A 255,959-nucleotide genomic window follows, 5' to 3' on the forward strand; every position below is an offset into this window, starting at 1 on the left:
TTTGTCCTGGTTATGCATTTTAGCTTAAAGAAAGATGGTAATTTCTATGGCCAGTTATCTCGGTCTCAGATGCCCATTTTAAAAATAATCCACTTTAACTTCCTTCAAGGAAGCCTGAAACATTGTTCTTCTCCCCACAACTCCCAGGCTATCGGATAAGCTGGCTGGGAGGCTCCTCTAGCATGAGGGTAATGTGAAAGGGTTATTTTTTTTAAAAAAAAATTCTTCTTCTTTCCCTTCATGAAGCCAGTCTGAATCAATCTATCTATCTATCTATCTATCTATCTATCTATCTATCTATCTATCTATCTATGATTTGATTTGATTTGTCAATTGTCTACAAGATAATAAGTATAAGTATATACATAGTTATGAATACATGAAATGGGTCCATATAAGAAAAATAAAAGAAACAATAGGACAGGGACGGTAGGCACGTTGGTGTGCTTATGCACGGCCCCTACAGACCTCTTAGGAAAAGGGTGAGGTCAATAGTAGACAGTCTAAGGTTAAAGTTTTGGGGGTTTGGGGAAGAAACTGGAGGCCTAGGAATGAGATTAAATAAAAGTACAAACCGACCACCTTCCTAACTGAACATAGGGAGGGGCGATCTGTAACCACTTTCCCCCCAAATGCGGAGTTGGAGTGGGGGCAGGGCTCAACGGGACGGAAATCCTGAGCAGAGCGTTGTAACCAGCACACACCCACGGTGGGGGGGGACGGACGACTCACGTGAGGTCAAGCAAGCCCGTTGCAGAGAAAGCGATGACCCCTCTATCCTGCGCGTAACTCTGCGGTCCCTGTTCTACGCTCCCCACCCCTCCCTCCGGCTCTTCTCTGCCGGCAGCCCGTTTCCAACCGCCTTCCAAGGATTCTCCTCTCCGCCCTTCCCCCACCCGCCTCCTTCTCCCTCGTCCCGGACTCCTTCCTTCTTTCCTCCCTCCTTTTCTCCTCCTTTTCCCCCACCCGCAACTCAGCTCCTGCTTTTGCCCTTCCTCCCCTTTCCTCACGGACCTCACCCCCCCTCCAACAGCCAGCTGCCGTGTCGCCCCTCTTAGCCACCTTTCCCCCCTCTTGCACCGGATGCCTCCTTCGGCTTGACCTGCTTCTCTCCTTTGCCCCGCCAGGCTTTCTTCGGCGGCCTGCGCTTCTCTGCGCTCCCCTTGCACATCTCGGTGACTGGGCGGGCCGGGGTGGGGGGGGGGGTTCTTGCCATGGCTGAGCAGGGCTTCGGTCGCAAGTCTGAGCGGGGCAGCCGTGGCTCGGCTGGGCCAGAAAGCCCTGCCTCTGCCAGGGGCTCTTCTAAGGTTTCCTTTTTCCTGAAAAGTACCTCGGATTCAAAGCCAGTTTCCGAGAGCTCGCACAAGTTCTCCCTGATGTTAAACGCCTCCCCGGACTCGAACACCTTATTTGCTTTTAGCAAGTCGGGGGCTGATGCCTCTGACATAAACCTGCTTGACCGGGCAGAGAAAGGCTCTTTATCTTTTCCCAGCCAGGATTCTACTGCCACCACCTCCCTTCTTTCTTTTTCATTACTGCACTCCAGCTTGCCACGCTCCTCCAGAGATGAGCCAATGCTTAACGAAAGAGGAGCTTTAAGTAGCTCCTTTGTGTCCATTACCAAAGCAACCACACCGGCAGTCCCAGAAGCCAGGCCTGCTCATAGGTTAATACCGCATCGGCCTCCTTCTAAAATTTCCTCTATCCCTGAACAAATCAAGAAACATATCCTGCCCTTTTATGTCACCTTGGAACAGCTCAAATCTGTGAAGGACTTAATGGGGGCAGCCTTGGAAAAGGGCCTCAAGCAGAAGGACAAAACAATCAGTTACTTACCTATGTTGCCAAGTTACGTTTCTGCTTTGCCCGATGGTAGCGGTAAGCATACTCTGCAATTTCATAGATTATGGATTTCCATTTTAACCCAAGGTCATCAGTACGGTGTCCGTTGAGAAACTTTATTTCTTCTTTTTTTTTAAATACTTTTTTTGAAAATGATACACAGATGTAAAATGTTCTCACATGAGATCTCGCAAGGAGTGGATTTGAGTGTTATATTACTATTTATTATTTTGCACGGATACGTATACATACCCCAGTATGTGAAATTGCGCAATGGTATAGCCGCCTCATAATTTGCTCCCAACATCCTGCCAGATAGTATTCATCGCTACTACCAATAGGAGGGCAATTATTGAATAGGTATGGTTAAGGCCCTGGGAAGAAAGTTAGATATTGCAAGTTTTCATTCTGCCTTAAGGATGGAAGCCATCTGAGGGACAGCCAGTTCCTCTCAGATCAATCCACCTTACAGGATTATTCTGCGGAAATAGGAGGAGCACTGCAAACATTACCTTGATTTGCGCAGAAATGAGTGAGGAATAAATAAGCCTGATGTATAGGTAAGAGACAATGTTTGCCTCGATGTTCTTGCTGGAATTCTAACATCTAACGTTGTATCCACATAAGTGGGAAATGCAACATAATTCCATTTCCCAAACGGTATTTTTCCCTGCTTGGAGTTGTGGGGAGAATATGAATTAAGACAATGAGATTATTATTATTTTATCTAGTATTTGTTGAGCCTGCTGCATACCACTTATTCTCTAAGGCTGTAGGCAGATTGCAAAATCAACATAATAAAAAAAAAATCTCCCCCCCCCGCTCCAAATTCACATAAAAATAAAAAGATCAAAAATGATGGTCCCGGAATGCCCAGATCTGCTAACCTGTGCTTTAACTGCAGTTAGCGATGGTTACTGACAAGTAGCTGGGCAACAATTCCTAGGGTGAGGATAAAGATCTTGGTCTGTGCTCTGTGTTCTTGGGCTTGTCCATAATAGGCAGAGGGTTCATTAATATAGTACAGTTATGCAGAATACAGTTTGGAAAAATTCTGCCACCTCAACATGATTCTTGTTGAGGATAGCTCTCCAGTACTATAGAGAAGCAGTTTCTCAATGACTTCAAGTTGAAAATGCATATGATTATCACAAAAGCAAAATTTGCACTAGAAACTCTTCAATGTGTGAAGCACTGTGGTAAGATTAGATTCCAAGGCTTTATTTATTTGTTTGTCATTTGTCTAAATTGTACCCAGAAACAAATGGGCAAACAATAAAATTCCTGAATATTGGTATTATATAATCATACCAGGTTGTCTTATCTAAATGTGGGTTGTACTTTCATAAGTTGCAGTTTATGGCGGTCATCAAAAATGATCCATGTAGAATATACCACAGGTAATTCATCCACGAGGTGACAAGGAGATGGGAGACTATACCCAGTACCTTCTACTTCAGGAACATTTGCAATTGATATACAGGTAGTCTCAATTTACAACCGTTCGTTTAATGATCATTCAAACAAAGTTACAACAGCACTGAAAAAGGTGACTTATGACTATTTTTCAGTTACAACCTTTTGCAGCATGCCCATCAGGTGATCAAAATTCAGATGCTTGGCAACTGGTTCATATTTATGCCCGTTGCCTGTTTTCACCTTTTGCGACCTTCTCACAGGCAAAATCAATAGGGAAGCCAGGATTTTTTTTTTAATGCTTTGGCCTGAATTGAAAATGTTCCAGATAATCTGTATATTCCAGTCTTCTTTGCAGTCAATCGTTGTCAGCCCTTGAAGGTAGCTTAGTTTAGGAATCCTAGGTCCTGCAAAGTTATAGTAACACAATCTTGCAAGTCTCAATGTGCTTCCTCCTCCCTCCCTTTATGAGAATTAGAGAGGGGATTGCCTCGGACAATTTATTCAGTTTACATTCCTGCTGGAGGCTCTTTCATCTGTTGCCTTGGTAGGGGCTTTTCCTTCTATCCCTCAAGGTCATGCACTCTGTCCTTTACATCACCTCCCCCACTAGCCCAGCCCTCCTCCCTCTTGTTCTTAAAGAAAACCAAGTGGCTATGAGTACAAAATGCAGGTGTGCTGCTCCTCTCCTCTGTTGGCCCCTTCTCAAGGTCCCTCAACAAATCTTATAATTCATTTGTACTCTGAGAGTTCCTTTCTGCTGGGCTGCCTACTCTTTATGTTCCTGTTCTGGAAGAAGCTGCCTCTGCCTTCTGCTCAGTCCTGCATCCCTGATGTATATGAAGTTGGAACTTCTCTGTTCTCTGCTTGTGCACTTGACACTCTGCTTGTGGCCCCTTCCAACCCATAAAAGTCAAACTTTTGCTTATTTGGGGTTTCCCCGGTCTTTTGCAAAAGTAGTAGTTCTTGTGGGTGAGGTTTTTCTGGCTGTCAATTGATGAGTGCACCGATCGTGGAACATGCACATCTGAGGCTGTCTTTCATAATCTCTCTGAATTTTGATAGCTTTTCCACTGAATCGGGTATTCTAAACATTTCCTTTATGTCTAGAGTCCAGTATAATATCAAGTTAATATTCTTCTTCCCCCTCTAGCAACATGAAGGAAGGTGGATTTGTCCTTGTGTGTCTCTTTTAGAAGCAGATCCCGATACCTATAGAATACAGGATGAACCTTCCTTGATGTTGGCAATTGCAAATGGAAGCTGGGTTTATTTGTTTAATCACTGGGAAGGGACCAATGAACTTTGAGTCAAATTTCTTTGAATATCAGGCAGACGGCAAAAGTTTTGTGGAAAACCATATCAAATCCCCTTCAGCAGTTCTGGCCTCCCTCCTGCTTGTGTACATTCTATTTGTATGATGTCTTTACCAGCTCTAGTTGTCCCTTTAAAGCCACTGGGCCACTTGCCTCTCTCGTAAAAATAAATCTGAGCACACTGGAACTAATGATTCATTAGGTACGGAGGAAAACACATGAATGTGGTAACTGAAAGTTTCCTGCAAAAGGAACATTCTGATGGAGGGATATATTGGATTGCTGTTGGCAAATTCTTCAGGAGGCATCGTTTCAGGCCAATTGTCCTATTGCTAGGAGATGTAGCTTTTAAAATATTGCCACAATAATTGGATAATTTTCTCAAAGTCACCATTAGAATCTGGATGATATGAGAATGACAAATTATTTTTAATATTTAAAAAGGGGGAAAACATCTTCCAAAATATGGATGTAAATGTGTGCCATGGTCCAAAATGTCATGATTGGCCAATACTGTGTATCTAAAAACATTTTAAATTAAAGAACAAGAGCCGGGCTGTTTCCTGAGCTGTTGGGAGATTCCTGCAAGGGATTAAATGGGCCAGTTTTGTGAATAAATCCACTACTACCACACGCTGGTATCCCTGTATTGGGGGTAGATCATAATAAAATCCAGTGATATTGACTTCTAGGGCCATGGACCTCTGGAGGTTACAGCAAACCAGGTGGATTTCCAGGAACAGGTTTTGTTTTATGATAGACATGACAACATGACATCTAATCCCTTATCCTTGAGCACCAGAAATCTCAAATATCCTGTCCCCCCCCCGCCGCCTCCTCCCCCCCTGCCTTGCCTATTCTATTATCATGGCAGAGTTAGAGGTCTCTTAAAGAAAGGGAATGTATAAGCAACAATTGTATAACAGCTGCCCCAGTGGTGAGAGTCAAAAACATTTTACTACTGGTTCTGTGGGCGTGGCTTAGTGGGCATAGCAGGGAAAGGATCCTGTAAAATCTCCAGTCAGAGGTGGTATTTGCTGGTTCTCTGAACCACTCAAAATTTCCACTATCGATTCTCCAGAACTGATCAGAACCTGCTGAATACCACTTCTGAGCTGTCCTTTCCTCTCTTATGAAGGGTGACAAATTGCCATGTTGAGGTCCCTGGAGATAATCCATCTGAAACCTGATATAAACTTCATGCTGCTTCTGTGCTGTAATCTGTTCTGAAATAATCCACCTGTCTCCTTGCTCCCCGGTCTTTCATAGGATCTGACTTTGGGTGCGACTCCAAATTGCTTGGTTGCAGTATGTTATTTGGAATTGAGTATATTGGGTGGAAGGGATGCGGTGGCTCAGTGGCTAAGACCCTGAGCTTGTCAATCAGAAAGGTTGGCAGTTCAGCAGTTGGAATCTGTAGCACCACATAACGGAGTTACTTGTCCCAGCTTCTGCCAACCTAGCACTTTGAAAGCATGTAAAAATGCAAGTAGAATAATAGGGACCACTTTGGTGGGAAGGTAATAGTGTTCTGTGCTGGCCACATGACCACGGAGACATCTTCGGACAGCGCTGGCTCTTCAGCTCTGTAACAGCGATGAGCACCGCCCCCTACAGCTGGAAACAACTAGCACGGATGTGGGAGGGGAACCTTTACCTTATATAGAGTAGATTGTACTCAGACTTACATGAGATGGGATCTGGAACCTTGTTCTATGAGCTAGGAATGTTAGAAATACAAAGTCAAAACAGAACGATAAAGTGTTCCCACCTGATTTGTTGAGTAGTGAAGAATTGTACCTCCCACAGACCTAAATTCTTATGGTTTGTACAGTGGAAATGGCAGCCTCTTCCAGGAAATGCTTTTGTTATTGGAAAGCAGTTTTCATTATAAATAACTGCAAATAGAAATATCGTAGTTGCTTCCCACAGGGAGAAGCAACCTTGAGTGATAGGCATCTGGCAGGAGATCTGTCTTTTTCTTCTTTCTCTGTCTGGAGGAAAATGGTTCTTATAGGCAAATTTGAAGCTTTGGTGTGTATTAAAATGAGTGGAGTTTAGGTGTTTGAGTAGTGGCTGAGAATCAAAGAGTTCTCTTAACTTTCGAAGTGCTTTTATTCTGGACCATAACAATCAATTAACTTTTGAGGGCTGAGACAGTGGTTTTATATGGTCAGCAAAATTGGGTATGAACTTCCAGTATAAAGTAGCAAAGGTCAGAAAATGTTACACATCTTTCACATCTTTCCATAAACAGTTCACATTGTGGTGTAAATGTCAGGAATTGGTCTTGATGTCCAAATTTCCTAAGAAGCCCCATTGGTTTTGCTGCAGGCTATTGTGCTGCTTTTGTACAATTGTTGTGTTAGCTGCATCGTGGTATTTTGTAAATGGTTTAAATTCATTTGCTGCTGGTTTGCAGCAAAGTTACAATGAGATGTTTGGCAGATAGCAGTATGTCCTGCTATCTCCAGCAGCCGAAGTGAGATCTTCTGCCTCTCTAGAAAGTAGGAGACTGGCAAGATTAATGTTAGCCCTTCCAAATAGATCAGTTTATGCATCCAATATCATGTAGGTCAGTACTATTTTTACTACAAAGAATCCTGCAAGCCTGAATGGGCTTCCCCTACTTCATGAGAATTGTGGAGAGCTTGCCTGAAACTGTTATTCATGTTACATTTCTGGGCAGGTGTCAGGACTCTTTTATTTGACTGTTTTCTTGGTATAGCAATTCTTCTTGTCTCTCAGGCCATCTCATCTCCTTACAATGACCACTTTCTCCATACCTTCCATAAAAGGGCAGATTCAGACTGAACAATAGTTGTCTAATATAGCTTGGTTCAGGTTAGCTTCTTAGAATAGGTTACCCAATGCCCTTTTCAGGGACACTGATGTTTCATCCTCCCACAAAGTATTCACAACTGTTCAGACAAATTTTAATCTTCTCACAGGTGGCACAACCAAGTCAGGCTGGGCAGGATTCAACAAACCCCCTAAAGCGCCCAGCAACCACCGGGCCGCGGACCAGTACCGGTCCGTGGAACATTTCCTACCGGGCCGCTGGTTTGCTGGGCGCCGCCATCTTGTTTGACAAGAAAGTGCTTCTGGGTGAGCTTTTCTGGTTGGAAAGCGGTGTTTGGGTCCTGAAGGAATCCTTGCGCCTTAGTTTCATTGAACTGGGGGACTTCAAATGAAACTAAGGCGCGAGGATTCTTTCAGCACCCAAGGCAAGGCGAGCCGAGTGACGGTCCCGAAGCCGTCCCGAAGCGAAGCCCATCGACAAAGGTACAAAGGAGGAGTTGAAGGTGGCGGGGAGAAGCAGGGGACGGCTGGCTGGCCGGTTGCTCGGCTTGCCTTGCCTTGTCATGCGTGCTAATGCCAGTACCGGGCCGCGGATCATTTTGTGATGGCGGTACCGGGCCGTGGCACAAAAAAGGTTGGGGACCACTGCCCTAAAGGACTCTGGATTACCTAATGATCTACAAGTCATATTGTTTCTAAGTAACCCTGCTAGGCTTAACCATTGACACCTCTTTAGATTCTGTATACCTTTGTGACTGAATGAAGGCAAACTGCTTTGTTAGTAACTCGCAGGGGCCCATCGATGGTTCTTCCAAAGCATTCTTCCCTAAAAGGCTTTAGGTTACCATAAAAGAGCTGCTGGAGGTGGTGAAGGTTGTTGAATAAGGACAGAGAAATAGTTCTGTTTTGCTGACCTCTTCACACAGCAAAGTCCCAAATCTGAGTTTAATTTGCTTGTTTTCTTCCACTAGTGATGCTCTAAATTAGTGGTTCCCAAAGTGGGCGGTACTGCCCCTGGGGGTGGTGGGATGCCTTAGGGGGGTGCTAAGAGGCAAGGGGGCTGGCAGGGGGGGTGCTAGGAGGCAGCAGGGGGGCGTTCGAGGCGCTGGCCCTTCAGGTTCACTCATTGACTGTAGCACTGCTTCAGAGCCGGCAATGAAGAAGTGGTGGCACGTTATCTGCCGCCGTGTCCGCGTTCAACGCACCATCCCCCTGCCACCTCTTAGTGTCCCCAAGGGGCCTGGCAGAGGGGCGCTAAGAGGTGGCAGGGGGGCGTTTGAGGGGCCAGCCAGCCCTGCAGGTTCACTCATTGAGGCACTGGCTCCAGAGCGGTGTCTCTCTCCCTCTCTCTCTCTCACACACAGGCAGGGGTGGGATTTAGACTCCTGATCTAAAGCTGTCAAAACTCCAAAAACTGGTTAAGCAGCTCTGGGGAGGCCAGTCATAAATTAGAACACTTGCTAAACAACTGGTCATTAAGTGAGGACCACTTGTATTTGGTTTGCCAGTCACCTGGCCATGCCCATGCAGTCACATGACCAGCAAGCCACGCCCACCCAGTCAAGTGACCAGCAAACCACACCGTCAAATTAGGCCACATCCACAGAAATTTGAATCCCACCCCTGGGTGGGGGGCACTGAGGATGAGTTTGTAGCACCAAGGGGGCGGTGGACCGAAAATGTTTGGGAACCACTGCTCTAAATATCTCTTCTGATGTTTTGTTTTGGAGTACTTCTAAAAATTAAAGGGCTCACCAGGACTAGTATATAGGAAGAAGTCACTTGGGAGAAATCTTGTTGAGAGTTTTTGTTATCTCCATATTCCAAAGACCAACTAGACTTCCCACATAACCATATACTATCCTACTACCTAAGTGCTATCTAGAAACAAGCTAAACCTATCAGGTTGCTTGGGCAGAGCATTCTAACAGCTCCCAACTTCCTACAGTGGTTTGTGGCATTTAGCATAGTTGTCAGAAAGTGAGAGGTGATTGGCCTCAAATTTGCAATCTTGAATCCTGTTTCACACGAGATTTCCCTCAGCCTTCCCTTCTTTTCTCTCCCTCTTTACCTTCCCTTCTTTTCTCTCCCTCTTCTGCCACCTCTCTTTGCTTTTCAGGAAGCACATGATAAACAATCTATCTACTGAACGTGCACAGATTTGAATAACTGTTTCTTTGCTTCCGTATTTCTGCCATAATTTTTTTTAGAAAGTAGAGAAAATAAAGCCTTACCTATCCTCCAGATCCCTGTGGAAAGCAAAATTTAAGATACCCTTGTCTCCCGTTCTTTTCACAACTTGTCATCTCTCTAATCAATCTTAGAAGCAGGTATCATCAGAAAACATTGTTTTATTTTACTCTCTTTACATTCACATTTTTTGCAGGAAACTTCCAGGTCTGACTTTCCCTGTTTTTATAACTATCATCCATTGTTGTTAACATTTCAGAAGAAAAGTGTATTACCCAACTTTGCACCACATTCTACCTGACAGCACACTGAAATTTTGTTGAAAAAACTATCTTGAAATAATATGGGGAAATTTTCAAGGTATACTAGAATAAGCTTGTCTGTTTACTTTTAAGATATAATGTCTATGTAGATCCACTGTTAGATGCTCCATAACTTCAGTTGCATCTAGCAACATAATCTAACATTTTAGTGTGTATGTGTATGCAGTGCTGGCTTATGCCTCTGCAGTAGCAGAGACAGACAGCATAATTGGTTTCCAAACACTTTTTAACCATCATAGAAAGTAAAACGTTGGGTATAATAAACACATTTCTATATCTTCATTGCAGGAGGAAATCCATGTAAGTCTATGGTGGCAAACAAAAAAGTAGAAATATGGAAGCACATTATTTTGACTACACATTGTATTAAAGATTAAGTTTTCATGAGCTGAGATGCAACTCATGAAAGTTAATATTTTTTAATAAAATGTTGTAGTTACAAAGGGTCTACCAGATTCCTGATTCATTCTTCCTCTTAACTATATCCAATTTTATCATGTTTTAATGTGATAAATTAATGGAACGGGCATGTAAGTTTTCGTTATTGTGCTGTTCTAATTTTATGGCAAGTGTTGAAAAAATGGTGATCTCTGTTATTTTTGATAGGTTGTCATTTGTGATAGACATTCTGGGTATGAGTAATGTTTGAGTAATGAGTAATGAGTAATGTTTCCTTTCCCAGTGGGAAATAATCTATCATTGCTTACTCATTACTGTCTTTGGACTTAAAATTGTGCATTGATTTGTAAATAAATAAACAAATAAAACATCACAAAACATCCTCTTTCAACTGGAAATTGAAAGCTGTTGTATGGTAACCATAGAAGGACTGAAACACAGTCTTGATAACTAAACTCCTGGATGCTTACATGTCTTTTTCAGAGAGAGGGGATTTTCTGGGACTAGAGTTGAGTTTTAATCAGGTGAAAGTCTTGCTGTTACAACTGACGGATAATGTTGATGAACCAATGGTGGTGAAAAAAAAGAATTTCTTATTTCCTGAGAAGATCTTGAGTGGCAATGGACTGCAGGTATGGTTCTATATGTCTGAATACGTCAGTTTGTCTAATCCATTAATTCCATTTCAGCTCATCTAATCCATATTTACTTGTTATTATGATTTTATTGCTATTCTGCAGTCTTCATTTTTTCCTCTTTCGTACCATAATTAAAAGTTATTTTATTGATTTTCTAACTTTTTTTTTAACTTTTTCCCATTTTTCTTAGCTACTTTCATTTTGCTCTTCTTTGTTTTCTTGGAACTTCTGCTATATTCTTGGAAATACTTTGATTTTAGGAAGTAGAAGGGAACTCAGAGGAATTGAAGGTGAATAGTTGGAATTCCTATTACTCCAACTATGAATAGTATGATCCACTTGTTCCCACCGTGCAATGCTGCAAAATATGCTACCTTTTACCTATATTTCTTCTGGTGCAGCAGTTGAAGTTATTTGGCTCAGTTGAAAAAAAATCTGCAAGAACTTGTTGGAGAAAGCACTAATCTTGGTCAGCACAGCTCCTACATATGGAAAGAGGCTGCTGTGCCTTTTATTTTGGGGATAATCTGTGTCCTACAAGATCTTTAGCCACTTGAAAAATTTCTTTTTCATTTGAGCACATTTAATTTTTAATATACTATAAATATATAATCCTTATATTTCCAGAGATAATAAAAATATAAGAAAATAATATTTCCTGCATGTTTTTTTAATGTTAGTGGCTTTCCCTCCACGTGTTCCTTTTTTCAGTATGTTTTATTTACACTTGCTCAAGTTCTCCTGTATATTAACAGAGGTTATCCATAGGTTACAAAATTGGACAGTGAGAAGGTTAATTCCTTCCTTCTTGATTTAATTTCTAACCAACCTTAGACAGATGTCTAAGTTTTTCCTCTTGCAAAGCATATATATGCACGCATGTTACATAAATTTTAAAAAGTGAAATAAATATCCTGTAGTATATCATTTAAAAAAAAACGGATTGTTCATTCACAGATTTCCTAAAATCTTATCTAATTTGGAAGTATGTTTATTTTCTCTTACATTTTAGCATGCTTGGCTTTTTCAGAGAAATTAGAGCCAGAGATCTGAACAAAGATAAGGGTATTGTAGTGATACAGTTTCAATAGGGAGATAGGTTCAAATGCCCATTCAATCATGAAGCTCATAGACTTGAGCTAATCCCTATATCTATATTTAGACTAATTACCTATCTTGTAAAATTGTTGTGAGAATAAAATGGTTAGGAGGCACGTATAATTTGAACGATACACAGATGATAAACTAATACATTGAGGAGGAGGATTCAAGGCATGTTACCGGATTCCAGGTTCAGTTCTGGAAATTTTATTTTGACTTTAGGATGGGGGCATAGTCTGTCTACTTAAAATGTTCTTCTTGTTCTTTCAGGTTTTTGAATTCATGGCTCAATGCCTGACCACATTTTTGGGTGGACTTAACTTAAACAAGAAATATTTCCCACTGGGTTTCTCCTTCCCCTTCTCTTGTGATCATACTGCAGTGAACCAGGTGAATAATTGGTTGACAATAGTAAACTATCTGAAAGACTGGAAACTGTGTTTCTTAGATTGCCATTTTCTGAATGGGAAGAACAAAGAAGTAGAAATAAGATTTGACCATGACTACTGCCATACAACACTGCCTGGCAAGGAATAGCTGTAAAGAGATTTCTACATTAATGTTTTATATAGTGTCATATAGCATCACCCTGTCATTGTTGTGGCAATATAAAGCCTGTCTTCATTAGTGATATATCGCCATAGCAATAGTTGCATGCTCTAAAAGATGCTATAAATCATTGGAGTGAAAAATGCCTTGCTTAAAAGGACTGGGAATAGAGCTAACCTAGTTTGAGGCAAAGTAAGGAAGCAGTATCAGGTAATAAGAAAAAATTAGGTGTCTAAGGATAGAACTACACAACTTCCCCATTGTCTTTGATGTACCTTGCTATCCTTGAATATGATGGGGAACACCTATTGCAAGTTTGAAATAAGATTCAAATATCTTAATTTGAAGACATTCCAGTTGGAGTAATACTTTTTTTTAGAAACAGAATTGATAGGACCCTCAGAGGCCATTTAATCCAGTTGCCTCCTTAGTGCAGGACCTGCTAAAATGTTTTGGGCAGATAGCTGTTCAGTCTTCAGTGAAGGCCTTTAATGAAAGGGAACATAGCACTTCATGATGCAATCTATTGCATTTATTGATAGCTCTTACCATTCAGAAATTCTTTGTAGTGTCTAATCCAAATCTACTTCACTGTAATTTCAATCCACTGGTTTTGTTCCTGCTCCTCTGTATGATAACTTTTAAATCACCTCTTTGTCTTCTCATATCTGAACTGCTAACTGTTCCTCATGGGCTTGATTTCCAGTCCTGTTACCATCTTGGTAGCATTTCTCTGAATTCACTCAGGGTTATCAATATTTTATTTGGACTTCAGTGCCTAGAACTAGAACAATATTCCAAGTGGAACTAAAAAGGCAGATGAAGTTTGGACACTTTCTTATGATATGGATTCCCTACTCCTGCTAAAGCATCAAAAATGATACTTACTTTTTTAGTAGCTTCATTACATTTTTGTTCATGTTAGAACATTTGGAGCTTTTTCACATGTATTAGCAAACTAGTTCTCCTTTATCCCATGTTTGCAGATTTTGTGTTTTTCTTCCCTAGGTGCAAGATTTACACCTCTCCCTGTTAAATTTCAGGGAGTTCAATATTTATTCAGCCAAGTGTTCAAGCCTGTCTAGATCTTTTTGAATCTTCTGTTTCTCTCCCATAATATTATCCACTGTTCCTAGTTTTTGCAGCCTCTGCAAGTCTGATCATCATCCCCTCACCTTTTACACTTATTAAGGTTACTAATAAAAAAAAAAGTGGGACTAATTCAAGCTGACGTCTTTTAATTGTTGCAATCCTATATAAGTGATCACAGTCATGCTGTTTAGTAATCTGTTCCAGGATCCTGCCCTGCACAAATGTCAAGCTGATAGATCTGTAATTTTCCAGATCTTCCTTCCTATTATGGAAAAAAGAAGGGATAGTCTATGGTCTCTCCTTCAGGATTCTGGGGTCCCTAGCAGGTCTCCATTTCCTAAAGGTTAGCTAATAGTTTTGTGATAAACTCCACTAGTTCTTTCAGTACTCTTGATTGTAATTTGATGCTTTAGTTCAGGGGTGTCAAACTCATGTCGTCACAGCAGTGTCATGTGACATATCAGGACTTTTTAAACAAATTTGCTAAACAGGGCGTGGCTGTGGCCAGCACATGATGCATCCAACCTGCAGGCCAGGACCTTGACAGCCCTGCTTTAGTTCATTTAAATTAGCTGGAGTTATTTTAAACCCTCTTGTCTGTCCTATGATGCAGCTCCTCCTATTAGGGCACAGTTATGGCCAGTTAAGGCTTGTTTCTTTTCTGAGAAAAGATATATTTTTCATATTATTTCCTTGCCATTACCAATTCTCTTTGCAACAAGTCTATATCATCTTTGCTTTTGCTTTTTTTCTGATACACCAGAAAACTATATTTTGCTGTTTTGAGCACTTCTTACAAACTTCAAGTAATTTTAAGTTTTACTTCTTAAAAGAAAGAAATATCTACAATTTCTGGCCTTATGTCTTTGGTTATATACCATTTCCTTAAAAATAGATTCCTTAATATTTTTCTTCTCCACATTCACTTACAATATCCTCCACTTTTTATGGTGAGTTTGTTCTCCTGAATATGTTGTAATTTTTCAGGTTATGTTCCAATTGAGGGTCACCTCAATGAAATTTGCTGGTGTTTATATTATCTGTCTCTATTAGGCTTCTCTGTTCACTTCTCATATTCTGTGTTTTAGTGTAGGAGAGATTGTGAGTGATAGTCTCACTATTTTTAAATCTACCCTCCTCTCTCATGCTCCTTCCTTTATTTCTTGTCTTGTTGACCCCATTTTTTTCTGGTATATTTCATTCCCAGCTTTTGTTACCCTCTCTCTTTTGCTCTAGATTAATACCCTCTGATAAGATTAGTATGGTACCCACCAAACATGATTTCCCCATCTTTTAAAGATGTAGCCCTTCTCTTTTCAGAAAACATTCATTCTTACATTAGATCAGGAAGCAAATCATCCTAGATTAGCCTTAAGTAAGAGACTTTTATTTACAGTTTACCACTCTACATATCATGTTCTGAAAAAGAGTGCTTGTAGGTAATATCTTAGTCTTATAGTGGCTATGCATACATTGAAGAAAATTCCCTCTCTGTTTTTTCCCTTAGTGTAAACTGATCAGATGGACAAAGGATTTCCGGTGGCCAGGTGTGGAGGGGAAAGATGTGATCAAATTGCTCCAAACTGCTATCAATGAGAATTGCAAGGTTAGAGTAGTAACTGGGTCAATGGCAGTAAAAACAGAGGTTTGTGTAAGACAGAGCAAGGGAGCCACTTTGATCTTTCTCTTACTTTTAACTACTCTAGAATTACCAAATAGAGGTCCTTGCTGTTGTGAATGACACTCTGGGAGATTTGATGAGCTGTTCTTCTACTGTCAGGCCATGTCAAATAGGAGTAATGATAGGTAAGATATTATTGCTGATCAACTCCAAGGATCATACATGCCACACTTTAGGGTTTATTTTTTTGTGCCCAGGTGTTAAATATATATGTCATACTGAAAGCTTCTTAACTGAATATTAGACAATATCCATAAAGATATTAAGGAAAACCAGAAAAGTTTTGCATTTCCTCAAAATGGTGAACACTAGACATTGTCTAAGATAAAGCAATATCATCACAGATGTGTTCACTATCTTAAATAGTTTAGCAATTTCAAAGATCTAGAAGGGTGGTAGATAGTTTCATTTAACTTTCAAGTCTTGTGCTTAGTGCTTTATTGTGATTATTTTCTTTGCATTGTGCTTCTCCCCTGTTGTTTCTTTTCCTGGTAGATGCTGGCACTAACTGTTGTTATATGGAAGATACAGACTGCATACCAGGAAGCACACAGGAACCTAGGGGACATATGTACATAAACACAGAATGGGGGTCCTTTGGGAATAATGGAGAATTGAATGAGGAAGTAACAGAGTTTGACTTGCTGGTAGATAAAGAATCCATGGATCAAGGAAAATGCAGGTGAGTCACAGTAAAGGAAATGAAGGCAACATTATGATTATGAAGCATTAACCTATATTGCCACAGAGAAGAATCAGTGAGTCAATGGATTGAGTCATTTGTGCATTCCAATAAAAAAATCAGAGTTGTTGCTTCAAATTCCATTCTTGAAGCCCCAAAGATTACAGATTGCATTTATAACAAATAAATTTCATGCAATACCAAACAAATTCAAGTCTATGTAATATTTTTATTAGATTCAATCAAAACACAGAAACTCTTCATCTGGTAAAATATTGCAAAAAGAGACAGAGGGAAAAAGCAAAAAAGCAAAAAAAAGAGGCTGTTAATGTAATCCCTGAATTCAGTGGCTCAGAGCTTGAATCAATAGCAAACCACTTCAATCCACACTTGTTTCTACTAAGTTAAAATATTATTATGTATATTTGCCTTGCTTTATCCCATCTTATCTATACTTCCATTTGCTTTTTTCTGGATTTCCAATTTAACATATCTAGAGAAACCTGCCCTGGAACTAGGATCCTAAAATTACAAATCTATAGTTGGTTCCAGGATTGTAAGTAAATCCAATAATTCTGATTCCATGTATTACACCCATTTGTTAGTGTGAGATAAACTTGTTTGGTCTTTTATAGCACCAGATATTAATAAGACATTGCCAAGCTGTTTTGTGAATTGTGTATAATTTACCTGCTAGCTACCCAGGATGGATGTTTCACTGCTTCCACCCAAATTTCTTCTTTGGGCAATGATTTTCCTGTGTTATTGCTGCCAGGTTTGAGAAGATGACCAGTTCCTATTATGTGCGTGAGATTGTCCGAATTATTTTGGCTAATCTGTCTGGGAATGCTGAATTATTCAATGGTGTTCTGACTCCCACATTATTAATCAAGGGGAAGCTGACACTGCAAGACGTTGTGGAGGTCACAGAGTAAGCTAATCTTATGATATGAGATTTTTCTTCTTACACTAAAAATAATAGTAGAATGAGATTTGGGATGATTTATTAGTTTAATCTTAGTCCTACACATGGCAATCAGGAGGAGTAAGCCTTTTAAATTTCACTTGTGGCTCATGTTTTAAAAAATATATTAACTTGTTCATTTGAGTATCTGCAGAGTGCACAGATATATTGTTTATGGCATCTCAGATAGGATAACTGCTAGAATAAAATATCCTTATAGAAGAAGGTAGCAAAGAAATGGGATTTTAGAGGTCATATAAGGCAGGGCTTGCCAACCTTTTGGACCTCAGGGACCACCAAACTCCCAGGGACCACTAACCGGTTCTGTGGGCTAATTTGTGGGCATTGCTTGGTGGTCATGTGACTGCTGGGCATGGCTTGTATGTAAATATTATAAATATTTATTTTTTTATAAAAAAGAGCAACTTTTACCCAAAATCAGGCAGGCAGATTGAGTTGCTCACAGAATTATTCAGTAATCTATCTGTCATCAGCTAGCTCAGTCTCTCAAATTTGCTTGCCATGAGTCTGCACTGAATAACAGAACCTTCAATCCTAAGGGAGGTTTGACTGTGCTTAAAAGCAGAGCCGAAGATCTAAAGACTAGCTAGAAAGCAAGAAATCCAATCATTTCCTGCTTCCTAGCTAATCTAAATCTCCTGGCACAGCAGAAAAGAAGATGGTCGGAAAAAGGAAAAATAGCAATTTTAGCAGGCAAGTTTGCCGGGTAAGGAGTGAGTGGGCGGGGAGCGTTCCTGTAGGCCATGTGGACGACACAGCCTTGTGTTTCTGCAGAGCCTGGATTGCTTTGGGGGGAGGTGCTCGGGAAGTGAGATTTCTCTGCGTCCCACCAAAATTTTCTCACGGCCCACCAGTGGGCTGTGGTCCACCAGTTGGCAAACACTGATATAAGGTATGTAACATTCTGAAAAACATATACACACAAAAACCGCCAGAGCATTATTTTATGGGGTATCAATTATGTATGAAATATTTGTGTGTCTTTACTAGCGCAACACATCATATACAAGCCAAGATATAAAGCTATTTTAGAAGTGTGATACACTTGATAAACTAATCTGTATAATCACTGTTGCAAATCATTGAAGATGATAAATGGTAATTAATAAAAATAAAATAAAAAATGGTTTTCACTGACATTAGGTAATTTCTTTTAAAACAGGCATCATTTGAAATACAGTATTTCAATTGATATTACATTTATTTAATATAGTATTAAAATGTATGTGGGTTTTGGCACAATTTATAAACGAGTTTAATTATACTTTTCTTACCTAGAGAGTGGTTTTATGTAAGACATGTAAGACGTGAAAGAAAGAAGTCACATGTTAGGAGAGTTAGCAATTTCAAATTTGTTATTACTGAGCAGACTATTTCACAAACTCTCTTTCTGTCATTTCTTTTTCCTTCTTTTGCAGAAATTCCATCTGCTTTTCCTGTAATGGTGCTTTAGGACAGCTTGTATGCTAAAATTGACCATTGTTAAGGTTAACTAGATAATTTTTTATCAAGATGTGCATTTCTTCTTCCAAGGCCATTTAAGAGGTTAGCTGGTTAGTATTTAGTGTAGACTAAACATTAAACCATGATTAAGGAATCCCAAAGGTGCTATTTCAAGAGGCATCTGGAATTTATGGTTTTTCTTTGAAGACGTTTCACTTCTCTTCCAAGGAGCTTCTTCAGTTCCTTTTCACTTCTTGGATGAGAAGTGAAACGTCTTCAAAGAAAAACCAGAAAGTCCAGTTGCCTCTTGAAAAAGCACCTTTGGGACAGCCATGATCTGGATGACTGAAAATATCCATAGACATTAATAAGGAAAGAAAGTTAAACTGAATTTGCATTGGTAATACGTCATCTACCAAACTATTATAGCTGGATTTATTCATTTTCATTTAAAGGCAATAATCTTTGCTGAGGTCAGAACTGGTTGTGTCTTCTGCATGCATCTCCCTTAACTCATATATATTTTTAATTACAGTGATAAAGTGGGCCTTGCCAAAACCAAAAGTTTTCTTAGTCGTCTTGGACTAGTGGCAAGCAATCAAGATTGTTTCCATGTGCAAGAAATATGCAAAGCTGTATACACCCGTTCTGCCAAACTCTCTGCTGCTGGATTGGCGGCCATTCTCGCACATATTCATGAACAACAGCAGCACCCAGAGAGGATGATCTGTCTCATGAGCGGGGACTTGTACAAGAGCTATCCATTGTAAGGAACTGTATTGGACAGTGGAACATTTATTTTCATCAGACCAATGCTAGTCTCTCTTGCAATAGTTATTGGTATTATTGCTTAATTAGTATGTTTTTGTTAGCATTTCTCCTGGATTAGGGTACTAGTTCTGAAAAGTTTTTCTACAAATGATTTTTCTCTTCTTCAGCTAGCAGCCAATATTTATTTTTATTATCAGCTGAGTAAGTCTGCCTAATCCTTTGTTTTGCTGCAGTTTCTTGTATTGCTGTAAGCCATCTGGGGGGGGGAGGGGGGAGGGAAGAGATAAATGGTTCTATCCAGTTAAATATTTTTAAGCTTGAATTGTTTCCTTTGGATATTTGATTCTGCTAAGCTAAAGAAGTTGTTTACACCATCTCAAACTATTTTTTTTTTACCATTTTGTATTAAAATTTGGATAACGTGAGGCCAATATATGCATATAAAAAGCGAATTTACTCCTTTTTGAACATGATAATCGTAAAAAGGGGCATAGGTCAAGAAAGAGTGATGGGACCAATGCAATGGATTACTTTTTGTCTTTATCCTTCAAAAAGCCTTGGCATTTCTTCTCCCTCCAGGTACAGTGAGATACTACAGCAAACCCTGAAAGAGCTGGTTCCTGAATGTTCTGTCAAATTTATCCTATCAGATGAAGGCAGTATCTTAGGGGCTGCCATAGTGGCAGCTGTAGAAGCGAAGCTTAGAAACCATCGAGAGGGACTGGCTCAAGTTCTGGCTCCTTTTAAGCTTTCAATTGTAGATCTGGAAAGATTACGGAATGGAATCAGACAAGAGATGGATAACGGTCTGTCAAAGGCACCCAGCAAGAAAAGTTGTCTACGCATGTTGCCCACTTTCGTCTGTTATTTGCCTGATGGCTCTGGTGAGAGAAGGAAGCTGGGTAGAGCCCTATATCTAGAGAGGGAAGCGATTTGAACTGTATTTATGGACTTTGCCTCAGGGAAGTCAGGAGAAAGCTTTCCATGTGACTGGATCTTACCCGATCTGGTTATTTATTTGACCCAAGACCACTGCTGTTTATGTTGCTGCAAAGGGCACTACGCTTGCTTTTATTTATCATTCCACCTTTATTATTATTCTTAAATATAACGCAAGGCAGTGAACCTATCTAATACTCCTTCTTCTTTCCCCAAATAACAACCCTGTGAGGTGGGTTGGCTTCAGAGACAGTGACTGTCCAGAGATTTCCCAATTCACGTAGGACAATAGATTTGAACAATTTCACATGCAGGAATGCACTTTTACCCCAGACTTACACTTGAGATCCAGTTATCATTTCCTACTGCACATATTTGCAGTGGCAACATATATTGTTTTATTCTGCCAGTAGTTCAGCAGCAAACTAGTAATAGGTCTTAAGCCATCAGATAAAAAAACTTATATGCTAGAGGGCAAGTAAGATTTGCTGAAAGAAAATGACATGTTTCCTTTGACTCCATTTGTTAAGGTTGGCAAGAGATTTGCCTCACAGGAGAAAAAGTAGGGTTTTCTTGAAGCATTCTGATGAAGATTGTGAGTTTTAAACTTCTGTCTATTTCACTGAGGCTGTTGTTGTCCATACACTTTTTATAGAAAGAGGGGATTTCCTGGCACTGGATCTAGGTGGAACCAATTTCCGAGTATTGATGGTACACGTGAAGAGCCAAGAGGAGGGTGGTGTGCACATCATCAATGAGATTTACGCCATTCCACCAGAAATAACCCAAAGTACTGGGGCACAGGTAATCGCAGGAGAAGGATGATACAGTTTTGGTTGATTGAGCATGAATGGATTGTGGATTTCCTGAATTCTTCTGACATATGAGTATGGATACTCTTTTTAGTATTAGGACTAGCCATTTTGCCTATCGAGTTACTTCAACTCCAACTTTATTTTTGCATCATATCCCACTCCCTTCTTTTGTATTCCTACAGCTTTTTGACCACATTGTGAATTGTATGGTGGATTTTCATACTAAGCACGGGATGTCTGAAAATGCTCTACCACTCGGTTTCACTTTTTCCTTTCCATGCAATCAAATAAGCCTGGATAAGGTATGAAATTGAATGGGTGGGATTCTATTATGCAGATGTATGTATATTGTATGTATATAACAAGAGATGAAACAGGAAAGAAACCAGAATGAACTCATGAAATATGAAAAAACAACAACCAAGTGTTTTCTCCTTATTGTATTTCCTGTTTTTAATTGAAAATTACCTACAAATGTTCTAGAGTTGGATAGTCTCTAAAACAATCACTATCAACCAATTGAAAAGATGGACAAAGAATTTTAAAAAACCAAGGAAAGAAATTGGGAAATCCAGCTATCTGCTGGGAATGCCACCAGTAATGACTTCCAGATAACGTTTTTTCTGATAGGGGTGTTCCAGAGGTGAAATTCAACCACCTCTCACTACCTTCAGAGAGGTGGTAAGGACGATTTGAATTGGTTGGCCCCGCCCATACCCACCCGCCTTCTTCCTTTTAGAGACTGAGTCCCACCAAGCCATGCCCACCAAGCTACGCCCACAGGGCCAGCAGGGAAAATTTTTGAATTTCACCCCTGAATAGTTCCATTATTTTCTTCTGATAAGTCATGACTTGCTATAATTCTGTAAAAGCGTAGAAAAGCTATCCAGTTCTGAATTGGAATGTTTCCAGTTTTTACAGTTTTTTAGGGCCCATTTGAAACTTTTAAGATTTCATGGGCATTATTTTGCAATATGGCTCTCAAGATAGCATAGGTAGTCATACCCGGCTAGTACCTTTTTCTCATTCAGCATGGTGTGCTCTACCCCAATTTAATTTTTTCCTTTTTTTCTGGCTAGATCTATATACTTCCAATAAAATCCTGAGTAATTGCCACCTACTATTTTTCTGGAATGCCAGTGTGGTCTGTATAGCATATAATCCCATTTTTTTAACTTAATGATCCTTGCACTCCATTCAAGCTCAAGGAAGCAGGGTTTGACAGGGTTTATACTTGCAATGTACTTACAAAAAATACATACATTTCTAAACAATGGACGGACACTATATTGCCTAGGCCAATTTAAGGGTTTCATCGAATAGCATGTTATGTACAAACAGCTTGGAGAGAGCAGCTGTACTTGAACCATTCCAAGTGGGCAATTTCCCTTTTTTTCTTGGCATTGACAGGGCATCTTGCTGAGATGGACTAAGGGCTTCAGTGCCACTGACTGTGTAGGAGAAGATGTTGTGAATTTGTTGCGGGATGCAGTACAGCGTCAGAAGGTACATATAACATGCAAAAGCAGTGTCTAAGGTTAACTCACACCGATCAAAATGGTGCTATAGATGGGGAGAGTATATGCTATATTCCTTTGCAAACTATATACTTACTGATTTTCTAAAAGAAATGCAACTTCAAGAAATACAACTTCAAGAGGGGTAAATGTATAGATAAATTTCTTATTTACTATTATTCTTTGACAAACCTCTTCTATAAATCTGAGCCTAGTTTTTCTTTTCCACAAAGTGGGGACTTACCGTATTTATCGGCGTATAACACGCACAGGCGTATAACACGCATCTTCATTTTAAGAGGGAAATTTCAGGAAAAAAATAAGGGTGGACATCGGCGTATAACACGCATACATCATTTGCCCCCTATTTTCAGGGGGGAAAAGTGCATGTTATACGCCGATAAATACGGTATATCATGTGAAATGGTCCCGGGGGGTTAACAAATCTAAGCACAAAGGAGAAGGAGCAGGTACTGAAGTATGTCTCTTCAGATTTGGGTTGTCCATTCCAAATTCTCTCCTCCCGGTTACTTTACCCCACAAAAAGTGGTCTTTTCCTGTTCATTGCTTATGTATATATGTAGTTCCACACACAGGATTTCCCCCCCACAACTTAATGAAGTTTGATAACGGGCTGCATGAGAGAAAATAATCTAAATTTAAATCCTACAACAACATAGAAGTAGTGTTAGTAATCTGGAAACTGGATTTGCAGATTTAAGGGTATCCTGTTTTGCACAGTACTGTAATCCTCTGAAGGAAAGATTTGCAGTCTGGGAATGTTCCTTGATCTCTGACCCTTTGGATTCTTGGTAAATTGTTGCAGCAAGGATTGACTTTGCATTGTTTTGTAGATTTGGTGAACTGGGTTCTGCTCTAAACCAGTTATTTTGGCAGTGGCTATCCTTGCCTTAGTTATTATACCCCATCTTGACTACTGCAACATTTATCACAGGACTATCTTTTAAACATTTCTTGAAGCTGTATTTGAAGTTGTTAAGTGGTACAAGATTTTTGGATCATATGATACTTACGCTGCAAGATCCAACTTGGAAATCATCTGTGGGTATCATTGAAGGTATTAATAGTAACCTTTAAAATTGCAAACTGTTGAGACTTTATCTGAATCTTTATGAACTTATCTGATTTTAACTTTGGGAGGAAAGACCTGCTTGAAGAAACTCCTGCTATCAAAGGACCATTTTTCTAGCATATGGAAGGCGCACTTCTCCCAGGTGTTCTATGGAATACACTATTTTTTTTGAGGGGGGGTCTGGCAGCTGGTCTCTTCCCCGCTCCCAGCTCCAATCCTATATGTAGGACAAGAATGCAGCTTTTTTTGCTAAGGTTTTCATTATTAGATGATTCAATATTTATTTTATGTATTTGTATTTGTAGTTTTTTATATACTATTTTTATTTTTACATAATGTTAGTTACTGTGAACACTTGCCAGACAAGAAAAGTTGGATATAAATTAATATCTAAGACAAAAGAAACAAGTGAGAAGTTTGAATTGACTTAGTGGATTGCAGTATTTACACTCAGCTTACCAAGGTCAAGACCTGGTAGCTGCATTCTTCTATAGTGGTGTCCTCAGAGAGGTTCACAGATTTAGGATTGGAATAAAGCCCCAATCTTTTGTACATTTGTGTGATATAACACACATAAAAAAGGACAAAGTTTGGCTTGTGTTGTTATAGCCACTATAGTATCTTGCTTGTTCTGACACTACCACTCATCCACACTCATGCTGCTGTTGATATAGAATATTATGCTTAGAATGTTGATTAAAAATCTTGATTAGATTTTTTTTGGTGACTTATTGTATTGTATTAACCCAAACCATCTGGTTTTTAGTTCATTGCATTGTAGCATCTCAAAAGTAGATCAATTCAGTAACCGGTATATGTTGTGCAAATACGGTCAGTATATACTGCATAGTGTGCCATAATTGAAGTACAGTATATCAGATTGGAAAAGTGACTGCCCCTATTCTCATCATATGCTGTACACAATTGGCCATTAATCTGATCAGTTCTTACTGATACCAGCACATAATTATACAGTTACATAATCACACAATTACTGGTTCAAAAGTCACTATTTGGAAAACGAAAACCTCACATATTCTCTATGAACTACTTGGTATCTCATAAATTCTTACACCAGAGGAAAAAAAATAAGTGACAAAACTTCATTGTATCATTGACTCCATTGGCCAGGCAGAGGTGGGTTTGGCTTGGATGCTGACAACCACTATACTGGTTTAGGGTAGATGAAAAATACTGCAAATGAGTTTATAAAGGTGAGACTTGAGTTTACAACTATAGCTACAGTTTATATTTACTTCTTTTGATGGAGAACTAACTAGCTAACTAGGTAGGATTTTAGAGCTGCCTCACCTTTTACTGGGTTGTTTGAACAAAATGGGTTTATTGAAGAAAGGTGGTTTAACTTCCTTCTAAATCCTGAGCCATTTTGTGTTAAAGCTTACCCTACTCATCCATTGCTACTTGGGCTAAGGCATTCACAGAGTGTACCTATTTTGCTATTGATTTAGTGAATCTAGTTTCATAAACAAACATTGATATCCCTTCACCAAATCAACTGGGTAGTAGTGACACAGTTGAAGAGCTCCCTTTAGGCTGATAGGGCAGCACTTCCAATATTAAAAGAGAAGGAAAAGACGACTAATTTTCAGTGCGACAAACCCAATGGATCTGTGCTGGTTACTTGGTGACAGGAAATCATGTTGCCTGGTAACACATCTTGCTGTTTTCTCTCTCCCTTCCGCACTTTCTTTTCCCAGACTATTGATGTAGATGTGGTTGCCTTAGTGAATGACACAGTGGGAACAATGATGTCATGTGCCTACTTAGACCATAACTGTGAAGTTGGTCTTATTGTTGGTAAGTTGGGAAACAGCATCATTTATGATTTCAAAAATTATATTTTGTCTTTCAGTAAACTAGGTAAATAGAATGAGAGATCAGTAGGATGAATCTTTATAGATAGTAAAAGGTAATGTAAAGGAGTCCCTGTGGATTTTGCTCCACTGGTCGTTGCTGACTAAAGGGGGTGGTGCTCATCTTTGTTTCAAGGCCATTGAGCCAGTACTGTCTAAAGACATTTCTGTAGTCATTTGGCCAGCATGACATCACAGAGCTCTCTTACTTTTCCACGGAAGTGGTACCTATTTACCTATTTGCATTTACATGCTTTCGAATTGCTAGGTTGATAGGAGCTGGAATGAGGACAGGAGCTCACCCGGTCACATGGTACTTGGGTCTCAAACCTGGGCTTCTGGTTTTCCAGTTGACAAGCCCAGCATTTTAACTCCTGAGCCACTTATCCGCCCTTCTTTATAAATAATAAGACTGTATAAATGAGTCCATCTTTGAAGTTCAGGAGGACATTTTCCTAAGTGCAGATTCGTCCTTCCTCTATGTGTCTTGGCATTGTTGGCTACATGTCCTGTTGTTCCAGGCCATTAATCCTTAATATATGAGACTATATTCCTAATACATTTAAAATGCAAAAATACCGTATTTCCCCATGTATAAGCACCCCCTTTGTATAAGCCACTCCCCCAATTTTTGGACTGTGAAGTTTTGAAAAAAATATTTTATTAGAGAAACAAGTTATGAAGAAAGAAAATTTACAAAGAAACAAAATTCGACGTCTAGATCTACAACTTCGGTCATGACGCCAAGCGGTGCGGCGACGCTAGCAATCCACGCATCGGAACGAGAGTAGGAACGAAGCATTCAGGCCGATGCCTAGCGTATGCATTTCTATCGCGTACTCGCACTCGTAATCGTATCATCACGTACAATTTTTACAAAAAAGTATAGCATACTGCTGGAAAACCAGTTTATTCCTACTTTATTATTTTATGCATTTTTCACGTATAAAAAGTGTACCTGCTTTGTATATGCCACCCCCCTACTTTTTGGGCTTGAAAATTTTGGAAAAAGGGGGTGGCTTATACATGGGGAAATACGGTAATTGGGCAGACTTTTTTAAAAAAAATTATCCTTGGCCCACAGCATTTTCTTGGTCAGAATGGAGGAAAGTATGATAGTAAATTTTGAGCAGATTCATTTCCTTTCTTATTTTTTCTCAAGGAACTGGATGCAATGCTTGCTATATGGAAGAAATGAGAAATGTGGGCACCTTGGATAGTAATGATGGCAGAATGTGCATCAATATGGAATGCGGGGCATTTGGAGATGATGGCTGTCTTGAACACTACATTACACCTTATGATGACATAGTGGATAAAGAATCTCTCAATCCTAGCCAACAAAGGTGACTCTGTGTATTTTTAATGAGGATTGACTGGTGGGGTCTGTGGTGATGGCTGCCGGTAAGATCATCTCCTTGTATGATACTGATTTCCATGTCCCACAGATTTGAGAAGATGATTAGTGGCATGTATTTGGGTGAGATAGTGCGCTATGTTCTGTTGGAGTTAGCATCTCGCAATATCCTCTTTAAAGGTCATGAGTTAAAAGGACTTAACAACAAAGGCATCTTTCCCACTAAATTATTATCAGACATTGAGAAGTAAGTATTTATATATTCCATTGTCTATAATGGTTTTGCTTGATACTAGGAACCTTGCCATTAGATGTAGAATTTAAGTTCCAATGCAGTTAAAATGCCTAAAATTATCAGCTTTAGATTTTACTATTCTATCTATTCATCTTTCTGTCTGGAGTGAACTTACTTGGCTTTCTCATGTCTATCTTGGTCTTTCCTTTTAATGAAGAACAAGATAAAAGAACTGTTTTTCCCGAAAGCCATCACTCTGCTAAACAAATAATTCCCTCCACACTGTTCAACTATTACAAAGTCTGCACTACTATTACTGTTAATCTTCTCATCACTCCTTATCACCCATCCCCTCCCATTTGTGATTGTAGGACTAACTTTGTCACTTCTATCCTTACAATTTATATTGACTGTTTCCTAGTATGATTTGATTGTTGATTGTACCCTATGACTATCATTAAGTGTTGTACGTTATGATTCTTGATTCTTAACGAATGTACCTTTTCTTTATGTATACTGAGAGTATTTACACCAAGACAGATTCCTTGTGTGTCCAATCACACTTGGCCAATAAAGTATTCTATTCTGTTCTGTTCTGTTCTGTTCTGTTCTGTTCTGTTCTGTTCTGTTCTATTCTGTTCCATTCTACTCAGACTGCATCTGCCCTAGTGTCTAAATTCTGTAAAAAGTCAGCCAGAACAAGATTTAGAAAATAGGCAAGTTGGTATATGACTATAGAGTGATCATGGATGCATTATACATTGTATGGAACTGTGCAGGTTGTTTAGAGTGTGCCAAATATTACTGATCACAGTTGGTCATACAAACAATTTCTTTAGAATGAGTATGCCTAAAAGGAGGCCCAATTGAGATTGCCAGAATCCCCATATTTCCACATTGTAAGGTTAGTAAAGAACCAATTTCTATCTCTACTTCTAATATTATTAAGTGACAGCCAAAGCCGCCAGCATGTTTATCAGCTCCTGGAAGAGCTGGGGTTGCCCGTTTCTCCTGAGGATGCCAAAGTGGTGAAGGAAGTGTGTCATACCGTGACTTCACGAGCTGCTATGATGTGTGCAGCTGCAGTGGCAGCTGTTGTAGAAAAGATTCGAGAAAATAAGCGCATGACAAAGCTGGAGGTGACGGTTGGCGTGGATGGGACAGTATACAAGATGAATCCTTAGTGAGTTGACTTTTCTGTATCACAGGGGGCGGGCAAAATTGTATTACATATAATCTTTGGGATATTTGGAGCTTGCAATGTTAGTTAGCTTTATTTTGTGGAAAAGAAGAAGGAGTAAACAAGAAGAGCCAATATTTCTAGGCAGGGTGTTAACTCAGGTGTTATGTTGTTGGTTTGGGGTTTGCTTGATTCTGGGCAAAATGTTGGTTCCTTTTCCTATGGTAGTATTTCTTTCTGTTTACAGCTTTGCAAAAAAACTTCAGGATACAGTAGCTCTGCTGGCTCCAAGCTGCAATGTCAAATTCTTATTGTCAGAGGATGGCTCAGGGAAGGGAGCTGCACTCATTGCTGCTGTGGCCTGCCGCACAAAGATCTCTTAATAAGCAGGAGACTGGATTGTTCTTCACTAGATACAGGTCTTGGTCTGCAGCATGGACTTTATTCTTCTTTAAGGCAGCTGTGACAAAATTGCAGAAAGCCAGATTTCGGTAGCTGTGGTACTCCATCTTTGCAGTTTTGTTTAACATTTCTGATTCATGCTCAAAGCAAGGAGGGAAATAAACCAAACTCCATTGCCTCTTGGATTCTCAGGCTATCATTATTTTTCCAAAGAGCTTAATCCAGTTAGCTATGGTAGAAGAGGCTAATATGAAAGTAATTTCATAACCTCATCATTTCCACATCCTTAAGTTGCTTAGGAGAGCAACTGAATACTTCAAGCTACAAACTCTGGCTGCCTGTTTTAGAATTCAGGCTTCTATCAGTGAAGTATGAGCATAGATACAAGAAGCCTCATGTAGCAATATATATATATATAATTTATTTACATTCATGCCCGCCAAAACCCTGTGCGAGACGCTGATATGTACATAAGGCCAAGTGTAAATACTTGAATGCACTTGAATACAGAATAAAAAACGATCTTTACACAATACGGCATAGACCTGCCTGGTCCAGCACACGTTCACTGCACAGATCAGACTTCCACGCACACGCACAAATCCCTTGCATATACACTGGGCAAGGACTAAGGAGGCACAGATACAGTCACCAGGAGAGCAAGGCCCTCATCCTTTGGTTGACCTTCTGCTTCTTCCTTGTCCCATGGGTCTCCAGGTGTCTGCAAGCCACCAACTCTTGGGCTGCCCTCTCTGACTGAGTGTCAGATACCTCTTGGGCTGGAGCAAACATTTACAAAAATGGCTCTGGAACTATCCTGAGCTACCCTCTTTTTAAAAACTTTATTATGGCAAAGGGCTTCCTGGAGGATGCAGTGGACTGGACACAGATGACTAAGCTTCAAAGCAAAGCTTACCTTTTATCCTGGTCACTCACAATGACTTCTGTGCTAACCATTTTCTTTCTTTTTGCTTCCCATGCTAGAGTGGAAGAAAGCTCTAGAATAATTATCCAAGCCAGATGTCAGCATATCAGACTTGCTTGCCAGCCTACTTGGTAGAAAAACAGACCTACCCCAACCAATTCCAGAACTGCTTTGGTAGCAGCAGAGTAGGGATTTGGTAGCCTTTTCCATGGCTTCTGGAGACTGAGCCCAGTGTGTTTGCCTTCTGGCTGAATTTGGCACAAGGATCAGATAGGGCACACAGGCATATTCAAAGCAGGACAAGTACAGATGCTGTGACCCTTGAAATGGAGGTGCCCCTCATCATCTCCAGACTGAGGCCTGCGTTGTCCCTGTCTAGGGCTTTAGCACTCAGCTTCTGAAACCATGAAAAGGGAGCTGTCCTGCTTGCCCACTTCAGCCACAGCAGCAGCCAGCTGGTTGAGGTTTCCATTGGGGAAGTGACGTGCCTCCCATAAGTTCAAGATCATGGCTGTTGGGCTTGGTTTTGAAGCAAAGTAGCTGAGATGGCTGTGGAAAGAGGGAAAGGATACAAATAAAAACGGCCAGCATTTCTGTGATGGCAAACCTTCCCAGCACTCTGTCAGAATTGCACAGCCCACATTACTACTACCCAGCTCACGTATTTCTGTACCAGCAAGTTCCATCTTCTATACTCGTACACTTTTATAGAAAGAATCCTTATACCTGTCAAGGTGCAGCTTCTGGGCTAAAGCTCTCCAGTCAGCCCCACGGGCCACTGGGGCATCCAGACTACTTATGATTTTCTGGCGGATAAGAAAAGGAATCTTGAAGGCACTGGGGCCCACCAGGGCAGGAGAGCCAGCCTCATTGTCTGGGGGTAGCCAATCCGAAAACCGTGCATCCTGAGGAAAAAGAGGCGATTATTAGGTCCTATGTATACTCTCTTTGTGGTAAGTATTCTGGGCTGAGAGAAAAAGCTAAAAGTATATAATAACAAGGTTGTTTATTCTATTTGGTCAGATGCAAGTTTTAAGGAGAATGAGGATTTCTAACTATAATGTTGTTTCTTTCCAAATATCCTCTAATTTGGCAATGCAGTTTGCTTCCTCAAACAAAAAATGGAGTCTAACTATCCGACCGCTCCTCTAGCCACTGAAATTTCAGCAAGCGCTAGTCATATGCATTCAAGCATTTCTCCATATACTCTAGTTTATTAGAAACCTCTTTATATGAAAGATATAAGTTCCGCGGCTTTATAGGCCAGAGTTTATGAAGCTAGGAAGGAGCAAAAAAGCTATATGGCTCTTGCTTGCACTTCTACTTGTTTGTTGGCTATTAGTGCAGAGATAGGATTTGACCAAATCCATTACTGTATCTGAAGTGGGACTTACTGATTTAAGGTTAATTGACTGCACAGGCTATTAAGACAAAAATCGGAATATGGCTAAAATTCTGTGTTATAAATCAACACTAAATTGATGTTCCTTGTTTCTGACAATACAACAGTTGGTATGGGTTTTGGGCTCCCCTTATCCAGGAACTGAAAATTTCCATCATTGGTTTTATATAGGATAGCATTTTTCCACTCAGGCCCAGTGTGTAATTTGGGAGCCCTGTTAAACTCATAGCTCTTGCTTAAAGAACACGTGGTAGCCTTGGTCACGTGCTTTGTGCATCTAATGTGTTAACTGCACCCGTTCCAAAATTCGAAGGTATTGTATGTGGTCACTCATGTCTTAGTCACCTCCTGGCTGAACTAATGTCCTCTACATGGGGCTGCCCTTGAAGACCATGTGGGAGTTGCTGCTAGCTCTCAGAAGGCTTATGGATGCAAATCAAGATGCTAGTTATCTTTTACAAAGTCCTGTATGGTACAGGGTAGACTGTTTCTTGTTATTTCATTTCACTCCCGATGTTCCAACAAACAAAGTGGACGCGAGGAGAAAAGGGACATAATATAGGTGAGAATGCAGTCCTAACAGTCATCCTGGTTCATGAACTGTAACTTAGGAAGTCAGGAATATTTCAGAACAGGTCTGTAATTTATTGTTTTCTGGATGGCTTGGCATTGGCTTTTACAATAAAAAAATAGAAAGTGGAAGGATTGTATACAAGACAAAGTCCTGTGACACAAATCTACCCTGATGCCTACTCTCAAGTACATTCAGCAGGACCTCTATGAGATCATACCCAATATTCTAGCTAGAAAGCCACATAAAGAACATGAAAGCTATTCAAAAGATAGGTAATAGGTATTCAGTAAAATACCTGCTGAGCTCCACTGTGTGGTTAACAGGGCTCATCCAGTCTAATCCCTCCTCTGCCAGCACAGGAGACCCAGCCAAGAAGTTAACAGAAGTTTTCACAGTCTCCCTTTGTTATATTCTTGCCCTTACCTTGGCAATGTTGAAGTCAATATTGAAGCTTTGCCCATCACCCTCCACCTGCCAGATCCAAATTTTGCATGCCAATTGGCATGTGTTGGTGCTGAGTCGCTCCAGTGTGAAGGTACAGTGTAGATAGGGCTGCAGCCCACTCCAAAGATGGTAGAAGGGAATTTCCTATAAGGGGGAAGGCCAGGTGCAAATTACAAGATGATGTTTTTTTAAAGAATTGTGAAAAAACTTCTTGGCTGAAGTTACAAGGAAGTGCCAATAGCTTCAGCCAAACCAAGTACAGGTTGGTACCAAATAGCAGATGCATAACTACTGTCTGCTCCCAAATTGACTAAAAACTGGATTGTTCAGCAATGTGGATTCAAAGGGGATTTATGTATGTATGCATGTTGCACTTCTAAACAATTATTTGAAGAAACTATCTAATCCAAGAAACAACATGGTTGACTCAAGGAGGGAGTAACACGTGTGATGTGTGCTGCTCATATATTCCAAATCACTTTTCAAACCACTGCAGAAAGAGAACAGTCAAGATTTTCTTGTCTTGAGGCGATATTCCTGGGCTATAGATAGGTTGGTGGTTACAACTCTATTCAACTTTTGTAAAGAATATGGGCATAAAAGGGCAAGAGTAACTCTAGCAATTTCAGACAAAGTATCAGTATTGCCTTGCCTTGGATAAAAAATAACCCCGGGATTAGTAGAAACCTTGCCTGGTAGCTGACTAGGAGCTTGCTCTTCCACAGGGAACTGGGCACATCATGGATGGAGAGACGCAGATTGTGATAACTGTCCTTGAAGTGCAAGATTCGGGGTGCACCGATCAGCTGTCCACCCATTTGCTTCTCTATTTGTACCACTTCCTGTAATGGTATGAACACAGGAAACATGCCCAATTGAGGGGAATTAAAGAAGCAAGTACTATCCTATGGTTACTAAGCTGCAGTTCAGGCCTTCAAGAGGGACAATGTGTGAGAAGATAGTGGTGATGATGGTGAAAAAAAAATGATGTGTGTGTGTGTGTGTGTGTGTGTGTGTATGTGTGATGGCATTCCATGCATGTCTAAATGCAGAGGAATTAAACTAATTGTAGATATTATGTGTGGCTCTCAAGGCTGAAAGTTTTGCCCATTGACTGAATAGTCAAAGGATGCTAAACCTGAGTCTTCAAAGACATATCATGACCTTACAATTTTTGCATTTTGGAGTTTATTTATTATTCATAAAATTTGAGGCTGCCCAATGACTCAAGTGATTTACAATTAAAAAACTACCCACAAAACATTAAGAGAGTCACAATTAGTCCCAGAGACATTAGATAACCCATTACTCTACCTTAGGACCTCAGATAAATAGCCAAGTTGTTTTTGCAATTTTTTTCTAGATTTCTTAAAAAGTCCATTATTAATGGAACAGTAAGTGGAAATTACTAAATATGGAAAACAACTTTATTAATACAATCAACTTTCATTAAATATAAATTTAAAACAAATTACATGCTTTCCCTAACTCTTGTCACTTTTTCTGGAATCTGGCCTATAACATATGCTGCTGAGTCAACCTTTGGTTTGAAATACAGGATTCCTCATAGAATTCCCCAAGGGATGGATGTGAATGTAACCATCCATTAGGGATGCTTTAGTCTGGATTCTTGCACTGATCATGAGGTTGGACTGGATGAGCTAGAAAGACACTTCCAACTCTGTTATGTTGTGGAGTTCAGTAACTTGAATCTAAACCATGGAGATTCTGCATTGTGGAAACAAAATTCCTGGATTGAAAATATTAGCATACTAGAAGAACATACTAGGGTTATTATGGGAAAGGCTGAATAGTTGCATAGGGAGAAATTAGGCTTCTTGTGTAGGAAAGTGCGCATAATGAACAATTTCCCTTTGTAAAAGGCTTCACTGCATATTGTGTCTCAACCATTAAGGTCAACCAGTTGCCTGAATTAACCAGTCTTCTCGCTAAAAAAAGCGTTGGTGTGTGCTACATGCACACCGAAACAACCACTAAGGGAAGAAAACGTCATTTAACTACTTAAAAAGCATGACACCGTTATTGCTGCATTGCTGCATTGCTTCAAAGGGGCTCTCTGCCCCACCGTCTGATGAAATGTACTCCACTGAAGATCTGCAGAGCCGTAATCCTGCAATTAGGCTAGGGATTGTTTTATTAAAGTTCTGTCCTGGCTACGTGATCAAAAGTACTGAAACAAGTACAAATGAACAAATGATGAGTCCTTGAACAGTAGTAAAAACCATTGTACTCCAACATATGCGAGATTTATGGAAGAAGGCTTCCAGGGACCGCACATGGAAGAGTTGTACCTTAAGGGCATCACGGGTGTCACTGAGGCAATATACACGGACATCATATTCCAGCCCAGTACAAGTTGTGGGTGCAAAGAGAACCAGTTTCAGGCGCTTTGAAGCAGCCATGCTGAGTGATTCTCCCACCAACGCAAAGCGGCCCAATTGCTCTGTGAAGATGTAGCAAGCTTGGGGCTCCAGCTGGCAATGGAACAGTTCAGAAGATGCTGGGTCTCCCAACTGCAGTACGTCCTAAAACGGTGGAAAAGGAAGACAATCACCACATCAGAAAATGAGAAATGGCAAAAGAGCAGAACATAACACATCGATATCAGAGAGAGGGAGGGAGGGAGATTAGGGCAAACCCAGAGATAGTGGAAGAGGACACCCAATGAACACGTGACAAAGAATGGCAGGTTGACATATCACTTGGCACAGCTAGGGTCACAACAAGGCTTCACTAGTCTATCGAGTAAGGACTGCAACTTAAGCCTGAGTGGAACAGGGTTTTCCTGTTTTTGATTTTTTTGCAGCATCCATATTGTTTGCATTACATTCAGTTGCTCTAAGGGGCCTGGTTGTATCCAACCCCTCACTGCAGGGCCCAAACTAGAACTGCCTCCTCAGAGAAGCCTGTGAGATTCTCTCTTGAGGATAACGCAACCCATTAAATTGAATCGGTAGTGTAACAGGGCTGTGTATACTCTGCAAAAAAGCAAAATCATACAGTGGAGCACTTGAGGGAGAATTTAGGTTTCTTTTTTCTTTTCTTTTTTTAGAAAACAAGGCAAAGACCTGGCTTTGGGTATGCGAAAATAGGCTTAAAATGATATCCAAGGAAACCAGACAAAAGATTGATTCATGGTGTTTGGGGTGGGTGTCAGTGCTATTCTTGGTTGTTTACTTAAATTATTTGGATTAGTTCGGAGTATCTCATCACTGGTGTTATTTGGGAGAAGAATAATCATACATACAATGCAAAACGAGAAATCAATGCATAAATAATAGCACAGCGCTGAAGACAAATCCACTGAAACAAAAACGCAGATTTAGAGGGAAAAAAACCTCTTGTAGCAAAGCAGGCCAATTATATAAAAGCAATGATTAAATAATTAATATTAAATGAAGAAATTTAGAAGGACTTCACCTGGTGTGAAGATCTATTAATATAGGCCCCAAGCAGTTTTTTCAGGGAGAATTCTGAGCAGCCATTATCAAGAAGGCCCTGAGTGTTGCGGCTGCTTTCCAGAGTAAGGAGACCCCTGGATCTTACCGTTAGATGATCTTAGGCCCCAAGTGCTGGGAACTACGTAGAAACAATGTATGTTTTGCAAAACAAACAAGGACAGGCTACTGGTTTTTAACATATTTTATCAGTTGCTAAAAGGAGTGTATTTGGCATGACATTCATCTGTTTTGCATAAAATATGGGTAGTCCTTGACTTACTATCACAACTGAGCCCAATTTTTTTTGTTGCTAAATGAGACATTTGTGAAGTGAACTTTGCCCCATTTTGTGACCTTGCTTGCCTCGGTTGCTAAGGGAATCACCGCAGTTGATATGTTAGTTACCTGGCTGTTAAGTGATTCTGGCTTCCCCATTGACTTTGCTTGTCAGAAAGCGGCAAAAGGAGATACCCAGGACACTGCAACGGTCATAAATGTGAGTCAATTGCCAAGCACCTGAATTTTGATCATGTGATTGCGGGGATGCTACAATGGTCGTAAGTGTGAAAAATGCTCCCCAGTCACTTTTTTCAGTGCTGTTGTAACTTTGAACAGGCACTAAACGAATCGTTGTAAGTCAAGGACTAGCCCTAGCGTTGCAACAACCCACAAGTTGCTCAACGTGTACACTCCAGCTAGGCCTCACCTCCCATGTGCCCTCACAGGATTGCTTCTTGAGGCGCAGGTTCCAGGTCTCAGAGTTTGGCTCCACACAGTGATCTATGGCTAGGATAACAGGTCTGGTGAGCAGCACCCCCGGAGGACCACAACTAACAATGGGGCTCAGTAAAGTCTGGCAGCCTGCCAGCGGAAGCCTTGGCAAGAGAGAGAAGCGTCAGTAATACAAGGAAGGGGCTTAAGAACTTCCCCCGGCTCCACGGTCCAGTCACTGGCCACTTTCTCTTGACCATAATTTCAGTTCAAACAGAAAAGAAACAGGATCTGCAACCCCATTAATTCAGGTGAGGGAGGGGAGAGAAAGAGACATACAGCATGAAGAAACAGAATGGGGTTAATAATATCAGCAAGTATTATGACAATAATACGCCCAGAGATGATTCTTCGGTTTTAGAGATTAGGAGTTATCAAGAAGTGCATCAAAGATCAGCATTAATACAACATTCCTGGCAACAGCAGAACTCTCCCAGTTACGGCAAGGGGTTATCACTGGGAAATTTCTGCCGAGAAGAAACTCCACAAGAGTTTTCACAATACAAGAACAAATGGCGCCGTTGATCAAGTTTCTTCCAGCAGAAACTGGGAAGAGAAAAGGATTGGGACAGTAGCTAAACTCTGGTAGCCAGTTATTCGACTTTGGGCAGTCTGCAGGATGCTTTCTGCTGGCAGATCCATTGCCTTTTTTTAACAAGGCGATTATCCTGAATGTTTGAGGGCAGGCCCAATTTAGACATCCCCATCAAATCTATCATCTCTGCCCTTAAACAGCACCAAGGGGATTCTGGGAAGTAAATATGCCCGCATGGCTGTGGGTTATATCTATGCTTGTTGCTGACACAGTCCTGAGCGATGAGAACAAGGAAGAATGAGTTGCAAGGAGCCAGGAGACAAACATTAAAGAAAATAATATTTTTAAAATATCATGGCCACTGCAGCATAAATACCTCTAGAAATGGCTTGTTGGTCTTAATGAAGGTTGTATCCTCCTTATTATATTATCTTCCCCTTATGAGCTTGATGCAGGGAACGTTTCCACTCCTTTCAATGAAAACTATTTTCATGCCCTATCTTCAAGACTGCCTCTGTCCCTATGAACTCATAAGTGAATTGATTGTTTATTTTACACCGGTGTTTATTTCATACCATACCATGGCAGGCTTGAGAACCGCCAACAATACAAAGGGTTGAGAGGAGACAATGTTGTCTATGTACAGTGGTACCCACTACATCAGCAGAAACTAATCTTGGCATGTCCATCTGCAGGACTGCAGATTAGCAAGACCACGGTGTATATCAGTTGACACACAGGTACCCACAACATCCTTTGAATCTCACAGGGGTATATACCTGGTTTCAAATTAGAGGATAGAAAGGGTTCCCAATGAAGTTTGACAAAAACGGAGACGTAAGGAGCACACTGTGGGTATGATAAATTATCGATAAATATAGGTTAAGTTAAGTATCCCAGGATTTCTGAGATATGTACCTCACATCCTCTTGCTTGTGCAGCGTTAGGTAGATTTCATAGATTTTCCCCCGTGGGATGGCATCAGGTGGGATGAGCAAGCTGACACCTAAATAAGACAGAGATGAGATGGCTCAAGGGGTATCACCCACTGCTTGCAGGCAAGCTGACACTGAAGAATGGGTTTTGGTCAAAGGCTGCTTAGCTAAAAGAGGCAAGGAAAAGGAAATGAGCAATCCCCTCCTTCTAAGAAATCCCAGGGGGAAACAGTGTATCTTCTTGTGTTGAGTTTATCTATGGAAATATATTTTTTTTCCCCATGTAGGAATCCAGCCTAAAAAGAAAAACCCTTTCCCTTGGATGCATCCTCTTAAGTAATGATCCAGAGGAGAATTAGAGCATCGGGAAGCTTTGCTGCTCCCATTATAGCCACCCTCCATATTGCCAGCCCTATATTTTCCCTACTTGCCAACCTCACCTGTGTTGGGGATCATTAAACGTCCACCCAAGAAGTTGAATGTTCCATACGCCATGTTGGCACCACCCCTGGGCAAGGAGCGGAAGAAACTCTGGGTGGAGAATCGTGAGACAAAGTCTACTGGATCAGCACTGGGAGAGCTGTGGTGAAGAGTGTGGCGTCCACTGCCCAAGGGGCTAAGCAGGTGCCCATTGCCAATCTGGAACTTGCCAGGCCCATCCTGGCGTGGACATAGTGAGCCTTGGTAGGTCATGGTAGTGGTGCTCAGATCAGGCTGGATGGTCAATAGGTGGGAATTATCTGTGGGAGAGAAAGATGGAGATGATAACGGGATCCGTTGAGGTGGTAAAGACACACATCTTGTTTCAAAGCATTAAAAAAAATCTTCCTTGGCAGAATGGAAAACCTAGCTCATTCTTAATATTGCAGAAAGCTAGATTACTTTATAGATGCAAATGCGGATATTTTGAGTCACCTCAAGGATGTAGCAGCCTAATCACAAAACATTATCTCATCAGACAGTATTGCATAAAATACATTAACCAGCAGGGGTAACAGACTGTTGCAATGACCCGAGAAACAAAGATCTCTGTTCAGACCATCATTTTCTGCATTAATAAGGTTATGCATTTTATTTCCCAAAGACAGCTTTTTAAAGATGCGATGTAATCTCCTTTTTTAGGCTCAGAGTTTTGGGTTAATAGAGCTTACAGAAACCATCTGTGCAGTCCAAATGTAGACCAACAGAATACACGTGTCATTTTCATATCTTGTCACTTATCAGACTGTAAAAAGGAATGCTTCTAAGATCATGATTCACAATATGGGAGGGTGGTGTAATAAAGGGGATCCTTCCTTGACCTGAAACCGAGCTGTCTATATGTGTGAACGTATGTGCATTCTATGGCTTGGTTCCAAAAGGTCAGGTATTTGTCCTGATGGATGTGTGTGTGTGGTGTGGCATTTTGTATAGACTCTTTGAAATCTCAAGAGCAAAATAGTGTCAACCATCTCGCAAATACTGGAACATTTGGTTATATTTCTTTGATTCTTTCCCTATGGTATTAATCTGGCATTCACAGAGAGAAAGAGAGGAGCGATGGTTATGATTAGTCATAATCAGCATAACTGAGATATACCAGAAAGAGTATATCATTTCTGCAACTACTTCACACCAGAAATAAATGTTTCTTAACTATTGGATCTTATCTAATCTGCTTTCCTAAACTTGTTCTGAAAGATTGGAGTAATAACCAGCAAGGGGTTTGGGTGGTGAGCAACCAGAAGAATGTTCTTGTATTTTGCACAGTGTTCTCTTTGGAGAAACTCTGAAGAGGCAACAGGAAACAACTACACCGGTCTTCCCAGGCTAGCACCCCTGAGCAGCAGGATAATGGCATCTGCAAAAGCTACACCGAAGACCTTGGAAGACTGTAGACAGGGCATGACTGCCCCATCCATTATAAAGGCTTCTGACATGCCAACTTCTGAAGTCTTGGTGGTTTATCTCCTTGGTAGTTCTGGCTTCCAGCTGGTAAGAATTAGGATAACAGACATTCAAGAGCAGAACAAAAACGGGTGTGTGTTTGTTTTTCTCACCTGAAAGCTGCCCTTCCATCTGGGTTGTACAAGGAGACAGGCCCAAAAAGTTGGAAAAATTGGTGGGGAAATGTTAAAATGGGTAAACCAAATCAAACTCACCGCACTTCCCTTTTTCCTTTCCCTCTCACATGTTAGGAATGCAGTTTGGATTTATTAAAACCTATCTGCATCATGAACGCTCATAAGCCGCCTAAAGTCACTTCGGTGACATGGGTGGCATGCAAGTTTATTATACAAATAAATAAATGAAAAGGCTTCAAAACTGAGAAGCCTCTACCCCAGCCTGGAAGCTCCTTAAACCATGATGTTTTAGGCTTAGCTTTTGTTTTAGTTGACAGCATAGGATACACGTGGATTTTGAAGGAGGCAGTGCACCATGCTGCAATTTAAGGTAGGCAAAGCTTTTCACTGAGCTAATGGAAGACTTTTTTTCCAAATCTCATTGGTGTAGTTATGATGAAGAGAAAGGTCAGGCGAGCAAGGTCCACCTGTATGCCAGCAATCCTCTACCTTCAACAATTTATCTCTCATCTGCAAAGCAGCTGTTGCTGTATTTATCCTGCATGTTTCCACTGCTCATGTTCCTTTTCTACTGATATAATAAAAGTTTAGGGGCATGGTCAGAAGCACTGTTGTTACGTTCTTCCTTACTCCTACAGAAAGATGAATGAAAGAAAAGCCGCCTCTCTAATAACACCTGGAAAATTTAGAGGAGATTTTAATGTGGTTCCAAAATAACTGCTTTATCCACATTCCTGAGCCCAAAAGGGTTAGTATCTACCATACAGCACTTGTGCCAAGAGCAGATGGATACTCACCTGCTTTGGTGGGCTTGATGCCAACTGGTTGGAAGCCAGCCGTGAGAATAGAAGAGTCAGCGACATCTGAATCCAGCCCTTCCTTCTTCCGGCAGTAGACAAGGGTTACCACTAGAAGCAGCAATACCAAGCACACGGCTACAGCAATCAAGCCAACATACAGAGCCACATCCTCAGAGCCACCAGTTTCTGGAAAGGAGAACAGAGGAGGGATGCACACTGAATCCAATGCCAAGCTCTAGTATGCAGTAAGAAATAATTGTGTTTGCTCCAGAAGAATGAATCTAAGACTCATTGACATGATGTGCAAGATCTGCTATCCATGGAGTCTGCGAGGGAATGGAATTTGTAAGGAGAAGGTCTGGACTGGAGTGCACTGCTTCCCATTGGGCTGATCATATATGGCCCATCAAGGATCTTGTGCCTGTACTCTGTTTTTCAGAAGAAATTCTGCTTGACCACTTCCTTGCAGCCGTAGGTCTATTCTCATACAGAGAACATTTTGGAAAGAAAAAGGCAAAAGAATAAGAGAACTGCAGGACCCAGGAGCTTAATTTCAGGTTTTCCACTTAGAAAGGGAAGACCACATTTTCAAGAAGGCTGTTAGAGAAATTCAGATGGAAGCTGCAAAACAAGCGGTATATTTTAGGAATATTTGTAAGGGTCAGCTTTCATAATAGCTAAAATAATGCTATCAACACAGAAGGTGGGGAGGGGGAGAGATTCCCCTAAGAAATGTATTATCAACATATTTAATACATCACCCTATTTAATTATATAGCCTTCCCTAACACGATTCTTTTCAGATGTGCTGCATTTCAAACTTACCTTGTTTGGGGGACAGTGAAACCTGCCATATCTGAAGGGCACCAGCGGCTCATTTATAATAGTAACCAGTATTAGTCAGGAATCTGTGTGTCTCTCAAACAGAATGCTGGATTGGGATGTAAAGCAGGGAAGACTCCTACTTCCCTCCTCTCCCCCAACAGTTCCAGCTGAAAAGCTTTTGTGATATTGTTAAAATAATGTATATGCTGGTTCTTATTCTCATAGAAGCCGGTTATATATTAAGGAAAGAACAGAACCACCATACACCAATGCCTGTTATCAACCTCCTTAGATTGTCCAGGACATCAATATGAGTTACTGAAAGGTCCAATGGGACTAGAAGAGGTGCATAACCTCCATTTAGATCCTGCTAAAGATTTGACGGCCCTTCAAGGTAGTCTGGACAGGAACCCAAAACCATGAGTATGATACTACCTTTATTGTAAGGTTACAATAAGAGAATCCTGCAAGTCTGAAAGCACTTCCCTCCTCCCTGCCTTAACTTTCCATAGAACTAGAGAAGATCCCTTCAAAGGTACTTTCCCCCGCCCCCCCCCATCCCATTTGGGACTCAGATTTAGTTTATCGGATCATTGTCTAGCCTGTGACCCCTCGTCTCGTTTCTGAAAGTTACTCTCACAGTCCATTACAAGATCATCCACATAAGCAATTAATGCCATCTTCATTCCTTCCCAGAGTTGGAACTTGAGGGAAAAGGGTGCAGGTAATCACTTCCTCTAAAATGTTCCTTGTACACACAAGTTAGAAACAGGAGGATAGTTGTCAAGCGTTGATGGACCCAGAGAGGACACCTGTTAAGGAAGTGGCACACCACAGACTTTTTCAGGTCTGTTGGCATCATCTCCACCCAAAAGAAAGTACGTTTTGGAGTCAACAGGACATGCTCGCCCATATGCCACAGGAGGCCACAGATAAGCTAAAATCACACCTGAGACTTAATTAAACATGGTAAGATATTGTCCCAATCGGTCCATCAGATTTTCCCCATGAAAAGTCAAGACTTCAACAAATCTGAAGGACTTTATCGAAAAAGTCCTGTGCTCTGTAAACTGATCACATGGCCAGCACCACACACTCCAAAAAGGGCTTGCCTGCCCTAGATGAAGCCATTGATTAACAGCCTATCAATGAAATAAGGCAGAAGAAATCGTAACAATTCACCTCGGTTTCTGCCACAGTAAGGCTGCAACTTGGGCTTCTACCTGTGCTCAGTAAAAATCACTTTTCACCTTCCTCCACTGGGTGTTCCATGCGTACTTCTGCCTCTTCATCTCCCAGAGCTCCCTGCTATTCAGGATCAGCAAACAAAGAAAGAAGCAGTCACAACAAGGGCCTAGTTTTCCTCATGGTACTGGCGGCTAACTGCATACTCAGTGGAACTGCCTGCAAGGTCACAGGGAAAACTCCGGTTTCTGGAACTACTCCAGATCTAAGACATGTTGGGATAATCAGTCTATTCACCCAACATGGACCCAGATGATGGTGTCTGAAGTGGCAAAAGGCTCAGAGAGGCAAGCTCTGTGTTCCGATCACTATGTCACAGCTTCAAGGCGAAATCAAGATTCATCACATGGCTGTTTATACATGTCAAGCTTGAGATTTCCTTGGACAAACACACGGTCTTCATGCATACCTAAGCTTCACCTGACACAGACCCAAGAGCCTTGAAATTAAAATCACATAACAGGTAGGAATGAGAAGGTTGAGCCGCTTGGGCAAGGATTCTGTCAGGCAGCAGGGTGACCTTGACATGAACAAGATCCTTGACTTGTTTCTCTGCCCCAATTTAACATAAATTCACACATGGCCACTTCTAAAGTGGAATCCTTGGTCACATACAAGATGTCTTTAAATATCAACATGGGCTTCGAGTCTAGATTATGGTACATCTGAAAGGTGGAAAAGTTTATTCACAAGGGTCATAATTCTCACTTCACTGAACCAGGTTTGTCTGCTCATCAGCTACAAGTTGTGGATGAACACGGTCTTATTGCAAGTCGACTTGGTGTTTATCACCAAGACAATCTTAATCAGCAATCCTATTCCCGAGATCCAGAGAAGAGGTCCACAGGCTCAAACTGGGAAAGAGCAGCACATTGTCAATCTCCCTTCTCCTGTCACCATAAACCTGGCAATTCTCATCATAACGCCAGTGACCCATCATATGCCTGTTCACAAAAAACTGAGATTGTCCATACCTCAAAGAAAAGCCTGAGTCATTTCAGCTACAATCACAACCACTTCACAGAACCGCATGGTCCTAGGTTGCCACAAAATGCAATTTATTCTACCTATAAATAATTATTAATAGTTAATAATCATGATGCTTAAATACAATTACTTGTAATCACCAAGTATACCTAATCATACTGATTATCAAACACCATCCAGGCAAGCCAAGTATCTTCAGTTGTTGGTGGAGACACGCCATACCACATCTCAGACAGGGGATCATAACAGGAATCACAGTGGGGAATGCCATGAAGGATAGGCAAGTGAAATTGCGTTTAGAAACACGGCACCCACCTCCATGTAGTAATTTCTGAGTAAAAGAGTAAGTCTTTATTTGGGAGAATGGATTATTCGCTCCTTGCCCTTCCCCTTGCCCCTTTGTTTGGCCATGAAGATGAACCAAATGTTAACTGCACAAGACCGTCCTTTGAAGCATCCACCGAGAGGCAGACAAACAAAAGACTAGAAAATAGCGACTATTTGGGAGTGGTGAACAGGAGGATATACTGTACAAGAAAGCAATATTTCTGTATTACAGAAACAAGCAGATATTCAAATATGAGTTTATAGTAGTTTTAAGAAGAAATGTACAGGGAGGGAAGTAATTTATGTGATTTAGATATTTGCCCTCCTGTCCTTCGAAATTCCGCCCCCATCCCTACCACCGGCTAGGTCAAACATTCAGGGTGAGCTGCCCCGGGAGGGAAGATGAACCCTGCTTTCACGTCAACTGTGAAAACGTTAATTTGATATAAGAGGAAGAGAAAAGCCCCAGGAGACTTAGCCAGCTAGTTAGTTAATGAGCCAGGATGGGGTCTGTCACTCACTCTTCCTCTCCCTTGTGCCTTCACAAAGCTCTCCCTCCTGGAGTCCAACTAGCTATTCTCTAGGGTGACACACCAGGCTTCAAATAAGGAGCTCATCTTTTCGGGAGGCAACTCTGGACTGTCATCTTGGGAATGAGGAAAGAGGGAGATGGGCTGGTGCGGCAGGAGTGGCCACAATTAAGGTGGATTCTTACTTTATTGCCCATGGCCATAAGCTCATGCTAAGAACCGGTCTGCACAAGGCAATGAGCTGTTTCTTCCTGCGTGAGTGGGTAGGCGGACTGGAGTTGACAGGCTTGGCTGCCCTGATATCTCCATCTGAATGAATGCCCAGCCACTCAGAGCAAACCTCAGCGGGAGACCCTGGTCGGCCTTCTGCCTTCTGCAGGGGTTTTTCAACATTCAGAACACTCGCTGCCTTTCTCCAAGAGGGCAGTGTTCTGTTTGAAGGCATCCACTAGCCTGACTGTGAGATTGGGCTGCCTGTTTTTAAAGAAGAGGAATTGGGGCTCTTGAAATTTCCCATCAACAATTTGATGATTTATTAATTACCCGTTAGTAATAAGCATTTGGAAAGTTGGCATACAAATAATCTGATCGCAGTCTTCCCAGGTATGACAAACTACATTTTGTGTGTTTAAACTGTAATAATTACTAAACATGTAAGCATATGTATAAATTAGCATAGGCAAGTGTTATATGGTCTTAGGTCCCCTCTCTGATTATGCTTTTTTTTAAAACTTGACAATATGCAAATTGCTACCCTGGTCACCGCATCCTTTTACATCTCCCGTAACAGCGGTCTAGTTGTTCCCAAAGAGGAAGAAAAAGGCGGGAACTCACCATGCGTACACAATTCACTGGTGCAGTTGCGGGTCTCCAGTTCAGGCCCCTGGCACTCATCCCCACCATTACGAGGCACTGGATCAGAGCATTCACGGCTGCGCCAATGTGTACAGTCCGCACCACATACAGACCACAAGCTCCAGGCTGACCAACCACCAGGTACTGCCAGTTAGAAGGAAGCAGTATAAATACTTACTAACCAAAAATCTAACTCAACGGTTTCCTTATCCGCCACTAAACTCTACATCTTTCCCCTTGTTCCACCCTACCCCACCACATCCCAGCAGGCGTCGCTCTAACACTCTCATAGTCCACGAGAATGCTCTTGAGCTATGTCTCCTTGGTGGAGAAAGGGCCAGGACTGTACGTCTTGGGGCAGCCACTGAAGCTACCCTACTGGGGGTGGGTGGGTGGAAAAAAAAGAGTTCTACTCCACTTTGTGACGTGCCTCAGAAGAATTACGAGATAGGAGAGGACAAACACAGACACATGGATGGGTTGAAGGAGACAAGTAGAGCAAATGGGAAGGAAGGGGAAAGCAAGGCAAGAGCCAAGTGTTTTTGAGCTGCTGCTTCCAAGAGTTAAAACACAGGCACACTCAACATCCTTCCGTATTCACAATCAAAACAGCTGGATTTGGAAACAGGGCAATGGGAGAGAGAAAGTATGGTTGAAGTAGCGTAGCTTAAGCAGAACCGTGGGAACAGGGAGCACCCCACATCGGGGGATGGTGGTGAAACAGAGAAAAAAGTCTAGAACTGTGAGTGAGGAAGATTAGCAGAAGTAGGTGGATCAGCTCAAATGATGACAGGCTTCACAGATGTGGGCTTCTTAAGCCTCTCTCCACTGTTCTGGGCAGGGGGTTTGGGCGAGGGGCCTGGAGTCTAAGGAGCACAGCAAACTGAACCATGGGAGCAGGCCCACGGGGTGGCAGAGGCAGTACCTGGGCACAGGGTGGCGCAGGAACTTTTCTGCACATTCTGGCCCTCACAGAAGGCCCCCCCGTTGAGTGGCGCTGGGTTGGTGCAGCTCCGGCTCCGCTTCTGCCAGCCCCGTCCACAGCTGGTGCTACAGGCTGACCAGTCCGTCCACGTCGACCAGCCTCCATTCACTGGGGGGAAGGGACAGCATCAGCTAGAGCTCGCAAAGACTGCCCTGGGAGAGCTGGTAGGGAGACTGAGCTGGCACCCCCATTGGCAGCAGACTGCTTTTCAAGCCTAGAGGGGCAGCCAAGCCTTTTCATTGTCTTGGGGACAAAATTGCTGGCTCCAGAATTCAGGATTCCTGGGTGTATTTGTGTGTATGAACAGCTTGGGGAGAATACACAAGAAAACATGGGGATATGCAAGGAGGCGTCACAAGTAGAGGGGCAAACACTTAGAGGAACAGGGAAAGGGTCCTGTTGCTTTCCTCTGTTGTATTCCGCAAGAGCGTAACTTGCTCCTTAAGTCATATTTACAATTCAACCTTCCTTCTCCTTGTCTGAGAAGGTGCGATCTATGACCCTCATCTGCAGGAGAATTCCTTCCTTCCAAAGCTCTTCTTCACATCCCCAAAACAACTGTGCATAGCATAACCCAAGGAGGAGCAAGGTGTCAATATTTGGGGTAACGTTACTCTCCCCCAACCAACAGGAAAAAAAATAATAATAACTGAAAGCATCCCATCCTATTATCGTCCATCTTCCCCCCTTCTTCTGCAAACTGAACAAAACTTGGAGCAGGGTGGGATTCATGCACAGGAGGGGTTATTAAAACAACGCGTGTCCCTTTTTCTCAGGGTCACCTTCCCTATTCCCTGAAGAGGTCCTACCATAGACAGTGACAGTGGCAGGTGAGCTGCGACGGCGAGCTACTATGTTCTTGGCCACGCAGGTATAGTTGCCCGTGTCAGCTAAGCGAGCTTGTTTTACCACCAGGCTATGTTCCAGCGTAATGTAGTAATTGGGGTCCAGGGTTGGGTCTACGAGTTCTTCATTGCGCAGCCACTCCACCTTCAGAAAACACAAAGAGTCGCATGTGGTTCTGGTTTGATTTGGGTCGGAAGCCTTAAAACATGGTGGCTGAAATGTGTTCCAAAAGAAAACATGCACATTGGCCGAGGGAGGGACAGAGTCAACGCGAGAAAGCTTAAAGAAGAGAGAAGCTGCAGTCTATTAAGCAGCAGGTAGGGGACAGGCACACCAAGGACCCAGCCTAGGTCGCTGGCAGGAGCTGCAGGTGCCAAAGGCAAGAGGAAAGATTCGGCATCCTCCTGTCTGGGGATCCCATCCAGCTGTCTGGGGTTTATTGTATCACCTGAGCGTTCAATAATTTCCTCACATTGGCCCAAAATAAGAATGCTGTGTGCAGTACTCACTTCAGCAGGTGGAATCCCCTCTGGAGGGCGGCAAGGCAGCACAATTCCCTGCTCAATTGAGACTTCTTTGGCCACCGGCTCCTGCTCAAAATTCTTCCTCAAGTCTAGAAAGAAAAGAAACTCAGAGTGGTGTAATGACAATAATACAGACTCCCCAGGCTGCTTCTTCAGTGGCGCAGACTCATCTGGTCCCCAACAATGCCACTGTTGCACCCGTGATTCTTAGTGCACACACAGCACTTGTGCCACGACTCTTCCTCACTGGAGCCAAAGAGCCTGCTGGCAAATGGATGGAAAGCACCGGAACTGAGGCGAATGACTGCCGATAAGAGAAATCACTCACACGCAATGCGCACAAAGGCCTTCTGGCTTTTGGTGGTCCCGGAGGAACTCCAGGCCACACACTGACACCAGTACTCTTCCAAACCAAAGATCTTCTCCACTTGCTGCCTCGAGATATCTATCCGTACCTCCATGAGGGGAAGGCCTGCGGAAATATCAAGCAGTAAAAAAAAATTAGAAAGAACATTTAATTGGTTACAGGGGCTCCAAACAGAGTTAGAGACACATCACAACTCTGCAGAGGTGCAATAAATGTGCAGAAAACAAGGGAAGCTGCTAAATTTAACATATGCTGATACCCAACAGATTTCCTTATGTTATTCAGCTCAATGTTTGTATGTCCCACCTAACTATCCTTTTCCTTCTCTTTGATAGGCTGTCTCAATGCCCTTTCAGCGCTCACCGGTGCTCTTATCCTTGCTGCGCTGTATGATGTGGTCCCCTTGGTGCACCCATTCACCATTGCATTTGAAGTAAATTTGGGTGGCAGGCAGGGCCTTGCATGTCAACGTCACGGGTTTGTTTTTGACAATATAAACATCATCAGGTTCCAGCAGGAAGTGGGGGAGCAGGTCCGAGCCAGAGCCAGGCACAGGAATGGGCACGGTGGCGCTTTGTTGAGCATCTGTGTTGGGTGACAGAAACAGAATAATTAGAAACTGGTGAGGTAGCAATGGCATTAGAGCAGGCGCTGAAGAATCAGAATTTACATCCTGCAGGGAAAGAGTTCGTGGTCTTTGTGGAGTGTATTCAGAAGCACCGATAGCTAGAATATTGCTTAGTACAGGTAGTCCTCAACTTACGATCACAATTGAGCCCAAAATTTATGTTGCCCAGTGATTTGCTAAATGAGTTTTGCTCCATTTTACGACTTTGGTTGCCACGGCTGTTAAGTAAATCAGTGGAGTTGTTAAGTTAGTAACACAGTCGTTAAGTGAACCTGGCTTCCTCGTTGACTTTGCTTGTTGCAAAAAGGGATCATGTGATCTCAGGACTCTGCAGCCATCATAAATATAAACCAGTTGCCAAGCATCCAAATTTTGATGATGTGACCATGGGAATGCTGCAATGGTCATAAGTATGAAAAATGGTCAAATGGTTTTTTCAGTGCCATTGTAACTTTGAACAGTCACTAAATGAACTGTTGTAAGTCAAGGACTACCTGTATTCCTCAAAACAGGACACTAGAGAAGGCTCTGAATGCAAAACAAGTGGATCAGATAGAGAGCTCCTTATGTGCCAAAGCATTGCAGCATCCCTCTCTCTCAAGTTGAAAAAAATATAGTTATAGGGTGATGCTGATATTTAGTGGTGTGATTTCCCCAAAATTGCACACTTTATGTCAATCCTTGAGTTTAATTTGCCCAGTGTCCTTCCTCCACTGGATCCATCAGCATCTAAAATGAAAGCTCTGTGAAACAAGATTTCACCTTTTTCAATGTCATCAAAATGACAGCAGCTGTTTAGTGATCTTTGATCAACTACAAGTTGAACTGCTCTGTAACAAAAATAAAAGCCACTGCAGTTATCACATGTAGTCACCCTGTTGCTGCCTCAACTAATACAGGTGCTCATGCTTTTACAATAGCCACCCCACCCGCCTCCACCATATATGCATCCAACTCCACAGACAGCAAAGGATCTGTAGAAAGACGGTATTGTTTTTCATCACACAGTCAGCCAGATATTCAGAAAGGATTTGTCACGTTTGTCCACCTATTGTGGCCTTCCCTTGGACCTGTGGGATAGGCAGACGTTGACGTTTGATGGTGTTACAGATATCTTATTCCTTTCATCGCATGGCAACACTTCTCATTCGTTGATATTTACCAGTAATTCTTAATGGAAAAAGTAAAAAAAACAACCACAACCTAAACTGAAGAAAGATACCAAGCATTTTGAGATGCATAAACAAGGTGAACATATATGATCACTGAAAACGACCTGCTTATTATGCATACCAGAGGGGGTGTCACAGCTATAATGATTTGGTTATGTTTATGGTTCTATTTACTCTCTTGGCATAGAAATGATAGGATATGCTGTCTGGTACATTTCAGTGATTATGCCTACTGATATGGATACTTGACAGCAATACTTTCCTAGCAGGAAAGATACTGATGGCATGCTGCTGGTTCAGTTCTGTAAAAATAGATTAAGGATACAAGCCTTAGAACAGAAGACTTCTGAATATGAGTCACCTTTTATCCATCCCATCTCATAGCTTCACTGATGTTCTTAGGAGATTATTAGGATTTTCTTCATGGTGTAAATCAGTATTGTTGTGATGTGCGGCAAAAAAAAAATCTGCCTTAGATTCAACTCTTTACTTGTAGAGAATTTAAAGTTCCCCCTGATAATAAGCTAAAACCAAGCCATAATGTCATTCACACTGATTTGGGTATTATGAGTTACAACCACTGCTCTGGTTATGAGATTCAGCCATCTCACTAAAGATGATCACATTCTTTCCAACTGATATAAATATTTATTAGATAAAAATAGTTATGCTGATTCTGTATTTGCCATAAGCTTTTCTCGGTCTGAAATACTGGAAACCTATCAAAATAAACTGCATTTTGTAGTCACTGCTGGGCTCTTCAGATCACATAAGAGTCGCTGTGAGTTGAGCAGCCTATAAATTTGATTTATAAATAAACAAAAACTAATGCAAAATTTGTCATGCACAACTAATAAGCAACTTCACTCAGATTTGGTGGTTAATCTCCTTATCACTAATAGAGTTAGCTGCTATGATTCAGACTTGTTGATTAGCACTTAAACCAAATATTAATTTAGTTTATGTCCCTGTATTTATTTAGCTCGTTTATTTACCAAAATATATAGCCGCTAATTCTTCCGCTTCCACCTGGTTTACAGCATAGAAGATTAAACATCAATAAAATAATAAAATCCATTCATATGTTCAATAAATAATGAAAATTACTAATCACTATAAACAAACCGAAGTGAGTCTAAATGCTCTATAAAAGTGTTTTTATCATCTTCAAAGTAGGTAACCTCTAATCTTAGAGGGGGAATTGGGGGAGCTGTTCCAGAGACAGGGGACCAGAGGTGGGTATTCGGCAGGTTCTGACCAGTTCCGGAGAACCGGTTGCGGACATTTTGAGTAGTTCGGAGAACCGGCAAATCCCACCTCTGACTGGAGATTCTACAGTCTCCTTCCCCTGCCACGCCCACCAAGCCACACCCACAGAACCGGTAGTGAAAAAAATTGAATCCCACAGGGGTTCAAATACTACAGAGAAAGCCACTCCCTGTATCCCAGCCTCCTACCCTTCTCAGTCCCCATTTCTTTCAAGAGTGAACTTGAACTTCCTCTCCCTGTTGGATTCAGCAAGTCAGGAAGACTCCACACACGAAGAAGGCTAGTCTACTCCGCAAGGCAAAAGGGCCATCGTGGGAAAGAGCTTTATAAGTAAGTACAGGTAGTTCTCAACTTCTGACCACAATTGAGTCCAACATTTCTGTTGTTAAGTGAGACATCTGTTAAGTGAATTTTGCCCCCCTTTTACGACATTTCTTGCCTCACTTGTTAACTCAATCGCTGCCGCTGATGTGTTAGTAACCCCGTTGTAAAGTGATACTGGCTTCCCCCATTGACTTTGCTTGTCCGAAGGTCACACAAGGGGATCACATGACCTTGGGACACGGCAACCGACATAAATATGAACCGGTTGCCAAGCATCTGAATTCTGATCACATGACCAAAGGTCGTAACTGTGAAAAACAGTCATAAGTCACTTTTTTCAATGCCGCCACATCTTTGAAAGGGCACTAAATGAAATGTTGTAAGTCGAGGACTACATGTAATCACCGACACCTTGAATAGGGTCCAGAAGCCTACTGAAAATCAGGGCAGATCCTGGCGGACAGGAATTAAGTCTTCTAAATAGGGTGATACCCATCAACAAACAAACCCCTGCCATTTGAACACCCCTGTATCAAGCAAATTGCAGTAGCCATTTGTCTACCCAGTGTACTCTAGTAGGAGCTACTATTTAGTAGACCCGTGGGATTATACTATTAAATTCTTGGGCCACAGTCCTACATTTTCTTCCCCATGTATAACTTTAAGAACACTAATTAGGGAGTGAAAGAAAACCACCAATGGCTCTCCTTTCCCTTCCTGGAAGCCCCAACGCAGCAGGGCCAACAGTGAGGGAAGCCAGAAGCTGGTGGTTCAGCAGTACAGGTAGTCCTCATAGAGCCCAAAATTTATCTTGCTAAGTGAGAAATTTGTTAAGTGAGTTTTGCCCCATTTTTATGACTTTCCTTGCCACGTTTTTTAAGTGAATCACTGCAGGTGTTAAATTAGTAACCTGGTTGTTAAGTGAATCCGGTTTCTCCATTGGATTTGATTGTCAGAAGGTTGCAAAAGGTCCCCGAGGACACTGCAACCGTCACAGATGCAAATTAGTTGTCCAGCATCCCAACGTCAATCAAGTGATCATGGGGATGATGCAACAGTCATCAGTGTGAAGAACGGTCACAAGCCACTTTTTTCAGTGCCGTTGTAACTTTGAACGGTCACTGTGAGAACCGTTGCAAACTGAGGACTCACTGTACAGGGAGGTTTGGAACAGGGAGATTTTGCAGTTCTAACCATGGGGCTGAGAGAATATAATTTCAGATTTTATTTTTTTTAAAGTGCTGCATATACTGACAAGGTTTTTAGATTCAACCCTGAATAAATGGAAATGCCAAAAACGGTAACCTGCCGGTTTTATTTCAAAACTAGGGCAGCAACTAACAGAGACGGATTAAGAAAATGGATAATAAGAACGCTATTCCAGAGATACAATGGGTATGATAAACAGTCGTCTCCCTCACACACACACACACACACACAGACACACAAACCCATATCAATTACAGCTGTGGCCCCATCCTTCCACTTCCACGGGGACTTCGGAATATCTGTCGAAGTTAAGTTTTCCCGCCCTCGTTGCTGCCCTCTCCTGGCCGTCTGGGGTTTTACAGCCGGTTTAATCCTTCCAGAGGGATGTTTCTCCAAGCACTTTCTCTTCCCCTCTGCTTTCTTCGGCGAGGCGGTATCTTTCGGCTCCCCCTCTGCCAGGCTTGCAAGGCCCGCGGTCCGCTGACAACCGCCCCCTTCGCCTCCCCGTTCCCCCGCCCCAAAGCCCCGGCTGCCGGGCCTCCGCTGGGGCTAATCCATCACAGCAGGAATATGCTGCACGGCGCGCGCCCAGTGAACCTGCGCCGATCCCTCATGTCTGCATTTAACTGCTAATGAAAAAGAAATGTAGTGTGACCAATAAGGGACATAGCTCACTTCTCCGGGGGGCCTCGTCTCGTCATGCCACGCTGCACTGATCCCGCTCGCTCCCTCGCTCGCTCTTTTGCCCGCGCTTTCCCGCCTCCTGCTAGGCCTGGCGTCTCTGCAGGCCTCTGCTGCAAGGCAGCCGCCACCTGGCGGGACTAAGCTCCGTCCGGTCTGGATTGCCTGGGACGGCGGTGGGCTAAAAGCGGCGGGACCCCACAACGAACGGACCGAAGACCCTGGGGAAGAAGAAACTGCTCGGACGCCTAGAGAAGGGGAGGAGAGGATATTTTTGACGGCCAAAGCAACACGCAACCGCTACCCTGCGGCTTTCTCAGAGCCACAACATCCGCTCTCCTGCCAAAAGCCCGCAGCTGGTGCTTCTTGACGACTTCAGCAGCGGTTGCTACGAGAGCTTCTATCTGCTTTATATTTAAATATTTCTCTCCTTCCCCCCTCCCGCTTTGCCGTCATTGCTTCTCCGTTGCCAGCAGTCAGAAAACTTGACCTAGCAGAGCGCAAGGCTCCCACATCATCCGATAAATTGAAATAAATAAATAAATAAAACTTCGGTGGTAATGATATACTGCTGTAGCATAGGCGATGCAGTGCAAAATTGCACCAATACTTAAAAAAGGTCTGGGAAGCCCTTGCCTCTGGGTTCCATCACTCAAGAGTGAATCAGTAACTTCTAGGTGTGGCGGTGGCTACTTGGTGGAGGCTTTATTCCAGAATAAATTAAAGCAGAGTATGTGTTGTTTCTTTGTTTAGCTGTCTCTCAAAGATGCCCAAAGTAGAGTTTAAAAGCAGGGGGGGGGGAGAGAAAAGTGATTCATGCAACAACAACACAATTTAGCAGCAAAGAAAACAATTTAGAAATATTCAAAATGCAACAATTGAAACAATAATTGGATGAACAAGCATGCCTTCAAAAGGCATTCAAAACAAAAGTGGGATGGAGGATGGTTTATAATCCAGACATCAAATAAAGAATGCCTTAACTCAAAGCATTCATTGGCCATAAGTGGGGTCTTAGTGCCCAAGTAGGTTTGTATTGGGCAAATTAGGTTTTAAAAAGCTGCACAATAAATTTTCCCTGGTAATATTTAGAACCTTCTAGCTCCCTTCAATGGGACTGCAGCAATTTTCCACACTGCTATAGAATATTGCCCTATAGCCATATTTATGAGACTGATAGTGAAGATCTTTCTTCCTGATGCTCGTATGACATCACGTTTTTTTCTGTCTCTTTGTGTTGATCAGCACCTTTATATAAGGGGAAAGAAATAGAAAGCAGCTAATCTTTTCTTGCAGTGCTGTAGCCTGAGTCCCAATCAGGTATCTCATAACAAGATTTGGCCTTTAAAAATGGTCAGAACTGATTACAGAGTTCCTGCCATCATATCTACTTTGGAAAAACCAGGATACATTTGCATTCAGATTCCAAGCATACTGGGTGATCCTGGGCCAGGGCCTCTCCATCAGTAAACTTTATCTTACAGATTTATACTAATTAAAGATTAGAATTCAGTCACCATGATTTTTTGGGAAGAAGGGTGAAGTAAAAATGTAATAGGAAAAACAACCACTAAAGTTTATGTCATCCATATTTCTAAATGCCTTATGAAGTTATCGTTCTTTATCCCAGGTGTGCAAATTAGAAGATGAGGTTTAGAAACAAAGACTTCTTTAAGAACATGCAGACAATCCACATGCAGACAATCCACAGTGGAAAGAGATCCTAAACAGTGGTGGGATTCAATTTTTTTTTACTACCGGTTCTGTGGGCGTGGCTTGGTGGGCGTGGCAGGGGAAGGATACTGTAAAACCTCCAATCAGAGGTGGCATTTGCCGGTTCTCCAAACTACTCAAAATTTCTGCTACCGGTTCTCTAGAACTGGTCAGAACCTGCTGAATACCATCTCTGATCCTAAAGCTTCTTTGGGCCTGATCTGAGATTATTCTAAGACTGTAAGCTTAAATGTAAGTAAATAATAACTCATTCAATAGTTATAATTGTTGGTTAAAACTTCAGTCTAATTACCGTAAGTTGCTGGCCGATTGGTGTTCAGTTAAGAAAGTAATCCTAGCCCAAGAGAATAGGAAATGCAGGGAGAATTAAGATAGCAAGGATGAAGGTTCAGAGGTCATTCCACCTTTTGAGATCACAAAGATTTGGTATTTAGTATTTATTTGATTTGTCACTCGCTTACAAGATACAGGTATAAGAATGAATATAGTTTTGAATACATGAGATAGATTCTTATAAGAAAAATAAAAAAGAAACAATAGGACAGGGGCGGTAGGCACTTTGGTGCGCTTATGCACGTCCTCTACAGGCCTCTTTGGAATTGGGTGAGGTCAATAGTAGACAGTCTAAGGTTAAAGTTTTGGGGGTTTGGGGAAGAAACCACAGAGTCAGGTATTTAATTTAAAGATTAGCCAGCATTTCATTGCTCACTACAGGTAATCCTGTACTTGCAACAATTCACTTAGCACCTGTCTGAAGTTACAATGGCACTGAAAAAAAGGGACTTACAATCTGTCCTTGCACTCAGGATTGTCGCAGTGTTCTCACAATCATGTGATTAAAATTTGGGTGCTTGGCAACTGGCATGTATTTATGAGGATTGCAATGTCCTGCAGCCGTTTGATCCCCATTTGCAACCTTCCCAGTGACTTCCAATAAGCAAAATCAATTGTGGGGAGGCAGTGGGGGAGAGAGGAGCCAGATTTATTAATAGCTGCATGATTCATTTAACAGCTATGACAAAAAAAAGGTTGTAAAATAGCATGCGACTCACTTAACAAAAGCATTGCTTAGCAATGGAAATTCTGGCCCCAATTGTGTTCATAAATTGAGGATGGACAATATAACCTGCATCGAATGTACTAAAATCATCTATGTTGCCAATATAATGAAAAAGAACTTGGAAGATTAGCAGAATGAGCTTTTTACTTTGCATGGTAAAGAAAGTGAGTGTAAGAACTATATTCATGGTGAAACCTTTTTGGCCGCGACTTTCTCTTTAGCAGTAGTGAGTCCACAGTAGCAGTAGCACAGAGCGAATATCAGAGCCAATGTATCTTTTAGATTTGTATCTTTGGCACTGATTGGATTTGAACTTATTCATTTCTGAAGCCATATTTTTGCTCTAGCGTGTTGCTGTCATACAGAGTACTATTTGCTGGGCTGTCAGACTGAAGAGAAAGAAACATTAAAGGCAGCTTTTTCTTCTAGTGATGAATGGCAGTCAGTTTGTTTATTAAAATGTAAGCAGCTATTGCATTTAAAAGAAAGGACACAATTTTTTCATTATCCCCAAAGGCTCTAAAGTGATGCTTTGATCCTATCCAAGACTATTTAATCACTCTGCTTCTAACTCGTAGACATGTTCTCCCCCCGCCCCCGCCCCCCAAAACCCTGGATGTTGTCAGAGCAACTCTAAGGCAAGCATATCACACCTTTCTTAAAAAAAACAAAAACACATGTGAATGCTACTTAGAGTTGTTTTTGTAGTTTTGTACTCTATTTTAATGCTATATAGGTAGTAAATCAGCCAAAGAAATTATTTAATTTGGAATGGGGAAGCTATGACCAATCCAATTATGAAAATAAATAATGCAAGTACACTCTTCACTGGAAAATCCTAATTCTACTTTCCTCTCATATGTGGTGTCTGTAATTCTCTGATGAGTTTCCATGTCAAGATGCACAAAAAACATGTAAAGCCACTGCATACATTATCATAAAAGAGAAGTGGAAGGATCAATTTCCTGCTGATAAGTTCCGTTATTATCTCTTTCCGGTTCTTCCTTGGCTTTGGCTATTGAAATTTGATTGAAGAGTGCAGTTGTAAGGCAATGTTTGGTTGGGGGCAAGAGCTGTGACTCTCCATTAAAAGCTCAGAGGCCTCTATGCCCACCCCCCATACTAAAACCTCCTTTACAAAGCAATCCTGCAGAGAACCAGATGGATACCAAATCAGATTGTTTGCCCACACAGCTCCCCCCTGCTAATTTTGTCTGCGATGGTGCAAGGACTAGACCCTATCATTGTCCTTCACAGGACTGGTCCAAGATATTTGGCTCCTTGACACAGAGCTCAAATGACAACCTCTTCTCTCTACAAAAGCCAATAGTTGAAAAAGGCCCGTAGTGCTATTCTCATGTGGCAATTCCTGCTTCCCCTTTCTCTCTCCCTCCCTCTGTGATTTATTTCTTTCCCCACCATCCCCAGAGCTGTTGCCTAAAGTAGCCCACTTCACCTACAAACCCTGTTCTCCGGAGACTGAAACTCGAAGCGTCTTGTCTACAGAGCAGATTGCCACGTGGGTGAAGCCCTGAAGGGATGCCATTACAACCCGAGAACTGATGGATGCGGTTGCTTAGTTTTTCACAGGTGTAGAATGATGAATCTTCCTGAGGGAATTCTCCTGGGGTGACAGAGACCGAAAGTCCCAAAGGAGATGATAACAGGCTAGGGCCAGATAGAAGGCTGAAGTTCCCTTCCCACCCAGTCTGAGGGATCGGGCTCTCCTTTTCAGAAACAGCTAATAAAGCAGAGTACTAAATAAGCATTTGATTAACAAATGCTAAAGCGGCAATTGTGTCACTGCACGGAGCTGTAATTGCTGCTGATAATTGTCTGCTTAGAATTTAATAAGCAATTAAACAGAATGGAATGCAGGGGAATTAATGCTGAGCATGCTCCCTGCCTGCTCCCCGCCCACCTGCACCTGCTCCCCACATATCCTGTTCCCCACATGCTTCCCAACAGCTCCTCACATATACAACCTTCCCACATTTTCTCCTTGTGCCAGAATTCTTACATGCTCCAGAAATTACTGGAAAGCTAGCAGCAGAGTGATTTCCTCACATTGTCAAGCTTCCGGGTTTTTTTTTCTTTCTAGCCACCCACATGCTTCCTCCAAGGTTCCCCATGCCAGACTTCTTACAAGCCCGATGCAAATCTCCCTGATTCACCAGCCTGCTTTCCTTCTACCAGTCTGCCCATATGTTCCAGAAATCTCTTTATGCCTAAACATCTTTAAGCCCCCTCAGGTGAAGATATTTGGGCTCTTGTTCCTTTTTCGGTTGGCAAAAAAAGGTTTTGCTCACCAGTGAGTTTTTTTGTCTGTTTCGCACTTTTTTCCCCCCTGCCAAATGAGTTGGTTTGCGGGTTATTGATCAATGGTCGGCAGTTACCTCTGCAAATTTATATACCCATGCTGTAATCACAACAAGGATTTCACATCTATCGATTATGTCCGTGAAAAGCAAAAACTTTTTGGGATGTTAGATTTCAACACCAGCGGTAAGCAAAAGAAAAAAGAAAAGAAAAGAAATGAGCAACTGATATTCATTCCAATTCCAACTTTTCAGGATACATTTCTTAGCATTCTGATCTCACAGTCTTTCTGCACTTTCCCATAACTCTGACTCAGCATATATAGAGTACAAGTTTTTGTCTGATCTCAACACAAATCTCTGGTTAATGTTTTACAGGTATTCTTAATAATCATTTAACTATACCCAGTTATAGTGTAGGATCAGACTGAAAAGTCTTGGATTCAAATTAGTGATGGGCAAACTGACTTATTACATGTAGAGAACCACAGAGATGATCCTGGGGAAAGTATATGGGAACTCATAGCAAAAATGAGTTAAGCCCAGGAAGGGAAGAAAGTACTGTTTATTTAAAGTGTCCCTGTCTTGACTTTTCTTGGTATAAGAAGCTTCGGTCAGAGTCTCAAGCTTCTGCTCTAATTAATAGTAGAGTTCTTGTGGAGTCTGTGGAAACACTGACTTGACCAACCTCAAAAAGCTAACATTACTTATGAAAACCTGATTGCATTTCCCTAGCCTCCCTCTTAGATCATAGAGAGTCATGGTGGAGTCACTTATATTTCTCGCTAATTCAGTCTTCTCTCCCTAAGATTCATTCATATTTTGCTAGCAGTCTCTGCATACTTTCCCAAGGCCATCTTTATGGTTCTTAACATGTTGTCCGTGAACCACTTGGGGGGGGGGGAGAGGGGACATGATGTCATCACGGGATCCACAAAGAAATGTTATGATTTAAATCTTGGGGGTCCAATACCCACAAAAAATATTTAAAGGGGGTCCATCGTGAAGAAAAAGGTTGCAAACCACTGCTCTACGTTATAGTCTGGAATCTAATCTGCAGACAAGCACAGAGTTAGCAGTGATGAAGTCAAGGAAGATCTATCTTGTATTACCAGGTTTGGATTCAATGGTGAATTTACATTTATGAGCGTCACCAAAATACATCTAGAAAATGTGTTAATTACAGCAAGATGCTGCTTTTTCAGGCTATGCCTTGCATTATGTGTGCTAACATACCGTTTTCTGATTGGCCATTGTGCTGGAGGCTGAATCATTCTAAGTATATACAAACTATGGTCATTTTTATTATTTTCAGTGAGAATGAAGTAAAATAGCAAAATGTTGGGTGTTCTGCAAAGATGGTTCAAGCACCAGTACATACACTTATCTAGGTACAGTAAAGAGAGATACACTCATAACAATTATCCAGTAAGATTTTTTTTTATTTTGTTTGAATCAAAATCAGAACGTGAAATATAAACAGGAATTACCAAATGTAGTGGATCATGTGTATATACCAGTATTATATACTAACATTTTGATATCATTGAGTTAATCTAATTTATTGTTATGATCCAAAAATCAGCATATAAGACCAACAGAGCAACCCATATATATTCAATGTTTATAATTCTAGAATAACTGTATAGTCCTAGAACTTAAAAAAGTTTAAAAATAGGATAGAGATCTTTTATAGATCTTAAATCTTGCTCTACTGCAGATGAAGATGAAGCAGTGGCAAATTGCTGGAGGTACTCAACCTTTGATCTGGTGGGAGATAGGAAATATAACATTCAGACTCTATCTAGAAAATACTTTAAGAGGGACAAAACCAGTATATCATAAGTGTGTTTATAAAATGTGGACAATTGTTCACTTTTTTTGCATTACTTGAGTTCTACAACTTTGCTTAAATGCTATTTTTTAATTTTTCCCATAATCATAACTCAAGAAAGAGCACCAAATCAAGCTAGCATAAAAACCCTTTAGCATTCCCACGCTGTGGTATAAGAAGGGTACATGGTAACACCAAAGCTTCAATCGGCCGGTAGAAGCGGCCTCATGGCGATGGGAGTGTGTGTGTGCACTTGCCCTGAGGCCGCTTCTACCAGCCAATCGAAGTGGCTGGTGACTGCCCTTGGGGAGCTTCCATCACCCGAAAGACACTGCCTAATGGCGAGGGACATGGGCAGCCACGCTTCACCCCAAAGCGGCTGGGGACTCTGCCTTCAAGGGAGCTTTTGTTGGCCGATAGAAGCGGCCTCACGGTGAGGGGAGTCTGTGTGTGCACTTGCCCTGAGGCCGCTTCTACCAGCCAATCGAAGTGGCTGGGGACTGCCCTTGGGGAGTTTCCATCGCCAAAAGACACTGCCTAATGGCGAGGGGACACGGGCAGCCATGCCTCACCCCGAAGAGGTGAGACTGCCTTCAGGGAGCTTTCATCAGCTGATAGAAACAGCCTCGTGGTGAGGGAAGTGTGTGTGTGTGTGTGTGCACTCTCCCTGAGGCCGCTTCTACCAGCCAATCAAAGTGGCTGGTGACTGCCCCTGGGGAGCTTCCATCGCCGAAAGACACAGCCTAATGGCAAGGGGACACAGGCAGCCACGCCTCGTCCTGAAGTGGCTGAGGACTCTGCCTTCGGGGAGCTTTTGTTGTCCGATAGAAACGGCCTTGCGGCGAGGTACTTGTGTATGGGCCGCTCTAGGTGGGGGAGGAAATTAAGTCACCCCCGAAAAGACGTCCTAGCCGTTTTTCGAGGGTCAAAAAAAAAAAAATAAGGCCCGGCCTTATTTTGTAAGAAACACGGTAGTAATGTACTGCTGTCCAGGTTCAGTTCGGTTCAGTTTGTATTCATCTAGTCCTGTGGTTTTCCCTAAGCAGTAAAAAGCTGAGGACAGATTTAATAAAACCTGTTTCTTTTAAAGGTGAATGAACAATTACTTTCAGCCCAAGGTTAGTAGCTCCCTTGGAAGACATGCTGAGGAGGTGTGGGGCGGTTAAAAAAAAGAATATGATACTACTTGATAGTATTTATTTGTACATAAATTTAATTAGTTATTTTAAATACAAATTAACAATAGCTAATGTGATTACTCTCCAATAATACATTTAACTATTTCTTTTGTTTCTATCAGGTTAGAAGTCATGATTTTGCAACAGCCTCTGAAGATCTCCAAGGATTTCAGTCAAGGTCTGGAGAGAGACCATATCTGTCCCTGGGATCTCGGGTTGAGCACCATAAAGTCAACTCCTGGTGACTATATGGAATGATGTTTTATTGGCATCAGTAAAGGTTGCCTTCTTCCAGGACGATGGGTTTTTTTCCCCCATTTCCCAGTCTAATTGGCAGTCTCATGCAGTAGGCAGGTCCCACCCACTTCATTTTTTCAGGGTCAGCCAATGTACTGAAGCCTAACCAAAAAAAAAAAACATACCCCAAAACTGAAGCAAACAGCCATTTCTCATTGCACAAAAGCGTGGTTCACAGGAACAGAATGTAATGATTCACTAGCCTTCCTCTCTTTCGCAAACTGATTTCCAATCATCTCTCTTTGTCTCATCCCATTCTGTTCCAAGCAGAACACAACTGGCTTCTGGCACCTGATGGCAGAAACAACACCTGAATGAGCCAATCTGTATAAATACGCTAACATTTGTTTTAGTTGTGCTTCCTTGAGCCAGAATTTGGAAGCAGAAGGGGAGAAGAAGGGGTTGCTGGCAATCACAAACTCCCTGAGAGTGAGCTGTGTCCATTGTCTGAAGGATGCTACACTACACAGATGAGCTCCACAGATCCAACTGAGTAGTCCCCTCACAGGCATTCAGCTTTGTACCACCACCACCACCCCCCGTCAAAAAAATGCTTTTTAAAAATGCCTTTGATTTCCACAGGTAACAGGAAATGAGCATCCTGCATCTCTTCCAAGTGAGGGGATTAATTTGAAAGGAAGGAACTCCTGGCAATGAAAAGGGCTAAGTGTTCAGCATTAGGGTCTGAATTTCTGGAGAAAGACACTAACTTTCACTTGAAAATAATCATCCAAACTTCCCACTGAAACTGCAAAACCCAGGGTCATTTGAGCGATGTATGACAAAAGGTTGAGGGTTGTTTATTAAACCTTGTGACAGCAGCAAAAAATCGCCCCAGTGAAGGCAAAGGGAGTCTATTTGCCACTGGAAACAGATGGTGGGAAATGATGGAGATGCAGAAATGAGCATTTGATGCTCATTGGAAAAGGAAAGAAAGAGACAGATTAAATATAAAAAACATCTGTGAGTAAGTGGAAATTATTTTTGAACTGCTGGAATAATACTGTATAACAAAGGGCAAAACCACACATTCATTTTGTTCTCATCATGAAGAATAGCCCTGCAGTTCAATCCTTACTGTAGCTCTCCTGTTCTTAATGCTTCATTAGATCTTCTGTTCCAGAGAGAATAACATTTCTAGCTTAGCTCAGACAGCTTAGCCACGGTGACCCGTCCTATGATAACTACTTATCAGAATGAATGCAATGTCCTTTGTTTTGGGGTGTCCTTGAAAACAACACAGATATTACAACTACTGTAAAATACAACTAAAAGGATGCTGCCCACAATAGCTGTGTGCCAACCCTGAGAATATGCCATTAGTTGCCTAGTTGTTTTTCAGCCAGATTCAAGGTATTGGAGGGGCTATACCACAATAGGGATGTAGAAATTTTAGTGTGCGTCTGTGCAAAGATCATACTATGGCGGCAGTCCCCAAAATAGTGGGAAGGGCTGTTTTATTTTAGTGACATTTAAAATCAAAATTAACACATTTGAGATGCTTACCATCCAATCATGTATAACAGAATGTTTAAATTAAGTTTCGAACATTCTGAGGGACACCTGAAGCTTAAAGGACCAAATGAGCCCCTTTGTCTATGTGGCTTGGGACCCAATGGCTGAACAAATCTCTTTCAGTGCCAGCCTGTTTGTTAAGAATTAGGATCTTCTTCATGGTGTTGCCCCCACTTTTCAGAAGTAGGCTAGATGTCAATAGATGTTAAGGTTTTGGTCCTGGGCTCGGACTAGGATTCTGATTTATCTGGACAATTATGAATGAGTGCTAATACACACTGTCATAAATGTGGTTGGATTTACTGTTAAGAGTTTGTTTCTTTGCTGACTATATTGGAGTTTTTGATATTTATTATAGGATGTTAATATTGGCTCTTTTACACTATTGTAAATTATCCTGAACTTTTTTTAAAAATAAAGGCTGGCATGTAGAATGTATTCAAATGAAATAAAGAATCATAAATAAATGGCATAAAAAGGACATTATTGATTATTTAGCTTGACCTTCACAGCTCTGCAAAAACCCACTAAAGAGTTTCCTAAACATTGCCAATTCACAGTGCCCTTAGTATCTCAGTATTTTTACACAGCACTCTGCTATTCCAAAATATGCACCCTACATCCCGGAAAGCTCACTGCAGCAAGTTCACTAACAATTCAGTTTATTAAGTAGTAAAATATTCTGGAACATCAGAGCACTAGAGACAAGAGAATCAAGAGTTCACACGGAGCACCACAGCCCACAATTTGGGAACCACAACATTAAATTATTCCTAGTAAGTGGCCATCAAGATCCTATTGGAAACCTCCAGAGCATTCATTGGGGTATCTACCACTGTGCTCTAGGCAAACTGTTCCTCTGTTTAAAAGCTATTATCATCAGAAAATTCCTTCTAAAATTCATCTGACTCTTTTTTTTTTAAATCAACTAGTTGGTCCCTATCCTTTCTTAGCCTGAGGAGAGAGAAGTTCTGATCGCTGTTTCATATGTTGGCCTCATAATTACCTCTCGGTGTTTTTGTAACCTAAACAAGCTCCTTCAAGCATTCCATGCAGAACTTGTTTTCTAGGATCTTTATCATTCTGGTAATGCTCCTCTGGATTTTCCTGAGCTTCTCCATGTTTTTTTAACAGGCAATACCAAGAAATAGGCACAGAGGTCTAAGGGCGATTGTGATGATCCTGCTGTCCATCATAGAACAATAGGATTGGAAAGTACCTTGGAAGTCTTCAAGTCTAATTCCCTGCCCATGGCAGGAGATCCTATACCATTCTGGAAAAATAGCTGTCCAATCTCTTCTTGAAAACTTCCAGTGACAGACAATAGTGGGAATAATAGTCTTAATCTCCATAGAATATTTAATAGGTGAAATATCATAAGTGAAATTCTTAGGCATCCCGTTATTACATTGTCTCTGAAATTCTTATTCATATTTGGTTCTGCCATATGACACCATACAATTGTACCATTTAAAAGTCCCCCTCGCTTCAGGGACAGAGATTTGCTTGCTTGTTTATCACACTAGAAAACAAACAAGGGCTTCTTGGAACAAAAATACCACCAAGCTTTGTGGAACCAAGTTTCCTTTTGAACGACAAGAGGATTGTCTAGAAAATGGTGAGTAATAGCTTAGAGGTGCCCATTTCCAATTGTGATGATCTCTCTGACATCATGATATAACCTCTCTTTTTGTGTACCTATATCACAATAATGCAGGCAAATAGAACTTGCATCCAAATGTTACAAGATGGTTTATCACTCGAAGGATTGTTTATATCATGGACCTCACTATAATTATGGCTGCAAATATAGGACATTCAAGATCTTATTTGAAATTATTTTCCTCAGTTTTCATAGCAACCTGGGGGAAAACAATAATTTTAATTTAATCTTATTTATTTAATGTGTAAGGCTGCCCAGTTCAAAACAACTGCGTGGCACACAACATTCAAAACAAAAAACTATTATCAAAAATATGAAATGATTCAGCAGAATTGGCACATCTCTGAAATACCGAGAGTATTTTTACGGGCCCCACCACTCAGGTTAATGCAAGACCCAGGAGAAAAACAAAATTTTGAGAGCTTTTTTTGAGTAAAGCCATAGTATGGGCTAGACAAATCTCAGGGTGATATGCTTTTCAGAAGGCTGGATCAAGGAGCACCTCACTGGCTCTTCAAATATTTATGTGTCCAATCCTTGCAAATACATAAACAAAAGAGTTTGTACTTGTTTTGATGGTAAGGAGTTGAGAGCAGGGATTACTTTAAATTCTCATGGGAAAGTTCAAATAAGAGACAGAGGGGCTGTGGATCTGTTAGCTTCAGTGTCAGATGCCACACTGGCATTAGAGGTGGAATTTAAACCCTCAGAGAGGATTTGGGGAAGGAAAAGTATGGAGAGATTAGACATGCAGATGATGGCAGCAGCTAAAAGCCTTAAATGGTCTGAGACAGCAACTCGTCTTTAGTAAACCCAATATGGCTTGGTTAACCTGAATTAAATTTGTTTGTAGACAGTGGGAAGATTGCCAATTGCCACTTCCTGAAGATGAAGATATCATGGCACTCTTTTATACAATGCAGAAAGTGGAATTGAAAATAATAGAAAATATAAGGGGTGGAAGGCACATAAGAAGATCAAAGGATTGCCAGCGTGGTTGATAAAGGAATGTCAGCCAATACAAGCTCAACCCCTTTCATAATAAATAATTCTAGTATTTAGAAACCCTGGAAGGTACATGTGTTATGCCTAAATCAAAACTCTCTCTGAGTTTTCTAAAGAACAGAGAAAACAATCTACCTTCGCACTGGGGTGTGCCAGTTAGGACAGGAGGAGGAAAAATTCACAAAATAATACAAAACAATTAGCTGGACAATTGGATCTGTTCTAATAAAGCTTGGCTGAACTCATAGAACGGCCTCTGTTAGTGAATAAAATCAGGGGGGAAAAATGCTGCAAAGCACTGTGGCTCTGATGCCTCTTCAATCAGATTCCTTAATCCTTAAACACACTCAGTGACATGGTCCAATCAGTGCAGAAAACGGTGGAATTATTTCCTCCTGTGACTAGATGGAGTACTTGTGTTAATGTAGGGTTAATGTAGCTCAAGACTGCATTTGTCTTTTTAGCTGATACATCACCCTGCTTTTACATGTACAGCTGGTGTTTCACCAGGACTCCAGCTTCTTTTCACAGGCTACTGCCAAGCCCAATCATTTCAATCCTATATTTACTCATTTGCTTTTTCAAAGGAACAACATTACTCAATGCAGAACAACTTTCTATTGCATTTGGCCTAATGTTCAAGTATACTGAGGTAATTTTAAATCGTGATTATGTCCTGTAAGATGTTAGCTAATCCCTTAATTTGATGTCATCTGAAGTTTTAAAACATTTTCTATTATAGCATATTCCATTTTCTAGATCCCGTATAAAGATGTTAAATCATGCAGGACTGAATACGAAACTGGAAGAGACTCCACAATGATGCGTCTTTATCTTAAACTCCACATGACATGGCCACTCTCTCTGAAGTGCTTGATACTTGCAGTCCATTGACCAAGTCCTCTATTGGCCAGGATTAGGACAAGAATAGCTCACTCTTCCTCCCATTTCATCTTCTACCTTCTGAAAAATAAATGGTCAGCAAGAGAGGTCAGAAATGTATTGGAGCCCCCACTGTGCATCTGGCAGCTCACCAGTACTGCTCCCTCACACTCCATTCTTCTACCAATGTTGTCCTCTTATGATTTACCCGCCAGCTACTGATTGCAAACCAGGTACTATTTGTCTTCTTTCTAAAGGAGGAATGGACCTGAAACCTGGCTGAGAAATGTGATTCTGTTCATCAAATGGTCACTTGGAGTTGTAAACTCCCTCCCCTTGATCCCATACTCACCTTGTGCTCAGCAAACAAGCAAACACCTCCCCACCTCCAGATATCCACATACCTGCAGAATCAGACGCGCAATCCTCACCCCTCACCCCCCAAAAAACCCCTTCAGCCGATCAGCTCTACACTTCCCCAGCAGCCTTGCAAAACTCCCTAGTTTAGATTTGCTGATTCTGAAGGTGAGTTTCTGATCTTTTTTAAAAAGTGCTGGGAAGGAAGGAAGGAGGTACCAGAGCACAGAATTTTGACTTCTCTCCTTTTAACCTGCCATAACCGTTCGGGTTTTGATTCAGTGATTTTCAGAACTACCAGACCCACCTCTGTGGGAAGAACAACCGGAAAGTCCGCCCATCATCACCAAAAGCATTTGGAGGAACATTCCTTCCTGCTTCATGGTGATCTTGCCTATAACATTGGGGGCTTGACAATAACTCAGAGGACAGGTGGGAATGCTTCGCCCTTTTGACTATTTTTGTCCTGGAGATTTCCATCACCATCTTTCCAAACGGAGAGATTTCATACAGCATTATTTTTCAGAGGGAAGAACTGGGTTGCTTCCTCTCTGTCCTGCCCCTTTTGAAGAAGACCAACCTCAAACTATTTAAAGGCTCCTTCGTGCAGCTTCAGATTAATTCCCTTTGGGACATTTAGCTTTACCTATCTCTTCTGCCACCGGTGACCTGAATAAATGGCAAGTCTCTTTTCCCCCCGCTGCTTCTGGTATCACCGTGTATACATTCAAATGCGGGTTATCCCCCCTGCTGTTTTCTGACTTCCCACTTGGGCCCTGGGTCCCCTGGATGGGTGAGAATGGCCAGAGACATTTGATTGGAGAAGAAGAGCCAGGCAGGATAGGGCTTTTCCTCTTTCTTTCCTCTTTCCCGGGAGCCAACCTGCCAGGCGCTGCACCCTGCTCACGTATGGTTGCTTCGTGTAGTAAGGTGCTGCAGCTAATTTACGTGGGAAAGATAAACGGTGCCATAACACTCCGGTTATTACCCCTCAGCACTTTTACAGTGTTGCTGGCAATTAATTTAATTAAAACCCCTGTCCTGGATATAAAGACATTTCATAACTCACTGATTTAACAACTTTCAACCCCCAGCCCACTGCCTGGTCCTGATGTCTGCAGTTCAGATGCGGGGGTGTGTGTGGGGGGGGCGCGTTGGGGGTTCCTGAAGCACTAGTGCCTAACTCACTGACACACACAGAGCGCTGTGCTTCCCAGCTTTTCCAGGCAAAATGTGTAGCCAGCGTGCTGTTTTATGTACATACAGCAACACAGAGACAGACCCCAGCACAAAATGTGCGGGTTACCTATAGTGCTCTTTCAATACACATGTTCATTTCTAACAACCCAAATATGCAAATAAAAAACTCCCACCGAGAAGCTGTGTTTCTGCCAACGGAGTATACCTAACGTTGGAAAGATTATGATATGCCGTGCAATTATTTGGCCAAGTGATATGTCAAATCTTAAAGTAGGCTTTAAACCTACAGCCCCTTCACTACATCTCAGATACTCTGAGTTCACTCCTGAATTACACAATCTCCCTACATAAAAAACACTCTGTATATCTTCTTGATCCCTGTGTTGCTGGGCAATTTACCTCAAGGCAAAAACATCATCTTATAGGAAACCACTTTATTTGTTCCATTTACCTTTCTGCTCCCTCCCCTGATAACACATTATGGCAATAATGTACAATATGTCCTTTTCCTCCAGCAAAAAGCCTCATGCATTTGGAACACGGAAACCATGCTTGGCAATGCAAGGCTGCCTTTGCAGAGGCCTGTGCTTTTAATCCTTACATGTGAAGTGAATTTAGCAGCCTTTAAAATTGGGCATTCAGCTTTGTCACAAAAGCTAATGCACACAATTTACCATGCTGGCACAAGTAATCATCCCTATTGAGAAAGACCTCTAAACAGGAGTGTAAAGGCACTGAGGCTACAGAAGTAGATGGGGAGATGTCAAACAGGATGAGGAGGACGAGAAAGCATGAGGGGAATTCACACGTGAACAGCTAAAAAGCAGTTGTAGGCAGGCAGGAAGCATATTGGCAGCATTGCATGTTCCAAATATCCTTGCGTACAAGAGATATGCAAATGAGAACCTGGAGCAGGGGGCATAGAAACATGCCAGAAAGGTCAGGAATAAGCATCACTGGCCAAGATACAGAATAGCAGGGAGGGGGAAACTCAAATAACAAGTTGCTGCACAAGTTAGTTGTGAAGGTGCTACAGGAGATGGCATTGCTGGGGCAAAGCAGCAGAATATATACTTTATCGGGAGAAAAAAAAAAGTATTTTCCCTTCAGCTAGTAGATTATTGAACTCCTGCAGAAGTGTGTGACATTTATTGGTTGGACAAGAGAAGTGGCTTGGTCTATCAAGTGAGTTATGTGGAAAAATGAAAACGTCCATTTATTGGAAATAAAACTTTATGTTGGGCAGGCTGCGGATTAAGATGTAAGAAAATAAAGGCACGGAAAGTCTCTAAGCAAAGATCCAAAACTAACAGTCAAAACAGGCAGTTAGCTGAAAAGGAGAAATACAAATGAAGACTAACTACGGTAGAGAGCGAGAAGAGGAAGGAAAACAAAGAGAAAAAGAGGCTAATACGAAATGGTGGTCCAAAGAAATTTCATAGCAATCAATGTCAAGGAAGGTGAAGCCTACAAACCGGAAGGGAGATTGCTCAGAAGTCTCCAGCTCAATATACCTGACATGATTTGCCCAGGGCTTCTTTAATTCATCCAATTTTCTGAGTTTGCCCAATATTCTGAACCATAAACTGACTGTACAGACTAGGTTTGCAAAATACATTAGCCCAAAACTCAGATGACTAGTTCATGGTTCCAGTGTTCTGTGCAAACAGAGTCAGAATCTCTAAAGCAGACACAGAACTGCAACAGAAATGGGAGTTATCTATACCAAGCCGTACTCCTACTACTTCTACGTAACAGGCATGGAAGGCTGATTTGAAGATTGGGGAATCCGGTGGCATCAAGATCTTCGGTGCGGGTTCTAAATGTTGTCTACCATCTTGACTACTTGCCAGAAAGAAAGATGGAAGTTTGACAATTACTATAATATTGGAATTTGGCATAAATCCCTAAGGGAGTGCAAGCACCAAAAAAAGCAGGGGCTAAATATTCATTTGCCAGTCACGTTTGACATATTAATAACCTACAATAAAGAAGTCAAAACCCCAAGTGTATTCTCATATATAACAGCTTCTTCACTAGGTTGTTACTCTTAACTTATCCTAATAAATATGACAATCAGAACTTTCACCACTGTTTTAATTTAAGGTAGGGAGCAGGTAAAGGAGAAACAACATTTGCTGCAGGCAGAAAAAAATATACGATCCCAATGTTTCCCTCTCTCCAGAACTGCCATTTACTTTAGGAATAGCTAATAACAAAATTGCTAATTGTGCAACGCGTTTCATCTCTTTTTTGCCCCTTGCCACACAGGTGACTGGTCCAATGGCTATTTATAAACGTGCCATCTTGCACAGAACACTTGATTGCACTAATCCTGCAGAATAACAAGCCCTCTGTCCTTCCTATTTGTAGGAAGAATTTGGCTCACTTCTGTATTAACCGTTGTTGTTTTTTTAAAAAAGAAAACTGTCTTTAACAGCTATATGTGTGCTCTCGAAGCACTGGTGTGCACATCTAGTCACGTGTGTGTGGTTGCACACTTGCATTGCCTTCTCCTTTTTACGGTACTGTTGTTTCAGGAACATTTTTTGTGCAGGTATATTGTTCCCTTGGCTTCCTTGTTGCCTGTAAGCTCCCCTACAGCGCTCACTCAGCCACCAGAAGAAAAACAAGTAGCAAATTGCAGCAAGGCTTTTGCCCGGCTTGATTATGGGCGGGATGAATTATGCCAGTGCTAGAAAAGGACAAATGCAAATATCGCACTACTGGTTTTGACGATGTTTTCCAAGGGGGGGTCTACATTTCTTCAGTGAGATAGAAGAATTCCTCTCTGCTACCCCATGCACCAGTCTTTTTCATTAACAAGAGGGATTTTTGAGGGGCGGGTGGGAAAAGGAAATCCACCGTATGATTTTTTTCAGAAACAGAACAGCGAAATGGTTCCAAATGTATTACAGGTAGTCCTCAACTTAGGACCACAATTGAGCCCAAAATTTCTGTTGCTAAGTGAGACAGCTATCAAGTGAATTTTGCCTCATTATATGACTTTTCTTGCCGCATTTGTTAAGTGAATCACTGCAGTTGTTAAATGAGTAGCAGGGTTGTTAAGTAAATCTGGCTTTCCCATTGACTTTGCTTGTTAAAAGACCACAATGAGGGGATCACATGATAGCAACAGCCCTTAGACTTATATACTACTTTATAGTGCTTTACAACCTTCTCCAAGCAGTTTTACAGTCAGCCTATTGCCCCCCAACAAACTGGCTCCTCATTTTACTCACCTCAGAAGGATGGAAGGCTGAGGCAACCTTGAGCCTGGTGAGATTCCAACTGCCAAATTGCAGGCAGCCGGCAGTCAGCAGAAGTAGCCTGCAGTACTGCACTCTCACCACTGTGCCACCGAGGCTCTTATCCTCTGATCCTGGGATACTGCAACAGTCAGTTGCCAAGCGTCTGAATTTTGATCACATGATTATGGGAAGGCTGCAGTGGTTGTAAGTGTGAAAAATGGTCATTAGCCACTTTTTTCAATGACGTAACTTTGAACTATTGTAAGTCAAGGACTATCTGTCATCACTTGAAGTAGTAATCAATGGCTGCCAATTATTCCCACAGATTTTTGGTTACATCAGCCAAGAGGTTCAGATACTACATGGGTGGTTATAGTTAGGGGTGGGATTCTACCAGTTCGCACCTATTCGCTAGAACCAGTTGTTAACATTCTAAGCAGTTCGGAGAACCAGTTGTTAGAAGAAATTACTGGTCTAATCCTGTAAGGAAGGCAGGAAGGAAACATTCTGGTGTTGCTTACAGAAACTGCCTCTCCGTTAACCCTTGTTACATTCTTGGCAGGACTAGACTTCCTGTCTCAGGAACATCTCTGGAGTTTTTTCCCCTCCTTTGCTGGTACTTTGCTTGTGTGGAGTGACCATTCAAAGTTACAATGGCACTGAAGAAAGTGACTTATAGCCATTTTTCACATTTACGACTGTTGCAACATCCCCACAGTCACAAGAGGCCAGGCCAGGAGATGTGTGCCTCGATGTGAGTGATGTTGAGTTGGCCACACCCAGCCGGACACATGACCACCAAGCCACGCCCACCAACTTAGCCATGTCCACAGAACCGGTGGTTTGAAAAAATTGAATCCCACCCCTGGTTATAGATAAAAATAACTAGCAATGCATCTGTCAAAGGTAGGCAAAATCTGAACTGGTATCCCTGTTCATGCATGAAACACACTGTAGATTTTGCACGAGTGCTTTTTTCATAGTCCTACTGCATCATCAGCTGCATAACTAACAGCTATTGCATACCTAATCTAGTTTTTTCATGGGTTTATTGCACGTTTGTATAGGTTGCGTGTGTGAAAACATCGGCACTTGTCTAATATTTAATAAAAGGATCTTGCAGTGCAAAGGATGCAGGCAGAACATGGCCTGCAGATTTCCTGCCGAAATCCATTCCCAGATCAATAGATTCTGTAGCATAATTCTACTGCATGGTGGTGAAAGCAGTACATCTGGCAGTGCATCTCTAGTTGTGTTTTTTTTTTTTAGAATAGCTCTGTAAGCTACATATATGCAAATTCCTGAAAGCAATTAAATTATATATGCATAGAATAATCAAGATTTATTTAAGTTATTTCTATTACAGAATGTAGGTTTTTAATCAATGCTAAAGGCCACCCACTCTCCAAGTTGATAGCACTGTAACAAATGGGTTGGCAATAACCCATCCTTTTGCAGAACTGACTCTTACCCACTACAAGAGCCCTCCCTTATCTAATGCCAGCCAAATATGCAGTGCTGGCTGGGATGGATGTTATTATTTTATGTATTCTGAGGTCACCTGGTTGGATAGAACTGTGCTGGAATATTTGCCTCAGATACTACCAGTGACATGCCCCCAAATTATGAGTGGACCAAATTTCAGGAACTTGCAGCACTCCAACCCCTTCTTCTAGGTCTGCCCTAATAAGTGGCAGTGCAATATCTTGGGTTGTTCCTTGTTCTAGGAATGCTAAATCCAGAGCAGAAAGAATTATTTCCGTATGGAACAAATGCGGCTGAAGCCAAACCCTCTGTATGACTGTAGGATTATGGTATTGTGCCAGGCTGGGCCTCTGTTTATTGCTACTGACGCTTTGGCCACTGTCTGACCCTTGAGTGATCCAGTCGACACTATTATTGGTCTTGGAAATTATGTCCTAAGAATGTGAATATTATTTGTTTACTTAGTAGGATGGAATGGAACATTGTTTTGACTCTCACCCTAAATATCATGGTCCGTGCCATCCAATAGAGATGTCTGGGAGAAGGAATGGTACAGTGAGTAACCAGCAACTGGAAGGGGACAACTTGCTACAGCCAACTCGCCATGGTCAACTTGCCACTGTCAATTTGTTGCGACCAGCTCACTATAGGACAACTCACCATGGCCAACTCACCATGGGACAACTCTGCAGGACAATTCAACAGTTCAATCTAATTATTCAAAATAATTAAAATTTTTAGTTTTTTTCATTCGCATTTCATTCATCCTCCTTTGGCATCCTTTTTAAAATAATTTTATTCCACTATTTCTTTGATAGCAGTAGAACTCTTGTCCTGCGACGAGCTGGCCTGCAGCAAGTTGGTCAGAGTGAGTTGGCTGTGGTGAGTTGGCTGACTCTGATGATGGGTTAGCAAAACTCTTCTGAGCCCCTAAATTTGGGGCAAGTGCCTGAAAACACCAAGCCAACATCATCCGTTTGGAAGTTCGTGCACAATCTACCGTATTTACCGGACTATAGAGCGCATTGGAATATTCGCCGCCCCCACTAAATTTTAAAAGAAAAAAATATTTTTACATATATTAGCCGCACCAGACTATAAGCCGCAGATATATACATTGTGAAATGAGATATTTACACAGAAAGAGAAGAATGCTCTTTGCATGTGGCCAGTTTTTGTGAATGATTTCTCATCGCTGGTCATCCAAGCCTCCCACTCACCTCGGAGTGCCGCTTTTTTCTTCACGCTGCCGTCTCCAACGTCTCACCATTGATTCATTAACGCCAAGCTTACATGCAGCAGCTATATTTCCTTCCTGGATAGACAGATCGATTGCTTTCAACTTAAAAGCTGCATCGTATGCTTCGTGTACTTTCCATGATGAGGGTGTGAAAAATATTTTGTGTTCGTGCATGTCGTGCTGCTTGCGTCGAGTGCGCCAAAAACTACTGGTAGCATCTTCTTCTTTGCATCAACCTCTTGCGTCTGTCACATTTTTGCGCTCCCTGATGGCAGTTAGCGAAGAAAAATCTATAGATAAGCCACATTGTTGTACAAGCCATAGGGTTCAAAGCGTGGGAAAAAAGTAGTGGCTTATAGTCTGGTAAATACGGTAGTCATTAGCGTATCAGAACAACTATACAGAGACATGATTTCAAATCATTGGAAGCCAAAATGATGGAGAATTTAGGATATGGAAACCAGAGGGCCACAAACCACAATAGACCCAATAGCTCCCACTGGCTATCATTGCTGAATCAGTACCATTGTTCTTTTCGTTTTGAAACAGGAAGGAAACATGTAAATGCTGGTATGATGCTCAAAACAGGCTTTTACAAAAAAGCATAAAAGCCAAAGTCCACAAACTTATAAAAATGATTCTTACAGAGGAAAACAGAATAGCAATAGCCCTTAGACTTATATACCGCTTCACAGTGCTTTACAGCCCTCTCTAAGCGGTGCAGAGTCAGCGTATTGCCCCCAACAATCTGGGTCTTCATTTTTACCAACCTCGAAAGGATGGAAGGCTGAGTCAACCTAGAGCCAGACAGGATCGAACCCCTGGAGTAAGCAGTGAGTTAGCCTGCAACACTGCATTCTAACCATTGTGCCACCAGAGCAGGGGTTTGGACCAGACTTCCAAGGTTATTCCATTCCATTCCATACACATAATTAATTTCCCACCCATTTTGCATTATTTTCTCACCCACTGTTAACTCACCCCGTCCCAATGTCTCAAGGTCTGAAAGGTGCCCCCCACCTTTGCATCAAGGAGTTAGATGAGGACCTGAAGGGACCAGGTTCAAATACTGTTCTAGCCACAGAGCTAAGCAGGAACACTGTGCATATCTGTTGAGATACTTGCCAGCTAACGATGAGTAATTTGAAAAGAGTATGGAATCTTAAAAGGTAATAAATACATTGCTTCTCATTCTTCAGAAGGCATTTAATTTCCTTAGCAACCTCCCTTCCCCCTGCCCCACGGAAATAAATGAATAAATGGTCCCCCAACTTGATTGAAACTAGGGGATTTTTATCCGACTAGAGCACAGCGTAACCCCAATTTCATTCTGGGAAACAACTAGGCAGCTTCCCTGGAGCTAAAGGACTCAGGGGGATGGATAGCCAGGCCTAAAGCCCCTTCTGAGGCAGGGCCCAAGTTCCCCTGCTTTCTCATTCCCAGTAGAGCTAGTGGGAGAAGTCCCTTGTGACAGCCCCCACCTGTTAGAACTAATTAGCCCTCAACCCATTTAATTGCCCGCTGTCCTTGTAATTACCATCTTGTTTCTCTCCATGAGCACAACAGGAGCTTGGGGGCTGCCTTGATTTTTGTGTTTCCTTGTCAGCTCATTATCTTTCCAGCCCCTTTAATAGTTGGGGATGTGGCTCGTGTGTGTGTGTGTGTGTGTGTGTGTGTGTGTGTGTGTGTGTGTGTGTGTGTGTGTGTTGGAGGCAGAGAGGGAAGGACTGGCAGGAAAGCAAAGCTCTCTGTTTTAGGAGTTTACAGCAACCTGGCCAGAATGCTGTTGTTGCTGCTGCCTTTCCTTAAGCTAATAGGTGCAGGAGGCAGGAGTTTCATTCGGCCTCTCACCAGTGGCCTGGGGGGTTCAATTCACGGTGGATACAGGTGAAAAAATCTAAGCCAACGTTACAAGTTATTGTTAAGATTACAATAACAAAGTAACAGTTGGAAGGGAGCTTGGAAGTCTTCATAGACTAACAGAGAATAACAGAGTTGGAAGGGACCTTGGAGGTCATCTAGTCCAACCCCCTGCTTGAGCAGGAGACCCTACACCACTTCAGACAAAAGGTTGCCCGACCTCTTCTTAAAAACCTCCAGTGTTGGAGCACCCACAATTTCTGGAGGCAAGCTGTTTCACTGCTTGCTCTAATTATTAGGAAATTTTCTCCATAGTTCTAGGTTGGTTCTCTCCTTGATTCAGGGGTGGGATTCTACCAGTTCGCACCTATTCGCTAGAACCGGTTGTTAACATTCTAAGCAGTTCGGAGAACCGGTTGTTAGAAGAAATTACTGGCCTAATCCTGTAAGGAAGGCAGGAAGGAAACATTCTGGTGTTGCTTACAGAAACTGCCTCCCCGTTAACCCTTATTACATTCTCGGCAGGACTAGACTTCCTGTCTCAGGAACTTCTCTGGAGTTTTTTCCCCCTCTTTTGCTGGTCCTTTGCTTGTGTGGAGTGACCATTCAAAGTTACACTGGCACTGAAAAAAGTGACTTATGGGCCATTTTTCACACTTACGACTGTTGCAACATCCCCACAGTCACGAGAGGTCAGGCCAGGAGATGCGTGCCTCGATGCGAGTAATGTTGCGTTGGCTACGCCCATGACCACCAAGCCACGCCCACCAACTAAGCCACCCACACAGAACCGGTTGTTAAAAAAATTGAATCCCACCCCTGTCTTGATTAGTTTCTATCCATTGCTTCTCGTTCTGCCTTCAGATGCTTTGGAAACTAGGTTGAACCCTCATCTTATGGCGGCCCCTTAAGATATTAGAATACTGCTATTATGTTATCCCTGGTCCTTCTTTTCATTAAACTAGACATACGCAGTTCCTGCAACCATTCTCCATATGTTTTAACTTCCAGTCCCCATCTTGTTGAACTCTGAACTCTTCCTAGAGTCTCAGTATTTTTTTTTTATATTGTGACCAAAACAGGATTTAATATCCCAGGTGTGGTCTTACTAAGGCATTATAAAGCAGTACCAACACTTTATGTGATCTTGATTTTATCCCTGTGTTAATGCAGCTTGGGACTGCATTGGCTTTTTTGGCAGCTGCAGCACATTGCTGGTTCATATTTAAGTGATTGTCCAGTAGGACTCCAAGATCCCTTTCATAGTTACTATCATTGAGCCAGGTACCACCTTTTCTATACCTGTACATTTGGTTTTGCTTGGCTAAACGTGGAACCTTACTTTTCTCACCATTTAATTTCATTGCGTTCGATAGGGTCTGGTGTTCAAATCTGTCAATATCTTTCTGTATCTTTTGGAGTGTTGGCTATTCCTGCCAGCTTTGTATTGTCTGTGAAGTTGAGGAGCTCCCCTTCTACCCCGCTCAGTAGAATCTTGCCAAGCTGGGAGCACTTCCCCTTCCCTTTCCCTTTTCTTCCTTCCTTTTCTTTCTAGAGAACTAAGGAGAATCCTTTCTAGGAGGCTTTCTCCACCCCCACCCCCACCCCTCTCTCTTGGATTCAGATGTAGTTTGTCTAGACAGCTGCTCCTCTGTCTCCCAGGTTATTCATACAGCCCATTACAGCCAACCATCTGCATCCGAACCACCTGTGATAGATAAGCAGCTGCTGGCTTAAGAGGAAAGGTGGACTATATGGGAAAGACACATGGATAGAGGAACAACAGATAACATGGTCTTGAGAAGCAGGCGTAACTAAGGTATGCCTTATCTTGCACTTAACTCAAAGTGTTTCATGGGAAACAGATACCTTGCTTATATTTTTTTTTCACAGAAAGGTGACCTTCTGTATCTCTGGTATGATTTGCTGTTCTGATTATATCTCTTTTCAATCAGTGTCTACTGAGGAGTAGGCATTTTAGCTCTGAGTCTGGGTTTACTCTAGCTAAGTAGATGAAGGATTGCCCTCTCTTAAAAGAGGCTGACGCTTAGGCATTTTTCTTTGATAAAGGCTTGCCTTCTTCCAGTCAGGAATGAGAACAGAGACTCAAGCAGAGACACAGAGGGAGACGGGACAGAGCTCCATTTGAAAACAACTCAGGAGCAAATGATGGCAAAAGACTTAAGATCCTGAGGTATCATTGGAAGCCAGACAGAATAGCCTCTTAAACTATATAGGCAAGTATTCTGAGGTGATACAAAGAAGTCACCTCATGAGGTAGGATTTCAGCAGAAGTGAAAAAAATCAGATTCTAAAATTGCACATTTGGAGGTTAGAACATAAAATGCACTTCTATTTTAAAACCAAGGAATTATTGGCAGCAACGAGAAGTTTAGGAAAGATTTCTCTACTTTTATGTTGTGCCTAATGCAACCCTTTTGCATATTATTCCAACATCTTGACAATCTCCTTAAATAAGTTGGTCCAATACCATTATCCTCTATTACAGGCAGCCAGGGAGAGAGGGAATGGTGGAGACCATAAAGACTGGACATTTGAAATATTTATTTCACTTTTCCACTCCCCCCCACCCTTTGGATCAACCAAATATTGATCCATTGGTTGTGACAGGAATTGATTGACCAAGGTAGTCATCCAAGCTTGATGTTGTGGGCTGAGAGAGAATGACTGGCCAAGGTCACCCAGGCGGCCTGTCTAAGGCAGGAGTAGAAGTCCCAGTCTCCTGGTTTGTAGCCTGATGATTTCACCACTGCACCAAACTGGCACTCTTCACTTTTCCTCTCAGGACAATACTATTACAATGATCGATGTGAAAAGTTCCAAGTTGAGGAAAACTCTTCTACAATATAAAGAAAATACGAGCCTGCTTGCCCCAGTAAGTCAACTGGAGCTGATTCAGAGCCCTCAGCTTCCCAATATGACTTCATGTCAACACAGTACGATAGGCTTGTGGGGCCGCGCATTGTGCAACAAGGTCACATAGTGTAATAAGATTGGGACTGGGTTAGGGACTTCTGTCCTCACTGTGAGTTGTGTTAGGGGGAGGGTGCACGAAGGGAGGCTCAGCCGATCTCATTGTGCACATGTTGTACTCTGACAATAAAGGTAATGATAATATGAGCGTGTCTGTCCCTGAAGGAATCCCATTTTTGAAAGGAGCGGGGATTTGAAATCGGCTGCCAAAGAGCCAGAAAATACACCACCTAAACCAAAAGTAGGGGGAAACACAGGTGTGTTGGTTTAGGGGTAGACACCGAAATGTTGAAATACTTATTATATGCTAAATATAAAACCTCTCCTCACAAGGGGAGGGAAGCTGCACCAGAGCTGCGTGTTGTGTCTGTCTGGGCCTATTAATGATGACTGGGCGTCTTTGGGGGCCCTTCCGATTACTCCTCAGCTCTAAACCGGGTTTGGGCTGGGCAGATTGTCACACCGCAAGTCCTGCCCGAGGAGGACCACAAAGGAGAAAGCCTGGATTGCCAGGCAGCTGCCCTCTTGCTTTTGCTGCCCCATTCACCTGCTTCAAGATTGTCATGGAAACAGGCTCGGTGTTTTTCAAGTCACCTAGGTGACGAATCTGAGCTCCATTTCCCTGGCGAGCGGGAGACGCAGAGGGGCTTGGAGGGAGGGCAAGGTGAAGGGCGGAGGGAGGAGAGCTGGGTCCAGCGTGGCTTTTCTGAATGGACGTCCGCGTCTCCCACCCGAGCCCAGCAAGGATGTGCTTGCCTGCAGCTGCGCCTGGATGGTATATTTATGAGCGCTGAGCAGCAGTATATAACCATGGGGATGGGGCTGATTGAGCAGCCTGTTATCTCGGCAGCTAAATGGGTAATTGGGAGCAGGAGACGCTATCGGCGGCGGCGATAAATCCCCCAGCAAAGCCAGTGCATTAACCAGGGCTTTAATATCAATTATCCCTCCCAGCAGTGCAGAATGCAGGAAACGAGGTATTTAAGCACAGCAGGGGGTTTTCTTGGGCTACCCCAACCCAAACACTGAGAAAAGAAAGAAAAAGCCTAAATGCAAGATTGGGGAGTGGTTGGAGTGGCAGATCTAAACTACAAGTAATCCCGTTTGCAAGGAGTGGGGGGGGGGGAGCGGAGAACACGCGGGACTTTCCATTTAGCTCAATGTGCTGCTCAGTTCTAAAATAGGCACATGGAAACAAGAGGAGGAGAAGACGCCAAAGCACCTTGTCAGCAAGAGTGGAGGGTCTTTCCCTGGTCACCAAGTGCCCATTATCAGAACACACACGGTTGGCGTTATGGACAGTAGTAGTAGGCTCCAGGTACAACTTCCAAACAGGCTTTTCACTTTTTGAAAGATCAAATGGTCTCCTCCTTAAAGCCTCCTATTCAACTGGCACCTGGAGAGCCAACTGAATAGATACTGATGCCATTATCACCACTTCCACCACTGGGATTTGGTTTCTAGTTCCTAGAGACTGTTAGAAACTGTTCCTAAATCCACATCTTTAGGTATATGATAGCGGGCACAAGCTATATAAATCAATGTGCTACCTACCTATGAATGTGCTGCTGAGATTTTGTGATTCAATCTTTGTTTAGTTCCTCTTTGTGGACAAATTGTTCACTTCATAGTCTCCTGAACTTCCCAGTCTTTATTCTAATAATTGCCCTTGTATATTATGATTAATATATTCACGATTCTACATTCTTTCTCCAATATAAAACCTCCACACAGTCTATTTTTTTCCTCCTATCTCCTGTAAAATAATTAGACTAGCTTGTCATAAGGTGATAATTCCTGATACAGCTTGTTTGTGATTTAGTTGGTTTATTATTTACATTCTGCCTATATCTGATGACTTATGGTTTATTTAAACCATGGCTATGTTACAGGAACACAGTTATGGTGAAAAGCTTGTAAAGCACAACTGAGAAATCGGTATATTATGAGAACTTTAACCTTCCCCCCTTCAGAGTTTCAGCAAGTATTTTGTGCTTTCTATCTGTCTTACAGATTAGTTAGGTGAAACTTCAGAAAACAAGTTCAGAATGTTGGATTTTCCAGTAAAAGCAGCAGTGGAGTGGTTTGTGAGAAGCGGAATGGTTTGTGAGAAAGCAAAACAATACACAGAAATACTGTCCAAAAATATTCTACTTAGATATTGGCTGCTATGGCAAGCCAAGGAGACTTGCTTGGCAGTGTCATAAATAATATGAGATAAAAGATAAACAGAGTAGGAGATCAACATTCCTTGAAAAACAGATCTCAAGAGTATGAAAGCAAACTTTTCTCAGGACAATTTATGCACAGTTTTGACTGGTAATATATCATAACTCATCTTGTTTACTGGGAGAACAATGTTTTCTTCAATTTCTGGCATTTCTAGGTAGGTCTGAAATCTTAGGCCTTTCCTCCAGATGCATATTCCAAATACCAATTATAAGAGTTCTGTGGTCCTATGCCCCCCAAAGAATCAGTTTTACCACCAAAGTGAGATGGATGGACAGTTTGACTTATTATATAGGGCAACATCCACTGCTCCAATACTTTCTTGGCACTGGGTGAGGCAGAAGTAGTGAAACTAATTATCTCAAGAATGAAAATTCAAATTAATATGCAAATTTCAGGTAAGCACATCTGCTAAAACTCTACTTCTTCTGTATAAGTGGATATCTGAGGGGGTTGGTTACAGAAGAGATCGGAAATGGGAGATGGGCTAACTTTCCCATTAAGGATTTTCTTTGACAATTCATCTGAGTATAAAAATACCTTATTAGGTTCAGAACAGTTGATAGCTCCTTCTGCAATAATTGATGCCACTGGTTCTTACAGATTCCATTGAAGTAAATCTCAATTAATATGCAAATTTGGGATAAGCACATCTTCTAAAATCCATTTCCTTGGTATAAGTTCATCACCTCTTGACTTTTTTCTGATTATCAAATGACAAAATGGTTTTGGACCACAAATTCAGATAAATGTTTTTTTTTTCAACAAAAGAAGGTTGACAAATCATATAAACATCTAGGCTCAACCACATTAAGGTCAGGAATGCTTTACGAGTTGACATTAAGGCTATCTTATTTTCATAAAGGCCTTCTGCAAGATAGAGACTTAATCTCATTCCTGCTGCACTCTACATTGTAGTGATACCACAGATATATTTTGCAAGTTCTCCAAATAACAAGGTTCAGTACATTTTATTGCAATTTAATCACATCTGCTGGATAAAATTCCCATTTCAAGCAACTGTTCATCCTTCCTTTATGTAGCTGCTTCTTTCTTTACTCATTTTGTGTTCTCATAGGTTATACCCTTCTTTACCTACTACAATCAGCCATTTTGAAAAATCTTACACTCTGAAAGTAATTATAAAGGTTTATCAAAATTTAACTTACCCACAGAGCAGTCATAACACTACATGGTACAAATGAGACCTAACCACTAAGGACTTCCATCCAGGAAGCAGAATAAAGAAGTAACTAAAGTCAATTTCAATCATAGTGATTAAAATCTAAAAAGGAACACATCAGATTTTGGACTTTAAAAATAACAGTTATCGTGTGTGTGTGTGTGTGTGTGTGTGTGTGTGTGTGTGTGCGTGTATGCATGTGCACAGATGCACATGCATACACACACATTTCTATGCATGTATGATATTTTCAGATAACAGTTTTTACATAAAATATTGAGTAAGTAGGAACCTTCAGTTCTGCCTTAGGTGTGGCTCAAGACAACATTTTGGGTTGTCTTAGCAATGAAAGAAAACAATCGTGTATCAGACAAAAAGGCTGACTTTCCACACGAAGAGAGTAAAGAAATTATGTCTTGCTCCCTTTCTTCTAAAGGGAAAATCTATTGGAAGATAGAAGAGATGATTGGGGGAGGAAGCTTCTTACTTTGTGTTATTATTTGATCCATCTAAATTGGTGATGGACAGTCCAATCTTTAGACCAGATTCCATCCCTTTTCTGCCATCTAAAATAAAGTCTTATTTTCCAAATCCACTCTGCCTGAATCCACAGGAATGCAAGGCTCTTTTTCAAGAACACAACTTACCAAGTCATCTGGTTCTTGGAATAATTAATTCATTTCTATGTGCCAGCAGGAAATAATCGCCAATGATCTGGTCAATTGTGTAACAGCCATTTTCTGCGTACTTCCAGCCACCATGAAAGAGGCTAGCTGGAAGAATGTGGGTTTGTGATCCCGCCCCTTTTTTTCCACCCCAGAAACTAAAAGGAGACAAAAATAAAATCTCCTGGAGAAGCACATTTTTATAAGATGGTTTTCTCTCTTGGAAAGAAGAAATTAACTGTGAAGTGCATTAGCAGACGCAACTGATTGCACAATGTAGGCAGCAAGGTCATTCATCCCTAAAAAGGCCCAGGACTATTTCAGTCAATTCCTTCTTGACTTGGTTGTCTGGAATTTGCATGACAGTCTCCCATCCCTTGGTCCAGTTAAGTGTGCCATGAGAACAGGTCTACAATGCCAGCCCGAATGAACCCGTCTATGTGTGTCTTGTGTGAATGTTGCTGATAATTCCATGGTTATAAACCTAGTCAAGTGAGTGGATTTCTCATGTCTGGAAGTCTCACAGCTGTTTCGGCTGGCAACTTCACTGAGTCTTTAGAATTCTCTGAGGTTATTTGAAGGAAGTCATCTCCTGGCATCTCCCAAATGTGCTCATCACTCAAAAAGAGAGGTTTCCTGGCCCCTCACCTTTGGGAAAAATTCTGCCTGAGTATATCTCCCAGAAGATGGGCAACCCAAAGAGGCCAACCAATCATAGAGTATGTATTAATTTGTGCATTTATTTTACAGAGATGATGTTGGATTCAAGCTTGTACATTAAATCAGGTTTCTTCTATTTCTATTGCCCTAGAAAAAAAATAAAGGGAACACTTAAACAACACAATGTAACTCCAAGTCAGTCATACTTCTGTGAAATCAAACTGTCCACTTAGGTAGCAACACTGCTTGACAATCAAGTTCACATGCTGTTGTGCAAATGGAATAGACAACAGGTGGAAAGCATAGGCAGTTAGCAAGACATCCCCAATAAAGGAGTGGTTCTGCAGGTGGTGACCACAGACCACTTCTCAGTTCCTATGTTGTCTGGCTGATGGTTTGGTCACTTTTGAACGCTGGCGGTGCTTTCACTCTAGTGGTAGCATGAGACGGAGTCTACAACTCACACAAGTGGCTCATGTAGTGCAGCTCATCCAGGATGGCACATCAATGTGAGCTGTGGCAAGAAGGTTTGCTGTATCTGTCGGCGTAGTGTCCAGAGCATGGAGGCGTTACCAGGAGACAGGCCAGTACATCAGGTGATGTGGAGGAGGCCGTAGGAGGGCAACAACCCAGCATCAAGACCGCTACCTCCACCTTTGTGCAAGGAGGGACAGGAGGAGCACTGCCAGAGCCCTGCAAAATGACCTCCTGCGGGCCACAAATGTGCATGTAGCTGCTCAAATGGTTAGAAACAGACTCCATGAGGATGATATGAGGGCCTGACGTCCACAGGTGGGGGTTGTGCTTACAGCCCAAGACCATGCAGGACGTTTGGCATTTGCCAGAGAACACCAAGATTGGCAAATTCGCCACTGGTGCCCTGTGCTCTTCACAGATGAAAGCAGGTTCACACTGAGCACATGTGACAGACGTGACAGGGTCTGGAGACACCATGGAGAATGTTCTGCTGCCTGAAACATCCTCCAGCATGACCGGTTTGTCAGTGGGTCAGTAATGGTGTGGGGTAGCATTTCTTTAGGGGGCCGCACAGCCCTCCATGTGCTCGCCAGAGGTAGCCATTAGGTACCGAGATGAGATCCTCAGACCCCTTGTGAGACCATATGCTGGTGCGGTTGGCCCTGGGTTCCTCCTAATGCAAGACTATGCTAGACCTCATGTGGCTGGAGTGTGTCAGTAGTTCCTGCAAGATGAAGGCATTGATGCTATGGACTGGCCCGCCCGTTCCCCAGACTTGAATGCAATTGAGCACATCTGGGACATCATGTCTTGCTCCATCCACCAACGCCACGTTGCACCACAGACTGTCCAGGAGTTGGGGATGCTTTATTCCAGGTGTGGGAGGAGATCCCTCAGGAGACCATCCGCCACCTCATCAGGAGCATTGCCAGGCATTGTAGGGAGGTCATACAGGCACGTGGAGGCCACACACACCACTGAGCCTCATTTTGACTTGTTTTAAGGACATTACATCAAAGTTGGGTGTAGTGTTTTTTTCCACTTTAATTTTGAGTATAACTCCAAATCCAGACCTCCATGGGTTGCTAAATTTGACTTCCATTGATAATTTTTGTATGATTTTGTTGTCAGCACATTCAACTATGTAATGAACAAAGTATTTAATGAGAATATTTCATTCATTCAGATCTAGGATGTCTTATTTTTGTGTTCCCTTTATTTTTTTGAACGGTGTGTTATTCTTCCTTCAGTACTTTGCAATCAGCATGAGTCCCTTCAATTCTCACAAGAAGGACAATTGTAGGATAATGGTTATAACACTGGAGTCCAGGTGACACCCCACTCAGCTATGATCAGATGCAGCAAGGTCTGGGACTGACAAATGCCCTTTACAGATACAGCTGATTGTGCAATGTGGGCAAAGAGGTCATTCATTCCCCCCAAAGCCCAGGATTTTCAGTCAACTCCTTCTTCCCTTAGTTGTCTGGTTAGAGATTCACATGATACAGCCCCCATTACTATTAATCCAAATAAACTAGTTTCCCCCTCATAAGACAGACTTAAAAATTATTGGGGATTGTAACCCCCCCAAATCCCTGGCAGTTAAATAGATGACAGGCTTGTTTTGTATCGAGATCCATGATTTCACATCATTTGGGGAAGCCAACAGTGCCTTTTCCTTACAATCTATCCACTCCTGCATGCCCCTGCAAGCTTACCCCTTCCTCATATGTAGTGTACAAGGAATATGAATGATCTGCAGTGACAATCAAGCCTGCTGCCTGTTCTTGAGACAGACAGCTTATTGGTAGGTCCAGCACAGAGTCAAGATTGATGGCAGAAGTTCTAAGCAGGCCTGCAGTTTCCTTTGCCCACCAGAATGGCAAGTTGTCAGGGACCTGCCATCTGATAGGGTATTTTTGAATCGTCTCTTTCTCCTCCCCCCACCTTACTATGAAGTAGGGAAGCAAAGGCAAGGCATTTGTAGTGGCTCTCGGGGTTGCTTTGGAAGATGGGTGACTGGATTGTGGGGGGGGGGTTGCTTTGGGGTGGAGATTACTAGGGTGGCCCTTCTGCCAGCAGCAGTTCAGTTCTGCCTGCAGAGCTCTAAGCTAGCTCAGCTTTAGCTGGACAGTCTTAACAACATGGTGCTAAGTAGGTCCCCTTCCGATATACACAGATGGTGAGGAAAGGGAAAATAAACAGTGTATGGTTTTTGTAGCTATTATATACTGAGTGCGCTGGAGCTCTGCTCTGGGAATTGGGATGGGGTGTCCAAGAAGATGGCAAATAAGTGTGACCTACCTATTTTTGCCCTCAGGATTGCCCAGGCACAAAACCCTCTGGGACTGCTAGCTCTCCTGCTATTCAGGCGCTATTTTGCATGCTATTTTGGGTTATGGTAATATATGTGTATGTGCAAGGCAGATTCTGAGAAGATCCAAAAACTCCCGTCTTTTCAGACTGGTTAGTTATTATTACCGATCTGACAAGGGGAGAGAACTGCCAAACAGAGTGTGAACTCATTTAGTGAAATGGATGCATTGTGAGAGGCATGAATATTATGTGCAGTTACACACTGTAGGGGGGCACTGCCAGGCATGCACATTCCCTCTGACAGAGATGGAAACGAAAGGAAATGTGTTTGTCATGGTAAGGAGGGATTGGGGCCCTATTTAGAAATAGCACCTCTTTTCCAGATAAGGGCTGCTGCTCTGGGATCTGTGCATGTCACCCCCTGCAGGGGGAGCAGGTAAATGACAGGAGAGCAGCATTTGCTGGAAATGAACAGTAAGGGATGAAATGGAATTGGGGGGAGGCATTTAATAACAGCTCAGAGGCCCAACAAGGGCACCGCTACAGTTCCTCTGACAATGCCCCCTCTTAATCAGGGTTACAGCTAACTCTCCAATGTCAGGGGTTTTAAAAAAGCTTCTGCTGAGAAAGAAAAGAGATGAGAGATATGAATGTCCGTGATCCAGTCATTGCATCACTTTGTTCCGCTCCCTGACTAAATTCCACCAAACTATGCTGATAGGATTTTACAAATGCAACATAATAATATCGACACTCCTGAATAATGTTCGTGAACAACTGAAATCAAGATCCACAGGCCTTCAGTCCTTGGTTTCAGCACTCTCGACAGTGCAGCCTAAGAGAATAGGCTGCTCTTCGTATATCTATTTGTGATGCAGGATCACTTATTAGCCTGTTGACTGGCTCAGTGTTCTGAGAATTGTAGTCCAAACCCTTTGGGGGCAGCGGAAAAGCTGGGGAAAGATTTTTCAATCAGCAGCAGTACAGAGTCTCTCTGTCTCAGTTTACTACAAAGATAGTGATCCCAGGTATAGACCTTGTATATAAATAGATCCAAAACTGCACTAACTTTAGCAACAAGGGCAAGCATGCTGCACATATAATGTTTCTCCAAAGACACCGGTGCTCGAGAATGGTGACCTTTCTTTTATTTTCTTTTTTCCATCCTAAAGCGACCTCTGAATTATCAGCTTAAAATTCAGGCAGAAAATATGTTCTTCAATCTATGTACAGAATTCTTCCTTTGTCCAAAAACTCTCACCTGTACCATGGCCCCAAATGGAAACACTGTCAGAGCTGGGTCTTTCTTTCTATCTAGATAATTCAATGTCCATGAAAAGTCAATATAGGAACTCTCTCACTGATCCGATAAGAGCAGAAGAACTCACCAACACACTTCTTCACCTAAGGAGAGTAGAAAGAAAGCAGCAGAAATGGATATAACAAGCGGTATATATTCCCTGAGCATGGATTCCAAGTCCTGCTCAGGTAGGTAAAAAGTCTTCCCAATTTTTTTTTTAAAGAATCACAAACTTCAACTAACTGGTTCCAATCCTCTTAGCGCTGTATATAGTAAGAGCTATTTGTATGTGTAGCTTAAGGTCACCAGGAACAAAAATTCTGGGATTTTTTCTAAGCAAATCCTAACAAGATAGAGATTTCTTCAACAGAGGAAGATTGTGAGGCTTCTGAGGGCATCATGTTGGACTTTGCACTGAACGATGAGATCAGGATCCCAGGGTAAGCATGTCTACTTTAGTGACAACATTGGCACATATAGCTAAGAGAGTCTGACACAGGCCATTTATCAGGCGGTTTCTGCTAGAAGCAACATCCAGTGATAATGTTTTGCATGGAACTCCTAGCTGGCCAAGAGGACAGAGCCTTTGTTTCTCCTGCCAATGTTCTGTTCTGCTATGGTGATATTGGCACATGTGTACAACAAAGAGAATCTGCCCTGAGACCTGAGCAAACTGTGTTGATATGGAAATGTGTCATTGTTTTGATTAAGACATCACACTGTTCACTCATTCAAAAATCAAAGTGCAGATTTTCCTGGTTTGCTAAAGACTGTCCGTGTGTCTAAACATCTCTATCTCTGTCAATGAATGGAACCAGAAAAGCTCTGGTGTTATTATTTATTTGAAGGCAAAAATACCCCCCTGACTTCCCCAAAGCCTGCCCGCAATATAAATGGCAGTAGGACTACCTCCAGACTTTTCAGACCATGACACATGGCCCTCGGTCACTCCAGTTGTTGTCCTTTCAGACTTCTAACAAGAGATCAGGCCTGGAACACACACTGCTGTCTTCCACTGTTGAGCCTAATTAAGCACTGTGGGAATGTCCCATTTATGAACAGAAGGCAATTCCTTGTTTGCTACCTTTGATATACAGGATGGAAGATGTTAAGATCATCCATATCTCATGATGCAGCTTTCAAAGGGATGGGTAAGGAACCAAATGGAAGGGACAAAGAAGAATTTTTGGCTCCTAAACATACTCCTGATGACACATGCTATTACTCAATTCTAGAAAGAAGATATCACCAGGTTGCAAGGCCATCTAAGCCAGGGCTCGCCAACCTTTTGGACCTCAGGGACCACCAAACTCATAATTTTAAATCCCAGGGACCACTAATTGGTTCTGTGGGCTAATTTGTGGGTGTTGCTTGGTGGTCATGTGACTGGCTAGGCATGGCTTGTATGTAAATATTATAAATATTAAATAAATATTGATTTTTTTTATAAAAAAGAGCAACTTTTACCCAAAATCAGGCAAAGCAGACAGGCAGATTGAGTTGATCACAGAATTATTCAGTAATCTATCTGTCATCGGCTTGCTCAGTCTCTCAAATTTGCTTGCCGTGAGTCTGCACTGAATAACAGAACCTTCAATCCTAAGGGAGGTTCGGCTGTGCTTAAAAGCAGAGCCGAAGATCTAAAGACTAGCTAGAAAGCAAGAAATCCAATCATTTCCTGCTTCCTAGCTAATCTAAATCTCCCAGCACAGCAGAACAGATGATGGTCGGAAAAAGGAAAAATACCAATTTTAGTAGGCAAGTTTGCCGGGTAAGGAGTGAGTGGGCGGGGAGTGTTCCTGCGGGCCATGTGGACGGTGCAGCCTTGTGTTTCTGCACAGCCTGGATTAATTGCTTCGGGGTGGTGGTGCTCTGGAGGCGAGATTTCTCTGCGTCCCACCAAAATTTTCTCACAGCCCACCAGTTGGCGACCACCGATCTAAGCAAAGTAGCAGTTATCCTTAATTTCCCATGAGAGACTTTCTGGGCAGTAGGGCATATTCTACATTGCATAAAGACAAACAACAAGTTAATCAGTCTACTCTAGAGTTAAAACATAAGCCTACATAGAAGGGAAAAATGGGTGGGAGGACACAAACATGCCATTCCATGCCACATAAATTCTAACTCTATGTCACAAAAGGCTGAGTTTGGCAGCCGGTATCAGTTATGCAAACTAGGTAAATTTCCATTATTACTTACCCTGCGTAATTCATTTTGTCCCTGTTTGTTTTGAGTTGTTATGGAAGGATATCTTTGATGACCAGAGATCTTATAAACCATCTTCTGATTCCTGAGAGTTGTCCAGAGTTTTCCCATAGTTTAAAGGGATTAGAAATTTACTTATTTTTTTTTCCAGTTTATATGCAGTCTCTTGACCTTTTCCTTTCACAAATGAAAACCGTGGCTTCCAGGATGCTATTTTCTATGCTCAACCTCAATTTCTGCCCTCCTAGAGTAGGACCACACACATGCAGAATTCAAATAACTGTAGGCACACAAATGCTTTTCTAAAATTCCTTGTCACTAGAGTTCTTCTTTGAAACATCTCTTTCTCACTATAATTCTTACATGATGAAACCCTTGGTTCTCTCTCTTAAAATCACCCTTGACTGCTTAAGATGATGATTTCCCCAGTTGGGGAAAAGAGACCTTGGCATTCTCCTGCCATGGGCAACAGAGTGTGAAAGGGGTTGCAGAGCATCGTTTCTTCTGAAGAGCTCAGTAAGGCTTCTTCAGTGCTTTTCTTGCTTGCTTTCTGATTTCCAGTGAATTGCAACACACAATATTTTTTAAAAACCAATAGCATTTTGTTATGTGGTACACCCAGCACTATCTACCCTCAACATTGTTCTACAGCAGGTGACCAATTGTATTATCCTTCAGATGTGTGGAACAATTAACTCTACCTTTCCCGTCCAACATGAGATTGCTGAGGATAATAGAAGCTATAAACCAGGACATCTAGAGACATCTAGAGACATTAAATTGGAAAAGGCTGCCCAAGTAACAGCGAAATAAGTTAAAGACATGGCAGCCTTCTCCATTACGAATGCTTTGGAAATTCCCAAAATTCTCATATGTAGATTGAAGAATTTTGGAAGTTGAAGACACATATGTGAGCACATTTTAGCTGGGAAAGATTCAAAAATTCAAATTTTGTTCGTCTGTTTGGCAGCCTTAGTGTATACTCAGTGATCTGTCCATGGTGCTGATACAGCTCTGCCCTGACCACATACAAATTCTCTGTGACTCAGAAAATCTCTGTCCATGTAACTGAGCTTAACTTGGCAAAGGAACTGCTTCTACAATGTGGTATTCCCTTTGATGCACCCTTTTTTCAGACTGCATGTCTTTCAATTATACTCTGACTTTATTGACAAAAGAAGATAAAACATATTTGCTCTAAAAAAAGTCAGGAATATTAACTGGAGGGCAATTGCCCCCAACAGACTCATTGGGTCTAGCAGCATATAGCTCTACAATGTGTATTCCTGTGATTGGACTATTGTCCACTAAATGGCTGGCTGAAGTCTCTAGATTCCCAGTACGCAACTCAACTCCAGTGACAACAGAAGCATCCAACTGAACATGTACAGTAAGCTTAGCCAAGAACACACAGAGGGAATGTCCCGCTAGGTTATAGCTTTGGCCTGCTGGCTGAACACCAGGTAAAGTATCCAAGCCATCTCCCTATGGGCTTGATTCAAGCTGTTAGCATCTAAATGTTAAAGCATGAGTGAGAATGTTAAGAAGTAAACAAAAGAATACTCTCTATAATAATGCCCATAATTGGTATTCATCTTCCGGGGGTGGGGGGGAATCCCCATATGGATTGCACATGAACTGTCAAAGCGGAAAGTGGGTGAGATAGAAGCAGGCTCTTGAATATATAGCATCTAAAATTCAAGAAAGATTGGGAGAAAGGGACAAATTATGATGACACAAACTGCCTATTCAAAAGAACAACTAGTGACTTAAAGTTTAAAAGGTTTCTTTTCTGTAATGACGCAGGAAACAAATGAAAAGATTGATCAATATAATGAAAAGATCTCAATTAGACCACCCTCCCACTCCTGTAATCATACATATACAAGAAAAGGGAGAACTCAAAATCTGTAAGACTGAGGAAAAAAGAATGTAGCATTGCCTGAAAGATTACTACACTCTTTGATGAGGGAGCAGGAATGTAAGGAACAGATATGGAGAGTTGAAAATTGGAGGCTATACTGACATAAGGTTTTTGAAACACCTCTAAGCAGAAATGTGGTCCCACAGAATATTTGATAACATGTAAGATCTGAGATTGGTGCCAGCCATAAATATTTTATTGCTGGGCTGAAATGCTAAAATCCCTTCCCAGGTCCAACTCAGGGAAGTGCTGATTTTGGGCTACCTCTCCTTCTCTGGGACAGACATTTCATGGGTTTACACGTTTATCAGTCTGCATTCACCATTGTTCTTTTCTAGAAAGACCCTTGACTCTCCTGTCCACAGGAAGATGGTGAACTTTCTCCACCACCCCCTCCATATTTTAGAAGAACAATCATGTTAAATCTACTGTGGCAAAAAATAGGAATCTTTTTTCCTACTAACTCAAGATTCATCTGATGAAGTGAACTGCAGGTGACCAGAGTTTATACTTTTTAATGAATTCTGTATGTTAGAAAAGGTTCTACCAGATTCTATTCTATCCTCTCTTGGTTATCAGCAGCTTGCCTTACATATTGCAGAACTCTCTCTTTGCCATGGTGTATGTGTATATTTGTATGAGTGTGGGTAAACCTTGATGGGAAGGAATACATCAAGCATTTTCTGGGTAGATTCTTATACACACATACTAGTTTTCCTAGTCCCATGAGAAGTGTGTGGTTCTCTCATATATCTGAGATATTCTATCTCTATGGCTTCTCTGATTATTCTGTTGCTGAAGTGTCAAAAACTCAACACTTCAACAACAGAATAATCAGAGAAGCCATAGAGATAGAAAAACACCCACACAGCATGAATAAACGAGATGATACCTCCCGCCTACCAGCCATTTGGAAACCCACCCTCATTAACAAACAAGTACCTAACATGAAGAATGACACCAGACCCACACCCACGAAGGCCACACAAGATGCTACCACCACACTTCCACATAGAAAGCAGACTCACACCCACACAGATGATGAGACACGACCACGGACCAGAAGCCGTACTGCAGCTGCATCACTACCCGCTTCAAACCCCTCCGACCCATACATGAAGTGAACTGACGCCCAACATGAAGATGTGGCACGACCACGAATGCGAAACCAAACAACAGGATCACAGCTCACCAGCTCAAATCCCCCAACAACTAAGACTAACCTGAACACAGCCAAGCCCCCACCTGAACAGAACACACCCCCAGCCAATAAGAACACAGCCAACCCCCCAACCAATCAGATCACAGCCAGGCCCCCAGCCAATGAGAACACACCCCCACCCAATCAGAACACAGCCAAGCCCCCACCCAGTCAAGTCGCATTCCCACTGGCAGTTAAAAGGAAGAAGCAGCTGCAAGCTCACATTACTCTGAGAAGCACAAAGCCGAAGACACAAGCCTGAAGATGATGAATGAGACTTCATTGAAATGTCGCCTAGATACTTCCAATTTTACATGGGAGAAAACCCGAATAACCAAAGATCCACATACGAATACCCGCGAAAACTTCAGAAAACATACATACGTACGTACGTACATATAATATTTAGGAAGATGCTGAACTTTTTGGGCTAGAGACTACTGCCTGGATACATTGCTGAAGTATGGACACTTTCCCAAGTTGAAAGACAGGCCAATCAAGTTATTTTGGCACTCGTGGCAGAACATTCATTTTTTCCTCCAGGCTGGCAGTATAATGTGATGATTTAAATAGCCAACAATCTGCTCTCTTTTGATGACCCCTTCACAACAAGAAGCCAAGGCTTGAACAGGCCCTAAGTCCATCTGCTCTGGCCCACTTCTTGGTGTGCTCCTTCCACCATGCCAACTCTCTTTCAGAAAAGGGAGTCCTTGATGCAACTGGAAGATGAGCAGGGATTATCACTTCTACCAGCACAGCACACATCCAGCTCACTTTCTCTTCTCTTTCTCCCTCCCCCTCCCCCCTCCATCCCCTGAGAACAAATGGCTCTCAGTCTAGACGGGCACGTGGCTGTCCCACACCCTGTTGGCACGTGGCTTTCTGCTTGAAAGCACACAAAGGGAGGAGAGAGCAGAGCCTACAGTATTTAGGCCTCCTGCTGCTCCAAGACTTTAAGTGGTGTCGATCACACGCGGAGAGAGCCTTTGGGGAGGGGTGGGCGGCAGCAAAAACGTAGGAAGAGATCAGAAACAGAGGCGCACAGCCCTGCCACTTATCCTCTAACCTTCTCTTCTCTTCTCCCCTTGCAAGTGCAGTTAGTTGTCTGAACCAGGGCCGTCTCAGTAGATACTATTTTGGTCTGCCGCCCCACAAGACCCAATCCCGGTACTGCACAGCGTGAAATTTGGAAGGAACCCCCCCCCCATAAACGGAGCAGCGGGTCCCAGCCTCCGAAACTGACTTCACTTTACTTTCTCCTGTTCCTCTCCAGGGCTGCCCACTCCACCCTCTTCTGATGCGCCTCGTGCACATTTGTTGAACTGCCTCCCCGCCCCCTGCCAGGTTGATTTCCAACAATGTTTAAAATCAACCGGAAAGTCTAGCAAGTTGCTGGTAAGATGAGACTCAGCAAAATTCTGATACCACCTGTGAGGAGGGAGGAAGAGGGGAAGGGAGGGGAATCCAAGCAGCTCCTTTCCCTTGTGGTACTAACACGACCCTTATCCTGTGCACAGGCAGGAAGGAGACGGCGGAACTGTGAAGCCTTTTCGCTCAGCCACACAACCTCCCATCGAGGCCCAAGGCTATTTCTTCTCTCCTTCCCTGGACACGGCTCCCTGGGGAACACTTTCCTCGTCACCCATGGCGTTCTTTCTTCCCTGCTAGAGAAACGCTTTAATTAATTGCCCCCTAACAAATATGGGAGAATCTATTAGCGATCTGAAGTGTCAGGTGGCAGAAGAATGATGAGGAAGGAAGGAAGGAAGGAAGGAAGGAAGGAAGGAAGGAAGGAAGGAAGGAAGGAAGGAAGGAAGGAAGGAAGGAAGGAAGGAAGGGACATCTATCTTCAGGTGAAGAGGCGGGTTTGATGGACCTGTCTTGCTTCTTCTGAATTGAGACTCTGCGTTTGACTTTGAAAGATGGGTGTGTGTGCTATCCTATATTTCAGAAACTAAAAGTACAGTTGGGATGGGATGGGGATCTAGTCTCTAAACAGAACCACCCATCCACCCCACCAAGCTTTTTCTGGACTTCAGACCCTTAAGAATCCTGAACATTAGCAGAAGGCTGGAACACTTGCAGAGACAATCTGTTTCTCATAATTTCTGTTCTTTGGATTAAAAGGCATTCCGAGGACAAGTCACAGCACAATTTAAGATCCATGCTTGACCTATTATTACATCTAATTCTGGAAAAAGTCCATATGGAAAACATCAATGTAAATTTTAAATAAATAACAGCTTATTGGCATGGACTCAAAAAGTGTGTTTTATTGCACATATGTGTTTGCCAAAGTAAAAGCAGAGACCGTGGAAGTTGCATAGCCAGATGCTTGTCAGTTGTTTTAAAATGATTAAACTGTATCTGTAGTTGTAATTCTATTGTTTCAACTTATTATATCTAATAGCTTTAAGGAAAGACTTCAATTCTAATAATTAAAGATGATGGTGGTTTTTTGGAGATTAATTTGTTGATTTAATTATAATCTCTATTTGAAGCAAATGAACTATTCTATGCTTCCCATTTAGCAGTTGTAATTTGCATAAGCACATAATGTCTTTATTTTACTTATCCTGACAACAACATTGTAAGGTAGGTCTCCTCAATTCTGGCTTCCATCTTCAGATTTCAGATGAATATTATAGCCATTTGATATTTAAGGAGATGCTAAAGCTACTTTCTGGGCTTTGAAAACCAGGACTACCACTAGATGCTAGTAAAGAATTTTCTGAATATCTTTGCTGCCATCTTGTGGCCACCCAGAATTTTGCAGCCCTGATTCTGTAGCCTGAGATGATAAATGTCCTCAACCATTTCCTCCTCCCTCCTTTCTCGTTTCTGGTTTCCATAAAGACAACACTGAGCTGAGAAACCTTCATTTGTTATTAATTGAAATCTGAAGGTGTGAAAAATAACAAAACTACTAACTTTAAATATTACTGTGAATTCTCAGCAATTGTAGCTTATTTCTAAAATGTACTGTACTTGTTTATAAAGTTAAATAATGATATACAGAAGATGCCAATGTTTTTTGAAACTGGTGACTTACAATTAATGCATTAATATAAGAATTTAACTATTCAAAACTTTGAGCATGGAGATACATAAAAACAAACACAGAGCCAGTCTCCACAAACCCTAATGCAGCTATAGCATCAGAGATGGTATTATTGCTTCTTTGTTCACTGACCCTCAAAACATCTTGCAAAACAGTCAGAGCAGTGCATTGTTCCTAGCCACTTTCTCTTGGTATGACAATATGCAGGTTTTTGAGCTGCACAGAACTTCTAATAAATGGACTAGTGTACTATAAATTATTTCAATATGAGATTATGCCCGTATTTACAGAATTAAAATAGACTGGGAGGAAATCTGTCTGTGGCAGAACTTAATAGTCTGTACTTCTTTGTACCCACAGATGTGCACACAAATATATTATTGTGTTGTGCTGCTTTACTGCATGCTCATGTCTCCAGATAGCATATATGTATTGACCAAATACAGGGATGTCTCACATTGCGATGTATTGCTTTGACAAAGTATTTTGTCAGTTCTGATTTTCAGCTTTGCAAAACTTTCTAATTTTAGCCCTATTTCTCTTGTGTTGTTAATATAAAGTGAGCACAACCCACATAAATAACAAAATACTGTCATTATCATGCAACTCATGAACCATGGGAAAGCTTCCTCTGAGTTTAGCTAGGCTTTTAGAGGATGAAAAGAAGGACATCTTAATTCCCACAGCTTGGGATATTGGTTCTGGCAACCAATCTAAATTGGGTAGCCAAGAACCATGTCCCACTTCAGGTGAAGAACAGTAGTCTGTACCCCTCCCTCTCATCTCTCTGGGATGAATCCTTTAGATTTATTGCCACAGAATTTGATCAAGTCTTTCTTATTACACCCCTCTACTATATTAAAGGAATCTCTTCCATATCTACAGTCTACCTTTTCCAGGTAGGGCCTGGCACAGCAACTATCCTGACCCAGTTTGAGCAGCATGAAAGGGCAATGCATTAATTTAATTTATTGCTTTATTCTCTTGCTATGAAGGGGGTGAAGTTTTTTTTTTCTGGGAGCAGAATGCCTTGAGGCAGTTCTGCTTCACGGGGAAGACTCGTAGTGACTACTAGACCACCTACTCCGATTGCAAGGAGTCAACCCAGGAGGTAAAACATTAAAAAAAAACCAAGATAGTTGTAGCTCAGAGTTCTCCAAACTTGGCAACTTTAAGACTTGTGGACTTCAACTCCCAGAATTCTCCAACCAGCTTAGCTGGCTGAAGAATTCTGGGAGTTGAAGTCCACAAGTCTTAAAGTGGCCAAGTTTGGGGACCCATGTTGTAGCCCTTCTTAAAGGTGAAACGAAATGGCTTCTATACAGGCCGGTTTGAGAACGGAAGGGTGCTGCTTCCCTGGCCTTCTCTAATCGTTTCCGTGGGGTGCCGTCTATACCCACCCCCACCTCCTTCACTTCACGTTAAGCCAAGCCAGCTATTCTCGCCCACCCCACCCCCAGCCACTCCACTTCTTCTCCCTCAGAACTGATCCGTCTTCTCCCGGGGGCCCTTTTTAGGAACGTAGGAATTTGACGACGGAGTTAAAGATGCCATCTGGAGCCTTGTAAATCGAGTCCGCGCCGCGGGACCAGCACTCCATTACAACGAAAGATTTTTAGCGCACTTTACAACCTTCCTGGTCCCCGCCGACAGCAGGTAATTAAAGCCATAATCGCGTCTTGATGGCGCTTCTTCCTAAACGAGGAAACTTTTGGCGCGAACTCCGCCGAGAGGAAAACCTGAGGCGGCGGCCGTGGGGCTGTCGTAATGGTGTTGTGTGTGAGAGGAGATGCGGGGCGGGGGGCGGCATTAGGAACAGGGGCGTCTGATCCTGCCCAGCTTCCCCCGGACCTCTGCCGGGAGCGGAAAGGTGACTGACAGATAGTCCGGACTAACGCTTTCAACGGACCAAGCGTCGTCGTATGTTGATGTATGTTCCCGCGTTTGAGGCCGTTTTGTTTGAAGGTCGCTGTCGAAACCCGGTCCAATGGATTGCACGCGTGAGAGAAGAAGCGCATCCCAGGAAGCTAGGAATAAATACGAGTCCCTTTCCAGCCCTCCGCATAGTGAGAAAGGAACATGTATGACATTGATGTCACTGATGCCTAAGATTTCTAAAGAGGATTCCTTTATGTGTGGCTATTTGCTTGGATCGAGTAATTTGGCCTTAAAAAAAACGTTGTTTTAATTCTGTTTTTCCACCAATGGGCTCTGCTGAGGGATATAGTTCCCCCCTTTTCACTCTCAAGACAATTCTGAGGGATAAGAGAGTGTTACGAGCTCAAGGTCACCCAGGGACCTGCAAGCCAGGCATTGGCACTGAAGCCAAAAAAGATGTTTCCAGGGGTTTCTCCGTACTGTAGCTTCATCACTAAAGTACAAATCTCGAGGTAGCCTTGAGTGTGAGGGCTTCAGGTGGTGTTGCATCCCATCATGGACTCTCTTTTAACTGTACCAGGCTGAAGTTGAGAATTACATTATTTACACAGGTAATGGGTTATTTCCTGCAGTAATGCAGTCCTGGGTTTTATGATCTTGGTCAAATCCCAATTATCCAGTTAAAAGTGTGATTAATATGCTATACTGAAACAATACATCTGAACAAATTCATGTGCAGATTTGTTTACTGCAGGGAGCATTTAAAAATGTCAGTGTGGAAAAACAGTTTTGCCTAAGATCTGACAGATGGAGCTGGCACAGGGAATGGTGAGATAATAGGTTACCAATCCCCCACTCCCCCACACCAAATACAGCCTATAATACAGCTTCATTTACAGATAAGCCCAGGGCTTATCTGTATGCCATAAGAAAGTTCTTGTGCTGATTTGTAGACCAAGGTGTTACAAAAGGTGCAAGAGAGGGCCTTTTGTTTTGTTTTTGCTCACTTGGCAACCATAGGACAATAGCAATAAGGCAGCAGTATTCCACTCTGTGTCTTTTATCTGTTTTAAGTTCGCTTCAGCCATATGTTCTATTTCTTTCTTTCTTTTTTGCTGAAACATTCCTTCTTCAAAGCCTTGAATCATGAATTTGAGCAATCCCAGATATTTTCAGCACGGGTTTGTGAACCTTTTCTGTTAGCAACGGTTAACATCATTCAGCCGTTTTATCGTAATGCAACTTGTTTTCTTGGCCAGCTAATGAAATGTATTATCTTGATGGATGGTGGATGGGGAATATTTTGAAGAGGCTGGTTGCCTGATGAACACATTGGATGATTAATACTTTCTAAGATAGAATCACTTCCTCTTGAATCTGCCGCAGACCAATCAGGACTGAGTTGGTCTCATGAACACACCTTCCCAAATCTCTAGAAAAGGGGAAGTTGAATACATTTTACACATTTTGCTCTGTGGCTGATTAAACAGAAACAACTGGCTATTTGCTAGAGCTCAAGGGGTTAGCCTGAGACTATTAAAATTTTGGATTCGAAACAAGTCCAGCATTCTGTAATCATGGGGAAACCACTCAGGCTAGCAGAGAATTTTGGAGCCAAGCTAAACAGTGAATTAAAGAATATGCTTATGTATCAGTTTAAAAGTTCCATCAAATAAATAGCAGGTAAACTCAGTCGGCAGGGGCATCTTAAATTAGTAACACTCAGCAGAGTTCGGTTATAGTTTAGATTGGAACATAGTACAGCATGGAATCACAAGCCCTGATACCTGCCAAAAGGGAACAGACATACCAGTGGTGACTTGTACATGTCTGGCTATGGAAGGAGCAAAGAATTGGGAGCATGAAGATTCACACCTAAGCAGTAGGCATTGGGCTATTGGGAAGAAGAACTGACATCAGCGAGAATAATCAGATGCCCAGCAAAGGCAATTCTCTTTCTAGTCTTCCCTGGGTCTTCCAAATACGTGGACTACAATCCTATAATCCTTATCCAGAAATAACTAATCCAGATTGGGGAAGTCTGTTCAGTTCCCCCAGGCTGCTGTTTTACTAAAAGGGAGAGATAGTTTTGCTCAGATCTATTTCAATCCTAAATGACTACCCCATTGCCTTCTCCTGGGATCTTCTTTTAACATCCTACTCTAGTCTCAAGAGCTGGGATCTCCCAAGGTTTTTCTATCCTAATGCTAACCATACATGCCATACTTAATTTTTTTGCCAAGATTGGCAAGGTGCTGTCACCAGTTGTACTGTGATCTGGAGCAGAGCATAGGTCCCTATCTCTTTGAAACTTAAAAAATGTGTGCCACAGTGGACTATGTTTACAAATGTCCTAAATCAACACCAAGATGGAAAGGGCATTTTGCCTTAGTTCAGTGCATGAATCCAGCAGTGAATTAGCATCAACATGTGATTTTCAGAACATGTAGATGTTTAATCAGCTACCGGTAGTATTGAAGAGGAGTCTAATTCACCCCAATCATATATGGTTATTTTTAGTATGTATTTGTTTTCTTTTATTTACATTGTTTTCTGTCCACTTTGGGCAAGATTTAAGGAAAGTTACAAATAGAAGAGGCTGAGACAAAATTTGGTCTCGTCCAGGGTAAGAATCCAATTTTCAGTCTAGGGCCACTTTCCCTGTGGAGAAATTGTCCAAAGCCACAATGCCAATCCCATGCAGAATTAAAGCCCTACCTGGAAAACTTTTTGTAATAGTTTTCCCATCTCTTTTTTTCTCTGGGTTGGCTGCCTAGAGGCAGAGATCTGTCTAACCAGAACATGAAATTATTATTTCCAGAAGGCTTTTGAAATTGGGGCAAGGGCAGCAAGTGTCCAGGCCCTGCTTAACTCCAACATACATCAGCTCTTCTAAGTCATGCTTTTGGTGAGGTGAGCAGCTATATAAATTAGATAAAGAAGTAAATCAAAACACTCAGCAGTTGTTCTCATGCATACATTAACTTTCAGTAGCCTCCTTTTGATGCAAACGGAGGAGGAAAAGTATGGCACTTAGTGTCTGTTAAATTGCAGCTTTCCTAACCTAATAACTAATAACATTTTCTTCCTTTCTTTCTCTAAATTTGCTCATAGCTCAGGCAGGTCAGATCTACGAAATCCTTTCCCCCAACCATCCCAACTCTTCTTTCAATAGCTTAACAGAATCAAGGATGGAAAGGAACTTAAAAGATCAAACCCCTTTTTGCTTTGATTGTTGTTCAAGTGTAGGAGAATAATATATACTTTATGGTAACCATTAAATCTTCCGGCACATTTAATATGTTTGTCATAGGATAAGCTTTTGAGAATTATATAAGCTTTTGAGAATTTTGAGTCCACTTTATCAAATGCAAAATTGCTGTGATCTTTTTGGCCCACGGTGTTTGTTGTTTTACTAACTAGACATACTCAGTCTTAATCTAATCCATTCTATTTTATTGGCATTTATTTACCCCAGTTCTAAAAGTTATACATGAAGACAATTATGTGACTTTTTATACAGTGGCTAAAAGTTCCATTATATTCCCAGACATACAATTCAATTGTCCAATACCCATTGCATTTCCCCTAATAGTTGACTTAAATCTATCTTCCTCCTGCTTAAACCTATTTCTCCATTCTTTTCTATGTACTTTCAAATATTTAAAAATATTTATCATTTGGATGAATTTCTTTCTCTAAGCTTCTTCAATATTTCCTTATTCATCCTGCATTCCAAACCATCTATCATCTCAGTTACACAAATTCCTCTAGTCCATCTTGTCTCTCATTTCCTGCTTTTCTCGTTAAAGTAATTGTGAGTGGACATAGAATGTTGCAGCTGCAATTAATTCCAGTGCCAAATCAGTTATTTGGGGATAATAGCAACCCGTATGACATTTTCTTTGTGTCCTCAAGTTGAGATCTAGTAAAATTTGCATGTGTGTCCTTTCCCCTGTGTTATCTTCCAATGAACATGATCCTTGATGAACTGCTGGACATCTGAGAGTTCAGATACATTCAGCTTTTGATGCTGGCTCAACATCTGGTTAGTCCTCAAAGGACAGAATCTTTTTTTTTAAACAAGGTAGGCAAAACAGTTAGCTTTATCTTCTTGCACACCATGACACCCAACTGAGCCCAAATTGCTCCTGTCACTTCAGTAAGTCCTTTAGCTCCCTGAGAGAAGCATCCTCTTAGATCTTTAACATATTTCAGTGTTGATGCAATAATCTGCAAACAACTCCACCATTCAGAAGACTTTTGCTGTGCTCTTAGCCCTCTTTCATATCCTCTCTACCCATTGTCATCAAGTGGTTCCCTTCCAATCCACCAATCTCTGTTGAAAATATGGAACAGTCTCCCCATCCTCAAATGCTTGAATCAATAAAACATATGTCAGTTCAGTGTATTATATGTTAATTAAAGTTACTTATGGACATATTATTGGTTTGCCTAATGGGAGTCAAGAATCGGAAGAAGTAAAAACCTCACCTTTAAGAGAGGACTCTTAAAACCTCACCTTTAAGAGAAGACACTTCTCTAACTTCCAAGAACTCAACCATATAATCCCACAAGCAAAGAACAGCACAAAAAGGGGAACACCAGCAATTGTAATAAGCATTTGCTTTCTTTCATAAAGGATTGGTGGGAGATAACCAGCTAGGCCATTTGAGAAAACTAAATTACTGCTTTAGACTACTGCTGTAAAAATGGTGAGTGTTTCACCCCTCTAGCAAGTGTGTAAAAATTCTTTCAAATGGCACAAGACGGGGGAAAGCAATATTACTATCTCATTTTATGTCATCTTTTCTCAGAGTACTGAAGGCAACATACAAGGAGATTAATCCTTGTTTTATTCCCATAACAACTTCCAATCTACCTGTGAGATAGATTGGGTTGAGAGAGAATGCCTGGCTACTTAAAGATATTTACAGATTAGATATTGCTTTCCATAATATATAGTGAGCCCAAAATCTTAAGATTGGAAGAAGCAAGAAATCTTTTATGAGGAGTCTATGTAGGTATCTGATGAGCCCACTTTTTTTGTTTGTTTAATGATTAAAACATGAGAGGCTAGAAACCAGAAGACCATGAGTTCTAGTCTTGCCTAAGGTGTGAAAGCCAGCTGGGTCAGTCACTTTCAGCCCAACTCATCTCACAGGTTCGTTATGGGGGAAAAAGGGGAAGAAGGAGTATTGCGGGTGTTCACTGCCTTGAGCTATTAATGATGATGATGAAGATGATGACGATGACACAATATAAATAAATACATTTCAATCTGAATCATTAAGCAGTTAACAATATCACCATAACTACCCAATATAATAGATGCTTTTAATATTCACATAGCCACATTCCATATTGCACCCATAATAGTACAAGCCCAGGGCAGAGTCTCTTGTCAAGTACTTGAATGAACCTTACATGACAGTCAAGAAGTACATTCTTGATATATCATAGTGACAGTAAATAAATCTTACTCATTATTGCTAATGACACTGGAATGCAGTATTGATGGGCATCCAGCTGGGCAAATACTAGAACCCTGTGGTGGGGATATGCCAGCTGGAATTGTCAAGCACCAATTCTACCTGGGCAGAGCTCCAGTGACTTAGCAGCCAAAGACTGAGTGGGCCTAGCAAGCTGTGACTGGTGTCTCTCAGCCACTGGGAACTGAGGTTACCTAAGGCTGGATGAATTGGCTAACTTTTCACAGGATGTTAGCCCAATACTCCCCAGGCTAGTATCTTCCTAGCTGCATCTGGATGATAAAGTGTGAACAGGGTTAAGGAAACTATTTTAATAATGCCTCCCAGGTTAAAAATGAAGTGTGAACAACAGTTAAAGGCACAAGGCAGAGGACTGAAGGAAAATTAACAAACTTCTCTAGCCAGTGCAGTCCTAGGCTGCATTAACAGAGCGATAGGATCAAGAGCACATGAAGTGTTGATACCACTTTATACTGCCTTGGTAAGACCACATTTGGAATACTGCACCCAGTTGCCATGATTTTAAAAAGATGTTGAGACTCTAGAAAGAGTGCAGAGAAGAGCAGTTAAGATTATTAGCAGTCTGGAGGCTAAAACATATAAAGAATGGTTGCTGGAATTGGGTATGTCTAGTTTAATGAAAAGAAGGACTAGGGGTGACATAATAGTGTTCCAGTATCTAAGGGGTTGCCATAAAGAGAAAATTTTGGTGGGACGCAGAGAAATCTCACCCCCAGAGCACTCCCCCAAAGCAGTTAATCCAGGCTGCGCAGAAACACAAGGCTGCGCCGCCCACATGGCCCACGGGAACCTTCCCCGCCCACTTACTCCTTACCCTGCAAACTTGCCTGCTAAATTGCTATTTTTCCTTTTTCCGACCATCATCTGTTCTGCTGTGCCAAGAGATTTAGATTAGTAGGAAGCAGGAAATGGTTGGATTTCTTGCTTTCTAGCTAGTCTTTAGATCTTCGGCTCTGCTTTTAAGCACAATCAAACCTCCCTTAGGACTGAAGGTTCTGTTATTCATTGCAGACTCACACAAGCAAATTTGAGAGACTGAGCAAACCGATGACAGATAGATTACTGAATAATTCTGTGAGCAACTCAATCTGCCTGTCTGCTTTGCCTGATTTTGGGTAAAAGTTGCTCTTTTTTATAAAAAATTCAATATTTATATAAATATTTATAATATATACATACAAACCATGCCTAGCCAGTCACATGACCACCAAGCCACACCCACAAATTAGGCCGCACCCACAGAACCGGTTAGTAGTCCCTGGGATTTAAAATTATGAGTTTGGTGGTCCCTGAGGTCCAAAAGTTTGGCGACCCCTGTTCTAAAGTACAGTACCAGAAGGCAAAACAAACAATGGAGGGAAACTAATTAAAAAGAGAAGCGACCTAGAACTAAGGAGAAATTTTCTGACAATTAATCAGTGGAAAGACTTGCCTCCAGAAGTTGTGGATGCTCCAATAGTAGAAGTTCTGAAGAAGGGATTGGACAACCATTTGTCTGAAAGGGGATAGGATTTCCTGCCTGAGCAGGTGGGGTTGGACTAGAAGACCTCCAAAGTTCCTTCCAATCTGTTATTCTGATATTCCTAGAAATGGTGGTGAGGAAGTGGAGTTATTATTCACAATTTGGTTGCAAGGCTATCAACAGCCATAGAAATGTAGTCTCACACTCTGTTTATTATTTAAGTACTCAGACTCTCTCTAGCTGTTCAGACTGTTGAGGAAGAAGATTCTAGATTAGTCTTCCTCTTCTCACATTCCTTTCTGCAAAGAGTTTCATTCATTCATTTTCATGGAGTAGCATTGACGTCTAACCCACGCTTGAAGTGATATCGTCCAGGCACTGATAGATCACTTCTCAAAGGAGACTGGTGTTTTATTTACAATGGGGCATTTGAACAGCTATCGCGTAGAAGTGGGGCTTTCTCCATTCAAGATCTTTGAAGTATCTTAATAAAAGCATCCTATGGCTTAAGTATTAGGTGGAAGATAAAAATACTGAAGAAGTTTTCTATCAAAGCCCTAGCATTTCTGTGGGAGAGACAGGCTGACTCAGCCAAGAGGTAGATCAAGGACTGATTACAGCCTTCCACAAAATTAGAATGCATTTCCCATTATGCCAGCTGAGATGGTGGGAGTTATAATCTACTTCATTGGGAGGAACCAAATTGGTAGGACTATGCTACATTTTCCATCTTAAACTAGAGTGAGGCAGGCAATAAGAGTTTAGAAGGTTTCTGCCAACATATACAGCATGAACAAATAAGACAAAACTCACAGGAGATAAAGGAAACGAAAAACAAGGTTGGAATCTTCTCTCCATCTGCTAATTTTAATCAGTCTCTACCCAGGAAAAGAAACCAGGTGTTCTAACACCTACTCCCCATTGCACTAACCTCTGAAAAGATTTTGTATTTATGCATTTTTTTTTAAAAAAGGAAGGTGTTTGGTATACGTAGCAAATAAAAAACAAACTACTGAACTCTGCAGAAAAATTAATATTTTTAGAAGTGAGATAAACCCCAGGAGAGGTTAGCTCTGACTTAGCTCTGGTTTAGTGGACCACTCTCAAGAAATGCCTAACTAGATAGTAGTAGATGCCAGTTTGAAGTCCTTCATTCATATGCAATGGTACTAGAAGTTTGCCCTAGATGAGGCTGGAGTGTTAAAAGGATACCTGAACCAAAGGAATCCTTAAATATTCCAGACTCACTGAAATGCAGTGGGATGGACTTGCTTTATTTGCCAGTTACTAAACTACTATGACCTTGTTTTACTTTGAAATATACTGCCAAATCAAGAGTCGGAGCACTAGAAAGAGAGCAGATACAATAATTGCTTTCTTAGCACTTCACCAATGTGGCTGGGTTGCCTTACTGGATTCACCATCTTGTTATCTGTTTTACGCTGTACTTTATTTATTCAAAACATTTATATAGCTGCCCATCTTATACTCTCAATCATTTTCTTTTTGAGTGGTGTCCAAAGAAATCGAGAAAAACACCTTGAGATATTTTTAACGCTGTTGGGAAGTGGGAGGATCTTTGGGCTGAAAGAATGTTCGCTAGTATATGGTGTAGAGTTTAGAACTAGATGCTTATATGCCTGAATCCGAAAAGAGAAAGACCAACATAAATACAAAAGTTGGAAAGAAGTATAGCTCACCAAGGAAGGCTATTCAGTGTTATCCCACCACTAAAGAATTGAGGCTAAAAAGACTCAATCTTAGAACGAGCTGGAATTGGCAAATAATGCTAACAACAACAAAAAGAGCTTCTTTAGATATGTTCAAAGGAAAATAAGCAATGCATTGGCTATTGAGGTAAGATGGCAAAATGCTAACAGGTAACAAAGGAACCGACTATTTTGGCTCAGTCGTCTCAGTGTACAGGATATAACTGCCATCAGGCAGTTGAGATGATTAGGCTAAAGAGGTGGGATTGAAGAATTATGATCAAGGAATAACTAGTTACTTTGAATGAATTTAAATCTCTGGCAGTGGGTAAATTGCATCCTAGTATGTTGAAAGAACTTGCTCGGAGTCTTGCCAAACCTTTACATAATCCTGGAGAACAAGCAATGCCAACCTTATCAAGTCATCACTGTTTAACAAAAGGAGGAACCAGGGAAACGATAGACCAGTCAACCTGATATAGATACCTGGGAACAGGACAGCAAGAGCCCTTCAACAATGGATTTAATTACTGAGAAAGGTAGTGAGGCTGGGCAGCCATCTGCTTGGATGCTTTAACTTGGATTCCTAGCCAGAACAATATTTGAGTAAATGGCCTTTTCCATCACTATAATTTTGTGTAAATGCCTTCGTGTAAAAAGAAAAAAACAACCCCAAACCGTGACTTCAAATGGTTATCAGCATCTTCCTACCCATGCCGGTTCTCCTCAGTCTTTTCACAAGGCAAACTTTGCTCTAGAGCAGGGGTGTCAAACTCATGTCGTCACGGCATCGTCATGTGATGTATCAGGACTTTCTTCCCTTTCGCTAAAGTGGGCGTGGGCATAGGCGTGGCCAGCATGTGATGCATCTGGCCCATGGGCCGGGAGTTTGACAGCCCCACCTTAGGGCTTCTATGTACTATGTATGATCCAGCCACATCTATCATACCTGAACTAAACTGATTTGGCAGGGGATCCTGGCTGACAGTGCTGGAGATGAGCCCACTAGTCTGACTGAAGCCAAAAGCAGCAAAGGGGTGGGACAATAAATCAACCATAAAGAGTTTTATGTGAAACTGCTCATTTTTACACACATTAATCTTTTGGGCTTGAAGCAATCTTCTGGAATTCTGCACCAAACAACTTATGAAATACCTAAGGAATATTACATTTTCCCTCTTCACTAGGAAGCACAATTCACATTAAGTTTCTTCTACTTGCTGCCCTCCTGGTGTACTGGACTGCAACACTCAGTTATAGGAATTAAAGTCCAAGAAATGTGCGGGTCACCAGGTTGGGGGACACTTATTTACATGCTGCTGTGTTATGGTTTCTATCACAAAGCTGCTTTCTTCTCACTGCCATCTTAATATGTTAAAACTGCTTTTGAAACAAAGCCTTACACCAACATCATCAGCATTGGTAAATGTGAACCACAGTGTGTGAAATCCCCATGCGATTTGGTCAGATGGGAACAAGTGAACAGAAATTTTCATGCAAGAACGTCACATATACATCAAACTAGATATAAAATTCTTGTCAAGCGATTCAAAAGCTTGGATGAGCTGAGGTGAGAGGAGAAACGGTACAATTTCTATGTTATCTTCCCCATGAGAACCTATCAAGAAAGGTGTACAATCTACTGAGGATAAAAACAGGGACCTTGTTTCATAATGAGAAATGTCAGGGCTGAAGCCCATTTACTGAGAGTGTGGGATAAATTAGGATACCTGGAGTGATAGAAAGCTACTTTCTTCATGCTCAGGAGATGTTCATTATTAATTTTCAGGATTTACCATCTTCCTGGGAGCTGAGCTTGGCAGAAATATAGAGCATTTTTCTGATTCATTTCTGACCATTTCTCCACTGACATATATTTATTATTGAATAGTATTTTTATTTACTATACACACACCTCAGTGCAGTACAAGAATTTTACTGTATGTCTATTTGTGTATGGATCCATGCACATATAAACTTATAAACACACACACCGGTACATACTGTAAGCACATGCATATAAGCCAGTGGTGGGATTCAACATTTTTTACTTCCAGTTCTGTGGGTGTGGCTTGGTGGGCATGGCATTGCTTGGTGGGCGTGGCAGGGGACGGTTACTGCAAAATCCCCATTCCCTCCCCACCCCACCAACCTGCTTTCCAGCTCCGTTCTCCTGTGCAGGGCAACAAAAGAAGACCCAGCCAATCAGCCGGGACTCGGGAGGCAGAGAATAGATGGGGCCGGGGCCAGTCAGAGGTGGTATTTGCCACTTCTCCGAACTACTCAAAATTTCTGCTACCGGTTCTCCAGAACTGGTCAGGACTGCTGAATACCACCTCTGATATAAACATAGATAACTGTTGTTACTTGAGATATCGGCAACTTTGTCAAAGAAAGTACCTTTTCTCAATGCTCTACTGCTTCACACCAGCAGGAATGCTTTGGAGCTCTCTCGTCCAACAGTAATAAATAAACTGTTTGCTCTCTTCTGTCTCCCTTAGTACTCATACTCACACACGCACATGCACACCCATTCCCTGCTGCCAAAGAGTAGGTTGAGGAAGCCAAGCACAGCTGTCCTCAGGAGGCTGAAGTGGGTTCCCAGTTTCCAGCCTCATGCTGTACTCACAATAAATGATAGGGCCAAAGGCTGATTAAGTCTGCGATTGTTATAAATGAATTTGTCAGTGGCAGTTTTGCATCACAATGGAATTTAGCTAATTAAGTATTTCAGCTGATAACACTTCTGCCATTACATGCAATTAAGGAAGCACTAGAGGCTGGAAAGATCTGTTTTACCACTCTTCCTGCCAAATGTAGATTCCCAGAGGTGAGGTGTGGGGCCATAGAAAATCACCCAAGACCCTAACCTGGAACTGTGTTCAGTCTGGTGTCTTAATCTTATCCAAAACACCCCCATTTCCAGAGGAAGAAATGCACCATTGGGCACAGAGGAGCGAATATTGTCCCATCATCCTTAAATGAAGAAGGAGTGACTGATCTTCTGACTGGAAGAACTACTTGGAGTCTGTGGTACATGCAAGCAAGTAAAGCTGTTCCCAAACTTAGGCCAGGGAAGAGTGATCAAATGTAGAGTCTGTGCCATTTAAGCTGGAGAAGAAATGGATTCACTTTGGACAAAGACCTCCTTGATATGGAGTTCTTGTTGCTCTCTGAGCTTGGTTGTTTGCTTGCAGACATTTCATTACCCAGCAAGGTAACATCAGTGCACTGATGATGTTACTTAGTTGAGTAATGAAATGTCTGCAAGCCCAGAGAGCAACAAGAATTGCACACTTCAACCTTGAGCTATGTATATTCTATTTTATCTCCTTGATATGTTTCTATTTTATATACTGAACCTGTTTATAAAGAAAATGCAATTATGAAACATCGCACCTGTGGCATGAAGTAAGAAATTCTATGTGTCATTTTTACCTGCATTCATTTTCAGATCTCTTCCACCCTGTTTATTCACTAATAAGGAGAACCTTCTGCATAAAATTCTAACTCAGAAGAGTTGCTAACATGAAGATTGTTTTTCAAGATGTATTTTATTTTTTTAAAAAAGTAATAATTGTTCCAAATGGCTAGAAAGTGTGACACCACCATGCCACAAAACATTACACATGGGACACACAATGCCCTTGGGAGAGACAACATGTGATGGCTTGTGGTTTTTTCCTTGTGCAATGTCCCTGGGAACAATCCTGCTTTCCAGTCATTTGGCACAATGATTGCTGTTACTTTGAGGGATTTTAGAAATGCAAAGACAGTTATACACTGATTACATAAATAATAAAAAGAATATAAAATTTAAAAGGCAGTCTCAGAACATTTCTTAGGCTGATCCCTAAAGAGAATCATGTTCTGGCCCTACACAATAATCCAAAATGTGCTTATTTGGGAGGGGAGAATGCAGTATATCTTTTAAGAATTCTTAATATGAAATGGCACAAGCATAATAGACAAGATATTTTGCCACCTGAGAGCTCCAAAATATTTATGCCCCAAAGGGAGCCATATTACAGTTTCTGTTGCTGTTTCTTACCGACCTTCTTTAAGCCAATTTGTTATTAACGCGGTCTGGGCTGCATGATGAAAAACTTCAGTGGATAGATTTACATGATTATTTCCTTACAAAAATACATCCTGCGCACGGAAAAACTGTCAAGGCAAACAATCTGCTATGCCTGTTGTAGCTGTATGGCCACTAACTATAATTATCCCTGCCTGGATTTCTTACATTTCATTTTCCTCTGATTACTCCATTTACATTTTCTTTCTTGGGTCTATCTAATCTCAGGATGATGCTCCATGCCTCTGATCTAGTCCACTATGCCATAATATAAAATGATACAAGATTTTTTTTCCCTTGGTCTTATTCCAATAATCTAACACGACTACCCTGCAGAAACTAATTTTCAGGGAATAAAGATAATTTCTAAAAAGACCCAACCTCTACCTAGGATAAAAAGCCAGATGCCATTTCTCTGCAAAATGGTGATAGACGGCAATACGGAAGAGATTATACTACCTCAGTATGTATGAATAGTATGTGTGCATCCTGGATGGAGAGTGCACAGCAAAGGAAGCAGAGTCAAAACAGCACCAGGAAGCATGAAAGCCAAGGAGATGATAACCGATTAAAGTTCCCACTGGCTGTACCAGGTGGAGCAGATCGGCATCAGAATACAAGCCTTTTGGGGGAGGAGAGAGGCCACCGCCCACTGCCCACCTCCAGCTCCGCTCCCTCATTTGGCACGAGGGTCCTTTGGTTCAACAGAGACGCAGAGCCGGCCTTAATGCTCAGCCGGTAGGAATTTAACACAACTCCCCAGTTGTCGGGTGGGGGAAAAGCTGCTTCTTAAAAGGCCAGGCGGCAGCTCACTTTGGTTACACCAACACAGAAGGAGAAAGGGCATTAGGCTAATTGGAGAACCGGCAGCTGGACTCCAGTGAGTTCAGCACAGAAGCTGTTAACAACTTCCCAACACACAAGCGCGGGACTGAGGCGCGCGCGGTCTGTCGGCTATTCCGTCCTCTTGCCGCGCGCGCGCTCTCCCGAGCGCGCGCTTTTCCCCTTGTTACCACAATTGCTCATCGCGGGCAGGCCGCCCTGGCTAATTGCTGATCTGCACCCTGAATCCAGTCTTGAGAGACCCACTTATTGCCCTGATTAATGGCAGATGCTTCCCGGTCGTCAGGCATCAGCCGCGCTGCCGTAGCAACCACTCACCTCAGCAACCATTTGCTACAGCCACTTCCACCTGTCCCAGATTTAGGGCCACGGCAGATTAGGTGGAGAAGGAGCGGGTGGCTGTGGGATTTGCCGTCAGGGGGGAGGAGAAGCGAACCTGCCGCTGGCCCGAGAGGTCGGGCAAGAGGGGAGCGACCGAGTTTAGGTGGTTGCCAGCCTGTTTGGGCATGGGGGTACGTGAGCAACTCATGGAGGGACCGGGGTGACGGGTAGAAGAGCTACGTCTTGTAGTGTCCCAAAATGCATTCCCCCCCACCCCACCAGCGCGCCCCTGTGAAGTAGCACTGCAGCAGGAGCAGCTCCAGGAGGCCGAGCACATTCTCCGCCTCTCCTTTAATTGCGGCTGAGGATCAAACGCTGGGATTCAGGAGTCTGGAGTCTCAAGGTCACCCTGAGTCCTGGGCTCTCCAGCTGCAGCTAGGGAGGGGAAGGAAAGTGAGGAGACTGGCAGGGGGGCGGTTTTGCCCCCATACGTGGACTACCGTAGCACAAGGAAGAAAAGGATTGCTTTTTCTCCTACTGCTCATTCTCCCGCTAATACTGCTCCCATAGTGTAATGTAATCTCAGGGTTACATTAAACAGGGGTGATGTAGATCTGGAAGACTGTTGTGTTCCCACAGACTTATTTCCATCTAGAGTTCCCCTAGATTTAACAATCCAGAGGGCGTAGGCTGCTAATCTATTTGCACAGCCCCTTTCTTTTGTCATGCCGCTTCCCTAAAGGACATTCATGCAAACTGATGCCACAGTTATGCAATGAAGATATTTGTGAAGCCAGGAACTATTGACAGTAAGGTTAATGCATAATTAAGATGTCCCTTAGTTGTTTTCTTCACATCCCTCACAATCTTTAAACCATAGTTGTGGTCTTTGCAATGAATACATATTCCAAACAAAAATGACTATGGACAATTCATATTCTAATGAAGCTCTGGACTCGGTCAAATCTGCCACAGGGCTCTATTTTAATGATTCTTGCTCACTTTCCATCTACATAAACAAGTCACACATGCATACCAATAGCACACTAATGGTTTTTAGTATGATTTAGAGAAAGCTCTCTTGACCTGAAGACTGAATAGAAAATAGGAAGGCCAGACTGGGGTTAGACCCTTCTGTATCTCTGCTGCCATCATGAGGTTGTCCAGATTTTTCTAACTCTAATGAGAACCACATGACTGGTTACTTAAGAACCATTGCTCCCTTCCTTGCATTGGCTATCTTACTGGCCTGATAGGCCAAAAGAACTAATTATAGTTACAAAGAATGGCCATGGTCTATAGGTAATATTTATTATTCCCCTTTCTATACATCTACTTCTCCTTTACACTCACAAATTGTGCTTCAACCCAGCCTCTTCCATATAGCTCAATCAAAAGAAACATGACAGAATCAAAAGCTTATAAATACTCATTAGACCAGCCTTGCCAATCTGCTAGATGTATTAAGAGTGAAACCTACAGAGCAGGGGTGTCAAACTCACACCGGTCCAAGCTGCGTTCATGTGATATATATCAGGACTTCCCCCCCCCCTCACTAAGCCAGGTGTGGGTGTGGCTAGCATGTGATGCATCCGGTCTGTAGGCTGGGAGTTTGACAGCCCTGCTATAGAAAAAAGCTGCCCCAAGTTTATTCTGCAGATTAGGGCTCCCAGATCTGGGCTGCAAAATTCCAGATAAAGAGCAGATGGCACCAAAGAGTCAGAATTCTGTGTCTCTTTGCTCACATGCTGTGGTTGTCCAAAGTTTTGCAGCCCAGACCTGATAGACTTAATGAAAATGGCAGAACATGGACTGTCTGCATTTCTATTATAATGCAATTAAACTATGAAGCGTTATGTCTCTTGGAACCTGTGGCCTCTTCTCAATTTGAATCTGCCACTCGTGATTTCATTTTGGGTGGATTTTCAGCATTATGTGCTGATCACAAATCTAGCCCATATGCAAACATAGCCTGCTTTAGACTATCCTCTCTAGCCCTTATTAATACAGAATTGATCCCTTTTGTTCTGGCGTTGGCAAATGCCCAAACTCTACAAATGGTCTTTTTCAGCCCAGAGCATTCTGGCATTTATACCGAAAATACCAGTGGGCAGCCAGGGTGGCTAGAGATTTTCCCTTTCAGAGTCCTCCTCTTTAGCCTGCATCTGGATGTGGCATGTCATTTCTATGAGTCAGCAGCAGATCTCCTCTCGGATCACCCCAAGGAAGTTTTGGATACTTTTGGCTATCTTACATCCTCCTTCCCTTTTCTATCCATAATGCAAACCATATCCCTTTGGGAATAGTTCTATAATGCAGGGACAAATGAAAGAAAATCCAAGATTCAAACAGGATTAGCACTTGAAAGGCCCTGAGGCAGTCAGATCGATTCAAGCCAAGGAGACGGAGGAAAGTTCAAAACAGAACTACACGTGTTTGGAAACACCACGCGATGCTTCTGTTCTGGGAATGCATCATGTCCAATTGCTTGTGGGAGATCATATAAGTGAATACTCTCCAGTACACATAGTTACACGCACAGTTTAAAAGTAGCATGTCATAAAAGGTTTCTGCTTTTCCTTGGCCCTGAAAGCAAAGAATATTGAAATAAACTAGACAACCCATGACCACTGGGTCATTGTTTCAGAGACATTTCCTTACTTAAACAGAGAAACAAAATGACCAAGGGAAGGCAAAAACAAAACAAAACATGGCAGCAGGAATGAATTCCGACTTCCTGCTGGCTTCCCCAATGCGTTTCCTTATGGAAATCTGGCAGAGAGGATCAGAAATCTCCCTTCCCAGCTGGGTAGGAAGTATCTTCAAAATGAAGGCCATGTGACCACAGCAACAGAAGCATTGATGCAGCTATAATTTCCCCAAATTTAATTCCCTCAGTAGTCATGGGTCCTGGATTTTGGACACATTCTGTAAGTTAGCCCATTTAAGTTCAAAAAGTGTTGCCTTATGATGCACTTTTTTGCCCAGTTAAAGGTAATGACAATCAAAGTTTTAGTAGTATATAGATGAGGAAAAGAGGCAGCCTTCAGTCTACTTAGAAGAACTAGCTGTTGTTTGAATACTGTTGTATGATTCATCACCAGTATTTTTATGTATACCCTTCTATTCTAATCTTCCATATGCAAAGAGGTTTGTTTTCCGGGAACACTTGAGACATAATATTACTGTACATATTACTGATTAGTTTGATCTGTGATACATATCTCTACATGGGTTGAGTTGACAAACAGCCTAGATTCCAAACTGGAGTTGAAAAACCACAGTTATGTTCATATAATTTGCCTAAGTATGTGTTTCTTAACATAATGGGCTAGTTCACACAACATGCTAAGATAATGGCTGCATTCCCAAAACACCCTAGCCTAGACGTAACTCCATTTTAGCCTGCCCTATACTAATGATATTATATAAGCCAAACCAGCATGTAGACCTTTCAATAAATTGAATGATGAGCCTGGATTGGCATTCATTAGGTAAAATCTTTCCCCAAACTGGATGTGTGATATATCTGTGCGTAAACATATGTATGTATAGTTGAGGTCATAAATGGAATTAGTCCTTAATATTGACTGATAGTTAGATATTTTCCAACAGTTTTTGTTGGCTGCTTGATCTAGATGTAGGTATACTATAAGGGGGCTAGTGAACTGCTTCATTAGCATAATTGCCAAAGAATCAGAGAATTGTGACATCTTAAAGAAAATAATAATGAAGAAAAGTTTTTTTAGATTACTAAAATTGACTAAAGAAGTACATGAAAGAGATTTTTAAATTAAGAATAGCATATAGAACTAATCTATCCTTTCCCCTTTCAAAATAATAAATTCTTTATTCATCCAGATTAAATTATTGGCAAGTAGACTTGGTAGTTAAGATATTTTATCTATGCATAATTAGCATATGAAATTTACTGTTCCTGCATGTGGTGATGGCCAATGACTTTAAAAGGCAATTAGATAAATTAACAGAGGGCAAGTCTATCAATAAAATATAATTTTATGTTGATATTTGCAATGATTCAGATCTAGGATGGAAGGAGTAGATGAACAACACAATGTACTATTGGTAATTCTTAAAAGGTTATAGAAAAAGAACAGTTATGGGTGCAGATTAGGGTTGGGGAGTGTTAGTAAGATCAGAATGGAAGAATCCTGATCGTATAATATCAGCAGACTCTAGCTAGGAACTAAAGCTTCTGGCCAAATGAAATTTAGCAAATTTAAATGTGTTTTCTGTGAAATAGGACAGATGCCTTTACTGCAGATATTATTCACTCAGTGTTATCCCATTTTTCTTTATAAGGAAGCTTGTGTGAAATAGAGCTCCTGCCTCAGTATTTTGATGAAATGGTGGGAAAAACTGACTGAAAACTTGAAGAGCTGCTTGCAGAATATTTAGACCGCATTGAACAGCTAGACTTAACATAAGGCTTCTTCCTACGTTCTAGTGTTCCTACTGTCTTAGGTCATTTATAGATCACAATCTTTGTAGGGAACTCTACACATTGCTGTCTTCTGTAAACCAGAGGGGGGGAAACTCGCTTCTTATGTTTACACTCTCCTCCATCCCAACATCTCTCTTCTGCTGATGATTCAGTTGCTAAAAAAAATACAAGAACTGATGAACAAAGATAATGAATTGTTATCCTAAAACTGCCTCTGACCAAAAGAATGTAGGGTTGGGAAATATTCACAGCTTCCTTGTGATGTTTATGATGTCCCTGACACATGTGGATGAGATTCAATTGTAGTAGCAGAACTGAGGAAGATAAATTTGTCCATTGTCCATAAAAATAACTGTGTGTATTATGGAGAGGAAGTGAAAGGAAGTCTTTAGCTTCACTGAAATTTCTGATTTGGAGACTCCACTAGTTTGGGATGGCTGTGCAAGAACGGAAAGGGAAGAGCTGCAAATTCGATTCTGAACCCCAAAGTATCATTTGCTGCTGCTACACCATCTTTACTCTGACCATGTACAAGTCCAAAAATCACAGTGGCAAAATAAATTGGCTCCTGGTTGGCAAAGGAGTGAGATAAGGCTGCACACTTTCACCTGATTTATTCAACCTATATGCTAAATATATATTAAGGGAAGCTGAACTGGAAAATTAGCATGGTTTTAAAACTGAGGAAGAAACATAAACTATCTGCATTATGCTGATGACACTACTCTGATAGCTGAAAATGCAAAGATTTGCAAGGTCTAGTAATAAAAGTCAAGAAGCGCAATAAAAATGGGAATAACATAAAATATAAATAAGCCAAAGCTAATGACAATGGGTAGAGCAACTAGCCTTAGAATTGACAATTAAGATATTGAAGTGCCTTTTATGATCCATCATCAACAATAAAGGAACAGGTAATCAAGAAATATGCCGCAAGACTGGCACTTGGTAAAATAGCCATGAACGTCTTAGAAAAGATATTCAGATGTTATGATATGTCTATATGGACAAGCATCAGAATCACACAATAAATAGTAGTCTTCATGATAGCAAAGTTCAACTTTGAAGAAGGATGATAGAAAAAGCATTGAACTTTTGAACTTGGTGGTGGAAGAGGATGCCTGAGAATCCCATGGACAGCCAAGAAAAGAAATAAATGGATCATTCGACAAATCTACCCAGAGTTCTCGAGACACAAATGACCAGGCTCAAATTATCCTAATTTGGTCACATTATGCAAAGATCTATCTTTCTGCAGAAGGCTCTTTGCTGAGAAAAGAAGAAGCAGATGACCAACAGCAAGCTGGATGGACTCAGTTACAATTGCAATGGGTATACCACTGGGAGGCCTGAAAAAGAAGTTTCGGGACAGATTGTTCATGAAGAGAATTTATCTGTGGTCTCTAAGCATCAACTGAAATCCTGGAAATTATGTATGAAAAGCTTATAGTATTAGAAGCACCCATTTTAAGTTTCCACATATGCTTGCGGAAATCTTAGCATGCAGCTAGTGGAAGTGTCTGCTTGCTTTTCAGCTCTGCTTCACAGTAATGATCGGCCTCCTAGAAGAAAAGACACAACTGGCCTTTTTATTTCCTTAGTTCTGCTTGCTTTTGAGAGGAGGTACAGCTGACCCCAGCATGAACAAATTGGTTCAGTAGTAGTTATCTAGTTGATGCTATCCCAAAGTCACCAGGCAGTCTTTGGTTTTCATGTATGTTGGAAAGTAGGGCTAATGAAAGACCTTACAGATTCTTTGTTCTGACAGGAGTTTCTGTTATGAAAGAAGGCTTTATTGAATAAAGCAACAATTCTGAAGTCAGGTTATTTCAGTGGTTACTTTCCTCTCTTTTGGTGCTAAGAGGGTACAGCTTATCGGCAACTAATTTCTTGGCTTAATTTGTTGGCCATCAGTCTTCAGCCACAGGGCTCTCCTTCTGCCTTTGTTTGCTGCGCTAAAGTGCCAACTAGCTTCAGAATTCTCTTTCTGAACCATGTAGATATTTAAAGACTGTGATCAAGTCACCCTTTACCCTTCTTTTAGAGAGACTAAACAGATCGAATTGCTTTGGTAACATCCCCAGCTCTTAAGTCATTCGTACAGAGTCTCTACATCTCCTCTGATTTATCAACACTTTTTTCCCTTACCAATACATCCCCCCATCCATTCCCATCCCCTGCAGTACTGTATAACCACATCCTCTGTGCATAGTTTTTAGCCCTGGCTTTTAATGACAGCCGGCTTGGTCTAGTGGTTAAGGCACCAGGCTAGAAAGAAGGGGACCACGAGTTCAAAACTAGCTGGGGTGACCTTGGGCCAGTCTCTCTCTCTCTCTCTCTCTCAGCTCAATTCACCTTGCGGGGTTGTTGGTGTGAGGAAAATAGGAGGAGGAAGGTGTTGCTGGATATGTTCCTCACCTTATTTGGAAAAATAGTAAAGGTGGGAAACAAGTAGTTAAAAACTTCACTTTGCTATTCCTGATGCACAAGTCCTTGTTTATTTAAGGGATTGTTTAAGAGATAATACAAGACTATTTCTTTACAAAGTTTAAATACGTTTAACAGCTCTTTTATCAGAATTCTTGTTTCTCTTCCAAAGACGATTTCAAGAATCAAATGGTGATTGCAATACCTGTTGATGTCTCTAAGGAACATTCTAGGTTAATTAGTCCACCATCAAAGATGCAGATTAGATTAGAATTAGAAAAACATTGCCTGGAACATTGAAAAGTGAGTGAAGAATGATCCATCAAACTGTATTTAGCCCATGTAATTATGGAAACAAAGAGTGAGTAACATAAGTAGAAGGTGATTCTATTCCTTGAGGAGGATTTGGATTAACAATTAAAATAGGCTGTTTTGTGAACAGTGTAACTCCTAAATTCCATCTGTATTTTTTACAACTGACCCTTAGAGAACTCTCAAATAAGCTCAGATGCTTTCTCTGTGAATTTTTAAAGAATGGAAATCGTCATATTCAACTTTCAGTTTTAATAGGCTGGCTGGGTATATGCTGGTTGTCCCCCAAGGATAAAATGCCTAATCCAAGACACATTTGGCCCTTCAAGGCAGTGGAAGAGAGACAATATTACAGTATAAAATAGCCCTTGTTTACACCCATCCTATTGGTGGATTACTTCAGAGAAATTTCTCCTAATGAGCCAATTCTCAAACTATAAACAGAGGTGGTATTCAGCAGGTTCTGGCCAGTTCTGGAGAACCGGTAGTGGAAATTTTGAGTGGCTCAGAGAACCAGCAAATGCCACCTCTGACTGGTCCCGGCCCCATCTATTCTCTGCTTCCCGAGTCCCAGCTGATTGGCTGGGTCTTCCTGTACAGGAGAACGGAGCTGGAAAGCAGGTTAGTGGTGGGGAGGGAATGGGATTTTGCAGTAACCTTCCCCTGTAGAGGGGTGGGAATAGAGATTTTACAGTATCCTTCCCCTGCCATGCCCACCAAGCCATGCCCACAGAACCGGTAGTCATTTTTTTAAATCCCACCACTGACTATAAACCCCGCCCCAACCTTTCTATGATGCTGTTGGAGCTGAAGCTCTATAAGGAAATACTATAATTTGCACTTTTGAATGTTGCCTATGTTCTTATGGCACATTGAACAAAGGGTATTATGTCCTCTCTTCACAGGGCATTCTCTGCCTAGATACGAACTTTCCATTACGGCAGCCTTCTTCCATCTTCTATCTTCTAGATCAGGGGTGTCCAACCTTGGCAACTTTAAGACTTGTGGACCAACTCCCAGAATTGAAGTCCACAAGTCTTAAAGTTGCCAAGGTTGGACACCCCTCTTCTAGATGTTCTGTAATATTGTTTCCAAATATGTACGTCTTGTTAGTTACGGATTATGAGAATTGTAGATTAAGACTTCAAGACAGCACTAGATGAGGGGAAACTATTTTTGGCATGCCTCCTTACTTCTGGGATGCTGGCACATGAAGAACTACGAAAGGTAAGCTGAAATGGGACCATGGTGAAGGTGGGTGGAACTGGAGAAAAACCTGCTTGGCACTTTCTTGTCTATCTGTAGGATTGTGAATGCTTGCAGTATAATATTTGACTCTGAGGGGTCCTTGGTGCTCTCTGAGCTTGGTTTCTTTCTTGCAGAATGATCTATTATCCGAACTAAGTAACATCAACAGTGCTCAAGCACCAAGGGCCCCTCATTTCAACCCTGAGCTACAAATACTCTCCTCTATTAGTATTTGACTCTATTGGGGGGGGGGTCGTGTGTGTGTGTGTGCGGGCGCACACACGTAGCAGGATCCTTAGCAAGAATTCCATAATAATGACAATGTGATCACAAATCAGAGATGGAGAATGTGGCCTCAGAGCTTTTCTCCCCAATTCTTCAAGTCTTGGCCTTCTCCTTTCCTACCCAGAGAATAAATTTCCCCCTCAAACACTCTTCCCCATTGCTCTTTGACCAGAAAAAGGTTGGAATCAAAGGTTTTCCTGACCACAACATTTCTCCATGGATGACTGAGAAAGGATGCTCGCTCTGTACCTGCCTGGATTGTGAGAAATTTATGTGGAACATCTTCCTTGGCAATTTAGAACAAGGAAATGAAGGCAAGGCTCTATGTTACCAGATGTAACTTTAAATGTGTGTGTGTGTGTGTGTTCAGTGTCTATTTAGCAGGGCATCCTTCTTTGGAAGACATCAAGAGCCCTGCCTGGGCTTTCAGTTGTCTGTCAGTTGTATGTCTCCTTCCCAGAACTTTGCATAACACAACATTTACAGGCCATCAGTTGAGCAACTCTGTTGTTTTCCCTCCTTTGCATGAAAAGTGAGGTTCAATATTGCTTAACTTACAGATACCTAAAGTGCTGGGAGATGCGGTGGAGACAGTGCCTTGTTTTGCCTCACTGTTGATGGAGAGGGCAAGTCAAGCTGAACCAAGAAACATTTCAGGAATATGCCAATGAAATTACAGGATCCTGGCTTCCCTACACATGCCACACACACTACGCATGCCACACACACACGCAGGCCACACAGATTCTTGATTCTTGACTCTTGACGAATGTATCTTTTCTTTTATGTACACTGAGAGCATTTGCACCAAGACAAATTCCTTGTGTGTCCAATCACACTTGGCCAATAAAGAGTTCTATTCTATTCTAACTTCCTAGAAGTTACTCCAAGAACAACTGAAGCATCCTTCTTTTTCTTCATTGCCTTAGGACATTTTCCATCTAAACTGAGATTGCCAATCACAGCTATCTTTGTCTAGTGCACCTTTACTCTAAGGCCACTACACCCAAGATCAATACCAAGACAAATCAATCATATCCTTTAATCTATCTATCAGGGTAGCTTAAAAGAAACAAGGAGGGTTGGGAGAGGGCGGAGTCTGAGGCATGCTTGTATGATTAAAAAGGAGTTTAATTCATTTTAGTAACTATGTCTTGAGTGCCAAATATTCTGGATTAAAAAGATGAGATATTGTATTAAGTTAGTGATCGGGTTGCTCAGTTCCACAAAAAAGCCTTGGTGGTAGAATTGGGAAGGAAACTGGAATTAAGAAAGTGAAGAGTCACTGATTTCAATAAAGGGCTGTTGGTCTATGGAGCCAAAGAGAAAACCTGAGACAAGGACAAAGCGCATATGAGACCAAAGAGCAGTTATGAGCATCCAAGGAAAGGGGCACTTTGGGCTACAGAGAGATGGAATGAAAAAGAAGTAGTCAAGCAATTTGGAGAGCTTATTTCAACTCCTACCCTGTGCCTGATCACGGTGACTCTCAGAATAGCACCGGGGGAGGGGGGGGGAAATGGTAGGGAGGCACTTTGATTGGCCTAGATTCCTGTGAATTTGGAATAAAGCACAACTAGGTGGCTATAGTCTGCCGCTGCCCAGCCCGCTGTGCAAATCGGTTGAATTGCCCTTCCCCGAAGGGTTAGGCCTCACATCCTGCCAGGGAGTCCAATCCACGGGCTCCTGGCAGGCTGGACACTGGCTGCCTTCATCAGGGAACTAACCCTTTCCATGGTCTTCCTTGGGTGGTTGTGTCTCTGCGCTGTCAGGCTTCTACCCTCTCCCCACCTCCCACTTTGCTGGAGAATTGGCTGGCTCCCTGCAGGCTGGCACTGCGATCAGTGGAAAAGAATGAAAAGACAAACAGTATCCACTTATGCTCCTCTCAGCTGCCAGATCCTGTCCTCATCCTTCAAAGCAGCCTGTGGCATGTGAAGAGTTTGAAAAGAACCACTGTATGGCTGGAAACTGTAATGGGGAGGGGGCTGGTGGTTTTTTTTGCAGTTGGTGCTCTGTAGAGAGTGCCTGTTTTTTACTGCCAGATGTTCTGCCTATGTACAGAGTTGAATGTTTCTATGGCATGCAAGTCTGTGATCCATGTGGGACTGGAGGCATGTTGCCTAAAACGTGTTGATTATTTCTGGAAATATTTGCAAGATGTGCATGTGTACTGAGTGTGCATACACTGGTATCTGTGTGTGATCTTATGCGCATGCATGAACATTTCATTATCATGCCATAGTCATATGTATAAAATACATTTTGCTTGTGTGAAGATCTGTGCATGCCGATACCATGTGTGGAATGTGAGGTCTTGCAGTATGCTGCCTCAGTCTATGTATGTATGTATGTATGTATGTATGTATGTATGTATGTATGTGTAGTCCCTTAATTTTTGAAACATCCATTTAACCATCCAAAAAGCTTATGAAGCAATCTTTCCACCTGAGCGTCTCTGATTGTGCTGCCATAAACATGGAACCCCAGGATTCTTATTCAACATGGCCATTGGGTATTATGGAACTTGCCATCTAAGATACCTGGAGACCACCTGGCTGATCTGTTAGAAAGCGTGTTCACGAATGTACGAGAGCTACTATATGACCTTGCTGCATTGTGATGGAATTAATAGGATTGTCATTTGGAAATCTTTCAGCTGTTGAGGCTTTCCAACCAATGCCAGAGAGGGCAACTTGTGTCTCCCGTTCATTATTTGGGACCCTGCTGGGGCGGGGAAAGAGGCAGAAGAGGTGGGAAAGCCATCTTGCTTCGGTCCCAGGCGTTGCACCTGACCTGCTGGTTGACCTTGCAAGATCTCTACAATTTGGGGTCCTGAGCCTACCACCTCCCTTCTCAGAATGAAAGCTTCGACTGGATTCCCATGAATTGGGCAGCTGCTTTATTTTTATTACAGGCTGCACTGCTGCTAGAACTAGAAACTGCATCGGAGTCTGGTCATGCGGTGGCTGACACCATGGGTGTCATTGTTATGGGGAAATTGTGGAGGGCTTCTTAGCAAAGCTTTGAGGGAGGTTCTGTTGCCCTAACAATACCCACACACACCCTCCCATCAGCTGCACACCTTCCCACAACTGTACCTGTCTCTCCAGGAGCCAGGATAGGAGATGTCACCATTTTGGGGGACCCATCCCAGAAACCAATCATTCAGGCTAAGCAGTTGCACCTTTCCGATTCTTTGCCTTCTCTTACAATGCCCTCCCCCCATGCAACTGCCCTACCAACTGCTGAAGTTCTGCTTCCATTTTTTGCCTCTCCTGTCACCCTGCTGAGATCAGAGCCGCCATGCAAACTTCGGTTTGCCTCTTTCCACAAAATCATTGTCACCTTGCAGACAAGAGTCCGTCTTAGAAACAGGCCCCGGAGTCAGGTTATACTACCAAGGGCAAAGAAGCTGCGCGTGGGACACCATCAGATAGACATTGGGGGTGGGGTGTGGGGTGGGGGAGTTCTGATTTTGGACTCAGTGGAAGGACGGGAGCAATGGGCAGAAACACCAAGCGAGGCCTTCGCACACAACGCTGCAGCAGCAGCAACAGAAGCAGAGCCTTTGGCACTCCCCGGGCAACGGAGGTGGCATCCATGTGCCAGGGAGCCCAAGGGCTCCTTCTCTGCAGAGCAAAGATACAGCCACGCCGAAACTTTGTTGCTGCACTTTGTGATACCAAGGGCTCTCCGGTCGAGTCCAGGGCTCCAGAAAAAGCTGGCTTCCCTCTCACCAAGCGTCTCGCCTAAGGACGCGACGCCTCCGGCGCATCTTAAAACCACCGCCGCCGCCTCCTTTACCCAACTCAGGTTCCCTTTCCTTTTCCCTCGGAAGGAGGTGCCGGTCAGTCCCCGTCCCTCCGCTGGGCACCGTCGTCTCCGTCGAGCCTTGTCGCCCACCCGCCTGCTCGCCGTCCCTCCCACGAGGCTCCCTGGCCAGAGTCCCGCCGTGGCTGCCCACCGAGACCACCGCCGCCGCCGCGCGTGTGAAACGCCGCTCTGACTCACCGTTGGGCTGGAGGTGGCTGGTGAGGATGGTGCCGGCCAGCAGAACCTGCCACAGCCCTGTGCCCACCCGGGCACTGGCGCCGAGCTGCAGCCATCGAGCCATTCCTCGGCAGGAGGCGCGGGGACGGCAGGAGGACGGGACGAGCCCCGGTCCGGAGGAAGCCGGGGAGTGGGGGAGCCGTCTGTCCCAGCTGGAGTCCGCCCGGCGCTGCCCCCCGCAAGAACTCAGGGCACTTCAGGGCCGCTCAGCACCCGAGCCCGCCGCGGGCTCCTCGCCCGCCCCATCGGCGGCTCATGGCCCGACGGACCCGCCGCCGGGGCTCGGCGGGCGAGCTGCGGGGAAGCGAGGGCGTCGGGCGGAGAAGGGGGCTGGCTCCGGCAGCCAGCGCTGGAGAGCCCGCGCCGGCCAGCCGCATAGACCCCCCTCGCCGGCCGAGCGCCGCGGCGCGACTGTGCGTGTGCGTGTCTCTCGCTCTCGCCCCGCTCGGCTCGCTCGGTCCTTCCCTGCCAGGCAGGCAGGCAGGCAGGCAGCGCTGGGCTGGCGGCGAGGCACCTTGTCCGCGGCAATGCAGAAGAGAAAGAAGAAGAAAGAGCCAGCGAGGGGGCTGCAAAACCCGGACTGGAATCCGCCACGGGAAGGGACGGAGCAACAGCTGGTTCCAGACTGACAAGCTCCGGAGACGCAAACAAGCTCTCCGCTGGGAGGGAGCGGGAGCTGCAGCCGCCAGGCGGAGCCGCGCGCCTTTGCCTCCCGTGCTTGCCTCCCGGCCAAAGCGGCTTGGCAAAACCTGCCCGCGGAGACTCGGGGGGGTGGGGGAAGGGGCGGGAGCGCTGGTGCCCGCACTGGCCTCTTTTTTGGTTCCCGCGAGGGAAGGGGAAGCTGGACACCAGCCCGTAAGCAAATCTGGGGCGTGGGGGAAACGCCCTCCCCGCCCCCATGGCAAGCGTACTTTCCCCTCCTCCGGTCCCCGTCAAAGCAGCCCGTCCGTCCAACAGGTCCCTGGCTCCACCACCTCCACCGCCCTCCCTCCCTCCCTCCCTGGCGGCTCTTGCGAATTCAGCCCCGCCGGCCCACCGAGGGGAGCCTCCCATCTCCGAGCGGCCTTCCCAGGAGAGTCGCGCCCAAGAGTTGCCCAGCCGGGCCTCGCCCTCCCCCTGCCACCCAGGACGGGGGCCAAGGTCAAGGAAACCACGGCGACACGCCCCCCTCCCCGCCCGTCCTTTGGCAGCCCGCTGCTTTTTAGGAGGCATCGCCTCTTCTTTTCCCTCGCGAAAAGGAACTCGCTCATAGGTTGGCGAAGGAAAGAGAGCGAGGAAGGAGCCGGGAGAGGCAGGGGGACCCCGCTGATTTGGGAGATCCGGCCCTACCCTCTGCAGGGAGGCTTGCTCCTCTTCCTCCCCTCTCTCCACCTTGGCAGAGGAGCCAGGACTCCCAAGGGATTCAAAAGTCCCGTCTGCTTCCGAGTCCAGGCCTGGGCTTCTCCGGTGCAGGCCAGGGGCTGTCAATCACCGGCATTTCTTTTTCTGGACAAATGTCCCCTGAGGAGCTGCCTGGCCTCCCTGCGCTGTCCCTGGGCCCTTTTCTGCTGCAGAGGAAGGGCACGGAATGACCCAGCCAATGGCCCGAGTGAGGACAGGATTCAGGCCAGGAGGCTGACCTGATGCAAACAGACACCTGCATCTGTTCCGGCATGGAGACCCCGCAGCCAGCAGAAAGAGACACAAAAGACGGGACAAAATAGGCAGAGAACAATACAGGCAGGCTAGACACATAGGCAAACAATAGGTGCCTCGAATCTCACAAAAAAGGCACCCCGAGCAACATTCGGGAATGCAAACAGGCATGCACATACATCACCTGCACGCCCCCCCACGCCCCCCCACCCAGGAAGGCATAGCAAACCCAGAGATGTGGAAAAATGGGTGGTGGGGGGGGGAGAGAGAGGAAGGGAAGGTATAGAGACAAAGCAGCACAAAGGATAAGAGGCTGTTTTGTAGTCCAGCCTTCCCTTACCTGGTCTCTGGCAGATTTGCTAGTGGATCACTTCCATCGCCAGGCACCCCAGTGGTGTGTTGGCTAGGGATTATGAGAGGGCCAGTCAGAACATCTCGCAGGCATCAAGGAACAGAGAAAAAGACCAATCCAAAGGGAAGGAGACCCTGAAAATGTAACCCTAAGTTATATGCAATGTGTCCGTGCAGTACAGCTTATGTGGGGGGGCTTAGATCTCAAGTCAACAAAGCAGACTCCCCACACATGTAGGGCCTGGGGGGTTGGAAACCAGACCCTTCCCTCACACACTCTTCTCCCCACCCACCCTTTAAGGTCTCTCACTGGTACGGGTTCAGCTGAGTGCAATCCGTGTACATGGTGTGGAACTGGAAGGAGGGCCAATTTCCCTCAAGGACCCTGGGAAAAAATAAAATAATAATTGCTTGAATCTAGGACAGCAAAATGCCCCTAAGGCAGCTGCTCAAGAGCCTCCCGTCACAGAACTCTTGCCACTCCTTTGCAGGCACACTTAATTCTCCTGCGGGTGAGCAAGACGCCGGGGGGCTGTAGCCACCCATAATGCTGCCCTCCACTCCCTCCAAGGCCCCCAAACAAGGTAAGTCAGAGCTGAGGTGGAGGCAAGCTCCCTTTCTAAGTCCTTCTGCAGCAGGGTGGGATTCTGAAGACCTGTTTGTGGGCACCTGCGAAATGGATTCATTTGAAATTCAGAAACTGTCAGTCCAGGATATTGTGGATGGAGGGGCAGCCCCCACCCCTCTTTTAAACACTTACTTAGCAGACACAATTCCCCGGGGGTGGGGTGGGGTGGGAAGGGGGGCAGCAAATGCATCAAGGTTTTTGAATGGAATTGTCTGCTTTAGAGCTTATATAAACCTGCCTCTGCTTTTCTTCCTACCAATTTCTCCTCTCAGGCACTGTGCTTATTTTAGGAACTTTTGACTTGCTGGGCTGGGCCCTTCGTGCCCCCAACTTTCCCTCAGAGGACGGTGTCCCTGTCAGAAACTTGTGGCACCTCAGACCTGACTGTCAGAAAGAGAACAAAGTGGCCAGGCAAGGGTCAGAGAAAAAAGGGGTGGATGCGCTTAGGGGACACTGGCCCTGACAGCCACAAAGTCTCAGCAGTGACATCCTTGGGGTTTCCATAGAAACCCCCTTCCAAGTACACATTGACCTGAGCATGGGGGAAGGGGGAGAGGGAGATCTGGTGGCTTGTCAGCAGGTGTTCCTCAACCCCTGAATCCTTTTCAGGACAAAGAGGTCTTTACAGGTGCTGTCCTGAAACTGCATGGAGGAAACGGGGAAGCCCAGCTGATCTTTGCTCCCGAGATTCAGCTGCGCTCCTGACACCTATGAAAAGCGACAGTCAGTGCTCTCCGGAAGGACTGACAGGTGCCTCTCCACTTCCCATTCTGACAATGTCAGAAGCGACCCAAGGGACACACAAAAGCCTGCATAGGACATGCCCAGCGCCATGCAAAAGAGGGAAGCAGGTTGGCATTCATTGTTCCGGGCGACAGTCAGGTGGGCATAATGACAGTTGCCAGAATCAGAGGAAATGCATCTTGTCGCTTAAGAGGAAAGCCACGTTATCAAAATTAATCAGTGCCTCAAAGTCAGGCTGCTGAGTTTAGGCTCAGCCATTGCTGACTGCAGTAATTTCATCCTTGAAGCCAATAAGTGCGCGTTGGGAATCTGGTATGGAATTTAATTTTCAGAGCATCTTTTGAGGAGGGGGAGTTTGGAGCAAGGTCTTTTTGTCCCTCAGGCTCTGGGATCCTTTTAGACGCAGTGGGTTTCCCTGAGATTTCAGTAACCGAAAAGAAACGTGACCGGGGGCCTCACTGGATGGCCCTCCCCTCCCCGTTTTCAACTCCAGGCCTATATCTCCCCTCCTTTCTTGCTTTTTCCCCGCCCCCTCCCTGTTGCTTGCTAAAATATTCCAAATATTGCAGAATGCCCTCTGATATGGGACTAAGACCGGATGTCACGGAGCAAACAAAATGCCTGCTTGTGAAGGCAGCATTTTCTCAAGCATGCCCTTCATGAGCACCTTTATCAGCAAAAAATATGATCATGGAATTTGGCATTCTCTGTGCTGCTTCAAGTCACGGAAGTCAATAAAAATCCAGATGTGTCAGATATTAATCCTCAATGGCTGTGCTGCTTGGGAATTACAGATAGTCAATACACCCAGTTGGGGAAGGCTATTATATCTGCCTGGGACCCATAATACAAAGATGGAAGAACTAAACTCGCTTTTTCACCACCACCCCATCTCCAGAAATGTTTCTTGAGCCAACCACTGCCCCAAACCTTTCTCTCCCTCCGTCTCTTGGCTTGGACATTATCTCCCTATTCACCCATGCCTAAAGCAGAAGGCTGGAGTCCCAGCAGAGCCCCTGCTGTTCTGGAGCTTTTTGATGATTGATGAAGGAGAGACAAAACAGCTTGGCAGCAGAGAGTAGTTAAGTTCTTCTCTATTTTCGTGAAACGCATAAATAGGTCTAATGCACAGATGCTTGGGTCACATGTGAGGCCTTTTTTAGTAATAGTTGTGCCTCTTTCAGGCTGGGACCCATTTATATTAGCTATACCACTGCCTGCGCCAGGGAATAGCAATGGCCCAATTAGCAGCTGATCCCAGGTTCACTGCAGCTAAGGAGACCTGAGAATCACTGGAATCACGAGGAGTTGTTGTGTGAGGTCTTGGTTGGCAACACCAAGTGTTCACCAACAAAACAGGGGACATCCCAGCAGGGAGACTTTGCACCACGGAATGGCAGATCTCTGCTTGCCTATTTTAATTTCAAAGCAGCCAATGAGGCATAGAGGATTTCCAAATAAAGCATTGGTTGTGCCTCACCAGCATGCAGAGGGCTAGGTCTAAAATGGTCCCTTCCCCCAGCTTGAATAATACAATAGTCATGGCTAGATAAAATTAGGATTGTCCTCCCCCTCATATTATACCGAGGGCTACTATCGGTGCCAATCTGGAGGATTCTTGTCAAAGCAAATGATTTTAATCTGGAGCATATTGGAGACAGGAGGCTAAAGTTTCCCTCTGTCCAGAGCAGTTCTGATCCAAAGAAGGTTTTCTATCACCCCGTTTGAAAATGGTTTTGCCCTTCCTTTCCTTGCTTTAATCCTATATATATATCTGGTTATATTTTTCTTTTAGAAGTGAGCTCCAGCATTAAGCCTGCAAAAGGAACTCGGAAGCAGAAGATGTGGGAGAGAAAGGAGCTCCTGAACGGTGATTTGAAGGAACAGCAATATTGGTACAGACCGGGAGGGCCAAACTCAGCACCAATTCCTCCAGTCTCAAGCTCTGCTAAGGTTGAGCGAAGCAGAACACACATTTTTAGGAGACCGCAGGAAAGGCGGCAGCAGGGCCAGTCTTTTCTCACCCACTTCAGTTCTTAAAGGCCTTTGAGCATCTTGTTAATGGTTCATTCCCTGGAGATGCAAAAGAAATTAGCTCTGCAGTGCATAGAGACATGTGCGAGGAAAGAAACTGCATCCCATCACTCTAAGAGCAGTGTCTCCTCAATCACTGCTTGTCTGTCCTGACCCTGTTTCCTTAACCTTCCCGTTATTTCCCCTTGCTCGGCCCTGGCAAAACGCTGAAGACGATAGAAACAGGATCACAATCTGGTAAAAGCCGGTCAAAGATAAGCAACTACTGAGGACCTGTCCCTTTGGGGAGGAGAAAACAAAGCGTAGCAAGATTGTGCATTTCAGCGGAAAGACTATCATCGTAATTCATTTGTTCGTGCACTTATCAGGTGATGGGTTGATTTTCAGGAAATACCGAGTTTTAGCAAAAGGTTTTGGATGCGATCAGTTTTGTTGTTGAAAGCTTCCCTGAAATATCACTTCCATAGTGTTTTCTTCTGGTTACACAAAGCTTTTGGAGAATTTTGACTGCATAGCGTCTAGGCTGAATTCTCACGTGACCATTGCCAGGTCCAATAGCTCCTCATAAAATGATTTTGCACCTGAAGGCAGCTTTTTTCCAACTGTGCTGGACTTCAGTTGCCATAAATCCCTTGTGGGGGGGGGGGGTAGATTTCGGTAAGAGGAAGCTGCTGCGTATGTGAGCCCAGGATAGACCGGCAATGATTGTAGAACAAGGGTGTCAAACTCAAGGCCCAGGGGCCAGATTTGGCCCTTTGGAATGCTTAGATCTGGCCTGTGGGGCTGCTCTGGAAACAGCAAAGGACCTGCCCGCGGTGCCTCTGCCAGCAAAAACGGAGCTGGCAAGGACTGCGTGCGGCCCTCCCAAACCCCGTTTTCACTGGCAGAGGGTTGCAGGAGGCTATTGCAGCCGAAAATGGAGTTCAGGAGCTTGTTTTCACTGGCAGAGCGCTTGACCCAGCACAGGCGCCCTCTGACACAAGTGACATCATGCTGGCCACGCCCAGCCTCCCTGAGGTCAAACATAACCTCAATGAAAACGAGTTTGACACCCCTGCTCGCCAACTTTTTGGACCTCAGGGACCACCAAGCTCATAATTTTAAATCCCGCGGACCAGAGACCCTAGGAAAATTCCCCCCAAAAGTCTGCAGGAAAATTCCCAACTCCGTTTTCCTACTGATCGATCATTCTTTATTTGGGATCGCAGGATACCATCTCCGGCTCCATTCTCAGTAGAAGAGAGAGAGAGAGAGAGAGACTTTTGGCTTCATGCAAGGAAAGCAGCAGAAGCAGCAGAAATTTTTCTTTCTCTCCCCTAAACTCCACCAGAAATTAGTCTTTGCCAGTGCAGCCTCTTGGAGCAGGATGCCTTGCAGGGTCCCAAAGACTCATTTCTGGTGGAGTTTGGGGGAGAGAAAGAAAGACTTTTGCTGTTTTTCTTGCGTGCGGCCAAAAGCAGAAGAAAAAAGAAGCTGAAAGAAGCAGCCCAGTGGCCAGGCGAGGCACATGTGGTGAGTGGGGCAAGTTCCCCCCCTCGGCCCTTTCCCCCCTCCCCTCACTACCTTGTGTTGTTCGCAATGCAAGCAATGCAAGCCTTGTGTTCCCACAGGCCATGTGGACAGCGCAGCCTTGTGTTCCCGCACAGCCTGGATTAATTGCTTTGGGGGGTGCTTTGGGGGTGACATTTATCTGCAGACCTCCAAAATTTTCTCATGGACCACCGGTGGTACCCCGGCCCACTGGTTGGTGACCACTGCTCTAGAGAGTCTAGGCATAATTCTTTTCTAGCCCTACCTATCCATGCCGCCATGCTGCTAGGAAGCGAACCTGAAATTGTTGGCATGCAAAGTATATGCTTTCTCATGGAGCTTTTCTACAAATCCTAAGCGGTTCATGACATAAACACAGGGGTAGCCAGCTGAAGTGGAAGATCCGCGGGCAGACAAGCTTTTCTCAAGAATGCATGTTTTAAAACCAAAGCTTTAGTCTGTGATTTGGAAAACAAAAAAAGTCTTGCATGTTGTTAATGTTTCTCCTGGCACTAGGTGTTATCTAACATGGTTAGCCATGCTAGCCCAAGGTTTGATAGATACCGAGTCCTAACTGGGCTTGCTGCCCCCAAAAGAGCGGGAGAGGACTTTACTTCCAAATCCAGGTATTTTACACGAGCAATCTGGACCTGAGACAGATTTCTATCCCATACTTGCTTCTTCTTTTTTTTCCAGGTCCTTTGGGATGCTTATCATTAGAACCAATTTTGTTACTTGGCTCTTTCAGATTCTTGTACCTAAAGTTGTTTTGTCTACTATGCAGCAGCTCAACTAGGATTTATAATACAGCACCAGTAAAGTTATTAAGGAAGATACAAAGTAAATTGAGAGATGGGTGGTAGCTGTACAGAAGTAAAACACCTAGCATTTTCTAATTTAAACTCTAGATTCCTAATTTCTCTTCAATTCTCCTGGGCACCGCCTCACACTGCTACCAAGGAATTGGCAGCTTGTCGGAAGGAGACTAACATATGCGTGGAGTGAAGAGCTCTTGATCAGCCCTTCTAAGGCTTCCTAGGGGACCTTCTTGTTCTTTGTCCAAAACACCAGAAATTCCCAAGGACATTCCTCACTCAGCTAGTCTTTAATTTTGCGATAAGAAGTCAGTTATCTTTTGGAATGGATGCAAAAGAGGGATGAAAGGCACGGAACCCCCCGCAATGGTTGGGTTTGCTATTCTGGCTGCTTTTCTTAGCTCTTCAACCAAATCAAAATGCAACATTTTTGCTTGTTGCATTTGTTCCATGGAATCACACTACCGCGTGTACTTGCAGAGAGGAAAGAGCTGCTGGGACAGATCAGATTAGATCTGGCGCATCTGGGTCTGTACATGCAATTTGAACCCAGGTTTTAATAGCGGGTTTATTAGATGAAGGGACAGCATAGGCTCTAATCCTTTAATCACACCAACTTGTGCTATTCCTTCTGCTACAACAAATACGACTACTTTTTTTTGGAATTACACCAAAATTAAATCACAACCAGAGACTGTGACTGTAGCTGACTTCAGCTGATGTCAAAATGCTACGTTGGATTAGATAAAACAGTACCTGGGAGACAACTATGAAACCTCAGCATTGCAGATTAGACTACTGTGGATTAGACAGCAAAAACAAAACATAATGGAAGAAGACAATAACAAAGTAAGAAACAATATGGAAATGTTCATGTGGTCTTCAGGAACTGAACTCCATTCATGATAGATGATATCATCATCATAATCATCATCATCGATTAAATTTCATCACAGCAATGAAAACTACCATCTTTGGAGTTCTAAGTTGACTGTGCTTGACCAAGGAAAGGAACTTGAGGTCATAGCAGATTGCTTTGTGAAAATGTTAGTTAAGAAATGTCAGTTAGAAAATTTTAGTAAACATCATCTGAAAAAAAACAGAGGCAGGTTAAGAATCATGAAATGGATCAAAATAAAAATGCCATTGCCTTGATACAAATGTAAGCATGACTGGTATTTGTAATGCTACATATTATTCTAATTGCTACAAATTAAAAAAAAATGAATTGGTTAGCTGGAAAAGATACAGAAAAGGGCAAAGAAAACAGTCTCTGACAAAGGGGTTTTATGCTTTTACACATTAGGATTATATTTATCCCCAGAATATTTTTTTTAAAAAATTTCTAAACTGTTCTTTGTGAATAACTACTTTTGCACATACTTGATTATGCCTCTTGCTCATTTCTTCAGAAACTACAGTGGTGCTTGGCAATAGATAAAGCCTTTCTTATCTAAAGAGCTTAGGGATAATTAGAAAATGATTAATTTTGCCATGAGAACAAGACCCTCCAAAATTAGTGACCTATCTTCAATTCATCCATTCATTTACCACTCCTTTACTCCTTTACTACTCTGCCCTCCTTTAGAGTAAACCAAAAAGACAGAGAGATTGTTCGCTGTGCCTCATTCTTACCGAGCCATGTGGGTCATGAATCAAACTCAGGCTACTCATTATTTTTCAGCCTGAATACCTTGGAGGATCATTGCAAGGAAATACCTCTGCCAACCTGGGAAAAAAGTAGAATCCAAATTTTAATAGCAGGGTTTATTGACAGGCCAAATAGGCTGGTCTGGGTGAATAAAGAGAGGAGGGAATGGATCAATTGCAAGCAAAATAAATGGAAATGAACTCTGTTTGCAGGACACACATAACAAGGTCAGGAAAGAACAGCAAGGATGGATACTGCTGTACAACATCTAAAGTTGGCTGGTTTTATTTATTGTTCTGTGGCTTCCGTATTGTGTGTGCCTAATTATTGGGGACAATTTAAGGTTCAGAAAATTGTATGAACCCAGATATGAATTATCTCAGTAACTGGGAAAAAGCTCGTGCCCTGATTTCTTCAGTCTAAAGAATACAATACTTATCAGAGTAGGAAAGAGGGAGTCAGCCTTTTATGATGTAATTGTCTGCGCAGCAACTATTTAAGATTTAAAAAGCTGCTTTGATTTCTCGTCTTGGTTTAGGGTCAAATATTCTTTGTTGTTTCTTCCATGAAGTTGAACCCCACCCCCCACTGTCATCCGGCTCTCCCTTCACTCAGGCTATTCATTTCAGAGGAGATCTTTCCTATTTTAAAACCCCGAAGGGCGAAAAACCTAATGGACTTAAATTAAGTTGAGGATTTTATAAGGGGAGGATGTTGCAGAAAGACTCCTGTCTTGTCTCTACATCCTGAGCTGATCCTGTCCTTCCCTGTGTATTGGAGAAGGACCTGCAATCCAATCAGGTTTTGGCATAAGACAGAGAAATGTAGGAAGAAAAAATGTAGGAAGATTGACTGCTGGAGGCTGGAGAAGGGCTGGTCCGGCTCTGCAAATGGAGGGAATTCTAGTTCTCTTTGAGTTCAGAGGCAACAGAAAACAAATCTGGAAAGCTTTTTTACGGAAGGGATACTATTGCTTTGTATCCCCAAGCTGCTATTGTAACAATTACTGGCAGCTTGTGTGTATGTGTGTGTGTGTGTGTGTGTGTGTTTGTGTGCGTGTGTGTGCACGTACGCATACAGATGTGTTTGTGTATGTACGTGCATTAGTGTTGACTTTGGGGAACTGACTAGTCTAATCTTTGCTGTTTTGGGGACTAGTCCCTAACTTGGGACTGGAACTCACAGTCACCGGGTTTCTAGCTTGGTGCCTTAACCAATACACCAAATTGGCACTCTCCATTCAAAATTCAACCACAAATATTACTAATAATGTTGCTGTTAATGTTACATCATAGCCAAAATTATTTGCCTATGGTTGTATGTGGGCATGTGTAAGCATGGTTGGCTGCGCTGGCAAAACTATTCTTTTTCTTTCCTTTTAAATAACTAGGTATTCCCAGAGAACTCAGGTTCAGTGTATTTATCTGACCTTTCTGATTTAAAAAAAGTTCATTTGCGCATGTGATATGCTTGGTGTGCCACTTCCTCATCAGATGTAACAAATTCAGAGCCTTGAAGTCCTCCTTTGGTTTGTTGGTTTTTTCTTTTTTAAATTCACCTTCAAAATTTGTGGGGTCTGCTTTTGCACAGTGCTCTGTCCTTCACGCTTACACGGAATTCTATTTTGTAGCTCAGGAGGGGGCACCGCAACAGCAGTGACCCAAAGAGTATCTGGAGAGGTCTCTTCTCAGAACCAAAGACGGTTCCAATCAAGACTCACTTGGCCTTTGGCTCAGCTCCTTGTGCTTTTCTTCTGGCAAAGTGAAGACCTGCAGCATTGATTAACAGATAGGTTCAGGTTACCCCCAATTCCTGAGAGACAGCATGTGCGCATACCCCCAACCTATCCTGCTTGAAGAAAATGGGAATACTCCACTTAAAATTAGCTAGGGAGAGAGCAATTAGATGAACGTTGTTAAATGGTGCCTTCTTGAGAGAATTGAATAGCCTCTCTGACACGGGGTCAGGAGCAATAGATCTCATATCTGATTTTAATAACCAGGAGAGATTATTAAGCTTTCCTGAAATTATCTGATCACAGTACCCCTCAGGCTAAAAAATGAATAAAGCTTCTTCCAAGTTTTAAAAGCCAAGGCTATTTTGTATGTTGAACCTCAAGCACCTGTGAGGAAGGATGTCATATTCCCCCCAAAAAACAATTTTAGGAAGGCCATTGGCTTCAGGCTAATCTGACAGGCATGCCACAGTTCTGTCAATTTTCTTCATGGGAAGGTTTGTTTGCACCCTCCTGATTGCAGCTTGGTTGTCTAGCAATTACCTTGTTAAAAAATAATAATAAAGGAGTAGTTTCTGTTTCCCTCCCCTACATATGAAGCAACTTTATTTTTTTTTGCTCATGTACACGTATCATGCATGTAGAGAAAAATGATTCTCCTGGTACACTCTTCTCTCCACTTTTTTTTTAAAAAAAATATTACTCATTTGCATAAAAACAGGATGTTTTGCTACTCTTAGCTCCATCTGTTCCTGCTGAGGTCACAGCTCTTGCACATGAGCTCACTGTAGGTTGCCATGGAGATGGGTGTGATCTCACATAGAGTAGGGGAAGGGACGAGTGGTGGCACTAGCTAGCAGGACCGGGCAAATTAAGCCAGTGACCTTAGAAGCCAAAGGGAGAGCCGGGCTCCTGCAGGCTGGATAGTTTCTCTGCTTTCTGTTGTTCAGAAAGCCTCAGCCTTTCCATGTGAACCATGCAGGAGACACCTTGGCAGCATCAGGACCAAAGCTGTGGAGACTCCTTTCCCAGTGAAGCTGTTTTGTCCCTTCATTCTTAGATATGGAAGGTCACACCAGGGTTTTTTTTCAGGGTTGGGTACTGTACTTAGGCCCTGCTGGGATAGGCCTTGCATTAATCTAATTCAGGGGTGTCAAACACATGGCCCGCTCCACGAATGGGAGAAACGTCGTGAAACATCACGTGACAGCAACGTGACGTGGTGAGTTTAGTACCCGTGTTCTAATTGCTATAGGTGCTGCAGGCTTTCTGTGTGAGTAGGGAGAGGTGTTTACTGCTTCCTGTGACTTGTAACTGTAGGAAGTTAGCACCCACCCCTCTCCTAGAAAAATGAAATAGCCTAGGAAATATTAAAAAGGCAAAATAATTTTCCTAAAAAGAGAAGTGGAAACTCAGAAGCAGAAGCTCACCCCCACCTTTGTTAATGGGTGGGCCATTAAAGCCTGGGCCAGAATATTCTACATAACAAAGGCCATCTCACCACCTGGCCTGGGAAGATTGCATCAGCCAACACTCAGGTGAAGCCACGTGGTCTAGACAAAACCTACAAAGTTAGCTAAGACCCCTGCCCCTCTGGGAGTCTGACAGCCAATGGGATACATTTCTTACAGAGCAGAGGTGATATTCAGCAGGTTCTGACCAGTTCTGGAGAACCGGTAGTGGAAATTTTGAGTAGTTCGCAGAACCTCTGACTGGAGATTTTACAGTATCCTTCCCCTGCCACGCCCACCAAGCCAAGCCCTCAGAACCAGTAGTAAATTTTTTTGAATCCCGCCACTGTTACAGAGGAACAGGAAACACTAAGGTGGGGCCCAACAGAGGGTATAAAATAATGGCACTCTCAGCATCTTGCCCCTTTTTTTCCTTCTTTTCCTTCACCCAACATCTTGAAGCATGTGATCGTCCTTTTCACTTTGGAGCTCCAAGTCATGTGGTCCTGTCCACCATTAAATCATCTTTCCAAACAGCTTCCATGTTTCCAGGGTCTTTTTCCCTACTTGGAACTGAACCCAGAGGGATAATTCTTCCAACATAACAAAGATTATGTTGTGAAGCATCTATTTTTTCCTAGCCTCTCTCTCTCTCTCTCTCTCTCTCTCTCTCTCTCCCCCATCCTTGCATCACCTTCTTAAAGCATTTAGTCAAAGGCCCCGCTTTAGAAAATGTTAGGGAACCTGAAGATGAAACTCCATTACTGTCTTTGAGCACAGAAGGTGTGCAGGGAGGCAGCTGGCCTTATGGCTTGGTCCCCACTGAGCACAGCTTTGGAAAAACATCATCAAAGGTGACTGAACTGAGAAATAGGGGGAGGAAGCAGTTCAGCAAATCAGCTCCTGTGAAAATCCTACAGGTAGCTTTGGAAACCGAGACCAGAAGCCTGGATGCTGGTAGAACACAAACAATGAGCGGCTTCATCCAGGGGAACCCTGAGGTGCTGTGCAACGGCAAGCCAAGATGCCCCCGATGTCAACAGCTGCAAGGAAGAAGCCCCGTCCCTCTCATTGCTTCCTTTCTTCACTAGAGGGCAGCAGGGAACACAGCAACGGATTAGATTTCCTGGTGAAGGCACATCAAATGCAGACATAAAAGGACAAACAGAAGCAGGCTTTGCATGTAGATACACTTATCAAAGCTTTGCACACACATGCCCAAAGTGCAAACTTTGCATGCAAATATCAGATTCCTAGAACACACATGCTTTCACTTCCACTCCTCTACCTACATTCACACGCATTACAGAGCGGGGCTATCTTAGGGCAAAGCACTGTAGTGTACATCTCCTTCGCTAAAACGGCCAGCACACAAAATTTCCATCTGTTCTTCCCTCTGTTATTATTCTATCTTTCCCCCCTTTTTCAGGATAGTCTCCAGAGCTGGCTTCTGGCGCTGCCAATTTGATGCCAGGAAAAATACACCCATCTAAGAGTAAAGCTGGCCAAACGCCCCCACAGAAGGAAGACGGGAGGGAGGAGCGTTGGGAAGATTACACCTAATCTGTGGCTTTCTTTAATATGGGGAGGGGGAGGGAAGGAACTCAAGTAATTATTAATCTTATTTGCAAATGTTTCAGTTTGGAACACTTGCAAATGATCATAACTCTTTTAGCATCCTGGATCTGAGAGAAACAGAACTTCATTTTCTGGCTCAGGGTGCCGGAATAGTCATACCAAGAACCTAACAAGAAAGCTGGGCTTTTGCCTTGAGATGTTCTTATGAAGAGCCGACTTCAAATGTTTTGAAGTTTCACTTATCCTTTTCATCTTGGAGAGTCGTGGCATTCAGAGCTTGAGACGGTGCCCCTGTCTGGGCAGCACTGATATATCCTAACAAGTGATACGGCCTTTCGGCATGTCCCAGCTCAAATGTTTTTCACCCCTTTTCAATTCGTTAGGAATTCATAACAAGCAGGACAATTGCGGTTCATATTACCAAACCCCTTCCTGCCCTATTGCTTTTATTTCAAGCCACTGCAGCCACCTGAGTGTGTACACAGGTAATGAGTGATAAAAACCTAATGAGTTTTTCACTCCTCAAAGCTTCCTTTGTTGGATGGTAGCAGGATAAAGGAGAAAATTCTGTGTAATTCTAACGCTGCTGAGAATGATTAAAGGGTCAGGTGGAAGCAACGTTATGGGAAGGTTTTTAAGAAGAGACCAGACCAAGTCATTTATTTGAAATAGTATAGGTTCTCCTGCTTGAACAGGGGGCTGGACTAGAAGACCTCCAGGGTCCCTTCCAATTTTATTCTATTGACATAGCAGAACAAAGAGGTTGCTTGGAGATGCTTGTAAGTGGGAAACGCCTGTAGTCAGTTTTAACTCTGCTAGAAGGAAGCCAGAGTCAACCTGCAGATGACAGGCATGCCAATAGTTATTCAATTTTTCATTTTTGGTTCATTTTTTAATCTTTATACTTTGTAACTCAATTGATTGTAATAATCAGGAAAAAAACTAGGAATTTACAAACAAGCCAGGCATCTCATCCAACCTCATCGAATGCCACATTGTGGCTTAGTATGAACCTCTCTTATCCAACAATGGTGAACTTAAAGGAACATGCCCAGGCAAAAAATAAATAAATAAAATGGCACCTCCTTTTAGCCTTCCACTGTCTAGTTTCACTCTTTCTTTGTTGCCCTGGCAACTATTAAATCCACACCAAAGACCTTCATCCCAATATTCAGGCCAAGTTGGAGCACTTTGTAACCACTTAACATCTGGTTTCATCCTTGGAAGAAATGCTGTAAAGCTGTAGCAAAAAAAAAAAAAAGGTGGAAAGATCTGAAAATCCTGACGTCCTTTGCCGGACCTTAGGCAACTGAGCATTGTGCTGCTGAGGGATCTTTTGTAAATAAAAGAGCAGTTCTGCATAAAATACTGGGGCTCACTTTTGATTCAGTGTGAAAGCAGTTCCTGCCCCAGATTTTGATCCTCTACTCCCACTTTAATCCAGTGATTTAACCTTGTGCTGCCCCAAATCTTGTAGGACTCCAGCTTCTAATAGGCAAAACCATCAGGGATGATTGGAGCAGTCATCTGATATAACTTTAGACAAAAGACATTGGAATGACCTGTATACACTGGGAGCTCATTCCCTTGTGTCATATTTTCCAAGATGTCATGATTCTTACATTTCTCTTTCTATGCTCTTCTTTCTTTTTTTAATATGTTTTTATTGAGTTTCTAATTTTCAACATAAAGCATCATAGTTTCAACAACATTCTTGACATCTCTACACGTTCTTATCATAAATATCTTAACACATTGTATTTATATTTATCTAATATTAATTAATAACTTTAACTATAAACGTTGTTCCTATATTCTTACATAATTTACAAATTTACATTTTACATTCTTAAGGTTTCTTACAGTTAAGTTTCTTGTCTTATTTTTTAGTTCTGTTTGCTAACCAATCATACCATTGATTCCAGATTAGGTAATAATCAGAGTCATCTCTTTCTTTCAATTTCAGCGTTAACATATTCATTTCGGCACTTTCTGTTACTTTTTGTAATATCAGTTCTTCTTTAGGAATATTTGAAATATCTGCGCAAAGGCTATTCTGGCGGCTGTTGTGATATGTAACAATAAATATTGTATTTCTTTTGGTATTCCATCTTTAATAATTCCTAAAAGGAAGGTTTCTGGTCTGAGCTCAATCCGATAACCAGTAATCTCTTGAAGCCAGTTTTTAATTTGAATCCAGAATGTCCTAGTCTCAGGGCATAACCACCACATATGATAAAATGTACCGTCAACCTTCTTACATTTCCAGCATTTGGGATAAATTCTTGCCAATCTTGTTGGGGCTAAATACCATCTGTAAAACATTTTATACATGTTTTCTTTGTAGGATGAGGATATAGTTAATTTATAATTTATGCTCCATATTTTCCCACATTCCCCTAGTTCTATATTGTATCCAAAATTCTGGGTCCATACTATCATTGTACCTTTCACTGTTTCCTCTTCCATTTTAAAGTCTAGTAAGTATTTATATATTTTGGTTATAAATTTTTGTTTCAGTCCCATTAAAATTTTGTCTAGTTGGTTTTGCCTTTTTATCAAATCCAAAATCTTTCAAATCTTTTTTATATTTATTTTGGATTTGCAAATATGGCCACCACTCAATTATAATCCCATTTTCCTTTAACTCTTGACTTGATCTTAACTTTCCTTGATTATCTAATAGTTCCCCATAGCTTACCATTTTCCTTCAGTCTAATCTATTTGGGTGGATCATAGCCTTCTCTTTCTATACCCTTCTTACGTACAACCTAACGTGGCCTTGGTGTGTTTTCTTTATTCAGCAAAGAGATGTCAGGTGATAGAAAATAATAAACCTGCGTTTACAGGAAGTCCTTGATTTACAATTGTCATGGAGCCCAGAATTAAATCATAAGTTACGATGGTCATAAATCAAAGGACCCACAGGACCAGACCCTTTCTGCAACAGTCATTAAGCTGTAGTCATTAAAAACAAATCCATGTACAGATAGTCCTCAACATATGACCATAACTGAACCCAAAATTTGTTGTTAGGTGAGACATTTGTTAAGTGAATCTGGCTTCTCCATTGACTTTGCTTGCCAGGAGGTTGCCAAGGATGATCACATGACCTTGGGATACAGCATGGTTTATAAGTATGAACCAGTTGCCTAGCATCTGAATTTTGATCAAATGATCATGGGGATGCTGGAAAGTGTGAAAAATGGTCACGTCACCTTTTTAGTATCATCGTAACTTTCAATGGTCACTAAATAAATTGTTCTAGGTCGAGGGCTACCTGTATTCCTAAGGGCTGAAAGGACCCTGCAATCATCATAAATATGAGTCAGTCGCCAAGAGTGTGAATTTTGATCAGGTGACCATGGAGTTGCTGAAACCATCCCAAGCGTGAAAAACGGTTGTAAGTCACTTTTTTCAGTGCCGTGGTAACTTTGAATGGTCATAAATGAACTGTTGTAAGCCAAGGACTACCTGTACCCACTTTCTTCACTTCCTTGTACCCTATTACAGGCAGGTGATGTCCAGGTTCCATATTCTCGAGAGTGAGGTCCTGCTTTCAGCAAAAGCACCAACAAACTGGTTCAGCTTCTCTTTGGGTTTTTTTTTTCTCCCAGTGTTGATGCTGGCAGTTCTCTTCATGGATGAAGTGGCCCATGCAGCTGCCTGTGTGCGCTCTGATGAGTTAATAGACTCTAATTAATACAGATTGGGGCAATCACTTTCAATTTCCCTGGCTCTCCCTCTTACTGAAGAGCTGCAAACGATGCGAGCTATAAAGTCTACAGAGGCACAGACCACAAAAGCCTGGCCCCCACTGGGTTGCATGAGAGGGTTGCCTTCCTACTGTATCATTTGTATTCAAGCCACTTTGATGTCACTATCCTGGCCAAGGTAATGTATCTCAGGTTTGGAGTGACCTGGAATTACAAGCCATTTCAAGTCAAGGTCAATAGGGGATCAATTTCAATATGGAAAACCTTCAGAAAATTGAGTCAAGCTCAACTCCTACTGATTTCATAGATATGCCTGTACGGTTTTCCTATCATAATACATAAGCAATTCGACATTACCTTCTTCCTTCAGCCCCAATATTGCCTAAAAGTCTCCCATCCAAATCATAGCGCGGCTTGATTCTCCTTACCTTACCAATGCAGAGAAGTAAGACAAGTTCTGTTACCTGCTAAGATAAAGTTACTTTCTGGGAAAAGATTCTTGTATTCTTCTTTCAAACTTTATTAAAACTTTTGGTTGAACCACTTTTGGTGCTATTATCCAGAAATGAAACCCACACTGAAAATAAACATATATTGCATAATGTACATCCAGCGTCTGATTTGACCCAAGAGTAATTTTTAAAGTAATGGCAGCATTTTCATACACAGGGGCATCATTAAAAAGAAATACTCTTGGCTATATTCTTATTTCCAGTGTGCTTGGTTAACTAAGCTCTGAACCGCTTTCAGTTGGATTAAAGTACCAATATAAACAGGAACTGACTAGATCAGAAATCCAAATCAGCATCTACCAATCTCATTATTTTTACATGTGTTATGATTATAACTTCCATCACTCCCAGCTAACACTCCTCAGGCTGGTCTAACTGCTTCATTCTCACCGAATAGCCAAAGTTTTCTCTCCAACCTATCATCCAGTTTTGTTAAATAAATTAGAATGCTTATATTTTTCACAACACAAAAGTTGTAAATATCTAGAGGCAAAGCAAGTAGTCTGACATTCATAACCCCTGTCTTAAAAATAACATAAATTCAAGAATTAAAGGAAACATAACATCGCAGCCTTCCCCCTAATATTCCGTCACATTTTAGATGTTAATATTTAAGCGATAGAATAGGCATATGCAGAGCTTTGGATACTGGTACATCACAAAAATGTGTCTCTTACACAATAAAAATCTTCAGGGTTTTTCTTCATTGTGGAAAAAGCAGCATCACTGAGCATTCAAGATATTTTTCATACACTCAAATACTGCATACAATTGGGTAATACAAAAAATGTAATCAGCAATTATATTTTGTTTTATTTTCATGGGTGAGAATTATGAGAATTATAGATGTATGGATCTGAGTTGTGATTTGGGGAGGCTGTGCTAGCTAGTTAAGCACCCCTTCTGTTTGGACAAAAGCCTGCCTTAAATTCTTTGGCTTTGTGCAGTGCCTGGCACACTGCCAGCACTTTGATCACCCCCCATCAAATTCCAATTTGTTTCCTCTTTCTGCTTCTGTTCTTAACAACCACATTCTTGTCAAAGATTAGCAGATTGCAGTTATATTCCCAGCAGAAAAATAAGTGGAGAGTCCCTTCCCTGGATCTAATACCAGGAACCAGATGGGCCCTTGATGGCAGAGCTCCATTGTGGATATCCAATTAATGAACATGACCACAAAGTGTGGGACAGAGTGGCTGATAAACAAGCAGCATTCCTATCTTACCGTCTTCCTTTCTCTGTTGTCTTCCAAACACACAGATCTATAACTTTCAGAACTCCCAATAGGCAAAGGTCATACCCTACCATTATGATAAATTTTCACCCAGCATCTGGCACACATTATTTATATTAAAATATCTGAGCAGCTCCCATTGGCTGCAACAGTTCAGCTCAAGATTTTTTTTATTCATCAAGGGTTTTTATTTCTTTTGCTAAATTTGGTGATATCTTCCCCTTAAGACACAGTTGGTGCCATATTAACTATAATAGGATCTTCATATAAAGAAAGAGTTTGCAATTAATAAATAGGGAAGTAAAAGTGACAGCAAGTTTGGTTCAGTAATTAAAGTCCAAGGCTAGAAACCAGGAAACTGTGAGTTCTAGTTCTGCCTTAGGCACAATATCTAGGCAGTCGAAACTCTGTCCTGAAAACGTCCTTCCACACACCCTAAAAAGGACAATATTTATATTATTACTATGAGTGTGCTTAAATATGGACCATTTCTATAATTCTAAAAAAAAACAAACTTAATAACTTGTCAAATTGCTAAGAGACAAGAAATTAAGATGGAATCCTGGCACACCAGACCCCTTTTGGATTGGGGAATGGATGGATTTTGGAACAGGGGACTTGGCACTCACTCCAAAAACATGGAAACATGGTTTGAAGATGCTCCTAAAATGAGTGGGAACCCAACGCAAGGGGCCCCTGTGCCCAGGAATGCTGATTACCAGTTTTAGCTGTTATACCAACTATACCTTTCCTAGGCAGATTCAGCCTAACTACTTGCTATTCGTGCACTGCTAACCTTATGTTGAGATTGTTTATTGTACAGCTAGGCTTCCAGTTGGTCCAGAAACTGCTTCTGGTGCAGGATATAGTAGCCAGAACTGCTGAGTATAGCTCTTGGCAAAGCAAGTGTGACACCTTTGCTGAAGGGATTGCACAAGCTGCTGTTTAGTGACTAAGCTAAGTTGAAGGTTTTGCTGAAGACTTTTAAAATCCTACAAAATTTGGGACTAGGAAAAGAGGGAATACCGAAGTGTCTACAGACCTCACAGATCCCTAGAACAATCAATGAGAGTTCTACTACGGTTACGCACAGAGTGCCATCTTGCAGTTCCTTCATCGCGGCAGTGCCTGAATTTTGGAAAGCTTCACTCTCTGAAGTTGTGTACCGTACCATTTTTAGATGTCTCTAGAAGTCCTCTCTCTTCCTCTGTGTCTTCCCTACATGAATGTTCTGTGAAGAGTTGTCTTTGGTTTTCTTCCAAGCCCCCTTTTTAATGAATGTATTATTTTGTTTACTCCTTTCATCGCTGCATTGCAATTGTTAACTGTTTCGGGATGCCATTGTAAAGGAAGTGGTATATAAATTTACAAACTGACAGGAAATCTAAAATTGCACACATCCCTTAGGATTAGGTTTCATCAGGTCTGAGTCATAGAAAGCTTTAGAATAGAAATGGAGGAGCCCCTGAAGGGTTAACCAGGCATTTTGATGGCAACAAGGAGACACAGATAACACTCCTTCTTCCAGCTGGTATTTACTCAGAGTTTTGCCGCTCCACTGGTACATTACCTAAGGATTGTTAAGAGGTTTCTCCTGGTTCAGACCATGTGGTGTAGAACTCAATTTACATGGGGGGGTGGAAGTGACTTCCTTGATTTGTTTCTCACCTACTCAGCTTGTATTCAAGCACAAAAATGCTCTTTTGGAATATCTTCACACAAGAAAAATAAAACAATCCTGAACCTGGACCTTCATAAGGCAGGAAAAAGGGAGACATAAAACTTAATTGGAGGGGAAGGGAAGGGAGGGGAAGAGGAGATCCCCTGGTATTCTTGTGACAGTTATCAGGGCATGCTTTTTTTCCTGCACTAAAGTTAAATTTTAATCCTAGATAAAATGTTTATTTGGGATCCTATACCTTAAACAGAGAACTCCTCAATGCAAGTACAGTTGGCCTTGCTAAACAAAGAACATTGTCAGCTATCTCTTCCATTATGCCCAATTCAGATGTCAAATTGTTTTTGTTATATTATTTTGTATACATAGCAGATTATCCTTGCCACCTGTACCAGATGAGCACTGTAATGGTTCTGTACAAGAAAAAAAAAGAGTAATGCAAAATCACCTGCTGCTTGACAGCAACATTTTGCCATTTGAATAACTTGTTATTATGGCGTTAGATTTGCTTTCTCTGAAAGGTGTGTACACTCTCAGTATATAATACAGCAGTGCACATTTCACCAGGTTTAAATGACAGCAAATAGGTTTGTTTCCCCTTGACCTTGGCTCAGATGAACCTTTTAACATATATTAGGCAATATTCATTATAGTAATTTCATGGCACATCCAAATGTTATGCTCATCCTTTAATTGCCATATTTGTCTAAGTCCTTTTCATTCTTTATTTCCTCTAAACTGGAATAATCTGCTTGGGGAAAAAAGATCCAAGACTGTAGCTCAAATCCCAGAGCTGTGGATACTCCATAGTGCTTTCCTCCTTGAAGTTTTGGTTTCATGTATTTTCTTCAAACGCTCCTCTGGCTGAATGCCATACATAAACACAACAGGGTTTTTTTTTTAATGATTTTTAAAATGGTGAAATCCATTATATCAAAATAGTGTAATTTCACCTCTTGCTTCCATCTTTGCACTACATAACTTGGACAGAACGAATTCTTTTCCTGCACAGACATGCGCACCTACTCACAGGCCTGATCCACAAAGTCTCCTTTCCCTGGCCTGAGGACCTTAGGTTACTGTGCACAGAGGACATGTCATCACAGCAGGGCCATCTCATTGTCAACCTGCTGCTGAGATGAGTTGAAGCCTGTGCAAGATTTAAAGACATATTTTTTTTCCCTCAGGAGATTTCCTGAGTGAAGCTTCGAGCTCGGATGGAGGAGGTGGAGCGGGAGTTCGAAGGAGTCCAGTTGGCCTACTGAAAGAGCACCCCCTGCAGGCTTTTTTGTCTCAATGGAGGCATTTGCTCTGTCTGCCTGAGCCTCCAGATGTGGCAGCAGCACAGCCTGTGACTTCTTTGGGAGATACCGTCCTTACGTAGAGGGTCATCCATGTGTCTTCCAGAAAACCTATATTATTTGGAAAGCTAATATATCCTGCAGAGACTTTCTGAAAGTCTCTGCAGGACTCCTAAGTATTCCAGACTTCACAAAGAATGTCACTTTATAAGAAGGCAACCCCGCTTCTGCCCCTTGTGTGAATCCTGAAACAGAAATTATATTCTTTGGGTATTAAATGAAGGGCCGTTGCAGAGGGCTGGATTCCAGCTGGGTAGTAAAAAACATGGGCCCCAGAGTTTCATCCATTTTCTACCAGTGTTGTGCCTGTTTGACAAAAAGAGGGCAGATGGTTGTCGCTATCATCTTGACTTTGCGATGCTTCTTCTTGCAACTTAGCACCTGAGCTTGTGTTGGCTGAGCTTGTATTGGCTCAATGAAGTTGAACCTCCTTTGCCCTCCTGCCAGCTTCCCCGAAATGATAAAAAGTACCAGAGTGGCCCCTTTGCAAGCTCCAGTCTGGTGATGCAGGCATTAAAATGGCCTGGCCATTTCCCCTCCCCGCCCCCATTCCCCTTGTGAGAATAGCAGCTAGCTAGCAGATTGAGGCTCTCAGTGGAGAAATTAAATGCCTTGACAATACTGTAAATGCACAAGAGGAAGGAAGGAGGGGAGGGTAATGATATATGGGTATGACCTTGGGAGACAGGAGGTAAAACTGCAGCTCAGGCAATGGTCCCATGAAATCTGATGGAGAAAACATCTCAAAATAAACCTCTCTAGTTTTCTCGAGAGTAAAAGTAAGCAAGGAGAGAAGTACTTTCAGACTGGCAAGATTCTGATACTGTAACATTACAATGAAGGTAGTATTAGTATTCATGATGCTTCTTGCCTGGATAACCTCAAGAGGCTGACAGGGAGGAAGGAAAGGAAGGAAAGGAAAGGAAGGAAGGAAGGAAGGACTGAAGCATTCCCTTTTCGACAACCATAGTATTGATGGTGGGGGAGAGGGTGTAGAATGAAATCTCTGCCAAATATCTAGGGCAGTGGTGGCTAACCATTTTGGGTTCCTGTGCCAAAAATTGTGTGCGCGCTTGCACGCTCATGCTTGCACGCCAGCACCCAGAAGGCAATGCACGTCCCCCTATGCCCCCTACGCATGTACTCACAATCCACACCCCACCAACCCCCTGCCGCCCTCTTACTTACACTGCACCTCACAGCTGATTTTCAGCCAGTCTGGGGCCTTTTTTGGCCTCCCAGAGGCTTGAGGAAGGCTTCTGCAGGCTTTTCAGGATGAAAATTAGGCCCATTTTGTCACTTCTGGTATTTCCGTAAAAACAGGAAGTGATGAAACGAGCCTAGTTTTCAGCCTGAAAAGTCTGCAGAAGCCTTCTGAAAATCAGCTGTGAGGCACATGCATGCGCAGTGAGGTAAGTTTGCCTGCAGCTCACATGCCAGCACAAATGGCTCTGCATGCCACCTGTGGCACACATGCCATAGGTTCACCATCACGTATGCCATAGGGAAATTCTCAGTCATCCAGGTCATGGTTGTCCCAAAGGTGTTTTTTCCAAGAGGCAACTGGACTTTCTGGTTTTTCTTGGAAGACTTTTTGCTTCTCATCCAAGAAGCTGGATGAGAAGCTAAATGTTTTCGAAGAAGAAAAACCAGAAAGTCCAGTTGCCTCTTGGAAAAAGCACCTTTGGACAATGAAAACTCTGCTCTTTCTTCTCTGCAGCTCAAGGCTCCACCCTTACTATTAGTCCAGAGCTGAGCTTTCCAGGTCAGAGTTGGACAGTGGAAAGAGTGACTCTCCACACGTAGATATCTTTTTGGAAGACATCTTGTGTCAACCAGGTTACTTCTTCTGAGGGCTGCGACATCTCAGCCTCATTCCTGAGGTGTGATAAAAGCTTGGCTATGACTGCAAATCATACTTTTCCTCCCGTCTCAGGTGTGGAGGGAAAACACATCAATATATCTATATAGATGAGCCCTCATGCCTGCATAGATTCTGTAGATAAAAGCAATTTTATATAACTTACAACAATGTAATTCTGACGAAGGGAAATGGCGTGTAAAGTAATCACCAACTTTCTAGCAAATGATATCCAAACCATTGCTCTCCAGGGACAATTTGTTTACACATTAATCTTCCTCACCTGACCTTATGAATTCTATTATTAAAGATTTTGTTGCAAGTAACAGATTTTTTATTGTTAAAAATAGAGAAATATTGCTATTATGAGATTTTTAATACGGGGAATTCAGCAAATATTTTTTTAAAATTCTGGAATCTTGGGTTCTTTTTTTTAAAAAAAGAAAAGACACGTAAGATGTCTGTGCACTCTCATATACTGCTGTCTTTTCAGGAGTTAACAAGGTGAATGAGAAACTGTTTTAGCAGTGAGCTAGTAATTAGGTTTATTATTAGCTAGGGAAATCGTTATTAGCTAGTGAAGGCGATTGATGGATATGCTGACAGTGATGCTGATCCTGATATTAGAGAAAGAAGGAATTTTGGTGGGAAAATGTGTGGAATAAGAAAGAAATTGTGTAGAGGAAAGAGAAGGAAACAATGCATCTGGCTGAGAACTGGATACTTGGGCTGGGTGGGAGATCTCAGCGGGCAAAGTCTGCGGTATTATTATATAAGCGGTGTGTGTGATGGTGAGAAGCCAGGATTCTTGGTTCCTGTGTTTTTAGCCATCATCGGTGCAACTGTGGTTATACCTGCTGACACTACCTTTCAAGATGGGTTGCCACTTGGAGCCTTGCCCATTGTGTAAGGCAGAAACAGAAGCAGGAAACTACTGTAGCTTGTCCACCACTGGAGCTCTCAGATCACAACACAGATGAAAGGAAAACATTGTACAAGAAACCACGACAGTGATTGATGCGATAAGTCCAAGGCGTTGGAGCTGAAGTGTAGCAGTACAGAATGGACTGGAGGGCTTGTGATGCAGCAGTAGTTTTAATGGAAGTGGTGATAATAAAGGTGATTGAAGGAACAAACTGAGACAGATAGAAGAACATTGTTGGTGTTGTTTTTTTCTGGGCAGAGTCTTTGTACTGCTAGATCATCCCTGGGAAGGAGCAAGATTGAGGTGGAAGGCAGGTGTAGAAAGGAGGGGACAATTACTATAATGACAAACAGAGGAGATCTGTAAGAGATTAAAATATCCATTATGGAGAAAAGGAGACTGGGAATTTTTGACCAATTCCCATTCCGATCATTTGTTCTCAGATTAAGAACCCCAAATCTGAATTAATTGAATCCTTCAAGTTACACTGATGTTATTAAATACCTGATCACTTCTGCTTTATATCTTTCCTTATCCCTGATTTATTCAAGGACGAGAGGCCATTTTTAACATGTATCCAGGAAGCCTGTCTGGGCAAGGATAGGGACTTTCTTCTATCCAACCTACATCCAGTAACGGTGTAGCATCAATTGATGGGTGCTACATCAATCTTGATCCCCAAGGTATGGAAGAGCTGTAGCAGGGATCAACTACAAGAACCCCGGGTAATTTGGATGTAAGCTAAGGTACTGCTACTGTACTGTCTTCCCTGATGCATGGAAGCATTTCTACCCAGGCTGTTTGATTTCACCAGCAGGTTTGTAGTAAATTCAGCCCAACTTTTAATACTGGGTGTTCTCCACCTACTTTCCCCAAGAGTACAATTAGATACAGTCCAGGATTTCATGGCTGTCATGATAACCATAGGCTTGTTCCAGGTCATCATGAGTTCAATGTACAATGGACACTTCATGCTGGATATAGGTATCTCGGAGCAGCTGACATCTGATTAGGTGATGTGAGACACAGTAAATCTTGTAAGGAAGAGAATACAGTATTCTTCTAGTCTATACCGTTCTTCTAGTAGTAACTATGGAGATAACCAGCTTCATGAACCTTCATATGGTAAAAGACTGCTTAGAATGGGCCATTCACAAGCCTTATGAATACACTGAATTCCGGAAGGTATTCAGGAGTTAATTGATGACCTGGAGGGCAGTTCAGTAGACCTAATGAACACAGAGGAATGAACACATTGGATACAGTTGCACTCAAGTAGCCTCTCCTTATCCAGCTATCCTGGAAGAATGCCTTAGTTTACTGAGGTAAACTTAGTTTGCTGAGGTATGTAGCAGATGAAGTAATGATATGCTGGATAAATCCTGGTAAAAAAACAAGGAACAAAGAGTGGGATACAGGTATGATCTGAGCTTCTAGTCTACACCATGGCAGGAAGGGTGGTGAAGCTTTCTTATTTCTTTATATTCATTAGAATATAATCCAGGAGACCTTTTTCAAGTGACCCAAGTACTGTTAGGGTTAGCAAATGAGTGGCTGAGAAAGCCCTCGGTGGATGGGTGTGATCTTTTGTCAGAACTATTTCTTGATAACCTCACAAAGATTGGTCTGGATTTGGCAGCCGGCTGGATAGCATCCAAATAGTTGATGGGGATGATATATTACAATATCATCTGTGATATGTTTGAATTTACAGATCTTAAAGAAAAGAACAAGTTCCTTTATGAAGCAAATCTCACAATCTGTGGACTTGATTCTTGTTCCACCTGGCTAATTTGGGAGGGCATACCTGACTGAGTTTGACTGTGATAAATGCCTCTTTTGGGCAGGGGGAAATGTTACCCTTTTTAAAAAAGGAATTCATATTCTCAAGAGGTTGACCCAAGATTAAGCCATATTAGACAACTACCGTCTTGTCTCTGACCTCCGTTTCTGAAAAAGATAGTGGAGGACATGAGTTCGTTTCAATGGTTTCTGGAAGAAGTGGGCTATCTGAACCCTTTTTGGTTAGGATTCTGAAAAAAGAAACTGCTCTTAATGGTTGCTGTTAGGGGTGACCCACAGTGGTGGCCTGCAACCGGTTTAACAACCGGTTCGGTGAGCGTGCACTTCGCCTAAGGCGCTTGCGTGCAGCACTGAAAATGGAGCATTTAGAAGCTCAGCTGCTTACCTTCCAAGTCAGCAATGGTGAGTAGAACAGAGGTGTAGGGGGGTAGAATCAGCTGTGCCACGTAATTGAGATGAGCTAAGAAGCACGAAATAAAGGACAGGATAGAACGGGGACAGGGGGCAGCTGATCGTTGGGACTACCGGTTCGCCTGAACCGGTCCGAACTGGCAGCAGCCCACTACTGGCGACCCATGGCAGGACCTTTATAGGGAAGCACAAGCTCCTTTGTCTTGTGGAGTCCATCAGTTGCCTATAAATGTTCTTACCTTCTATATCGTTTGGGATCCACTGCAAATCTTTTCAGTCCTGCTTGATTAACAATTCTATTTGGTGTGTGTAGGGATGAAGAGTTTGAGTGCTCAAATATGCCAGCATGGGATGCTCTAGGTATTGACCCTCCTGTATTTCATTTAGCACATGAAGCCACCGGGAGAGCTCATCCGTAAGCATCAGATGCGGGATCATCAATATGCTGATGATACCATTAGGTATCTCTGCTCTGGGCTGAGAAGCAGATGCCGTAAAAGTCTTGACTGGCACCTGGAGACTGTAAGGATTGAAAGAGGAAAAACAAACCAAATTCAACAAAAGCAAGATTAAATGGTTGTCGATTTAGAAGCTGGAACCAGTATTGGCTCTAGGTGGGATTGTGCCCTTCCCAAAAATGCAAGCTCACCCCCTAGGGGTTGGAAGCTCAGGTTGAAGTTATGCCCAGAATTTTCTCCAGATTTAGCTAGCATGTCAGTTGTGGCCTTTTCTGGAATAGAAGGCACTGGCTATGATCATTTGTGTCCACATGTTCTCCCCACAGGACTACTGTGACTTAATCCAGAGATGGCTGCTATTGAAGACTACTCAGAAGTTTCGACTGGTGTAAAACATGGCTGACCATCTGATAATGGGGAATCCCATTATTATATTACACCTCTATTAAAGGTTGTTGCTCTGCTCTCAAATGCAGACACCGGTAATTACATACTGTATGTATCTTTATATGACTTACAACCTGACTGTGTTCTAGATTGTCTACTTCAGGCAAAATCTACCCTCCCAATACATCCATGCGGAGAATGCATGCCATGAGTTCCCACCCCTTGCGTGAGATGTCACGAGGGAACAATAAAGCAAGGATTCTCCTCCAGGGCTTCTTTCCCTTAGAACAACTTAATCTCCCACATGAATTCAAAGCCTGCCGTTGTAGCGTTTCAGAAATTAGTGATGTCTGGTTATCCACAGAACCTTTGGTGATGTCTGGGTGCAATTACTATGGTCGGTTGAGTATAGTGCACTGGTATCCTGTAAATTTCCTTGCAATAAAACATTAACAGAAACAAATTGTGGACGTTACACTGCAATTCCGCAGGCAAGGGGAAAAAAAAAAGAAGCAACAACATTATGAGAAAGAAGGCTCATATTTGAACACAGCCTCATTACGTTTAGGATGACAAGCATGCTGGTAACAGATTTGGGGCTTGTATCATAGCACTAATTAAGAAATCGCTCCCAGCTAATATCCTCCTCCCTCCTCTCCTTAAGGTGTGTATATTAGTCTTCTGAATCAATAGCCATTCCTCCCTGGCTTTGGAAGTTTTTAATATGGGAAAGAGCATAGAATGACTTCAAATTAAGACTTCCCTCTTCTCCTCTGATTACCCAATTAATCCACTCAGGCTGGCAGACCGGCCTGTTTTTTCCCCCCGTCCTCGTTCATTGGCTTGTCGCAAGATTTGTCTCTGCCACGATATGCATCGTTCTAATCTGTGAGCTTCCTGGGAAGACCAGATGGTGGTTCTGTGCAGCAAACCAGAGTGAGGATGAAGGGAAGGACAAGCCTGCTGTGCCACCCAAGATGACAGCTTCTTGGCCATTGCCAACTCTGCTCCTGAATGTTCATGCTAATAATCAGGCTAGGACAACTGCCAAACACATTTTAAAATTCATTAGAAAAATATGTTTTACGCAATAGATAGGTACCTGCAATTAGAGCTCTTATCCTCTTAGGGAAATGTTCTTTTGTTAACTGATTGTTTTTTAATTGGAAGAAGTTTTTGAATGTTGCCCAAAAAGCACTAATGACCCGAGAGATTGCCTTGAAGAGCGTGATCCCATTTAAGCGCATTGTGGTCGGATGACATTTGAACTGTTTGCAATGTGTGTTTGAGAGCAAGACTGAACTGTTAGTATAGTCCTCGACTTACGACCACAGTGGAGCCCAAAATTTCTCTTGCTAGGCGAGGCAGTTGTTAAATGAGTTCTGCCCCACTTTACAATCCTTCTTGCCACAGTTGTTCAGTGCAGTTCACTGCCGTTGTTAAGTTAGGTAAAATAGCGGTTGTTACAAGTCAGGGGTCTGCAACCTGCGGCTCTGGAGCCTCATGGGGCTCTTTTGGCCCTCTGCTGTGTTGGCTGATTCCACCACTGGCTGGACCCTCCCTCCCCTCCCTATCACTCCTCACCTGGCCTGAGAAGGTAAGGGTGATGTCGGGGGATGGAGACTCGCTCCATATTCCAGAGCAGGAGGTGATTGGGTGGGAGTGAGCGACGTCGAGTTGGCCACCCCCACCCAGTCACACCGATTGTTAAATTATTGGCTCCCAGTGTTTTCTTTTCTGTGGGAAATGGGTCCAAATGGTTCTTTGACTGTTTAAGGTTGCAGACCCCTGTTATAAATGAATCTGGCTTCCCCACTGCTTGTCAGAAGATTCCCCAAAAGGTGATCCCATGACCCCAGGACACTGCAGCAGTCATAAATCTGAACCAGTTGCCAAGCGTCCAAATTTTGATCACCTGACTGTGGGGGGGATGCTGCAACGGTCATAACAATGAAAAATTGTCATAAATGAATTTTTTTTTCAGGGTCATCATAACTTTGAACAGTCACTAAATGAATGGTTGTAAGTCAAGGACTATCTGTACACTGCCCATTATAAAATTTAGGATAAGAATAAAAGAATCAAGGTAAGACTTATTTTCATACAGCACTTTGTTTCTCACAATGGCCAGTTGTCAACAAAGACAGAAACATATTGTTCCCTTCCTTTTACTCCCTTACAGCTGCCAATCCAGAAGTCCAGTCCTTCAGCATAATAAGCCTTGATACAAGTGACCCTTAACTTATGATCATAATTGAGGCCGAAATGACAGCCATAAGTCAAGCTGGTCCCTTGGTGGGTCACCATGGGACCATGCCTAACTTTATGACTTTTTTGCCACCATTGTTAAGTGAATCACATGGTTGTTAAGCAAATACTGTAGTCAGCAAGTGAACACAGCAGTGGTCCATGATGTTTTTTGCTGGAAACTGGAAGTAAATGCTGGTTTTCAGAGAAAAGCGTTGCCAATTGCAGTCATGTGACTTGCAGAACGCTGCAAACGGTCATAAATACGAGCCCATGGCTGAATGCCCAAAATATCATCATGTGACCGTAGGGGAGCAGCTATCAGGGCTTCAAATCCATGTTGTAGGTAACCCAGGGCAGGTCTGCAGTGACTTCAAACAGTCACTAAGGGACCAGTCGTAAGTTAAGGACTTACCCGTGTATCTTTCTACATAAATCTATCTAATCCCCTTATAAAGCTATCTAAGTTAGTGCTTATGACTCCACCTTAGGTAATTAATTCTGCAGGATAATTATGAGCCGTGTGAAGGAGTACTCTGTTATCTGCTCTGAATCTCCTTCCAACCAGTTGCAATGGCCTATGAACCAGTGGTGGGATTAAAAAATTTTTTTACTATGGGCGTGGCTTGGTGGGCGTGGCAGGGGAAAGATACTATAAAATCTCCAGTCAGAGGTGGTATTTGCCGGTTCTCCGAACTACTCAAAATTTCTGCTACCGGTTCTTCAGAACTGGTCAGCTGAATACCTACCTCTGCTATGAACCCAATGTTTTTTTAAAACTGTGTATTTTCTCCAGACCATGTACGATTGTATACACCTTAGCTATTTCCCTTCCTTGCTCATCTTTTTTTCTGCATTAAAGAATTCCAAATATTCTAACCATTTCTTTTAGGGAAAACCTTGAGATAATTTTGTTTCTGTCTCCTGTGCTTTTATTAGCCCTATTAAATCCTTCTTCTAATGGGGTGACCAGAACTGTACACATACTACAGATGCCTGCCTGCTACAATTTATAAAGGAGCAGTAGCAATGTTGGCAGTTTTATTTTCAATGCCTCTCTTAATGATCCTTAGCGTGGAATATCCCTTTTTCACAGCTGTCACACAGAGTTCACATCTTCATTGGGCTCTCCACTATGACTCCAAGATCCCTTTTTTCTGGTTAGTTACAAGCAGCTGAGACCCCATCAAGGTATATAGGGGAATTTGGGCTTTCTGCCTCAATGGGAAGCATTTTATACATCCTCAAATTGTATTTGCCATAGGGTTGAACAGTCACCCAACTTTAAACAGAACTTTCTTGAATTCCTCACAATTAAGGGGCGTGCATAAGCGCACCATCGTTCCTCCCATCCCTGTCCTATTGTCCCCATTTATTTGTACCTATTTCCTGTATTCTTACTCATGTTTATACTTATACCTATTATCTTGTAAGCGATTGACAAATCAAATCAAATCAAATCAAATAAATAAAAAAACTACTTTCGTTTTTCATCACCCTGAATCAATAAGAGGACAAATGCTTCCACATAATGAGCAAGCTTGCAAAGTCTTGCAGAACTTTTATTGAAAAATACATGAGTTTAGCCAGCCTGGGAAAGTTCTCTGATGCAACTGCAGAGATCGTCTGTACTCTAGTTTTGGTTCTATAGTAAGTTCACCTGCTGTGTTGACTGTGGTAGGCTCCTATTTGCTCCCAGAATGTATGTTGCTTGTAAATAGAACAGAGACGTCAAAGATAGTAAAAAGGAATTGCTCTGTCAGATAAAGGAAACAACATTTTGACCTACTGGCCCTGGACTTCTCACCACTTGGTGAGATGATACTAATGCATTTTCTGTGTTTTGAGTACTCACCCAGGCAGCAGCAATGCTGCAATGTGCTTTCCTCAAGTCCATGATTTGACACAAAAGTATGCCAGTATTAATTTGCTCTCTCCCTGTGGAATCCAGGTGAAATATTGGTCCAGTGGAGCAAACCACAATACTTGCGGAAGGCAATGCCCACATTGCCCAGTGAATGGAAGAAGGGAAAGCAGCCGGTCTGTCCATTGCAGTTGTAAGTGGCCAATAGGAGCTGGGGAGTTTCCACCCGCTAATCATCTTATCACAAGTTCACATAAAGCAAGGCAGTGTTGGGAGAATACAGAAAGCACCACTTTAATATCAGATCAATTAAATACATGTGTTTTCAATAATAGGCTGGGGATGGGATAGTATCATGACAACAGATTTTTAAATGATGGTTAGTCACTACTGTTTGGGTCAGTTTAATTGAGCTGCTTAATGCCAGAAACTTACTAATTGAAAGTCATAACCATGCAATCCAAAGGATCTAATCAATGGCTCCAATCTCTCTCAGGGATCATGACAACAATGCCCTCTGATTAATTCAGCCTGTCAGCTGACAAGGTTATTTGTCACATGACTCTGACCTTTCAGAGCAATGCAATGCATGTGCTGACCGCATTGCTCTGTGTAAATGGATTATTACTCTGAGTAATTAAGAAGGAATTAAGCATTAATTCTTTTCTACAGAACGATTGCATTTCAAGGGATAAGCTGGATGTTACAGCCTTTGTGTGATTTTTCCTCTAAATTAAATTGGATTGCGTTGGGCGGGGGAGATTGTGATGGGGATTACTGCTTGTTAAATGACTTGCATGAGAAATGAGCATAGACTGAGATGTCTTGGTTTGATGAGCTACTCAAAGGAACCTCCTTTAGCTGGTTAGCTGGCACCTTTTCCTTGTCCTCATCCTGTATTTGGCTCAAGTGGTATTTGCACCTAGATAATATATTCCACTAAACCTTGTTTGATAAAACTAAAGATTAAAGATGCCGAAGTCTTTTTGAGAAGAGCAAATTGATTTTTAATGGATATAAAAGTACGTTGAACGGAAGCTCCATGGCTTCCACTCTTTTAGCAGTTCTCTGCACGAACAAATTGGACTATTCAGTGACGTGCATAGTTCTTTCCGTATCCTTTGGTTGGAAAGAAATCCTACCCAGGTAAGCAAATCTTAATTGATCCAGATCTGCAGAATGTGAACCGTTTGGAGAATTTAGGGTTTTTTCAACCAGAATTTTTGATGGAGCCAAAAGGTCTTTATGAATATCTTGCACTTAGCTGCATATCAAAGTACCTGAAAGGAGAGAAGTCTGCAGGAAATTCATTTATATACACAGAGTCAGAGAAAAGGAAGGTTTCCAGTATCCCAATTCACACAACTCCCAAAATTCATTGATGAATCTATAGTTGACTATGAATTTAAACTCAGCCATCCACAGGCAAAATCCAACACACTATCCAGGGCATCACACCAATTCTCATGTGCTGGGTTCACACAGCACACTACTAAACCCTAAACCTGGCTTAATAAAACAGAATTGCAAATAAATTATGGTAATAGTATCATGGTTTACAGTGATGGCCTGGTTCCCACAACATGTGACAACAATGGCTATGTTTCTACCACGAAGCTTGCACTGCTTAGTTTTCATCTAGCACAAACCCAGCCGCAGCATGCGCGCTCCCTTATCAAAAGTCAGAGACACCATTATTAGTATTTCTAGTCTAAAAAGAAGTTGAAAGAAATTAGTAAAGGGCTGCAGACTCTGCCCATCTGTCATTCTGTCAGCAGACTGGCTAGTTGCAGGACCAAACTTGGTGTGATGGGAGATGCTGACAAAAGAAAGAAAACAGGCTGCATCTGGCTTGGCAGTTGCAGAGAAAAACATTCTCGCTATGTATTCCGATGGGAGAAGCCGTTGGGCAGCATCTCAGAATGACGTTAACTCTTCCATTCCAGTCCCTCTCTCTTCTTGGTCCCCAGCACGAAACCCAGAGCAGAGAGTCTGTATGTGGCCTGGCCCTGCTTCCTAAGGCAGACAGTGATACAAACCTATACAGATGGGACTCGAGGAGGAAGCGAGCAGAAGCATATGCAGAGAAGCATCTTGATTTGTTACAAGGGAAGAAAATGAGGATACTTCCTACCAAGAAAGCAAAGGAGTTGGAAAGCCTTCAGAAGCCACGCTCTAAAATACTAACCTTGTTCTAGGTTAGAATTGAATTTATGTATTATACATTTAGTAAATGTATGTGCTGCCGATCTCACCATCCAAAGCGAACGAAGAATATGTCACCAACTGTGCTGTCATTTTGCTGGGTCAGTGTGTCTTTCTCTTTCTTAGGCTAGAGTACTTCACAACGGCTAGTGACTTAAAAAGAAAGATGCAGCAACGTTTACCCCTCTGAACGTCTTGCAGGAAGGATGGAATAAAAATAGCAAAAAGCGAGATCTTTCAATGAAGAGTATTGGCTCTAAATAATTTCTGAAATGAATTATTAATTTTCTGATATTCACCTTGCACTTTATCTGGAGGCGCAAAGTGGCTTACATTTATTTGGATGTGCCTATTTTCTACTTATGAGGTAGCCCTGTGAGGTAGGGTGCACTTGAACGTGGGTTTCTCTGGTTCTAGTTCAGTATCTTCACTATTCACTACATGGTTTCTACAGTTTTGTAATATTCCAGGTGGCAAAACTCTGATATTGGTGAAATTGTGATACCGCTCTTTGGTTCCACTGAACCAGTGCAGCAAAATATTCCCTGACCTTATGTCAGAATATTGGCATATTCTGTTGCAGGGGTGTCAAATAGGGGTGGGCTGCTGGGGGTTGGCAGGGATTTGGGAGATCCTCTAAGATTCTGCAGTTTGGAGAACCCCCAAATCCCACTCCTGGCTGGCCCCGCCCACCCCGCCCCTCCCGCGAGTCCCCACGTGGCCTGTTTTGGATGCAAGTAAGAGCAGGGCGCTCATGGAGACTCGGGGAGGGTGAAAAATGAGCCTCCCAGAAGGCCAGAAACATGAAGAGTATTGGCTCTAAATAATTTCTGAAATGAATTATTTATTTTCTGATATTCATCCTGCATTTTACCTGGGAAAGCCAGAAATGCATCTGTTTCTGACTTCCAGAGCCTCCAGAGCCCGGGAAGGCCATTTTTGCCCTCCTGGAGGCTTGAGGAAAACCTCCGGAGCCCGTGGAAGGCCTCCCTCACACCATGGCGCAAGAAGCCAACTAGGCCACACCCACCCAGCAACCGGGCAAAAAAAACATTGCTAAAATTTTTGAAGCCTACCCTGGTGTCAAACTCACGTCACAGCATCTGTCACGTGAAGTTATTGAGACTTTTCCCCCCTTTGCTAAACTGGGCTTGGGCATTGCCAGCGCGTGGCACATCCGGTTTGCAGGCCTGAAGTTTGACAGCCCTGTGTTGTTGTTTGATGTACCTTATATGACTACTTACACATTAAAGCAGAACTATGTTTGCCTTTTGAAGGCTCCATCTGACTTCATGAGTTTATCTGGTGTTGTTTCTTCCTTTGAGCGTTTTCTTTGCCTATAAAATTCTTTATTTGCAAAGCAGGACGTTCCATCCCGTAGAAGCATCTTTCATTTCTGTAATATGCAAACCCATGTGGACTATGTAGGCATCGCTTACAACTTTCAAGTTACAAACTTTTGCCAACATAGGAAGAACCCTGGCAGTGACTCCAACCTAAAATGGGCCAGAAGTTACGAAAAGGTTAGTTTACGGTGTACAACATACATATACGTGTTTGGACTTGTGAGCAAAGTAGATGTATGAACAGCCTCTCAAGCTATTTGTAAGTAAAACAACGTATGGTGAAAAGCTGCGGCAGAGTTGGGGACAAGACTGGTTCAGATGTGGCACAACTGCCACCAATAGCAAATGTTAGGAAGAAGCAGCCAATCTGAATCCTCCCAGCTGCTTCTCATAAAAGTCTGAGACTGTTTCTTGCATTGGGCAGAATAATGGCATACAGATTATCCTCCCGCCTGAAATCCCAAAGGTGCTTTTTTCCACCCCCAAGAGGCAACTGGACTTTGTTGTTTTTCTTTGAAGATGTTTCACTTTTCATCTAAGAAGTTTCTTCAGCTTTGACAGTCAGAGCTGAAGAAACTTCTTGGATGAGAAGCAAAATGTCTTCAAAGAAAAAGTCCAGTTGCCTCTGGGCGGGGGGGGGGCAACTTTGGGACAACCACTACCTGGAGGACTGAGAATCTTCATAGACATTCCCCCCCTGAAAGTAGTCTGTATCCTCAGGAGGAGGAACACTATTCCACTGTCAGTATTTGAGTAAGAGTCATGAGCCTGTCTGGTTTGTCCTTGAATAAGGGTACGGAAGGGATATACACAGGGTGTCCTGCTTGGGCGGAGGGGTTGGACTAGATGACCTGCAAGGTCCCTTCCAACTCTGCTCTCTATACATCTATGTATCAATCATCTATCCATCTTCATTCTGTAACATGGTGCCTAGATGGCACATATTTGTCCATTTAAAATCTCCCCTCCTGTTTTTGCCCTTATGATCAAGTCCCACTTGTCAAGAAAGAGACACACATTTGATCTCTGACCCAGCATTTTATTAGACCATTATAAGAAAGTTGGAAAGACTGAAATCGACTCTGGCCAAGAGAGCACCGAAGGAGGCAAGCATGGATACTTTGTTCACCTCCACCGCTTGTGATCTTGCCTTTGCACTCTGTTGCTTGGGCCACTCTGCCAATTATTGCCGGGTGGCCTGGGGTGCAGATGCCTTATATATCGTGGAGGTAGCCTCGTGGCCTTATAGAGTCATAATCTGAAAGAGCCTGAAGGGTATCAAAGTTTTTCTGAACTGTCATCAAATATTTAACTAGATGTAGCTGAGCTCATGTACAATGAATGATTGGTTCCTACGATTCTGCCTGTTGCTCACTTGGAGTGTTTAAGTAAGTGGGAGATCATTATTAAATGCTGTTGCATTAGCCAAGCTACCGCAGGCTGCCAAATAAAGCACAGGAAGACATGGATTAATAAACAATGCATGATGTCTGCACAAAAGCTGGCCACCAGCGCTGCGGTTCTCCCCAAAGCATCAGGAGGCCCAAGCAGGCGGGTGCTGCCAAAATGCAAATTTTGTGTGAAGGTTGCTTTCTTGCTCCTTTCTTCTTGCCAAGCTTCTATCGCCATATCAGGAGTTGACTTGACAGGCCACCTAACGATTACAAAGTTTCATGAAAATCCTTTGAAACGCCATGGAATTAAGAGTCATCACCCTCTCTTCATTGGAATTTTTGGAATATCACCTGGCCTGGTAGAGTGAACATTTTCACTTAAGAAATGGCAAAAAAAAAAAAAAGAATGATTAAACCAAATATCCTTTTTTTCAATCCTGTATCATATTTAACTTGAGGTTCCTTCACACCGCAGCATAAACTACTGTTACTCAGTGTGGGAGCTAGCAGAAAGGTATGCCAGTTTAAAGAAGGGATGATGACATTCCCAGCAGTGGTGGGATTCAATTTTTTTTACTACCGGTTCTATGGGTGTGGCTTGGTGGGCATGGCAGGGGAAGGATACTGTAAAATCTCCAGTCAGAGGTGGGATTTGCTGGTTCTCCCAACTACTCCAAATTTCCGCTACCGGTTCTCCAGAACTGGTCAGAACTTGCTGAATCCCACCTCTGATTTCCAGCCCCCTTTTGCTTTGGCAATAAATCGGAGACACAGTCTGTCTGCACAAGAACAGGGAAAGTGAGAAGGGCGAGGTGGGGAAAACTTAATTTGGTGCAGGAACTGTCAGCTGGTCTTTATTGTTGCCAGTTCTTGGATCCCATAGCACCACGATGGTAAACCTAAGGCACGGGTGCCAGAGGTGGCATGCAGAACCCTCTCTGTGGGCACGTGAGCCATTGCCCCAGCTCAGATCTGCCGCGCATGCGGGGGCACCTCCCACCAGCCAGATGGTCTTCGGGTTTCTGCCGTGCATGCATACAAGGTGGGGCGCATGCATGGGGACGCATGCACTGGAACGCGCACATCGCATTTGGGGGATGCACGTGCTTTGGGCACTCAGTGCCGAAAAGATTAGCCATCACTGCTATAGCGTGACGACAGGGTGGGTACCAAAGGACCTATTCACTGCCGCCTCCTTTCTTCCCCTGCTCCTTCCATTCAGGGCAATGAAGTTCTACCATCTATGGAAAGAAATGCAAAATGTGGGGGAAGGAAGGGAGAAGAGAGGGTGCACGACTTTTGCTGTTAATTCTTACATCATTGAGTAAGAATTGCTGGATTAGACAAATAGCAAAGTAGCTATTTTCTCTGGATGTCAGGAAAAATAGAAGATCAGGAGGGAAAGGAGTTCCTGTGGGACCCCCAAAGAACTATTTTCTCCAGAGAAAATCCCCTTTCCTTCCTTGGGGCAGGGAGGGGAGGAAGAACTCCTCTGTACCTGGGATCACTGTTACTCAATTTTATTTTTTCTTTATCTACACTGAGAGCTTGTGCACGAAGGACAAATTCCTTGTGTGTCTAATCACACTTGGCCAATAAAGAATTCTATTCTATTCTATTCTATTCTGTTCTGTTCTGTTCTGTTCTGTTCTGTTCTGTTCTGTTCTGTTCTGTTCTGTTCTATTCTATTCTGTTCTGTTCCTTTAATGCTCCTAGGTGAAAAGCTGCTTCCATCCCTCTTCTCTTTCCATGGGGGAAGTTGGAAGCTCAGCCCTTGAGATGTCACTCTGTGAGAGGAAGTGGACGGTTTAGGTTGGCAAGAGAAATGTGAAAGATGCCTTTCTGGCCCTTGAGGGAGTTCATCCTTCCCTGCTACCAAATTGGAAAATGGCCCTGAAAACCAGTGGCCAGAAACGGGGAGGGGTGTCCCCACTATAGTGTTTGGTGGCCAATGGGAGCAAGGAAGACTCCCTACGTCTTATTTAAAACATTTAGGTGGCTGCCCATCTTAAGCAATTCTGGGTGGCTAAAAATAAACCCAATAAATAAAATAATCATAAAACAGTAACACAATAAAAGAAAAACACTGTGCTATAATTGTCTCCATGGGATGTCCCACAGTAGGCTCAAATTCCCTCCCTCCCTATTATCTGCCTGGGTCAGGACTGAGTTGAACATGACTCTGTCTCTTCATGGCTATTAAATCCAATTTGTTGTAGCATCATTGGAGCATGGGCAGCGGATTGTGCAGAAATGTTCTAAAATTTTCTATGGTTTTTCCAGCCAGGGAAATAGCCAAGACCAAAAGAATGTGAGGAACTGTATGTTTTTAACTAGTACTGGCTAGTACTCTACTGGTATATAAAGAGCCAGTTTGTTGCATTGGTTAAGGTGCTCACCAAGAAATCAGGAGAACCGGAGTTCTAGTCCTGCCTTAGGCATGAAATCTGGCTGAATGATTTTGGGTCAGGCACTCTTTCTCAGCCAAGCTCACCTCACAGGGTAGTTGTTGTGCAGAAAATATGAGGAAGAAGGAGTACTAGATATGTTTGCTGCCTTGAATTATTTTTAAAAGTAATAAAAGAGGAATAAAAATAAAAATATTCTTCACTGTGCAAACATTGTGAACGTGACACTTTCCATTCTGCATGAAACCTGAAAAACAGGGCAAGTTGGAAATAATACAAGAAAGGTTTATAAGTCTGAATTACATTAAGTTCTTCATTACGCCAAATGTTCAACCAAGGAAAGGTTCTGTCAGCTTCAAAAACTCATTTTTTTATGCTGGGTACCCAATATAAATACTCATAACTTTAATTTGTTCTGACTGGCAGGAACCCTCCAAGGATTTCAAGGTAAGAAATATTCCAGCTCTTGCTAGCTGTCAGTCTGAAATGATGTTAAAGACTCTTAGCAAACTAAGTGTTTCACTGCTAAGTAAGTCGTAATGTTCCTTCTCTCATTCAAGGTGTGCTCTCCTAAATTCATTTAAGAGTTTAGGTTAAGCTTACTAATACTCAAAATGATATGCCCATATCAACAAGATGGACATATATGTCTCAAGTTGAAAAGCTTATTGAATGCAGTATAATATGAAGTTATTATTTATCCATATTTTATGAACCTTCTTTGTAATCCTATGCATGTTTGCTCAGAAATTGTATTGCTTTCAACAGAGCTTCTGCTAACAGGCATTAGTCTAACTTGTATCAATTTGTATTATAACTTCCAAAAGGTTACCTGTGAAGTAAATTCAGTGAAAAAAGATTATATCCAGTGTAGAGCAGCCACCAGGCCATCAATCTGGTGACTGTCTACTCAGCATATTATTTCAGTGAGGTATCACCTACAACCTGCCCTAATCTCCAAGAAATGCATGAAAGATGAATCTGTCCCTCATATTTATTTCGCCATTCTTCTCCTGGTTTTCTCAGCTTGCATCCTTGCTTTTAATTTACCATTTAAGTGTGGCTGGACTCCTTGCTATAAAGCAGGAAAATTCTCCAAAGTAACAACTTATTATTGTTTCATGAAATGGTAACAGTTGGTTTCTTGTGCATACGAAACTGAGTGTAAATCCCATTGTGTATAATGTAAACATGGATGGTTGGGATTTGGCTGGGGAAAAAAAAAATCACATGCTGGTGGAATGTGACTTATTATGGAGGAAACATTGCCAGCTTGAGCATCTTAAAAATTAGATTCCAGTTCACTTGGCTAAACTCTGTACATGCCAGCCATTTGGGTGAAACATACCTTATTAGTCAGAAAAGAATGTTGTTAATAAGCAGAGGCTTTGAAATATATTTTATTGTGAGGGTTCCCGCTTTGTCCTCCTTTTCTCTGTAACCATCTGCTTCCGAGCTTTCCTTTTGGTGCTAGTGGAATCTTTATCAAAGGCCTTGTTAAATAAGCTTCTGCTTAATATACATACGCATCTAGGGGTTGTGCAGTTTTGTAAAAAAAAAAAAAATCAGTTGTGAAAGTAAGGTCAAGGTTTTCTTGGGAACAGCCACCTGTCAGCGCTGAAGGCCCCGGGAAGGTGGGAAAACATCAATTCTCTTCTGCAATTGTAATCTTCGGGAGTAATAATGATAGGCTTGCCTTTAAATTAGCTTAAGGTATTCTGATGCCTAAGGCAGAAAAATCTATCTGGACCTCCTAGATAACTCAGGATACATTTAGTGTGCAGTTGCCAAGTCTCATGTACAGAATATTTCAGAAGGATACAAATGCAACGTTTCATTACAAAAATAAACCCAAAGAGGAAGGAATGGTTGAGCTGCATGGCATCCTTTGGTTATACGGGGAGCCAAACATCTGGAAGTGCTTATAGAGCTGCTCTGAATGCCAGTTGTCCTGGGACTGGACAGTGGAAATAAAATTAATAGTAGTTTTATTCACTGGCCAAAGGAATGAAAGGCCACAAGGAAGTTTTACACCCTGCCTTCCCAGAAAAAATATGACAAAGGAAAAAGAAAAAGGTTCCATCCATCAGCCAAAAACAGACACAATAAGGTATTTGCTTTCTGTATCCCTGGGGCTGCTAGTTGCCTATAGAACCAAGGGGATGAAAATAAAGTTTGACTGGATCAGCAAGAGTTGCAGAGGTGTGTGCCTGTGTGTGTGTGTGTGTGTGTGTGTGTGTATGGGAGGGAGGGAGGGAGAGACAGAAGAGAGAGAGAGAGAGAGAGAGAGAGAGAGAGAGATGGAAAGAGAATTCTTTTTACTTTTAAATTTCCCTTGGTAAACATTTGGTTGAAAGAGAAGGGATATAAGTTTTCGAAATAGAATGCTATACATGCATAAGACATGATCTATTGGGGTTTATTGGGAGCCACAATGAATGAGGAATGCATAGCATTAAGCATGAGATATGCTGAACGTCAAGCTGATTTTATAGACAACCCCCCCACCCCCCTTTACAGATAATGCTTTTGGTGTCACATTGGACAACCATTCTGCCATTACCAAATTATATTACTACAGACCTATGGCTGCTCCTTCTTCACCACTGAGGCCACAATGGAATTGAAGCATCTTATGGCAAGGAACCAGCAATGTAAAGGGAAAACAATCCAACCCGCTAATTCTCAAATGCACACAGAATCTACTTCCTGAGAAGAACTCTATGTTCTTCTAAACGGCGTTTCCCACATCAGTGTTCATTACAAACGACTTAGCTGGAAAGCTCTCGTAATGTCTGAGCTTTCCGGTCTCTCAGTTCACCACCCTGTCTCCCAAAGTAAGGAATTCACCGAAGAGATTTTGGGAAGCTTTCTCAGATTCCTTAGCTCATCACCCTGTCACCCAAAGTATCTGTTCACTGAAAGGAATTTTGGAAGAGTCATATGAAAGATGCGAGCTGGGCAGATTTAAAAATATCCTTCCTTCTTTTTTGCCTCAACACTTGGCTGCTTTTGCTTTGTCTCCCAACTTGACTGGCCGTTATGTGATCAGCCTCTCTGACAGCCTTTCTTTGTGTTAATATTTCAGAGGGCTGCTCAATGGAAATATCTAATCCCTTTGAGTTGAATTATTTGTGTTAAAGCAGGAGACCCCTTATGAACTTTTTCCTTTAAACTTAGGGAGATGTAGAGAGAAGATTGCATGAGGCAAGAGTTAATAAATAATGAGTGTTGCCATTCATTTGAATTCCACGGACAGAATACTGGGGCTGCAATGAAACGAAAGAGACATTAGGGCTGATCAAGGATTGGACTCTCCTCTCTCACTCAGAATATGTTCTGTATTAGCATACTCCAAACCCTGAATCCTGATTGGTCCACATGGACCGCAACCTGATTGGCCAACTAAACGGCCGTGATTGGCGCGCTAAGAATCAACCGCGATTGGCCGAGCTGATCGCGGGAGATTCAAAGCCCTGTCATTGGCCGCTGAGCCACGAGCAATTCCTCTATGAAGGGTTGCCGCGGCTTGCAGGTCTTGGACTGGTCTGTATACACAATAAAGAGCTGAATGATCACTTTTGTTCTCGCGTCTCTGTGGGAACCGATCTACCTGATCTAACACTGGTGATGAGGATGGGATCGTGAGACAAGCACGTGGCAAAGCGGCACAAAATGACCGACAAAATGGCAGCACCGTGCCACCCGCACCCTTCAACCAGGCTGCCGAAGATTGGGAATCCTACATTGACCGATTCCTAATGTTCCTGGAAAGCAGCAATCTAAAAGATGCCAACGGACAGAAAAAAAGGGCCGTGTTCCTGACACACTGTGGGCCCGCAGTGTTCAAGATGGCAAAGGCCCTAGCCAAACCCGACGATGTAAAGGCGATGGACTGGGCCGACCTCGAACCGTTGCTGCGGAACCACTATGCCCCCGCCATGCCCACCCTCATCAGAAGGCACGATTTCTACTGGCGGGACCAGAAGGAGGGCGAGAGTATCAGTGACTTCGTGGCTGAACTGAGGGACCTCGGAGGCATGTGCGGTTTCACCGACATGGACGAGGCCCTGCGAGACCGCGTCGTCCTCGAGCTCAAGGACCCCATTCTGCAGAGCCGGCTAATGGCCAGGGGCAACATCTCCCTCACCGAAGCCCTCAGCGAGGCAACTGCAGCCGAAGCAACCAAGAAATCGGCAGCTCGGATGCAGCAGGCGAGCGCAGCGGACCAACCAGCAGCCATCGAGACAACCCCGGCCCCTGAGAAACACACAGAGACCAGCCACCAGGCGATCACCACCACCCACCACAGTGACATTGATTCCCTCTCCGACACCGAAGACGAGGAGGAAGAAATCCACCGACTCCAGGTGGAATGCGACCGGTGGGAGTGGAGAGGACGTAAGTCAGGGTTCCAGTGTGCCGGCTGAGGAGGCGATCACCCCCACTCTGAATGCCGTTTTCTCGATGCTGTCGGCATTGCGACAAGAGGGGGCACATTGCCAAGGTGTGCCGGAATAAGCGGAACTACAGCCCCCGACAAGACGGCAGCCCCCGGGACGAGACAGCACCCCCCCCAGGACCAGAGACCGCCACACCGAGAGCCTATGGAGCCGAGATGGGCAGAGAAAGCGGCTCAGCGAGGCACGGCAGAGAGAGAAGACCCATTAGACGGTCGTCATCGGCCACTCCTCGACCATCGACGCCTGGAAGGTGCACGTGGAGGTGGGCATCGAGGATCAACCATGTGAGATGGAGGTGGATTCCGGATCCTACCTCTCCATGGTTCCCTGGCACACAATCAAACGCCTGGTGCCTACCATCCGCCGCCACAAGCTGGAAAATCAAAAGCTGACCCTAAAGGACTATCAGGAAAACCGTATCCCTGTAGTCGGAACTGGACATTTCAAAATAAGCTTTAAAGGGCATACCGAAGTGCTACCACTCACCATCGTAGACAGACACCGCCCAAGCCTGCTGGGACTACAATGATTCACACAGCTGGGAATCAAGGTGATGGGAATCCACGTCGACGAGGCGGACTGGGAAGTGGCGCTCATGAGGGACTTCCAAGAGGTCTTCAATGACACCTTAGGCAAGTACCGGGGGTCCCCAATCTCTTTCAATCTGGACCCAAACGTTGCCCCAATCCGCCTTAAGCCGCGGCGCCATTCGCGCTCAAGCCCAAGATCGATGAGCAGTTAGACAAGCTCATTGCACAAGGGGTTTTAGAGCCAATTGACCATGCCCGATGGGAGACCCCCATAGTCACCCCCATCAAGCCAGATGGGTCCGTAAGAATTTGCGGTGACTACAAGGCCACCCTCAACCACGCACTGCAGCAGAGTGCCTACCCCGTCCTAGTAGTACAGCATCTCCTGCACTCACTAGGGGGAGGCCAGGTCTTCGCGAAGCTTGACCTGGCACAAGCCTACCAGCATGCTACAACTGCAGAGGCGCAAACTATTGTAACCCATCGAGGGGCATTCCGATGTAACAGACTCCAATTTGGAGTCAGCGTGGCGCCAGGAGTCTTCCAGAGCTTAATGGAAAGACTGCTCCAAGGGATCAAAGGGGTGGTGCCCTACTTTGATGACTTGCTGGTGGCAGCTACCAATAAAACACAATTGCAAAAAACACCTAAGAGAGGTACTACAAAAATTCAAAGACTCGGGGCTTAAAGTTAAAAAAGAAAAATGCCAGCTGCGCACCGAGAGGGTCAAATTCCTGGGGTACCTCCTAGACAAGCTTGGAATCCACCCCAACGAGAAAAAACTCAGGGCCATCAAAGAAGCCCCGAGACCAAGGAATAAGGTGGAATTGCAGGCTTTTCTTGGACTCATTAATTTCTATAATGTTTTCCTACCCCAAAAGGCGACCGCAGAGGAACCCTTGCATAGGCTGTTGGACAAAACAGCCACCTGGACCTGGGGGAAGCGGGACCAAAATGCTTTCAAACAAACCAAAGACCTACTAACATCAGACGCAGTCCTTATCCAATACAGCGAGACCCTGCCGCTGACCGTGACATGCGATGCGTCACCCTTTGGAGTCGGGACCATCCTCAGCCACACGTTGCCAGAAGGAGAAGAAGCACCCATCGCCTTCTTTTCAAGAACACTATCCAAACTGGAAAGGAACTACAGCCAGCTGGACAAGGAGGCCCTAGCAGTCATCTCCAGCATGAAAAGGTTCCACGAGTATCTCTATGGTAGGACCTTTTCAATTATCACCGACCACAAGCCACTGCTAGGGATCCTGGCAGGGAACAAGGCCACCCCAAACATCCTGCCGCCTAGGATGACAAGGTGGTCCGAGTTCCTTGTCGCCTACAGCTGCCAGCTGACACACCGGCCTGGCAAGAACATCTCGCATGCAGACGCTCCCCCCTGACAGACCTGGAGGACAACCTGGCACCCACAACAACAACCTTGCACATTGAGACATTACCCAACCCGCCCAACTGCGTCAGACATTGCCAGAGAGACTAATAAAGACAAGCGGCTGGCACGAGTCTTGAGCTGGGTGGAAAAAGGGTGACCGGAAGGCGACGAACAATTTAAAACCTTCAGAAACCGGCAAACTGAACTCTTCACACAAAAGTGTTGCATACTTTGGGGGGACAGGGTTGTGATTCCAGAGACTTTGCAAAGAAGGGTATTGTCTATGTTGCATGAAGGGCACCCGGGCATTGTCAAGATGAAAGCCCTGGCCAGGAGTTATGCCTGGTGGCCAGGGATGGACAAACAGATCAAGACTTGGGTAGCCGCATGCAAAAGGTGCCAGGAAACTAGACCAAGCCCCCCCATTGCCCCAATCCTGGAATGGGAAACGCCCAGGGGCCCCTGGTCTAGAATCCACATAGACTTTGCCAGTCCTACCAAGGGACACACGTTCCTGATCACCGTAGACGCTTACTCCAACAGGCTGGAGGTAAGCACCATGAAAACCACAACCACAGAAGCCATCATAAAAAAACTAAACAAATTGTTCACCACACATGGGCTGCCAGATGTGCTAGTATTGGACAATGGCCGCAATTTACCGCACTAGCCTTTGAAAAATTCCTGGCAGAACGGGGCATACGACACGCATTAACAGCGCTCGCTCATCCAGCGGCGAACAGACGGGCGGAACGCATAGTCCGATTCACAAAAAAACCATACAAAAAATCGAAACCGGCGACATACAAGAGAAAATAAATAAAATGCTTTTAATACAACACATTACACCCAACACAACCACAAACAAAAGCCCAGCAGAATTGCTCATGGGCAGAAAGTTAAGATCCCCATTAGATAGGCTACACCCCACATACAACCCCGAGAAACCCCCAGCCTCGTCTAGCAAACAACGAACATTCAATATAGGAGACACCGTCTACGCCAAGAATTTTACAGGGGACCCACTCTGGGTACCAGCACAAATAACCCAGGTAACAGGTCCCCGGTCTTACCGGCTACAGACCAACAATGGACGAAGCTGGAAGCGGCATATCGACCAGCTAAGGTCAAGAATAGCCACTGACAGCACGCAAACACTGCAAACAACTAACAAAGAAACCAGAGAGGGGGACCTCAAACCATAAGCAAAGGGAAGAAGAAAATCCTAAAGTGCAAACAGAACACCCCACAACCAGAATAAACCAGCCCCAAACCATAATAAACCAAACTTACTCACCAGTAAATGACGAACCCGTAGCAGACGAACAACTGGGAGCTTCACCTGGAAGGAGCAGCCAAGCCAGTTCAATCAGCCCAGAAAGACCTGGCGGGAATGACGGAATTGGCAGCTCAACTAACCTGGGTAGACCGGGAGGGAGCTACCAGAATAGGCCCACCTCACCCTTCCAGGCGATTCCATCCAGGAAAACAGGAGCAATGAAGAGTCCGTCCGAACCAGTCGAGGAACAAACAGCAACTGAACCGCGCAGGTCAACTAGACAGGTCACGGAGCCCCTCCTACCTGCGTGACTACGTAACCACGCTCTGTCAGGCGAAACCAAGAGGGAAGGGGTGTTCTGTATTAACATACTCCAAACCCTGAATCCTGATTGGTCCACACGAACTGCAACCTGATTGGCCAACTAAATGGACGTGATTGGCGCGCTAAGAATCAACCGCGATTGGCCAAGCCAATCGCAGGAGATTCAAAGCCCTGTCATTGGCTGCCGAGCCGCAAGCAATTCCTCTATGAAGGGTTGCCGCGGCTCGCAGGTGTTGTACTGGTCTGCATACACAATAAAGAGCTGAATGATCACTTTTGGTCTCGCGTCTCTGTAGGAACCGATCTACTCGATCTAACAGAATAGTTGCCAAGTACATAAGTACAAACTGCAAAGATTTCGTTCTCCAAATCCAATGAATAGTAACAAGAGCTTCAGCAAACTAAGGTTATGTCCCAGAAAAGGAAATAAGGTAGGTTTAGATTAAATCACAAATTGGTAAGTACTTTGGGTAAACATTATCCATGCAAAACTCAACTAGCTGAAGTAAAAGGATAAGATAATGAGAAAGGATTTAGAAAAAAGGTCCAGTGCAAGATATTCAATCCTAACAAAAGCTTAAAAACTAGTTGGATTTCGCTCTTTGTGCTCCACATTTTTCTCATTTTTGTTCCTTAAACCAATCTATTGTAATCCTAGCAATGATCATATTGGTTGGAGAATTGAAGAGAAAAAATAAATAAATCCATATATCTCAAGGGCACCCAGGTCCGAGGGAGGGGGGCAATTTGAAATCTACAGATAGATATTGTTTTGTATTTATTTATTTAGTGTAAACTGCACTTCTTTGGATGCAGAAGGTAAAATGCTCAAATAAATATTGAACTCCTCAGGACTTAACATGTAAAGGATTGTACACATGTATATTTATTACGGTATCAAAGCCCTCTTTGTTTCCACAATGAAGAAAAGCAGTTAAAAATGTCTGAACAGGGAAAACCTTCCCATTTTTCAAGATACTGAGGTATGTTTAATTGATTATTCTGCTCCATATACTCTGGTCATCAGTAGATGGGCCCATAGATCTTGACCTCTGTCTTTTTTACAGTCTACACAACGTGGCTTTCCACAAAAGGGAATTGTGTAATGGGTATGTATGCAAGAATCTACATATAATTCTGCTACATTAATACAGAGATATTCTGAAAGAATCTAATAAAAAATTAAAATATATAAAGCAAAGAATGTAGAATATTCTCAGGTATCTGTGGCAAAACAGAGGCACCATATTTAAGCAATGCTAAGGCAAGTATAATTTAAAATTGCAAAAATCAGACAACCCCGCCCCCCACCATATATCTCATCCTTTTCAGTAATACAAAGTAAAATAATGACCAAGAATAGTGCTGAGACAGAGAAATGATTCGAGACACTCCAGTTATTTTAAGAGAAAACGGTGAAGTCTCATTTCTGCAAGATATGTGGGCTAGAGACCATTGATTCTTCTCTTTGAATAACATGATATATAGGACTATATAAGAACAAGTAAAAAAAAGTGGACAGAATATACATGCGTAAAGTAGAGCAAAACCTGACATTACCACTCATCTGTTTATTTAATGCATAATGGTGACCTCCACCCCAAATGCATTCAGATTGCTGTGAACGTGCTGGATTGCCTGCCTGTTTCAATAAAAAGCAGCCTCTTCTTTACTGATACTCCTCGACTTATTATCACAATTGGGGCCAGAATTTTGATCAGTAAGTGGTGTGGTCGTTAAGTGAGATATCATGCAATCACATCGCTTAGTGACTAGATTATTGATTGGTTATGTCAAGCGCCTCTCTCAAACTGAGTCATTTCGGCTTGGTCCCCAAATAGTTTTGACTGCCTGAAACTCACTCTCTCACACACACACACTCTCACACACACACCCCTATCACACTCCCCCCTCCCAATCTCTGCCTTTTGGCAACCCTGCCTTGTGGGGCAGCAGTAGCACCAGAACTGTACAGCTCTGTGGCTGCTTGCCATGCCCCAGTAGGCCGAAGCCACTGGAGCCAAATCCCAGCTGCTCATTGCATTCCAAGACCCCTTCCACCCTGTGTCTGCTTTTCCCAGCTAACCATCACCATAACAGAATAACAGTTGGGAGGGATGCCTTGCCCAGACAGGAAATCCTACACCAGGGGTGTCCAACCTTGATAACTTTAAGACTTGTGGACTTCAACTCCCAGAGTTCCTCAGCCAGCTTTGCTGGCTGAGGAATTCTGGGAGTTGAAGTCCACAAGTCTTAAAGTTGCCAAGGTTGGACACCCCTGTCCTACACCATTTCAGACAAATGATTGTTCAATCTCTTCTTAAAACCACCAATTTCTGGAGGAAAGCAGTCCCACTGATTAATTATTCTGTCAGGAAATGTCTCCTTAGTTCTAGGTTGACTCTCTCCTTGATTAGTTTCCATCCATTGTTTCTTGTACTACCCTCAGGTGCTTTGGAGAATAGATTGACCCATTCTTCTTTGTGGCAAACTTTTCGGTATTGGAACATTGCTATCATGTCACCCCTAGTCCTTCTTTTCAATAAACTAGACATACACAATTCCTGCAACCGTCCTTCGTGTGTTTTAGCCTCCAATGCCCTAATCATCTTTGTTGCTCCTCACGGCACTCTTTCTAGAGTCTCAACATCTTTTTTTTACCTGATGTTCCTGCTATCTTTGTATCATACCGTATTCTTGTTGACAAGGCACACCTGGCCTGACTGCCTGGCCAAACTGGGGCTGTGTTGCATTCTGGCTAAGAGCCTGTTTTTTTGTAGCCCCAGAGCTGCAGTTCATCAAAACACCTCTTTGTGCAATATATCCGGGCTAGGCTGGAGCTTGTTTTACCAAAAAACCCCAAACAAATAACCTGCCCCCCCAAAAGTTCCTCAGCCCAGGACCATCCCACAAAGGATTTTTTTGGGACACCCCAGCTCAGAAGCTGTGTTTTATTTTATTTCTTTTTCTTTTTCCCTGCAGTCCAAACACAGTCCTACCTAGCACAGCAGCCAGATCAATGTTGCTTTGTCAGCAATGGGAGAAAGAAGATGGCAACGGTCAGCTGAGGTGGCGGGGCACAAGGTGACGGGAGGGTCAAAAGGGTATAGATTTGGGGTGGGTGGGTATGGGCGGGGGAGTTGCAGCACTCTTGAGGTTGTTAAATGTGGGCGAGTTGCCAAGACCCCAAGTTTTGATCATGAGACTGCAGGGTGGCTGCAGAGGCTATAATTTCTGGCACAGGCTGCTAAGTCCCTTCATTCAGCATCCTCGTAACTTCAAACAGGGGCACTAAAGGGATGGTCCCTAAGTGAGGACTACCTCTTTGTCCTCAGTCTCATTTGCTCAGTGCCACTGGAATGACATCACAATATGTGACAATTTCCTCCCCCCATCGGCCGACCCTCTCCTTCACTGGGATTTTCTGAAATGGAGCCAGCCATTTGAACATTCACATAGCTATGAGAAGTTTAAAAAAAAAAAGATTATGAAAATGAACAGTAAATAAATACCAGTGCTGAGGAGCTAATGCTGATAAGAGGATTTTCAAAATTAACCATTTGCAAGAACAGATTAAATATGTTTAATGCTGCTGGTGGAAAGTGTCTACTAAAATAAACATCAGTGGCTGTTGCAGCTGTTCCGTGTGGTCCCTCGATCTGCCCTCTGCAATACACTGTTGGCTCAGCCAGAAGATGTGCAATATTGGTTAAAGATACTAATTTACTCTTTTCTTGCTGGTAAACAAGCTGGCTGCTGGCAAGCAGCCAGTTACCTTTGGTTCACCATGCGAGAGAATGAAAAAAATAAAAGGAAAATGAAGTTCAGAGAAGCACTGATCTTGGGGAATGAAGAATGGGGAGGAGTAGATTAGAGACCGAACCAGTGGTGGGATTCAATTTTTTTCACTACCGGTTCTGTGGGCATGGCTTGATGGGCGCGGCAAGGGAAGGATACAGTAGAATCTCCAGTCAGAGGTGGTATTTGCCGGTTCTCCGAACTACTCAAAATGTCCGCTACCGGTTCTTCAGAACTGGTCAGAACTTGCTGAATACCCACCTCCGGACTGAGCCCTCCTGGCTCTGGGGAAATGGGACAGAGTAAGATTTCATGGGGAAAGTGGGACACAGAAGGCAGGATTTCAGCCCTTGTCTGGAATGTTTTATGGGGTGGGGGGGTTTTCTCCAGCTTTCACACCCAGGCCGAATTCAGAACATTACTAACATAGCATGAAATGTGTTCTTCCTCGGTGATGCAAAGCTAGTTTTTAAAAGAAACAGGAGAAAAGTTTTCTTCCCTCATTAATGTAAAGAGCACTGCATACGTTGGTACCGCCGGAGCCCATCTTAAGAGCCTGGCCTTATACTCTCAGGCTCCTCAGAGAAGGGCTGTGATCTTTTCTCAAACTATCCCTGGGAAAATGTTCATTGAATTAATTATGGAATTGACCCACTCACCTGGGAGAAGGAGGTGGCTTTTGTCACAAGCAGCTGGAATTCAGATGAGAACTTTGGGTTTCTGGGCTACTTGTTCCAGATAATGAGGCTTTGAATGGTGCTGTGACATCCACTTAGATCTCTTTGTGTCCTCAGGCCCTGGACTGATTTTGCCTCGCCTGCTTGATCTTTCTGAACAATAATGGTAGTAAAAAGTCTTGTTCCAGTTAAAACAGAATAGAATAGAATAGAATAGAATAGAATAGAATAGAATAGAATACTTTATTGGCCAAGTATGATTGGACACACAAGGAATTTGTCTTGGTGTAAATACTCTCAATATAAAGAAAAAGTACATTAGTTAAGAATCAAGAATCATAACGTACAACATTTAATGATAGTCAGAGGGTACAATCAACAATCAAATCATACTAGGAAACAGTCAAGTGGGAGGGGATGGGTGAGAAGGAGTGGTGAGAAGATTAACAGTAATAGTAGTGTTTGTAAATAGTTGAACAGTGTTGAGGGAATTATTTGTTTAGCAGAGTGATGGCTTTCAGGAAAAAACTGTTCTTGTGTCTAGTTGTTCTGGTGTGCAGTGCTCTATAGCATCATTTTGGGGGAAGTACTTGAAACAGTTTATGTCCAGGATGTGAGTGGTCTGTAAATATTTTCACAGCCCTCTTTTTGACTCGTGCAGTATACTGGTCCTCAATTGAAGGCAGTGGATAGTAATTGTTTTTTCTGCAGTCCTAATCATCCTCTGAAGTCTGTGTCTGTCCTGTTGAGTTGCAGAACCAAACCAGACAGTTACAGAGGTGCAGATGATAGACTCAATAATTCCTCTGTCAAACTGGATCAGCAGCTCCTTGGGCAGTTTGAGCTTTCTGAGTTGGCACAGAAAGAACATTGTTGTGCTTTTTTAATGATGTTTTTGATGTTAGGTGTCCATTTTAGGTCATGTGATACAGTAGAGCCTAGAAATTTGAAGGTCTCTACTGTTGATACTGTGTTGTCTAGTATTGTAAGAGGTGGTAGTATGGGAGGGTTTCTTCTAAAGTCTACCACCATTTCTACGGTTTTGAGTGTGTTCAGTTCCGGTGTGTTCCGGTTACACCACGAGGCAAGTTGTATAACCTCCTGTCTGTATGCAGATTCATCATTGTCTCAAATGAGACCAATCACTGTTGTGTCATCAGCAAACTTCAGTATTTTAACAGATGGATTGTTTGAGATTCAGTCATTGATATATAGGGAGAAGTGGAAAAAGCACACAACCTTGGGGGGGCCCTGTGCTGATTGTACAGGTATTGGATGTGATTCCGCCTAGCTTCACCTGCTGCTTCCTATCTGTTAGGAAGCTAATGATCCACTTACAAGCGTGTTCAGGTACCACTAGTTGGTTTAATTTACTTAGAAGAGTGTCTGGAATGATGGTATTGAATGCTGAACTGAAATCTACAAAGAGGACCCTTGCATAGGTATTTGGAGATTCAAGGTGTTGTAGGATGTAATGCAGAGCCATGTTAACAGCATCATCTGTCGATCTATTTGCTCGGTATGCAAACTGCATGGGATTTAACAGCGGATCCATGATGGTTTTCAGGTGGGACAGCGCAAGCCTTTCAAAGAGTTTCATAACTACAGATGTTAGAGCAACTGGTCTGTAGTCATTCAGTTCCTTGATGGAGGGCTTCTTTGGCACTGGGATAATGGTAGAACGTTTGAAATAGGAAGGAACATAGCACATCTCTAGAGATCTGTTGAAGATTCGAGTAAAGATGGGGGCTAATTGGTCAGCACAGACTTTTAAGCAAGGAGTTATCTTGTCTGGGCCTGGTGCTTTTCCTGGCTTCTGTCTGTGTAATATATCTTGCACTTCTTTTTCTGTGATCACCAGAGGTTGTGAGCCCAATGGATTGGGGCCAGTTGTAGGAGGCTTGGCTGTTGTTGGTGTGTTTGAGATGTGGGTTGTAGAGCTAGGTGGCTGTAGTTTCTTTTCCAACCTGCACTAAAACACATTCAGGTCATCTGCTAGTTGTTGATTTTCTTCTGCCTGGGAACATTCCAATCAGTGCAATCAAGGCAGGCCTGGAGTTTCGGCTTTGCCTTATCCGACCAAGTCTTCATTGATTTAATTGTTGGTTTAATGGTTTTAAGTCTTTGTCTGTCAGCAGCTACAAGGTGAATCCTGCAGTGATCAGAGTGTCCCACAGCTGCTTGTGGTAAAGACCTATCAGCATCTTTTACTGTTGTGTAAAACTCATTTGAGTGACAAAAAGTTCCAATTCCTTACTTGCATAGAAATATGAAACAAAGCAGTGTCAGTACAGTAAGCATAATAAGGATTTGATATATATTTTGGATTTACTTCCCTGTTTGGAGGATGCCATTTTGTGCCCTTCTTTTTTAGATGACTATGAATTAGCTAAGCTTTTTGAAAAACAGTGTCACTTGTATCGAATATGGTTACAGCACAAGTAATACAAGTGTACTTTCCTTGCTGTTGTCCATTCTTTTAATATCCTGTGTCCCCCTCGACCTCAGCAAGCAGCCTGCCTTGTGATTGATAGCTACTTTCCTTCTATCATGATCAATGCTGTCATTTGGTCAACATGGTGGGTGTTTTCCTTTTACTTAAATCAATCAGGGCTGAATTTCTTGCAGGTGCTAGCAGCTGTTGGGCCCTCCTGGCCAGTATAAGTTTCTGAAGATTGCCGGGGAACACATAAAAGGGGAAGGTGAACATCATAAAACAAACAGCAGGACAATTTGTCTGACTGAAGTCCAGGGATATCTTAAAACAAGCAGAGTTTTCTTGTGCGACGTTGTTTGCAAGGTCTAAGAATCCAGTTCACCTCTAATGCTAACCAGAGCCTGAATCAGAGTTGGCTAAGGTTCTTGTTTTCTGTGTTGCCCTGCTTTTTAAAAAGAGATTACCTTTATGTTTCTATGAATACAGAAATTCTTAGGCGTTTCATAAGGGATTGACTGACAAGTTTCCTTGAAAGACAGCTTGTCCACAGTAGCTGACCTTTCTCTGCAGTGATTAACCATGTTCCTGGCACTTTCAGTTGAGTGCCTTCCTGAAGGCTCTGTTGGCTTGTGAAGGCAACGGACCCAGCAACTTATCTAAGAAAGAACTTGTTTGAAAACTTCCAAGTGAATGATGCTTATGCATTTAGTGATTGTGATGAACTGTGACAGGGTTGTGGATTTGGGGATTGTCATACAGAAAAGATGCTATGAATATTTTAAAAACCCCTTTCCTTCCAACTGCTTGAAGAACAGTGAGCACAATCTCACCCCCATCCCCATTTATGAAAAAGGCCTGCCTACATGACAGTGCAATTCCAAACGTGTCTGTTCAGACACAACCTTCACTCACATGGAATCTTCGCTCAAAGTGTGCACTGCCCTTCTTTCCTATCCAGAGCCACATAACTGCTCACTTCTCCTGGAGTGAAACTGCCACACAGCAGGAGGCTCCATTAAGGACACCTCCTTGGCTTCCAGACACATTGTCACAGGAGTCTGCCATGCATGCCTGCTCTCCGTGCTGTAGGATTTGCATGAAGGCCAGACAGGCTGCTGCAGCACTTCCCACACACGTTAACTCTCAGAGGTGCCCCAAATACACCCTGTTAAGCAAACCTTGTCCAGGAAATTCTTAACAAAAGGTTATATCGTAACTGTTTTGATAATCATAAAGGGTTGGCTTTACTTCCAGGCACCCAGAAAGGAAATAAAGCAAGAAAGGGGGGGGCGGGGTGGTTGTGAATAAGTGTGGGTATGGTGAGGGAGGGGGGACCTGCAATGGAAAAGCAGCGGAGAGAAGATGGGCGAATCCTGCTTCTTTTGCCCCCCTGGCCCTTCCTCTGAGTATTGCTGCTTGGTGCCTTCTGCAGCTGTTTTGTTTTGTTTTTTTAAACCATTGACTGGTCTGTCACTCCAAGGTGTCTCCTGACATGGCTAGGCTGGAACTCACCCGGGGCCCACCGGTCCTTTTGATCTTTACATTCAGATCTACTTCTAGCCTTTCTTTCATCACTTTTCTTTCTTTCATCACAGACCACAACTGTATCTCGGCAGACAAAGGAGCCCGGTAATAAGTTGGAAGGGAATGGGTGCAAGAGGCTGGGGTCGAAAAGGCTGTGATGCTTGGCAAGTTTAGTGCATCGCTTTCTTGCTTTCTCTCACTCTTCTCCCCCCCCACCCCCCGTTTTGGCAGCTCTTGGTCGCGTGACTCACAACTACACTCTTCCAACGGAGGGTATCTCGGGGCGCGGGGCGGGCGACTAGAAGAGCCGAGCTTTCTCTCTCCTCCTTCCTATTCCAGCAGCGGAGAGTTGCGGCTCTGTGTGCGGTTTGAAGATGATCCAGGGATATTGCGGTAGCGGACTCAGGCTTTTGGGGGCCCGGGGCCCGTTAGAAAATAGATACCCTGTCTATTTAGTTTATCAATTCTGGTAGCTGCCCCGCCATCAACCTCAGCCTAGACTTGTTTACAGAATAAATCCACTTCAGTAATGTCACCATAAATGAAAGCAAGCAGCAAAAAGTTCAAGCCTTTGGAAGTTGGGAGTAACGAAGACGGAGGGTTTTACCGATTAAATACAGGCGGGATCGTCGTACTGGTGTAGTAGGTACCTGGCTGGTGGGCGGAGGCGAACGAATTGTTCCATTCTCACGGTCCCTTTTCATTTACCGTAGGTAAAAGCAGCTTCTCTGCCTATTCCTAAAGCCGCCACTATTATTTGTTTAATATACCACAGCACTGGCCACGGGTTCTCATAGTACTTTTTTGGAAGGTCCCGTTGCTCGCTCGGCTGTGCCCTTCCCGCTCCAAACGCCTCGCGGCCTGGGCGGGCCTGGCTCCAGGTGGCCGGAAGACGGGCGCCGTCATCGGGCGCCGAAGTAAACAGGTTCAAAGCCAATTATATCCTGAGCGGCTTCCTCGTGGGAGGAGGCGGCTTCAGTGGCCTGAGCACGCGTGATCGTGGCGAGTTCTCTCCCCCACCCCACCCCACCCCACTCGCTGGGAGGGGACCCGCGCGTCGGCCGTGTAACTTCACGCGGATTTTGCTCTGCCGATGAAGCGCGGGAGTGGCAATTTGCGCGGTGTAAAAAGTAGTCCTCGCCTGCACAGCCATCCCACTTCAATGATAATAGTGGAGAACACCTGGAAATTAAATTAAGTATTGCCCACCTAAGGAAACAGATGAGGTGGAGAAGCTTTCCAGAAGAAATTTTAGATCTTTCCAAGATATACATGAAGTACTGTAGTAGTGATGGGGGACTTTAGTTAACAGCGACAACTCTCCGGGAGATTAAACTCTGCCAAGCGTAGTTTTCCCTGTTTTTATTCCAAATGCCATCCTGAGCTGTTTTTGTTATTCGCCCTTCCTTGAATCAGCACAAAACAATGCCAACGCTAAACTTGCTGCCCCTCCTGCCAACTCCTACGCGGCTTCTGTTGTGTGTTTTTGTTACTAATCACTGCCCAATAGTGTTGCTCGGTTGTGCCGGTTATGAAAACAGGCTGATTATTTTGTTTTCTTCTTTGGCTTGGCTACAATCATTGGTTGGTGAGACAAACCTCCATGGTTGCTGTGGGGCAACCCAGAGTAAAGTAGTGCTGATGTAAGAATACAGCCCAGGCCTTTTTAGGTTGGTCAGTTTAGCCCCATTTCAGCCATTTCGTATTACGGCAAAGAACAGTATAAAAAGTGCCCATAAAGTCAGCAGGAGCTGAGACTTGAAAGAGGAGCTTTTACATTAAAATGAAATGAAACCATACACGAGAAGAAACAGGGACATAAATAAGCTGCACGAAGGGCATAAATCTTACATTATTGTACAACTGTTCACATGCTACAAAGTGGGATAACTAAACTTTACAAGCTGTTAAGACAATCATTCCCTTACTGGTAGTTGGATGAAGCAAGCTGACAAAGGAAGGTGCTTGTCATCATAATAAGTAAGGTGGATATGCCAAGGAAGCTGAGAAACAATCCTTTAGCATCATTTTCCAACAACTCCCACTAGATTCCATGACAATATATCAGGGAACTGTGCAATTTGATGAAAGGATTTCCTGAAGAAATACAGGACTACATTGACATGGAAGCACCGCAGGACCTCCAGCGAGGCAGCTTCGGTCTACTTCCCAAGTTACACAATCTTCTAGGCAACCTGTCTCCCCCACTATCACAAGCATCTATACCAGTGGTGGGATTCAGCATTTTTTAATACCGGCTCTGTGGGTGTGTCTTGGTGGGCGTGGCAGGGGAAGGATACTGCAAAATCCCCATTCTCTCCCCACCCCACTAACCTGCTTTCCAACTCGGTTCTCCTGCGCAGGGCAACAAAAGAAGACCCAGCCGATCAGCCGGGACTCGGGAGGCAGAGAAGAGATGTGGGCGGGGCCAATCAGAGGTGGTATTTGCTGGTTCTCCAAACTACTCAAAATTTCTGCTTTCAGTTCTCCAGAACTAGTCAGAACCTGCTGAATACCACCTCTGATCCATACTATCACAACTAAGAATATCACACTCTGTGGAATTTGTGTTGAGACCTTACAGCCCTAGCATACCCAGATATCACATACTTCCTAAGAAAATCAGGCTCCATAGGCAATCACCCTATTAGTCATTTTAGCCACTCTGTATCTGGTGGTCCTCTACAGATAGTCTGCGACTTACAACAGTTGATTTAGTGACCATTCACAGTTACAAGGGCACTGGAAAAAAGTGACTTACGACTGTTTTTCACACCACTGCAGCTTTGCCGTGGTCCTGTGATCAAAATTCACAGTCTTGGCAACTGACTCACATTTATGATGGTTGCAATGTCCTGGAGTCAGGTGATACCCTTTCGTGACCTTCTGACAAGCAAAGTCAATGGCAAAGCCAGATTCACTTAACAACCATGTTACTAATGTCATAACTGCAGCGATTCACTTAACAATTGTGGCAACAAAGGTTGTAAAATGGAGAAAAATTCACTTAACAAATGTCTCACCTAACAATGGAAATTTTAGACTCAATTGTGGTCGTATGTTGAGGATTACCTGCATACCCCCATTCCCCATAAGGGACTTCAAGCCATCAGGAACATTGTTACTGATGGCAAAACAGACTATCTTGCCATCAGAGTGTGTAACCACTCACCCCTCTCTATTTTGCCTTTGACAGTAGCATGTACTTTCAAATCAGAGGCAAAGCCATTGGCACACAATATGCCACCTTCCTGGCTGACATAAAAACACCACTCTTAATTCTCAGCCTCTGAAGTCCTTCCTTTACCTGAGATTTACGATATTTTCATCATCAGAACCAATGAAAATTAATCATCAAATTGCATCATGGCTGTATCAGCTTCCACTCCACCATCAATCTTACCTTAGACTTATTTACAGAATAAATACACTTCATTGATGTCACTATAAAACACATAAACCCTAACTTATATAGAAAACCTTCAGATTGCCATGTAATCTACATGCTTCCAGCTTTACCCAGAATGTGTCACCAAACCTATCATCTCTAGCTAAGTTCTAGTTAAATCCACATTTGTTCTGACACACTTGGCAGACATTGCTCAACTTATAGAATAAAACCAGGCATTCAAGAGACTGAACTACCCACCCAACAAGATCAATAGACAAATCAATAGAGCCAGATCAATGCCCAGGGAGGACTTACTAAAAGACATCCACAGAAACAGAATTACAGAATGCCAGTGGTTGTCACCTACAGCTCACAGCAAAAATCATTCAAAAACTTTATTAATAAGCTACATTCCATACTGGACAACGAGACTGCATTCCATACTGGACAATGAGACTGTCTCAAGCAATGGATAACAGCCCCATACTTGAATACACCCAACCTGAAGCAGATTCTGATAAGCAACAAAATAGGCTAATGATGCCAATATGGGAATCAGACCATGCAGCAAACTGAGATGTCTACTTTGTCCCCACATCTATGTCCACAGCACCATCACAAGCCCCAACAAGTACCACACAGGATTAGAGATGCCTTCACATGCTCTTCCTTCAATGTGATATAAACCATCATTTGCCCCTCTGGGTTCTATACTATGGAAAAACGTATTCAAGTCTGAACTCAAAAAGGGGATAAAATAAGAGAACATTTCAATCTCCCAAGACACTCCATAGCAGACTGAGGTGGCTATGGTGGAAAAGTGGGACTTTAAAAACACTGGTAAGCAAGAAATTCTTGAACTCACATATATCAAAAGGTTTCAGGCATTCTCAGAAGGTCTCAACAAACACAACAGGATTTTAATTCATTTTAATCGTTAATTGATATTTGTAAACTGTCTCACGTGTAACCTTCTGCATAACCAACCTATCTTCCTGTTCCTCCACCTCCCATATCTCATTCCAGTTTAAGCCCTTACATCAGAAGAAACCATTCTATGGATCTGAGGAAGTGAATTGCAGTTGAGAAAAGCTGATGTCTTTCAATAAAATTGTTAGTCACAGAAGATACTATCAGATAGCTTTTGAGGTTGGGTACCAGTCTGGCACTGTTCTCAGCCTACATTGTGACTGGACTAAGGGGTAACTGACAAATACGGGAAAACTGTATTGGTAGGTAAGCAGCAAGAGTCAGTTTGATGTCTCTCATTGTTCTTTTCAGGACACTGCAATGATGAAAAGTATTGCCATCTAAAGCATGTTAACCTGATATATATTACCTAGCCCTGAGTCAGCAGCATCAGGGATGTAGCCCTTTTGGGAAACTTAAAGTTCTATAGCCATCACGACACTAGGACCAAGGAAGAGTGGTGGTTACAGTTATCCATGATACCATTGCAATGACCAGTAAGACTGACTGGTTTTGAATTCCTCTATGTTAATTTGGATTATACGTTGCCTTAAAATCATCATAGGTTCGTGATCTTGGGTTATTTCAGTGTCGAATTCATAGCCTCTGTGGCCACCATGGGCAAGCAAGCAATTGTGATTCCTCTAGACACAGACACGAGGATTCATTTGGTTCCGGTGTTTAGAGCAGATGAGATGTTATTTGGATAATGAAGACGCGCTGACATCATTGTCACATCATTTTCTGTTCAAAGTGCAGTTTGGATTTCTGAAAGAGTGCAAGAATAATTATTAGAAGGAACTTGACGGCTACCTGAAGGGCCTGGGCAGCTCTGCCTGGCCTCCAGTCAATCCCAAGCAGCATTTGGTTTTCTGAAAAGCTGCGTCTGATGAAAGCAACTGAAAAGACACTTAGAGGAATCATGGCAGGAAAATGAACAAGGCTGACTTATTGTAAGTTGTTATTCTCCCCCGCCCCAATTTTGCCTGCAGATAACAACGGAAACCAGTGAGCCTACACAAAAATCCTAGTGAACTTCTGAAGATTAAAAAAAAGAGAGACAGCTATTAGAGATGGCAAGAGGGAGACGTCACGAAAAAGGATATGTACACATGATACAAAAGTATAATAAAGGCGAAAGCTGAGAAGGAGCTGAGGTTGGCAACGGATGCAAAGGTCAACAAAAGTGTCTTCATATATGTTCAAAATGAAAAAGATAGAAATGCCACATTGTCAGCCTCTCGGCGAAGATGTCAACACATTGATTGGTCACAAAGCAGGGCCAAGTGGTCAGCATTTATTTTGGCTCAGTTTTCTCTCTGGATTTATATTACGGTAGGCAGTGGTCAATGAAGAGTGGGTCTTCAGCTGGTGGGGGATAGAAGTTGATGTTCTGGGAATATGGATTTACTTAGAATGAATTCACTTAAAATGAAATCTCTGGAGTTGGATACATTGCATCCTACAGTACTGCAGGAAGTTGCTGATATCTGGCTGAGTTGTTATGCATTATGTCTAAGAAATGCTGCAGAAGGGATCGTGTCCCTGTCTTCCCCAAAGGGTTGGGGGAGGAGGGAAGGAGGCTCAAAGGAATGATTGGCTAATTAGTCTAACATTGTTCCATGGAAATCACTTAGAGCAAATTGTAAAGGATTTCATCTAATTAAAGACTTTTAAAAAATAATCCACCTATAATCACTTTAAAACAGTGTTGTAATTGCTAGAAATTAGCATGGATTTCTCAAGAATACATTTTGAGGACAAACTTTTTCTCACTTGTTGATCAGGTAATTTTCCTAAAAAATTGTGGGACTCCATGACATTTTGGTTAGCAAGCATAATTAGTGAATAGAGGATGGCTGTATGAAATAACAATTAATTGGATACATATCTGGCTCAAAAACAGGAAACAAAGAAATATTATCAACAATTACTTACCAAATTGGAGGTTAGTATCAAATGACATACATCAGTCTCAGTCTTAAGTTCTACTTTCATCAATACTTTTATTAATTGCTTGGATGAAAAGGTTGAGGGAATGCACAAATTCAAGGATGACAGAAAGCTGGATGGGATACCCAATACTCTAGTAGCCAGAAGTAGAATCCAAACAATCTCTTATAATGGGTAAGAGAAGTGGGTTGAAAATAGCTAGAATGAAATTGAAAACAGAAGTCAAATGTGCAGGATGATGGATAACTGGCTTGTAACAGTATTGTGAAAAAATCCTGAAATGATTATACATTTTATGTGAGAACCAATATGATGCAGCTGCAAAAGAGGCAAATCCAATTTTCAAATCACAGGAAATTATTTTTCCACTTCATTCTGCATTGGTCAGGCCTTTCCTTAACAATTTTGCCCAGTTCAGAGAACCACATTTTAAGAAAGATTCAGACAAACTGGAAGAGGAGATTCTATGACTTTGCCAAATAATGTAGAGTGCTTTGAGCTGATCACTGCCTTTCCTCTTATATGATGACGCTAAAATACGAAATAGAACATTGTCCATTGTTCAAAGATATTTGTGATATTAACCAAAATGGAAATGTCACAATCTTGGAGTTATAAAGTTGTTGGAGTTGAGGCAAAGATTAGAAAAGGGTAATCCAGAGACCATTCAAAAAACAAAACAAAAAAGCCAGTTAAAAGCAACACTCTTTTGTCTGCACTCAAGAATATATAAAATATATAAAAGTGATGAAGGACAGCAAATACCGGCGATAAGAGAAATGTACCAGGCTGATTTATCACTTGCATGTTTATTATTTCATCATTTTGGTATGGCTTCATTAAGTCCCGTGCTTGCATATGTGGGAGAGTAGGAGCAACTGTTCACATTGTTCGTCATAAACAACGTTGCTCAGTTTAGAAACAAATAACTGTGAGAGTAATTGAATCATGTATGATACATGTGGATTTTTAGTCCCTTGCCCAAGGTTCATTTCAGGAGTTGGACGTTTCCATTAGGAGGCTTTAGCTACAGCTAAATTGAACATGTGTATCAAAGATCCGAAGCCGAACCCTGCTCTAATGCTCCTAGTTTCCAATGGCAATCCACATGATTAGTGCAGTCTACATAGTTGGCAGGCAAACTTTGTTATAAGCCTCTGACATAAGTTTGTGGCCCTCTAGCTAGCATATACTGCTTTCCAGTTTCAGATTTCACAGACATTTGCAGTTTGCAATGTACTTCAGCAAGTTGAAATCTCAAACAGCTTAAGTGTAATAGTATAATATTAAGAGTTGGCAGTACCAAGATGACTGGCTGATCTTGAAAAATCTAAGCATCAGATTTGTTTAATATTTAGATCGGAGAAATCCTGAGGCTGTAGCCTAAAGATACTAAGAATTAAGTATTTTCCCAAACTAAAGGTTGTCTGCACATTGACATTTCTATATTATTACGTCTTTTCAGTCTTGTTCCCCATTTTTCACCATGTTCCCCATTCACACGTACAATCTTCCTTCTCCCTGAGCTGAGAATGGGGGTTCTTTTCTTTATATTGAATTTGTGTAAATGCATTGTATCTGCTTCCCCCCTCCCCCAGGCTGAGAAAGAGAAGGAAATAACAATCTTGGGATATGAAGTGGTTAGGTTTAGAATTTATGAACAGAGTAGTAAAGTGTGCAATACACAAGGGTAGAATCTTACATATCTGCTTACAGATAAAATGATTGTGACGTCTTCCTTAGCATTTACCCCCCCAAAAAATCTATTCTTTTTGCTTTTTTGCAAAAGAATGTAAATGCAAAACCTACAATTTGCACACACAAAAAGTCAGAGACGTTACTTGGTTTAAACATCTATAATGTAAATGTAAAACCTACAATGGCTGACAGGTACATTCAGTTTAAAATGGCTTTCTTATTCTTTTCTACTTCACAGTAATAGCATTTGCAAATGACATATTCTAGACTAAGAGCCTTTTTTTAGCCTCATCACTTGTAAAAACACCCTAAGCCTATTGGGCAGAGAGGCAGATGGAGGGACCTCCCTAAGGGCTGTCAAGAAGAGAAATCATATTGTGGCGGAGGGGGAATCCACACTGGCTGGATTTTCCACAGCAATAAGCAAATATCATGGAGGGAGAAACAATCTTTATATCCATTGTGAAAAATCTTTGGTTTTGGAAACTATGCATCCCCCTTCCCTCTATGCAAGTGGAATATGCTACTTGTGGCAGACTGGTCATGTTCATTGGCACAAGTACAAATTACTAGCATACTCACAACAAGGGATGTGGATTTTCTCTCACAGCTTCTTGGTGATATGCTGTTAGTTAGGTCTGATGCACATGACCAATTTACCATATGTGCATACAATTCATGCAGGGAAAAAGCAATGGCTGCGTGATTTGAATTAAGCTAAAACTGTGGTGATATAAATTGCTGTTTGGTTTAATAAGAATTGAATCAGATCAAAATCCCAGCACTGAAACTGTAGAGAATCTTAAGTCATCCCCTCAGCACACTTCACCGAGGAGAGACATATTGTTGTCTCCTGAATTCTTTTAATATATTTCTGACTGGTGTTTATCCATTCTATGAAAATATCCAGTAAAGGACCAATGGAGGCCAGAATGCATTTTAAAAAATCCCCCAGACAGTGCCGGCTACAGTCTGATTCAAATCTCTGCTCAAATGTGTTTAGTGGGTGGGCTTTGACAAATCTGAGTAATGGGTGTTTTTGTGTGGGTTTCAGTGTGCAATCTTTGACAAAAGACGGTGTCAACACTTGTCTGAAAGACCAAGGGTTTTTTTTTTCTACACATAAGACAAAAATTGAGCAGTGAGAATTTCTGTCACAATTTGTAAAAGCCACTTTTGCAAAATGTAAGCCTTATAAAAAATTAGACATATATAATAGATGCTGCGTAGGATCAGAATAAGAAATACACTGATAACCCCGAGGAAGAAAGTCAAATGGTGGTCACCCTGAACAGAGACAAAGAAAATTGCCTTAGAGCTAAAGGAATGAATATTATAGAGGGGAAGAGAATAAGGCAGAAAATAATCCCCAATTATTTTGATTCCCATTGTCTCTACACAGTCTTGAAAGGTCAAACTGAGTTTAACACTTGGGTGAGAAGTTATCAGGAAACCCCTGAGTTATATGGTAAGTTTACAAATAGAAATATAATCACAGAAGGAGGCAGCGGCCAGGAATTTCATCTCTTTGCCAGGACAGTCATAGCATGTTCCCCCCAAATCACCAAGAATCAAGCTCATCTATAACTGGACAACTCCAGTTATGATTCCTTGGGTCATCCTTTGAGAAACAGGTAGTACAACTGGATGTGACCAGAATGAACATTACATTTTAGGCTGAATGCATTTTGTTTTACCTCATCGTCCTTTGATCATCTAAAAAGAATATATATCACAATTAGAAAAACAATTAAAGTGGCAAACAAACATCAATAATAAGTCAATGATTTATTCACCCAAACAGATAAATAGAATGACTACAGACAGGCAAAAAAGCACTCGGAGCAAGGGCAATTTCTGACTTCCTGTTGGCTTCCCCATTGACTTTGCTTGTTGGAAGCTATTGGGGAGCATTGGAAATCATGACCATGTGAGCACAAACACATTGCAACAGCCACAACTTTGCAAATAAATCTGATCTGAACATTATGGATATCTCAATTCTACAGGAATAATGTAGATATTTTTATACATTCTTTCAATTAACATTTTTAGTTACCTTGATTCAAAAATTGTTGCAGTATAATGCACTGTTTGGACTAATCTTAGGGTATAAACAAACAGATGTGAGTTTTAATAGTATATGTAAGATAGTTTAATTGGTCAATAACTAGCAAAAAATTTAAAAAAATCTTAAGTAAAACCAAACAGAGGAAATAAAATATTAGCATAAAAGGATAAAATAACTCATAAAACATGCCATACATTGCTATAATGGTGCATTAATTTCCTGCACAGATGTAAATCTAAAATATTGCAGACTATGAAGTAAAATATATATTACCTAAAAACAAGATAGCTAGTATGTGTTCATCTGAAGTGGTAAATGAAGTGATTCGTTCTGTAACTAGTTATGCTTTATTTTCATTGCAGCATTTCTATATTATATTCTTTATTTTCATTGCCAAATACCACTTTATTTGGCAAAGAAGAAGAATTTGGCTACTGCATAGGTGATAAAATGGTTTACCACTTTATTTGGTAAAGAATAAGAATTTGGCTACTGCATAGGTGATAAACGGTATCGAATCTTCTAGAAGCTAGCTGAGGAACTCTGGGAGATGAAGTCCACAAGTCTTAAAGTTGCCAAAGTTGGAGACCCCTGTTCTAAAAGATGGTTCACATAGAAATTGTCTGCTTTTCCCAGAAATTTATATATTCAAAGTAGCATATAAGCAGATCTGATATTCCTGTAGAATTTATAGTGTAGTAATACATGCAAAATGGTTTCGATCTCCTTGCCATCACATGGGCAGCTCCACTTGGTTAATGAGGTTTTGAAGTATCTACCTGTCAGCAGTGTGGATATAGGATGTTATGTCAGGCTTTGAAAAATGCCACTCTCAGCTTGGGAAAGTTAGATTTTGTAGATACCTAACTGGTTCCCAAGTGTCTTTATTTATCTATTTTGGAGCATCCTTTTCACTTCAGCCTGAAAATCCATATCCCTTATTCTCTGAGTAAACAGTTATTGGATTTGGTGATGTCCTAAAGAAATTAGGAATGGTATACAAGGCCCATATAATGCCAACTTCTGCTCTACAGCCTGTTTCCAAAAATTTTCTATTAAAGGGGTCAATCCAACTCGAAGGAATTGGATTTTTAGCAGGTAGTTTATTATTACCCTCTAAGCTCTTATCTACATTGTAGGCATTTCTACGTCAAACCTTAACTGGACGTTTGCTGTTCCTTTGAGAGCAGCAAGAATTGATCTGGAAAAAAATGGTTTGTACTGTTCCCTGTGCATCCTTCTTTGCCTAAAACCTTACCTACACCACACAAAGGATCTACTTGTGCCCTTCAAAGTCCCCCCCCCCACAACAATTCCAGGTCATATTTTATACCTGACAGCTGCTCAAATAATGAAATAACAGTTTGCACGGTAAGAAAGCATTACTTTGCCATAAACTCCGTTGAATTTTCCCACGGGAGTCTCTCCATATTCTGATTTTGCATCTTATTTTTAAGCTTATTTTTTTATTTCCCTGGAGGTTAGCAGGTGAACTAGCAAGTTGCGCTAGAGATGCACAGTGAGAAACTGGGAGAAAATTCAGATTCTCATTTAGCTCTTCTCTGACAGATCGTGAAAGATTTAGCAGCTGTTGTTTTTTCCAGTTCTGTTTGAAGGTCCCATTCAAGTGATTCAAGGGCTGCAAATTTGTTAAAGATGGAAGGGAAATTTATTTTACTTACAGATTCCTTCCATAAGTTCTTCTGCCTTTGATTGTTGGGTTGAAGAAAGGGAGCCCAGGCTGATGCGGTGATGTTGCTTTCTTTTTTTCCAAGTTGTTCACATTCACTCAGAATCATTTGCGTGTCCCCTTTGCCTCCATATTCATCTTGCCAGAAGAAATTACGATCAGATTTAAAAAGATCTAATAAGCCTAATCAACAACTAATACGTCTACTATAAAACAGTATATACTGACAAACTGGCTTGCTAACAAGAAACACTACAAAAGTATTGAAATCCGTACTCCTCGCCACTTAAACACCTTGAGCCTGAATGCTACTGCATACACAATTCTGACCTGCCATTTCTGCCAAAATCCCTTTACTGAAGAATACAGAGAAAAACAATCCAGCAATTGCCAACCAGAATTCCTAAAACGAAGGGCAGGATGTAAAAGTGTTCACTAAATTGTCCAGTTGCTCTTGAAATCATGAACATCTTAGAGGTGCTTTACCTATGTCTGTTTTCCTATATAAACAACACATTATTTTTAGTCCAGCCTTAAATCTAGGTTTATCTTAATAATCTTTTATTCTAGATCAATGTTTCCCAACCTTGGCAACTTTAAGATGTGTGGACTTTCAGTTGGGAAAAATTCGTCTAGGTTATAAATTGTTTTTATGCAAGTCTTTTATTCTGCATCTTTCTTCTCCCCCACTCTGCATGATTTTTCTCGTTCTTTTGTCACAATCTAGCCTCAAGGAGGGAGAAAGGAGGCTAAGCGTACATCTGCTTAGCTTACCACTGAGATGCTGGATAGCTCTGAGACAGGTGTCGCAGAATCTGCTTTCTTCTTCGAGCCTCCAAAGTATAGTTTTGGCATTAAAGTTGCAGTGATGTATCCCGTGTTCTCCAAGCTATCCAACTAAAAAGATTTCTCCTGACTCCCAGGTGTGGCAGTTTATAACCAAGATCTCAGCAGCAGAATAGCAGGACAGATGTCTTGTATATCAACACACATCCATAGTGTTGCATTTGAATGAAATGCTAAATATTATTTTATCGATATGTGAATAAGAATTGGCTCACAATGTTTCTCGATACTCATATTCATTTCTCCTGTGTTGCTATCTGCTTCCACTTTCCACTAAGCAAAGTGAATGGTTTAGAAACTGTTTTCTAAACAGATTTACCATGGTTTGTCCCTTAATTTATTATCCTGCCTTGTTCAGATAGTCATTATTAAAACCTAACTATGTTTCCCAGTTTCATGTTGGAAGAGGAGATGGGAGGGGGTCATGCAGAGAAAGTAAAATGATCCATGAATACTAGATTACTTGCAAAACTTTAGATATCTGGAGCAGTGGTGGAATTCAAAAAATTTTACTACTGGCTTGGTGGGTGTGGCATAGCTTGGTGGGCATGGCAAGGGAAGGATACTGCAAAATCTCAATTCCCACCCTACTCCAGGGGAAGGATATTGCAAAATCCCATTCCCTCCCCACCTCACTAACCTGCTTTCCAGCTCTGTTCTCCTGTGCAGGGCAACAAAAGAAGACCCAGCCGATCAGCTGGGACTCGGGAGGCAGAGAATAGATGGGGGCGGGGCCAGTCAGAGATGGTATTTGCCGGTTCTTCAAGTCCAAACTACTTAAAATTTCTGCTACCGGTTCTCCAGAATTGGTCAGAACCTGCTGAATACCCACCTCTGATCTGGAGGCTATGATGAATCTGTGTCATACAGATGAATGGTGGAGCCAGGACCTGCTGGCCTTCCATTCATCCTGAGTGAATGGGATTTTAGTTTCCTCTGATTGTTGTCAGACTTAATCTGCTGTCTACGTTATAGTTTTCATTATGCCCCACCTCAAAAGGACAGAAGTCTTTGTGCCATCTTTTTTTCTTGAAAAGATTATTGAGGACTGCAAAGAGAGGACCAAGACCCTGGGGCTTCAGAATCATTTAGCATTCTACCTGGTTGCAATCACTGTATTGTTGTTCTTGTTGTTTTAATTCCCTGCCCCTGTGTTGCACATCTTCTGGCTGGATATGACAGAGGCCTGCTTTTCAGAAGAGTCAACTGGTAGAAAAAAGTTACATCAGAGTGACTGGAAGCATGGTGCGGGGAGACATCACGAGACCTCTGCTTTGGATCCTTTCTCTACGCAGCCAAGCAGAAATCTCATTACAGTTCAACACAAAAACACCATCCCTGAAGCAAGTACACCTGATCTTGCAGGAGACGGTGTGGAAGAAGTGAAAGGAAAATGCAGGCACAAAGCAGCAGAGAAAGATTTCAGGATTGTAAACAAGGCTGGGAAAAGGTTGCTCTAGCCCAGCGACCATGCTTCATGCTTGCTATCCGGAGCCAGCATTGTTAATCCCTTTTGCCCCATTCTTCTGCCTGTTATGAATTCCTCTCTCCTCTCATTCAACATGCTGGATTCAGGTCGATCCCAGCTCCTGCCTCCTCTCCACACTGTTTACTGGGATTCATAAGAGGTCTGTAAGGGGCGTGCATAAGTGCACAATTATTTCCTACCGTCCCTGTCCTACTGTCCCCATTTATTCGTACCTATTTCCTGTATTCTTATTCATGTTTGTACTTATACCTATTATCTTGTAAGCAATTGACAATCAAATAAATAAAATAAAATATTATGAACAGCCTAGGTTGTCCCTCTCTGCCTTCCTCCCAAGTTTTCTTCTCTGACTAAGATGAGAATCAGGTCATGCTTGGGACAGAGACCAACAGTGGTGCGATTCAGCCAGTTTACACCACTTTGGGAGAACCAGTTGTTAACTTTCTGAGCAATTTGGTGAACTGGTTGTTGGAAGAAATCATTAGGGCAGAGAACTGGTTGTTAAATTATTTGAATCCCACCACTGGAGACCAACCCCAGCTGGCCACCCTGGGACAAAACTGGCTGAGCAACCCTACCCTTGAAATGGCCTAATCTCCATTCTTAATATACCTGATGGTGGCATTATGATAAAATGGGCTTCCTTCTTTTCTTGCTTCTTCTTTAACAATAATTCCACTAGCTCAGAAGCAAAAGAAGCTTTAGGTTCCTTCACAGAAAGCTCTCAGCAATTCAGGAAAGCCTGCCCACCAGATATGGTGCAGACTGAGAAGGGGAAAGGGTCCATCTGCCTTACGTATTGTATTGTTGCACTGTAAGTTGTCTACACAGAAGAGGGATCATCATCAACCCATTCTCCAAAGCAGCTAAAGACAGGACAAGAAGCAATGGATGGACACTAATCAAGGAGAGAACCAATCTAGAAATAACAATAAAATTCCTGGCAGTCGGAACAATTAATCAATGGAACAACTTGCTCCCAAAAGTTGTGGATGCCCCAACACTGGAGGATTTTAAGAAGAGATTGGACAACCATTTGTCTGAAATGGTAGAGGGCTGGACTTGAAGACTTTGGAGTTATTCTGTTATTCTATTACACAGTGGCTGTTCTCACATGAAACATTGAGTTTCAGACAAGCCTATCACATTTTAGGGTAAGTTGTTTTGCCTAATAGGGTAGTCAAATATTTGTAATCCCCAAGCCAAGCTCAGAGAATTCCAGACATGCAAGATCCTGAGCTACTATGCTGCAGCCACTTCTTTCCTTGCAACCACTGGTTTGGTGTATGCAACAGATGTAGACACAACTGCTCTGGCATAGTGGCTTTGTTGTTTGTGAGGCACATAAAACTTCATTTCCACCTCAAACTTAAAAGTTTGGATCCTGCCAGCTAGTTCATTTATTCAATTTGAATGGCCACCCATTTCAACAAGTGACTCTGGGCAGCAAACAGTCCTAAAATAAATTAAAGCAATTTCTATCGCAAATATAAAGATTAATTTTTTAAACTGTTAAAATTAAAATGTAGCTCTCCTGTCCATGTTTAAGCCCTAGGATCTATCTGTACATTGGGGATTTCTATTCCTGGCAGAAGGGGATGTGTCCATCTCCTATAAGCTTATCAATAAAAAATAAATCATTTGTATTAAAGTTCATTGAGGGCTTCTATAACTTCTATGGCATCACCACCATCATTTATTATTTATAAAAAGCTTAAAATATACTGGCACTGTTCATGAATAAAATGTGCAGAACCTTGACCGCAAGCTCACAACTGAAGACACATGCTAGGAAAACAGAATTTTGTTCTTTCTGATGAGATAAAATGGAAGCAAGAGTTTCAAATTCCTGAGTAATTAATTTAACAATAAGCATAGAATGCTTAAACCCATACAAATAGAAATCATGAAAAATATGAAGGAAGGGGAATCATCACATTTTTCATAATTTCTTAAAGTGAGACGAAATGCTAGCTGAATACCTTAAGCAGCCTTTTCTAGTCTGGTCTCATACACTTATTGAGTTGGACTACGATTCCCATCACTCCGGGTCAAGAAATGCCTTTCTGTTGAAAATTGTAATTCTACACTTCTGGAAGGCATCACGTCAAGCAATATTAGCCTCCAAGGGGAAGATTATGTGCTCTGAGGGCCAAGAGATAAAGGAAACAGAGATAAAGTGATACATAGGAAATAAGGTTTAGTGAACTGCAGTATGTGATGAGGAGAAGGACCACAGAGAAAAAAAGGAGGAAAAATGATGAAGATAAATAAGAAGATTCACGAAGAGACAGGAACTGTAAACAGAGGTAGCCCAACACAGGAAGTCAGTGAAATGAAACATTTAGAATTATAATATGCTTAATGTGAAGAAGAAAAAATAGAACACATGAAATATAGGGTGGGCTTAAACAGAGGCTACAACAAGATCAGAAAGCAAGATTTTACATGCTTATACTATGTGTGTGGCCCCAACATTATTGAGTCACAATGGAATATCTCTCTTAATTAGAATAGCACGCAGAACATGTTGTCTAAACATATTTCTTATTAGGTGGTGCAAATTAGAGGCAGCATCCTATTTTAGAATCAGGTTGATACGCTAACATTGTGTGGTATGCCACAAGGTTTGGTGCTCTTTCTTCCTATTCACTATTTACCTAAGACTGCTGTGTGAACTTATCCATCACCGTGAGGTGAAGTATCATCAATATGCTGATGATACCCAATTATACATCTCTGCTCCTGGAAAATTACTGTGTGTGTTATTCCAGTTTCTGGAGGCTGTAAGGATCTGGATGAACAACAAGAAGCTTCAACTAAATCCTGGCAAATGGCTTTGGGTTTTGGGGTCCTCCACTTCTGGGACTATGCCATCTCTGGTGCTGGATGGGATATTGCTGTCCAAAACAGATCTTGTGCACAATCTAGGAATTCTCCTTGACTCCCAACTCTTGCCTGATGAGCAAATATCAGTCGTGGCTAGGAGGGCCTTTGCTCAATTTTGTATTATGCACCAGTAGCAACTGTTCCTATACTGAGGAGCACAGCTCATTGTCACTCATGCCCTGATCACCTTTCAGTTGAACTACTGTAATGTTTTTCTACATGGGGCTGCTCTTGAAGAATATCTGGAAACTTCAACTGTGCAAAATGCAGTAGTGTAAGCAATTATAAGGGTTTCCAGTAGAACACACATTATACCCCTGGTTTGCAAGCTGCACTGGTTCTCCATTTATTTCTGGGTCCAATTGAAGGTCTCAGTGTTGAGATGGGATTATCTGAGAAACCACCTCTCCCCAGTCAAATCTTCCTCTCCCATCAGATCCAGCAAAAGGGGCCTGTTATTAATTCTGTCATCTAGGGAGCTTCATTTGGCAAGTCCTAGGCAATGGGCCTTTTTTCCTATGGTGCTGCATTGCAGAATATTCTCCCCTCCAAGGTGAGACTGGATCCATCATTTTTGAATTTCTAAAGATCCCTGGAGACTTGGTTTGATTGGCAGGCCTGGGGAATCCTAGGACTGACAAAGTAATGAAGTAACTCTGTTGTCGTTGTTTTTGTTATTAACTTCCTTTCATTTCCTACTTATTGTTTTAGCTTTGCTTTTATAGTTTATTTTATTATTATTTGTTATTATTATTCATATTAGTTAGTTTATTATTTATTATTAAATTTGTTTGCCAACCATCCTACCACAAGGTGATTTTGGGTGGCTTGCAATGTTTAAAAGAATAAAACAATACAACAAATCTATAATAAAAATAAATACTATAAAAATACAATTTTATTGTACACCACCCCAAGTATCGTGCTTTGTGACATATTTTGTGTTTTGTGAGATGAGTGGCTATGTAAATTGGATGGATGGATGGATGGACCGATAGACAGACAGACAGTGTGATCTTGTCCCCAGACTCTATGGAATTTGTCATATTCACTAACTCAACTGCATGATAAATAGTATGGTAGACAACCTCTAAAATTATTTATTTGTTCATTTATTTATTTTATTTATTTATTTGTCAAACATGTACAAGAGAACAAGTGCAGGTATGAACATAAACACGAACAAAGGAAGTAAATACAGATAAATGGGGACAGTAAGACAGGGAGGGTAGGCACACTGGTGCACTTACACCCCCCCCCTTTAAGGACCTCTTAAGAATGGGGTGAGGTCCACAGTAGACAATTTGAGGTTGAAGCTGTGAGGGGTTGAGGCTGTAACAACCAAGTCGGGGAGGGTGTTCCAGGCGTTGATCACTCTGTTGCTGAAGTCATATTTTCTGCAATCGAATTAGTATCAAACAGGGAGAAGATATTGTATTCCGTTTGAAATACCTGCACTGAATATCAGTACATTCCCAAGTTCAATATGCTATTCTTGATTTATATAACCATATATATTCTGGTGGTTCACTACTTCAAAGAATGTCTTTTTTTTTTCTTTGATACACCATCCTTGGAGCTCTTGAATCTCTAAAGGAAGGTCTCCTACAGAATTTATCCTGTTGGGAGATGGGCTTGCCTTCGATTTAGAAACCATTTGTTCAGTCATTCACTGCATTTTTATGCTCCCCTATAATAAGCTTCTCTAGGCAGGGATCAATAATGTATAATATTATATATAATTGTTATTATTTTGGTTCTTTACACAGTCAACCAGATATTCAGAGTGGATTTGTGGATTTTCCCCACCTATCAAGTCCTTCTCAATAGGCAGATATGGATGTGTTAAAAGCATCATTGCAGGATGTAAGCAGTTCCGAGTAAAGTTGCCTTTTGCAATTGATTGATGGTGAATTTGTCAATGCCCATGGTGTTCAAGTGGTGCCCCAATTGTTTTGGGATTGCACCCAAGGTGCCTATTGGAACTACCTTTGCTGTCCTTTGCCACAGTCCTTCTATGTCTATTTGCAGGTCTTTGTATTTTGTTATCTTCTTCAGTTTTTTCTCTTCTCTTCTGCAATCTCCAGATACTGCCACATCCATTATCCAGACTTTTCTTTTGTCTTTCTTGTTGACAGTTGTTAAATCTGGGAATTATGTAGCTGGTCCCTGTCAGTTTAAATTCTAAAGTCCTAGAGTACTTTAGCAGCTTCTACATTTCTTTTACTTTCTCTATGTTATGATCCCACCAGTTCTTGCTTGCAGGCAAATGGTATTTCTTACGAATTTTCTTTCCAATGCAGATTTCTTGCAAATCTTTCTATAAACAATGGCACAACAACTACTTTGTTGTGCCATTGTGCATTCTTGTTGCAAAAGCTAACTAGATGGTCCATTGTTTCTTTGGCGTTTTTGCAGAAATGGCATTTGCTGTTCATTGCTGTCTTCTCAATTCTGGCTTTATATGTATTTGTTTTTAAGGCTTGGTGTTATGCAGCCAAACCCCTCTGTCTCTTTCTTCAACTTTCCTGGTCTCAGCCATTGCCAGGTCTTGTAATTATCTGCTTTGTCGGCTATTTTTTAATGTACTGGCCATGTAACGTTTGGGCTTCTCATATTGTTTTTCTGCTCTTCATCTGGTCTTTCTTGTAGGCCAATTTGATCTCTCCAATACTCAGTAAGCCTTCCTGGCATACTAGCTTCATGCATCTTCTTTATTCTCCTTCAGATATTCTTCCTAAACCCTTTTTCTTCTTCAAACCTTGCAACATTCCACATCCACCTATTTTCCTTGGTAGTAGAGTCTTTTTGCTGCAAGGATGAAGGGCATGATTCCTTGTAATGATTTTTTCTGATCTTACTATCCAGGGAGGTTAGTTCTGCTTAAGTCTAGTCCACTATTTTAGCTGTGTATCTAATGACTGGAATGGCCCAGATGTTCATTGCCTTAATGGTAATTCATCCACAGAGTTTGGACTTTAAAATCTTCTTCACTCTCTTGATGTATTCACTTCTAACCTTTTTAGTGCGCTTGAGGTTATCAGCTTGAAAGATGCCAAAATATTTGCAGTGATTGTCATCATCCAGACTTTGGTCTTATACCCATAGGGCACCTTGATTTCTTTAGTTTTCATTATTTTTCCTGTCTGATGATGAGCATGGCACATTTGTCCAGTCCAAACTCCATTGCAATAGCATGGCTGTATAGATGGCAGTGTTGAATAGCAGTTTTATTTCAGATGGTGTTTTTCCATACAGCTTCAGATTGTCCATGGAAAGAAGGTGGGATAGTCGGGCAGATGTTTTTTTTTTATATTTGATAGCCATGGCCTGACTTGTTCAGTATTGGTGACAGAGGAATCCGTTCAATGACAAGCAATAGAGGTGACAATTTCCTTGTGAGAGATTTCTCTCTTGATATTAACCTCTCCCGGTCTATCACCAATGACCAGAAACTGTGCCTTCCCTTGTGCCATCAATCTTTACACAAAGCTTCTGATGTTTCTACTGTGTCCTGCTATTTCTAGGTACCTGTTTATCCAATCACGTGGCAGGGAGTCAAATGCCTTCTTGTAATCAATCCATGCTACACACAAGTTGGCCTTCCTATTCTTTCAATTTTCGAGAATTGTTATGTCAGTTAAAGGTTGATCTTCTATTCCTCTGCTGTTCGGGCAGTGTCCTTTCACCTCGGATGGAAAGAGCTTGTTTTCAACTAGATACTGTTGGAAGACATCAGCTACCACACCAGTTAGCAATTTGAAAGTTGCTGATAAGCAAGTAATTGGTCCGTAGTTGCCTGGTGCTGCCCTTTTTGCTGGATCTTTTATCAGCAGGTAGGTTTTGCCAGATGTTAACACTCTTTAATTTCACCTCCTTGTAGCATGTTTTTAAACTACTTGGCAATGAGTAGGTGTAAATCAGTCAGATGATTCAACCCAAATTATTATTATTATAAAGCAAAACATAAAGGCAAAACAATGAAATCTCACACAGATACAAACCCACCAACTATTGGGAGACAAATGGACAGAACAAGACAGTCAAACAACACCAAGTTATTTGGTTTAAAAAATATTACAAGATTTTAAAATGTCTGAGAAAATAAAGCTAGAAAGGCTTTTAGGTAGAAACCAAAGGTGGCATTCAGCAGGTTCTGACCAGTTCTAGAGAACCAGTAGCGGAAATGTTGAGTAGTTCAGAGAACCAGCAAATACCACCTCTGACTGGAGATTTTACAGTATCCTTCCCTTGCCACACCCATGAAACCGGTAGTAAAAATAATTGAATCCCACCACTGGTAGAAAACCTAATGAGCATCTCATTTGGATGCCATTTGCTACAATCCACTGGAGGTCCCAGGTCCCAGCATCAATTCCTCATCACTCTAGATCAGGGGTGTCAAACTCACATTGTCACAGCGACATAACGTGACATATTGGGACTTTTTTCCCTTTTGCTAAACCAGGTATGGGCGTGGTCAGTGGCATGACACATCGGGCCTGCGGGCTGCAAGTTTGACACCCCTGCTCTAGATAGAATGAGGAAAGTTTCAGCCATGAGTGGCTGTGTAAACAAGTGGCTGCTTCTGATATTGCTGATGGAGTATCAGCTATTTGTATTGCCCCAGCAATGATTTAAATATACGGGTAGTCCTTGACTTATAGCAGTTCAGTTAGTGACCATTCAAAGTTACAACGGCGCTGAAAAAAAGTGACTTATGGGCATTTTTCACATATATGACCATTGCAGCATCCTCAGGGTCCTGTGATCCAAATTCAGATCCTTGGTAACTGGCTCATATTTATGACAGTTGCAATGTCCCAAAGTCATGTGATCACCTTTTGCAACTGTAAGGTCCCAGAAGTTTCCCCAAGCCACTAAGATGCCAAAGAGAGCGAGACTCGAGGCGAGGCTTGCAAAAAAAATAAAATAAGTTTTTTATTTTGCCAGAGCAAAAAGCCTGGGTGAATACTACATCCAAAACATACAGACAAAATGCATGTAAGGAATAGCCACATCCCTTTGCAAGAGTGGATCAGAGAATTATATACATTTTACCCAGAGACAAAGGGTTGTTACTAATGTGGTCTATAAAACATTCTTTGTTCAGGCCCCTGTCTCTGTCCACCTTATCTATGGAGCATTCCTCTATCCTTGTGTGGGGGCAGTTTCCTTCCCTGCCAAGTTGTTTATTCAGCAGAATGCTTTCAGGATTCAGAATCTGAGGCAGGAAACTCCCTACTCTGGTTCCTTTATCTATGGGGCCTGATATTCCTGGGTAACAGTTTCTTCTATATTTTCAAGGATATGCCTAGCTTTGAGGCCAAAAACAGAAGCGAGACACAGAAACAAGATAACAAACTTTGTACCAGAGGTGTGTATTCAGCAGGTTCTGACCAGTTCTGGAGAACCAGTAATGGAAATTTTGAGTAGTTCGGAGAACCGGCAAATCCCACCTCTGACTGGAGATTTTACAGTATCCTCCCCCTGCTACGCCCACTAAGCTACGCCTACCGAATCGGTAATAACTTTTTTTTTAATCCCACCACTGCTTAGTACTAATGATAACCAGTATCCAGGCTACAATTTACTAAGCAAGAATGAATTCCTAACAACTAATTTCTGACAGTATACAAGTATATAAGCAGAAGCCAATAACAAAGCTGAATTCCTAATTCATGGTTTCTAGCAGTATATCACATCAGAAGAAAACAGCAAATATTGGTTTGATCACTATGCTCCTTCATAACCTTCTCACAAGCAAAGTCAATGGAGAAGTGAGATTTGCCGGGTTACTTACTTATTAACTGCAGTGATTCACTTAAGAACTGGCATGAAAGGTCACAAAATGGGACAAAACTCACTTAACAAATTCTCATTTAGCAACATAAACTTTGGGCTCAATTATGGTCGTACACTGAGGCCTACCTGTAGCTTCTTTTAAAGATACTGAAAATTAACTTGATTTCTTAAGGAGACACTTCCCATTTCATTGCAAGAACTAATGCCTGGTTTTAGAGAAACTTGGCCATGCTGGGCTAGATCCTGGAAATAAGGAAGTAATATAAATTTCGGCCCCCTCCTCTACATATACAGAGGTTATTATTCCCCAGCATGCACTGACCTGCAGCAGTGTAGTCACTATTGGAGAACGCTCGGGGACAAAGAGTTACTTGAAAGGAAAAGACTGGATTTGTATCTGCTCTCTTATCTCATACAAAGTTGGATGGGGGGCGGGAGGAATGCCAAGAGCGTTAGAGGATTCTAAATACTCCAAGGAAGAAGGCAAGGCAAGGCAGACTCATAAGCTGTGAGAGCTCGAGTGCTTCAGACAGATTAGCAAATGTCAGGAGAAACCTCTATAGGATTACGAACTCTGCGTGGAAAAGAAGTCCACTTGGTTCCTATGCAAGCAGGATAGGGCGTAAAAGTTTCACTCAAGGCTGTCCTTGGAGAAGCTTCTTCCAGAATTGTTGTGCAATGCAGAACAATTCAACTGCAGTGCCATTTCAACTGGTTTGCTGTTTGCTTTTATAAACTGGACAATTCTGATTGATGGACTTCCCCATTACACAGTCGTTATATGGTCCATTCCTTTCATTTAAAAGCTATTCTTACTGAGGTACCAACAACTCCATAATAAGTGAAAGGGGTGGGGGGATTGCAAAGTGAGGGTCATAGGTTCATGGATACTACAATTCCAGGTAAGGGAAAAGGACATTTATTATCAAGCTGCAGAATAAAATGAACTTCGTTTCTTGACTGAACATAGTAGTTCATCTCATTCATTGAACATGTCCTATTTCTTATAACCTGTTTTTATATACTTACATCTGGCTTAACTTACTATCTTCAATCTTAGAGCTTATTTCTACATTCTGACTCTAAATGTTCTTGTATTCTATTATCCAATGCCTTACTTCTAAATGTTCTTGTATTCTATTATCCAATGCCTTACTTCAATCTTTCATTTCTACACTCCGCTTATCTTTATATTTCCAAGGCAGGGTTTTCTTATTCTTTGTCTGTATTGATCCAGTCTAATTTTTCTGTTTAAGTTTTATCTCTCTCTTATCTGCCCCAGATAGGTATGGAATTTTTGATTCGTACCTTCTTTTTCTTTTATTCCTTTATTCCTCTTCCTAATTATTTATATTCTGTTGTATTCATTCTTACCCTATAGCTATGACTCTTGTTCTCTTCTTGCCTATATTTTATTCTAACTTTATTCTTGGTTCTTGGTTGGCTAGCTACTCCAAACAGATCCATAGTTTTTATTCTGTATTCTTACAGAATAATTTTGATTCTCCAGTTCATTTTTCTTGGATCCATCTACATGTAGCTAGAATGAAATATAAGATCTCATGAAAATCAGTCACAAAATCACATTGGTTTTTGTTCAAAGCTTGTCCCCCTCCACTAGTTGTTTTTTTCTCCCATCTTGTTAAAAAAAAATCTAATCAGAAAATGATTATACTTCTGCCCACGAGTTTCAGAGTAGTTAATAGCAATGTTATGTTATCATCTTCATACATAGCGTAATTTATATCTTTTTAAGATGGATAATTTTAGGCAACTTTTCTGTCTTATTTTGTGGGGCCAATGGCAGAATTAACTGATCAGCCTAAAATTCACTCAAAGGAAAATCGATGCTGAATGTCCCTCCTGGAAATAAAGAAATAATGGGACTGAAAGGAGTAATGCAAGAGAGAGAAAATCTATAAGGCCCCTTTCTGTAAGTATTCTACAAGTTGAGTAGAGTAATTTACAAAGATGCATGTTTGATTAGCATTACGGAGGCATCTGCCATTGTTAGAAATCTAAGAGCTGACTGCCATAAAGTAATCTCCAAGGAACATGTAGATTTTTGGTACAAAATGAGTATATAATACACCTTCTTTTCTGTTGACTGAAATGGTAGGTGCTTACAATTTGACAGAGTAGCGGCATAAAAAACTAAAGACACAGTTTTTCCTCCTTGATTTGGGCTTGATCTTCCATTTTCCATTTTTATCTACATGTTTTTCCAAAGTAACTATGACGTTATTTGACGATGTATACTATCTCCAGATGGGACTGCAACTTCAGATTCTGACCCATTAATTGGCACCTTGCATTCTGCATATTTGCTAAATGTTTGTAACCCGTATGAAAGAGCTGTAGTGCAGTGCCAAAGCACATGCTTCATTTATATGAAGGCTGTATTTGCTGTCCTCGTGCTACTGTTACTAAATTTCTATGGCTTGGGTGTGCGGAAAAAGCCTCCATTCTTGCTTAATTCTCCTTGTTTGGTTTTGCAGCCTTGTTATCAAGCTTTGAATAAAAATAATTGGTGGTGATGACTGCACCAAGGGATTAAGATTGGCCTCAGACAGCTGGATCACCTCTCTTTGTTACAAACTCTTTGTTTACTGGGTGCCAGAAAATTGTGCTCGCTGCTCCGATCAGGCAGCTCTTTGTGACAAAGGCAATCACAAAACATTTTTCTCCTTGCTTGGAGTGGTTTCCTGTTTGTAAGAAACAGGTTGTTTCCTTTGCCACAAACAAATACTGCAATTTTGCCCAAGACCGCAGTCTTCTTAATGGGAGCCTTTGAACAATGCTCTGCAGCGTGGCAATGACTTCTCATGGTGGACCACTTAAGCAGCCTGCCTGTTATGGGCAGGAGAAGCGGTTGGCATGGGCAAACTCATGGGGAAGCCATTCCCCTTGGGGGATACGGAAAGCTACTCTTACATGCAAAGATTCCCCTTCTCAGAAACAAAAGCACTGATATTGCTGTGGTTCTTTTTTTCAGGTTGGCTTGAAGTCTGCTCCAGGATGTAGCAAACTGAGGTGGTGGATTATACAGACTGACATCAAAGAACTGATAGGCAATCCGCCCTAGGCACAAAACCAGCTGGGTGACTTTAGGCTGTTCTCTCTCCCTCTCCCTCCCTCCCTCCCCCCTCTCCCTCTCTCTCTTTCTCCCATTCTCTCCCTCTCTCTCCCTTCCCTCCCCTGCCATCAGAAGGAAGCAAGGGCAAACTATTTCCAAAGATCTTGCCAAGAAAACAGCAAGAACTTGTCCAGGCAATTGCAGGGAATCAATGCTGACTCAAAGGCACCAAAAGTCACCTTTTTGATAAATAGGAACCAGTGCAATACTAGACTACTTAAAATATGGGGGCATTGTGGCTGAAGGACTGCCTCTCCCCATTTAATCCTGCCTGGTTCCTGGAGTCTGAATTCAGAATGTCTTGTTTTGCCTTGGCTTTTTATTTTGTATTTATTCCTTATTCGTATAGGCCCCTTGCTATCCAATTTGTATTTTCAGGTAGTTTCAGTTATGTGAAACTTAAATGTTTTTGAAATTGCTGTCTGCTGTATGTGCGTGCCTGTGCTGCTGCATTTGGCACTGAACGTGTATATATTTTACTGGCTTTGCTTAATGTGCCTTATATTTATCTGGGTCACAGTAAAAATAATTAATTATATATTTGAATTAATAAATCAAATCAATGAATATTTAGAGAAATGAGACAATCTTTCCACTCTGTATACTACTTCGTTTGTCTGCAATAAATTGAAGGCCTGGGGATTTTTTTTTTTTTACATTTTTTTCATTTCAATCCCCCTGCCCCTTTCCCTGTATAAGGATGAATAAATTGCTCAGTTCAATTTCCTTCCCCTTCTTCACTTTAGATACCTCAGGTTTAGGGGGTGGGAGGCAAAACTTCCTTTATGAAGGAATGCATGACTTTTGGTAAATTCTTTTTAAAAAGGCCTCAACCGGGCAAATTCAACCAAATATTACCAGCATGGAGGGACTGATGTAACCCACTCTGCTGCCGCCTTAGAAACCTGTCAGAAATATAGTTGGCAGCCTAAAGGTATCATTTCTTTCCTTGTACATAAAATGTATGTTCAATTGGATATGACGATTGTACGATCTGATGATCTATAGAAAAGCATCCTGTCCTGGACCAATGGCAGGTTTCATTTTATAAAGATGAAATGCTGTTAAGCAATAACTTAAGGAGACTGTTCAAAATACAGAGAGCAAAAATGCGGGGATTCAAGAGCCCATATATTTAACAGTTAAATACTCCAAGCCCAGATGCACTAATCTGTCAGTTTTGTTTTGGCCCACATTCAGTTATTTTAATCTCCAATCTTCTCCGTGCTGTTTGGGAAGAAATTTATAAATTAAATACTAGTCCCCAGGCCTTCTTAACCCCCCAAATAAAACCCCTTTGGTTATTTTGAAAGTAGTTGAGATATTTATTCAATTCCCTCCTTAATTTCAGCCCTTTTCTGCCTCACAAACTGGTAGCTCTTGGAGGCCTGTAAATTGGCTGAAAGGGCAGCCCAATTGTCAATGGATATATGAGGGGTTAACACACACAAAAAGAGCAGGCTTATGCCACAGGTTGTTGGGAAAACAAACCACAATCTTGCCCAGGAGGGACACAAAATACCCTTTGATTTAGACGTTCTCAGCACTCCGTAGCGCTTCCTCTGTCTGCTGAATACAGGCAAAGGTGGAGCCTTGCCACAATAGGCAGCGCATTTCCACATATTCGACTGCAGCAAGAGCATTGCAACCTAGGAAAAGCAAGCACTTGTTGCTCTGTAAGCAAAAGCCAGGTTGTTATGCAAACCCCCTCCCCCCCACCCCCATGCATGCCTGAGCTACCCACCTTCCTGTGCCGAAAAGAACAGCCACTGTCTCCTGCCTGGAGCTGGGATTAATGGCAGCCTTTAATTATGCCACTCTGCAGCAGCAGCTGCCGCAGTTCCACAAGGAGTTGGGAATAATCCACAGGCAGAGGAGACATATTGTACAACTGGAAGCATGTTTACTTTGAGCTAAGCCCCACTGAGTTCATGGAGTCCCTAGGATATCAGTTTCAGACTTCACACTTAGGCTATCCCTAGGATATCAGTTTCAGACTTCAGGTTTCCAGGCAATTGTTTAATGTACATTCATCACTCAGGGGTGCAAGGCTCCAATGGACTTATTTTCTTTTCTCTTTACATATTTAGGAAAAAAGGGATATCGGGTTGAAGTGGTACAGTCAGTCAAGAAGAGCCCATATCTGTGATGTTTTACCAGCAGGGAGGGCAAGAAAAATTAGATAGATGATAGATAGATGATAGATAGATAGATAGATAGATAGATAGATAGATAGATAGATAGATAGATGATAGATAGATAGATAGATAGATAGATAGATAGATGATAGATAGATAGATAGATAGATAGATAGATAGATAGATAGAGAGAGAGAGAGAGAGATGATAGATAGATAGATAGATAGATAGATAGATAGATAGATAGATAGATAGATAGATAGATAGATAGATAGATAGATATAGATGATAGATAGATAGATAGATAGATAGATAGATAGATAGATAGATAGATAGATAGATAGATAGATAGATAGATAGATAGATAATAGATAGATGATAGATAGATAGATAGATGATAGATAGAGAGAGAGAGAGAGAGAGAGAGATGATAGATAGATGATAGATAGATAGATAGATAGATAGATGATAGATAGATAGATAGATAGATAGATAGATATAGATAGATGATAGATAGATAGATAGATGATAGATGAGAGAGAGAGAGAGAGAGAGAGAGATGATAGATAGATGATAGATAGATAGATAGATAGATGATTGATAGATAGATAGATAGATAGATGATAGATAGATAGATAGATGATAGATAGATAGAGAGAGAGAGAGAGAGAGAGATGATAGATAGATGATAGATAGATAGATAGATAGATAGATAGATAGAGTGTGTGTGTGTGAGAGAGAGAGAGGTGATAGATAGATGATAGATCGATCGATCGATCGATCGATAGATAGATAGATAGATAGATAGATAGATAGATAGATAGATAGATAGATAGATAGATAGATAGATAGATAGATAGTGAGAGAGAGAGAGAGAGAGAGAGAGAGAGTGAGAGAGAGGTGATAGATGATAGATAGATAGATAGATAGATAGATAGATAGATAGATAGATAGATAGATAGATGATAGATAGATAGATATCCAGGCACAATGGCCAGAAGCTGCTCAGAATTCTTGTTACATGATTTGAATTCCTTGGGAAAAGCCAAGGTAAACCACACCCAAACTTTTTCATATATTAAATGCAGAATTCACGGCATCTGGATCAGCCTTTTTCCTACATCCCCAACCTAGTTGACATTGGTTACTACCTTGCCTGGTCAAGATTTCTGAAAGACAGCACACTATTTTATGAGCCGGTATAAGTAAATTTGGGTTTCTTAAGAAGGATTGGAGATGTTTTACCTCCTTAGTTTGCTGAGGAATTCCATCCTTGAAAAATCCTATGTGCTTTCATTTTTCTCACTCCAATCACTGACATTTTCCGAATTGAATTCCTTCTTGCCATCTGTGAACATCTGGCTGGACTATTATATGTGCTGTAAGTCAGACTTTTCAAGAACACTTTTCAAACCCTGTGGAATTTAGATCCATGGAAACTCGTACAGGTGTTTTAAGGACCATTTTATAATGTGACACAGTTTTGATTATAGGTGTTACACTGGATATGACAAAATCAGTTAAATCAGCTTGGTTCTGGAAGTGAAATGTATTGCATTAGATGTCTTCAAAAGAAGAGAATACGACAGGGGAAATTATTCTTTTCCTACCTCCCACAAACTCATGAAACAGTTGAGAAATTTCTGGGATTATGCCATGCTTTCAAACGTCCCTATGACAGACATCTAACAAATACTGAATAAATGATTAAAGACTCAGAATGCAATCTATAGACATAAGCCAGACGCACAGATATGCATGCCCAGAGCATAGCCAAAGAGAAGGAACTGTGCAGTCAGCATGACCAAGTGCAAATGGAAACACAAAAGTATGGTCTGGAAAGGCCTCCTGTGTTTGAAAAAGCCCAAGAAAGGTTTCAGTGATTATATAGGTTTTCACATCAAAACGTAAGGAGAAAAAATTATGACTGATCCTGAGGGGAGAAAAAGAAGCATCAAAAATAGCTGAATGCTCTGTTGTATCCTGCTATTTGGATATGAGAAATGAATAAGACAAAATAGGTTCAAAGATTGGGTTCAGGGCTCACTCGAAGAGAAAAAAAATCATTTTCAGTGCTAAAATTCAAGGTCATCCAAAGAACGTATTAATTTGTGGAACTCACTGCCACAGGGGATATATGGGACAGTGGGTGGAATAATTTGCCCAGACCATGGAATAAGAAGTCTCAATGAACCCCCAAACCGTCCTCTTCCTGTGATGTTTCCAATGGGGAAAAAATGCAGTCCTTGCTCTCCAGTGATTCATAAAAGCAACTATCACCCATCATACTTGCTGAGATTTTTGCAAATCCCATTTATCACCCTCCTATTTCATCCTTTATCCTGCTGCCACATCATGTCCTTAACTGGGACTTATGAAAGGCTGAGCAGGCCAGCAAAGGCAGCTGATAAGATTCATGGTTACAAGCTAAGAATCTTTTCCCCCAAGACATCTATTTCTTAAAGGAGATGGTGATTTGGTGTACTTAATACTGAATCTGAAATAGCAGAATCAGTAACTTCAGACAGAAGACAGGACAGACCTTGCAAAACACGGGGAGGAAAGAATCTTGGAGATGATAGATAGATAGATAGATAGATAGATAGATAGATAGATAGATAGATAGATAGATAGATAGATAGATAGATGTAGATAGATGAGATATATAGTAGAGAGAGATAGTATAGATGATAGATAGATAGATAGATAGATAGATAGATAGATAGATAGATAGATAGATAGAGATAGATAGATAGATAGATAGATGTAGATAGATGAGATATATAGTAGAGAGAGAGAGTATAGATAGATGATAGATAGATAAATAGATAGATGTAGATAGATGAGAGATATAGTAGAGAGAGAGAGAGATAGTATAGATAGATAGATAAAGAGAGGGGCGGAGGGAGGGAGAGAGAGAGATATATTCAATGTGCTCAGAGATATTTGCATGGTAAAAAAGGGAAAAGGGCAGGGCTTTGATTGCATAGATATAGCCCATCTTGATTTTTTGACCTTCCTTGTGATCAGTGCTGCATATACTTCTGGTGGGAAGATGTGTTGCATTTGGGTTTTGAGAAGATGTAGTTGGTGTTATGATTCCTATACAGATGTTATAATGTGTGTGTGTGTAAATGCCCTTGGGGGAGGAGAGAAAGAGATGCTGCCTAGGGGAAGACAAGACAAGAGAGGAAGGGGCCCCTTGTGGCTTAACGATCAGAGGATTCTTGTTATAAAAATCCTATGTGTCTCAAAGGTTAGACATCTGCAAGATGGCTTGCCCCGTATAGACTCTGCCTACCCAGTCAAATGGATGGAAAATGCATGTAAAGGTCCTACCTACTGAGAGATACAATAGGGCCTGAAATAGTCCCTTATCTGGCCAAGCGCCTCTCCTTGGAATAGCTTGTTCCTCAAGGCAAAGATGCCCCCTCCCCACTCTAAAGGCCTTGTTAAAAAACGTGGTTGTTTTGGAACCTGATTGAGATGGAGGTGCCAGCATAAGATACGTAATTTTCAGTACAATGTAGCGTCATTCCTTACATGTACTGTAATTTTACTGTTTGCTGTTTGCATTGACGATGCAACTTTGTATTTCTATCCTATTTGGAATCCTTCAGGGTTGAAGCAGTTTATAAATTTTGCAAATAAATAAGTAAATGAGCACCTGCTCATGTCTCATTCCAAATTGAAATTAATCTCTGGGTAAGAGCAAAGGTATAGCTCAGAATTCTTCCATCATTTTCTGCATAATTTTAGCCTTTAGCCAAAATTTAACCTTGGAAATTTTGCCCTTAAAACTCAGAGCTATGGAAGAGACTGGCAATGTTTTGATGGAGGTGCCTTAATGCCTAACCTTTCCTTCTCGTTACAGAGCCGAGGGCTTTGGGTTCAAAATCCTTTTCTAATTCTGAAACTTGGGGAGCGGATCATTGCCTCTTCCAGGCGACCCCTTTGCAGATGATGGTAACCCTTTTTTTTCCTGAATGTCTTATGGGAAATTCACAAGCTCTGTATTTTCCTACAACTGATGGCGTCTGCTGCAGGACGGTATTTCTGCAGAAGAAAACCTTACTGAATATTTCTTGGGATTTGGCTATACTGTGTGGTTTAATTTAATTAGGAGTGCATTGTGTGAGTTCTATCTGGGCCAAGAAGAAGGAATGGGGCTTCAAATACAGTTCTATTTAGATCTTCCTGGACATCTTGTCACACCCGCAACTTCCTTCAGCTGTGGATAGAGTGGGCAGAGGAGGCCACGCTGCGCCTGAGATCCACTCAGTTTTATGCCAGCTGAGCAATTCTAGATGCTTAAAGATGGAGCAGACCTCTCCATCTGACTCCTCTCAGGAACTAGCCTGAGGGTGCATTCAGACTGATTTGGACACTAGCTGTGTGAGTGAACAACCGGCTATGTCTTTTTTTTTTTGGTCTCTGAATCAATTCCAATCAAATAGATCCAATGGAATGATTTGATTTAACTTGATTCAGATGTTCAGATTGAGGCCCATTGATTTTTTTTTAATCAGATCGATTCAGCAAACAAAATCAAATGGATGTTGGGTATCAGATTGATTTGCACAGGCCTCATAACCAGGGATACACTTCCTCTGTCGATTAGTTTTCTGCACAATGAGAACATCCTCCAAGGATTGTGACAAGAAGTTCCTTTGTTTATTTGCTCTCAGACTCCTCCCCCAAAAGCTCCCTTAAACCTGAGAATCCTACCTTATCCTTGTGCCAGTGCTGGAGCCTGGCAGAGACCTCAAAAGAGCAGAGAGCAGCTGTTTGAGAGGAGCCCCTCCAGGGAGGCAAGATCTGCTCCCTTTTTGCCAGTGTTTCTCAACCTTGGCAACTCTAAGATGGGTGGATTTCAACGCTCAGAATTCCCCAGCTAGCATGCCACTTGGGGAATTCTGGGAGTTGAAGTCCATCCATCTTAAAAGTGGCCACGGTTGGAAAACAGTGTGCCTTAGGTTCATCATGCCCATCCTACCCATAGAGCAGAATGAAGAAGCAGCAAGTGGTAGCCCCATTCGAGGCTGCAGGTGTGGCCTGCCATTTTTAAATGGGAAGGAAGGGAATCAGATACAGATACAGATTAACAGAGTTGGGAGGGACCTTGTAGGTCATCTAGCCCAACCCGCCGCCCAAGCAGATCCTACACCATTTCTGACAGATGGCAGTCCGATCTCTTCTTGAAAGCTCCCAATGAGGAAGCTTCCATAACTAAGCTGTTCCTTTGGTTGATTGCTCTCACTGTCAGAAAATTTTTCCTTATTTCCGGGTTGAATCTCTCCTTGTTCAGTTTCCACCTGAATCTATTGCCAGCAGAAATCTTGCATGGGAGGGAGCGAGCTGGAGTGATATTCTCTTTGCTTTGGTGATAGCTTTTCCTTCCAGGAGTCTTTCGCTGACAAAGATGGCACTTTCCACCTCACCCTGTGCTTCTGCTTGCTGTGCCACACTTGCTTATTCTGCTAGGCACGTAGACTAGCCCCCCCCCCCTGTAGTTGCAGCCTATATCAAGATTAGCACCCTGGTTTCTTGCCCTTCTTCCTCATCCTTGACGGAAACCTCGCTGTTTGTCTTGCCTCTTCTGGTGCCCCCAATCTTGTCCAGTGTCCTAACATTGTGTTTCATGCCCCCTTCTCTTTCCAGCTGGCTCAATCTTCCCTTCTGTCCTCAACTGGACCCCCCCATCACTCAACAGTGTGACCAGCAGATGTGTCTCAACACAAAGAGTAACTCCCTTCCTCACTTTACACCGAGACTTCCCCTGGTTGGAAGTAACGCACATCTTTTCGTTCTCTCTCTCAGTGCAAACCCAACCCTTCTGCTCGCATGTGGCTTGGGAAGGTTGCCATAGGAACATGGCATACTACTTCACTTAAACTTGAATATACAGTGATTAGCAGAACTGGCTTGAATCAGCCAGAAATCTGGGGACAGAGAGGCCCCGAGTTTTCCTTAAATGAACAAGAGAAAAGTACATATGCCATGGCAGAGTGCAGGTTGCATTATTCTTCTAATGGCTAAGAAATTGCCCATCAAGAAGGATGATGTTAGAGCTAAAAGTATTAGTGTGTATATGACAGTGACAGGGAAAATCCAGTTTCTGTGACAAATTGCTCCCAGACACAAAAGGGGGGTAGATGTAGACAGCATTTACCTCTCTTTCCTCCCTCAACCTCTTTTCATTCTGAACTCCTGGGGCTTATTTAGTGTGCCTCACACAGCTAACCAGCTTTAATTCTGCTGGCTTGTTGCTTCATTTTGTTACTTTGTGATGATTCATTCATGACATTTTTATAATGCTCGCCTTAATCAAATCCTCTAGGCGGTTTACAAAATCTATAAGTAAATGCAGAATGAAATACGCCATCAATCATAGCACATCCAAATGGCCTTGAAAGAATATCAACACCAAAAATATTTTTGAAAGCCTTACAAAGCCCAGAACAAAATGGTACAAGAAAATCCGCATAAGGACTAGAAAGCAGAACACACGCTTAGGATAAGAATTCAAAACTCATTTCTGAAGAATGTGGAAGGGAAAAGAGATGTGATTACCTCTGGGCATGACTTGGGGAAATTTTTTCTTGTTGACCTTGCAAGATAAGAATATTGATTATCCATAATTTGCGCTGGTTGGTTTGTAGCCCAACACTTCTGGAAGGCATCTGTTTGGGAAAGCTTGTAGATTGTAGCCTCATCTGCCAGGGGTGTTGGGATTCATATTCCAATACTTCTGAGCTATGAGAGACAGGAAAGCCTGTAAAATATTCTACATTCTCATCTTATATCCCAGCCTTCTTAGAAACATGTACGTTAACACTGTGTGTTCCCCATGCTGTGGATCAGTGTCTCTCAACCTCGGCATGCCAGCTGGGGAATTCTGGGAGTTGAAGTCTATACGTCTTAAAGGAGCTGAAGTCGAAAAACCTTGCTCTAGAGGGTGGAAATATGAAACTGGGGGCAATTTGTCTATGATTACATCGAATCAAAGAGACATCTAGCTTAAATAAATAAGTGAGGAAGAGATGGGAAGCCTGAGGCCAGGCAGGATATATGGTAGAAAAAGGAAAGAATAAAGATGTTTGGTTACCACTCAGAGTGCAGGGGCTCCGAACGAGAGCCACAAGAGCAATTTGTGGTTAAATCCCTTATGAAAAAAGGGTTGCATCTTTTCAGATGAAACAGGAGTCCTCATACTTTTCAATGCCAGGGCTGGATTTGATTGAACACTACTCTTAAATCCACTGGTGGATTAAGCTGTAAAAAGCCAGAAACAAAGGCAGAACTATATCATTACAGAAAATATACTATGTTTTCCCCAAAAATACAATCTCCTCCAAAAATAAGTCCCAGCTTGATTTTTACACATGCACCCAATGTAAGCCCTACCCCGCCCTCAAATAAGTGCTAATTAAGACCCAGCCCACTCCAGGGTGGACAGGTAAAAATTAAACTAGGGTGGGGGTTGGGGGAGTGGAACTGCCCTAATACTTACCTTCAGATAGTTGCAGCCAGACCTTGCACATCTGGGTCCATTTCTTCTGAAGACAGCAAGGTTTTCCTGAAGGCCTTTGTAGCCGATAGCAGAGCTGCAGATGGATCCAAAGCTCTGTTATTGTCTGCAGAGGCCTTCAGGAAAGCCTTGCTGGCTGCAGAAGAAGTTCCTGAAGGCCTCTGACAGCAAAAAGGAGGCTGGGAGCGATGTGCGCAAGTGAGGTGACATCCCCCCCCCCCAAAAAAATAAGACCTGGTGGTGTTTTTGGTGGCAAAAAAAAAGACAGGGTCTTATTTTGAGGAAAACACATAGTAATGCACTCTGATGGCAAAGTGTAATCGGTTATCTGTCAAATACACTCTAATGGAGCCTCCTGAGTAGATAGTAGTAGATAGATTAGATGATCTTTATGGTCATTTCAGTTCGATAAATCGCTGGTTCTTTCTGCATGGCACTGGGTGGGAAATGGCATCTTGCATGGCCACATTGTTGCTGGTAAATCTAAGGGCAAATAACTATCATCCATTGAAGCTTTTTGTGAGGATAACATGGAAAGTGGAGAATCTGAGCTCCTTTGAGCCCTGGTGGTTCAGTGGTTAGAATGCAATATTGCAGGCAAACTCTGTCCACAACCTGGAGTTTGATCCTGACTGGCTCAAGGTTGACTCAGCCTTCCATCTTTCCGAGGTGGGTAAAATGAGGACCCAGATTGTTGGGGGAAATATTCTGACTCTGACAACTGCTCAGAGAGGGCTTTAAAGCACCATGAAATGGTATAAATCTAAGTGCTAGCACTACTGCTGTTACTACTGTTACTTGGGATGGATGCAGGGGTGGGATTCAATTTTTTTAACAACCGGTTCTGTGGGCGTGGCTTAGTTGGTGGGTATGGCTTGGTGGTCATGTGACTGGGTGGATGTGGCTTGGTGGTCATGTTACTGGCTGGGCGTGGCCAACTCAATATCGCTCACATCGAGGCATGCATCTCCTCACCTGGCCTCTCATGACTGTGGGGATGCTGCAACAATTGTAAGTGTAAAAAAGGGTCATAAGTCACTTTTTTCAGTGCCATTGTAACTTTAAACGGTCACTTCACACAAGCAAAGGACCAGCAAAGGAGGGGGAAAAAACTCCAGAGCCGTTCCTGAGACAGGAAGTCTAGTCCTGCCAAGAATGTAATAAGGGTTAACGGGGAGGCAGTTTCTGTAAGCAACACCAGAATGTTTCCTTCCTGCCTTCCTTACAGGATTAGGCCAGTAATTTCTTCTAATAACTGGTTCTCCGAACTGCTTAGAATGTAAACAACTGGTTCTAGCAAATAGGTGCGAACTGGTAGAATCCCACCCCTGGACAGATGTTTCTTTCACTCCCTTCTCCCTGGATGAAACTTCATGGGCCCTATGATTTCTTCTGTCACGACAGGTTAGCACATCTCTGGGGTCAGTGGCCTGGTACCCACCACTATGGCCCTGGTGGCAGGCATAGAGTAGAGACCAGCTTTTGTTCTCCACCATAGGCACGATAGGCACCTCCAATTTCTCCTCTCCCTACTATCCAGTTCTCAAGCTCTTCCTTCCACAGGGAATGGCCCTTTCTGAGGCCTCCTTTGCTGACAAATACACAGTGGCTTTCACCACCAGGCATCTTGTGAGGGCAACTGGTAATAAGGAAACTGTGTGCAGGAGAGAGAGGAGCACAAAGGTGCTTTTAGCAAATTCTCAGCTCTGAGCCAAAGTGGCCATCAGGGCCAGGGGTGAAACTTCAATATTGCAGGGCCTTGGCAGCTGCCCATCCAAAGCTCCATCTGCACAGTGACCTGCTTCTTTACCTTGTCATATTCCTGTCCGTCCCCAAGCAATTTTGCCAATGCACCTCAATGCAGCACATTTTACTATTCTAGTCTTGCCATCTCCAAATGTACAGATCCGGCTCTGCTTCCGCACATCAATCCTATTTGTTCCAACATCCTAGTTAAGATCACACTGGGGCTTTTGCAGGGTTTCCCAAATCTCTCTTGTAACCATGCATTGCCATCATGGCTTGTTTAGCTGCTCCTTTCCATCCCTTTAATTCTAAAACTGTGGAGCTTTAGCGCAATGACGGTCCTTGGGCAATTGCACCCTATTTTCAGCAAAATGTCCCATTTGGGCCTTTTCATTTTGCTGCAGGTAAAACGCATAAACATTTTGTGGGTGTGCCTATCCAGAAAATTGTGCTTCTTGGACCTAGCAAGTGACCCAAACATAGAATAGACTGATTTTATAACCTATTTTGCTTCTGGGGTGGAACAAAAGTTTCTGATCAAGTCAGGCTACAACCCCAAGGTGTCTGGGTCTCTTTTTCCCCACTTCAGAAATTTCCCTTAGCCTATTGCCAAAAAAAGGGACATGGTGGCTCAGTGGCTAAGACGCTGAGCTTGTCAATTAGAAAGGTCGGCGGTTCAGTGGTTTGAATCCCTAGCACTGTGGAACGGAGTGTCCTAGCTTCTGCCAATCTAGCAGTTCGAAAGCATATAAAAATGCAAGTAGAAAAATAGAGACCACTTTGGTGGGAAGATAACAGCGTTCTGTGCACCTTCGGCATTTAGTCATGCTGGTCACATGACCACAGAGACGTCTTCGAACAGCGCTGGCTCTTCAGCTTTGTAACAGAGATGAGCACCGCCCCCTAGAGCCAGAAACGACTAGCATGTATGTGCGAGGGGAACCTTTACCTTTACCTAATGCTAGTTTTTCAACACTGAGTACTTGAAAGTTGCTTGTTTTAAAACAACCTTGGGCTTCTTTGGTGCTGAATACTGCATCTTAGACTTGGTGCACAATTCTAAAATGTACACCAGATCTCCGTGGGTTGTATTTCTCCACTTCACTGTGGTTCAAATCAGAATTACCATATTTGTGGTGCAAAAATCTAGATGACCACAAGATGGCAGCAAAGAGATAGTGAACAGCACCATCAAGTGATTAGCTGGAATTTTGTAGCCTGGGTCTTTTTCAAGCTACACTCTGGATTGAAACGTTGCTGCTTCGTTCCTATTGCTCCCACATATCCTTCCTTTGTAGGGCTGCACTGCCAATAACTTCTTATAGTCCTTTCCACCCTGAGGCAATTGCTGTCCCAGTTCTGCTGCTCCACCAACCCTCTCAAGATCTGGCAGTGCTCCTGGAACCCAGTGTGTGGATACCTTATCCTACTCCTGAAATAAACGCAGAACTTTCCAATGGCTGCAGTCCTGCACTAAAATGTAAAACACCAAGGATGACACTCTGACAGTGTTTTAAGAAGGGGGCGGGGAGAGTGAAACCGAAGCCACTAAGCACTGGTGGCCTCCATCCCAGTTCTCCGCCTCCATCTCTGGAGGGCAGAATTGACTCTGAAGTTAATTAATGTCTCAGACAATAGTGCCATTTGCAGAAATGTGCACTTTTTATTGACAGCTCCAGCAGCATCTTCTGCAATGGCCAGGCACAGAGTGGTACTGGAAGGAGCTGACAGAATGTATATTGTTGTTGCTGTTGTTTTGAAAGGAGGAAAAGGTCCTATCTACATTAAAAAAACACACACACATTAAGATGCTCGAGTTGAACACAGCTCTTGGTGGCCTTAGTGATGCACTGTTATCCCAGCAACAGAATGGAAGTGGCTTACCATTGCTTTCTTCCATAATTTTTTTTTTTTTAATTTCCTGGTTTAACGTAATAGTGACTTATTCAAGTCCCAAACAAACCTCACCCTGCTTAGGTCAGCCAGATGTTGTCAGTGGCTAAGATTCTAATTATACTAGTGGTGAATAGAATCCTGTGGAATGAGAAGTACTTATTCATCTAAAGCCGGAATAACATCTGCACAGAATTAATCCTGTTTATCTGCTTGTTTTTAAGGCTAAGAGTTAATTCTATGGAACTCTGCTTTGCCTATAAAATATTTAGAATATTTCAAAGCAGCTACTTTTCACTGTGATGGAAATAAGAAATCTTTCTAATTCTTGCTTAATATTGACTTGACAGAGATATTATTCTTTCTTTTTTGAAGAAGAAACATGCGTGTAATATGCGAAGACAGTCAATGGGCATTGCATAGATGGTTCCGGTTGTACTTTGTATGATAACTGAGATGAAGGTAATGTAATTACCCTTCTCCACCTGGCAGGCCTTCAAAGTAACATGCACTGGAGCTACGCTTCAATTTAGGAAATGCTCAAAAACTTCAGAGAATTCACTTCTGAACTTTTGCTGGTCTTTGTTATTTTATAGAGGTGTTTCTATACTCAACTTCTAAAGACACCAGATAGTTTACAATAAATAGGTGTACATAAATCTCCCTTTGATCATGGTAAGGAGCAGGTTGGGGGAAAGGCCTCATATATTGTCTTTACACATTCAGAACATGTTGCCCAACATTAAGGAACAAGGAGCAAAAAATCCATTGGCCAGGGTTGCTATTTAAAAGATGGCCCTCTTCTATAGTCACAGGCCTAATCTTGTCTTGCCAGGCAGCGTGTGATGTGCTTACTCCTTTAAATGAATTAGCATCTTCGTTCCCTCCCACCACATGGTTGGCATCACCAGGACTTGAGCAGGTTTTTCTCTCTCCTCTTTCCTTGATGGATCCTGCAAATGTTAGCGGACTCTTGATCTCTACTTCCATAGGCAGTGGCGTTCCAGTCTGGGTTCCCTTTAACAGAGCATGAACCACCCAGTCAGGTTTGCTCAGATTTTCTGCATGTGTCAGAAGGAGAGAAAAGTGGAAAACATTTTAATATATAGTTCTGAGAATGGGGAGAAGGATATGGGCTCCGATGGCTGTGCTCAGCCAACCTGCTGTTCTTACAGTCATTTTCCTGTTGGCAGCTGTTGTGCCAGGCCAGGTAGCACATGGTGAATTATATGGGCTATAAAGGGCTTGGCTGATGAATGGTCTTTGCTGCACTGTTTTCAGTGCTGCAGTTCCTGCTGTGCCACCTGCTCTGCTCCAGCTGGGGAGGAGGGAGGTATACCACTTGCTTGCTAGCCAGTCAGCCAACTGAAGCTATCCATCCTGTACTGGTGACACTATCCTGTACAATCCCCCCACCCCCCATGCTGGTCAATGACCAATATAAAATAACTGTTTTGCAGAGTGGTGTTTTTTTTTTTTGACAGGGATGAGCCCATCAAGATGGTTAGCATCCCCCTACCCCCGTTCACCAAAAGACCATCATTAGTTGGAACTACCAAGGTTTTCCAGGTAGGGCTACTGATTAAAGCCCTCCGGAGTCTTTCTCAGCTGCACAGTCCAGTGGTCAACTAGAACATGAGTGAAGAACGTTTTTCTGAAATTGATATGAGCTTTGAGATTTCTTTGGAGGAGACATAATCTGGAGGCATGTGCAATTTTATATTAATTATGTACAAATATGCAGACCAAGCATCCTTCCTTCCTTCCTTCCTTCCTTCCTTCCTTCCTTCCTTCCTTCCTGATGTTGCTGGTCTCTCCTATTAATTTTCTTTCTGGCCTCAATTCTTCAGGCAACAGATACCTTTAGGAACTTCCCTCAGGTGTTTCTTTTCTTTTCTTTTCCAGATTAAGATTTATTTGTTTATTTAATTTAGGAAATGTTTGCCCACTCATCAGTGTCACTACTTGCAAAGTAGCTAACGATCATGTAAAAAAAGCCGATCAAAAACATTAATCACCCAGCAGAGCAATGAAAACATTGCTGCAGAGTAAAATCAGATTCAGCTAGAGCTGCAAAGAGATTGAATACCACTCTGGGAGCCTCCATGGCAACCTTCCCCACCAATCTGGCAACCTTCAGGTAGCCTGGATGACAGCTTCCATCTTCACCCTCATTCAGCTTTGCCAATGGCTCCGTCAGCAGAGGCTGATGGTTTCTGCACTCTAAAATGAACAGTCACAAGTTGGGAAAGACCGTTGAGGAAGTCTATTATCTAGTTGTAATATTGGGAGGAAGGGCTCTTAAGATGATCCTTTGAGATAGTGCCATACCCAGACTAGGCTGTGGGATTGTCAGCCACAACTGTTTTGGGAAAGGCTGCTTTTAATAAAATACTTTCCATACTTTCAGCTTTTTACTCCTTCTGGTCTCATTTTCAAAAAACTCCATTCTTCCAACCGTGCTTACAGACATATAATTTGCATTTAATGAAAAGAACAGTGGTCCATGAAAGCTGATCCCATAATAAATTGGTTAGGTTTTAGGATGCCACAGGAATCCTTGTGGCTAATTTTGCTGAAATGGATTGACACAGCAACTCCTTTAGACATTCTAAGTGAAGGAGGAATTAGATGAACTTTTATGGGTAAAAGGATTTTGGTTTGAGGAGTGTGAATATTACAAAGGCTTGTGTTAATTGATTTAATATAGAAAGAAGAGGGGCATAAGGGCACTTTAAGAAACAAATGAATTAGATAACAAGGGCAGGTCTATTTTTTTCTGAATAGCATATGGCATTGTAAGGGGAGGTGAGGGAATGGGTTGACCCAATGGAAAAACTTTGTTCTTTTAACCCAGGAAGGTAAACTTTTATCTCTCTCTTTCCCCTTTCAATATCCTAAAGCCCAGGTTATGCTAAAACATGTAAAATAGTCATTTTACAGTAATATGATCAATACAGTATATCCGGGAGTGGGGATGTTGCCAGTATAACAACTGGTTCGGTGATCGCGCGCACACGTGAACAGCAATGCAAAAATCTTTACCTGCTATGTTACTTCGGGGAATAACACAGCTGAGAAGTGGCAATCTGCTCTTCCACGCTGATCAGCTGGGACGATAAAGGCCCGTACAGTGCAGGGGTTGGCGGGCAGGCCCACATGATTGTCAGAGAGAACTGGTTCACTCCCAGCTGATCTTTGGAGTCAGGGGTTCACCTGAACCAGTCCAAACCAGCAGAATCCCAGCACCGAGTATGTCCCGATGCCAATGGAAAGGTTTCACAATAGTGATAACCATTAGGATCCAGTGTTAAGAGTTTTTCTAGTAAAATATCAACGTAAGTATTCCAGGTAAGAAAAATGTGAGATAAGAAACGCTGATTGCCTATCTCATACAATCCAAATAAATGACATGTTAGTGAACCAGGCTTAGAAGGATGACTGAGACATTTGGGGGAAGAAAAGTGCTTTTTGATTGGAAGAGATTCAGCTTTGTTGATTCATCTTAACTATGCTTTGGCTGAAGCTTGTGCACAAAGAAAGATTCCGCTTTTCTTGTTTGTGGTCAGTCAATATTCTTCTCAGGTAATTGTTGTTCTGCATAATATGTACAGTTCTTGACTTTGTCTCTTTGGACGTGGGCAAAAGTAGTAAGGACTTAAGTTCAAATGTCTGCAGTTCTGGTTTTTAAAGCTCAGCTTAGCCTCCTCTAGACTTGGGCCAACAAGTAGAAAAGTTCTTTTTATACAGTATGTGCATGCAGGCAGAATCATAGAAGTTGAATACAGTCTTTATTAGGTCCCAGTTTATTAGGGTGTTGAAGGCATACATTCACTTTGAACCGTGCTTGGAAATGGACCACAGTCACTGATATTGTTTAACAATTAGTAACACACACACCATCAATCAGTTCCAGGTAGTAACCCAGCAGCTGTACTTTGAACTGAATGCAGTTTCCAAGTAGTTTTTGAAAGTTGTTATAATGCATTGCAGCAATTCAAACTAGAGATTGCCTGCATGAGACCAACGCAGGGCTGTTTCATTCATTACTGGATATTAAGACAACAAACAATGTTTGCTATCTTTTGTCAAAAACATCATGTCTTGTCTTAGGCAATATTTATCTTCCAAAAGCTGCCTAAAATAAGCAATTAAAACTCTACAAAGGCTTCCATACAAAGTTTCTTTATTGGATCACAAGGCATCCTCAAGGTATAACTCACAGTTATGTTGAAATTCATCTAATGTCCAAATCTTTGCAAAGTTGACTTCACAGTGTGAAAATACAGTTATCTTCATCCCATAACGATGTAGCAAAGCAGCACGAAGCTGCTGGGGTCCAAGCAAGAATAATGGAAACTCCCCCAACCCAACCAAGGGTCAATTCAGTGACCAATCAGGACTACGGATGTGGCCACATGACATGAACTAAATTTCCCATGATGCATTAACAACATTTCCCGTGAGGCATTCCCTTAAGGGGACAGCTCCCAATTCCCAATTAACTATCCCAATTCCCAATTAACTATATACTGTCTGGACAGCACACATCACATGTTTGAGAACAGGAATTTAAAAAAAGTTGTAAGAAAATAAGCGAATTGTCCAAGATGAAAGTATTTTTTTTATATATGTGCAGAAACTGCCTTTGCCAACTGTATGTTTTCGATCCAGATCTTCTGAAGTACATCAATCAAAAATAGGGGCTGGGGAAATTGGATGGAGAATTGGGGGGAAATGTGCCTCTGAATATATGCTTGGTCCCAGGAGTGGGCTTCAAAATTTTTAGCAAAGGGTTCTCTGCCCGGTTGCTGGGTGGGTGTGGCCATGGTGGGTGTGGCCTAGTCGGCCTCCTGCACCACAGTGGGGGGAGATTTTTGTCTTCCCCGTGCTCCGGAGGCTTTCCTTGGGCCTCTGGGAGGGTGAAAATGGCCTCCCCAGGCTCCAGAGGCTGTCTGCAAGCTGGAAACAGGCCCATTTCTGACCTTCCTGAACTTCCAGGAGGCCTGTTTTTTGCCCTCCCCGAGCATCTGTGCACACCCTGTACTTATCTGCACCCAAAACAAGCCAGGTGGGGACTCCTGGGGGGGTTACCCAGGAGTGGGATTTGGGCGTTCTCTGAACTCTACAGAATCTTAGCAAGGGGCTCTCCCAAACCCTGAGGACCCCCAGCAGCTCACCCCTGCTTGGTCCATAAATTTTTATTTATACCAGAACAGGAGCTTCCACACAGATCCTCTCACACAAAGCTTTTACTTTTTCTCCCCAGATTTTACCCATATCAATAGCCGAAGGGGGTGGGCAGATAATGTTTTCCGTTTGTGCTAATATGAAATTATTCAGAAACCTTTGCCAATCTGAGGCAAATTATCTGGAGAACTGCAAGTATATCTTGATCTTTCCTCTACCCACAACTGATCTAACACATTCCAGAAAAGACTGAAGCTCAGTGGTCTCTGTGTTTGCCCCATTTTTCAAAAGATGCATAAGAGGTTATGTGCTGCAGATGCACAATGCAGCTGAGTGTGTGTGTGTGTGTGTGTGTGTGTGTGTGTGTGTGCATGCACACACACAGACATCATACTTTCATGAGTTAACCATCTCTTCATTCATCCATATTGCAGCTGGGGAATCCTGGAAGTTGAAATTCGCATACATCTTAAAGTTGCCAAGGTTAAGAAACACTGATCTATATGTTCTCTTCTACCAATTATTTCTGGGTCTTTCACCCAGTACAATCAAATGTTAGGAAAGAAAACACCAAGGTATGGAATTTGGAAAACAGCAGGCTGTCTTAAGTAAGGCTACTTTCAATGCAGAAATGCTGTATAACTCATATCAAATTCTACTGTAACTTTTCCCAACCTGATGTTCTCTAGAGCAGGGGTCTCCAACCATGGCAACTTTAAGACTTGTGGACTTCAACTCCCAGAATTCCTCAAGCTGCCTGAGGAATTCTGGGAGTTGAAGTCCACAAGTCTTAAAGTTGCCAAGGTTGGAGACCCGTGCTCTAGTGTATTGGACTTCAACTCTCCTAGTCCCTAAGCAGGATGCTCATAAACTGCAATGTGCAGACTCAAAAAGGCAGAGCACCAGAAACAGAAGCATCCATCCATCCCTGGCCTGGAGCAGAATGGGACAACTCGCCACATGACAATTTAGCAATTCAATTTAATTATTTAAAATAAATAATTTTTGTCATTCACATTTCATTCTGTCCTTCTTTTTGCGTCCTTTCTTTGATGATTCTATTCCACCCTTTTTTGATATTAGTGTAACTCATGTCCTGCAGGAAGTTGTTCTGCGGTGAGTTGGCCATGGCAAATTGTCCCACAGCGAGTTGAGCATGGTGGGTTGACCGCAGTGAGTTGGCCATGGCAAATTGTCCTAGATCCAACCTGGAGTGGCAGCCCTTCCTTTTCTTTCTCTCAGCCTGTTTTAAGGGGACCAGAAGAGTGATGGGCAAAGAAAAGACGTCCTCTTTTCCGCGAGACTGGATTCAGCTTCTAGTGACATCCCAATCCAGACAGCAGCCCAAGATTCAGGAGCAGTAGCACTGTGGTTGGAAAATAGGCATTTTTCCAGAGACCAAAAATGGCAGCAGCCAGAATAGGAGAGAAGTGTGGTTGTTAAGTTTGGGAAAAGAGAGGCTGAACCAGAGCATGAGTGCAACAATACTTTATTATAACAATAAAGGGCTGACCGTGCTTGCCAAGCCGGGAACTGGCTCGCAGCGATCAGCAACTGGTTGGACCCCGCAGCCTGCTTTTATAGCTGGCTGCTGGGAGAACCAACCAATGAATGAAGGGGAAGAACGCCCCGCAAAGTGAATGGACCAGAGTGAGAACTCCTAGGGTTCTCAGAACATAACACCCCTTCCCCCAGATGCGAACACGCATAGTCTTTGAGGTAGGCAGGAGGTTTATGCTGGCGCCGGAACGGCGCAGCTCCGGAACGCTGTCTGTCTGTTCAGGGTCTGCCTGGGAAGGCAGAGCTGGTAAAGTGTCACCAACGTGCCCCTCGGTTTGGGCAGGTCCGGGACTCGTAGGGTTGGTCACTGGGGACGTGCTCCCGTGAGACTGGATCGGACTGGTCAGCCGTCTGGGCGCCGCTGTCCGTGTTCGGGCTTTCTGGAATGGCTGCTGGCGTCAACTGGTCGCCGGGAAGGATGTGGATGTGGGGTTGATGTTGAGGCCTCCCTTCGTTTTGTAATTCTGGGTCTCTGCTAGCGAGGGTGCCGAGACGCCTACGCAGCTGGTCCAGGTGCCTTCTCCAGACACGACCGTCCTCCAGTCTGACTCGACACGACCTGGGTCCGGTGATGGCCACGATCTCGCCCGGGATCCACAGGGGGTCTCCAGCGAAGTTCCTCGCGAATACTGGCTCCTGTAAGATAAAATGTCTAACCCCGATGTGCAAGCGAGGGGAGAGTCAGGGCAGTATTGTGGGTGCAGTCTATCCAATACAGTCCTCAGGCGCCTGCCCATCAGGAGCTCAGCTGGGGACTTATTGGTGACTGAACATGGAGTTGAGTGCTGGCTCATCAGGAAACGCGCGAGTTTGTGGTGCCAATCATCCTTACTGAACCTCGCCAGGGCTTCTTTAGTGGTCCTGACAGCCCTTTCAGCCAATCCGTTACTGGCAGGATGAAATGGGGCTGTGAAAATGTGGCAGATACCCAGGTTAGCAGCAAAACGGCTGAACTCGGTTGATGCAAACTGTGGGCCATTGTCGGAGACAATGGAGTCGGGTAGCCCGTGTGTTACAAACAGGCGAGTTAATACTTTGGTAATTGCTTGTGTGGTGGTCGTGGATAGCTGTGCTACGTCAATCCATTTAGAATAGGAGTCCACGACTACTAGGAACATTTTCCCATGCAAAGGGCCGGCCAGGTCGATGTGAATTCTGGACCACGGAGCGCTGGCGCTCTCCCATTTAGTAGGGGTGGCAATAGGAGGAGCTGGACGGGATTCCTGGCAGGGGTTGCAGGAGCTTACCCATCTTGCGATGTCCTCATCGAGGCCCGGCCACCATACGTAGCTGCGTGCTAATGCCTTCATTCTAACGATGCCAGGGTGTCCCTCGTGCAAAGCCTCCAGAACTCGGGTACGCAGGGAGGTCGGGATGACCACTCGAGTGCCCCACAGAAGACAGCCCTGCAGACTGGACAATTCCTGCATGCGGATCTTGAAGGGTGTGAATTTGTTTTCAACATTACAACCTGGCCACCCCCTCCTCACCCAGTCGAGCACCTGGGCGAGCGTTTTGTCTGCCTTGGTTTTAGCAGCAATGTCAAGGGCAGTGATGGGGAGGTCCAGTTGGGTGACCTCAAAAATAGCGTGGACAGGAGCAGGGTCTTCAGCTGGAGCCGGCAAGGGACAGCGGCTGAGAGCGTCAGCGTGGGACAATGTTTTACCTGGGCGGTGTATGAGTCTGTAGGAGTAGGCTGCAAGGAAGAGGGTCCATCTCGTCATTCTAGGAGAAAGGACCTGAGGGGTCTGTTTGTCCCCAGCTAGTAGACCCAGGAGGGGCTTGTGGTCCGTGACCAGCTCGAAAAAATGGCCAAAGAGAAACTCGTGAAATTTTTTCACTGCTGCAACAGCTGCTAGAGCTTCCTTATCGATCTGGCTGTAATTGCGCTCTGTTGTGGAGAGCGTTCTGGAGAAAAAAGCAATGGGAGCCTCGGCGCCATTGGGAAGCCTGTGACTTAATACTGCCCCGATTCCAAAGGGAGATGCGTCTGCTGCCAGCACTAAGGGAAGGTTGGGGTCGAATTGAATAAGTACCGCCTCTGACGTGAGCAGTGATTTGACGGCGTGAAAAGCAGCGTCTTCTTTGTGCCCCCCAGTGCCAAGGTGATTTTTTTATCCAGTAATCTGTGTAGGGGTTCAGCTACTGATGTTTTATGGGGCAAGAAGGAGGCGTAAAAGTTCAGCAGCCCCAAGAAGGCCTGTAGTTCAGTTTTGGAGGTTGGAGTGGGTGCCTCGTGGATTGCCTTAACCTTGGACTCCAGGGGTGAATGCCTGAGGCGTCAATTTTATAACCCAGAAAGTCCACCTGTCTAGTGGCAATGGCGCATTTTTCTTTTTCAATTTGAGGCCATGCTGTCTGAACCTCTCTAACACCGCTCTGACTCTCTGGAAGAGTTGGGGTCTGTCCCTGGCCGAGACTAAGATGTCGTCGAAGTAGGGTACTACACCAGGGAGGCCCTGCAAAATCCGCTCCATGAGGGATTGAAAAATACCTGGGGCAACACTTACGCCAAATTGGAGACGCTTGCATCGGAAAGCACCCCTGTGAGTGACAATTGTCTGGAGTTCCGCTTTTTGGTTGTCAACAGGGAACTGTTGATACGCTTGAGACATGTCCAATTTGGCAAAAATGCTGCCGGGTTCAAAAGTGTGTAATAAATGCTGAATGACGGGCACTGGGTAAGCGCTGACTTGTAGAAACTTATTGATTGTGGTCTTGTAGTCCGAGCAAATTCTCAGGCTACCGTCTTTTTTGAGGGGTGTGACAATGGGCGTCTCCCATTTGGCGAAATCTGTTGGCTCAATGACCCCTCAATTCCGCATCTAGTTTTGGCCGAATAGCGAATGGGACCCTCCGCGGTTTTAGTCTGATTGGGACTGCCTGGGGGTCGACTGAGAATGAGATAGGGGTACCGTTATAACACCCCAGCTCATCGCTGAATACATCTGAGTAATCAGCGAATAAGGAGTCAGTGTCAGAGGTTGAGACAGCATGGACTCCTGTTAGCCCTAGGCCGAGATGGGGAAACCAATCGAGCCCCAATAAAGTAGGGAGATTGCCGTTAACTACCACTAGAGGTAGGTGACCTTTAAAAGCTTTAAAATTGACAAGGAACTTGCCTCTGCCGATTACAGGAATGGTCCTCCCCTGGTAGTCCTTCAGGCTAAACTGGCACTTCTGGAGCCGGCTAGTTGATAGGCTGGGCTGGAGCCTCTTGAGGGTGTTCCACGAGATAATTGAGAGCGCTGACCCTGTGTCAACCTCCATGCGGCACGGTTTACCTTCTAAGTAAACGGAGAGAGAGATTTTACTAACAGTGTGGCAAGTGTGCTTGGCATGGTGGTGAGTGCGACAGTTCAATACTTGCCTCTGCGGTCCAGAGTGTGAGAAGGGGGTGCCTTTGTGGTGAGTTTTGAGGGGCTTGGCAGATTCTCGCGATGTGCCCCTTTTATGGCAGTTATTGCAGGTGGCTCCCTTGAACTTGCAAGTGGCCCTCAGATGAGATCCACCACAGGCTAAGCACAGGGTGATGATGTGCTTGGGCGGACCGATGTTTTCATGTTTGGCTCCTACCTGCGGTGCGTCTGGCGTTGGAGAGACGGTGGACGTCGTTTTCATCACTAGGGGCTTCCTCTGCTACCACCTCCTCGGAGTGGACTGGAACTGTCGTTAGCTTTGCAGTCGGGCCATGGATTTCGGTGGCTGAGTGCGCTGCCAGTTCTGCTGCCAAGGCCTCCTCGGACGGCTTGTGCTAGGTTGAGGTCCTTTTAGCGAGAAGGCGCCTCTGAAGGTGGAGGTCCTTGACCCCGCAGACTAGTTGATCGAGGAGCATGTCCTCCAGGTAGGTTCCAAACCCACAATGCAGTGCTGCTGTTCTGAGGGCGGCCATGTACTGATTGATGGTCTCCTTGTCCGATTGCTTCCTCATTCGGAAGGTGAATCTCCTGGCAATCTGTGAGGGCCTGGGAGAATAGTGGTTAGTGAGGATTTCAAGTAGTTCAGACCAAGGAACGTTTTCAACTCACGTGGAGCCACGAGGGCTGTGGCAGTATCGAAACGATGGCTCCACAGTAGATCAGGAAATACGATTTTTCCGATGCTCCCCAGCATCAGCCAGCCCGATCGCATCGATATAATGGTTGAAGCGGTTCTTGTATGATTCCCACTTCTCCTCATCTGGTTTGAACGCTGGGAAGACTGGATTGGAATTCATGGTGATGGGGCCGGTGGAACAACCTGTGGACAAAATCTCTCTGGGGCAGCGGCAAAGGTTCTAGTGCCTGTGGCAGGCAAGTGATTTCAGCTCTGGAGAGGCTTTTCGCAATCCTCTCTCTCTCTCTGGGCTATCACGGTTTGGCTATCAGCCATTGGCAGCGTTTGAATTCGCGCCTGTGTGGGCGTCAATGACTTGGCTACAGCACCGCTGTACCTTTTAGGTTTGAAATTCAAATGACAGCCGTTTGAATTTCGCGCCTAAACAAGCGAGCGGCTGCGGCTCGCAGCGCTTCACTTTTCCTGTAGCTGGGCTAACAAGCGGTTACAGACGCTTCTAACTTTCGATTCTGACCGCTCTCTCTGGCTGCGGATCAGCGTTCGCTTCTTAGTGCTTGCTGACCGCTTTCTCTGTCAGCGGATCAGCGTTCGCTCTTTTTGCTTGCTGACCGCTCTATCTGGCTGCGGATCAGCGTTGCTCTTATCGCCGGCCGATCGCTCTCTCTCTGGCTGCGGATCGGCGGCTAGTGACTCAGCGGTTGCATGGTGCTTCTGGTAGCCATCCCATCCTCGTCGCCAGTGTTAAGTTTGGGAAAAGAGAGGCTGAACCAGAGCATGAGTGCAACAATACTTTATTATAACAATAAAGGGCTGACCGTGCTTGCCAAGCCGGGAACTGGCTCGCAGCGATCAGCAACTGGTTGGACCCCGCAGCCTGCTTTTATAGCTGGCTGCTGGAGAGAACCAACCAATGAATGAAGGGGAAGAACGCCCCCGCAAAGTGAATGGACCAGAGTGAGAACTCCTAGGGTTCTCAGAACATAACAGTGGTAGCCCCATTACAGATGTTAGTTGGGAGGGAAATCCCTGGACCCTACCCAGCACACAAGCCCCCATTGTGCTTAAGTTGTACTGTAATCAAACAGCCTAAGGCAGCTTCCCCCAACCACTCCCCATTCTGGGGAGTGGGGGGGTGGGGGTGAATGGAATTTGCCTTCTCCATCCTCTTTCAGGTGATCTGTTCCCAGTGATTCCCAGCTAGTCATTCTCCCACCACACCTGCCTAGTCTCTTTTAAGACTTTTTGCCTTTGTTGGTGCCAATTACATTCCTTCACTTGCATTCCTTGCACACCTATTCTCTGTCTTGCCAATCCCTGGAAATCTTTCTTCTTAGCTTCTAGTCATAGGAATCTTTCTGATTAAGACTGGAAACAGCGCCATTCATTCCCGAAGCTATTGGCTGCAGTGGGACACAGTTGACAAATCCTGTCACTGAACACCTCCATGCCTTGCTCCAATAGAAATGCTGCATTTCAGGCTTGTGAGGCTGGTGTGTCTTTTTTCCTTTCATATGTGGTGGCAATGCCCCAAAGCCAGAAAATATTGGGCAAAAGTACAAACATGCCTACAAGAGATAACAGAATATCATGAAAGGGAAATTTAGCAAACAAATCCAATACATCATATTGCATATAATAACAGCAGCAAGGATAGTTTTTGCACAGGGGTGGAAATTAGAAAACATACTGTCCGAAGAGATGTTAACACAAAAAATATTAGAATGTGCCAAAATGGACAAACTTCCAATTGAACTAAAAGGCAAGGAGGAATCAGAAAATCATGAGGTATGGGATAAGTGGTATAAGTGGATAGAAAAAAAGAATAAGGATTAATGTATAGAAATAAATGTCAGTATATGTAATATCTATGACACCATATTGTTAATCATGTAAAGAGAGATGTGTAATTTGGAAAAAAGAAAAGGAAAAAAAAAGAAATACTGCATTTCAGGCTTGTGAGGCTGGTGTGTCTTTTTCCCTAAACCCAAAAGGCCTACTAATATCGGCCAGGACAAATAAATAGGAAGCCAGTAGGTTGGTCCATTGCAACCCATGAGCTATAGCGCCCTTCCAAATATACGCCTAAATGTAGGAATTCTAATATCAACCTGGTTGGTTGATACTGCTGCACAAAAAGTTGGTCAAGTGCAAACAATACGGTCATAACTGAAGCTAAAAAATAAAAGATTAATACAAAACCATTTTAGGATTGTTCTCTATTTTTTTAAACCACCTTGAATTTTACTTACTATGGTTAGCCTCTTGTCAACGGCTGACAATTATCTAGGGATCCACCGGCAGATCCTGATTTGCTTTCCCCCATTATGATTGACAGGGCAAATGGCAGAAAAAAAGAGAGGATATTGCTGGATACCCTCCCTGAATACACTTTAATTATAGATTATTACACCGACACCCTTCCCCAATGGCACAGCAATAACTGCACCACGCGACTCGCAGCAATTTGGAGGAATTCCTGCTGAAACAGGGTAGCTTCCTTTCCCCCAAAGACGGCAGAGCAATATAGCAGCTGCTATCCCTGAAGCCAGCACACAATAACAAAATGGTGTCTTTTCCCACACTGGCAGACTAGACTGAATCCTGTAATTACAATGCCTTGCCTGTCTTCTTCAGCACTCTCAAAGTACATCTTACAATAACTTACCGGAATCGGCATGTAACCTGGCATTTCCAAGCCAACCTTAACATTTCTAAATGGCAGATTGGATGCCTGGGGCTTTGCGTCATCTCCGTCCCTCTTCCCTTCTGCCACCACGGAGGTGCGGGGCAGGTATGATGAAGACAGGGCCCCTTTCCCGGCTTCCATCTCTGAAATTCTTAATTGTCAACCCTCCTGGAGCTTGGACTGGCTTGAGATGAGTCCCTTCGAGGTCGCACCAAATCTTGTTTAAATTACACGGTCACTTAATGTTTCAGCAACTTCTAAGAAGCTCCTGAGTCGCTTTTATTCACAGAAGGGAGCTTTCAAGGATGTGACTCTTGCTGACAGACATAACCACAGCAGCTTTACTGTCGTTCAGGTCACCAGGAAAGAGAGTGACTCCATTCAGAGCAACACTTAGGACTGCATTTTACAAAGGACCGTATTTTCCACCAAAACAAATGAACACTGGCAAATTGCTGCTGGTAGCTTAGTGGCAAAGTCAGAGAGTCTTTCTAGCGCTATTATTTCTACTGTGATCTTAGCAACATCTCTTAAGCAATCTCAGCTTGCCACCCCTATCTTTGTCCTCTGAATGTGATCTGGGAACAATAATGATGATTCACCTAACAGGGCTTTTGCGTTTATCACAAAGTTAATGCCCATGTTCCCAAAGTTGCAAAGTTGTTGTGGTTGTTAAATACGACTTCAGCAACAGAGTGGTCAATGTCTGGAATACTCTACCTGACTCTGTGGTTTCTTCCCCAAACCCCAAAAACTTTAACCTTAGACTGCCTTCTATTGACCTCACCCCTTTCCTAAGAGGTCTGTAGGGGGCGTGCATAAGCGCACCAATGTGCCTACTGCCCCTGTCCTATTGATTCTTTTATTTTTCTTATATGTACCCATTTCATGTATTCATAACTATGTATATACTTATACCTATTATCTTGTAAGCGATTGACAAATCAAAATAAATCAAATCAAATCAAATTATTCCAAGCTCCAAACTGCTTCCTATTACCTTCCAACCTCTGTTTGATCCTTTAGGAAGCTGGCTCAAGTCTCCCCAAAGCATACAGATGGAGGAAAGCGATGACTTATTTGATTAATTAAGTGACATTCTTCCTGCTTGACAGCCCCCGTTAATGACTACAAATAACCAATTGATGGGAGAAAAAGAGGAGAAGGGAGATCGAGTTCCTCTGCCAGATCTGTCTGTTTGATAAACATCAACTAATTGCAACAACTAATTATAGAGAATAGTTCCATTTGAACACAGCCCACTTCCTCCAAAGTGACAGTAAGATCTTGGTAAATCTTTCAACGAGGCAGACAGGTAACATGCAGGCAAGCAGAAGAATGCACAGGCTGTAGGCATTTTATAGAGCGTCCTTCTCTTCAAAGTTATGCATATCACGGTAATGCCCGACAAGGGTTCATGGATGTGTATAAGCCGGCAACCCGTTTTGTCTACGGGAAAGGGTTCTGCTCGGAGGTGTGCATATTGTTTGGCGGTGTTCATGCCTCTGGATAAAATGCTCAGGGAAGGTTCCTGCTGGCACATGCCCTTCTCGAGGCCACCACCAGCTCCCGTACTGAGTTTGTTGATTGGAGTCAGCCCGACTAGGCTCAGCTGTAATGAGGCAGCCAGCAAGTGGCAGAATTGATTGTGTCACCCCAGCTTTGGAGAGAAGGGAGAGGAGAATCAAATTATCAGGGTGGGGTGAGGGGGGTGAGGTGGGGGTCGGCTTGTTACAGGGTGGCCACTGTAATGGATTTGCTCAAAGTTTGTCAATAGACATTTGTAAGCAGGCACCCCTGATGGAGTGCAGGCACAATGAAGCAGCCATTCATTGGCCAGCCTAACTCTGCTCTGAATGAAGGGAGTAGGATGACCTCCTCCTCCTTACCCCCCCCCCCCCCCGTGGTTGGGAAAATTAGGGGGTGCGAGTGAAAGGATAACGAAACAAGAGCTACTCTCTGAAGGGTCTGGAGGAGTGGAAGGTGTCACCAGCCTTGCGGCTGTCAAGGGGTTAAGCATCCCGAAGGGGAGAGCAGCAATCCAGTTGGGCCAGTTGTCTGCAGGCTTCACAAGGCAGGCTGCTGATCCTGTCAAGGGCGAGGCCTGGGCAGATTTAGTGGAGCAGAGCTTCAAAAGGATTAAGCGCCACCTGAATCTTTCATCTGTTTCAGCTAAGACATGCTGTGCACCGGGCTCCCTTCCCGTATTATCTCCAGCAGCACATGCCTTAGGAAAGCCGGTAGGGACTCACCTGGAGAGCAACTTGCCCTGAACTCTGCAGTGTTAGAAAGGTCTCTGTGCCTTTCAGCTTCTCTGGGTGGAATCGGCGTCTTTGGGAGATGCGCGATGTGGCTGCTGGCCTGCAATCTCCACCAGACAGATTCTTCTTTCTCCCAACCTTTCCTTTCCTTGGGGGTGGGGAGGAAATGTGCTCCCCCCCTCTCTCTTTCTCTTTCTTTCTCTCTCCCTCCCTCCCTCTCCCTCTTCTCTCTCTCCCTCTCTCTCTCCCCCTCCCTCCCCTTCCCCTTCCCCTCTCTTTCTCTCTCCCTCTCTCTCTCCCCCTCTCTCTCCCTCCCTCTCTCTCTCCCCCTCCCTCCCCTTCCCCTTCTCCCCTCTCTCTCCCTCCTCTCTCTCCCCTCCTCCTTCCCTCCCCTCTCTCTCCCTCTCTCTCCCTCCTTTTCTCTCTCCCCCTCCCTCCCTTTCTCTCTCTCTCTCTTCTCTCTCTCTCTCTTCACTCCTCTCTCTCTCTCCCTCCCTCCCTCCCTCTCTCTCCCCCTCCCTCTTTCTTTCCCTCCCCCCCTCTCAGCATCTTTGCAGGGTGATGATTTCCCATTCCTGTTCCACTTGGAGCATGAACGCTTTTCTCTGCTTGCGACATACTGCACAATAAGCACGGGTCATTCTGGTTGCTGGCATGGGAAAGAGTGACTCACAGTCCCAGCACCTTTCCTCTTATGTAGGTACGTCTCTGATTCCGTGGCATACGTGCGAGCCAAACCGATAAAGAGCCTGGCCACTTAAGGGTGCGCGCTCCCTTCCCTCTGGTCCCATGCAATGGAACTGCTATTATTACCCATTGGTTACTATGGTTTTGTCATTAAGCCTATTATGCCCAAATGTCATCTTATAAACTACTCTTCTCTTCATCATCTCATATTCAGCTGCTGGCTGTTTCTAGCCTGAAGCCGCTCAATCGCAGCTGAATGCTGCCAGACAACTTCCCCCAACCTGGTGCCCTCAAGCAGCGTGGAACAGCAATGCCGAGCCAGCGTGCACAATGGCAGTGGGGTTGCTAAGGTTGGTGGGGGGGGGGGGGGGTTGTGGTTTGGAGGGTACCAAGGAAGGGAAGGCAGAACAAGCAATGGGCACTTCCCCACATCATGCTAATTGAGGAACTTTAGAAAAAAGAAACAGATGTTTCCATTCTCCATCCATCAATCACAGACGCAAACAGCTACAATGCCCCTCAATCAAGGAATGGATGGGTTGGGGGCTTGTTTGTTGGCAGCATTCCTATTAAATAGCCAAGGCCTGAATTTGAATGGGGGTGGGGGTGGGGGGATAGAGACAGGGAGGTTGACGATGCTTTCAGTCTTGGTCTCGTGCCAGCTTTTTATTGGCTGCTGATAACCAACCCATCGGATCCCCTTACAGTGGGAAGAGTGACTAGCGACTGGTGCTCTCAGAGAAGCACTGGCTTTGCACCCACCTCATTGGATTACAGGTAGTCCTTACAACAGTTCATTTAGTGACCATTCAAAGTTACAATGGCACTGGGAAAAAAAGTGCCTTAGGGCCATTTTTCACAGTTACCACCTTTACAGCATCCCCGTCACCATGTGATCAAAACTCACATGCTTGGCAACTGGTTTATACTTACGACCGTTGCAGGGTCATGGGATCCCCTTTTGCAACTTTATGACAAGCAAAGTCAGTGGGGAAGCCAGGTTCACTTAACAACCAGGTTACTAACTTACCAGCTGCACTGATTCACTTAACAACTGGAACCAGAGATGTCATAAAAGGGGGCAAAACTCCCTTCACAAATTGTTACTTAACAATAGAAATGTTGGCCTCAATTGTGATTGTACCTGTATTAAGGAAAAGTAAAGGCAAATGCTTGGCGGTCCTAGAACTAAGGCCAACCTGAGGCCCAGCCAGCAATTGGGTACAACTGCCTACACCAGTAAGTTTCCCACACCCTAATTACAGTCCCATATTAATTTCACCCAAGTGCTTCAATGTACTAAAAAAATAGGCTCCCTTAACCAGGACATCATGATGTCCTTTCTTTCAAAAATCTTCATAATCCCCTATGTGTCTCACAGCTTCTTTTAGCTTTCCCCAAGTTGGGCCCCTTGTGCTTCAATTCCCAGAGCTTTCAAGATCAGTGTGTTGGCTGGAATGCTGGGAAATGGATCTACGCATCCGATGGGCTGTTAGATTGTAGTTCCTATCTGAGCAAAATAACGATGTTTATAATGTGAAAGGTATGGCACACAAATATAGCAAAAGATATAATATATATAGCCACTGACTGATATTTACCATGTGTAATCCATCCCTCTTCCTCCGTTTTCTCTGCTGTACTGAAAATATAGGTTGCTTGCATGACATTTCTGTTTATGGTTAACTTAACTAACCTCCTATTCTGGGTTTGTGTCATGCCCCCGTCAGAGTCTGAATCTGAGGAGGAAGACGAACTGCTGACAGGGAGTGGGAGTGTGGCTCCATCGGCTGTGGAGAAAACTGAGGAAGGGCAAAGTCTGGCTGGGCAGAGCAGGGAAGAGGTAGAACAAGGGAGAGGGAGTTCAGAGGAAGACCCAGGCCCCCACCCCCTCTTCATCCTAGGGCATGCAGGGAGGAACAGAGAAGAAAGCAATGGGTGAATTTATCTTGTGTTGACTTTGGTTATCTGCATACCTGGCATCCTCCCAACTGGGTTGAATTACTGCCATTCCTTCACGTCGGAAATTCCCTTGCCCTGCTGGACTAATTACCTCATGTTGTCTTGATTGGACTTATAGTTACAGTTTTTGTTGACCTCATTTTGGACTTGAATCTCTGCAGCCAAAGGCTGTTCCTAGGAGAGTTTTCCTTCAGCCCAGAAGGTAACCAGGACATTGCGGGGGGGGCAAAGTTGGAGCTAATAAAGAGACTCCTGCTAATTAACTGACTGTGTTACCTTTTTGCCATGCCCCGGGGTCATCAGAGTTTGCATGACATAAACTAATCCCAGGGGGTGAGTACTCACAACACCCTTAGCTAAAATGTGGTTTCTTTGATAGCTGATGGTTTAGTGCAGGGCTGTCAAACTCGCAGCCTATGGGCTAGATGTGCCACACACTAGCCATGCCCCCACCTGGTTTAGCAAAGGGGGAAAAAGTCCCGGTACGTCACGTCATGCTGCCATGATGATGCGAGTTTGACACCCCGAGTTTAGTATGTAGTACCACAAACTGTAAGGTCCTTGAGGAAGGAGAATGTTCTGCTTGTATTATTCGGTAGAATAGAATTCTTTATTGACCAAGTGTGATTGGACACACAAGGAACTTGTCTCCTATGCTTAAGCTCTCAGTGTGCATACAATCAACAAGTGATAACTCATGATCTATTATTCTGTAAAGCGCAGAGATGGCGCTATAGCCATTGTTCTTATCATTCCTACAATCACGGTACAGGCCGTTCCCATTTTTCTCGCTTAAGCTCTCCTCCATTCCTGGGAAATACCACTTTGGCAGCTTGAAAAATTCTGCTGTCCCGAGTGGCAGGTTGCAACTCTTGGGTCCAGTTGCTCAGTAACAGATTGGCACCGCAACAAACTCCTCTTGCTTGAACCCTGCCAGTCATTCCCAGGAATTAGGGCTGGGGAAACTATCATCCAGAGATAATCTGCAAAAGCTTCGCCCACTCTTGTTTATAATTTCTGTTTCTACAGTGGAGAGGGGGGAGAAGTCAAACCCAGCAGGAAAACAATTCCCTCCTCGCCACTTACTGCCTCTTCTCCATCTTCTGTAAGGTGCCAACTCTCCCTTCTGAGCGCAGAGGCAGCAGCACAGTGCCTGCCATGAAAAGTGCCTACACGCACCTCCCTCAGTTCCTGTGCCAGCCTATCCACAAACAACACCATCTGCTTTACTTTTTCCTTGGGATAAGATCTTCATTACAACGGCTATTGACAAGACAGAATATCAAATGGAAGTTGACCAGGCAAAACTAGAATCAGGGCAAAGCAGCTGTTCCCTACTCTAGCTGCTTCTTCGTGATCAAGATCCTCCACAGCACGCGTGAGTTCACACCCTACTGACATGTCAGAAGAGGAGTGAGAGCAAATCTTACTGGCCACGGCAGAGGCCAAATTAAGTTCTTGCCAGCTTCACCGGTGTGAACTGAAGCTGCCCTCAGCCCTTCAGCCTGAGAGAGTCAAGCTTCACTCTTGATTGTCATCCTCCTGGCTGCCAAAGCTTTCTTTACTGAGGAGCCCACACACCTCGGATGACTTACCGTATTGACAGTCGGTGCAGACTCGAGTCTGTACACACCTCAGATGACTTACCGTATTGACAGTCGGTGCAGACTCGAGTCTGTACACACCTCAGATGACTTACCGTATTGACAGTTGGTGCAGACTCGAGTCTGTACACACCTCAGATGACTTACCGTATTGACAGTCGGTGCAGACTCGAGTCTGTACAGGCAAACCTGTATGCTAACCTTCCCTTACTTGGTGACCTCCTGATGTATGGGACTAGAGGTAGTCCTTGGCTTACAACAGTTCATTTAATGGCCGTTCAAAGTTGCAAGGGCACTGAAAAAAGTGACTTACGACTGTTATTCACAGTCGTTAAGTTACAGCCTTTGCAGCTCTCCTATGATCATGTGATCAGAATTCAGAGGCATGGTGACTGGTTCATATTTAGGACGGTTGCAGAGTCTCTGGGTAGCGTGATCCCCTTTTTTGTGACCGTCTGACAGGCGAAAGGTCAATGGGGAAGCCAGATTCATTGAACCACCGTGGGATTCCCTTAACAACTGCAGTGGGTCACTTAACAACTGGGGCACGAAAGGTCATAAAATGGGGCAAAACCCACTTAATAAATGTCTCGCTCAGCCACGGAAATTCTGGGCTCCATTGTGGTCATAAGTGGAGGACTACCTGCACAGCTCCAATCGTCTGCAGAGAGCATAATCTTTGGGCCACACGGTGATGGGTATGAAGGTTGAACTCTGCGTTCTGGGGAGGGCCAAGATGCGAAGGGCTGATGCAGGCGAAAGAGCGTGTTAAACCCCTAAGTATGAAAGCAGCTAGGAGGTTTTAGGAACAATTTCAATAATTGGAAATTCACATTCAGCCCTGAAGTAAGAGTACTGTGAGAAGAAATCAAAACCAAAACCTTCCTCAGATCACACTTATGGCACAGTATCTTTTTGCCCCCATTAAGGATGGCCTGTTGCTGCCCTAACAGCTGAGGTACAAAATGCCCCTGTAGATTTTATGACTGATCTGCAGTGCAAAGGTCCCCAAGTCAGATCTGCTCTTCCCCTCTTTCTCTCTTTCTTTCTTTCCCTTCCTTCTTCTCTTCTCTGCCGAGGCTCACACGGCTCTCTGCCGTGTCAAGAGCTGCCTGAGATGGATGGGCTCTTCCATTCGTGCTCAGCACTTTTTATTCCCCAGGAAGGGCTTGGGAAATTTATGGGCTTGAGGATGGCAGGCCCATTTACTTTGAAGTTCCACCCTATGCTTAGCCCAGCTAGAGACCACGGCAGATGATGCTCATCAAGCCCACAGATGACACCTAGCAGCTATATATATATATATATATTATAATGGGACCTTCTAGTCCACTACACCCTGCAGTCATTCCGGGGACAGGTGAGGCACAGAACAATCACACTGTGTGCAGACCCACAGAGAGAGAAATTGAAAGAAGGAAAGAGAGAGAAACAGAGAAAGAGAGAAGAACCATTCTGGTACTTAGTAGTCAAAGCAGGATCAGCTGAGAACTACAGCCAGATATACTATAATCTTATTTCATTTGTCTTGGCCAGGTCAAGCAGGACTCTAATCACCAACTGAGTGTCATCCAATGCCCATGTCTGGCTAAAGAGGGCAACCTTAATCTACCCAGGAGGTACCAGCACAGTCCTATCCCTGTCAGAATGCCAGCCTTAGCAATACCTAGACAAGGCATCACAGCCTCATTTCCATAGACAGAAGTAGGCAAGATACAAAAACAGCTTCTTCTTCTTCTTTTTTTTTTACCAGGGGAGTGGTAAATTCTTAGTTTTAACTGAAGGTACTTTAATACCAGTAAGTGTTCACACATAGTGATTTTATAAAGTACCTTTGAAAGCCATTTACAACATGCTAAAGCCTAATGCCAGTGCGATGGGAATGCCTAATGATTGACGGCAATTCGTGCACACAACACTCGCATGTCCAGCAGACAACATGTCCCCAGAGAATGGAAACGTGTTCAAAATGCGTCGCTTTCTGAGGTGCCTGTTCTAGATGTAATTGCACCTTGCAATGCAGCTCATCGTTTCTATAAGCCAAGAGATCTGTAGTCTTCAGCCCATATTTTGCACCTTAGGAGTAGCTCAGGAACTACTGAGAACTCATTGCATGTATATATATGCCCTCAGCTGCTTGCACGCCGCTGCAAAAAGACGGAGATTTCCTGCGCACGGCAGCTGCAGTGAGTAGAGCGGGTGGGGCACAGAAAGCAACTGGGCTGTGTGGTGGGGCAAAGGAGCGCAGATATGTAGGATGGGATAACCCCCAGGGTAGGTGGGTTGGTGGACCCAGCCAGTGGTCAGAACAACCTGTACAGGCGAGCTGGTCTGAACCACCAGCAGCCCACCACTGTATATATGGCTGGAGCTGCTGTGCATGTGTGTGCATGTGTGTATACTCTTTTGCACTAAGAATTAAGGGCCAGAGCATCTGCTCAAGATCTCGTGTTTGTGACCAGAACTGAGTCTATCATACTCAAGCATCCCGTACTCTCCCAAACTTTCTTTGTTGCAGCAGGTGCTTTAAAAATAAAACAGTTGTCGCTGTTGTTAAACCACTGGGAACAGAATCTCATAACAATGAGATTCTTGAGATCACCTTGAGGGTCTGCCTGTCCCTGGTGTAAAGCAAATCAGCCTGAAGTGCTGTGCAAATACACCCTAAGATTCACTGCTGTGTTTTTGAGGGACAATTGCAGTAGGCTAGGAGAAATGCACATGGCTTTGCTTCTGATTATTGTGGCTGGCATAGAGAATCCCTTCCAGGGAACAGCAGCACCGTCAGGAGGGAGGGAAAGGGTGGGCTCTCTGCCGCCATGTGACTGACAGACACAAAGCAACGGTGGAGCAGGAAATGGGAGATAAATGGCCACTATTATTCTTCCAATCATACAAAATGCCTGACTATGATTTAATTTGAATGATAATAAGAATTACCTAGTGCTCTTCTTACTGGCAGCCTTTTGCTGATGTAGCAAGGTGACCTTGAGCTGCAATGCCAGCCCTTCTCCAACTCTTTCTGTCTCCTAAGCAGGACGACTCAAATCCCACGAAGTGCCAGTTCAGCATTCTTTCTCCAGCTCTATGCAGACCCAGCATAAGGTGAGCTTGGCTGGGAATGTTTCTCTCCGATGTTCTGCAATGGACATCTGCGCCAAAAAAGGAGAAAATTGGGGAAATTGAATCCCTACGTAGTATGATGTGATCTGCCCCAAAGGCAAGGGAGGCTTAGGTACAACCAGGGACCAGATTCCAACAGCCTAAGTCCAAAATCACACAAATTTGCATCTGTTATCATGACCTTTTTTGCATATTCTCCTGTGAGGATTGCTTATTGTGTAACCTCTCACAATTCTGCAATCCACCAAATATATCCTACCCCTATCTAGTCTGCAATCCAGGTAGTCCTTGAATTACAAATGTAATGGAGCCTGCCCATTCAATTCGTAACCCGAGGACTTGTGGGAGTGAATCTTGTACCTGCAATGGGCCAGCGGAGGCCTGCAGAAGGGTGAAGGGAGCCTTGGAGGGCCGAATCTAGCCCCCAGAGGGTCCATTTCGGCCTGCAACAGGTCAGGGGAGGCCTCTGGACACCCCAACAGAGTTTCTGAGGGGTGGAGTGGCCCCTCAGAAGTTCCATTTCAGCTGGCAAGTTGCAGGATGGATGTTGCAGAGCCTCTGTGGTTGTTCATAAGGACAAACAACTGCCCTGGAAAGATTAGTAGTTTTAGGTCTTGTTCGGAAACTCATATCGCATAACTTCGAACATTCACTAAGGGTACAATCATAACCTAGGGATTACCTGTATTGTTCCCATGCACACTGTATCTTTGCATATCAAAATATATTTTAATCCCTATCCGTAGTGCTCAACTAAAATATGGACATATTTGATAAGGCCAGTATGGCACTGATTAAAAACCAATCCAATTCGCCTTATACAATACACTCTTTCTACCAAGACCAACAAGTCAATCCAATACACTCAAAATGGATTGGACTTATTATACATAAAATCCATATGAATCAGTCTTCCATTCCTACATATCTAGTGGGCAACAGATTGAAGAAGACTTCCCTACTTTATTGCTATTTTTTAAAAATAAAAATATATTTTTTTAATTTTTAAAAATAAAATATATTTATGACAGCTAAAAACATCATCAACTACATCAAATGTAGCATTTTTGACCAGAACAAGGTAGATTAGGGATATTTCTCAGCCACATTCCCTTCTGTTCTTTCAGTATCATTTTAGGGGAGGGAAAAAACTCAGTAGCATTGTTGTTCTTTACATAACACATTTCTTACGAAGAGAAAATGAAAAAGTAGCAGCTGCACCTGCTGACAGTTTACGACAAATGACCAGACAAGGTACTTCCAATTTGTTCAATAAACTCGAAAGCACTTTGAATAAAGCCACAGAAACTACTGGTGTTAATTAAGTATTAATGGCATGGGAAGAGGTGTAAATGGTTTCTGCCATAATGATGGCTGCACAAGCATGCTAGCACACAGAAGAAGCCAGAGAAGCCATAGAAAACTTGTTTGGGCTGCACTGTAGGCAACCCCTGGCCAACCCTAGATGGGAAAAAATGCTTTGCTGCCTTCTAGTGGGGCTCCAGATCTTGGCAGTCCAGGTATGACTTGCCTCATAAACCCAAACATTCAGAGAGGGAAGGAAAGAAGGAGGAAATTGCAACAAAACAAGGACTACATCTTGTTTAGAGATGCTGGAAGTCAAGTCCATAATTGCAGCATTTATGTCATGTACATGCAATCGTTCTATTCCTTTCATGGTTTGAGGCAGGTGCCACTAACTGTCCTAATAAGGAAAAGAAGGCTGTGGGGTAGTTAGTATTATTTATGGATGTGATGATACCTTAGGCCAGGGCTCTCAAACTCGTGGCCCATGGGCCAGATGCGTCACACACTGGCCATGCCCATGCCCGGTTTCGCGAAGGGGGGGAAAGTCGTGATACATCATGTGACAACGCCGTGATGACACGAGTTTGACACCCCCACCTTAAGCCTATCAGAGAGTCCTCACACAATGAGATGAGTTTGGAACGCTACTTTTTTTCAAGCATCCATAAAGAGCCAGGTGGATAATTTACAACAGTAGCTTCTTTACGGCTGCCACTGCCACACCTGGCTTGCAAACTTCCTGGTGACCACAAGATGGTAGCAGGAAATATCTACTCTTTGTTGACACCTAGTCCAGATAACTGTAATCTTGTGGTAGCTTTGCACTGTTCTTAGCGGACAGTCCTTCAATTATGTGTTTTCCAAGAGTCAATTGGAAAAGCACATTTGCTATTTTCTTCAACCGTAGCAGCTGACCATACAATTGATATTGTCTTCCCTTTGAAGTGGTGTTTGGGCAAAGGCAATCATGCAAGGCAGGATGGACTATTGTATTGTAGAAAACACAGCCACAATGACAAACTGATGCTACAACTTCCACATTCAGAAAAGGCAAATGTTGTTGAGATCCTGATGTGGAACAGATTGCCCAGCTGAGTGATTCAGGATGTTAGGCTGGTTGTTTGAACTTAACTACAAAAAGGAGAGGGGAAAGTCAAGAACAGGGGATCTGCAGGATGTGGTTAAAAAAAAAAAAGTGAAGATGATGGCCCCACAGTATGATTGAAGTTTTGCTTAGTTTTTTTTTTTTAATGTGCATTGCATTCAGGCAGCCCCATCGAGAAAGTGGCAAAGCTCTGATTGAGACTAAGCTACACCATCGGAAGACCAAAGAAGTTTAGAAGGGAAAAAAGAACATTTTAAAAATTATTTTCTATTCGTGTGTATTTTTGTACATGCTTATTTATGGATTTTGGCTGCTTGTATATATATAAAAAATTCTCAATTATATATTGATTTTGTTGTGATTCCCGGTATGATTGTATTATTATGCTATTATTTTCAATGGAGCCATGATCCATCTATGAAAATAACAATAATGACATGAAACCATCTACAATTAAACTATGTAACACAAACAAAATCAAGTAAGATGAGAACGCTGGTAAACATCTATATTTAGTTGTTTTACCCTTAATGGTGACGTGCCTGAGTCTTCTCAGGGACAGGCTATTATTATTCTTATGGCTATTATGGTGGGCAAGGGGTGACAAGGGCCAGAATCCCACAGGGAAACCCAGCAAGGATGTTCCACTGACCCAACCATTCTCTCCAGGATACACTACTAGGCTAGGCTGTGTTCCAAGGATGATGTCACCTAGCTCTGGGCCAATTCAGAATAAAATCTCTATTGGCCATGGCGGAATCACAGGTGAAGCAGTTGATCTGATGTACGTCACCAGGATGTGGATGAGATTGGACCGATGCAACTGTTCTCCCTTGGGTACTTAGTCCAGAATCAGCACTGAATAGTGAAGGGAAGTGGGGTGGAGTAGCTGCATTGCTCTCAGAAGAGGAGCCCCCCCCCCCCCGCCCACCGTGTGTGGGACTGGCCTATTTGCACGAGCAGTTGGTCTACCAAGCCAAAGTATGAATTCTGATTGACCCAGAGAATAGCATTCCTCCTGAAGATCAGTTAAATAATCTTCCTTTCATCCCACATCTATTATTTTAAATAACCAAACATTCTGACATTTCACTCCCATTTAGATCAGTTCAGTCCCCAGAAGCTATGGGTCAACTGTGTGCTGTTGCCTGAAGTCATTCCTAGCAGAAAAAACTGAAGGTGGATCTTCAGTGGATGCTGGTTGTTCTCCTTCCTTGGTGTGGGATATTGTGTTTGAGGATTGAGTGTTTTGTGCTGTGCCCAAATGGACATGTGCCTCGATGCTCTTATCTTTTTTTTCTTTTTACTGCGTCTTAGACTATGACAACCATCCATTTTCATGGAAGGAGCTCTTTTGACTGCAAGGGAATTCTGCCAATGTCCCTTCCTACAGGCAAGGAACCTGTCACTGCTGCCCAAATCCACCTGCTGCAGTGCTTGCATAAACAACTTGACATGAAGGCTGACTCTAAAGACTGATGGTTGGGACAAAGAAATGGAAGGCAAAGTGGTGGAAAAAAAATAGTAATTCCTTCGTGTGCTCTGAGAAGGGCTGGTTGCAAATTAGTTCTGACAGCGCCAAACTCACTCACCAGGGTCAGTTGTGACAGAGCTGGCATTATGAACAGAGGGGGCAGGTGAGAAGAGGGACTCTAAGGATGACAGCATGCAGTCCCACTTGCCAAGACCCAGCCTGCCACTTTCAAATGGGCCGGGTTCTTTCGGAGCTTTGCTGTGTTGATCTTAGAAGACATTTTGCATGGCAAGTGCCCAGAGGAATCACCAAGAGGTTTGGATTCCAACTCCCATGGTCGTGACCTTCAACCATGGGAATTGCAGCCCAGCCCATGAAGCCTGCCCCGGTTCAGAAAGCTTTATCTCTTATTGTACCATGTGTGTGTGTTGCTCACTTATGAGCCCCACCCTTGGGGGAGAAAGAGTTGAATGAAGACAACCATTGCAGAGCAGTGTTTCTGGTGTTTTGCACAACTTGGTGTGCTTATTCAATGTGAATGTATGCTGCGTATGGTGTTCGAGTGTGTATAGGAAAATGCCAGTCTTAAAGTGATTTCCTTTTAAATGCCAACAATTCCAGAGGCAATTTCCCAATTAAGCCTGCTGCTCTTCACTGAAGCAACATACCATGCCAAGGAAACGCTGGAGAGGTCCCACTCAAGTGCTCTTCCCAACCCACATTTTCTCTGGCAGTGTTCCTCAGGGTTCAGGTGCAGCACTAATTCTGTGAAACCAACACGCTGCAGCTAAAGTAAAAGGCAAGGGAGAATGATGAAATAAGAAAACAACATTCATTTGGGGAACACATCAATATGAGCGCTGAAATAAATATTGTTATGAAAAGCTCGGGGGAGAAACGGCATGGAAGGCAAAGGGCTACTGGCCTTGGCATTTGGTGTGTATCTAAAACATCCAAGAAATGGGCACTGTGCCAGACTCCTAAAATGGGGAATAAGGATGTTTGGGGAAGGGGGATAAAAGGGGGGGAAGAGAGAGAGAGAGAGAGACTGTTCTCGTGATTGAACCATGTGCGCCTCCAAGTGGCAGTTCCTATTTTCATGTGAGCTTTCGGCAAGAACAGCCATCTCCGGCAATTTATTTATTTTTTTACAAACAAACATGCACAAACAGACACCAGGCTGATTGGCTTCCTAACACCAAACCATGAAAACGCCAAACTGGAATAAAGTCACCCCAGCATCAGGGGCTAACAAAGGAGGAGAACAAGGTGGTTTAAAAAAAAAAAAAAAAAAAACTGCTGGACCGAAAATCTGTAAGTGAAGAGTCAGTAGCCTGGATCTGGCCATGGGAGCCTGAGGTGGATCAGATGCTCTCTTGAGGCCTGCTCCTTGCTAGCTTTCCATGACACTCTGTGGTTGGAGTCTTCCTTTCTTCCTCTTCCTGACCTAATAAACTTCCTGTCCCCTCCATACCAAGCAAGATGTAGATACCTCATGCGAAGTCCTAGAGTGCGATTCCTTTTACTTGGCGTCGTGTTAGGTAATCTAGAGTTTAGCATGATGTGAGCACAGTCCATCTGCTGTATGCTCTCGCAATCATAATCTGGCTTACTCTTGCACATGTCATTATGGTGAGCCAGCCCAGATCATGGTTCCTTATAAGACTTTAGCTTTCACTTCTTGCTTCAGTTTGCTCTTTTCCAGCAATTTATGTGTTGTTCTTTTATTTGTAGGTTCTAGTCACTGAAGCATCTTTTAATCTAAATTATTTATTTTTCACTACTATTGGTGGTGGGAGGAGGGCATTCAGCCAAACAGTACATGGTGTAGGTGGGAATATATATATATATATATACATGTGTACATATATTTCTCTTCTATATATAAAAGCAAAATACTACTCACGCATCGTCACAAAATCTCCAGAACCGTAAAGCCTACAAACTTGAAATTTGGCATGTATGTTCCTCTTGGCTTCTAGGTGCTCACTAAGAAAGGATTTTTCACAATGACTATTAGAGCATTAATATTTCGTATATTATTATTAACACGCTCTGATGCTAAGGAGTTCTACTCCCCATCCCCGCCTGAAAAGAAATCTGTTCCAAAAGCAAAACACAAGCAGAGGAGTTTCAGTTCCAGTTTCACAGCACCAAGCAGCTTTAGTACAGAACAATTGAGCTAAGCCACGCCCAGGCTCCTTGCTGTCTCCTTGCTCACACAACAAATACTGTTTCAGTTTCCAAATAGCCCTCAACTCTCTCACAAACCGACAGGACAATAGCCAGATGGATGCTAGTAGGCAGCTAATATTCAATATCTTTGTCTAGCAGTTCTCATTATTACAAATCTCACAGCTCTTTCTGTCAGGGCGATTTGGTAGGAAGACCTTGGTCTCTGAACTACTCCTATTCTATTTAAATAATCTGGCCTGTGTAATTTAGCTTGTCACATAAGCCTCGGCTCCTGCTTCCACACATGCTTGTAAGGCCATATCAGGAAATTATCTTCTAGTCTTGTGATGGTTTTAAGGTGAGAAATGGGAAACTCCCAACAATTTCTTCCTGGATAGATGAGCAGTTCCTGGATTGCCCAAAGTGACCCAATAATTAAGGAATCCAGTCCTGATTACAGAATAGAACTTCACTTGGAAATAAGCTAGCTATGTGCAGTGGAACCTGCATCAAATAAGGATACATAACATTGCAGCCCGTTGCTTAGCAGATGATTCTTCAAAACATTGTCTCCACACTAAGTAGTGTAAAAGGAGAAAAGACAGAACTGTGCAAGAAGATAAACAGATGCTGAGCAAACTAGGGTTATGATATTAGATGATCAGCAAAAGGAGGATATGTCTTCCTTTCTGTCCTCATGTCCTCCATCTGGCAGGCATAGCCTTAAAATCAAATATTATCTGGTTGTTTGGGTGTCTTTTTATTGGGGGGGGGGCATTTTCACAACAGTAGTCATTCAAACTTTCATATATGATGACCTTGTAAATAGTCTGCTTCTTTCTTTCCTTCGTCTGTTGACAGATCCAACGGTCTAGATTTACATTTTTAAATTTATTTCCTGATTCCAGCAACTGGATATAATCCAGGCCCTTCAAATCTATGACCATGGTGGTCTGTAGGTCACATGAGTTGTCATTTCTATGGTGAAATTTGAATTTGTTGTTGGTTCTATGATTGCTTAACATACGTTCTTGAAAAGAAAGATTTGTTGGAAAATGTATTGCAATTAATAAACCTTTCTGATGCTGGAAAAGATATCAGAGGCAATGGAAAAGGCTGGAATTTTTCTGATGCTGAAAAAGGCAATTTCATATAAAAGTAGAGTAGATTTTTGCATTATTTTTTTGCTGTCACAGGTGCCAAGAAAGTCAAAGAATTAGGGTGTCCTTCCATTGTCTGGGTCTTTGCCTGTTCATATATCTAGGCAAACTTCTTTCAAGCTATTTACCAATCAAGATTTTTCTTGTAACTTAATACAGGTAGTCCTTGACTTACAGCCCCAATTGAGCCCAAAATTTCTGTTGTTAAGTGAGACATTTGTTAAGTGAGTTTTGCTCCATTTTACGACCTTTCTTGCCATAATTAAGTGAATCACTGCAGTTGATAAGTTAGTAACTTATTAGTAACTTATCAACTGTTATCTTATCAACTGATCAAAAGTTAAGTGATTCTGGATTCCCCACTGACTTTGCTTGTGTTCTGACCCAAGCCTCGTTCAAACAAAGTATGTATAAAAGCAAATCTTTTAATGCATTTCTGTGAATTCTGCTCATTCACAGCAAAGAGTCATTAAAACGAATTGTCCCAGATAAGAGCAAGCCCTTTCAAGGTTGTGAAAGGCTGCCAAAAACACAAGATTAATTGCAGGGAAATACTTCAGCTTCAACCATAACAATACAAGAGCACACAATAGATACAAACTCAAGGTAAACCGCACCAAACTTGATTGCAGGAAATACGACTTCAGCAACAGGGTGGTCAATGTCTGGAATACTCTACCTGACTCTGTGGTTTCTTCGCCAAACCCCAAAAACTTTAATCTTAGACTGTCTACTATTGACCCCACCCCTTTCCTAAGAAATATGTAGGGGGCGTGCATAAGCGCACCAATCGTGCCTACCGTCCCTGTCCTATTGTTTCTTTTTTTTACTTATCTGTATTCATTTCATATATTCATAGCTATGTTTATACTTATACCTGTTATAATCACTTGACAAATAAAATAAATAAAATAAAATCCAAAACCAAAAGTCTCTGAAAACAAACCAGAAAAGACAGGACTTCCACAAGAACTTGGAGTTGAAAGAAGTTCTTTGCTTCCTGCAAAGAACCCAACCCCTGAGGGTTGGCTTTTATCCCTTATGGGAGGGGCCATCACCTTGTAGCCTTACTCCCGAGTCGCCCGTGCTGCTGCAGCTGCTCTTTCCTTCGAGCAGCCCTGTGCGCGCACACACACTGGGCACAGGCTCCTCGGGGTCCTCTGCGTCACTGCTACCAGACTCCACAAGCTCTGAAGGCAGAACCCCACTCTGATAGTCCTGGCCCCATCCCTGCATCACCTGCAGGCCCCTTATCCGAGTCCTCGCTCTCGGAGACCTCAGCCAGCGAACCACAACAGCTTATCAGAAGGTCACAAAATGGAATCCCATGATTTTGGGACATAGCAACGGTCATGATCAAGGGGATGCTACAAAGTCATAAGTGTGAAAAATGATTATGTCACTCTTTTCAGCACCGTTGTAACTTTGAACAACCACTAAAAGAACTGTCGTAAGTCAAGGACTACCTGTAGTTGGACAGAAGGCTGGTCCATGGCTGTATCTTCAGTCTGAATGTTTGCTGCTGCTTTTGACCTGTTACTGCCTGCAACTGCAGAGGATGAAGGTCTGTTTCCCCCCCCCCCCACCCCCCATCCCCACTTGGCTGGTTTGTTTGTGTCCTGCCTTGATTGGCTGAGCACGTGGCTTTGCTAAAATCTGTTCCTGCTTACCGCCTTGTTCACCCCCATTGCATATTCACCCGATAACAATTCTAACCTGGCCATTTTCTTCTCTTTTTCTTTTTCCAAAGGAAGAAGCAAAATTAGTTCCCAGTTTTGTTGCTTGTTGAATCCCATGCTTTCCAGTGGCTTGGATAGTATAAACCCCGCTGGTTGTGGACTTGCCAAAGAGGAAGGCAGTTTAGCAGTCGTAAAGGGCAACCGAAACCATTCCAATTGATTTCTTCAGAATGCTCCAGCACGGGTTGCAATGGCCACTAACAAGTCAAGGGTTGCTTTTGGCTGTACGATCAATCTCTTTCTCAAGGGCGAGGTGTGAATTCCACTTGGTTCCATCCAGTCTCGGGTGTGTTACACAAATGTGCCAGCTATGCAGTTCGGCAGCATGATTGCTCAACACATTTGATTTTCTTTTTATTCTAATTCTTTCTCTGGGATATCAGTGGTCAGGGAGGCATCCTGGGCTGGAGCTATTCTTGGTAAGGGATCAAGGTGGTGCTCTGAAATGCTATTTTAGAGGAGGTTGAAACATTCAAAATAAACCCATTTTCGAAATCATCTCATTTTGGCTAATGGCCAGTTCAATCTAATGTTTTTTGTTTCTAAACTGAACTTTCTCTATGTTTTTTGTTCCTTCCTGTCATTGCGAATTGTTTTGCTGAGATGATTTTGAGCCTATATTTGTTTGCTCCCTAGAATTCTTGATATTTTTCCATGTGGACAGACAGTAAACATTCTTGGCGTGTTCTATTGCCTGTGGATTTAGAGGTAAAATTAGACAGCCCAAAATTTTGCTATAGCAGTCTTTCATTGATGGGTCAAAGGCAGCAGTGATTCAGTCAAACTCATGACACACTATGGGATGAAGCCAGTACAGTGGGCTTCTGCAGTTAGTGATCTCTAGAAGTGTTGCAACGGAAGAGGAAACTGCACACAGCCAGCACAGGTGGGAGTTATGGGTATTTTAGTCCAAACATCTCTGAGATAGGGAGATACAGAATATGCGTTATGCTGGCATATTTATGAAGCTACTAGACAAACTTAAGTTCTGCTGGATCATCCTTGAGAGAAACGTGGTGTAATCCAGTGGTGGGATTCAAATTGTTTTAGTACCGGTTCTGTGGGCGTTGCTTGCTTTAGTGGATGTGGCTTAGTGGGTGTGGCAGGGGAAGGATACTGTAAAATCTCCATTCCCATCCTACTCCAGAGGAAGGATACTGTAAATTCCCATCCCAATCCTGGGGGAACGTGCTGCAAAATCCCATTCTCTCCCCACCCCAGGAACCTGCTTTCTAGCTCCGTTCTCCTGTGCAGAACAACAAAAGAGGACTCAGCCGATCAGCTGGGACTTGGGAGGCAGAGAAGAGATGGGGGTGGGGCCAGTCAGAGGTGGTATTTGCCAGTTCTCCGAACTACTCAAAATTTCCACTACCGGATCTCCAGAACTGGTCAGAACCTGTTGAATATCACCTCTGGTACAGTCTGATGTATCTAGAATGAACATTCAGTTTCCCTGAATCTCATTGTTCTCACCAATAAGGTTTGATTTGAAAAGATACCTTGGTTCAAAAAGTTGTTATGCTCTAATGCACCAGGACTTTGACTTTCTTCCAATTTCCTCTTTGATTTTACTTGTGGGAATCTGGCAGAGAAATCATGATCACATGACGGTGTGGATGCTGCAATGGCCAGAAATTTTCAAATGAAAGTGATGTGAACATTGTAAAAATTTCAATTCCACAGGAGTAATGGGTCGAGGAATATTTTTATGCATTCTTAAGTTAGCTGATTTGAGCTCAAAGTAACTTGATTCAAAAATTGTGCCAGTACAATGCGTAATTTGGACTAATTGGAAGGTACAAACATATAACAAGACAGGAGAGATTTAGTAGTATACAGATTGTCTCGATTAAATTTAGCACTAATCAAACACATATCGTTGAGCTTCTGTTAAACTACATTCCAATTTTTCCAGTTTTTTTTTACTGAGGTAATCTTTCTCCTGTCAATATTATGCAGCTACAGGGTCCAGTTCAAAGTCTCCCTCTCTCAACTACGCCCACTGTTCTTCCTTACTGAGCAATAATAACACAAACAAAAAAGAAGTCAGGGGCTTTTTCTGGTAATGTCTCCCTTTGATTGTAACATGGATATCTGCAAAAAAAAAAACCAAAAACCAATGCAAAGGCTTAGGCAGTGCATGACAGCTATTTTAGAATGCTGCAAGATGTACTATTTCAGTTCCAAAACACAACAATGTTCAGGTTTCAAGGCAACGCGTATGATGTGGCAAACAGAACTAAGATTATGAAAATAATTACAGTCTTTGAAATTGTAAGGAACACAAGCGAAGGTTCATATCTATAAAAAGGGTGGTTAAAAGCTGTTGCCATGAGACGGAGTCGCATTGCTTGGCTCATACTGTTAGATTTAGCAGGACACTGTAATCCCAACATGGCACAAGGAAATAGATTTCTCTTCTAACGGCACAGTAAATGAGCTCCAAGATTCAGAACCGGGGCTTGTACCTAACCCCTGGCTTGTACAATTCCACAGGAAAGTCTAGTCACCCTGCTCAAATGCTTCAATTACTCCTTGAGATGACACCACACCTACACGGTGCAAAATTAAGCACGACATCTTTCTACAAATATAAACTCATACTGAGCAGTTATGGATACATATTTGAAATAGAATTATGGCAGGTGAAGATGCTTGGACATCTTTCCATCCTTTGGAGCATCTTCTTTGGCAGAAACAATACTTTCCCAACATTTCCTGAAACCTGTTGATATCATTTCTGGATTATTATTTTTTTTCCTCCATTCTGCCTTGCAGAACTCTTCTAGCTCAGAAGTATTGAGGTCTCTGGCAGGTACTGCATGTTTAAGGAACTTCTCAGAGATTTTAAGTAAGATTCAATTTTGGAGGACGTGAAGACCATTCTAAAGCTCCTATAAGTACTCCATGGTCGATTCAGAAGTATTTTTTTTAATCACTGTCTTGATGAAACATCCAATCTTCTTTCATATTCAAATTATTCACTGACTGTGGGACATTTTAATCTATTTCTACTTTCTGAAGCAGAAAAAAATGAATATATTAAAACTACAGATAAAAGACAGCCGTATTAGAGGGAGGGTATCATTATATTTCTTCCATAGCGGATACGTGTCCTATACTAGCCAAGGGCTTGCAGAAAAGCCAGGTCTTCAGGGCTGTCTTGAAGGACATGCAGTTAGGGTTGTCCACATGTTGCAAGAGTCATGGTGGTGTGTGGGAC

General features: G+C 42.8%; 2 protein-coding genes and 1 long non-coding RNA gene across 4 annotated transcripts; 1 reads left to right on the forward strand and 2 right to left on the reverse strand.

The window, feature by feature from the left end:
- Positions 1-743: 743 nt before the first annotated feature.
- HK3 (hexokinase 3) lies at positions 744-28,832 on the forward strand. The gene is made up of 17 exons (XM_026721092.2): positions 744-1,878; positions 10,772-10,920; positions 12,298-12,417; positions 15,176-15,274; positions 15,375-15,474; positions 15,845-16,031; positions 16,807-16,962; positions 18,995-19,225; positions 19,810-20,114; positions 20,825-20,973; positions 21,167-21,286; positions 22,395-22,490; positions 25,313-25,412; positions 26,631-26,814; positions 26,917-27,072; positions 28,010-28,243; positions 28,488-28,832. Exons 1-17 carry the CDS (start codon positions 1,215-1,217, stop codon positions 28,621-28,623), a joined length of 3,186 nt encoding a protein of 1,061 aa, XP_026576877.1. The 5' UTR covers positions 744-1,214; the 3' UTR covers positions 28,624-28,832.
- Positions 28,833-29,040: 208 nt separating this feature from the next.
- Positions 29,041-125,694, reverse strand: UNC5A (unc-5 netrin receptor A). Of its 2 annotated transcripts, XM_026721100.2 has the most exons (16): positions 124,979-125,694; positions 48,407-48,628; positions 48,005-48,148; positions 47,662-47,765; positions 47,116-47,296; positions 46,247-46,414; positions 45,301-45,465; positions 40,550-40,738; positions 38,130-38,429; positions 37,673-37,760; positions 36,155-36,323; positions 34,300-34,533; positions 32,680-32,829; positions 31,967-32,131; positions 30,294-30,472; positions 29,041-30,116 (listed from the first exon to the last, which is right to left on the reverse strand). In XM_026721100.2, exons 1-16 carry the CDS (start codon positions 125,079-125,081, stop codon positions 29,951-29,953), a joined length of 2,727 nt encoding a protein of 908 aa, XP_026576885.1. In that variant the 5' UTR covers positions 125,082-125,694; the 3' UTR covers positions 29,041-29,950. The 2 variants fall into 2 exon arrangements, with proteins under 2 accessions (XP_026576885.1, XP_087780316.1); XM_087924190.1 differs by lacking the exon at positions 46,247-46,414 and having other exon boundaries at positions 124,979-125,692.
- A 62,157-nt stretch (positions 125,695-187,851) lies between these two features.
- On the reverse strand, positions 187,852-193,245 carry LOC148126897 (uncharacterized). Its single transcript, XR_015741416.1, has 3 exons — positions 193,166-193,245; positions 191,472-191,516; positions 187,852-187,912 (listed from the first exon to the last, which is right to left on the reverse strand). It is a non-coding gene; the product is annotated as an uncharacterized LOC148126897 (long non-coding RNA).
- Between the last annotated feature and the right edge of the window lie 62,714 nt (positions 193,246-255,959).

This window comes from Pseudonaja textilis, chromosome 2, assembly GCF_049901715.1.
Source record: "Pseudonaja textilis isolate UNSWEBS1 chromosome 2, rPseTex1.2, whole genome shotgun sequence".
Taxonomy (NCBI): domain Eukaryota; kingdom Metazoa; phylum Chordata; class Lepidosauria; order Squamata; family Elapidae; genus Pseudonaja; species Pseudonaja textilis.

Excerpts from the sequence above, each read along its gene's own strand:
- HK3 (XM_026721092.2), top strand. The coding sequence starts at position 1,215 with ATGGCTGAGCAGGGCTTCGGTCGCAAGTCTGAGCGGGGCAGCCGTGGC. Across the intron at positions 20,974-21,166 it reads CCCAAAGTACTGGGGCACAG|CTTTTTGACCACATTGTGAA; the intron begins GTAATCGCAGGA and ends GTATTCCTACAG. Across the intron at positions 27,073-28,009 it reads TTATTATCAGACATTGAGAA|TGACAGCCAAAGCCGCCAGC; the intron begins GTAAGTATTTAT and ends AATATTATTAAG.
- UNC5A (XM_026721100.2), bottom strand. The coding sequence starts at position 125,081 with ATGGCTCGATGGCTGCAGCTCGGCGCCAGTGCCCGGGTGGGCACAGGG. Across the intron at positions 32,830-34,299 it reads ACACCCGTGATGCCCTTAAG|GAAGTGGTACAAATAGAGAA; the intron begins GTACAACTCTTC and ends ATACCATTACAG. Across the intron at positions 30,473-31,966 it reads TTGACTTCAACATTGCCAAG|GATGCACGGTTTTCGGATTG; the intron begins GTAAGGGCAAGA and ends CTTTTTCCTCAG.